The 245,041-nt window shown below is 31.5% G+C and overlaps 5 protein-coding genes across 9 annotated transcripts; 4 read left to right on the forward strand and 1 right to left on the reverse strand.

The window, feature by feature from the left end:
* Positions 1 to 14,682: 14,682 nt before the first annotated feature.
* LOC139513535 (calcitonin gene-related peptide type 1 receptor-like) lies at positions 14,683 to 107,868 on the reverse strand. Of its 5 annotated transcripts, none has more exons than XM_071302140.1 (12): positions 107,728 to 107,868; positions 67,246 to 67,943; positions 38,566 to 38,663; positions 33,844 to 33,935; positions 31,769 to 31,916; positions 30,217 to 30,367; positions 29,112 to 29,178; positions 24,577 to 24,643; positions 20,038 to 20,120; positions 19,501 to 19,624; positions 18,195 to 18,236; positions 14,683 to 16,862 (listed from the first exon to the last, which is right to left on the reverse strand). In XM_071302140.1, exons 2-12 carry the CDS (start codon positions 67,673 to 67,675, stop codon positions 16,659 to 16,661), a joined length of 1,506 nt encoding a protein of 501 aa, XP_071158241.1. In that variant the 5' UTR covers positions 67,676 to 67,943; positions 107,728 to 107,868; the 3' UTR covers positions 14,683 to 16,658. The 5 variants fall into 5 exon arrangements, with proteins under 5 accessions (XP_071158241.1, XP_071158242.1, XP_071158238.1 ...); XM_071302141.1 differs by lacking the exon at positions 107,728 to 107,868 and adding an exon at positions 74,429 to 74,531; XM_071302137.1 differs by lacking the exon at positions 107,728 to 107,868 and adding an exon at positions 74,020 to 74,281.
* Positions 107,869 to 129,066: 21,198 nt separating this feature from the next.
* Positions 129,067 to 130,534, forward strand: LOC139510721 (uncharacterized). The gene has a single exon (XM_071297249.1). The coding sequence runs from the start codon at positions 129,583 to 129,585 to the stop codon at positions 130,120 to 130,122; it is 540 nt and encodes a 179-aa protein (XP_071153350.1). The 5' UTR covers positions 129,067 to 129,582; the 3' UTR covers positions 130,123 to 130,534.
* Positions 130,535 to 130,569: 35 nt separating this feature from the next.
* LOC139511091 (uncharacterized) lies at positions 130,570 to 133,397 on the forward strand. Its single transcript, XM_071297662.1, has 2 exons — positions 130,570 to 131,491; positions 131,987 to 133,397. Exons 1-2 carry the CDS (start codon positions 130,570 to 130,572, stop codon positions 132,991 to 132,993), a joined length of 1,929 nt encoding a protein of 642 aa, XP_071153763.1. The 3' UTR covers positions 132,994 to 133,397.
* A 36,310-nt stretch (positions 133,398 to 169,707) lies between these two features.
* Positions 169,708 to 170,952, forward strand: LOC139511092 (M-phase inducer phosphatase-like). Its single transcript, XM_071297663.1, has one exon. The coding sequence runs from the start codon at positions 169,708 to 169,710 to the stop codon at positions 170,950 to 170,952; it is 1,245 nt and encodes a 414-aa protein (XP_071153764.1).
* Positions 170,953 to 186,469: 15,517 nt separating this feature from the next.
* Positions 186,470 to 208,077, forward strand: LOC139513531 (vacuolar-sorting protein SNF8-like). The gene is made up of 8 exons (XM_071302132.1): positions 186,470 to 186,654; positions 188,436 to 188,486; positions 191,700 to 191,838; positions 194,004 to 194,108; positions 194,966 to 195,038; positions 195,610 to 195,751; positions 199,717 to 199,791; positions 207,903 to 208,077. Exons 1-8 carry the CDS (start codon positions 186,601 to 186,603, stop codon positions 208,008 to 208,010), a joined length of 747 nt encoding a protein of 248 aa, XP_071158233.1. The 5' UTR covers positions 186,470 to 186,600; the 3' UTR covers positions 208,011 to 208,077.
* The last annotated feature ends 36,964 nt before the right edge of the window (positions 208,078 to 245,041 follow it).

The raw sequence follows: 245,041 nt of genomic DNA on the forward strand, positions 1-245,041 counted from the left end.
CAAATCTCAATTAAAGTCAGCATGGTAATTTGATAGCTAGCCCACATAAATGAGCAATTAAGATAAAATAACTGCTCCAAAACAAACTGCAAACAAGGCAAATATAAGGGGTTTCTGTGTGTAAACCAAAACATAGTCTCAGCAAATCATACTGGCTTAAAGCAGAAAGACAGTTAGAATAAATAATAATATTTATTAAAAAATCATTTAATTTTGGCCCTTGAGAAACACTCAGCATACAAACGGAATTTTGAGTTCCTGCCTGAGCAAGTCAGCTTGCCACCTTCAGTGTAAGGAAGAACCTGCCTGGCCGACAATGCTCCAGCCGGGGAATGGGAAGCGAGGGTTCTCCACTTAGGTGATGAGACTAGGCGTCTCATCGGCAGCCAGGTAGTGCAAGTGTCTGCCTGGGGGATAGCCCATGTACTAGTGAAGTAGCAGGGGTCTATCAAACTGGCACTGGAATAAATTTGATAAAATTTGTCCCCGAAATGCTTGGGGATGAATGGAATTTAAGAAAAAAACAGTGATAAAATTCCATTAAGGTCCAAAAACTCAGATGGAAACAGATGAGTGCCCCCAAGGATTTAGGAGTTTGGATTTATTCACCTTCAATAAAGTCATGAAAAAGAAAAAAAATAATAATGAAAATAATGTTACATACTGATTCATAATAATGTTACTAAATGTATTACTAATGATATTTAGTATTTAAAGATTAGAAGTTAATGTTAAAATTTCTTAGCAAAACTGCATACTTGTTGGGTAATCAAGCATGAGAATTTTTATAAACAATGGTATCCAGTATTCAAAACATAAAGTGATGCTATTAAAATAGAATTCAGTATCCCAATTTTGAAAATGTAATAAAAAATGATATTCAGTATTCCAATTTAAAAAAAATGCTATACAAAAATGATATCCAGTATCCAAACAAGATTAGTTCAAAATTTTACATGTTTAAAGATTCAAACATGAGAATACTATCGTTATTAAGTAAGTAATTCAATGATGAGAATGATATACAAAGGATATTCAGTATTCAATAATCAGAATTTATAAAAATGATATTCAGTATATTCAATAATAAGAATGCTATAAAAATGATATTCAGTATATTCAATGATTAGAATGCAAAAAAATGATATTCAGTATATTCAATGATGAGAATGCTATAAAAATGATATTCAGTATATCAATGATAGAGTGTTTCAGTATCAGTTTCTGAAATGCAACAGCTGCACCAGATTGGTTGGTAATAGATTTGAACATTATAAGAAATGCATTCAGTATGCAATTCAGAGTGGGGAGAAACTGCCTGTATAACAATCTGCTAGTTTAGGGAACGTGGAGCGAGGATTCTTCACGAAGAGGTGAGACTTGGCATCTCATTTGTAGATGTTTGTATGCAAGGTATGCATGGGGATATCCCATGTGCTAGTAGATTACCATACAGGCATGAGAACTATAAATTCATTATTCAAACATGATAAATTTTGCTAAACAAATTTGTAAAGAAAATGCCACTCTGTTCAGTTGAGGCAATTATAAAATAATACTTTTCAGGCTAAATAAAAAAGTTCTCATCATTGAATACGATGTTATAATATGCAGCTATATAATTAATAATTTTTTCGAGGTGTTTGTCAAATTTAACAGCTATAAAGTACTGTTAGATTCTGGGGTAGATGTAGTATTAAATGCTATGTATACTGCCATCTGCAATTTAAACATTGTGTGAGTAAAAAAAAAGTTTAAAATACATATACTCTACAGTAAACATCACTATATCCCAAAATATTAATATCTTTAACATCAATAAGAAGATATAAACAATCTCTATAATATCTAAAATTAATAAGAAAACTGTATAGATCCTTGGTTTTGACATATTTTAAATGTAAAATTGTCTATTTAAAAAGTGTATGTTGTCCAATTTTAAGGATTCAAGTTGCTGGAATTAGCTACATCCCGAGTTATGAAGTAGGTTTACAATCATGTTCACTATAACATACTTTTGGACTGCTTGGGCACTGATGAAGCTGTAGTTTGTCCTTTATGGTACATCACGATTTACGGAGTAGGTTTACAATTTTGGTTCACAATCAGTAACATACTTCTGGAATGTTTGCACGGGCACTGATGAGACTGTAATACTGCCTTGTAGTCAATAAGCTAATTGTGCTACATGATCTGATTGATAGGTTGGAGAAATAATATGTCCACATAGATAAAGGAACTGATAATGGTTTACTTTTTAAATTGTTATTTGTATGGAGAGTTGTCTCATTGGCACTCACACCACATCTTCCTATATCTATGATATATACACTTAATTATGTCCATGTTGAAATGCATTGAGTCTCATTTAAAAAAAAAAGTGAATATCTGCCATGTCTGTAATGTAATCCTGTTTGAAAACATGGGATCATTCTGAACTTGATAAATGTGAGAACCAGTTACTGAATGTGCTTTAAACCACTGAGAAGTTGGTGATACTATGACAAGAATACTGGCAATGTTCATGCTCTGTATAATATGAAGGTACGACTGGGGTACAGTTGAATAAATGTAAAGTTTAATAAACAATAGTGGAAATTATTTGTCCATGCCAAGTAACTTTAAGTCAATCTGTAATGCCACATCCAAAGTAAAGGAAGAACTTGATCATGTTGATAATGACTAATCCTTTTGTTGTAAATTTGGTGAAACCAAAGTGCATACAGGACGTGTCTATGTCTCCATTTCCTCAGTGTTAAAATATGCAATATAAGAAAAGAAGAAAGGTGTCAGTAATAATTTTTTTTGAAGGCAATATCAAAAGCTGTACTTATGTAATAATCCTATAAATTTAAACTGTATAACAAGAAAATAACTGTTTGACTTATTTAGAATAATTCAAAAACTGAATAAAATTATACTAAAAGTATCTTTATCTTATCTATCTAAGATCATGAAACTACTAAATAATTATTTGCAGAGTGCATGAAAGGCAGGGTATATATGAAAACAGCAAGTAAAAATTATTAATATAAAAAAGGAAATAAAAATAAAATAAAACATTGATCACTATATACTAATCCAATAATAAAAAGAAATAAAAATCAGGATAGGTAAAATTCCAAGTGGCTGTTTTCTAAATAATATTTAAATTAAAGAAGTGAATATTTTTTTCAATCTCGTCTCTAGTTGCCTTCAGATAATAATAATGCAAAGAAAACTCCAAGCACCATACATCTGTATATAAGAAATAAAAGTTCAAACAAATATACTTGCCCAGAACAGTTGTGTAGAATGTAAAGCCAGTTCAATATATAACACTCATGGAAATCTCTGTATGGTCACAAATTAAAGAAGGATCTGATGATATATTAGATTCTGCTCGATCACATAATACTCTCTAACACAGTAACATGGTTAAAAACTTCACATGGAAAATTACACAAGTTTGCAAACATATAAACTCCGCTATGAATAAGTTAATAAGATCCAAAGGTGAAATAAACAAGATAGTTCATGTCGCAAGAAGTAGATATCTAAAATTAGTATGGTAGCAGTTCAAAAATAATGCAGCCACATTGTGATCGTCGACATATAATGGTAAAAGTTAATGGTAAAAGTTATAAAAAAAATGAAGTCCAGTTGAATAAATTGAATATTAGCACTGTAAAACTCCATCAACTAGTCAGGCTGCTTTGAACCAAGAAACTGATTATACAAAGACCATGCAATTGGCTTTTAATACACACAGATTGGGTACATCTAACATACAGGGGGAGGAGACTGACCTACTGACCCTCAAATAATATACTTTTTATTGTGTAATCAGTATTAAAGAGATCTGGTATCATATTCTGCTTTCCTCTCCTACAGTGATTGTTTGTGACATGTATCTGATTAAGAAAATATTAGTGTGCCTCCTAGTGAGATTCCAATTGTAACTTCAAAGTGTCAAATGTTAGACTAATTAACCTCAAGATATAACAAGTGATCTGTATGTTAATTAATTGCATCCATGATGTCAGCATCTTTTATCATAAAATTAATTACTTGTAAACTGAAATGGCTTTTCTGTTTGTATAAACAATACTTATATTACATATAAGTAAATAATAGTTCATAAGATGTTTATCATTTATTTTAAAGAGCTGCGGTTGAAAAATATAACGCTGTTGTTTAAATTTAGAAAATCACCCGCAGTGTTTATTTCAAGCTCATGGAAGTGTGAAGGAATATATAGTAAAGGATGACATTAAATTCATGTTTTTGATCCATATCAGTATATTTAGTTGCAAACATTAGTTTTATTTATGTTTATCTCTAATGAAAGATTATCTCGATAAAGACTCGTCCAGTTTAAAGTCATTCAAATCAAATTTACAAAATATGAAAAAAGGAATAACAAATGGTGTTAATAAATTGTTAATAAACAATAATTTGAACTGATACATTTTGTATTTTAATATTGTATTGTGTATTTTTGTATATATGTTATGTTTGTCACAGATCATGTTTGTGGTTTATATGGTAATAAAATTATTTGATTTGATTTGATTTGAATAAATGTATATCAACAGCAATGCACCAAATGACTTTTAAATATGTAAAATGCTTATCTTTCTGTAATTTGAATATCATAAAGTCTTTAACGTTTCTTTGTTTTTTTTTTTGTAGTTGAAATTTCCAAAAATAAATAAACGCAACCGCAATTATAATTAAACATAACCATTTAAGTCTTCGTCATGTTCACATTGTTTGAGACGGTCAATGGTGAAGCATATTTTCACTCCGCCGAAATTATTTTTTTACAATTAATTATTGAACATTGTTTGTACACGATACAACAGCTAACTTAAAGAATGCTTGTTTTTAGCAGCAGTATAGGGAAATTAAAACAAAAACAAAAACATTATAAGTATCACTACAAGAGCAACTTTTAGAGTTCTCGTTTTTTTCTCAGATTCTTTTTGCCAAGTCCTATGTTTTCTTGAAATGTTTTTTTTCTTGTGGTTATAGTGTTGTCTTTCTTTTTTTCTTATTGGTTTCTGGTTTGTTTTCCCCATGGTATATTTCCTCCCATTTATATGAGTATTCATCATTTTAAATTTAAATAAAGATTGGTGGAATCCGTAAAAAATCTTTATTTTTTATAAAAATGATATGATTTACTCTGAAACAAAGACTTTTTTATTTGGTAGACGTGTTTTTTTTCAACAAAACTTTAGTATTCCTATTGGAACCGACTGCGCCCCATTTCTCAAAGATTATTGATATAAAAAGTCTGCAGTATCCTTTCACTCCACTTTGTGCTATTTAGATGTTTAAACTAGAAGTTGGAACACCAAACATAAAGTACGCGGTTTTTGATAAGATAATGCCCCTCACTGCATCGTTTTTGTTTAGTTTATAGTTATCAAAGGTTCCAGGATTAAAATTTAATACGCCAGACGCGCGTTCCGTCTTCATAAGACTCATCAGTGACGCTCAGATCAAAATAGTTATAAAGCCAAACAAGTGTAAAGTTGAAGAGCATTGATGATCCAAATAAAAAATAAAAAAACTCGACCTTGTTTTTTAATTTCGTTTGACACCTACCATCTACGATCCCAGGTGGAGAGTTGTATCTTTGTCAATTTTGCCACATCTTCTTTTTTCAGATGTCTTCCACTTCACTTACCAAAGAGGAAATCCTAAACAAGCCTAAGGGTGGTCTGTTTTTCTTAGAAAATTAAACCATTTATGAAGAACTGGACCCTCCTTCACTTTACCTAACTTAGGTGTCATAAAATACAACCTTATAATTGCACGATACCTTTTCCCAAATATTTAACAGTTTTTATCAGCAAACAAGACAAAATTGATATAAGTCATATAATTTACTCCAGGGAAGATTCGTACCGTAACTTTGTTCTATTTTGTTTCAAATACACGAATGTCCAACATGGATAAAAAAAAAATGTAGTAGGAATGGTTTCATAATACTTGTAAAAAAAAACCCAAAAAACAATCTGATTATAACAAAAATACATGCAACTGGCATCATCAAGATTCTTAATATTTTTACGTTTTGACGGCTTGTGTTTTCAAAAGATAATCACAGGGCTATTAACATTATTTTTTGGCGCAACAATAAGCCACTATGAGTAAGGAAGTCATGCTTTCATGCAATATGCTCAAACTTCTTCTAGTATCAATACTGATTATTAAGATGACAGTATTTTTTGCTTATCATAATTCAACCAAATGAGTGTTTTTCATCATTTGGTTCAAACAGTAGTGCACAGATAAAATGAACCATATTTGATGTAGGCAACAGGAAATATGTTATTTGTTAAGTGTGTTCTCAAATATCACTTTATTACTTTAAACACATGTTTTGTCATCATTTATTGGGGAGCTGTTGTTTAAGTAATCAAATTTACACACCTATAGCAATGCCAGGTGATAGGTAATAAGACACCCGTAACTCAATTTTACTGCACTTTTATATATACCTATAAAGATTATTCCTTTTCGATATAAAACAATATCTAGAAGTATAAATGTCGAAATAATTAATAGTCACACCTTTCTATATCTACAGTATGCAATATCATAATTTATAAGGACTAAACTAGAAGGTATAAGTGTTAAAAATGAATTAAACATATTAGCTTCATTCATTTTTATCAACTGAAACATGCTAAGAGATAAAAGTCTAAATAGATCTGACTTTTTATCAAGATTTTACCTCAATAAATGATAAAAACAACCATGAAATTTCATTAGTCCTGTATTTGCCAGTATTGACTACTTCAGGAGTATTGTCTGGGACGGTAAAGACAAGTAAGTCAAATACCACACGGTGGGTATGGTTGTCCTGCGAGAGAACGTACTGTGCTGGTGATTTGGTCCTGACGGGTGCTGGTGATCAATGAAAAAATGTAAACAAAGACGAAAATAATGATTTTTGACGTTTTCACTCATAAAAAATGGGAGAAAACGGTTGAGATTTTTCAATTTTGTTTCTTATGGGTTCATATGTAAACCATTAAAAAGTTGACCCTCTAAACTTTTTCAGTAAGCGTAACACAGAAATGCTCATTTTCAGAAAATCTCGAACTGAAAAAATAAAACAAAAATGCTCATAGAGTCCGCTTTCTATACCGCAATCCACGCGACAAAACTATTTTGTGAAAAAACATTGCAATTTATTAACATTTAGCATTTTCTCAATTTATTCATGTCCTGATACTGTGCTGGTGGGTCCTGTCATTGTGCTGGTGGGTCCTGATACGGTGCTGGTGATTTTGGATAAGAAGTTGGTCATATTTGAAACAAATGTTACAAAATCAATAAAATTGGGCAGATAATTGTTGTCAATAGGATCTATGACTCCTATTTTAGCTCTTGTGCATCCATTTGGCTGTTTAATATGTGTTTTGAAATGATCGTAACTTGTATTAAATAATTACATAAAAGGGCAACATCTTTCGTCCAATATCAGCTAACAATATATAGTATCTAAAATAAGAATAGTTTTATTAAGATATTTTAAATGCCCCTTACATTGATGCTTCAACAATGATCAAAGCCAATGCCGCATAGACATGTTTGTTAGCGCTCCGCATACCCCTCCCCACTTCCACCCAACCAACCCTCCTCATTTCCTCCTTCATTGTTACAGTGGTGTACCAAAACAACAATTTATTACATAAAATAATAACACAAAGACACACATTATTGAATAACGAATGCTTGCAGGTACTGAAAGCTAGTTCAAAGCCGCATTTTCAACTAATAGATAAACCATGTTCTCATATACAAAAATCCCAATCGTGTAGATTAAAAAAGTCTCAAAACTTAAGTTCACATTTTAATGTTTGATGAAGCAGAACTTTAAAAGTGTGCAGTGAATGTTATTGTCATAATTATGTTTACATAAGACTCATAAAGGAATTAGGAAGGTACCAAGCAATATTTTACAGTTCAATTTAATGATCATGAATGGAAGGAAATGGTACGTAAGTTTACATAGGACAAAAAGAAATTGATAGTATTTTTTGGCGAAAGACTTAAACGCTTCCTTGCATTATATAGTACAGCTCTTCTATAAAAGCATGCAAAAAAAAATTTGATTGACTTGCTTGCTATGTTTGCTTGGATGTTTTCAAACAATAGGTAGGCGGAGTTTCAATACATACTGGGATTTGATTGGACAAATACAAACTGACAGGAATTGAAGTTAATGTTTATTTTCCAAATAAATTGTAGTATATAGTAAACAGACTACTTACCTGTCGTTTACAAACATCCAAACAATCATAGCAAGCAATTTAATCAATGGTTTGCTTTGCATATATTTATAGAAGAGATGTAAATTCTAAAAAAAAAAAGAAATTTTGTTGTCGTAGATGGTTAAATCCTCAACAAAATCACAATATCTTTGTTGGAACGAATAAAGGTTTTAAATCATATTTTCGTGGACTTTTTAGCTTCCACCCTGACGAGACATGTTAGCTGTTCGTATGCTGTTGCACCTGACGCACGGAAACTTTCACATTTCCATCTTCTTTTCTGAAATATTTTACCCAGCTCATACTTGACAGGACTGTTATCCTAGTAAAAGGTGTAACCAATGAATTGAACACAAGTTAAAAATTCCATAATACTATATAATTCATTTTATGTGTCAATTTGTTCGAAAAAAAGTCGAAAAGAAGAGAGTTTTTTTAATGCCATGATTATCTGCCGCTTTCTAGATCTATGCTTAGCATTTATTTCAGATGACATGGACTCCTCACCCTGGTGACCCTGCTGCCTTTCATAACTTTATCCGTATACATATATTAATAGATAAACAAAAGGCTGCAACTGGTATTTGATTCGTTGTAACGAGAATATTTGTGGTGAATGGAAACTGTGAGGGTCAAAATCTTAAATTGCTTATGTTGCTGGACCCAGTTTCGTTATCTGATCTGAATTTTCTGAAATGTGCAAGGTGATAGACATTTTGATTTTTTTTACTCGGTAAGTTTTGCCCTAATTGCTTGAACATTTGCAATATTAAAGCCGATTTCAATGAGTGTGTAGACAAAGGGAATATCTTTGGTTATCTTGCTTGCTGAACAGAAAAGTCATTGTTAGGTTATGTAAACTACCCTACTTTAAGAGTAGACTAGTCCGACAAATGACACATCTTTCTGTCTGTAGGACCAGGCTAATTCGAAAGGAGGGTATAGACCTTACCTAACAATGACTTCACGGTTTAGCTAACAAGCAAGCTAACCAAAGATATAAATTTGCGTACATACTCAATGGAATCGGCTGTAACTAAAAACTCGAATACATTTTAACAGACAGTGGTCTGGTTTGTTGATGAATATTGTTTTTCCTAGATTCACTCTTGAAAAAATCATTTGGTAACATTTGGTCATTGTAATACGGACGCCAAGACAATAAATGAACCTCACACGATCCGTCGACACAGTTGAGCTTATATATGATCTTATAGCGATTCGGGTTGAAAATCAGTTGAAATTAAGCCAGTTATTTGTGTGTGTAGATTTGTATTGTTTTAAACTGTTATGACTTTTTAAAGTTAAATCTAGGTGTTTAATCTAAGAGTTTCTTTTTTAAACTTATTTACTTGTTTTATACTCAATTGGTAGTATGCAGTTACGAGATATTTTAATTTTTGAAATTGAAGGCACAATTAACAAAGCAAACGTTAGTTTCAAATACTTTTAAATAGATTTTTAAGGATAATGTACCCTTGTGTTGATCCCATGCTAAACATAACAAAAATTTCTGTACAAAGGTCTGTGAATTTTCTACAAAAATAGTGATTTTATTTTCACCAAATTCTCTTTTTCTACTAAATACAATAATGAACTATAAATAATAATGCTTTGCAAGAAGTTTCCCCTTGATACATGTATATGTACAAAATTATATCTCTATTATTCATTGTCTGTGCTGTTTTGATACTATTGCAGTTTGCACATTTTCGTAATTGACAGGCCACAGGAGGGGGTGATAAACCATACACGAAAATATAAAATATTGATCTAAGTACTTAATTTGCATCTCTGAACCCCCACCCGGCTTGTTTTTTAGGAGGGTGTCTAAAAATGGTCGATTACAGACAGCCGAGTACGCATTTTACTTTCCAGGCGTGTTTACGTTGATTGTTAAAGTCCTGAAAACGGATAGATAGAAACAAAAATGTTTGATTTATCTGGCTTTAGATTCAGTTTTTTTAAATATAAATTAAGTCTACATTTTAATATAATAATACTAAGAATTCACAATATAAAAAAATGCAGAAAAAAAAATGGAGATGTGAAATATCTTAATAAGGAGTCATTACTACAGAGATGGTGTGTTTGACACACAAAACTTAAAAGCTTAGTGATATTACCAATATTAAAATAAAAATGAATTTTAGTTTGGTAGTTTTTCCATTTACTCATTTTCAATCATAATTAAGGCACATTTGATTTTTTATTCATAAAAATATTTAAATATAGAAAAGTAGGACACATTGTTCACTTCCTCCCCTGTAATTTTTTATCAAAAATATTTATTTATTTTGGAATTTTGAAATGAAAAAGCTAAGAAATCTTAGTTTTGTTAATGTTCTCTAGGTTATCTCGTCTTTATTCTCTGACATATTCTCTGACATATTCTAGTCTGCCCTTTCATAAAATAGTGATTTTTTTTAGTGTTCTATCGAACTTTCGAAAAAAATACCTGATAACCGTTCAGACAAAAAAAATATGTTGAAAAAATCTTACAGATACAGCAAGTGATTCTTAATAGCTGTAAGATACATTTTTCTTTTAAAATACAGCTTTTAAATCTTACGGGAAACTATTCCAAGCTTAACACTTTCACTGTAACCTCGCTCTAACTTATCCCCCATTCCCCCCAAAAAAACCAAACAAACAAACCCGCAATACTATTGTCATTCTTATAGTCACCACTCAATTTTTCACAAACAAATGTGTTTTAAGCTGCTAAAGACATATGATTCAAACGCGCTCAGAAAGTCCTTTCTTCTATATTTTTGCTCTCCATTTTTATACAAAACCTTTTACATTTTTATTTTATGGGTTATTGTTGAAGGTCGTACAATGACGTATGGTTGTCAACACATACTTTCTTTGGTTTCTTATGGAAATTTGTCCATTGACAACAAACATACAACATCATCTACTTTATATAAGTATTGTATAAATTACAACGTATTTTGGCGATCTTGCAAAATGATCGTAATCCCGAAAATCGTAAACATATTTTCTTATCTTAAAAGTGGGCAAGAAGGGTTCCATTAACAGATTATAAAAAGAATAAAAAATAGTTTTTTTTTTTCTCTCATAATAACAGTAAGCAGATTCATAACAATGTCAATTTCAAGAAAGCAGACAACAGTTAATTACTAGTAGTCAATAACAGTACAGCATCAATGATCTTGACTGAATATTTGCCACTTTTAACTAAAATATAAAGGCACAGAACCAGGACATAGGAGCACAGAACCAGGACCGTTTTTCTTATCACCAGCACATCGTCAGGACAATTCCGTTTAACGAACTTGTACGACTTTTGCTGTTAAAACAACTAACCTCTCTATAGCAATACCAATAAACGGCATTCTTGGGGATCCATATGGAGTGCTAAGGAGATCAACAAAACATTAGAACTTGAAAGTCAGAAATTGACAATGTACATTTATTTTTGAAAAATGTATATAAAGTTGTTGATGATATTGACCGTATCCAAAATGTTGATAGTTTTGAACAATGTGCAATATATACTGGTATTAGATATGAATTACCACAAGGTTTCAACGTGACTTATACATTCTTAATAATTATGTATTTATGACAGATGAACATTTCTAAATGCTAGTGAGGTATTTGTTAGGAAATAATTTGAACGCACCAATTCAATTTAACATTTAAACTGTCATCTATAATTCGAAAGGGAATACTTTTTAGGTTGAACCATTTATTGTCAAACTAAAAGAATGACAGACTGAAAAGGGAATCATGTCGTCGGACTCAGGGGGAGAAATAAGGCAAATAATTGATTGATGTATACCAAGGCTTAAGAAAATATCATAAATCCAGAAAACTTGGGTTTATACAAAATATGATAGAAATTCCACAACGAAGAGAAAACAGAAATGTAATTAGTTCTTTGAGGTGAAATCCTAAAATATTTTCTACCTGTCGATACTTTTACATTTCAAGTCATGTCTTCTTTGACTGTCTATGGCATTAAAACTAAATCCCTTGGATGTGTTTTAGTTTTATTTTAGTCTCCGATGCATGATTTTTTTTTTATTATTAATTGTTTTTTGCTTTTACTAACTTTCAGTAACTGCGAGTATTCGCAAATCGTACTTTCATGTCAATTTGACCTGTTAATACAATTTATAATGCTCTTTTGTTATTCAATGTTCACTTATTTTTTGTGTATATCTCGTGACTCTATTTTAAATATAAACCAGCTTTAAAGAGTGCTTTATATGACTATAAATTTTCACTTTTGTTCTCGTACTATCAACAGCAAAATTATTCATTATGAAATAATAATTTCCGTTTTCCATTTATATTGTATACATTTCAACAAAATTAATTTCAGTTACCTGTGTACATTATACTATTTAGCAACATTTTGTACAAGGTTATGGTTAATTTTCTGAAATGGTTTAACATCTCACTCACCCCTTGTTTTATTGATTTTGTATTTACATTGTGTCATACATCAAATTTATTCGTTAAGTGTATGTTCACTTATGTTAATATGTCTTTTGATTGAGTAAAGTAATTTCAATGGATATTTTAAAGTGTGTCTTTTCGTGTTGTAATGTTACATTATTGTTTCAGGTAAGAGTGAAGGTTGGTACCTTTTAATACGTTTAAACCCGTTGTATTTGTTTGCACATGTCTTAAGTCAAGAACTTGATGTGTAGTAGTTGTCGGTTGTTGATGTGTCATAAGTGTTTTCTCGATTCTCTTTTTTTTGTATGGATTAGACCGTTGGTTTTTCCGTTTGAATGGTTTTTTTTCCTTGTCACTATTGGGGCCCTTAAAGCAAGTCTTTGTTTTGAAGACCGTACTTTGACCTATAATGGTTTTCGTTTACAAATTGTGACTTTTTTTATGGAGAGTTGTCTCATTGACACTCATATCACATCATCTTATATCTATTGGAAAAATAATCAGAGACAAAAAAGCCTTACAAGAGATAAACAGGTGAAAAAAATTGCGGAATCAAAAAAGCAAAAAAAATATAGGGGTCAATGTGCTTGTTTTCGAGATATTAGCCATTGGAATTCTGGCGGGAAAATGTTCTTTCTTGATTTTTCGTAGCTTTATCATTGGCCAGTTAAAGTTCTCAAATACTATTAAGAATAAATCAAATTTTATAAGTCTTTAACAAATTACTTATAATTATACTTGTAAAAGATTTATAAAAAGAAAAATGGGGGTTCATGGGGATTTTTTTAAAGACATTCAAATGGATAAAACCAGAGGATTCCGAAAATCTGACAAAAATTCCAAGACATGACAAGCAGACATCCTTAACCATTGTTCTTAACCCTAGGCGATAAATAGTTTGACATTTTGCAGAAACACCGGACAGTTGCTCTTTGACCGAATATTGACCTATATAAACAGGAAGATGTGGAATAAGTGCCAATAAGACAACTCTTCATCTAATTCATAATGTATAAAGAGTTAAAAATTATAGGCCGAAGTATAGACTTCTATACGGAGCCTTTGCTCACATCGAACATCAATTCATAAGTGGACCCAAAATTACTAGTGTAAACCAATTCAAACAGAATTAAGTACACAATTCTGAACTCATACGATTTTTAAGAACTTGTAGCGCTGCTATTCAAGCTTTGTAAAACTCCATCCGAGCCAAATATTAACGAGCCAGGGTTTTGTCAAATTACTTAACGTCAAGCGAAAAAATATGTTATATGAACGTTCAGGACAAGGACACATTCCTAATAAATTCAATATTAAGTGCCAGTCTGCCTAAGAATCAGGCAGTGGTGAAAACATGACCAAAAAACCCCACCCAATTTGACATTGATTTCAGTTCATAATATGTAGTTATGCAGAAAAATAACATTCACTTCTCTTTTCTGTTTTGGTAATAGAAGATACAATTTGCTTGAAATGCACTAGAAATAAACAAATAAAGGGGAGATAACTCTGTAATTTGCTATCATTCTAACCAATTTTCTAACCGAGTTATTTGTGTCACCAGACACACACAAACGAAAGACTAATAATTTTTAACTCAGGATGATGGTTAGTATTAAATAGAATGATTAGCTCGGTGGGTTTTTTCTGATCATGTTTTGATTTTTACCTAAATTGCCTGATTCTTACTGGCACTTAAGTCTTGTAATAGAGGCAGTCCGAAATGAATATCGTTGCTATTTTGACTAGCAAATAACATATATGTAACCCGTATTTGTTTTCTCTCAATCGATTTAAGACGTTTGCAGCGGATTACAGTACTTTTGCCTTTATTTATAACGTTTTCATTACCATTATCAATCAAATAAAGTGCACACCTCTGTAAATATGTTTTATTTGGTCTATGTGTTATCTCATTGACATATTCCCCGCATCTCCTTTAATTCATATCCTTTCATTCATGAACAAATTAATATTTTAAATGATTTTAATATATATGTATATAATGCATATCTTAACAAAATAAATTGAAGTCAAGTTAATGAAACAAAAGAAAGAAAGAAAAAGAGGAAAAACTTAAAATCATATTATATTAAGTATATGTATACAAAAATAGTCATGTACATGTACAAGCTTGAAGTCAAAAAACATAGCAACGTATGTGTGCTAAGGGGAACACTATGAAAATTTGATAAAAAGCAATCGCCAAGACATTGTAATGCCTCTTTGCCGTCGTCACCAAGTTGTAATGACTCTTTGACGTCATCAACAAGTCGACATTTACGTATTTGACCTAAATTAGCCATCTCATTCTAAGGTGATACGGTCAAAATTTATGAGCCACAGCTGAATTAAGCAAAGAGACATCTTTAAAAAATATTTTTAGTAAAATATCCTACTGGGTAAAGCTGATAGTGATAATAAAACTAATGGCATTATTTCAAAATACACCTACTTTAATAGTTTTATATAGATATAGAAAAGGGACAATGTCAGATTACGTCAATGACGTCTCTCTTCATATGTGAGAAAATTAATATCCATGTCAGGTGCTAAACAAATTACCATCTAAATGTATCACGATACATAACCTTATTTGTTTCAATGGACAAGTTCACAGGTATAAGAATTACCATCTAAATGTATGACTAAACTAGTGCACTGACGGAGGATATTGATATTCATTAAACGTTTTATAAGAAAAAGAGGAAGGGATGGTTTAAGTACTCACAAACACAGTTTAACCCTGCCAAATGTAAATGTTATTAGCCTTGCCAGTAATTGTTGTATAAGTATCTGAGTTTTTTTGTAAATTAATGAGTTTGCTGATGATGACATATCCTTGTGTATCAACAGATGATACTTTTATAATGCTGTTTAAAGTTTTGAATCCCCTTTTCCCTTCAATTGTACAATCATAATTTTTTTTTTATCTCACCTGTTCACATACACAAACACATGTATAAAATACGAACTGCATAATGTCACAACAGATATCCTGAATATTTGTAAAGGTCTTGTACACTACTGTTATTATTTCATCTACAGGCAATTATACAAAACTGCTTAGTACCAAAGTTCCAGTCTATCTCAAAATTATATAAGGCATTTTACGATGGATTTTTGTTAATATTTGAAGTGATACATACAAAGCACAGTCACCTACCAATGAACTGATCTACTGAACACAATTGTAACTTTCATTGTTAGTGGAAAACTACAGATATCGCTAACATTTAGATGAGTAAAAACTCACCGACACAAAAATATTAAACAAATAAGACATGCATAACGATTGAAGGGTGCTTGAATTTTTTTTTTTTTTGAGATTTTCTTTATGAAAAGTATACTCATATATTGTGGTCGAAACAAGTCTTAACTATGTCTACGGAGTTTGCGAAAGAGAAATCGCCCCATCCCCCAGTGTCCAACATATGTTCTTTCGCTTATAACTGATTTAAAAGTGGGTTTTTTTCATTTTAAATCGCAAATTTTGACTTCCTATTCTATTTTTCATTCATTACGTTTTCAATTCGTGGTAGTTTATTCATCAGAAAGGAACTGTATGTTGTTTTTATTGAGATGACTGTTCTTAAGGTAAATTTATAATAAAAGAAAATAAAGCACGAAAGATATATGAAACATAATTATTTCAAGCTAATGTCCAATTAACAGTTAGTCTGTTATTTTCTGTATAGGATTGTCATTAGTGATTCATATAACTGTCAATCGTGCATGATCTTTAAAAATGAAAGCAATGCCAATAAATCATAACAATAATTGCATACCAACAATAAAATGTGTTATAAATATAATGTTAACAGAATCAATACATAAACGGGACGGAGCTTTCTTTCATAAACGTGGTCAATTGTTTGCATTTGATTAAGCTATCCTGATGAAAAAATACTGGTAGATTTACTAAACTGGTTTCATCAAATTGCTTTATCCAACATGACCGTTTTGTTTTGATTGGTCGTCTGGTACTGTGTTGAGTGGGATATAGTGATCAGTTTGTTGAGTTCCACGGCGTCCTGACGACACATGGGAGTACTGTGTTCCTGACACCGTGCTTTGAAATCTTCCAGGGTCATCTCTGAAGGCACTCGGCCATTTCTTTCGAAGGCAACTTTTTAAATGCGAGTGTACCTGTAAGTAGAATGTTAATTTTTTGTAAAAAATGCGTTACTAGTACACATTAGTATTAATAATTATATAGTAAAAATAAACGCTATTTTCGTGTCTAATACAATAATACTATGTCATATTTCTTCAGTAAAGTTTATACTATGTATAAATATTATAGTGATGCTTTGGACCAATGAAGTGAAATGTTTAAACAACAATACTGAACTCAAAGGCAAATTCAAACAGGGCAAGTCTATTAAAAAGAACAAAATCAAACGCTATCAATCAAGTGAAATACCGCTGTAATTTTTCTGACTTGATACAGACATTTTTCGAAGATAATGGAGGGTTAAAATTTAGTGGCAAGCTTAACCTCCCACTTACATGACAGTTGTTTATAGAAAGTAACAGGTTAAGACTTGAGACTGAAGAAATCTGTTGTATTCGCCTATATACTAATATAACATTTTGGACCGCAAAAACAATCAATGCCATGCACTTAATGTAAGCAAAATAATCTAAAAGCAATATATTTTAACATTTGTATAAGGGCTTATAACTGATAGGAAGTTCTCAAAATATAGTCAATATTTTTTAAATTTTTATCATTAAAAATATCCAAGATTATAGTAGCCAAGGAGAATGGATTGAAACTAGAATATCATTGACACATTAAGTTTGAATACGATGACGCAAGATTCATAATCACTTTAAATGCATATCCTAGGGGAAGACACAAGTAAATGGCGTGTTACTGTCAAATGTTTCGTTCTTTTCCAATGAATCATGTATTGAAAAAAAGCTGATGAACTGTAAAATTAGCAAAATTATTTGTTTACAATATATATATATCATTACTTATAGTGTAACAATCAAATCTTTAAAACATTTTTCCCCAAAGAAAACCTTCAGCAGAAAAAGAAATTTTGAAATAATGGTCGTGCGTCCTGCCTTCCTTTAAAATATTAAAATTTTGGTTGATAGAACTAATTACAGGGCTAAAAAGTGTTTAACTGACATAATGATAATAATAAACTTTTAATAAATGATTAGCGATCCAAACAGGTAGCATTTCGTAATAAGATAATATTTGCTTAACTCATTTAAACAATTTTTCACAACCCTCATTAAAAGCAAATACATGTACTAGATACACTCATTTTAGAAAAAAAACTACTTGTGTAAATCATATCAAATTAAATGATCCAATCTCAAAAGATCACAATGGTTTAATTGATACACACCAAAGACAGCAAACTAATGACAACAATAGTCCAATGGTTATATATACATAAGCTATCTATTATGATTACACAGACATAAGGAAGTTTGATTTTTACCGGTCATCCTTACCTCCCCGTTGAAGATGCAAAAAACAAGAGATACAATAGCACCCTGAAAAGATAGAAAAAACAATAACAAATATTCACAATCAAGTGTAAAACATGAAAGAGAATCATTAATATTGTACATTATTTTGTGTGAAAAAATCGATCAAAAATAGTTGTTCTTCGCGGCGGCTCCTTTGTTTCACTTTTTCATGTTTACATTTTTTCTTTAAATATCTGAACATACTGCACATGCTGTATCCATCTTTAGTTGGTGGTCTCTTGTAAGGTCGCATGAATACGGATTTAGATAAGGTGAATATTTGACTTAAAGCCAATAAATATTTATAAAATAACATTTTTTAAATACTTTGATAAATATTTGAGACCAAAAACAAAAACAATATTTCCGTTTCTTGTCTTGCAGTAACGAAAATAAAAGGATGATTAATACCGTTTTCGTATGTCTATCGATCCACAGTGGCATTGACTTATAATATATCGACATTAAGTCGTTCCATAGTGTAAATAACATAACAAAGATAGCATATTAATATATAACGATTTGCTTACATAGTTTTATGATTGTTTCTTATAAATGAATGAAAATCACTTTCATAACGAATCATTTGTAAAGGTTACATGGTTAGATCTGACTTGAATAGAGATTAAAGGTTACCTACCACGTGATAAGAGGGAGATTTTTTAAAAGTAAAATGGATTAGAAACCAGACCTCAATAGACTTGAAAAGAAGTCACTTACGCTGTGACCGAAGATAAATGTGCGTTTAATGGTAGAGAAATATGACGCCATCAGTCATGTAAAGTTCATATACGATGAATACATGTATAATACCAAACTTAAGTTATGAATGAAATTGCAGCTTGCTAATTGAAGTTTTGACTTGCTGTCATACAAAATGGAACTACAGTTAAGCTTTGATTACACTACCGATGTCTTTATATTTCTAGGTTAAGCAATATGTATACGTGTATTCGTTTAAATAGAATTTCAGTGTTTGTTATGGTCTGCATAGTTAGCCCTTATCATTTTCTTCCAATGAAATTACATCCATGAGTTTTATCCAATTCCATAGAGATGGAAATGACTTATCTGAAAAGAAAGTATCTTCCATACAAAAATTGAGAGCATCACGATATAAAATTGTAAATGTAAATGGGGAATATGTCAAAGAGACAACAACACGACCAAAGAGCAGAAAACAGCCGGAGACCACCGATGGGTCTTCAGCACACCGTTTTTATGTAACGTGATGGAGGAAAGCAAGTTAGTATGAACAATATGTTGATTATAATATCAAAGTACAAACCTGTGTATACTGAACAATAATTCTTACTACCTCGTACCACAGAGTAAACCCTGGCCTGTGTATTACAAACCCCCACTGTATACCAAACAATGGGATCAAAACAAAGGTAGCTTTTAATGCTCGCCTGCAAAGAAAACATGAGTTCATATAGGAAGCACTCCAATAGAACAAAATATAGCATGGTATATATAATTATAATAAATTTCTTCATAATGTCTCTAAAAAAACGCATAGTAGATGTGATAAATAGTCATGTTTGACATATTTCTGCACAACACAGAACAGTAACAGTATGGAAAATAAGCTAAAAAGCATCAATCTCATTTTAGTGAAGATGGAAAATAGCAGATGAAGATAGCAAAAAGAACAATGTGTGGTTTGATGTCATGCAAGATAAGTAATCTGATTTGGTAAATTAATTATAAATTTAATTCAGCTTGATTATTAACCGATTTTCATTGTTATATTTATTATTTCTCACTCCCATATTTGTGAAATGAGTATCAAAAATATATGCATTATAATAATTGTAACTACCTGTAATTACTAGGTTCATTCGGATGAGATTGCAACTGCGTAAGCAGAATCCTCAATATGTTGACGAAAAATACTACATTCATCTGAAAAGAAAAGTTTGGATTGGCAATGAAAAACAAATTATCATTAATATGACAATTTCAAGGGAGTGAATAATCATAGGCTAAAGAGGAACATACAACACCATGGTGAAAGGGAAAAGACAGAGGACGGAACCAAAATACATGTGCATCTTAATATCGATTTGAACGTTGTAGAAGTTCCATTAATTTTTCGACTCAAATAGTTTTTGATGGGCTTTTATTGCTGATATTTTTTATACAGTTATTTGCAACTACACAAAATGTGACAAAGTCTTAAATGGCTGGTTTGTAATATGTGTGACTAATCAATGCAAAATGATTAAAATACAGATGCAACTACATTATTTTTCCTTTTTTTTAAGTTTTGAAAATAATTTCTAATTTCAAAAAGCTGTCAAACAATCTTCATGCAATTCCATGATAACAGGTAAACAACTTCCTCATGTATAAGTTTGTGTGAAGTATTGATTTTTTTGGGGTTGAATACTGGTATCTCTTTCGCAAAGTTTGATCAAAATGACTTAAATCCCAAGTCTAGATAGCAAAGAATAGCTTTAACAAATGTGTTATCTTTAAATCTGTAGGAGGAGTTAATTATACAAATAAGGTACCCACTTTACCCCGCTAGTGTACCCGCCCGACTGTCCTTACAGCCAAAATCGTCACACTAACAATAAACTGGTTTATTTTATACCTGATACATTATTCCGTTCATCGTTTGAATCGTTTAAAAGAGGGACATTCAAACTCATAGATCAAAAATAAAATGACAATGCCATAGTTAAAAAAGAAAAAGGCAAACAGACAATTAATAGTACACAGCATAGAAAACTGAAAACCAAGCACTAAAAACGTGGGGTTATCTCAGGTGCTCCACATGTGGCACCCGTCATCTTACTAAAAACGCGGTAAATAGAAGCTCACATTCAAATTTTTCATGTAGCCGCTAACGGCACAATAGGTTTATATTGAAACTCTGTATCATTATATACTAGTCGTATTGTTTTGTAACTGTGACGGTAAGAAAATAAACAAGACATGCATTTTACCTTGTTGTTCTATTTTACCCATGTTGACCATATTGATTACCAGAAGGCATAATCCGTCACAATTTGCATTGGCAATCATACAACATCTCCTTATTGTTATATATAAATATATACCATTAAAGATTACGTATAAGTTTGGATCCAATTGACATTTTTTTCAGAGGAGAATAATTACACAATGGTCTAGGACGACGATGACTGGGGACGCCAAGTGATTGCAATAGCTCGCACCGACTCTTTATTTCATGGGTTCGAAATCTAATGCAAGCCTGAGGAGCGTGAATCGTAACTAATATGGAGGGTAAGTTTTAAGGTGGTTCGGAAGAAAAGGCAAACTGTCTACACTTTTGATTCCACCATGTTTTGTTAAAATTCTTTGACCTATTAATGACAAGATTTTCACCCAACTTTTGTTCCAAAACTTTCAGTCTTTATTGAACCACACAATATTAAAGATAATGTACAAGAGTGTTGATTAAATAGAGATATATATGAACAAAAGATGCTGCAGGTTAGGAGATGTCAACAGAACAGCACACATACAAAGAAATGACTTCATGGCACCATACATGTATGCCACCGAATGGAGTAATAACCATTGATGTTGCGCTCTGGCATCTGATTTGGGATTTAAAATGACCTACTTCAACATATCGAACAATGAGATTGACCCTTATACAAATTTTGCGACATTCTGAACGACATCTAAACTTTGGCGATTCTTGTAAAGTATGACCTTCGAAATAACGTTTAAAGCTACTTTGTCAGCATTCGTATAAAAGTGATATTATACACGGAAGTATGTCATTTTCAGACATTCGACTGTTATATTATAACAAATATTATATATTTAGTTTATTCTATTTTTCAGGTTAAGGAAAACAATAATGTTATATAATATGGTATCTCTTTGTCGATATCATTAGTTAAATTGAAGACTCCAATATCCATATTATCTGGAACTTTAATAAAGTCTTGTTATTAAGGGTTTTTTTCAGACTATCCTTTGTTGTTATTTTAAAAGCGTTCACATTTTGATTGGATTTAATATAGATAGGTGTAATCTCTTTACACATCATGGTGCAGTATTTATCGCGCAGAAAAATAATATCTATTAAATAAAGGCAACAGTAGTATACCGATGTTCAAACTCATAAATCCATGGACAAAAAACAAAATTAAAACAGTTGTCTTAAAGGACCTACTTTGTTAAAAATAACACCCACAGAAAATGCAATTAAAAGAACTCATAACATGACATCCTGTTAACAGACATAATATAAACTTTGCGAACTGTTACATGTACTCATAGGGAATTCTCTTATAAACAGGTTATGTCGGTTGGCAGTGACTCCAGCCGATCTAAACTAACTACTTTATGGGACAATATAACTAGAGGCTCTAAAGAGCCTGTGTCGCTCACCTTGGTCTATGTGAATATTCAACAAAGGACACAGATGGATTCATGACAAAATTGTGTTTTGGTGATGGCGATGTGTTTGTACATCTTACTTTACTGAATATTCTTGCTGCTTACAATTATCTCTATCTATAATGATTGGCCCAGTAGTTTCAGTGGAAAATGTTAGTAAAATTTACAAAGTTTATGAAAATTGTTTTAAAAAAATTGACTGTAAAGGACAATAACTCCTTAGGGGGTCATTTGACCATTTCAATCATGTTGACTTATTTGTAAATCTTACTTTGCTGAACATTATTGCTGTTTACAGTTTATCTCTATTTATAATAATATTTAAGATAACCAAAAACAGCAAAATATCCTTAAAATTACCAATTCAGGGGCAGCAACCCAACAATGGGTTGTCCAATTCATCTGAAAATTTCAGGGCAGAAAGATCTTGACCTGATTTACAATTTTACCCATGTCAGATTTGCTCTAAATTCTTTGGTTTTTGAGTTATAAGCCAAAAACTGCATTTTACCCCTATGTTCTATTTTTAGCCATGGCAGCCATCTTGGTTGGATGGCCAGGTCACCGGACACATTTTTTAGACAAGATACCCCACAAATGATTGTGGTCAAGTTTGGATTAATTTGGCCCAGTAGTTTTTGAGGAGAAGATTTTTGTAAAAGATTACTAAGATTTACGAAAAATGGTTAAACATTTACTATAAAGGGAAATAACTCCTAAAGGGGTCAACTGACAATTTCGGTCATGTTGACTTATTTGTAAATCTTACTTTGCTGAACATTATTGCTGTTTACAGTTTATCTCTATCTATAATAATATTCAAGATAATAACCAAAAAACTGTAAAATTTCCTTAAAATTACCAATTCAGGGGCAGCAACCCAACAACATGTTGTCCAATTCATCTGAAAATTAAGGGCAGATAGATCTTGACCTGATAAACAATTTTACCCCCATGTTAGATTTGCTCTAAATGCTTTGGGTTTTGAGTTATAAGCCAAAAACTGCATTTTACCCCTATGTTCTATTTTTAGCCATGGTGGCCATCTTGGTTGCTTGACCGGGTCACCGGACACATTTTTCAAACAAGATACCCAAATGATAATTGTGGCCAAGTTTGGATTAATTTGGCCCAGTAGTTTCAGAGGAGAAGATTTTTGTAAAAGATTACTAAGATTTACGAAAAATGGTTAAAAATTGACTATAAAGGGCAATAACTCCTAAAGGGGTCAACTGACCATTTCAGTCATGTTGACTTATTTGTAAATCTTCCTTTGCTGAACATTATTGCTGTTTACAGTTTATCTCTATCTATAATAATATTCAAGATAATAAACAAAAACAGTAAAATTTCCATAAAAGTACCAATTCAGGGGCAGCAACCCAAGAACGGGTTGTCCGATTCATCTGAAAATTTCAGGGCAGATAGATCTTGACCTGATGAACAATTTAACTCATGTTAGATTTGCTCTAAATGCTTTGGTTTTTGAGTTATAAGCCAAAAACCACATTTTACCCCTATGTTCTATTTTTAGCCATGGCGGCCATCTTGGTTGGTTGACCGGGTCACCGGACACATATTATAAACTAGATACCCCAATGCTGATTGTGGCCAAGTTTGGTTAAATTTGGCACAGTAGTTTCAGAGAAGATTTTTGTAAAAGTTAACGCCGGACGACGGATGACGGACGACGGACGACGGACGCCAAGTGATGGGAAAAGCTCACTTGGCCCTTCGGGCCAGGTGAGCTAAAAACGCAAAGATGCCATTAGTCTACTAGAATTTATTATAGTTACTCATCGATTGTCAGTTAATTACACAGTATAGTGTCCTCAGACAATGAAATACTACCATTTGATTGTATGTTTACAAAAACTGTTTTAAATAGCATCAGAAATCTACTATATAGTTAGTATTGAATTAAAGAAAGGGGTGTATTTGTTCAAGATATTGATTCTGTTATATTGAAACTTACAAAGAGGCACAATACATTTGGTATAAATATTATCCATTCATAGTGGCCAGCATCAGTTACCCAACACCTGAAAAATAATAATAAAATGAAATATGTTATGAATATTGGAACTGAAAAAATTTACCAATTAATTGAATTTATCAGAAATATCGTATTTTTTTAAATATATATAATGACATTTCAATTCATTTTGCTTATCCCCGAAAAATACTATCATGTCAATGAAATGTATGGACACTAGATGCAAGTCAATGCTAATCACATGCAAATCAAACCATATCAAGTGTGAACCAAACCGAATCACATGGTAATCACACTACATCACAGGTTAATCAACTCAAACTCATATCACTTTAAAATCAAATCATATCAAAATATATATTAATGGAAAGATATATTAAAGACATTCAAAACTGTCAACAAAGGAACGCTGCTTTGATTGGTACTCCAGCTTCCTTTGCCAATATAAAAAAGTCAATTAATGCCAAGATGCAACTATCCACAGTTTTCTTAATTGAGTACTGAGTGAGAAGCAATTATAGGCCACCGTTTGGCCTTGATCAACAAGTAAAAACGAAATCGTGTAACATAAGAAATAAACAATAAAACTACATGTTTATGAAGTCCTAGTAACAGTGTAAACAATATTTATTTATCAACAAATCATCTAGTTTTGTATGTAACACATCTTCGAACTGGCTGAAAATGCTTTTGTCATGTCACCATGATGTCATAAAACATTTTTCTAATGGTTTATACCTTACAAACCAAAAAATAATATTGTTCATGATTTGAATTTTGTATTTTTGGTACTTTCACATATGTCATATCTGTGAGTATAGTCCAGTTAAATTAAAATTTCCACGGATAAAGTATTGTGTTAGTCCAAATAATTATGATTTCGTCACAGCATTACTTTCAAATACTCAAATATCGTCATAATCATGATAATTGTTTGGACTAATATTGTGGCATTGTTAATTTTTCGATCTAGTTCTATTTATTTGTATGAATTTCAAGATTACATATACGTCACAAAAATACGTCACTGGTTGTGGAGTCCTGTGCTGTCGTTAATGGAAGATGTTCGTTGTTATTTTTTCCGCGGTTTTCATGTTACTTATGTACTTTATATTAATCATAAATGAATTTCGCTGTGCTTTGTGTTCCTTCATTTGTTTGCACTGTATTCCTGTCAGGTATTGTTGTCATTTAAGTGATAAATTTGTTCACATTGCTATATAAGCGGGACGTCTGGCTTGCCATAAAAACTATGTTCAAAGCACCATTTTGTCTTAGAATGTTTAGTATCAAGTCAGGAATTTGGCAGTTGTTGTCAAATAGCTCGGTTTTATATATGTTGGTGTTAGCTTACAATCTGGATTTGTTTTCTCTCAATCGACTTATGGTTTTTGATCAGCGGTTTACTACTGTTGCCTTTATTTATTGTTAGCAAATCTCTTATAAATTTTCGTTTTACTCTTCCAATAATTTTATTTGAGCCCCGCACCTGTCCGTGTTATTCATTAAAAATGGTAACATAATTAATAATCTCATTTGCTTAGAATTATGTTTTCAGCTTGCAAACAGTATGACCATGTCCATAAATCAGTAATAAGACCATATCCATAAGTCAGTAATATGACTATATTAATATCAGTATAAATCCCCCCCCACCCAAAAAAAAAATCACATCCATTTATCACAACGGAAATAAGTGAAACAGTATAACATGCTAGTAAAGGCCCCGAAAAGAAAAACTTTATACAATTATCGGGTCATTCAGTGTGAACCACATTCTTTATGTTGTTTCGCCATATACAAAAAAAATCCTTAAATAAGCTTACACCATCGAACTAATTAACTAATTATCGAGCATAATTTTGAATGTTTAAAGAATTACAAATTTTCTAAACGTATGCACAGGACAGAAGAAAGAATTTGATTTCAAAATGATGGAGAAAGTGCAAAGTTTCGGCCCAATTTTTCTCACTTTTCAGTAAAAAATGTAAAAAAACCAAATACTTAATATTTTCTTTTAAAATTCGCTTGTATCAACAATTCTCTTGTATGTTTTGTTTTACTCTCTCAACAATGTTGGTATTAAGCCAAACATGTCCATGGTGTTTGTGCCATATTTCTCGACTTTTTGAATATGATTACGAAAATTCAATATATTATTTGATTACAAAGTCTTTATTTACTCTTGCAAACAGTATAACCATATCCGTAAATCAGTTATAGGACTATATCCATTAGTCAGTAAAAATTTAAAAACAATCACTCGAGAAAAAACGAAAGCATTGGTTATATATTTTGCATTAAACGTGTTATAAAGAGAAAATACGTTTTTAACACTGAATCGGAAAGCTAAAAATCAGAATATGTCAGCAGTAAATTGTAATAATTCAAGGTCATATCAGTTGCAGCAGAGCTTAGAAGTAAAGAGTGTTGTTTCCATAAATTTCTCCTTTATTTCCTCCTGTAAATGCGTTCAAGTGAAAATGTTAAATGATAATAAACAAACTTTACTAAAGTGAAAATCTAGCATTTGTTTTACACGTCAATCTACCGGAATTGGTTGCTTTTTAATGTTCAAAACGCCATATATGGATATTTGAATTACAACAAACAGATGCATCAACAAATAATGATCTTACAAAACGTGTTTGCAGCTTACGAATTGTGGTTCAATTATCAATAGAGTTATCAATAAAAGAGATTTAATTCAGCATACAATGTTTAATATGATAATTCAAATTTAGAATAACTCCGTCAACGTTGATTAAGTTTTAGCTGTAACTCCTGCTGTCTTGTTTCCATGTATTAATCAACAAGTTCTAGGTGAAAGCAAGCAGTCGTATTGTTTTCTAGATAGTTTTTTGTAATCGTTTATGGAAAATAAAACAGGATTTAATGAGGCAGAAAACATTTTAAATCCAAGCATTCAAATTTTAAAAGGTAACGCCATTTTCTCTGAGATAACAGATTATTAACTAAATCCAATTTATAGTTTTCAAAATGCTCATATGAAGAAATTGATAGTTAACTTAAAAAAGCAAATACTATATGAAAAAAAACTGAAACTTTACAGGACTCTTTTAGGGTTTTGTTAAATGAAGATATGTTTATAATTAGAACTACGATTTTAAAATATGTTGGCAAACTGTTCTACATCAACACAATGCGACTGTTATACAAGTGAGAGGTTTCGTAAGCTATAAAACCAGGTTTAGTCCACCATTTTCTACATAAGGAAATGCCTGTAGTTAGTCAGGAAAATAAAAGTTGTTTTCTATTAAGTTTGACCGTCAGTATTAGCATTTAAAACAAAAAAAAATAAAATAAAAAAAAATCATTATTGTTTTCTATCATTAGACATGTTTGAACTTTTGTTTTTGCCATTGTATAAAGGAATTTCTGTTTTGAATTTCCCTTCCAGTTCTGTATTTTAGTTATATTACTTTTTAGAGAATTTAATACTTAAAAACACAATCATTTTATAGCATAGCAAAATGCAATTACGAGATGTCATTCTTCATTTATTTCCATTGACTAAGTAATAACAGAACTTCAAATACAGTGACAGTTGAATTTAAAAAAAAAAATTAAAAAAAAAACATAATTACACAAATAACTTGTTTATTAATTCATTGTAAAAAAAATCATACAGCTGAACATAAAATCATGCTGAATAATAATAAATGGAAACAGAACTTTTCAGCTCAAGTTAATTATAATATACAAGTCGTTTTATAGTTAATGTCGCTAGGTTTCTGTCTCATTGATGTTTACATGGGTTTTTGATTATCCGATGTAAAATATAGCTTTATGTGGATGTCACCATGTACGTGACCTTTAATAATGAACAGACAAAACACGTATTTTGCAGAGAACTATCAAAAACAAGTTTTAATGTTGTTATAAAAATGTTCAGTTGCGTAGTGCATGCCAAAACATTTTGCAGGACAATGCAATTTAAATAAGATTTGCATGTAAATCTGTCAAACCGGATTATACGAATATTATGTAAGATTTGACAATAGAGCTAACTCTTAGATTAGTTTCCAGTGTATTAAAAATCATTTGACATCATATTAATGATATCGTTACAGACAAAAGACGTTGTTGAATTTTTTTTCTTGTATTGAATATCTATAATGAAAAAATACATGTAGCAATTACAAGAACTGCACACGGCGAGGGACGCGCAGTCTAAAACACAAGCAGTTTAAAAATGTTGATATTTGTTTTAAGTTACATATCTTGTCTTATGAAGTTGAGGTCTGCGATTATTGATTATTAGCTTTCAGGTAGTATTTGGATTTAAAAAAAAACTATACAGAAAGCAAATATACAACCATGACTTACTGTATAGAAAAAAGCTATACCGAAAGCAATATACAACCATGACTGACTCTATAGAAAAATGTGATAAACTATGTAGAGGACTTTAACTAACTCAATAAAAATATAATATCATATAAAACACTAGACAAATGTTTTCATACTAATTAACAGGTTGATATATATACCTTTCGTCCAAATCTTCATCTGTAGCTCTGATTATACAATAAATTACTACAGGTACCCATGCAATACCTGTACAATTAAACAAATTTGACGTTAACAATCATGTCAATGCGAAACTCACATTATAGAAAATCCAAAGTCTGTGTGATGCATATATTCTGTCCAGTTTTATACGTTTAAAATACTTTTCCAGAAAATGCTACTTATTTGGTACTGATTTATTTTTCCGATTGTAGCTTTTTTCTTAAATAGAAATAAAAAAAGAAATTGTGTATTTAGTCTCAGGTGGTTGCGACCATGATTTGAGGGTGAGCTTTTATTTCAAAAATTTTCTCTAAATTTGGTGTGGTCACAACTTCATCATAAACTGCCTGCTCAAATAACCTTTATTCTGAGAATTGACTCATTTCACACTATTACATTTATATGTTGAGTAAACAGTATATGAGCTCTTAACTATTATGTTGTAAGTGTTGTCTAGAGGAATATATACCGATGTATATAAGAGCACTGCTCTTGTTTCCTAATCCCAATTATTGAATCGTTAGTTTTTTTTCGTATTTATGTCTTTACTCTTGTAGCTTTATATATAACGATTTCATTAATAAAATATGCTTACAGTAGGAAGTGTTTTGTCTAATTGGCAATCATATCATATCTACTAAGTTTATTAAAAGTTGATCTGACAACTTGATGTAAGATTAACTGAACTAATACCTTAAACCTGATACGGGATACGCGAACGAACAGATTGGAAAATATAATGATACTTTACTTTCTGTTGCTTGTATGAAAAACAGTGAGGGGCATGGTTACGCAAGGTCAGTTTCGGAAATTATTCAGTATATTTCTGTTGTTTCGTGGTTGTCTTTTTATAGTTGATGTGTTTCCCTCGGTTTAAGTTTGTAACCCGTATTTGTTTTCTCTCTATCGATTTATGACTTTCGAACAGTGGTATACTACTGTTGCCTTTATTTAACAACTAGCTTTTGATATATGTCAAGAGAGAAATATTTAATTTCATTCAGCTTAATTTACATATTACATTAATATAACATTTGTATATTATGTTAGTAATGTACAAAAGTAAAAGGTTCCAGTGCTTACCCCAACCCATAACATAATAACCAAGGAGCCCTTTTGGTACTTTGAATGCATGAACAATCAGTCGATGAAGGTAAAATCCCTCACAAAACATCCAGAAATAATTAGATGTTTGCGTATATCGCAACAGTGCATTCAGTAACTTGCAACCACTCTGTAATGAAAAGAAGATACATTGCTTAGAACAATTAATGTTACTGAAGATTGTAAGAAAATAACTCAAGTCAATAATCAAAGTTCATTTAGTATTGACAAAATCTGAGAATTTACAATAATATGATTTTACACAAAGTAAAGTATTCGTATATTTACTAAGTAATTGTAATGACAAAACATTTAATTTGTGTTGCTATAAAAAAACGTTGACACGACAGTTTATTTTATAAAACAAAAAATGCCAAATCGCATTTTTATTAAGACACGAACTCAGTTTATATTTTACACGATATCAATGATTGTTTTAGGTCTGTTTATTTAACCAGCAATTTTTATGAAAGAAACAATTTTCTCATTTACGATATGACGTCGAAGATCATCACTCACGACCCACGACATATCGATATTTCAACATGGACTCTTTTTTTGTTGAAATATCGTATTGTGAATTGTTATGGACAATTAGATATTAATTTAAAGCCTTCATCCCTACACTTTAATCGTTTTCAAAATGTGCAAAGTTATTAAATGTTAATTTTAACTCTGTATTACATTCTTAAACACACCAGTGACGTTAGCTGGATGACAATGTCATATTTCTTAGTAATGTAATAAATTCTCATTATTCTTCAAAATATAATTTATCTAAGATTACATGGAAACAAATGTTTATTGAAAGTCTGAAAGTCCTATTTTGTTTTCTTTAAAAAGTGAACATAAAAACCTTAATGATTTAGCTCGAAATTATCGACGCCACGCTTGTTTCTAGCAATCAACAACTTATATAATGACAAAGTGTTTCTCTCAAAAAGAGAGTATTTAATTATTATCAATCTTCTATCTACCACCATGGGCATATAGGGGCACTAAGCAAGGAATAATGGTAACTGTAATATTTTGTTACTTTATTGAATTCCGCAGAATCAATACAATACTACTGATCGACTATAGCAACTAACGGGTTTTGTATTTCTATCAGAAAACCGTTTTTTTTACTTTTACTGCAGTTATATTTAATACATATGACATACAGTTGAAAATTGACAAGAGTCAAAATTTTACAAAATGGCTTGAATTATAATTCAAATTAAATGGATATATCTGAACGAACATTATAATTTCTGCTCGATACTTGCCAATATATCGTATGTCGAAGTCAACGTATATAACTAGTCATTCAATCAAAAATGAATAAGTTGGCGGATGCAACTATTCGAGTGTTTTTTTTGTTAATATTTCGGTGATAATATCTTTGTCAAGTCTATTTTCAGTCAAGATCCTCTTAAGTTTTAGTATATTTGCTTTGCTTAAAATATGGGCGCTTAAGATATTCGGCCGACAAGTTCTAAATGGTATCTACAGATATCTATACAGGACACAGATGTGTATTTCAACTAACTGTGTTTTTCTGAAGTGTGCTGTCTGCACTTGTAGTTAGTCTGTTTGAATGGACAAGGAAATCCCACATCAAGGCCACCACTGATACCAGTATAAAAGAGGTAAAGAAACATATGTGTAGTTTGATTCTGTGCTGGCTACGTAATTGTCTGAAATATAGAAAGAAAGCATTTCACTTAAACCAATCTTTTATCCGCTGACTTTTATATCAATTCTAAGATAAGTGCATTCCGAAATTAGTCATTTGAACAAATGAGATGCCAATTTTAAACAGCTTTTTAAAGATTTATTTTCGCAACGTAAGTGGATGAGGGGGATATCAAATAACATTTTTGATATATTTGATGTAGAAAACCCGGCCGATATCGTGTTGTAATGTCAATTTCTAGTTTATTGCTCTCGCAGGGGGAAATCCGAAAGTAAAAACACATCATGGCCTTCTGGTATTTATATATTGATGTTGAGGTTATCTTTATACAATACATGTTCTTTTGTAAAACGTTACATTGAAGGACATCCTCAACCAACATGAGTTTATTATTTGAAAGACAAAACATAGCTTTCTTTGTAATATATTTTTGATTTTGGATAAGAATGTCCTTTCATTGGATTTAATGATAAGTATTCAATATAAGCCAAAATGCACATATGATGCAGTAAATGAAGTACCGTTAATATTATTCATGAATTTATATAATTTAGACATGTTCAGAAATACGCTATGATGTTTGAACCTCAGACTCATACATAAAACTATCATATTGTTTATTTCAGTAAGGACTTTTGAAAGTTACCATGATGTTATGATCGACTAAATCTTTGACAGAACGTTCTCATAACTATTAAAAAGTTTCCATTGTACTGCACATTCTTCGCATATTTTATCATTCCTTTGTAATAAGCGCTTTTATAAGAATTATTTCATTTAAAATTTATATCAATTGTTTCATCATGCCATTTACATTAAAGTGGTGTTTCTTGAGGCATAATTGGGTGTTTTAACTGGGTTTTTTAATGTTGTTTTTGTAAAATAGAAAATATTTTAATGAAATCAAGGAATTTAAATTTTTTCAGCGTTTCATTATATTTTGGGTATAAATTTTTTCACAATGAATAATTGAAATGCTTCGAAAACTAAAGCAACAACTTCTTCAAAAGCTGACATTAGCTGAATTGGGCTTATCTCCATAGGTCCTTTAAATTTTGCTCCTCACAGCGGTTTGTGTTAAATTTGTATATATTTGTTTCTCTCAATTGAGTATGTGAGCATTGGAATTTATAGAATTTGATGCGACTGTCATACAAGTGAGAGGTTTAGCTAGCTATAAAACCAGGTTTAATCCACCAGTTTCTACATAAAAATTATGGAATATGATAGTTGTTATCCGCTTGTTTGATGTGTTTGAACTTTGGTGTTGCCATTTGATTAGGGACATTTGATTTTTCCTCGGAGTTCAGTACTTTTGTGATTTTACGGTTTTTTTAATACAATACTATCATATTATTTTTAAAAATTTTAAAACATCTCAATATGGAATACCGGGATATATCCTATATTTCAATTTGACCCATATCACTTCAGAATATGTTGGTACATGTGTTGTTTTAAGCAGAATAATAGTGAACATTGGTTTTAAAGGTAGTAATTGAATAGTAAGCCTATGAGAAAATAAACAGTGTACACAGCATGGTAAATCATATTAGTAGATCTGTGTTTTTAATAACACGATACACACAATCTGTTTTTCATCCCTCGTTCATGTTTTATTGTACCATTTTATAATGTATAACCGGACGGAATTAGTTTAAAGGGGTCAAAGTAGCCATCATTATAATATTGGCTTTATAAACTAATTTATGGCAATTCCTTGAAGTTAATCTGTGTCATTGGAGACGGGACTCCGTGTTTGAATGGGAATAACACATTCTGATGGATTATAGTGTATTTAGAACTTGTCATGATCTTGTCCATATTTTCTTTCTGGTTTTTATTTTTTATCTTTGCGTTTTTGACTAGTATTTAAGTCGTCGTAATCTAATATTGGTTTGTTCCAAAAAATATTACTATATACTTACTTAAAAGCCAGAAATATAGCACATGAAGGAACAAGTAGCAAAAGGCTTATTATATTACAAGCTAGACTCATGTACACTAGTATCATTGGGTGCTGAAAAGTAAAAACACATACCATGATTAAGGTTGTATAGATGTAAATAATTAGTAAACAAAATATTTTTTATATGCAGTTAGCAATCATTTCGACCAATAAATGGGGAATGTGTCCATGGGACACAGATGGTGTACCGCACACATATAATGTAAAGTTATAAAGGGACATAACTGAAGAACGGTCAAAGTGACTACCCAAATTTTATCTTAAGTCTTGTGGAAATAAATATTGTGTATAAATTTCAAAACATTTTGTTAAGGCAAATTTAAGCAAGAGAACGGAAACGAAAATTCAGCATTTTTTATGTGCAAAGGAACATTACTATAGAAACTTTAGAAACGATCCTGGTAAACTTGTCTATTCTTAAGATAAACTTAGATAATTTAGTCTTAGATGCATGATTTTTTTATTAGTTGTTAGAGGCTCTGAACTAGCTGTCGGTTAACCGCGAGTCCTCTAAGATCTGTACCTAGTGTCTGTTTGTTGTTAGAATGTACAAGTAACCGTCTACATCTACTTGTATGTTTATCCATCTGATGAATTAAGCCTGTCCAAAGTCAGGAGCCTGTAATTCAGTGGTTGTCGTCTGTTTATGATTACATATTTGTTTTTCGTTTATTTTTTGTACACAAATTAGGCCGTTAGTTTTCTCGTTTGAATTGTTTTACATTGTCATTTCGGGGCCTTTTATAGCTGACTATGTGGAATGGACTTTGCTCATTGTTGAAGACTATACGGTAACATATAGTTGATAGTATGCGTGTATTTTTGTATCTTGTGGAGAGTTGTCTCATTACCAATCATTCCACATCTTCTTTTTTTATATACTAGTAAGTGATATCGCTAAAATTCAAACTAGATCTGTAATTTTTGGTAATAAGTATTGTGTATAAGTTTCATAACATTTAATTGAGGCAAACTTAAGCATAACAAATAAAATGAGAATGAAAATATGTTTATGGGATTCTTCTATGAAACTTGCAGTATGCTAAAACTAAACAAACAATTTAGCTCCTATCATAGCATAATTATCGAAAAGGTAGCAGTCAGAAGTGCATACTTTTTTTTAGTTTTGCTCGTAAAATAAGCAGAACCATTTACAAACTTGATAATTATTAGTGAGCGAAAACAGGTTTTGATTAAAAGGATATAAATTGCAAAAAAGTTTTTAAATACTTTCATATGTTTTATATGTTGTAATTTGTGTACTGTTGTTTGTCTTTTCGTCGTTTTTGTTTTCTATGACGTTGTCAGTTTGTTTTCGACAAATGAGTTTGATTATCTCTTTTGAACGTTGCCTCTCCTTTCATTCAAACTTTCAACTATATATTTGGCCAAAAGTACAACTTGTTTTTGACATATATATGTACAAGACAAAATAAGTACATATTATTAAAGTAACATCAGATCTGTGAAGCACATTGGCACTTACGACATACACGCACGCAAATACACAAATAATAAAAACCTTTCAATTGTAGAAAATATAATAAACTGTGACACCACGGTGACCTATAGTTCTTAGCCTTCGGTGCAAATTCTCTACTAGAGAATTGTCTCATTGGCAGTCATTCCATATCATATTTTTAATAATAACATTCTAAGTTTAATGTGCTAATTGCAGTGTCACACAATGGGTGTTTTGTTCAAATAACATTGATCAAATGGTGACAATTACATTGTGTCAACTGCCAAGCTTTTAATATTTTGTTCGTAACTGTAGTAACATTGTAACTATCTATATTTATATATCCCTAAATAAATTTTTTTATATTGAGTAGTATGTGTATATTAGTATCTCGCCTTGACCGCTAAGAAATGCTCGCCCTCTTTTGCTAACCGTCAGGTAATATGAATATTTTTTTTCTCGCTGTTTATTAATGAGGGGGGACAAGGGGGGTTCCAATAACAGCAAAACAGTAAATTGATTTGGCTTAAAACAGATAACAAGGAATTGAAAAGGGACAATAACAGATAACAGTAAATAAAATCTTAAAATTAGTCCGGTCCAGAACCAATACAGTTCTGTCAGTAGATCTTATTATATAACTGCTGGTATGGATCTGGTTAGGCTTTAACAGAGACATATATTTTCACTTATTTAAAGGATATTTTATCGAGAAATTAAATTTTTGAAGCTGTTAAAGACACATCTTTAAATGTAGCAACAGTTTCTGAGCTTCACTTTTCACTAAGTGAACCAGTTAAAAAGCTTTTGAAAAATTTATAGTCAGGGTTCTCTTTCATGTTAAAGTAAAGGAGTAGAAATATAAATACTAAAAGCAAAAGATGTTGTGTAATCCCAAAGGCAATATTTCACTCATATGCTCAAACAAATGATACATATATACTATTTTTGTATTTTGTAAATAAGTATAAAAGGAGATGTATGATTGCCAATGAGACAACTCTCCAAAAGAGACAAAAAGACAAAGAAATTAACAACTATAGCTCATCATACCACCTTCGACTATGAGCAAACCAAAACTGCATAGTCAGATATAAAAGGCCTTGAAATGACAAGCGAAAAACAATTCAAACAAGAAATTTAACAGCGGCAAAATAATAAACGAAAAAAAAACCCCACTGAATTACAAGCTCCTGACTTGGAACAGGCACATACAGAATGTGGCGGGGTTAAACATGTTAGTTGGTGCCTAACTTTGAACAGTGGCGTAACAGTACAAAATAACGTTTGTTGTTTGGTCATGGAATTAAAATTATATACGGTGTAACAATGCCTTTTTTATAACAAAATCCAGATGATAAGTTATTGTAATAGTTATTAGTGAAATATAGTCAAATTTTATACAAAGTAGAACACACCCGCGAAATCGCGGGCATTCAGAGCGTAGTTTAAAGTATTAGTATGTAAAGTGTTGTTGGAAGAATTTTGTTAAATACAGAATGACTGGAGAATTTCAGCAAAAGTATCATAAGTCATAGGTTATTGGGGACAGGAAAATATTTTTTTTTTTTTTACCCTCCACCTTTATTTCCAAAGTTCACAATTTTTGGTTTTCTATCAATTTTAATATGAACATACATTTAGTATGTTATGAACATTTATTTAAGTAAGGAGCCTGTAATTCAGTGGTTGTCGTTTGTTTATGTGTTACATATTTGTTTTTCGTTCATTTTTTGAACATAAATAAGGCCGCTAGTTTTCTCGTTTGCATTGTTTTACATTGTCATTTCGGGGCCTTTTGAAGCTGAGTATGCGGTATGGGCTTTGCTCTTTGTTGAAGGCCGTACGGTAACCTATAATTGTTAATTTCTGTGTCATTTTGGTCTCTTGTGGAGAGTTGTCTCAACATGGCAATCATACCACATCTTCTTTTTTTTTTTGTAATCAATGAATTTTGTAAAAGATTTAATGACTGGAGAATTTCAGAAAAAGTATCAAAAGTTCACATGAATAATTTTAGCGCTTATCTGTATATTATGAACATTCATTACTATATAAATAAAGCGTATTTACTTTCAATTCTAAGTTTACTAATCGATCCATGGTGATCATTGATATAGTATACAGACCCTCTCTATTTAATAAACTCTGTGACTGCCGTGGATAGTAAACTTGAAAATGATAGCAGATAAAATTCTGAAAATACACTTTATTCGTAGTATATGTATGTATGTTCAAAGTATACAGAAAAACGCAAACCGGAAGTCTAATCTGACTTAAAATTTCGTCCAATGACGGGACAATATCCGGATGCCTTTTTTCTCGTTTTTCTCCTAAAATAACTCAATCTGAATAATCATATGAATGGATGACAAATGCGACTATGCACTGTACCTATAGGACACAGAGGCGTGTTGATTAATTTATTGTGGAAAGAAGAGAAGCGACACCAAAAATGAGGTCTTCTCGTTTAATAGTATAGATTGTTATTTTTGTAAATTATAATTTGTACAAAAAATGTGCACAAAGTCAAAATACAAATTATAATTTTTAAGAAAAATGTGTACAAAGTCAAAAAACAAACTATAATTTGTTCCTATTTTTTGTACAAATATATAACATTATACAGACAATGAAATTTATTACAAAGAATAATAATAATGTATACTGGAATGGTCCTGGGCCCGACTGTTTTTATGTCAAGTTGTTACTGGAATCCTTCTGCAAATACCTGACCTCTATATCACCAGTGGAAAGACCCCCATAGTGATAAAATGAAGATGTGGTATGAGTTTCATTGAGACAACTCTCCATCCAAATCACAATGTTTAGTTTTCTTCAATTTCTATTTAAGATTCAATTTGGCTGTCAAAATGCTAACATTCCAATTTTCAATAACAGTTAACAGCAAATATAATCTCACAATAACAGATAAAAATAAAAATAATAGTCCTATAACAGCTAACAAGTAATAAGACAATAACAGCTAACAGTAAAATATATTTTACAAATAACAGATAACAAAGAACTAAATAACCTCAAAACAGCACAACAGTTAAACCCCTTGTCCCCCTCATTAAAAACTAAAAGCTATCCTTTTTTATAGGCACATGATGTGTAAAAAGTTGTCTTTTAATGTTACCACCCTGTTTGTTATCTCTCAACGTTTCTAAAGTGTATTATATGACTATGTCTTTTCCTATACCACAGGACACGTACCTCAATTGGAACACATGATGTGTAGTCTGTCCATGTCTTGTTTGTTAATGGGTCAACATACCATGATCCATTTTCTGTGCAATCCTTAAATGCATTTGCTGAAATTAAAGGCAATATTTTTTCTGTCATCTCGGAAGATACCATTTAAATAATTTAGTTTAATGTAAATCTTGTTACTGTATTTTAGTTCAATCTACTAGTCTGGCAACAGTTGACATATTATTGAAAGTCTACTAACAGATAATACTTTGAATATTTTAAGAACTACAAATTATTGAATTTGTTATTGTGTTTTTTTAGATCCTGCTCATCGGATGTATGGAGTCTATAGAATACATTGCAAAACAAATAATATAAAACGATGCGAGAACAACAATTTGCGACTTTGAAAGAAAAAATGTGTATCTAGCACTTGCTGTTGTTGAAAATAACACTTATTTATTAAATACTTTCATGATTGAAATTTTTGAAACCTGTATTGCCCTAAGTATTGAGATAAACCGTTTTACGGCAAAAAATGTCTTTTTAAATATGTGGATGAAATATATAAGACATAATCGTTTGAAACAAAAGTAATGGATACATTATAAATTTGAATACATGATTTCCAGCTAACAAAAATCACGAGTGCTCTTACAGGTGAAATAGTTCATTTATCTATGTAAGAATTTCACCAGCAATTCATTGTTGAAAAAAGTGATAAATATCATTCAGTTCAAAATTGAGTGACATAGTAATTCAAATATTTACACATTCCTTGCAATTTTGCATTCATCAATCTGTTTTGATTTAAATGAAATAATTTCAATCCGATGGGATGAGCATGTATTTTGAAAAAAAATAAGTATATAAACTAAAAGAAATCTCTTTTCATTCATACTAGTAAGATTCTGGCTTGAAATGAAATTTGAATGTGCATACAGATTCCACCGTAAGGAGATCTTAATTAGTTTTGAAAGTCTTGGCCAGATGTGAATGATATGCAACAACATAAGTATTAAATTGTTGCCAATTAACAACAATTAACATAAGTTAGATATGCACACACATTACTCATAAAATTGAAAGGGAAGTTTTTTTTATATGGAATTTTAAGTTGGTCTTAAATGCAATTTTGAACACATGTCCCTGATTATAATCTGCTCAAATAGCATCATTATGTCACGTCTAATTATGTTTTTATGTTGTAAATTACAGATGATTCTTCTACAAACATGCTGAGGGGATTTAATTTAATCCTAATTTGAAATTAGTATTAATTTAATGAAAGTTTGCCAAAACCTTAAAGGGGCACTAGCTACGATATATATAAAAAAATAAAGTAAATGATTTTTTTAGATCAATCATTAATCAAATTGGAATAATGAAATAATAATTGGCTTTTAGGAATCAATTTCCTTTAATTTTGTTAAAATAAGCGATTAAACATAATTTTTGACTGATTCACTTGCAAGTGAAAACGTCATCATCATTCTAACCGGTATTCATATGAACTTCAAGTTAACCCCTAGCTAGAAATTGACAACGCATGCATTGTATGTGTACTGGTTATTTAAAGAAAAAGAATGTAAACAATGAAAGTGAAACTACGGTAAATCATTTGATTACTAATTCGATGCACATAAAATCATTCTTATATGGTTAAAAACAATGAGAAACATCTATTTTTAATCTATAAAATAAAATCAAACAGACCTATAAAAATGCAATTGCACGTGTTGGTTTAATCTATTCGTATCTTTATTTTTGTTTACATCGCTTATATGGTCATCTGAGGTCAAATCGATAGTTAATTAGATGGCGTCTGGACTAAAATACACACGAAACGAACCTATATATTATCTACCCCATGTTCTGTAAACTGTTTATTTTAGACTTTTGATAGTTTGGATAAATGTTTTACATTGTTATAAACCAAATATGAGAATTTGAGTCAAATCGGTTACAATGAATTTGACAGCTAGTGCCCCTTTAAAGTATTTCTCTTTAAAATATATATTTTCGTTAAAATGTTATGCACCATTATACGTTCTTGGTATCTTAATGATATTAACAATAATTTTTGACACTAAATTTTGAAACGCAGTTTGCAACTGTATCGCCATTTTTACAGATTTAATTTTTCTTTCAGTGCTTCGTTTTTTATGTTTATCCTAGCATTTTTTTATGTTCACTTTGCTGAAGAAGAGTTCGAATTTTGTTTAGCGAAAAGAAAGTATAATGTTTCTGCCCTTCAAATAAGAACACCTAATAGTTCATAAGAATAAAAGGTTCCTCTCTTGCGTCACATAACAGTGTCATACCACTAGAGAGAACAACTACACTATGTATGTTCCCAAAATCTCCTTCTTTAATTCATGTAAATATGATTCACAAATTGAAATGAACATACGTACTTGTTAGTCTAACTTTAAACATGTATTAGACAAAAGTTGTCAATAAAACTAAAATAAAATTTATTACGTACTCCTCAAACTTATAACTTTCGTTTAAACAACTTAAGTAGAAATATAAAAATATAATTAAAAATTGTTTGGTAAAGTTTTAAAAGCTTTTTGAGTATCCCACATAAATGGTTTATGAGCATTCGTCAATAGTAACATCTCTATTACTAAAGTTTATTTCTATTTGAGTTGCAGTATAAATTTGACACAGTTTTCTAAGCTCTAGAATAGTTGTGTTTCCTCTGAAGTAAACTAGTTTAAAAATCATATTATACCACAGTCGATTAAAGAAATTGTTAAAATTACAGAAATAGTCCAAACAGTTGTAATAGTATTTTGTTGATAGTTATACACCATGTTCATCATCAGTCGAGGAACACGTGTCGCATGCACTGTAATATGTAACATGCACGTAAATATATTTATATCTTAAAGTGAGATATAAACCTGAGCTGTTTCGGGAGGGGATAGAAGTAACTATTTTATAATATAGCATACAGAACTTATCGCTAGCTGTCATAGAAAATTCGTTCGCACTCTACATTGTCGCTAACTTCTACGTCGTTTTACTCTAATAGATAGTTGTCTATCTTATGGTCCCCTTTGGTCATATAACTCTTCGCGTGTTTAGGTCGTATACATCGTTAACTTTCAAATGTCTGGGTTCGAACGTTTTTCATAAGGGTATATGAAGAAAAGTAAGAAGCAATGCATTACTATTTGTAAGTCTCTGGAAAATGTCATGCTAAGCGAAAATAGCGCTCATTACACCACAGTAACAGTAGGCCAGAAGTGTGTGTGGAATCATACATTCCAAGCACATACACCAGTTGGGAATGGTCTAATGCAGGTATGCACGATTCATTCCGAAGTATTAAATTCGGATCAGTGCAACGCGAACAATTATATATTACTTTTTTTTATTTACATTACAGTATACACAAGAGAACCAAAGACAATTTATTTTACGCATTTTACCGCCAAAACATTTTATTAAATTTGGAAAATTAGATGACATAACAATTGTTTCTAAGCATGTCAATATGTCATTAAAATTAACATAAAAAATACAGCGTATGTTCAAGTTCTGTGGACGATCATGCGCATTGCAGAAACAAATCCATAAGTAGATTTACAATTTTATATCGACAAGTTATATTGCTATCTTCTAAAAATTTCGTGCTATGTTCTCCATTAGATTAGTATGAAATAAAGATTTTTAATGATGTTTTGTAAAAGTATCCGTCTAGTTCAGAATAAAATGATGGTTTAATTGAAATGTAAGTTCATCAAAGTCCTCATGAGCTGACTGTGTTACATGAGCCAGATGAACATAAAACATCATTACAGGAATATCAATGAAAACAAACATTAATCTAGTGCAATTACATAATCACCAATATTAGTATAATAAAATATTATACAACTGGAGTGATCTTTCCTATTAACAAGTGCAAGTAACTATTTCCCCATAAAACGTTTTTATTTTAATGACCTGAGATTTGATGAAAAATTGTTTGTAATTTCACATGAATAAATGCACCATTCAAACATGTAGTTCCCATAATTACAAGAACTACGATGTTATATTGTATAGAGACGTTTTAATAAGCCATGTACGATATTCTTCCAAACAAAACGACTGGCGTATTAAATTACAATCCTGGTACCTTTGATAACTATTTACACCACTGGGTCGATGCCACTGCTGGTGGACCTTTCGTCTCCGAGGGTATCACCAGCCCAGTAGTCAGCACTTCGGTGTTGACATGAATATCAATTATATGGTCATTTTCATAAATTTCCTGTATACAAAACTTTGACTTTTTCAAATGCTAAGGATTTTCTTATCCCAGGAATAGATTAACTTAGCCGTGATTGGCACAACGTTTTGGAATTACTCTTCAACTTTTTGCTTGTTTGGCTTTATAACTATTTTGATCTGAGCGTCACTGATGAGTCTTATGCAGATAGATTGCTCGTCTGGCATATCACAATTATAATCCTGGTACCTTTGATAACTATTTACACCACTGGGTCGTTGACATTGCTGGTGGACGTTTCGTCCCCGAGGGTATCACCAGCCCATTAGTCAGCATTTCAGTGTTGACATAAATATGGAATATATGGTCATTTTTATAATTTTCCTGCATACAAAACATTGAATTTTTCAAATACTAAGGATTTTCTTATCCCAGGAATAGATTACCTTAGCCCTAATTGGCACAACTTTTTTGGGTCCTCAATGCTCTTCAACTTTTTACTTGTTTGGCTTTATGACTATTTAGATCATAGCGTTATTGATGAGTCTTGCGTAGACGAAAAGCGCGTCTGGCGTAACAAAATTATAATCCTGGTACCTTTGTTAACTATTTGCTGGCAGAAGCATGCAGAATGAAGAACGCATAAAATAGGCATTGCAACACATCTTATCTACTGTAACTAAACTATGTAGGCTTGTATTACTGTACTGTCTGCGCAACCAATATACACTTTCAATTTGTTCAATATTTTAATAACTTCTGAAAAAGGGAAAACGGTATTTTGTGTATGTGTCTTTTTGGGATAGTGTTTCTCATAACGTTCATTCTATCATTATGTACTTTTAACTTTCAAATGGTCGTTGTTGATATCTCCATAACAGTTGAATCAGTACAGGATGTTTCTTCTACTTGAAGAATACTCAGGACAAAGCAGAAGTTTGTCATTAGAAGATTTATGATACAACATGTCTCTTGAGATTTCATAAGTTATAAATGTCTTAAATTAGTTTTATCTGTCTAACATGAATGGTATTTGATGAAGTCATTTATGTATTGAATTTCCGAAAAATTACATAACTTTGATTCAAGTGTCAATTAAATTTCAATGCAATCAATTTATCTTCTCCATAAGTCCAAGTATTAATCTTATCGTAACTTATTTAACAACTATTTAACAAGTTTATTTTATTCAACAGAATAAATAAAAACTGAAACCATAAAAATGAAAATAAAACTTAATTAACACAATATCTGTTATGGGAATGGTTCTCCTTCTTTCGCCAAAGTTTAAATAAAACGTAATGAACATGTAATCTTATTTACATGTAGTACCATGTATGTACCACACATACACATACAATGTACATAACATGAAATGCACATGTTGCAACCTCGATCTACAAGATACTACGGTTAATAATAAATGTAATTAATTTTAACATTTGAATTTGATATTTTTGTGTTCATCATTACTATAATAACGAATTTTATTTAAATATGTATACAATGAATTCACGTTACAGTGTTCTGCAATATATCTTTGAAGTAAGTAAAGTGTAGCTTTTCATTGCTCAAAATGAAATTAAAACAAACTGCAATTTTGCCATTTGATTCGGTTCTTTCCTTTTTGAATTTTCCTTGGAGTTCAGTATTTGGTTTAATCCACTATTTTCTACATTTGAAAATGCCTGTACCAGTCAGGAATATGACAGTTCTTGTCCATTCGTTTTTTATGTGTTTTGTCATTTGATTTTGCCATGTGATTATGGACTTTCCGATTAGATTTTCCTCTGAGTTCAGTATTTTTGTGATTTACTTTTTACTTTTTTTTGTATCAAGCATTAGGCAAGTAAAACGTAGAAACAGGGGAAAAGGCATACATTTAAACACGATACAATATGTACTTGATGGCCCATATTTCTTTCTTAATACATTTCTTATATTTGATGCATTTGATATATAGAAAGTATGGTTATATCAATTAAATTATATCCATGCCCCTTACAAAGCATAAATTAAATAAAGTTAAAGTAAAACATAAAAGTGATTTAATAGTAGTTATAACGTCTTTTAAATGGGTGCAACAGCCGTAAACAAAGATAAATATTTATTGTACAATTGTTTGTACAGCTGCTATACTACTTTTAATTAAAGAAGTTTTCAGAAAAAAATCGAAAGTTGTTCAAACCTAAAACAAATATTTTTCAATATTGACATACTACTATGTGAAACAATACATAGACAATTAAATTTTCCAAAAACATAATTAACGTGTAAAGACAAAACAAAAATACTTCTAACCTGAAGCCGAATGAAACTTCATTCTTTAAACTTTTGAAATCTTGCTATTTGATATTACACATTTGATTAAAGGTTATTTCGATAAGATTTTTGACTATTACTCGTTTGTTCCAACTATCCACATCGTCTAGACAAAAAACATCAATACTTTTGTTACAGTATTACAACTTGGACACACACAACCAGATTCTGATGATATCAAAGGGACAATTAAAAATCAAAATTCTATAGAAAATGGTGAAAAGAAAACGACAAAAATAGTCTTCAAAACACTGCATTGAAAAAATTTATCTGAGCAACTCTAACCCAACCATAGACCAGGGTGGTTTTATGTGTTCCGGAAGAACAAGCAGAACCTGTTCTAACAGTGGTTTTCGTCGTGTTATTGATTCGTAGATATTATCTAAGGTGCATTCGGTGATGTCACAATTTACGGCAATAAGATTTTTTATACTTTTGCAAATCAATAAAAACTGGCTGTGGATAAATTTCAATTTAAAACTCATATGTGATCCCCTCCCCTCAATAAAACCTCAAAAACTTCACGCAGTCTGCAATATCTTTAATTTATAAACTTTATTGAACAATTATACTCGACTTCGTGGATATTCTTAAACTATTAAGACGATGGAGAATCTTATATTTTTCTATATTCTTTTATTTTCCAATTTTGCTAAGTTTCATCAAGATACCGAATATTCAATTGAAGTTAACCAAATTCTTTAATATGAGATATACTCGAGCATTAATCTAATCTGAAATAAGCATACATACAACGACCGGACAGACAACAGATCTTAAGAGTACGACGTTTAAATAAAGGCAACAGTTGTATACCGCTGTTCAAAAGTCATTAATCGAGTAAGAGAAAACCAATTTGGGTTACAACTAAAATCGAGGAAAGCACATCAACTATATGAGTAAAACAACGGAACAACAGAAACACTGAACTGCAACAAGAACAAACGACAATATACATAGAAACGTGCTATTTGATTACAACTGGCATTTGCCTGACTTGGTACAGGACATTTAAAGAAAAATGGTGGGTTAAAACTGTTTTTAAGGTTAGACAAAACTTCGTGACAAGAATACAGTTCAACATGAGACGTGTAAATAAGAAAAATACATATTTCACATGAAATATTCATTTCGAACATAGTAGTTCAAATAGTTTCCGGTTTTTTTTTAAATAGACAACGTATTCAAATAAACAGGAAACCTTCACTGATGTACGCATTGACATACTCCTGCATAACTTTTTGATGTAAGACATATTCACAGATATCAAATTTAAATGGAGTAGTATACAAAAAATGCCATTCAATTATTTCCGAAAGAGATGTTGACGACAACGAGAGGAAAGCAACGTTACTATAGATGACAATTATTGCTTTGAATGTCAAATTTATCTTCCTTGTCTGTAGTAAATTACAATTAACTTTCATACTACAGAAAGTACTTTATACTTTACAATTCATATAAATATGTTAGACTTTTATTATGATTTAATTTCAAACATAGTATCATGATTTAAGGATTTCCTTTAAACATCTTCTTTGAACATTGTGGAACTTGATTCAGATCAAAACCTTCTACACTTGAAAAGATGTTTTCGTAAATTCAAACACTCGACCCGTAATCACCTTGACTTATAAATCTCTTTACTTTCGTTCAACTTCAATACCTGCGCATTTTAAATCATTCTTTGTGTTTTATTAACTACAAAAATACTGGAACAGAAACCTATTGATGATTTTAATTATTTGCAATAGGTTTATGACAATTTTATTACTGATCAGTCTCTTTTTAAGTAAGCCTTTTCTTTACTCATTGTTTAGATTCTATAGCATGTAAAGTCCATTTAACTTAAATACCGATCATATTGGTAACTTAATTACATAGCTGAAAATAATGCCTCCTCAGAAAACCTACGAAGATGCTAAAAATATTACCTTTATTGCCACTAGAAAATATGTGTCTACAAAATACTAGATTTATATATCATCTCACATAACTACATAGATATATTGAAAACGTTTTGTATGAGACCACACGGGTAGTAAAATACTCAGCAGAGCGGAGCTTGATACAACCGCAGCTGTCGAACTTTGAACCTTTTGGGGGTAAGAATGGACACAGTTCAATCTTTACAGATTTATAAATCGGATTGTAATTAAAAATTTGACACAGATCAAATGTGGTATACGAACTTAAGTTTGTAGTTGGACGTTTACCTAATATGGACCTTTATCGGAAATACATGATTAGATTCAGCATACCCAAGTACACCAATAATTTGAATTAATTATCTACCAATGGACAATATAAGCTAGTATTTATGTTTAAATTTAAAACTTTTATACATATTTATATACACAATGTAAATTTAAACGCAACATATCAAATTCAAGCCCCCCCCCCCCTTTTAGTCTCGTTTAGTCTATTTTTGAATTAAATATTCATAAATATTATTTCAATGCATTCTTGAAGCATATGGCAGATCATGTTCCGAATATGAAACCCGTCGTGTTGCTCATGTAATAACAATACCTTATCCAGTAGGTCACACTCCGGGAAAAAGATGATGGTATTGTGGCTAAAACGATTGAAACATATCCGTCGTGAAGCCAAATGAAGATGGCGTTCCAAAAAGTTTTGAAGGGATGATTTCAACTAAATATCACTTGAAACTCGTAGTTTTATAGTTTCCTTGTGAGCATAATAATATATCAACGAAATCATGCTGCTATGTGTCATAATTATTTTTTTTTATGTTTAACGTTGCAGTTCTTGATTTTCATCATATGAAGTTAAATGAATGGGTTAATAAATACAAATTATAAATGCTAGGTGGTGTTGCCGGGAAAGTAAGATGAACAAGTAAGAGTTTAAGTCGAGAAGAAAACAAAAGTCCATCTACTCCAGGCTGATTTCATAGGTTTCGTTGTCTCACTTTAATATAAAAAAAAATGTCGTTTTTGATTCGTAAAATCAGGAAATACTTTTGTATTTGATTAAAGATGTAAAATGTTCTTTCTTCATTTAGGTAAGAAATAACGATCTCTACGAGATAACGAATTACTGTAGACAATGTCATTACAATCTTTTTACAGTAAATAACAAAAGCACTTTAATAAAACGGTATTTCAAGGTTTGCATTTTCTAACAGGATGTCCTTGACAAAGGATTGATGTCAACAATAATGCAACAATTACAAGGGTTTCTAATGGTAAATTTGGAGTCATCTATTCGAAAGTTTTACGGACACCATCACTATTCTGGTTGTCATGGATTGAATAAATATGACCATGAATATTTTCTTTTAGTAGAAGTCGCAAAAATCACAAGAAACTACTAATCCAAGCGTTCCAGAAACCTGAAATATAAGGAAAAGTCTCACGGTTTTACTGGCGCCATGCATATTGACTAGGAACTACGAAAATGTTCCTAGGCTGTAGCCATACTATCATCACCTTTTATCGTTCGTGTATATCTTCAGGTTTTTATACATACCATTTGCCAGATGAAGGGATTCGTTAGTGGAGAAGGAAACTCTAGCTCAGTATTCCCGAGCACACATTTTTAGTATTACTTACATAGTGTGCTAGTGATCTTACACGAAATATGTGGGGTCAGTAAGTTCAAAAGGGGTAAGAACGAAACTCGAATCCCCGTATGGGATTTATTGACCATATATACATGTATATCGTATTAAGTCACTGTCACACTTGTTTTATGAATGAATGTCAATCGTTTATTTACATTTTTTTCGTATGTTGAAACCTTTCAGAGTTTTCCTAAACACAAAGGGGTGTAACAACACTACAGATGGTGTATTGGAATAAACCACACCTTCAAACCCCATATGCATATAAAAAAAAACTCCTCATAGATACCAGGATTGACATTTTGTATTTGAGCACGTCGCGCGTTTCGTCTACAAAAGACTCTTCAGTAACGCTCGAATCAAAAAAAGTTAAAAAAGCCAAATAAAGTACGAAATTAAAGAGTATTGAGAACCAAACATTCTTAAAAGTTTTGCCAAATACAGCTAAGGTAATCTATTCCTGTGGTAAAAAAGCCTCAGTTTTTAAAAAAACCAAAATTTGTAAACAGTTAATTTAAGATTATCACCATATGATTATCAATGATAGTTCAAGTCAACACACGAGTGCTGACTAATGGGCTGGTGATACTCTCGGGGAACAAAAACTCCACCAGCATTGGTAACGACCCCGCGATGGTTGTAAATAAATATAAACGCGTTTTCGCGCGGTTGCTTTTAACCAATCATATTCCTACAAATTTAAGATAATATTCCTGATAAAGGTACAAACTAACAGTTGGTCCTGATTTGTGTGGTGCTATAGCTTTACTTTTCTATGAAATGTTGTGATTAACTACTGTTTTTCTTTTTTGATAACAACATTGTACGTCATAAGTCTTTCAAAAATAGATCTCCCTTGGTTGATTTTTTTGCTATATATATTTCTAACTACGCCGCTACCTTCAACATATCACCTATTTTTGTATATGTTGAGCAGTACTGTGAGGGTCATCAATTGAACAGAAACTTTCATGTTAAAAGATACATTTTAAAGTAATCGGGATTAATAAAATTGTATGCCCTGAAAATTTATTTACTGATACGTAAACTAAATTTTAAGAAACGCAACCTTTTTATAAAGTTATATATATTTACATGATCTATTTTGGGTCCTATCCAAAGACAGGAATCTCCAGTCATTGTTAGACTCGTGTTTTTTATTTTTTTTTATTTTTAGTAAATCAGAAACATATACTAGTATGTTGATAGAAATACTGTTCCTAAAGTGAATTTTGTTTTGGAGTTATTTAGTGAGGTGTCCATATCGCTGAACTATCATTAGTTGTTCATTATCTCTGAACTAGTATATATATTTGTTTAGGGGCAAGCTGAAGTACGCCTCCGGGTGCGGGAATTTCTCGCTGGATTGAAGACCTGTTGATGACCTTCTGCTGTTGTCTGTTCTATTGTTGGGTTGTTGTCTCTTTGACACATTCCCCATTTCCATTCTCAATTTTAGTATACATTATTGTTTTGGACCATGTGATTAAAATCTTGCCCCCTAGGTGCGGGATTTTTTCACTGCTTTGAAGCATTTGTGGCCTTTGGTCGTGTTTTTCTTTTTGGTTTGGTAGTTGTTTCTTTGAAACAATCATCGTTTACATTCTCTATTCTATAATAACATTTCCCAAACAATTTTATTGGTTAGGTCAAACATACCATTTTATTCGTTTAAGTAATGGTACCGTAACGATTATTATCACTTATCAACAGTTAATCATTTAAATTAAACAATCATTCTTTTTAGAGAAGGAATTTAAATAACACCATGACATTTTTAGGTGGAAACATTTTCCCATGTTTTTTTTATCACCTCTAATATATATGACATATTTTCTCTCCCGAGTTCTGCTTTGATTTTGTTTCAAAGGCGTAGTGTAGCAGCTAAAATATCAATTATTGCTCTACACGAGGAATTGGAAATCATCATTTCAAATGTCATCTATTATTCTAACTTTGGTGAATGTGGAAAAACAGCATGTTATGCGATTTGATCTATACTATGGTCAGACACAAAAGGAAAGCCAGGTGTTCTGTCAATAAATGAAGCATGTAGAAACAACCAATACATTTATTGATATGAAATACAAAGAAAACGTCAAAATGATCTTAACTATCTAATCAGAAATGCATATCTAGTGTGCATTAAAACCTATACATCTAAACATCACAAGAATTTAACACTTTGTTTATATTAAATATGTAAACCTGTAGGAAGTTGAATGAATCTATCACTTAATGCATATTTAACACAAAAGTTTTAAAACCATTAAGGATTAAACATGCACTAGTCTTTAATCATTGTTACGTAAAACTGATTTAGAATAAACATGACACAGCAATGCACATAGATTAAAATGTTTGCTAAAAGGAAGTCGACTGAATGAATTACAGTGTCTGCCAGTTTCTTTTGACTTATGTTATAAATATTTAAACTAATTTAAAAGTAATCTTGAGGTAAAATTCAAATTACATAATATGATTAAAAGTGATGATAAGTCAAAAGATTACAGAAAAAGTTTGGAAGGACATTGAAAGGATGAATTGAAAGGCAAAATATAGACATTACATATAGCTATTCATATTCGAAATTCAAGTTAAAGGATACCCAAAAGTTACATGTTCTATAAACATGTGAACTGCACAGAATATTGAGAATTGTAAATGCAATATGTAGCAGAACAATCAGCAGAAATATTTTCATTTGTCCTCACCTTCTTTATAGAGACATGAAGTTTTACTCAGTTACGACCAGTGTAGATATGGAACAAAACGAACATGACAAGTAATAAGATTTTTGTCAATATTCTTAATGTCCCTGTAGATGCATTCGAAAATTTTATTAATAAAAACTGTGTAAAAATGCTTTAAAGTAACACGAAAGAAAATGAAACATAAAAAAAATGTTTTCAGAAAAAGTTTCACATGTTTCTTAGTCATAATGGAACGATTTCACGTAATTTTTAACATCTTCAATTTGAGGAATGATAAAGTTTTTAGCATAATATACCATCAAAGGAAGTCAAGTACGCTGTTTACCTGTAATTGTCAATAAACAGTAACAATCATCAAACGGAAAGGTATCGAATCAGTTGAAAAGGGCAATCGAAATGTCACACGAAATTCCATCGTCATGGATTTGTATCATATATCAGTAAATGCTACTGTAAGAATTTCAATAGAGCCATTACCGGTAAACTGTTTCACAATCCATTGTCTGGCTAATCTTAGCCCAACAAGAATGTTAACACTTTTGATATTGAAAGAATTTTCGGAATACAAACTTCTCGGACTAAACTTTCTCGTTTTTTATATAGATAAGACCGTTGGTTTTCCCGTTTGAATGGTTTTACATTAGTAATCTTGGGGCCCTTTATAGCTTGTTGTTCGGTGTGAGCCAAGGCTCCGTGTTGAAGGCCGTACATTGACCTATATACTGCTTTACTTTTATAAATTGTTATTTGGATGGAGAGTTGCCTCATTGGCACTCACACCACATTACTATATCTATTAACTCTTTTTGATTGAGACTATTTAATTTGAAAAAAAAACCCATCAAATAGTCCGATTTTCTCTTAAGTGCGGTTAACGCACCCGATGTAAAGCTGCTTTTTTTAAACGGCTGAGTTTTTCGGGTTATAGCCGTCATAAAGATGTACCTGTATGACTATAACGTTATCTGAAAAATCTATAACCGTACTACGCAAATACAACCTCCATAATACAGATAAACTATATAAATATAGACTTTTTAATCAAGCTTAATTATGTTCCTTATAACGTATTTTACTAACCATCGATACAGCTGACGTTTTATGATTATTGAATTACTTTGACTGATAATTGTGCTACTGGTTCTAGGTATACTCTAAAGAGTGTCCAATTTGTCATTACTTTCAGTTTAAAACGAATTGTGATTTCCAGGCTTGTACCACATACATTCAACAGTAAGCTGCTTTGAATTCATTGCATTTTAAAAACTTGATTAAAATGTATTTGACAATTTCTTTTGTTTTGTACCGAATTCCAGATTTTAAAGTAAAATGAAAATATAAATAGCGGAAATTCGACTAGATAGGATTGAAGTAAAGTATTTAAAAACCATGGAATATTAAAAGGTTTTCAATTTAACTTGCCAAAGCTTGATTTGTTTAAATTACGCTTAGATAACTCATTACAAAGCTAAATAAATTTTGTGAACGCAGCTTTTTATAGAAAGAAAGGTTTGTTAGGACTTACAAAGCCATAGTATACACAATTTTTTTTTATTGAAAAAGGATTGTTCGGACTGTTGTAATACAAATCATAGCTCTCATTTTGCAACATTGTCTGTTAATGGGGTATCGTTCGGTAACCGCCTTTCCTGTAACACACAAGGACCTAGTCCGTAATAATCGTTTGTGATTTGTTACGACAGATTTCATTGATTAGTAAACGATACTAGTTTGCTTTAGTCGGAGTTATGCTACCGATTCGATCTTAATTGAATAAGAAGAAAAATCATACTTACATATAAAATACGACCGAAAAGGGTCCGTTGTTTGCTATGATTACTGTACGGGTGTCATAGGGACAAAATTTATCGATGCCTTCTTTTCTAATCTTTACCTCAATATTAACAGATTGCAACCAAAAACGAAGGTGTATGTATACACAAGGAAGAACAGGCATAAAAATACCCAACAAAAACAACAGTGAAATGAAAACTTTGGCCGTATCAGATGCATTTGATTGATGGTGAGGCATACTCTACGGATAACACAATTTCATCTGCCATGAAGCTTTTAGTTAAAATATCCAAGATTAGCAAGATTATTTACAAGGAAGTTACTTGTTGGAGCAAATGGCATTTGACAAGTCAAACTGCTCAGAAGAGGGATTCTACAATTATATTACGAAGTCGAAACAAGCATATTAGGTTAGAGAAATACGAACCAAGCAACAGTCTTAATGAATTCCGGATGGTTACGCTTTACATTACTATATATGTATAGAATATCAACGTTTACCTCTATTCGTTTAATTTTTAATCGATAGAATAGAGTTCTTACATCAAGTAACCATTATCACAGACATAATATGAACATGAACAAGTTTAATATTAACCGTCTAGATTTGATTAAAAAGAAAAGCACAAATAGAAATAGTTTGAATGAAAACAATCAAAACGTGCTTTGCTCAAGATAGTCTGTTTTGCTTAAAATACAAGAAAGTGAATTATTTTGGCGAAGACTTGATTGATTGATTGTTAATTGCTTAACGCCCTGTTAATTATTTCATACAATTTCAGGACGATGGTTGTATTTGAAACCCGTTAGTATGTCAAAAAGTTAAAAATTCTTACTAAAAATAAACATCAAACTAGTTTTAAGAGTTCTTTAAACATGTCCACGACGATTTGATTGAACGCCCCAAAGCAAGTAAAAAGAAATCGAACATTAATATATTCTACAAATTATACGAACCAACTCATTTAAACAGAAACAAGTAATTTTCAGCGAATATGATAAATTATTGAGAGAAAAAATATGAAAACTACTTTGTTAACAATATTTGTGCGATAATTTTGATGAAAATACTCATTTGTACAAGTTTATATGTCCCAAGTATCAAATGATCAATAGTTTTATAATAAAAAATAAAATAAATTAAATTCCATGTGCGATTTAATGTTTTAATTGAAAAAGACATTAACACAAAAAAATGTTTCCCAGACAACGAATGTTTTATTCATTTTTATGATCTATCAAAATCCATTGAGAAGAAATTGATACAATACACAATGTAATAACAACAAACAGACAAAGGATACATGCGTTAATATTTCCATAACGTTAGCATAGTAATTGGAAACATTAATAACACATCCATTTGTTTATTGTCTGAAAGAGAATTTACAATAACAGCCACAAAGATTTGTCAACACGATGTAAAAAGCAACTATTGCGCTTACAAACATTATTTTCGTATTGTGTTGATCACTCCAAAAACAACAATGAAAAATCTATGAGGTTTAAAGGACCGTTTTCATATTGCTACATGTATAAGAAGTGAGCTTTTTTTTCCCAGGACGTGCATATATGTCGGTTCTTTCTTTCTTCTTATAATAATATTAAAATTGACTGTAATCGCAAATAAATCAGTAGAAAAAAAGAAGATAACTAACTATCAGTCGGGGAATGACGGACAAAAGACTACAAAAGCACAGACCAGACACACAAAGATTGACCAACAAAGATATCAGATCAAACTGATACACCAGTGATACTGGTCAGTGTTGCTCCTGGCGAGCAAATAATCCTGTTCTGTTGCACTGGGCTATTAGTCCTTTTCCAGATTGGGACTTCGACAATTGGACTAGTTCTAGTGAAGACCATAAATCATTTAACAATGAGAGAGATGGTCAAAGACTACTGCAAACACATTGCTACTCTTTCTAAAGAGCTCTAGTAAGTGCACCTTTTCAAACTTGACAAATGAGAACCCTTTATTAAGCAGCTGCCTTGTACGGCAGCATCTCCCCATTACGGAAATGGTAAAAAACGTATTGAATGTCACATCATCTTAGAGATATTTCCTTTGTTTGAAGGTGCTCAAATAGATGAGCTAATAACTGAGCGTTCACAATTAGAAAATTTCCAACCACATTGTTTGTCGTAAATTGTAAAGGTTTGTTCTCGATTATAAGCAACGATATAGAGCAGTAGGTTCTCAATTGGGATAAGGGCCAAAATTGTGCAAACAGACAATGCTTTAACATCCCTTTTACACTACAATAAGAATTACCAATCCTTAGAAATACAGTAGTATACCAAAACCAACAAACGAGTGAAATCAAGCGTTTACTGTGTTTTGTTTCAAGAATGCCTTCGCGTTGTTGTCATGAACAGTATGTGCAAGCATGGGTATTGCGTCACTTCTAAACACCATGTGGTTGTTGTATGTCAGTCAAAACGACGGATTGCAATTGAAACATCTATAAGCGATCTAATTATATCAGTACAAGTTCTTAGATGTAAAAACAATTCATGAAAGTTAAAAGTCCATTCTGTGTAATTAGTTTGTGACACGAAGGCACAAAAGCCTTCAGAATTGACGTAGCGTTTAGATGGATTATACATCCTAAATGATCTGAATCAATGAAATGGAGATAGACATGGATCATTTAGACAAATGATTGTATTACTCAACCAGGGAACAGGAAGTTATAGCGATACTAAATATTAACTAAGCTATTCAATATGTATATTAAGCATTAAGTTCATTAGATTTTGCTTTTATGATGTAATGTTCATTTAATTTTGTCAGGCTGAAAAGGCAAACGAAAAAAGTTACAAGTCAGTTAAGTTTTGACAGAAACATGTAAAGACGCATGCTAAATAGTTATAAATGTCCCTATTTATTTGATAACAATGATAAACAAGTAACGCAACCTAGCAAAGGATAAGTTTTTTGTTATTTGATGTATAACTTGATTAACAGTATATAAGAATACAAAGTCTCCGAAAAACCTCAGGGTTAACTGGGAAATAGGAATATGGCCATTCTTTGGTCTCCCTCTCGATCGGTTCCAGCAGTAAAACCCTTGCTATTGTCGGCGTTTATTTGTCTGTGCGGGATGTATGAATATGCAGCCACGCCCAGTCGGAATAGGGACTTTAAATCCAATGCATGAAATATTGCCATTAGACGTAGAGCAAACAGCAATTAACCAAGCATTACTTTAGTTGACATTTTTAATATTTCTTTTCTAGTCCTAGTTCGTTTCTGTTGTTTGATGGTGACGAACTAAAAAAAAAGTTATTATTTACAAATCGATTCCAATTTTTTTTTATTAGATTTCACCATTTTAAGGGATTACACATTTTTTCGGACAATTATATAAACGAAGGCCTCTTATAGCGCGCGTATGACAACAGATATGTTAGATTATTGTTTTGCCAAAATCTAAAGAGATGTTACAAAGTCGTACATTTATTTTTCAAAATTCCTTTCAAATCGTAACGGGTAATAACTGTACCTTTGTAACTATTTGAGAAGAAGATGCAGGGGAGAAGATAAAATGAAAGTTAAAGATCGAAATAATTTCAGCCGTTTTGTACCGTCAGTTAGCACTCGCCGAAGTATGTATTTTATCAATAGAAAAAAAACTATGAAATAAATAATACATAGTAAAACAACAAAAATACCAAACTCCAACAAAAATTTAAACAGAAAGTCCTTTAACAAATGGCAAAATCATAAGCTTTAACACATCAAACGGATGAATATTTGTTAACTGTCTATTCCTGGCTTATTATGTATGATGCAGAGTCACAAAGATTGAACCAATGAAAAGATTATAAACAGGAAGACTCTTGGTTTCCAAGAAAGGAATCTCTCCTAGATTGATATGTTGAAGATGCATGTATTCTAGACTCAATATATTTACGTGCGATGTTGACATATTTCTACTCGAAGTAATATTTGCAACTTTATCCTGGAAGTTAGATCTCTTATATGTTACCATTACCGTTTCTCTTTCTGTTGAAATTTTATTGATTTGTTTTGTAATCCATCCGAATTATTTGCACTTTCTATACCTTATTCTCAGTCAATTTATGTTATGTTTCATGTTTCCCATAGAGTGTAAATGTATTTATTGTTTATATGTTTCATGTTTCCCATAGAGTGTAAATGTATTTATTGTTTATATGTTTCATGTTTCCCATAGAGTGTAAATGTATTTATTTTTTATGTATATAACAATCCGATTATCTTGCAAATTAAGACAGAATTATTAGATTTCCCCGGTTTTCTATTTTATACTACTTGGATTTCAGCGCAACGACGAAAGGATTATCCACATCTCCTCAAAAAACATTTCATTTCGATCAAACCATTGCTGGTTACCGTCTTCAATTACAATGTCGTGAGATTTGTTCAGAACCGTCTTCAATTACAATGTCGTGAGATTTGTTCGGAACCGTCTTCAAGTTACAATGCCAAGAGATTTGTTCAGAACCGTCTTCAAAATACAATGTCGTGTGATTTGTTCAGAACCATCTTCAAATACAATGTCGTGAGATTTGTTCAGAGTCTTCAAATTGCAATGTCAGGAAATTTGTTCAGAACCGTCTTCAAAATACAATGTCGTGTGATTTGTTCAGAACCGTCTTCAAATTACAATGCCAGGAAATTTGTTCAGATTCTTCAAATTGCAATGTCAGGAAATTTGTTCAGAACCGTCTTCAAATTACAATGTCAGGAGATTTATTCAGAACCGTCTTCAAATTACAATGTCAGGAGATTTGTTCAGAACCGTTTTCAAATACAATGTCGTGAGATTTGTTCAGAACCGTATCCAAATTGCAATGTCCGGAAATTCATTCAAAATTGAAAGCTTTGCTGCTACTTTGAGACCAAGAACACAAATAAAACCATTCTTTTGCACTGACGTTTTGTTAAATATATGTAGCTTTTTAGTCATTAATAAATACTTCATACTTTATTTGGCATTGTTTTATATTTTTATTAGTTCGAGGGTCATTGTAGAGTCTTATATTATATATGTAGACGAAACGTACAAAGTTGTAATCCTATTATCTATGAAGAGTTTATTTCATATATTTCAATTCAAATATGTTTGAATGTTGAAAATTTCGAGTAAAACAGTTAAATGTGTTATCCTTGCATAAAACATATCGGCATTTCTACAAGTTTATTTTTGAATTACAAAATAATGTATTATTTCTTATCCATGATGCATCCGTTTAATATTTAAAGAATTTAAAGCATTCTTTATTAGATTTGGAGATGTAATCTCACATACGTTGTTAAAACTCTTGCTTTAACACAAAAGTGTAAAATTACAAATAGCTTTTGAAAAATAAATAGGGCACACATGCAGGTTTTTACAACATTACTTTTCTACATGATTTATTAATATGGACATTATAGCGTCGCATCGAGTTTTGTTAAGAGCGTTTGAAATAATAGATTTGTTTTAAATCACTAAGTATGAATGGTAATATCAAGGAAGTTGTATGAGACTCGTACAACCTCATTAGTAATAAAAAGACAACAGGCAGTCTGTCATAATCAAGACAACAGGCAGTCTGTCATAATCAAGACATCATTGTCGATTTGATGTTGTATTGTAGTTTTTAGAAATATTGAAAAAAAAAAAAAAAAAAAAAAACACAATCACAAAATTTATTCGTAAAAAGGTTAACAAATTTGTGTATCGGAAAAAGTATAGAATTTACAACAAAGAGAGAAAGCTGTACATATCAGTAACACAGGACGTAATCCGTAATTCAAAATAACTCTCATGATCGTGTTTTTACGTAGTTATTCCCAATAGAGCTATCATTCAACAGTAACATGACACAACAGGGAACCAGTGGAAATCAAGTATCCACCACATCAATGTATGCAGATCAAACAATAATATAGTCTTTTTATTGTAATTTTATTTCATCGAAAAACAATGCCCTGGGAAGCAAAATGTTATCCAAGGCACTATTACTATTGTGAGTTGTTTTTTGAAAGTTAAACTATCAAACGGAAAATATTTGATAGAGAATGTGTCACAAAGATAATCTCAACATACATTAACGTCTTACATCTCCATCTTGATTATTGCTACCGAGAAATGGAAGATGTGTTATCTTGTCATCAAAATTCTGTTAATTGATTTTTGAGTAAATGATGTTTATGTCTTTTGTTAAATGTCTCACTGCAAATCTATGGAATGTGCATGCTTACATTGGTCTATGACTGCCTGCAAAATCAATCGGACTACTTTAAAATGTATTGTAATGTCATAGAGTCGATGATCCAAGCTGATTTGCACTAAATTTCACGATAGGGCTTTATATCGGTTATAGTAACTGACTACGGTGACCAGCCGATACTATGACATTACACCAAATGATTGATTGATTGTTGGTTACTTAACGTCCAGTGGCAAATTAAACCAAATACAAATCATCAGGAACTCTGAAGAATAAATATACATGATCCAGCTAGCTATTTACATAAAAATTCCTATACTATTGTAGTTTTTTTAATATAATCACAACAAATAAAGAAAATGTTCTTTACAGTAATGTACGAATAACCTTAAACGTAATGGCTGTTCCTTTGTTACTGTTAATTTTTCTTTTTATTCGACAGTTTATATATGTTTTCAAGGAGTTTCCATTTGACAGTGTTCCAGAAGTTTACGTGAAACCTGTTTAGATTTAGATACATCGTGCATGACCTCGTCATTAGAATGACCACTGCCAATATGGACGGAAACATCATGTAAACATGGTCATTTTAGTTTTCCTACTGTCAATTTCCCCTTCCTGTTCATTAAACAGTTACCTTCACTGGCTTGTGAACTTTATGATTTTCTCTAACTTGCTTTTCAATATGGAAATCACATTATACTTTACCCAATTTGGGCAATACATGTATGTGTTGTATAACTAACCAATATGTGATTTTGAATAAACATCGATGGCATAGCTGCAAAAATCACTGACAAGATTAAACCATGCCCAAATCATTTGGCATCTTTCATCTACTATGGAAGGTATGCTAAAACGATTAGTATCCATTTTTAAATTTCCTGTGCCACGTCAATGAATTTTAACTTTATATTCACCAATTGGTCTCTTGGGAAGAGTTGTCTATTTGGCATTCATACCACCTCTTCTTGCTTACAATCATTCACCCAAACAATGAGTAATCATATGACTATCAACGGCATCTTTTTGTCAGTACAATATCACTGGTGGAAGTACTTATGTTTAAGACTATATAATAAGTTCTAGACATATATATATTAAGGTCCTGACAGAATTAAGAAATTGTCTATTATTTTACATACAATGACAACTTCTGTCAAACTTGCTATTTATAAGTCTAGACCTATACAGATAAGGAATACTTCATCCACTATATGTATGAATAGTGCAAATGGACGTTTGTTTGAAGCGTGTCAGAAAGATCATAAAAGACATATTGTATGGTCAGGTTCGAATTCTCGCTTCATTTGTACAAAAATATATTGTACCAACTTTGGTAAAATCTATTACGGAATATAACTGATCTTCTTTGAATTAGTCATCTATTTGGAGGCCAATGCATTATTATAGGTAATCTTGGATGATTTTTTTTCTGTAACAGCCACTGTTATTATTTATAATAGAAAAGAAAATACACAATTAATTCAGTTTGATTTGTATCATTTCTGAGTGTTTGTGTTATTAAGATGGATTCGATAAGAACAAAACAACATTATAGATTGATGACAGAATTAATTATTTGATATCCGTGCATAACAGAAACTATGAATAAAAGTAAGGAAACCGTATTTAAATTAATGCTAACTCAATGAAAACTATATGTTCATTGTTTTATTCATTCAAAAACATAATGCTCTCAGTTGAGAATGAAGATCAGATTTAAGTGGTGTACTTGGTGTAAATTAGATGCACCAATCTGTCTTACGCCCTATTGCTAGAATTATGTGATCAAATCACATTTACCCCCCGGTTTTTGAAGAAAAAAAACATTAATTGCAAATGTCAAAACCATTACAAATTGTGTTCAAATTGATAATATTGGCTGAGTTGTACTTTAAATTTCATCCAGAATTTTTTTTTATATATAGTCAATTGTTAACAGAGTTTTATGATCCATGCCATTGTGTTTAAATTTCGGAAGATTTGTACACGCGGTATGAAAATCGAAGAAAAGTATCAAAATAAGGAGATACGGTATGATTTGCCAATAAGACAAATACTAACCAAAATTAATCTGAAGTTGGTTTAATCAAAAATAGGCGACCGCGTACTTTTTATGTAAGTTATGGTCATATCTCTTGAACGGTACATACCAAAACATGAATATCCAATTTATCCTCTGTTTTTGGATCCACGACATCGTATTGAAATTTCAAAAGATTCAAGTGATACTAAAATTATCATCCGGAAACTAATATTGGAACGGACAAACGAACGGACATTGTTACCCCCCAGTAGCAAGTTTTCCTTATCCTTATCCAAATCTGCCATTACGATGTGGCAATTAAAATGTAAAATCTTTGGATTGTCCATATTAAGAAAGTTTCAAACTGCATTTTAATATTTAAATATATATATATATATAAATTGGGCCATAAGCCTTTATTCATAAATTCATATTAAGTTTGGAACAAGTATCAAAAAGTCCTGTTTAGTAACCCACAAAGGAGAACTATCGTTTCAGAGATGCTATTTTATTAGCTACGCCATGATCGTCTTAATTCTTTCAAAATGTGCAGTCAATCATAGTTCAATAATCCATTTATGCACATTGTATATGGGCTCATCATCAATAAGACATGATAAATAACCAATAACAGCACAGCAATTACATGTACATCTAGTCTTCAGCCATAGACAGGTGTCTGCTTTATCCATTTCATGTCATAACAAAATTATCTATTTTAAGTTTATCACAATTTATCTACGTAAATTATAGTGTTATTTTTTTGTAGATGTATTTTTTCACAATTGATCGCATCCGTATGGTTCCCGTGCAGATCCGAAAACATTAACTCTTTCTCTTCAAACTAGTAAATTTAATGATTGAAAACATCCATAAGCTGTTCAGATTATCTTTCCTAACCTAAATATAGTTTTTGTAAAACGATATATACCTCGTCTAAAAATGTTATAGATCTGCGCCATGTTTGCAATTATAGCAAATTTTGGTTCTGCATCTGCATGATTTTTCAAGAACTAATGCCTTTGTACATTTGTTTTTTCTCGGACCTGTTATAGTTTACTAGTCTAGTCAAAATAGCATTTGACCTAAAAAAAATTGCAACAGTCCTTTATTGACGATGGCTACATCTGATGAACTTTGCAGATATATTGTCGCATTCTAATCATATCACACTGTATAGTGTTATAATTTGTTTGCCCCCGAGCTGCAATTAATAAAGAGTGCATGCAGAACAAAGCATGACAAACTGTACACACAACTATTTCAGTTAAGAATATTTTGAATGTTGATGAGAATAGAATTTCATCTCGTTACATGACATGTATAATATAATTTTATCACCGGTATAAGGAAATAATTCGTAAATATAACTCAACATGCAGACATCTTATACGTTCAGGTATTTCACATCCAAAATTTTATGGAAATATTCTTTATAAAGCACAAAAATGTCAGTATTCTCCTCAGAAACTAACAAAACCTTTAAATAGACTTATTAAAAGGGGATATAGTTACGATACTGTTGTCAGGTCATTAAAGATTGCATATTTTGGCTTTAACATTGATTCACTGATAGGGTCTTTGCATCGGAACTAAACACATTTATTTCTAAAAAAACAGTTGTTGGCATGACACGGGTTATGTTCTTCTCATATATTTTATGATAGTATGATACTAAACCCCTAACGGGCGGGATTGTACCTGATATTCATATGATGAAGACATAATCTTTCAATCAGTTTAATTGAGGTCTGGAGCTGGCATGTCAGTTAACTGCTAGTAGTCTGTTGTTATTTATGTATTATTGTCATTTTATTTATTTTCTTTTGTTACATCTTTTGACATCAGACTCGGACTTCTCTTGAACTGAATTTTAATGTGCGTATTGTTATTGTTTTACTTTTCTACATTGGCTAGAGGTATAGGGGGAGGGTTGAGATCTCATAAACATGTTTAACCCCGCCGCAATTTTGCGCCTGTCCCAAGTCAGGAGCCTCTGGCCTTTGTTAGTCTTGTATGATTTTAAATTTTAGTTTCTTGTGTATAATTCGGAGTTTAGTATGACGTCCATTATCACTGTACTATTATGCATATTTTAGGGGCCAGCTGAAGGACACCTACGGGTGCGGGAATTCTCGCTACATTGAAGACCCATTGGTTGCCTTCGGCTGTTGTTTGCTCTGTGGTCGGGTGGTTGTCGCTTTGACATATTCACCATTTCTTTTCTCAATTTTATTAATATATACATATATATGTAATTTCTACCACGGCATCAAGTGTAATATGATATTTATCCACTTGAGACAGTTAAATTTTCTTTAAAAACGAGGCTCGGCGAGCGTTTTGAATATTCAAAATTTAGCTGTCGAAGGTGGATAAATATCGTAATTTTTTCTTCTTCTTCCACCTTTTACATATTCATATATTTATTAAAGAGCATGCCAGTATTTATATTTATGTATTGTTCAATAAATGTATTATTTTTGTAAAAGGAGACAGATTTGAAAAGCAAATTGCTTGTTTCTAAATCTTTGATATCATTTCATTTGTATAATATGTATCTGAATACATATTGTTTAAACTATATCTAAAATCTTGTGTAAACTTGGAGTTTTGTTGTGCCCTCATTATGGTAAAGAACACATACTGCAACCTTGAATGTATATACCTATTTGGATGGGAAATTTCGAGAAGATCAAGCATGTCCTCCTCGAGGTATCCTTTTTCTAGTGGCAGTCCCTATCTCCCGCATGTTATCCCGTGCGATTCATTTTGCAAATACTGCCTTTTTCATTGTTTTCATTTGTTTAAAATCTTTTGGTCATGGTAGATCGTTTGCAACTGGATGGTAAACAAACACAGTTGTGTTGTTCAACAACAAAACACGAAAACGGAAAAATAATAAGAGGATTGTTCAGAAACCATGATACTCTTTCATCATTTGTTTTATTTAGTTATTTTCTACTCATAAATGTGGTTTTTCAGTTTTCAAGAGGATTACAGTGCAAAAATATAGGACAAATAAGCACGATTTCAAAGTCTCCCTGTTAATACAGCTTCTATTAAATTGTAAAACAAAATTCCACTGTTCCGGGACACATGTAATTTAACGTTGATGGCGTTTAGTGACCAATAATTATCCATAACTGGTCATCGGAAAAGTATCACCTTAATAACATGTTTGTAACAGATCAAATCCATTTGTGTTTCTTGAGATATCAATTACACCTTTTAGCAATGGCACTTTATTCATTTTGATTGATCAGCGAAATCAAAATTCTATCAATTTATGATCCTTGTAAAGTGTAGCTACACACAAAAATAAATGCATCAGATAACATATGAAATTAATTAATACCTCTTCATCACGCATTCCTGTAATGATTTTCTTACTTGAGTTACTTTATAAGTTAACATATATGTTTATGGTATCACGTGTCACGACTATAAATGTTCAATGAGGGCATACTAAGAGACCGTTTTATCAAAAATCAATTTGTGATGTTCAATAAATTTTCGTAGAGTTTTTCAACGTGAATTTATGATGTTTCTAATTTGTGGGATACATGTTTTAATTTGAATAACAAACTTTGTTGCATAACTGGCCTTCACTTCAACAATTATGTAAACACGTTCAATTATGTACAAAATGAATTTTGAAGAAAAATCTTCATTTGAAAGTATAATATCATCTTCAAATTTATAAATATTTAAGCATAGATCAATATGTTTTTATTTACAACCAACAACAGGTTACTGGTAAGCCTACTTGTACGTGGTAAATTAACATGTGCGAATGCTACCGACCACTTCATTCGATTTGTTTGATTATTATTGTAAATAGTATTAATATACATATTGTTGACTTATAAATATTAAACATTTAGATACTTTTTGTCCACAATCTTTTAATATTAAGATATATTTAATTGGAACCTATAAGTGTACATTATACAAGTGGGAAAATAAGGTTATACATGTATTTAACCATATTTCATTATTAAAAAACCAAGCATTACAGTACTTGTTTATTTTTCAAATCAAGGAAAATCGCATAATGCCAAAATTTTAATATTTAATGTTTACATACTTAAAATTTAGAAACTTAATGTACCCTTAAAATTTTAACATAGTTTATACAAACACGAAAAAGATCCGAAAGTAAATAATTAATAAAAGCTTATGTCACTCATAAAACAGAGGTCGTGGTCAGGTTGATAATCTTTTGTATTGGGTATCAGCAAATCTCCATGTTTGATATTCTTAATACTACACCTCACTGTTATATTGACTAGCAAGCCAACGAAGTATTTGATGAAATATTTGAATATACAAATATATATTATAGCTATGGTTTAAATATTCACTAAGGTTCCCTTTGGGCCGAATATGGGGTTGAATTTCAACTGCATCATAAAATGTCAAAACGGCATGAATGAGGTTCTTTTATGGATCAGTATCAATTTAGAGATCATCAAACGCCTTACATCTTTGTTGAAATAAATCTCTTCTGAGAGGTCATTCTTGGCTTCAAAATCACCACAATTTTGATAACTTTGTGCATTTTTCAGACCTAAAAGCTTGAGGAAACCATTGGTCGCAATCTAGATTCAAAAATGTTTTGTAACCAAAATGTGCCACTGATGATATGAATATGTGTTGAGAATTATTGAAAATTTGAACAAATCTGTCGTTACAACAAAAACTTTATATCACTACTTCTTGCCAATTTGGTGAGTCGAGCAACCATTCCAAGATGATGTTTTACAGTGTGCTGTTACATCAGTGTCTAATGTGGCTGTATAGCGTATATATGCATGTTTAACCAAGCAAATTCTCTTTTATGTGCCTGTCCGAAGTCAGAAGCCTATAGTTCAGTGCCAGGCTGTTGTTGGTTCCTGTCTGCAGTGTTTGATTTTTGGTTTTTTTAATTTATTGTTCAATCATAAATCAGGATGTTGGTTTCTGGTTTGCCGTTTTTTGCACATCAGAGTCATTCATAGCTAAAGCTTTTCAAGTTTACATTGACCATGTACATCCACGTCACCAGAATAGATGTCTTATTTGCAATAACACCATATCCAATTATTTCTATGTAGTATATAATTTTACTTTTTGAAAATAAGATTTCTTGGTCTGTCATTCATAGCATTGTAACTGCACAATTTTGTTTTATACAGAAACAAGACATCACTCCTGACTTTTGCATGAGTTCAAAATTTTCAGACCTCACTAAGTAAATTATGCTAAAAAACGTTGCTTGTATTTGATACGATTCAATGTTCACCCTTAAGGACTGGCAATCGAGATAGAACTTGAAAACGTCAAGTATACTTGAACAGTTATGTACATTGTTTGATTGTTGGTTGCTTTACGCCGCATTAGCACACCAAGGCTATATCGAGGCGAGTTATGTACATTATTTGAGACCTAACTACAATGATATGAGGAAGTATTATACATGAGCATGAGAGTTTATTAGTTTTCCACAATGTAGTAAGCATATAGAGAACATTATAAGAAGGTTAAAAGTTCATTGCAAATGTAACTATACGCTTTTTATTTAACTTTTGAGAACGAACTCTTTTCGGCAATAGTAGTAAAATGTTTTATCGTTTAAAAACACATATTCACAATAGTATTTCTACATATTATAATTTTCATATACTCCATAAATTCTACATAATACATACTCATTCAACAACACAAGAACGGAAAATCACTTAAAAACTTTTGATTAAAAGGAATCGTTTCACGTGCCGACGGACATAATACTTTGAAAATAATTATGACAGATGTGTAAATATCTACTTACCATGTGTAACCCCATGTTCAATGTAAGAGGGGCACTGAATATATTCACGGACTCCAGGAAGGGTATCTCCGAAACAGCCATAACCATCCCAAATCCGAGGACAATGACTAGTGCCATTATAAAGAAAAGGCGCCGCAAGTTGATCCTTGCAACATTTGATTGCAGAATTACAACAATCGGTCCACCTTGCACAGTCTCCTTCTGCCTCTAATGTCTTACAAACATTTCTTACAAAAGTTGAGTTTGAGATATTTGCTAAAATTTGTGTCCCTTCTTTATACCTTGATTCACTTGTTGCCTCCAAGAATAATCCTTTCGACCTTAGTTCTTTATTCTTTGGGAATAAATACTGGTAGCACATTGAACATGTTAGCAGGTTAAACAACTTCTGATTTAAGTAATGGAACCTAGTCTGACAATAGCCCTCCATAGTTCTAAGTCAGAAAGTTGAATAACTTCTCCAAAATAAACTTTTAACAGTAACTGTGTTTACTCAGGTTTTTTTTAAATATAGTTGCCTTTATCCATTGATAAGTTGAATTGAAATAATTTATTGACTCTCAAACGTAAAAACGATCCCGATTGGTTAAAAACACCATAAATCACGTTCGCTTCTTATTGTAGTCGTCTGCCACTGATAAACATCCGAACGACCACGAGATGATGACAGTGATGACACACACGCAGGACCACAATTTCTGAAAAAAAACATAAGTCAGTATAAACAAGTGTTTTATCAATACAAAGATAATAAATCGTTTGTTAACAAAGCGAAACAAAATTTTCCAATAAATGAATTTTAAAGAGACAGTCATTGATTTCATGTACTTTCATAGCAATTTGTCAACTACAAATGTAACGGGTCAAGTTAAAATGGTTTTGGTCATAAATACATCAAAATGTTGTAAAACCATATATTTCGTCGTAATATAAAAAGGGGAAGCTTGATTAACCGAAAAGATGCATTCCGATATTTTAGTTCTTATTCCATGCATACAAAAAGCAAATGCCACTGTTATGTTTCTAATAAATATTAATTAAAAAAAACAAAAACTTTTTACTCAGATTTTATATATAAAAAAAAAATAGAGTTGAATTGAAATATCATATTGACTCTCAAACCTCTAACCGATTTCGATTGGCCAACTATGCGTTTTTTCCTCAAGGTTCACGGCCTATCGGTGACCTTTGATAATTGCTATTATTTTCGTCATTTGAACTCTTGTGGATAGTTGTCTCATTGAACTCCTTATTTTATATCTAACATATTATAATATAAAACATGTTTATTTTTTTTCTGTCTTTTCAATTAAAAATTTCATAAATAGCCTGTCTTACCTTTATTGTTTAGTTGCATCCTACTTGACATGAGAAATCAAAGATAAACAGATAAATGTTAAAATGCATCTACAAATTGCATGGAGTGAAAAGATAAAGCAGTCTCCACAGATATCATGACTGAAATATTTCTCATTAATTTTAAATCCTATAATGTAACAAATACATAAAATCGTCGATCAGAACGTCTATCGTTTAACAAATTACACTCGATGATCGTGCAACAAATCGACTGACGATATTACAATCCCCGTGGTCTGATAAAACATTAACACATATACTTATTTTTTCCTTGTTGAATCATTTGACTACTTGTTGCTAGGTTGACAAAAGAGTAATTTGATTATTTATTGTAATAAATAGATAAAGTTACATGTGTTGATAACTATACTTCAACGTGAAAGGTTTCTTTACCTTGCTGTGATACGATTAAATTAAAAGTAAAATAATGTACATATTTTACACTGGGTAAACCAAGTTATTTTATCCTGAGCTATGTACAATTGTGATTAGTAAATTGTTACTGTTATCTGATTGCAAAGCAACAAAAGTAAATTAATGACAAATGAGTAAAATATCTATAGTTTGAACAGGAAAATCTATCAGTAGTAGCTATGTTGTGCACTGATATTTCTGTTAAGATTAAAGGTTTTGAAAGCAAAACATACAAACTAAAATCAACAGACATTTTAGCTACAAATATATGTTCATGAAGAATTAATCCATAGGAATGCAAAGATTATGTCGAAGCAAGCGATTCTACAAAGATTTGCTAATCCTATCAGATGACATTTAGGAATAACTTTCCAGGACAGTTATTGTAAATCCTTAGACACGATATGCCCTAAAAAGTAAATCATTCTCATTGCGTGCATTCCGTGAGTGGAACCATAACTTATTAGGCTAACGTTTCTGTATTTACTAATATCGTTTTTCATTTTTAATTGGTGTCTGTTTTGTAATATGCTGTCAATGTTAAAAGGTTGATTGCCTACTTAGCTCCACTTCAAACATTGCTATACTTATATTTAGGTCGTACAATATTTATATTGAAACATTTTTTTTCTGCAAATATAAACGGTGTTTACATTTCACAATTTTAAACTTATGTGCGATATATCATCTGCAATCACCAAGCTCTTTTTACAACACGAAGCTTACAGTTTGCTGGAAGTAAATTAGTGGGAAAACCTTGAAAATAGATTGGATATGCATAAAACCGAAAGCCAAGAAAAAAACACTGCTTAAGGCAATTGAAAATGCTATCAGGTGTTCTTGATAAGTGTTTGATTAAATTTAAAACAATTATGAAATTGAAACGCATTTAATTATTTCTTAAGCGAAAAAAAATGTTTGACGCAAAAAAAGAAAATATCAATGATGTTTCATTTACATGGTATACAATTTTATTTTAAAGAATGGACAATGATCGGATTGTTGTACGATAATACGTGTTGATCGAATATCTAAAAAGTTGACAAAATATGTAATATTTTAAAAGTCACAATCAATTTGATGACATTTTGTAAACCCAAATAAAATACCGCCAAAAGAAAAATAATCAAATTACCACTCTCGGCCGAAATAAGCATACTTTTGTTCTAAATAAGAGACATTCTCATTAAAAAGTAAAACACCTAATTTCAAATTCAGCATCTCCGTTTAAAGCAACAGTGTGATATAGATAATCAAAAGAGGTTGATCTCACACGTTCTCAAGGACTTATTTCTAGACAAGATATAAAAATATATGATTCACTCTTTGATATTAAAATTCGAGGAGAATTTAACCACTTTTAGATTTTGACCCTATTAGTGAATAAAATACAGTGAACATATTTTCGAAGTTACTTGATATTAATCATATAGCTAGCCATTAATACATTTTACGAAGTTACTTGATATTCATCATATAGCTAGCCATTAGGAATACATTTTACGAAGTTACTTGATATTCATCATATAGCTAGCTATTAGGAATACATTTTACGAAGTTACTTGATATTCATCATATAGCTAGCCATTAGGAATACATTTTACGAAGTTACTTGATATTCATCATATAGCTAGCCATTAAAAATACATTTTACGAAATTACTTGATATTATCATATAGCTAGCCATTAGGAATACATTTTACGAAGTTACTTGATATTCATCATATAGCTACCCATTAATACATTTTACGAAATTACTTGATATTCATCATATAGCTAGCCATTAGGAATACATTTTACCAAGTTACTTGATATTAATCATATAGCTAGCCATTAGGAATACATTTTACGAAGTTACTTGATATTCATCATATAGCTAGCCATTAGGAATACATTTTACGAAGTTATTTGATATTATCATATAGCTAGCCATTAAGAATACATTTTGCGAAGTTACTTGATATTCATCATATAGCTAGCCATTAGGAATACATTTTACCAAGTTACTTATTATTCATCATATAGCTAGCCATTAGGAATATATTTTACGAAGTAACTTGATATTCATCATATAGCTAGCTATTAGGAATACATTTTACGAAGTTACTTGATATTCATCATATAGCTAGCCATTAAAAATACATTTTACGAAATTACTTGATATTATCATATAGCTAGCCATTAGGAATACATTTTACGAAGTTACTTGATATTCATCATATAGCTAGCCATTAAAAATACATTTTACGAAATTACTTGATATTATCATATAGCTAGCCATTAGGAATACATTTTACGAAGTTACTTGATATTCATCATATAGCTACCCATTAATACATTTTACGAAATTACTTGATATTCATCATATAGCTAGCCATTAGGAATACATTTTACCAAGTTACTTGATATTAATCATATAGCTAGCCATTAGGAATACATTTTACGAAGTTACTTGATATTCATCATATAGCTAGATATTAGGAATACATTTTACCAAGTTACTTGATATTCATCATATAGCTAGCCATTAGGAATACATTTTACCAAGTTACTTATTATTCATCATATAGCTAGCCATTAGGAATATATTTTACGAAGTAACTTGATATTCATCATATAGCTAGCTATTAGGAATACATTTTACGAAGTTACTTGATATTCAACATATAGCTAGCCATTAAGAATACATTTTACTAAGTTACTTGATATACATCATATAGCTAGCCATTGGGAATACATTTTACGAAGTTACTTGATATTCATCATAACGCTAGCCATTAGGAATACATTTTACGAAGTTACTTGATATTCATCATATAGCTAGCCATTAAGAATACATTTTACGAAGTTACTTGATATTCATCATATAGCTAGCCATTAATACATTTTACGAAATTACTTGATATTCATCATATAGCTAGCCATTAGGAATACATTTTACGAAGTTACTTGATATTCATCATATAGCTAGCCATTAGGAATACATTTTACCAAGTTACTTGATATTAATCATATAGCTAGCCATTAGGAATACATTTTACGAAGTTATTTGATATTATCATATAGCTAGCCATTAAGAATACATTTTACGAAGTTACTTGATGATATTATCATATAGCTAGCCATTAGGAATACATTTTACGAAGTTACTTGATATTCATCATATAGCTTGCCATTAAAAATACATTTTACGAAGTTACTTGATATTCATCATATAGCTAGCCATTAAGAATACATTTTACGAAATTACTTGATATTGATCATATAGCTAGCCATTAAGAATACATTTTACGAAGTTATTGTTAAAATTTGACATTACATAAACCCAATTCTCTTGTTCAGATTTTGTTAAAGTCTCATTTGGTGGATAACCATGGTTTTGTCTGCTACAGCATTTGGTTTTATTTATCCCTAAGTAAGAATAAAACTGAATGAGAGAAATATAAAATCTTGTGGGACTTGCTAGTATTTTATTCGATAAATTGATATTTAAGAAGCTTCAATACGTAAAAAGCGTATGCTTAATTTTTACTTTATGATTTTGTTTTGTTTGTATACATGTATATTCATCTACCATAATTTGACGACTTATGTCTACATTTTTCCCTTGTGGGTAGTTCATTACAAATGACTTGCAAGTTTTAATTCAGATTTCAAAGTAAGCTTTGTGAAAGAGTGTATTTTGTTATAAATAGCACCAAATATCTGACTGAATACGTAAACAACATAGTAAAACATGTTTATACAGTTCTTCCATTCAATTGGATTTAAGAATATGTACCAAGTTTAAATATGTGCATTGAATGTATTATGGTCATATTTCATATATGTTTGACTTTATTTTATTTCATACAATATGTTTTTTTTTAAAACTTTTGGATGACCTACTTTTAATTCACAGTCATAGAACTTGAGCCGTCCTAAGCGATTTTTATTATTAAACTGTTCAACGTGAATTACAAATATTATATGTTTTTTGTTCTCGAACAGAATTAATTTCGTTCCTATTATGGTTTAGGAATGGTATATTCCATGAAAAAAGTACAATGAATTATAATAGGTATAGAGTTGATCCACTGTAAATAAATGCAGAATGTGTGGTTTCTGATCCTTTGTATGCGTTATTACTGTTGGCCTAATTAAAAGATCATACACAAGAAGACTGCAACTGGAAAAAATATAACTTTGGCCTTAAACAGGTCACTGAAGTATCATTCAGACTTTAACGTGAAGAGAGCTTGACACTCTCTCTATCTGCAAGGTTATGAAATTATAAGTTCATTTCAAGATACTTTTCAAATAGACACATTGCGCATTTGAGAAATTGCCACAACTGCAGATATCCATTGATCAAAGGGGATGGGGTAGAAGGGTATGTGCTTAGAAATATGACAGAAACGTCTTTCAAAGCTTCAAGTGCCAGGTGTGCAGGAGAAACTCCTTTGATCTGCCAACGAATTCGGTCGAATGTACGAAGTGGATGACGCAACGGGCTTTGTCAAGAGACTGTTTTTGGGCTAAATCAAACCAAACTATGAGGTAAATGTAAGTCATGCTAGTTAAAATAATTATCCCGAGTATTTGCATTCAGCGCAGTAAGAAGCAACCGTCTAATTTTAAAGGATATCCTGGACATCGGCTAAGAACATGTGTACTTTACAGTGGCGGATAAGGGTGTGTTGATGTTATGTTTTATAAAAACCAAGGAAAAAGGAACATGCAACCTCTGTTTATAACAAAATTAAACTGGGTTTAAAACGGAACATCAACCTCTTTGACTTTCATACTCGAATTTCTTTTAAGGAAAAAATTAACAACGGCAAATATGCCGCGTATTTATATACTTCTTAGTGTGCTCTAGATTTCATTTTCATCTTAAGTACATCCTGGTTTTTGCAGTGTTTCGCATGTTTTTTTTTTTTAATATTTTAAAAGAAATTTTCAACTGCATAAAAATTTTACCAATATGAAACTGTGGTTTAAATGGTTAATATAACTTACCTTGTTTTAAGCCAGCGAAAAGCACACCATATAAAAACATAAAACAACTTTTAACCTAAGTATATACACATTTCCGAAACAGATACTTCAGATCGGAATTTAGATATATCATCATTTTCCTGTAGTAAATTATAAATAAACTGTCTGATATTTGTATTAAATGTGTGACATTATAGTAGATACAAGAACAATTACGTAAAGGTTCAACGTCCCTCATTATAGTTACAGCTACGGAAGAAAATGTTTTAAAGTGCAGACTCCTATTAATAAGTACGGAAATAAAAACAAAGTTTGAAGTGAACGTTAATTAGACAACACCTAAAACACAAACATTTCATTCAAAATTTTTTAATAATCCCTCAAATTAAGTCTTTTCTTAAATTCTTGCATATGCACGAATTATACATACCAGTGCAGTAACTCGCAAACACATGTAGTAGTTATAGCTATTCTATAAAAGCATGCAAAACAAAACTTTGATCAACTTGCTTGCTATGTTTGCTTGGATGTTTGCAAACAATAGGTTGGCGGAGTTTCAATATATACTGGGATTTGATTGGACATGAATTGCAGTTGATGTTTATTGCCCAATCAAACTCCAGTATATAGTAAACAGACTACCTACCTGTCATGCCTGTTGTTTACGATAAACACCCAAACAAACATAGCAAGCAAGTTGGTCAATGGTTTGCTTTGCAGGCTTTTATAGAAGAGCTGTGAATGTATATTCATGTGTAGATAAAGCATTTTAGACTTTGTTTTAATTGAATGAAAAAGTCAATGAATGAACTGGGGTATACTATAGATATATACAGCCTGAGAGTAAACCTATGCTTAATATGGGTGTCCCTTTGACTATGTGGGATGTTTTAACGCGCAGACACGTTCAGTCGAAATAACGATTTTAAATCCAATGGATCGTTTGCGGAGAGTGCGATGCTCTCTGTTCGCAAATCATTGCCACAACAATTTGAAGTTCCGAGTGTGACTTATTGCATTTCTTCCTAGATCCAACATACCGAGTCCATTTTAATAGCAGTCAAGAGTCTCTCCTTTTTTAACGACCGACACACGTTGCAGATATTTGCCACTTGACGTACCCCCCTTCCCCCTCCCTCAAACAGAAATCAATCAACAAATCATGAATTTTAGAACACAACAGTTTAAGATAGAAAAAGATCCATTCTGACATCTCAACACCTATAAGTGCCTTCTATCATCAGTAGTCAACTGACTACTAGTAAAACATTAAAAATATAATTAATATTTAATTATTATCCAACAGTTTTCATGTTATCATACAAAAAACGTATAACGTAATTAACATGGGTACAATATGTATTTCTGGAAAAACCAACATATATAAGGATTTCGTGTTAGAAGGTTTAGTACTTTTGAGTTTGCTTTCAGCAACTCCAAGTTTTTTTATACGATATTGTATATAATAAAGTTTGTTTTGCCTTTAACTTGTGTTTTTGTTATCTTTAATACCAGAATTATGGAGTAAAATGCCCTTTTCTAGTCTGACTTTTATGGCATGTTTTATTTTGTATCATTTGTTAATTCCCTGGTTGATATTAAAATGAAATAACTCCAGCGCATTTGAAAGCTACTGTCCAATGTCGATAGTGGGTGTCATTTTTCAATTTTAATGTTTGGACATTAAGATAACTTTGTGTTCATGCCATGGCAGATCTTTGATAGTCTCTTTTAAATTTCCAATGCATTTCAAGACTAAAAGGAGTTCTAGCTTGCTATTTTGTTAAGACGTTTGTTTATAATGAAAACCTTAGATTACCCTGTAACTGTTTTCTTTTAGTTTTGTGTTGTTGAAATATAGTCTCACTAACGTAAACATTTTACCTAGTATGATAACTATATATATTTAGATGCATCGTGGGATTGGGCGTCGCTACATACATAAACGTTTCATATATCCTTCGGTCACAGATTTTACATTCTAATTCCATATCTAGAACAGTATTTGCATGAATATTCACAAACTTGTTGAATTAAAAAGAAAACTGGCAATATCCTGATGTTTTTTGCGAAAACGGATTCTGAACTGGTCATTTATTTAGATTACAAATAAACGTAATATATTGTAATAGACATCAGATAATAAGTATTCAAATCGAAAGGTATTTTTTAAATGAAACAACATGAATGCATATATCAAAAGAGTTCGCGAAATCCTACTCGAATTATCTGTCTGCCTACTGTAAAAATTGGTGCAAACGTGAAAAATCTGATAAAAAATCTTTAGACAGTTATTGAATAAAATTATGAATACTGTTAACATTCGAATATCTCATTTAGAAAACAATTCTGCAATTAATAATAGGAACCAAGATATCCCCATTTCTAGAAAAAATAAAATAATCTCAAATCTGTAACGAAAAGGGAAAATATGCTAGATACACTTACTGGAAATGTGAGGATATGATTGAAGCTTTAAATTTTCTGCTTGATAACATTTATGTACGTTTCGGCGATAAAGTGTATCGTCAGGTAGTAGGTATTTCTATGGGCACTAACTGTGCCCCTTTAATAGCAGATTTTTTTCTATATTGCTATGAATCTAAGTTTATGACCAAACTCAATAAAGACCCATCATTGTTATATTTGGTTCATACATTCAAAAATACCTACCGTTATCTGGATCATATTTTTTCGTTGAATAATCCAGAGTTCTCTAATATACTTCCAAAATTTACCCAAGAGAACTTACTTTAAGTAAATCTAACATAAACAGCAGCAGTTGTCCATTTCTAGATTTAGACATTTCAATTTCAAACGGGAAACTACATACTAAAATTTACGACAAAAGAGACGATACTTCATTTCCTATTGTTAATTTTCCTTTTTTAGACGGCGATGTACCTTTGGCTCCATCATACGGTGTTTATATATCCGAACTCGTTTGGTATGCCCGTGTGTGTTCTGATGTCATAGATTTCAACAAACGCAATCAATGCATCACTGGGAAATTATTCTGTCAGGGATTTCGATACCATAAATTACCTAAAACTTTTACTAAGTTCTTTCATAGATACAAATATTTGATTAGTAAATTTGGCTGTACCTTAAAACTTATTAAATTTTACGGTAATATTGTACTTAAAGCGAGGAAATCACTATGTTATCCGTGTAAACCCATCGAACCTTTAAACAAGCTTATACGTAAGGGTTATCGTACCAATATTGTAATTAGATCTCTGAATATAGTTTACATTGGCACTAATATCGATTTTGTCATTAGCAAATTAAAACATAACTAAATTGTATCTTCTTTTGAGGCGGGATGTATAGAGACACACACACGTTAATCTTTATCTCTATAGGAGTCGCTCCTCACTATCATACTACCTGTCGATACATTTATTTTTTGACATTGCACAAGTCATGTCTTCTCTGACTGTTCATGACGTTAAAATACTAAATCCCTGGGATGTGTTTTAGTTGATTTTAGTCTCTGATGCATGATTTTTTATTATTAATTGTTTTTGGCTTTTAACTAGCTGTCAGTAACTGCGAGTACTCTCAAATCGTATTGTTAATTCGAACTGTTGATACTGTTTATAATGCTTTTTTGTTATTTTATATTAATATGGATCTTGTCTATATACCAGCTTTGATTATTTGGAATATCTACTAATTTTCACTTCTTCGTACTATATTTGTATCAACTTCAAGATTATTCTCCTTAAATCTATACAGGGAAGAATATTCACCCCAATTTGTATCTAGTGTTAAATTATGTATTTATATGACAGAACTTTCTTGGTATTCCTAATTATTAGTAGGTTGCCCAGTATCGAAAAGACGTCTAGTTAACGAGTTTAAGTTAACGGATAACACACGGCTATATGTATATGCAAACCATTGGAAAATCATTATATTTTCCAATCATGCATATGAATGTCGTCGTAAGCTACCGCAGTCACGTTTTTAAAAATTTTGTGGTTTCTTAGGGTAGCCAAAGATACTTCATCATACAGGCCATCTTCAACACGAAAAATAGAATTATTGCTTTCTGCGTTATTTGTTCAAATAATACTTATCATTTAGCTTAACAATTAAATTTATGATATAACTAGCTGAAAAGATTTACTTAATTAAGTATAAGTATTTCATGATTTTAGTAAGACTATTTTTTAAGCTGAAATTTACCATGACATTTTGAACGAAAGAAACTTTATTGCGTGTTATTTTCACGGGATTTTTATGTAAAAAACAAACCACCAAAAAATCCCTGCCATATTGTCACTTACCTTGACGTGGTTGGGTGGGCTTAAACTACAGGAGACCATAGAACGAAATAGATAATACTAGCTTCGATCATGATTTTCTATTTGCATTTGTTTTTTTCCGTGTTTTTTGCCATGCTGTTGTCAGCTTGTCTTCATTTTATAAGTTTTTAATGTCCCTTTGGTTTCTCACGCCTTTTTTGTTTGCAATTGTTTGTAAAATACATCTGTGCTGTACATAACCCTCTCCCTTATTATATTTTTGGAATACTTGTAAACATTATGTATTAGTATCTCTCATTTGGAAAGAATTATACCAAGCTTACTGGATTTATCGCGAGATGTATCAAGACGGACAAAAGTATACAACAGTATTAAAGAATGAAAACAACTTTATAAAGTTCATGCGTCCTAAACGTTTTTCTGGATTTACATGTATCTTTATCAGAAACGCTCAAAGCCGAATATTTGAAAGCCAAGAATTTAATTCATGCAAAGAACTTATATATCTCTGACAAAAATGACCTTTAACCGCTTGCTTCCAATGAATAATTATCATACAATGTTTTCTAAAGAGAGTTTTGACACTGTGAAACTTGTTTTTAAAACTGACCGAGTTCAAAATGAAATGACCGATCATGTCAGTAAATAAGGATATGACCGATATAGAAATTTCCGATTTTTTTTTTATGTAAGTTAAGAAATACGATGATAATGCACTTTTATATGGGTTAAAGGATATACGTATTCTTGTAAGAAGGAAATCACAAACCCTTGTATGTTAACTGTTAACTATACTTATTGGGAGTTTGTGTTATCTCCTTATAGTCCATTCCATTATTCAAAATATCCATTTCATTATTCAAAATTGGCTATTTCTCAATGTTCACGCGTATTTCGATATTTAAGTCCTTCGTTACTCCTCTAATATGCGTTGCGGAACATATTGACTCTATACCTTTTGTTCCTCTCTTGATAAGCTTTCGATTGAGGTATAATACATATCTGTAATTAGGGGCTGAAGGGTCATAGCAGTCCATTCCATTATTCACAATATCCATTTCATTATTTAAAATTAGATATTTTCACGCGTATTGTGGCATTTAGGTCCTCCGTAAACACTCTTATGGTCATTGCGAATCAGGATATAGCTATAGTGTCACAGTCAATTTTTTTTATATTTATTTCACTATTCACCGCTTCAAGTTGAATAACTCTTGAAATTATAAGTGATTTGTTATCTAAAAAAGGGAAGTCGAGTTTTCTTATCAGTATAATTTTGATAATTTTAAAAACTTCAAAATTCTGGAATGGAATTACAGTAACATACCAAGATTTTTGTTTGGAAACAAGTGTGGCATCTGAAATATGTGTCCATTAAATGCAGAACACGTCGTATAATTATCTACTTTACGAAAGAAAGCTGTTATGATGTGAAAATCCTTGGATGGTACCAGCGGGATTGGAACCCTCAATCTCGGGATCTAAAGGCAGCGCTCTAACCAATTGAGCCAAAGAAGATCTTCCCTAACTCAACTAGTTAGACTACCTTTATATCTCCAGGTCTACAACACTCTTCCCCTTTTTCTTTTTTCGGGCTGCGTACCATCCATTCGAGCAACTCACAGGTCCACCACCTGTACAACCCCGAGACATCTACTCGGAAATCCTCTGGCCAGTTCCACCTAGATATGTCATGGTCATCTTATAACCAATGGTCAACCACCATGACCCCATATCAAACTGCCAGGCACCTATATACACTTGTTTGTACTAGTAGTAATTGCTCGCAGAGCCAATGATGTGAAAATCCTTGGATGGTACCAGCGGGATTGGAACCCTCAATCTCGGGATCTAAAGGCAGCGCTCTAACCAATTGAGCCAAAGAAGATCTTCCCTAACTCAACTAGTTAGACTACCTTTATATCTCCAGGTCTACAACAGTTACATAGTACGTGCAGTGTTAACATACACCCAGTAAAAATCCGTATGATAGTTATCAAAGGTACCAGGATTATAATTTAATATACGCCAGACGCGCGTTTCGTCTACATAAGACTCATCAGTGACGCTCAGATCAAAACAGTTAAAAAGCCAAACAAATACAAAGTTGAAGAGCATAGAGGACCCAAAATTTCAAAAAGTTGTGCCAAATACGGCTAAGGTAATCTACTCCTGGGGTATGAGATATCTTTCAGTAAGTTCGCCATGGTAAAATTTATAGAGGATTATTTCAAAATTCTTCAGATGTGTTTTCTTCCTCACGTAACTATAACAGACTGTGAAATATTTCAACCATTTTAAGTGGATTTTGTTATAATTTTTAGGATTTTCTTAATTAAATTCCATTATGTCCGTATTTATGAGACAGACTCTTTAAATACCTTTTCAAATATCCAACAAAAGTAAAAAAAGAAGAACATATATATTGGCTTTTCGCCGACCATAATGTAAAACGTATCATAGTAGTTTAAACATTTATTGATCACAACATTTCCCCCGTTAAATTATGATCTTAAAATCGGGCATTATAACTATAAAATCGGACATTATAATTATAAAATCGGACATTATAGTTATAAATTCGGACATTATAATTATAAAATCGTACATTATAATTATAAAATCGTACATTATAATTATAAAAATCGGACATTATAATTATAAAATCGAGAGTGCCTGATACTTTACCAAATTTGTTTTATGAAAACAATAAATATATCAGCATAATTTTCATTTTACTAATAAGATCATAAAATATAAAAATAAGACAATACCAGGAAAGCAAACAATATCATCAGTGAGAATGGACATACAACATCATAGCAAAAAGAAAGAAGAAAAACATAACCGAAAAAACAAATTGTCCATCACATTAGCAAGACAATTTGAGCTCCATATTAAAATTTTCGCAACATTTTTAAAACAATCCACCGGTCGAGAAAATTATAAACCGGCTAAGAAATAGAAAAACAGACATCTGACAAAATGTGTTGACATCACTAACATGTACAGTACTTATCGTACGGGTTTATCAGAATAGGACAACTGTTAACATCACTTACATGTACAGTACTTATCGTACGGGTTTATCAGAATCGGACAACTGTTAACATCACTCACATGTACAATACTTATCGTACGGGTTTATCAGAATCGGACAACTGTTAACATCACTAACATGTACAATACTTATCGTACGGGTTTATCAGAATCGGACGACTGTTTTAAAAACTACACTTTTCTTGCTCTGAAATGCACGACATATTTCTCACTATTATATGTAATTATGGTCAATCCACCATAGTTATGTCACACCGTGTTAGCAGTATGTTATAATAATAAAAATGTCCAATATTGCTCATTGTTGAAGGCTGTACGGTGACCTATAGTTGTTAATTGCTGTGTCATTTGGTCTCTTGTAGAGAATTTTCTCATTGGCAATCATACCACATCTTCTTTTTTATATGTGGTCTGTTTCGAACAATAAATGCAAGCTAGGCATTTTTGGAAGTTCTCTGTCTTTCAATGCACATTTGAGAACCCGTATTTAAAAGTGAACGTGTTCAAATGCACTCTTATATTGCAGAGGCAGTCAAAATTTTAAATTAGTTGTATGCTATAATGTCACATAATTATGCAGTCGGAACATTCATCTGGTTTTGTAATATTGTCAAAGTTGATCATGTGAAATAATCTGTAAGCATCTTTCAACTCAACGAATAAAGTTGTAAACATTCTCTAGAGAGAGTTATTATCAATGCATTTAGCATTGCTTCAATATTTCCAATAAGTTTCACACTTTGTCTGTCCTTAAATACAGCTTTAACGACAGTTTAAGTGACTGCTAATCCAGTAGGAAGGATTAAACACGATTTTGTAAATACAACTTCATCGCTTCTAATTGAGAAATAAAAGCACGCAATATGATTGTTTTATTCTAATAATAATGGATATTTCACGTAATATCTCTAAAATACTAGTTTATACATTCATTTTAGCTTGCTGTTCGGTGTGAGCCAAGGCTCAGTGTTGAAGACCGTACCTTGACCTGTACTGGTTTACTTTTTAAATTGTGACTTGGATGCCGAAGAGTTGTCTCATTAGAACTCATACCACATCTTCCTATATCTATATATATGAATCCTCAGACGTTACGCGCGATGTTCGTACCTCATTGGAAATTCGGTGTAGTTGGCAAGATGCAAGTCCAAAATATATAATTTTGTGATATCATGTTCATTGCTATTGTACGTATTTTTAAAAATAATGATTTTTAAAATAAAAACGAAAAAAATAATTGTTGAAACTATGTTTTATGCCGTATGCGACAAGCTTCATTTTAAAAAAACGGCGATTTTTAGGTTTTCCCGCGTAATATATTTCATTTATTGTAACCACTAAACTATGATTTTTGTCAAAACTATTTAATATTTTGAAAAATGTTTTTTTCCATTATTAAACAGAATGGTTCATTCAGTCTTTTATGCATTTTTAATGACGTTATGATGGCGTCATAGAATAAAAAAACGCGTTCCTTACTACAAGGGCAAATCTGTCCTACGGTGAAAAAAATGGGATTCCAGATTTGAAAATCAAAAAACATTTATCTAAAATGAAAAAAAGTTTAATATTTGTAATTACTATATCACTGTTAATTTGCTTAATTTTATGAGGTGATTTGAGGGTTTTATTTGACACTTTCCGAAATCTATAAACCAAATCTGAATTGAGCAAAGGGTAGGACATTCTCTTACAAGTAACCAATATTTTTGTTTCAAAACAACTTAGAAAATATAGTGATTGACCCTATGTATTTCAGTGCTCGAAAGCCTTAGCCTTAGACATATCTTTCACAATTAAACTATGTTCAAAGAGCGATAGTAGGATATTTGATTAGTTTATATATATATATATATATATATATATATATATATATATATATATATATATATATATATATATATATATATATATATATATATATATATAGAGTCTATAAGAATCTACCAACCAGTATATATATATATATAATTATTTTCTGTGACTGTATCTTACATTAATTTGTAGGATCCTTTACTATAGATAATTTAGCTGATCTGTAACAATAACATCTTCATGCCTTATATATCATGTACTGCAGTACGCCGCTAGATTAAAACTGACGTGGAAAGGTAACACACGGCCAGCGAAAGCTCTATTTTTAAGAGCCCAGATGGTCATGTGGTCTAGCGGGACGGCTGCAGTGCAGGCGATTTGGTGTCACGATATCACAGTAGCATGGGTTCGAATCCCGGCGAGGGAAAAACCAAAATTTTGCGAAAGCAAATTTACAGATCTAACATTGTTGGGTTGATGTTTAGACGAGTTATATATATATATCAGTAATCTAATTATTGTAAAGTCTAATAGAAAATAATAAAGCTTGATTACATAATTTTGTTGTATCAGTAACGTTGCGCAAAATTTTGTACGTGTACTTTGTAGTTTTTTCCTGTTTGTGCAGTATCATTTATTCTAGACGATTCAGTACCGCATTGGATATTTCCCAGAGACTCATTTTTATGTATATATAACTATGCATATAAACATAAAAAATAAGACGAAAATAATGTCCCATGGCTATATAGTTTTGCAGTATAAACCAAATACAATAATGCCATCTGAAAATCCCACTACATGAAAAAATAGACAAATTAACTGAAAGCATGTTTCTTTTAAAAACTAAAATATCTGAGTGGCTTTCCTTTATAAAACAATTTTCGAAATGAAAAGACTAACACAAAAAAGGAATTCGACCAGATGATAAAGATATATAAATGTAGTTTGAAAAAAAATCACTTCACGCCAGACAAATTGCATTTTTAAAACTTTGACAACTTTTGTGAAATCTGCTCTGATGATTGCAATACATTGGCAGACGACTACAATACTACCAAAGATGAGCGAATTTATTATACGAGTCAAAATTGAATAAAATCGACGAAACCTAGAAAATGTGAAAATTATATGAAGTCATGTATGCAAAGTATACAAGTCTACAAATTTGACTGAAAAGACTATCAGTGGAATACACACGAATTACATTAATTTGTTTAATATAACAGATTTTCACAATTTCTTAAATTGTGAAAGTCAAAATTCAAAATTAATAATTTGTATTTAAAAGAAATAACATAACATATAACTTGGATATTTTTATTTTTATTAAGAACATCTATCTTACTCAATCTGTAGTCCAAACTACCGAGATGTTTTCAATATTGTGGTTTCGAGTTTAACGACATAATGATGTGACAGCGTTAAGAACACGCATATGAAGCTATGATACTATCAATTTACAAAACGAACAAAGATAGTCCAAAACATTTCACCTCACTTTAAATCATCGTATCGATTTACCTTCTGTAGTTAACATTTGCAATGTTTGGTTTTGCTGTTATGAACGATAAACTATTGGACAGATTACTGATAAGAAAGCTGGAAAAGTACAAAATCATTCAACGAGATTCTGTTCATGTTTTCTTAAACTTGATATCTTATTCATAAAACAACTATTTTATTGTTTGGAATCCTTGAAATATAACAAACTTGGTTAAAATTTAAAATGCTCTGAAAGTGCAAACGTTTTGAACAGTTGATAATCACTATTATAATATAGCAGAAAGCTAAATAAAGAGGTAATATTAAGCACATCTTTATACATCACTTTGACAGCACAAAAAATTCAAAAGAAGTCAATCCTCTACATTAAATATAAAACTCCCTATTGCAGAATGTCTAAACAAATAATGATATTACATGATAATTATTACGCTTGTTCTTGAAAAAATGCTAAGTTAAATGTCAAAACATTGAAATAAAATTTCAATTACTGTTGAACAAAAAGAACAAACTATTCAACAAATGATAGACATGATGTTTAGCATTAAAATCATCACAAGTATTGTACACAGACACAAAATAGGGAGTAAAGAAGTAAAAAGAGGAAAAGACCATCCGAACTAAAACAAAACTTATGTTTTGCAAGTTTTTGTGTAATCATATTAATGACAAAAAACAATATCAAGCACATCATCTCCAAAGAAGACTAAACAATATCAAGCACATCATCTCCAAAGAAGAATAAACAATATCAAGCACATCATCTCCAAAGACTAAACGATATACAAACACCAACATCTCAGGCTCTGATTGATTGAACTTCAAACAGAGATATGAATTAAAAACTTCTCATGTGTATGTTCCACAGCTGGAATGTCATATAGCATGCTTATCTACTAGGGCTTGTAAATCATATCTTTCGATCTTACTGCCCTGTGTTTGTTTTTCTTAAGACAAGTTAACATAAACTGACAAATGACTAGATTTAAGAAATACTGTCTTATTGTCGAAAATCTGCTCCATTCATCAGTACTAAACAAAACACCACTGTCTATAGATATGTCATCAATATCTAGTCGATTTGATTGATAAAATTTTCAAAAACAATCAGGAAATATACAACTTAGTCTAACTAAACACTATAATACCATAATATCTTTACCTGTTAAAGCCGTGATATAGGAATTACTTACCCACCACAAATTTAAGACAAACGGAACGACTCTTCCATTCTTACTATAAACTTTCCTTGATACTGTTACTAGTAATGAACGATATATTTTTATTGATAAAACAAATATTTTTTTCTCTGATTGAGAAAAAACTTTAATACAGAAATAAAAAATTTAACCCGATCAGATTACACCAGAATAAAGTTAGAAACCTTATCCATGATTGATGTTGCTAAAAAAATGTTTGCCATTCAGGACTTTGGTTGTGATGGCAGATATTAAGTTATCGTTTAATTCAAAACTTATTTAGACTTCTGCAATTGGGAGCTTCATATTTAATGTAGAGGCTTGTCGTTGTAATTGACAGCCGTTTGGCGAGCTATTATATTAGGTATTTCTTTTGACTTTATTGTGCTGTCAAAGTGATGTATAATTTATGGTTTCCATGCAGTTCTTTTTTAATATCTTTCATAAAACATACATATGTTACGTAGTAATTGTACAGTTACTTGGAGGTGCGACACGATGATTATGTTCTGACGTCCCAAAGGACCATAGTATTATTGAAATTTTGCCACAGATTTTAAACGTCAAATGTGTGGGTAATATATTAAATGTCAAATTGCAGTAGTCTATGGGCATGTTACATAATAATTAAAATATCAAGGTATCAAAACAAGTAAACGACATTTGTTGTTAGACTTAGCAATGCCATAGCTTCCATTGGGGGCACTGATACATTTATCATTAGTCTTAGTAAGCAATGCCATAGCTTCCATTGGGGGCACTGATACATTTATCATTAGTCTTAGTAAGCAGTGACGTAGCTTCAATTGATGAAATGCGACATTTATCATTAGTCTTAGTAAGCAGTGACGTAGCTTCAATTGAGGTAATGAGACATTTATCATTAGTCTTAGTAAGCAGTGACGTAGCTTCCATTGGGGGCACTGATACATTTATCATTAGTCTTAGTAAGCAGTGACGTAGCTTCCATTGGGGGCACTGATACATTTATCATTAGTCTTAGTAAGCAGTGACGTAGCTTCCATTGATGAAATGCGACATTTATCATTAGTCTTAGTAAGCAGTGACGTAGCTTCAATTGAGGTAATGCGACATTTATCATTAGTCTTAGTAAGCAGTGACGTAGCTTCAATTGATGAAATGCGACATTTATCATTAGTCTTAGTAAGCAGTGACGTAGCTTCAATTGAGGTAATGCGACATTTATCATTAGTCTTAATAAGCAGTGACGTAGCTTCAATTGAGGTAATGCGACATTTATCATTAGTCTTAATAAGCAGTGACGTAGCTTCAATTGAGGTAATGCGACATTTATCATTAGTCTTAGTAAGCAGTGACGTAGCTTCAATTGAGGTAATGCGACATTTATCATTAGTCTTAGTAAGCAGTGACGTAGCTTCAATTGGGGGCACTGATACATTTATCATTAGTCTTAGTAAGCAGTGACGTAGCTTCAATTGGGGGCACTGATACATTTATCATTAGTCTTAATAAGCAGTGACGTAGCTTCAATTGATGAAATGCGACATTTATCATTAGTCTTAGTAAGCAGTGACGTAGCTTCAATTGAGGTAATGCGACATTTATCATTAGTCTTAATAAGCAGTGACGTAGCTTCAATTGAGGTAATGCGACATTTATCATTAGTCTTAATAAGCAGTGACGTAGCTTCAATTGAGGTAATGCGACATTTATCATTAGTCTTAGTAAGCAGTGACGTAGCTTCAATTGAGGTAATGCGACATTTATCATTAGTCTTAGTAAGCAGTGACGTAGCTTCCATTGAGGTAATGCGACATTTATCATTAGTCTTAGTAAGCAATGCCATAGCTTCCATTGGGGGCACTGATACATTTATCATTAGTCTTAGTAAGCAGTGACGTAGCTTCCATTGGGGGCACTGATACATTTATCATTAGTCTTAGTAAGCAGTGACGTAGCTTCCATTGAGGTAATGCGACATTTATCATTAGTCTTAGTAAGCAGTGACGTAGCTTCCATTGGGGTAATAAGACATTTATCATTAGTCTTAGTAAGCAGTGACGTAGCTTCCATTGGGGGCACTGATACATTTATCATTAGTCTTAGTAAGCAGTGACGTAACTTCAATTGAGGTAATAAGACATTTATCATTAGTCTTAGTAAGCAGTGACGTAGCTTTAATTGAGGTAATGCGACATTTATCATTAGTCTTAATAAGCAGTGACGTAGCTTCAATTGAGGTAATGCGACATTTATCATTAGTCTTAGTAAGCAGTGACGTAGCTTCAATTGAGGCAATGAGACATTTATCATTAGTCTTAATAAGCAGTGACGTAGCTTTAATTGAGGTAATGCGACATTTATCATTAGTCTTAGTAAGCAGTGACGTAGCTTCAATTGAGGTAATAAGACATTTATCATTAGTCTTAGTAAGCAGTGACGTAGCTTCAATTGAGGTAATGCGACATTTATCATTAGTCTTAATAAGCAGTGACGTAGCTTCAATTGAGGTAATGCGACATTTATCATTAGTCTTAATAAGCAGTGACGTAGCTTCAATTGAGGTAATGCGACATTTATCATTAGTCTTAGTAAGCAGTGACGTAGCTTCAATTGAGGTAATGCGACATTTATCATTAGTCTTAGTAAGCAGTGACGTAGCTTCAATTGAGGTAATGCGACATTTATCATTAGTCTTAGTAAGCAGTGACGTAGCTTCCATTGAGGTAATGCGACATTTATCATTAGTCTTAGTAAGCAGTGACGTAGCTTCAATTGAGGTAATGCGACATTTATCATTAGTCTTAGTAAGCAATGCCATAGCTTCCATTGGGGGCACTGATACATTTATCATTAGTCTTAGTAAGCAGTGACGTAGCTTCCATTGGGGGCACTGATACATTTATCATTAGTCTTAGTAAGCAGTGACGTAGCTTCCATTGGGGGCACTGATACATTTATCATTAGTCTTAATAAGCAGTGACGTAGCTTCAATTGGGGGGCACTGATACATTTATCATTAGTCTTAGTAAGCAGTGACGTAACTTCAATTGGGGGCACTGATACATTTATCATTAGTCTTAGTAAGCAATGTCATAGCTTCCATTGGGGGCACTGATACATTTATCATTAGTCTTAGTAAGCAGTGACGTAGCTTCCATTGGGGGCACTGATACATTTATCATTAGTCTTAATAAGCAGTGACGTAGCTTCAATTGAGGTAATGCGACATTTATCATTAGTCTTAGTAAGCAATGCCATAGCTTCCATTGGGGCACTGATACATTTATCATTAGTCTTAATAAGCAGTGACGTAGCTTCAATTGAGGTAATAAGACATTTATCATTAGTCTTAGTAAGCAGTGACGTAGCTTCCATTGGGGGCACTGATACATTTATCATTAGTCTTAGTAAGCAATGCCATAGCTTCCATTGGGGGCACTGATACATTTATCATTAGTCTTAATAAGCAGTGACGTAGCTTCAATTGAGGTAATGCGACATTTATCATTAGTCTTAGTAAGCAGTGACGTAGCTTCCATTGAGGTAATGCGACATTTACCATTAGTCTTAGTAAGCAGTGACGTAGCTTCAATTGAGGTAATGCGACATTTATCATTAGTCTTAGTAAGCAGTGACGTAGCTTCCATTGGGGGCACTGATACATTTATCATTAGTCTTAGTAAGCAGTGACGTAGCTTCCATTGGGGGCACTGATACATTTATCATTAGTCTTAATACGCAGTGACGTAGCTTCAATTGAGGTAATGCGACATTTATCATTAGTCTTAGTAAGCAGTGACGTAGCTTCAATTGAGGTAATGCGACTTTTATCATTAGTCTAAGTAAGCAGTGACGTAGCTTCAATTGAGGCAATGCGACATTTATCATTAGTCTTAGTAAGCAGTGACGTAGCTTCAATTGAGGTAATGCGACATTTATCATTAGTCTAAGTAAGCAGTGACGTAGCTTCAATTGAGGTAATGCGACATTTATCATTAGTCTTAGTAAGCAGTGACGTAGCTTCAATTGAGGTAATGCGACATTTATCATTAGTCTTAATAAGCAGTGACGTAGCTTCAATTGAGGTAATGCGACATTTATCATTAGTCTTAATAAGCAGTGACGTAGCTTCAATTGAGGCAATGAGACATTTATCATTAGTCTTAGCAGTGATGTTACTTCAATTGAGGTAATGCGACATTTATCATTTAATTTAGTCTTCGTAAGCAGTGACGTAACTTTAATTGAGGCAATGAGACGTTTATCATTAGTCTTAGTAAGCAGTGACGTATCTTCAATAAAGGCAACAGTAGTTTACCGCTGTTCGAAATTCATAAATCGATGGAGAAAACCTAAATCCGGGTTACAAACTAAAACTGAGGGAAACGCATCAAATATAAGAGAACTACGACACAACAGAAACACAACATTAAAATGTAACACACACAAAACGAACTATAATATAACAATGGCCATTTCCCTGACTTGGTACAGGGCATTTTAAAATAAAAATGGTGGGTTGAACCTGGTCTTGTGGCATGCCAAACCTCCCGCTTTAAAGGCGATGTTAAATATAACATTAAAATGACAGTCAACATTACATGACAGGACTACAATACAAATAAATTGGAGAAAATATAGGACAGAGAAACAAATGAATAATAGCCAACAAAAGGTACCAGGTTAAGGTAGCACTACAGTCTAAGAGTGATTTTTTTAAGATATTTTTTAATGACATAATTTTGATGTATTTATTATTCTGCACAGCTTGTAAAAATCAAAAAAATCATTATCATATCACATCAGGGAGTAAATACATAATGAACTTATGTAAATAAAAGCACATGGTAATTAAACTAAATATATAGTTATTTAGGAGGGGCTAACATGTCAATCATCTGTTGATGCCAGTGTCCAGCTGTTAATCACTGACCACAAGATAAATAGTGTGGTCTTATCTCATTGTATCATGTGTATTGCAACCAAAGTAATTATCTAACTTTGAAATAAACAGAGAAATGGGAAAAGTTATCAAAAAGGAGAAAATCTAAAACAAAACTATATACATATAAGGATTGCCTCTGAATCTGTCTTCTGTTTGGAGTTTTAAGCACTTTCAATTCCATAAAACTCAAAAATTAAGTGGGACAGTCTATTTTCAGGAAGGGGATGGTCTTGATCTTTTTTTGGAACATGCCTTTTATTTCATAATTTTAATAATCTAGCTAATTACATAGTATATTTCTTTTTAAAATACAAATGAAAATCATTCTTTATAGTGATTATAGTGATGTTAAATATTGATTATATGCGCTGGTCATTCCTATTATTCTCTTATCTTGCTTAGACTGCCTGGATAGAGGCGGAGCTTTGTCTATATTTAATTACTACATCACAGATGTTGGTCAAATCTATGACGTCAAACTCCCGCCAAATGCCAAGTTAGTGTTGGTCAGTGCACAAATAATTCAAAATTCACAGTATTAGAGCATCAAAGACACGAATTGTGTGGTTATATTGATAAAATATTGGTATCAGAACACTCCTGGGGTGTTCTCAGTGGAACTTTTGTATTAATGATGCATTTATGGAGGTTCTAAGGGGAAAATTCAGTTTTCAGGTCATTTCTTAGAACAATTTTTCATGAGAATTGTTAGCAAAAAATGAAAATAGAAACTTCATGGGTACCCCTTTTGGTTTGACTTTGATATATGTGATTAAAGGGAGAATTTTCTACAATACCGTGTCTCAAATTTTGAATAATTTGTTTCTAAATGAATTTATAGGTGTCCAAAGATGAAACGTGAAATGAGGTTTGGCACTCAGCAGTTAAATCAATCTATCTTCTTACTGGAGACATATATCAAAAATCTGAGACACGGTTTTGTTTATAGTATATGGTTGATTAAAGTGCTGAATTTTTTTTTTTACTACCATTTGACCTGAATGTGCCATTTTCATTCAAATTGAAGACCACTTTTTGGGCAATTAAGTAGATATAATTTGAGATTAATCATGTCAATAATAAATTAATCTATAGATTAAAAAGAATTAATATTTCAGCTTTATAATGAGTTAAAGATTTTAAAAATCCAGTGAGTAGTTATGGAGAAATTAATCTTTAAAGACTCTTGGTTGGAGTCAGATAATTCTGACTGTAGTGCTACCGTAATTAAAATTGTAATACGCTTAACGTGCGTTACGTCCACACAAGACTAACCAGTGACGCTAAGTTTGAAAGCCAACACAAGTACAAAGTTGAAAAGCACTGCGGTCAAAAGTCTTAAAAAGTTGTAACCAATACGCCTGGGACAAGAACATCATTATTTTTTAGAATTTAGAATAATTCATACTTTTGTGAACAGTAAATTTTATAAAATGACTATATAATAGATCTACATGATTAAACTGAAGTAGTGAATAGCTATAGAATAAAAACGCGGACAAATTACAAAAATACACAGCCGTGTTAGCCAAACCCCAGTGTAACGCTCAAAATGACGTCAAATTAGAATTTGTAAAACGAGTTCCCAAGAATTTGTATGGAATTCAAGATTAGATTTGTATGGAATTCAAGATTAGATTTGTACGACTATCTAACATGTATTATTAACATTGAAAATTACAATACTAATTAATATCAAATTGAAGTAGTAATAAGATAATTAATAGTTTTATCTAGCTATGTCGGTCATTAGTCTTAGCAGTGACATAGCTGCAATTGAAGCACTAAGCAAATTTATGACCAGGAACAAAACATGGAGAAGGAAACAGACCGATGGTTAAATGTGTCATATGAATTCATCCCCATCGACACAGAGGCGGTGTGAAAGAATCAGTTCATTTTTATTTCATTAAAATAAGCTAAAAAAGCGAACGGACAATTTATACTTTGCAAGAAAAGACATTGTTTCAAACAAGAGTTTAAAATGTTCTAAAACTTATTTTGTCCATATGTATTCCCTACTTATATTGCTATTTATTGAATTATAATGATTCCTGTAGCAAGTACTCAAAGTAAATTGTATTAAAATATTTATTTTAGATGTAGAATATTTCAATGATACTTAGACATACGTCCAGGTTTTGTCTATCTGTTTGTGTTTCTAATAGAAGATAACTGAAGTAGTAGGATGATATTCTTGTAAACAAAGCAAATGGGTTAATGATGGCAGAACATTCATGTGATGTCGTATGTAAAAACCAACAATAAAATTGAAGGAGTAAAGAGAACAGTAATTAAGTCTAATTTAAGTATGTCAGGTTCCTACTGCAGTGACAGCTGTAAGCTGGAAATCCAATCACTTGCTAGTCAGGTTTAATTAAAGGTTAAATTAGTGTCAGTTTTACTGGGAGTAAAATCACTTATTCCATATTAAAACTCAAATATTTTGCTTTTGGAATCGGATTGAAGTCAGTAAAATGATACAATTCTCTCAATCATGATATCATACAAAATCTGCAATTGTGTAATCCTCAGCAATTAAATTTGGCTTTGGTAGCGATTTCATTTTTTCTTTCTATTTTTAAGACACTATTTCTAATTTGGCATCATCTTACTCTAAGATTTTAACTGCCTAAAACTTTTAAGATATTTTGGCATATTTAATTGCATTATAATTTTCACGAGTGAAGGAAGTAATAATAAAATTATCTAGACAAAAACTTACAAAATGAATGTTAAAATATTTTTAGTACTCGAGAAAACTTGGTAATTGTCCTCTGAGTAACTATAAATATAAGTACGCTTTTATTATCCACATGAAAGAACATGATTAAATATGTAAACATAATATGTTGTATAATTAACGATTACTGCTCAACTCAAGTAAATTTAAAGCAAGAAAGTATTCAAAGTAGAACATCTAATCCATCAAATTTAAAAGAATTGCCATTTCGTTTTAGCTTGCAGTTTGTATGTTTATTTTCTCCGCTATCCCGAAATTTCAAATATTTACTCCTTAGTAACTCAAAATCTCATAAAAAGATTAACTTTTTATGATTGAAGGAGGTGGATCATGATCCACATTTTGACTTAGCCCTGTATGCTCCGATCATCTAATCCATCAAATTTAAAAGAATTGCCATTTCGTTTTAGCTTGCAGTTTGTATGTTTATTTTCTCCGCTATCCCGAAATTTCAAATATTTACTCCTTAGTAACTCAAAATCTCATAAAAAGATTAACTTTTTATGATTGAAGGAGGTGGATCATGATCCACATTTTGACTTAGCCCTGTATGCTCCGATTGCAGTTAATTATGTCTTGGAAGTCTGATGAATTAAAAAGGTTTCCTTTTGTATTTGCAACTCGCTGGATCTAGACATAATTTATTATACCATGAAGCAATCCGTACCTTTTAAAAAGGTTAAACTCGTTTTCAGTAAGTCTTTGTTTGTTTGTTAAAGCCTAACTGTTATTTGTTTCTTTCTCTATTACATAAAATGATACACACTCTTTCTTACAAACGCTAACATATTGTTGTCGATATGAGGCATGTAAGTTATAAAATTGTAAAGCATACACAGGGATGCGGCAACACTAATGGAACCGGTTCAATGATTACAGAAACAACAACTGAAGTATAAGTTTTTAGAGTTTTAGGTCTAATTACCCATAACCAGACATATTTGAAATGGACGTGGCAAGAATAATACATTATAACAGCCGTAATACCTTAACTTTTTCAGTGATTGAATATTTATTAATACTTGAATTAATTTATCAGTTATACTTACTTTCTTTTGTTTAAACTTGGAAAGACAATACTGTCGAACTTTTCAGTTTCGTTTTAACCTCGTAAACACTATGTTCACTTCACTATTATATATTCATGCGCGGAACACCGAGTTGGATCCTGGCGTTCAATAAATGGTGATTTCTTTAGAATAAATAAAAAAAGACTGGGTTGAGAATGATTAGGTTTGTGAGTGGATCATCCAAATTTATACATTAATAACCTCTAAATTGTTTTTTAATCCTATAATAATTAAACCACGTTTCGGACTATTTTTGGTTTCGACACATCATTTCCAGTACAATATCGCTCATTAATTCAGGAGAAATTAATTTTAATGGATTTAATGAATAACGTGATTGTATGCTTGGTATTTATTTTACGTGCATTTCATGCAAGATCGGGTGTTAGAAAGAAAATTTATGACTATCAATATGCAGTGTTTTTTGTATGAACAGAACATGTAATACAATAGTATGTCTCTGGTATGAATTTGCATATTGCAAAATATCTTTTCTGGCGCGGATCCAGAATTGGATGTTATAGGGGACGATGGAGCGTTAGTGCGTATAAGGAAGTAGAGGACCTTATTTTTACGAAAAATTGTCTGTATATTTACCTTTTTTTTTTAATGTTATGTTTGATTTCTTTTAAATCCAAAATCCGCACGTGCTTTGAACTTCTCACAAAAGTAGTACACCCGAGCTATATTTATTACGTCACGAACTTAGTTTAAGTCTACTCCCCAAAATATCAGAATGTATCGATGACCATCTTTGCGTAGTCTTGTAAGCCATAATTTAAACACTTCACATCTTTCCAACAGACCATTAACAACTTAATATCAATATTTTATGATTGGTTGACCCAGGAAAGCTTCACATGCATCTGTTTGATTCTTAGTATTTATGAACATCTTTACGGTTGGTTACATGTAGAAAGGCAAAGAACAACAGAATACAAGGGAACACCAAGGCTAACACTATGATTTATAATTAGGTCGTAAGTGCTTTCTGTTAATTTGTATAGTAAAACAACTGGAAACTTTAGAAATAAGATTGTTTTGAAAAATCAGGATACTGGAGGTAAGCTTCTTAACTTTGAATACACATTTCTGACTCCGTCATATACACATTGATCAAGTGCAACAGTTCGAATCTTGTATATTTTGAACATTTGTGTATATGTTCCCTATTGTTTATTGTATACCTTGTCTCTACGAAAGTCTTAAGTTTATCTAAACTTTGTCCATATCACGTCTATAAATGTCTTTAAAGATGTATATTTGCGAAAAATAATACATTGAACTTCGACAGTACAAAATTATCCCAATTTTTGACTTATTCTAGATTTCCTGTTTAAATACTTTTTAAAGTATATTTCCGTCTAGTACACAATGACCACATCCTTAAACCTTTGAGGAGTGTTCGTTGAAACTATTACAGTGAAATGTTTAGGAACGCTTAAACTAATAATGACACTTTCGTGAAATTAATTCTTTCATTAATATGATGCCTATGCTTGATAAAAAATATAGTCATGACAGACATCTGTTTATAGAAATTAAAATGATTCCAAGAGTAATGTTGATTGCCAGTCGATCATCGTCATATTGGTTGTTATCAAAAGGTTTTAGATATACAACAACTGACAATCAACATGATAAGTAAGCTAACTGATTTAATACACAATATTTGATATCAGAACTTACACGAATTATGTAATCTGGAATACCAAAAAAAAGTTCTAGAAAGTGGAAACCTATTAATCAATTACATTCTATGATAATTTAAACTTTGTACAAAGGATAAACATAATTCATTAACTAATTGGCTAATTTTTAAAAGCTCATGTACGTATCCATTATTTCAACAGACAACCCTTTATTTAATTCAAATCTTGAAGAAAAGTACTGCTATTGAATTATTGTCTTTTGAACACTAACTCACTGCATAGCTTTTTCGTACGAATGACATTAACATGAAATTCCACAATATAGTACGGCGGCTTTGTGAAAAATTGTGCACATCCTGCTACAAGCATGAAATTTGGCATAGACCTTCCTCAGCTATTACTCTTTGATTTCAGATAGGGAGGCATTTGAAAAAAATGTCTCACTTCCGGTAAAATTCAAAATGGCAGACATCATACTTAAATCAGCACAATATTGAAGGCTAGTATGTGAATACGTGTTATTATCATGCTACTATCATAATATTCAGTACAAACCTTTGTGTATTACTTCTTTTGGATATATTACATAGATAATGTCTTTAAAACCCCTTCTTCTGGTAAAATCCAACTTGGCGGACGTTGTACTAAAATAAGTTTTTTTTAGGGAGTGTAATTGAAGTGTGTTTTAACGTAATGCTACTATCATTACATTATGCAGGAACCTTTCTTTATTGCTTCTCATGGACACAATGTATAAGACGTATATCTTTAAAACCCTTACTTCCGGTAATATAAAAAAATGGCGGACATAGAAATATCGATTTAATATGAGGCAGGCATAACCTGTGAATGGGGACGAAGTCTGTATGTATTATTTTTTTTTACCTCAAACATGTTAATAAAGGAAACGGAAATACCGTAACGTTCCGATTTCGGTTCTGTGGTTAGGGATTTAGCTGTGACGTTGCTTAAGTTATGACGTCATATTCAATGTAAACAAAAGAAACGCTTCCATCAGGTAACGTTTTTTTCAACTCAAACAATTATTAAAAATGAAATTGTATTGAGTTCCAATCTTATATTTTACTAGACTGATACATATAATTTTCTTTTCAAAGTCTCATGCAAACAAGACAGATTTCTGCGCAAATGCGGGGAAAACCGGAACAGGAACTAGATCTGAAAAAAAAGTTAACGATTTTGAGTTCATTAGTAGAATGAAAAATTCGGGAAATTTTCCCGATTTTTTTTTTTTTTTTTTTTATTGATTTTTCTACCGTAATTGGGGACTTCGTCCCCATATTATTTAGATATTCAACGTTTTCAGCAGGTAAAGAAAATGTTGGTTATTGTGCTGGTCATTAAACTTTTGGCTTTAAATTATCCCAAAAACCATTAATTCTATTCTGTTGTAAATGTTTAAATACAAAGTTGACACTTCCTGTAAAAAAAATGGCGTACATTTCAAAGGTACCTGTCATCAATCCATATCTTCGATGTAGTGTTTTGGATAGATTGATTCAAACAAAATAAAATCACTAAATTACTGAAACATTTTAAAATGACTACTATTTCGCCAAAAATACATGTTTATTCACTGGTACCACCACATGCACACAAGGCAGTGCACAGGGGGGGGGGGGGGGGCGATTTTCCCCATAAACAACGACCGCGGCATTCTTTCTTGCATCCACAATGTACAAACTTCTAACAAAATGATGAGGCCTTAGAAAGAGTTTTTTTAAAGGAATCTTCTTTGTCCCCTTGCCATCCATTAGCGCCTGGACTTGGTTGCATAAGAGCCAATTCATTATCATTTATTCATAATCGGAGAGCTGATTTTCCACATTTACAAAGACTGTGGTATTGTTTCTTACATCCATAATGTACAACCTCCTCATAAGATGAAGAGGCCTCACAAACAGTTGTTCAAAGGGTTCCTATGGATCAACTTTGTGCATTCGCCATTTATAAGCGTCTGGACTAGCATGACTAGTTAGCATATGAACCAATTCTAAGATTGTTACTCATTCACACCCGCTATGGTACTTTGCACGCTTTACATGCTGAAAAAGACTAGACCCAGCCGTGGGAATAGCCCCAATAAGTCTTTCCTCTTCCAAAAACACATGTTTTCTTGCTTTGTTAGCCCCATCTGATAAGTTTTTTCGATGTTACAACAAAACAACATATCGCTTTATCAATGACATTATCAAATCCATATCTGGTGATGTTGACTGGTCAATCATCATTCTATATGTTAAAGTCACATCTTCATCCATGTCACCAACACAGTTCCTTTTCCAGCAAAAGTGTAAACTCTCAATGCCTAGTGCATTTGAAAGGTCGTGGATAGATATGTATCTAAAGCTTTTCCCACTTCCAAATGCAGACTAAAGTTCGTCTGCCCCTTTGTCACGGAATAGCGAAACAACAATGACATCAGTATCGACTGTTCGAGGTATGACTCAGTTAAGTTTGTAATTCACTGCATCAGACACATCCATCTTGATTCTACTGTCATTCTCTTCATGTAAACATGGTGCTAAACTTGAAACATTAAGTGGTGGATAACACTGAACATCCTGAGCATTTGTTGTTACAACTGCCTTTTCCTCAAAATTTTATTGAGCAAGCTGCTGTGAATGAAAATTAAAAAGTTCTTTCTTTTTGTCGTCATCTCTCAGAAATCTTTGCCAATTTTGAGCTCTTCCTTCTCGTAGCAGCCTTCAAAATACCAGTATATGTACGCATCCGAGACTACATCCACTGTTGTTACAGTGTAAGGTGTTTCCTAACGAGTTTGCTGATTGAGTATTATGTCTTTACTTTAATAAAATACCTTGAAACTGTAACAAGAGTGAATGAAGTCTTGAATGAGTATGGTAGTTGTAGCAACAAATGCTCAGGATGTTCCGTGTTATCCACCACGTGATGTATTTCAAGTTTAGCACTAAGTTCACATTAAGAGGCTGACACAAGAATCATGGTGCATGTGTCTGATGCAGTGAAACGCGAACTTCAGCGAGTCATGATTCGAATGGTCGTTACTGATGATGCTGTCATTACTGTTTCGGTAATCCGTGACATAGAGGTAGACGAACTATGGATTGTCTTTGGGAAGGCAAAACATTTTGGATTAATATCTATCAATGGTCTGTCAAATGCACTAGGCGGTGCGTGATCACAAACACGTATTGTGATCTTTGCCTTTACCGGTTGTGATACGGTTTTCTGTTTGCTTGAAAAGGAAAAAAGACTGCGTGGGAGACATTGATGGCATTTGAAGATGTGACTTTAACATAAAGAATGATGATTGATCAGCCTTAATCACCGGGGTTTAACTGTAGGATCGCATAAACTAACATGGTTAACGAAGCAAGAAAATAACTATTTGCACAAAAAGGGGGTGGGGGGGGGGGGGGGCTAATTGAGGCTGTTTCCTCAACTTTGTCTAGTTTTTTTCAGCATTTAATACGTTCAATAAACTTACGCGGGTGTTTAGGGGGACGAGCTTTGAATTGGTGATTATGCTAGCCAGTCCAGGCGCTAATGGATGGCGAAGTGACAACTCTTTCTGAGGCCTCATCCTTTTGTTAGAAGTTTGTACATTGTGGATGTAAAAAAGGATGCTGCAGTCGTTGCTATGGGGGTTATCGGGTCCCCAATACACTGCCTTGTGTACATGTGGCGGTGACTGTGAATAAACATGTATTTTTGGGCCAAATAGAAGTAATTTTAAAAATGTTTTAGTAATTTAGTGATTTTAATTTGTTTTAATCAATCTATCCAAAACTCTACATCAAAGATATGGATTGAGGACTTACCTTTGAAATTTACGCCATATTTTATACCGGAAGTGTCAACTTTGTATTTAAACATTTACAACAGAATAGAATTAGTGGTTTTGGGGATAACTTAAAGCCTAAAGTTTAATGACCAGCACAAAAAACAACATTTTCTTTACATGTTAAAAAAAGTTGAATATTTAAGTAATAAATCGATATTTCTATGTCCGCCATTTTTTTATATTACCAGAAGTAAGGGTTTTAAAGATATACGTCTTATACATTGTGTCCATGAGAAGCACCAAAGAAAGGTTCCTGCATAATGTAATGATAGTAGCAATACATTAAAACACACTTCAATTACCCTCCCTAAAAAAATAAGCTTATTTTAGTACAATGTCTGTCATGTTGGATTTTACCGGAAGTAGGATTTTTAAAGACATCTTATTTATATAATAAATCCAAAAGTAGTAAAAGCCAAAGGTCTGTACTGAATATTATGATAGTAGCATGATAATAACACCTATTCACATACTAGCCTTCGATATTGGGCTGATTTAAGTATGATGTCCGCCATTTTGAATTTTACCGAAAGTGAGACATTTTTTTCAAATGCCTCCCTATCTGATATCAAAGAGTAATAGTTGAGGAAGGTCTATGCCAAATTTCATGCTTGTAGCAGGATGTGCACAATTCGTCTGATATATGCTTCTAGCCGCTGGACTAATATCACTACGCAAGAGCGAAAGAAAGTCATAAACTTCTTTTTCAACAAGTAACTCCGTTACACGTTAACATGATTAATGTTACAATCCGAAGTCACGAATCGCGATCATCAGTGGGTGGTTTTTTTTCAAATCTATTTGATTGTTGTCTTTAACAAGAGTTTGGTATAGAAGTCCTATCTTTGTTAGGTACTATTAACTTGATATACACAATGTATTAAGAATTTGTCTAGACTCGGGACGAGTTGAAGTTTGACATATTGTCTATAACAGAATATTGTCTTCTGTTGAAGACTTATGTCTCCCTTTAGATGTCTTTAATTGGTTTTATTGTGTATTAAGTTTTCTGTCTCACTGAGGTGTAACCAACATAATAGAAACGGAAGGACTGCTTATATATATTTTATTTTCAGTTACACCTTAGACTATATGTCATAAAGAAGAAACGGAGTTTCATAAACACTTCTCACAACTGGAAAAACAGGTGATGTAGATAGTTAACATCAATAACAGTATCAGAGATAAACTGCAGGATTTGAATATATTATATTTTGTCATAAAAGGACACCTTTATAAAACAGACTTTAAATCTTGCGTTTTGGAAATACTTACGTCGATCGAAATCATACAATTAATGTGTATTAACTAGTGATGAAAATGTTATATTAAAACTACGAGCTAAAACAAAAAAATATATACGATCGACGGTGATTTAATTGCACGTTATTGAGTTCTAAAGAATGTTTAAAAAACGTGCACAGAGAACTAAGTATAGAATATATGCATGCATTGGGTTATATAGTTTAATATTGTAATTTCTATAAGCTCATTTCATATGAACTTAAATCGATTGGTTAATTATGGAAGCCAACGAACGCCGCAGTCTTTTTGATACATAAGTCGGAGAACAACGATGAACTAGTTTAACTTATGTCCATATTCTTTATTTACCATCGTCTTTTCAATATCGTTTCTGTTAAATTTTTGAGGTAATCAATTCCCGCAGTTGGCTATTCAAGACTTTATTTGTAAAATCATTTGTCTGCACCGCTTTGATTATACCATATAGATATTATGTAATTTTGTAAAAATGTTGTCCAACTGTTTCATGATCATATAAACGGTTTTCACAATCGTATATAAAGAAGTAAAATTATTCCGATTATTATATCTTTATTGGCCGGATAAAGACGAAACAGTAGAACAATTATACTAAGACAGAAATTAACAGGGCATCTTTAAAAGCTTTGTTATTAACATCTGACATTGAAAATTAACTGCAGGATATACACGGTATTTTTGAGATACATGTACACTAAAATTGAGAATGGAAATGGGGAATGTGTTAAAGATACAACAACCCGACCATAGAGCAGACAACAGCAGAAGGTCACCAACAGGTCTTCAATGCAGCGAGAAATGCACGCACCTGGAGGCGTCCTTCAGCTGACTCCTAAACAAATTTATATACTAGTTCAGTGATACTGAACGCCATACTAAACTCCAAATTGTACACAAGAAACTAAAATTAAAAATAATACAAGACTAACACAGGCCAGAGGCTCCTGACTTGGGACAGGCGCAAAAATGCGGCGGGGTTAAACATGTTTATGATATCTCAATCATCCCCCTATACCTCTGGCCAATGCAGAAAAGTAAACGCATAACAATTCGCACATTAAAATTCAGTTCAAGAGAAGTCCGAGTCTGATGTTAGAAGATGTAACAAAAGAAAATAAACAAAATGACAATAATACATATATAACAACAGACTACTAGGAGTTAACTGACATGCCAGCTCCAGACTTCATCATATGAATATCAGGCACAATCCTTTCCACTAGGGGTTTAGTATCATATCATCATAACATATATGAGAAAAACATAACCCGTGTCATGCCAACAACTGGTTTTTAAATAAATGTGTTTAGTTCCGATGCAAAGACCCTATAAATGAATCAATATTAACGCCAAAATATGCAATCTTTAATGACCTGACAACAGTATCGTAACTATATCCCTTCTTAATAAGTCTTTTTAAAGGTTTTGTTAGCTTCTGAGGTGAATACTGACATTTTTGTGCTTTGTAAAGAATATTATAATAAAAGATTGGATGTGAAATACCTGAAGGTATAAGAAGTCTGCATATTGAGCTAAATTTACGAATGATGTCCTTATACCGATGATGAAATTTAGTAAATGTTTTGACTATGTGATATCGAAAACCCTGGTGTAATAACTTTTCAGTAATACATAAATTTCTCTCGTTAAAATCTAAAACATTGTTACATACTCGAGCGAATCGTACAAGTTGAGATACATAAACACCGTAAGATTGTTACAAGGGAACGTCACTATCTAAAAATGGATAATTAACGATAGGAAGTGAGAAATCATCTCTTTTATCATAAATTTTAGTATTAAGCTTTCCGTTAATGATATAGATATCAAGATCGAGGAAAGAGCAGTGGTCATTGTTAGTATTAGCTTTATTTAAAGTTAGTTCAACAGAATAAATTTCTTTAGTATACATACTGAAGTCCTCATTTTTGAGAGCCAAAATATCATCCAAATATCTAAAAGTATTATTAAATTTGTTTATTAGATGTTGTTTCGATGGATTTTAGTCATAAGTTGTAGCTCATAGCAATACAAAAACAGGTCCGCAATAAGTGGTGCACAGTTAGTCCTAAAGGAATTCCGATTTCCTGACGATATACGGAATCTCCAGAGCGAACAAAAATGTTATCTAGTAAAAAGTCAATGGCAGATATAGTATCAAAGCATGTCCAATTGACATAGTTTTTTGTTAATTGCTACTAAAAAATGACCTAAAAGAGTTTGAACATATATATTCCCATTCTGACTTTTTAAAAGCCCATTTAATTAAGTGTGTGAATTTTTTTCTTAATAGAATGTGAGGCAATGTGGTATATAGACTGTAAAATTCAAAACTTTGAACAGATTCAAAATCACCAATATAAGCATGCAATTTATCAAGTACTTCCAACTAGTTCTTGACACTCCAAAATTAATTAATTCCACTATTTTCGAAGGCCTTATCAATGGCTTGAAGACGAAATAAATCTATATTTGTAAGGTGTTTTGTGTAGCTTCGGAAGCCAATACATAGTTGGGACTTTCATTGTTTTTTAGTTCTGCTTGTAAAGCGGTAGCTAAGAGTTTATGTTTGTTACAGATGTCGTTTTCTGAAAAAGGAGTCAGTTGGAATGATGGTGAATTGGTGATTTCTTTTTGTAGAACCTCAATGTAAAATTTACGTCAAACAATAATAATATTATTAGCAGCTTTATCGGCCGGGACAAAAACAAATTCCTTGGCTAGTTCTTTTAGTTTATGTTTGATACGAGAAATAGGTTTATTGTGGTTATTGTTAAGAGTAAAACTAGTATGTATCAATAATTTGTTTAAGTACTGATATTTTGTTGTAGACTGCTATTTTCTAAACTGGTTTTCGGTATAAGTGTTTCTTTGTGTACCTTTTGTTATTTCGCTGATAGAAATTAAACTAATCTAACCACGCCAAACATTAATTTATTCGCCTACAGTAAGATAATTAACTCCGCTTCATATTAATGTATATGTTTCAAGTCAGGTTAATTCCCTCTAATCCATGTATCTGTCCAGAGTCGGGTTCAACCCCGATTCACTTTAATGTATCCGCCTTAAATCAAAAACCTCGTTGTTAACACCGCTTTACGTTGATGCCTCTGTCCCAAGTAGGAAACTCAATCATCAGTAGGTTTTTTTGTTTGTATCTCGTTGATTGATTGTCCTCTACAATAATTTCGTGTTGAAGTGGAATAACTGTTTGCTGTTGTCAACTTGATTTATTAGCAATTTGTCTAGACTCGAGACGATTTGGTGTTGGACTTTCTGTCTATTGAAAATTGTCTGCTGTTGAAGACTTATATACCCCTCTATATAACTTTAATTGGTTTTATTGGATATTATGTTTACTGTCTTACTGACGTGTAACCAACATAGAACAGACGTTAGGACTGATATTTTGATCAATTGTATAAACTATGAAATTAAGTTCCATAAACCTTTCCTTTAACTGAACAAACATAAAATATAAACAGTAAACATCAATAACATCAGCAGAGAAAAGCTTCATAATTTTTATTATAAATAAAGTATGCTTATTCGGGTTGTTTTAAGATATCCCACAATGAACCCGCATAACAAATAACCCACAGCAAAAAATAAAAATAAAAAAAACCCAACCAAACATTACTCTCTTAAAGTCAGATGAAATGAGTTATTTTTGTAGTTATAATGTTACCGAAATGATTAAACCAATGCATGCATATATACTAAACCAAGATCTATATGCACTTTTCTTTACATTTATTACGAATCTATAACCTATTTCAGAACAAAGTATTACTTATACATCCCATCGTTGTGGTTTTTTTATATGATAATTTTTGTATTCTTGTGTTTCATTTTTGCTAAAGTACTAGTCTATATGCCTTTTTGTGTTACTTTAATACATATGACGTGACTCTGTACTTATGCATCCCGTCATTGTCTTATTGTGCAATAGTAAAAAAACACTAGTATTCTTGTCTTTTCATTTTTGTTAAGTTCTTTGTCTATATGCCTTTTTGTACTTCTTTTCTACTTTTTTAAAATAGTGATTAAGATTATAACACAATGTTGACTGATGTACCCCTATTTTTGACGTTTTAACCTATTATATTTGTATGTTTTGTTCACAGATCATTGTCAATATAGTGGATATTGATGTGAATATCATAGTGAAGTCAGAGGTTTAGCTAGCTATAAAGCTATGGAACTTCCGTTTTGAATTGTCCTCGGAGTTCTGTATTTTTGAGATTTTATTCCTTTCATTTAGCGATTGGTGATTGTTGTTTGAAGTTACATGAAGTTTACTGGATCGTGAAAATTATAACCAATCAAAACTGAGCAAGTGAAAAGAGTGAATGGATAGATAAAGGAAACAGTAGTATGCCGCTGTTCAAAACTCGTAAATCGATGGAAAAAAAAACAAAATCGGGGTAACAAACTAAAACTGAGGGATACGCATTAAATATAAGAGGAGAACAACGATACAACATTAAAATATAACACACACAGAAACGGACTAAGCATTAGACAAAATCCGATGAGAATAACAAATATAACATCGAAACCAAATACATGAATTTGCAATAGAAAAGTACCGTGGCACGTCTTATAGTAATGTGAATTCACACTCAAATATAAGAGAAAACAAACGACACAACGGAAACACAACGTTAAAATGTAACACACACAGAAACGAATTATAATATAACAATGGCCATATTCCTAACTTGGTACAGGATATTTTTTGAGAAAAAAAATGGTGGGTTGAACCTGGTTTTGTGGCATGTCAAACCTCCCGCTTTAATGGCAATGTTAAATATAACATTCAAATGACAACATAACATTACAGGACTACTATACAAATAATTAGGAGAACATATTAGACAATGAAACACACGAATAATAGCTAACAAAAGGCACCAGGTTTAAAATTCAATACGCCAGAAGCGCGCCCAGATACAAGTTCGAAAGTCAAAACAAGTACAAAGTTGTAGAGCACTGAGGATCAAAGGTTGCGCCAAATACGGCTAGGGTTTTCTGCCTTGGATAAGAACATCCTCATTATTTAAAACAATTTATTCTTTTACAAACAGTAAATTTTATCAAATGAATATAAAAGCTATACGTGATGAAACTGAAGTATTAACTAATTACAGAAAACAAAACCCGGATACATTACATAAACCAACACAAATAATAGACACACCCGACATAGTCAAGGCTTCAACGCAAAAAGTGAAAAAAGTGACGTCACATTCAAAGTGGTAAAAAGGCACAAAAATGACATCAGATTTGAAATTCTAAAACATATCACACAAAAAATGACGTCACATTTGAATGAGTAAAACTATTTCTCAAAAATAAGATAGAGTTAGGATTGATTTAAGATTATATTTGAACTAAATACTGATATTACGTTTAATAACAATGAAAATTCCAATACTTATTAATAGCAAACTGAGGTAACAATTAACTATATGATATAGCTATGTCCAGTTTGATTTGAATCTAACTGCAAACGTTAAACATCGTACAAATTACGTTGAACCAAATCAAATCTAATAAATGATATAGCCATGATATTGTGTTAATATTTACAATGGGTTCCTAGTTGTTAATAAAAAAACTGTCGACCTTCCATAAACGTTGGTTTACATTCATTCCTCACGGTTTCCCCTTCTCACATGTACGGTGTGGTGCAGTATTAACGAGAGGTCTCGTATATAAGTCCACTGAATACGGTAGTATATCGGCGAAGAAGAGGACGGGAAGACAATAAGTGAATAGCAGTACATTTATGAAGATTTTGATAATATGAACGATTTTCTTTTACATGAGGCTTCACGTTCGCAAAGAGTTTTTTTTATAGTTGAAATTAGGTGGTCAAGTATATAAACATATTCAATTTTTTTTTTATTGAAGTTTCATATTATTTCAATGGTAAGTTTCTTCTCTCGGGCAATTGGCATAACATTGTATCGATCGAAATCCTGCATATAACAATTTGTAATGAAAATATTTTAAAAATTAAAATTTAAACTACTAGTTGAAAATTTCAAAACTCGTTTCATGTAAACATAAGCATTGGGTGCGAAAAATCGATGGTGATTCGTAAATAATATACGATGATGAATAATTGATATTTGTCACATGAAATATACCACAATACAATAAAATAGATAAATGAGAATTGTAAAAATATCTTTTTTAGCTTTTCTGTCGATTTAAATATTTTCAATTATAAAAATACATATGCTTGTTGCAAACATTGCATAACTCTTTACACATGACAGTCAGGACTAAATATAACGTTTAACTTCAATAAAAATTATAACATATAAATTCTTACCTTGATAGATGCGTTCATAAAATGAACGTGGCACTAAAAATCCCGTAAATCAAACTTATCAAAATCGGTTCCCATTTAAATATTCGACTATTATTTCTCTCTAATTGCTTTCCATTTTAAGTTCCATTCATCATTCGCGATAAGATATGTTTACATCTTGTGATAGACTAAAGCGTACACACTGCGACTATATTGTAGTATAAACGGTCAACACAGACGCAGCGGTATGCCTGCTTTATTATACTTTGTATATAGTTTTCGTTGAATACTGAAAGATTTATCGAATGCAAATCAAAAAGTCATTTATAACTAGCAATTAGTAGAAAATGTTTACTATTTTATTTGGCTAGTGATTATATCGTTTATTTGATATTCTAGGTAGTGTATAGAATAGGTATACATACTAAATGACTTTCTTTTAATAACTGATGCACCTGAACAATAACCTCACTGAGGTATATTTATATTGTTGATATTTGTAAATAGAAAAAGGAAAACGGTGGTTATCTGGAGGAATGATTTTCAATTACGAAAATATATATTCTTTTTAAATGTAGTAATCTGGAAGATAACATTGGACATACAATTATAGTTTATAACGTTTAAAATCTTGTGACTGTTTTACTACCGACGGAAAGTATTAATGAGACGTTGTGTTTTGTAATGTCTGTTCAAAGTTGCGCCTATTAATTTTTTATCATAAAATGGCAAATTGTGTCATAAATTATAATTCACTAAAATATAATTGCTTTGCTTGCGTATGTTTTATTTTATCTGTTATAATGAAACATACTGTTACAGAGTGCAGTGATTCTACAATACTGTATTTTATTTTTACTTTATTTATACTGGAACTTGGCTATATTCTTTGTCAAATGAATTGACCGTATTTATAATGCACTGGCGTTATACAGTCACTGACCGTGTAAATACCTGGTAATGTGCACGTTACTCTGCAGAGTTTTAACTTTAAAGTCATAAGAAACCTCAAATTAAAAAAAAATATGCATATGTTTTTTATAATTAAATGGATAGTTTTCATTATACAACTTATGTACATATACTTTTTTCTGATGAAAATTCTTTAATTTGTCCACATTTAGAAGAAGTTTACTTATTTTTAATTGCTTGCTTCCAGCAAGCAATTCGCCGACATATTTTCCGTATTCATAGTGACCCGAGCGTAACCCTCCTCGTAAAAATCCGGTGACCACAAAACGCATATGGATCTTTCATTGAAATAAACAAATATCTGATTATACATGTTAAACACGTGCTCAATACGCATGCTTTTTGTGATTTGTTTACATTAAGGTGACAATCGGTAAAACTCGGCTTCAAAACACGGCATTTAATGAGCAGCCATATTAGTTAAATCATAACAAACAGAGAGAAAAAAAATTGACGATTATATGTTATATATGCGAAAATAATGATAAAATCGTGCACAGAGGACTAAGTTCATGATGTACACATGCATTGGTTCAAGAATTGGACGGACATTATTTATCACCACGCACTCGTTTCATATGACTTTAACATCGTCGTATTTTAAAGTTAAAATTAAAAATGGTTGATATCGCTATGCTGTGCAAATAAATATAAACGGTCATTTATTATATATTCTATAGCTGATAACAAGCGATACTCACAATTCACTGGTGCCCATTTCACTACCGGTAATTATGAAACCTAAAAATTAGGTTTACCTCTCATTAGGCGTTAGTTTTATGAGTTCTAAAAAAATCCTGTTTTATTACGGTTTAACGAAAAAGAGGTTAATCCGACTTTGTTGAAGAACCTATTTATATTCTTTAATAAATGTACTTTAAACATGACGAGCTGGAATTAAATTAACCAATTTTAACTGTATCTCAATCATTGTTATATTTTTAATATGCCGCATGTGCAATCATATTTCATTTTCAAATTGATCTGACCCAGTCACTGTTAAAGAGCACATGAAGTAAAAGTCATAATCTGTGTAAAAGATTTTCATACATAAATATTGATTCAATTCATCAAATAGTTTACAAGATGTGTGTATTGACTTCGCGATAAGCCTGACTAACATAGAAACAAATTAGATGATATAACAAAAGCCATGAAGTATTACAGCTGAAAACTCTAGCAGTTTCCAGAACGAGAAATTATAATTTAATCAGTTATCTAATCAGAAACAATTTAGAAAAAATCAAATGATTCAGACAATCAAATTATTCATGGCGTAAACAGTATAAAAACATCTTGCATGGTTCTGGAAATGTTTTGCATAATCGTAAGTTTCGCTGGGCTTAACATGTAAGGAAAATTTGTATTCAGTCATTTAAGATATTGCATGATGCTATTTAAGGTTGCATTTCGGGAAATATAGGCAATGCACTTTCCTATAGAAACTCCCTTTGTGACTAAATCTGTGCCATACTTACTAAGAAGTTTTGCAAAGCAATATATCCTAGAATGGAAAGTTGATACTATTTTATATAAGGTCTAAACATAGGGCTGTGCCGCATATTTTCAACATGTATATGTCCCGAACTTGTTGGAGTTTAAACTTATATTTAAACTCTGTGCTACCAATATCTTCAATTTGTGCCTACTTCAGAATTTATTTTCACCCCAATTATGTGTTTTATTCTGGTGCCAGTCCCAAGTTATGTCTCTATGAGATGAAATATAGAGATAATACCTGGGAACGAACATGGCGTGGTTTGGGAAACAATCTATAACTCAAATGACAAAAAATGGTGATGTACCTTTATTTCTGTACACTTAACATTATTTTATTGTGGTATATCGAAAACTCTGATAATTTAATCGATAAGCAGAAATTATGAATATTCATGGTACTCAACTTGTTTTTATCAAAAGTTTGTGAACAGTTTGGATGAGACGATAGTTTTTATAATTTGAGACTCTAATCTCATACTATTCGGGAACCTTTTAATTTGACTGCTTTTAAAGTAATATGATAATTAAAAAAAATGCCACTATTTGAATGAAAAAAGGTTTATTTTGAAACTAGCAGGTGACGATTCAGATGTGTAGCAGGTTTAATGGTCAAATACTTTGATAATCCCGTTGCCATAACATATTCACGGTTGTGTGATTATACTAAGTTAACTATATTTTATTTTTCTGTGAAGAAAAGACAGTTAAAATGAGTTTTATATTGTTGTATTTTTTTAATGGTAAAGTAGTTTTCTCTGTACGTGTCAGCTTTTAGGGTTGTCTCCTTATAGTGAATTCAAACATACTTATTCATTATCAGAAATTCAGTCCTATATATAGTACCTCCTTATTATACATGGAAATAGAAGATATATAAACATCGAAGCTATTGACTGTTTTGAACATGATTTGTCGGATGAGATCACAGATAACTTAATTGTGTTGATTTCTGATTCAATTCATATTGCCTGTTTTGTTCCATCTGCTATTTCTCGTTTGTTTGTCCTTATGTGTAATATTTGCACTATTGTGCGAAAAAACAAATTTATCAAATTATTACAAAACTTGTTTATTTTACTGTTCCTTCATGGTGCATTGGATTTAATGTATTCATTCCAAATAAGCAATGCTGCGCCTCAAACATCATTCACTGTGTATAAATAGAAGCCTTTTAAGCATGGATATGAATGACCGTTGAAAGCATTTCAGGTAACTGTGTCCTAACATTAAGGGTGTATTTGTGTATGGAAACCAGAATGCGGAATCATTAGAATCAACCTTATAGTACAATTAGTATCAAATTTCTAGGACCTGTTATTGATTTTGTTTACTGACCCGCAATTGAATTACATTTTTGTTTATTAAGATTGGAGGTTTTTGTTTGAACATTTATAGAACATTGCAATGTATCTGTTAAGCTTGATGAATGAATATTCGAATAAAAGTAAAACTTTCATCTTATTAATTTGCTGAGTACGACATATGTTCTTTACAACGAGAATGGTAAAGGAGTACGTTTACGAAATTGCATTATTGGCAAGAAAATTTCATACAATTCGTTTCAATAAAATTGTAGGTTTACATTGAAATATTTACAGAATATATTTTATGAACTGACATAATGTATCTGCTTACCTGGTTGAATGAAAATTTCATCTGGTTAATTTTCTGTTTAAGATAGATATTCTTTACAACCATATTGTTAAGCGACGATTTTTTATTCATGTTATCTAGGTTTATCAGATTGGCTTTCCAGTCAAGTTACTATTTTTGACTTTGCTTTCGAGTAGGAAAATGTTACCAAAATGATTCTAATCCAACTATGTTAATACGCCTCTAAAATGTTGACTGAATGATATTTGTTTGATATTTTCAATAGACCTCATACGCACCCATTGATATGACCCAGTCACTGTTTAAATGCACCTGAAGTAAAAGTCATATATAACCTGTGTAAAAAGTAAATGACAGAAATACCGAAAAATACGGAACGCCAAGGAAAATTCAAATGTGGAAGTCCCTTATCAGATGGCCAAACTAAAATGAAAATGTTCATTCCTAAATATTGATTAAATTCAGCAAATGATTTCCAAGATGTGTGAATTGACTTCACGCGGACGCAAAGCCTCTAGAAATAGTTGTAGAAACAAATTAAAGAGTATAACAATATCCATGAAGTATTACAGTTGCACATTTAAGCAGTATTTGGATAGAGAAATTATAATTTAACCAGTTGTCTAATCAGAAGCAAATTAAAAAAATACAATAAAAAGAACAGCAGTAAACCATCTTACATGGTATTGAGAATGTTTTGTATAATTGTAAGTATTGCTGGGTTTAAAAAAGGAGACGAGTTATGATTGCCAATGAGACAACTATCCACCAAAGCTCAAATGACATGAATGGAAGTATTTATAAGCAACCGTATGGCCTTACACAAGGAGAAAAACGCATGAAGTATAGTCGCATATAAGGTATATAACATTAAGGCATGCCCAGTCGGGAAGATTATACAAGAAAGAAGTATATTGTTTTAACACAGTGGTTCCTACGTATAGCTGTATCTTTGTCAATAGATGAAATATTTGGACATTTTTTTGTATTGAAAGAAAGCTTTTGAAATTAAGATCACTGTAGAATCCTTTTTGAAAGTTTCTTTTTAGTGATAATAGTTATCAAAGGTACCAGGATTATAATTTTATACGCCAAACGCGCGTTAAGTAAATGACATTTAAATAGGAGGGCACATTTACCCTGTTGTTTAAATGCGAAGTGCATGTTTAGGTACTATTTAAATTTCAGGGACCAGTACACACAAATATGCAATTAAAGGTATGTTGAATTGTTCATTACAAGTTAGAATAAGGTATAGTTTTACATGAAAAAACGGAGACTTTATATGAACTTAAGATTAAGTTGCCATGAATGCTTGAAATTGCATTAGGTAGAAATAATTAGAAAGCATTAGTGGTTTTATACAATAAAAGGTCACGACATGAAAAATACAACAAAATCAATTAAGAAAACTATTGGTCTAATTTATAACAAACAATTAAATTAAAGAAAAACACGATATGACATAAATGAACAAATGATAACCACTGAATTACAGGCTCCTGACCTCGGACAGGCACATAAAGAATTTGGCGCTCAATCTCTACTAAACAGGGACAGTATTGTAACAAAACATAAGAACAAACTATAAAAATCAGTTGAAGAAGCCTAAACACACAAGGGAAAAACAAAAGACATAATCTTCCAATCAAAATGTCAGTAACTGCTAGTAGTGCTATGTTTATTTATGTATCATTGTCATTTTGATTGGTTTCTTCTTTAACCTATTCAGACATCGTACTCGAACTTCTATCAAACTGATTTTTATTTTGCATATTGATCTTGGTTTTTTTCGACATTGGCTAGAGGTATTATGGGATAAGGATCTTACAACAAATGTTTAATCCTGACGCATTTTGCGCCTGTCCCAATATATGAGCCCATGGCCGTTGTTAGTCTTAATTTTCGTTCATTTATATGTTTCAGAGTTTAGTATAACATCTTTTTCATTGAACGAGTATATATTATTGTTTAGGTGGCGGCCGAGCCCCGACTCCTGTGCGTAGTTTTTATGTCTCTTTGATTATATTCCATTTCTATTTTCTATTTTATTCTGACTAGAAATGTGTCATAAAATGATAAAATACCATAGTTTTATCCTGCCAACAATGACTCTAACTAACAGTAGACGGACAAAACACTTAGTGTGTCTTACTTCAATATATTGTTATATATAAAATACATTGTTGACCAAATTAGGACTTCCTGCCACAGAACGATTTTAACATATAAAATGTGAAAGATAACCCGTACAAATATAGAAACAAATTAAATGATACAACAAAAGCAATGAGGCGCATTAGCTGAAAATTCAAGCAGTTTCCCGCACTAGAAATTATTATCTAGTCAGTTATCTAATCAGAAAAGAAAAAGAAAATAAATGATTCGGGCAATGAAATTATACATGGCGCAAACAGCTTGTTGATAGGAAGATTTACCAAAAAGCTTCAGGTTATTTATAATAAAGTTATTGGATTTTTCGGTATATTCGTGAGAGGAAATGTGTAACTGTAAACATTGTAAATGAACTGAAAAATGGGATACTAAACGATTGTAACAGAATGACTTAACTGCGTATAAATCACGTGTCTATATAAGGTGTTTTACGACAAATGTTCCGAATACTGAAGATTTCAATAATAGAAATACTAGAACAACTGACTATATTTTAAATATTGTAAGTGTTAAAGGTGTGGAATCTTGTGATATCTTTTTATTGAAAACAAACAGGAATTCTATACCAGATCAAGTCAAATATATTAATGCGAGTTATAAAACTAAATTTAAGAGTGAAGTTAAAAAAAACAATATGACCAATTGCAGGGCATTTTCAGATGCAGATTAGATAGATTTTTATACGAAAGTTTTAAGCTGTGATAAACATACACTATTTATCGCTAAGGTATTCAAATGCTTAATTATCTTTTTTCATTACCAGCAATATAAAGACCCAATTGGAAATAAGGTATTTTGTTGACATAAGTCATAAATGGAATTAAGCATTACATACAATCACAATCATTATTATGCATTCATGGTCTTTAACCTGATATCTATGATGAGTTTATTATCAAGCAATGTTTCAAAATCTAATCTGCATTTGTATATGTTGCCATACCTGAGTAAAAATACAAATATCTACGATCTGCAATCCCCACCAAAATATTGCACAAATATACTTGCAGTTCTATAAATACCTGATCATGACGCTTGAAGGCTTTTTCAGATAAGAAATATGGAGGTGAATGAAGAAAATAAAATTCTTTACAAGATTCATTTTCGAGCTAACTTTGTAAGGAATTGTAATCGAATAATTCAATTTGTAGGACGTGTAAAATTGTAAACATTACTAAGAAAAGGAATTTTTATCTGACAAAAGAGATTTACTAAAATGATGCAAAATATGTCCCGTGAGAAATAAATTACAAATCCAGGAGTTTTTTTTATTATAACTAAATGAGAAGGAAATTGCATTTTCTCTTAGTTTAGCTTTTTTATTTGATTTTCGTTATTTAACCAAGAATTTAGGTTTTAAGTGATTAGAATACTTATAATTGCTTCATTTTCCCCATTTTAATGTACAAATGATTATATTTCAGATAAATAGTATATTACTTCAATTAAATTTTTTAACTTTTCCATTATTTGAAAATCCTCAAACCTCGAAAGGATTATTGGAGAGAAGAAATAATAATTAATATTTTCAATGAAAATAACGACCACATCATCAAAACACACTGTTGAACTATTATACAATTACTATCTTTTGATTGGGTAAATATGTGGCTTTATGTTCTATCTCGCTTTATTCATAAATTATATATTGTTCTAAATTTAGAAACAACAAAGACTAATATGGCAGAAGATTCACACCTAACAGTTTTAATTCAACATTGTTTTCAAAATAAACAAATTGAATATACATCTTGCCTATAGAAACCGGTAGATGGCGTAGAATTATTAGAGAGGAAAGGTACTGTGTACTTTGTAACTCTCAAGAGATAGGTGATGAATATCACTATATTTTAAACTGTACAGCTCTAACAGAAAGTAGAAGAGCTTTTCTTAAACCCTACTATGTAAGCCTAGTAAATGTTTTAAAATTCGGCGCTTTATTTATTTCAAAAAATATTCGTGTATTTAAAAATTTGTGTAAATTAATTAGAATTATCAATATAAAAGTATGTTCTCCAGGTTGATCACCAATCTCTCATTCTTGTTGCTCGTTTTGTGCAAACTTGTCATGCGCAAAATCTGTATGTAATAATATGTAAAAATATCTTTCTTTGTACCATTAACTTGGTTTTATAAGAAATAAAAAGAATGCTATTTATCATCTCAACTGTCTAACTACTCAGTAGTCAGTACTTCGGTAGTGACATGATTTAACAAACCTTTCTAAAAATTTTCGTTAAATTTTTTTAAATCATTAAGAAATTAAGGTTTCAACTCCCTCTAGCAAAGTTGTCTTTAGATGAATTTGGCTCGTCATTTTAGGTATTTTTGACATATAGCTCTTCAACGATTTCGGTATTTATACATCTTCGGATTTCAAATGATTGGCTTTGAGCGTTCCTGATGAAGGTAAATCCAGAAAAGCGCTTCGGACGCATGAAATTATTTTACGTGTTGTTTTCAATTTTCATACTAATATCTACAAAAAGAAAATACAAAGAATTATGAATTATACAAAGCATAATATAAGAATCTAAATGTAATAAAGTTGTCGAATAAGTTTGGTGTGTGAAATCTCGATGAAATGAAAAGGGCGCGTAAAACAGTATATATAGTCCGAAAACCGAATTACTCAGTATTGCGCAACTGTAATAGTAAAAAATGTAAAAAAAGAAAAGAAATTCAATATTATTTGCGTTTGTAAAACTGAAATTCACTGAGTAACATTGTAGAAGTCTATTATCTGAGAGAGAAAAAATGTATTAACTGACAAATATTTACCAAAACCATTTGTACATTAAACCTTTTACCATAATTTTACATGATAAAGCACATGACGTTTAGCGCACTAAATATCTTTTTCATCAGGTGAATATATTACTTTAGTCAAAATCAGGTTCAAATAGAAAAAGCTATTAAAATACTACCAATATGGAATACTTGTTTGTTACTTATATATTTATAAAAAAAAATATTTCAAGAAAATGATACTTCCAGTTGACTGATTTGGCCGAATGCCAGTCCGAACTAACGCTATCGCTTGGCGACCGTACTTTATATATTTCAAACATCTTGAGTTCTGATAACTAAACTGAATTTTAAGGCAGTGTTAACAAAACTTGACATGATTGATCCTTAAGATAGACTGTAGTTACCGACCACTATATAACATAATGATAAAATTGATTATAACAATAAAAGCCGAAAAAGTTACCAACAAAATGACAATATAACTGAAACCTTCGATTGATTCACTTCAAGGGTTATTGACCCAAAATGTAAAATTGTATGACCCTTTTTTTTCTAAAATTTTTGTTTTCACCTATTACCTTGAAAACAATTAATGATGATCAGAAACTTTAACATCAAAACAATTATCAGCATTACCAAATAAACAGAGAAACCACTATTGAAACCATGACTTGACTCCTTATGAAAGTAATTGCTGTAATTCAAGATTTTGACAAATTTGACTATTTTCGTCCATAAAACTGTTTATCTTAAATAAAAATCTGTTATCAGCCAAAATCAAAACCTGACAATACAAATATAACAACCAGATGTATCTGAAAACATTAATTGACTCTTAATGTATATATGACTTATTTGATATTTTTTCTTCAATCATTAATGAAAGTGAAATATTATTTTCAGTTTGGTTCAATTTTGTCAAAATAAGCTAAGAATCATGGCCGATAAATTATGAACTTGCAATTGAATAAATCGACCTTATTGAGTCTGTGAACTTCAATTTAACCCTCAGCTATAGAAGAGTGATGCTTGAATTAGGTGTGTTCGGTTATTAAAGGAAAATAATGTCAACATTGAAAGTGAAACAAGTGTAAATCATTTAATTTACTTATTTGATCGATCCGCAAAACCTCATTCCTATACACGTAAAAACGATGATTAACATATATGTTAAACTTTAATATGAACTTGAACAGACTTTAAAAAATTAATTTGCACGAATTCGCTATCTATTTGTATCTATATTTATGTTTATATCAGGTTATATGGCTATCAGCATTCTTCGGAGGTCACCTCGATTGTTAATTAGATGAAGTCTACACTAAAAAAAAATACACAAAAATGCTGATACAAATATCGAGTCAATGCGTGGTGAATTAATTATTTTATATACATTTATTTACAACTTGGATATACATTGTAGTGTGTTCTCAAACAAATATGAGAATATAAGTCAAATCGGTGAACATGAATTTGACAGTCAATGCCTCTTTAATAAACAATTGTGTTGTTGTTATTAAATGGGTAAATGTTGTTACTTCACTGGGTCGATGCCTCGGTTAAACATGTTTGCAGACACTTAACCATCCAATAATTTGGGACAGTGGTGTATCATCACATCATAAGAACAAACTATAAAAATCTTTTGAAAATTTCTCCACTCATCAGATGATACAAATCGCAAAAAAAACAAGCAACAAAAACACAAAATACATAAGGAACAGATATGGGAGTACTCACAGTAATCGAAAGTGTACAACAAGAAATAGAAAAAAAATCATGTATACATCTAAGTCTGCAATATAACGATCAGTACACATCCAATGGATTTAGTGTAAAGACGTAAGTAACAGTCATGATATAACAGGACCTTGTGCAAGCAAAACATAATGGTAGAGACAAATGGTAGGACTGTGAATGTGCATATTTGTATTACTATAATATTTAGTACATTTATTTGTGATACGTAATCTGAATTGATATGTATAAAGAAGGCATTTACAATATAATGAAAATTCTCAGAAAGTTTTATTAAGTTTTGATTAGAAGTTTAGACGACAACGCAACTATTCACTGTCTTGACAGAAAATAAAAACACGGGTATTCACACTTAAAACAACTACTCGTTTCCCAGTCAACGTAATCAATTTAATAAGAAGATCGTGTCCTGAATTTCTCGAATGGGACTTTCCTAATCAGATTTATCAATTAGTTTGTACTTAGTAATACATAAGTAACACGACGGGTGTAACAGTCGGGACGAATCTACATATCCTTTTGTGAGATTGTGGGATTCATGTTGCTAAGAGTTTAATTTTCTTTTTTGTGTTTGGTATACTATTGTTTTCTCAAATTGATCGTTTTCGCTTTTTGCAAACGAATTGTCAGTTTTTTACAAATTAGTTTGAATACCTCTGTAGTATCTAGTTTTGGAGTAAAGATTGACTTCTAAAATAAAATTGTTGATTAAAAGAAGTTGAATGTTTAGACATGGATGACAGACATCTCTTACATATTACAAGAACAGCAGTATGATAATAAAATATAATTATTACTAAGCAAAATTTTAACATAACAGATGTCAGCCAAATATGAAAGACTTAACCGAGGTCATTACATTATATGATTAAACGCGATTAAATCGATATGATAAATTTACCACTTTCTACCTAGTTTCAGCCTTTTTTTTTTTAATTTAGTACAATCTCCATTACAAGCGTGAAATCATTGACTTATCATGAGGCCTAAATATGATTGGATAACTCAATCCGACAGAAAGGTCTCATCTTTAAAAACAACGATATCTTAAAACTACATTAATTTTAGATAGCTTTACACTCATTCAAAATAACAAATGGTTGCAAAAATAATGAAATAAACCAAACATGATATAGGGCTGTGATTTTTACTATTACGAAACTGCATTTCATGAAGTATGTTTTAAACGTTGAGAGGACTTTTAGAAGCTGGGAAACATTCAAACTACTATTCAAGGGCTTCTTAATTGATAGATCGGACTTATTGTAAACAGAGATTTTTCTACAATAATTAAATCAACAAAAAGATACACATATTGACCGTTATTATATTTGTTGAGATGGATGGATAGATATTCCAACAATCAGTCGATATCAGTCAATATTTAAAAAAAAACCAATTGTGCATGCATTTTGGACGACGACTTGTTTTTGTTTTCATATGAAGCAGTAGTAAACATTTTATTTTCTTAAAGACCAAAATGATAACATGCAAAGGTATACACAACTACTTTAGTACAAATAATCTTGATATACAGTTATAAAAATGTATATCAAATGTACATCTGCAAAGCTGTATATCAAATGTATATCTGCGAAGCTGTATTTAAACTGTACAGCTACAAAGCTGTATAAACACTGTACACCTGTAAAGCTGTATATCAACTGTACACCCGTAAAGCTGTATATCAACTGTACAGCTGCAAATTAAGCTTTGTATAAACTGTGCATCTGTAAAGCAGTATGCAAACTGTACATCTCTACATCTGTAAAGCTGTATATAAACTGTGGATAAAGATCGTATCACACTTTTAAAAATGTGCAGTTAATGTTCATGTTTACAGAGCAGCTTTAAAAATGTACAGTTTATATACAGTTTTACAGATGTAAAGTTTATATAAAGCTTAACAGATGTACAGTTTATATACAGCTTTAAAGCTGTACAGTTAATAAACAGTTTTAAAGCTATACAGTCAATAAACAGCTTTAAAGCTGTGCAGTTTATATACAGTGTTAAAACTGTACAGTTATTATACAGCTTTAAAGGTGTACAGTGAATATACATCTTTAGAACTGTACATCAACTTTTTTTGTACTAAAGCAGCTGTGTATAGTCTCACGTGTTTTGTTTTATTGAGGTTGTCCTGTCACCAAATAAATTAGATGGATAATACTACTGTAAGTAGTATGTCTGTTTCAAATCTTGGTACTTACTTTGCTCCATATTTAAACAGGGGACAACATCAAACTCAAAACTATGACAAACGTGAAGATACAAATTCCAATGTTCATCTTCCCATTTCTAAAAAGCAAAACAGCTTCTGTCCGTTCGTAAGGCGTTTCAATTTACACTTTTGTATGTTAACACTTTTATGTACGGTTAATAAACGCTGTTTATTAGCTGCACAGCTTTAAAGCTGTATATAAACTGTATATCTGTTAAGCTGTTAAAATTTTGAACATGCTGCCTTTTGTTGGTTCTTGTTCGTGTGTTTCTTTGTCAATTGTGTTCTCCAATTTATTTATATCGTAGTCCTGTGGTGTTGAGTTGTCATTTTAATGTTATATTTCACATGGCTATAAAAGAGGGAGGTTTGGCATGCCACAAAACCAGATTCCACCCACCATTTTTTTCCTTTAAAAATGTCCTGTACCAAGTCAGGAATATGACAATTGTTATATTATAGTTCGTGTCTGTGTGTGTTACATTATAACGTTGCGTCGTTTGTTTTCTCTTTTTTTTAAGTGTAAATTCACATTCCGATAAGACGTGTCACGGTACTTGTCTATCCCAAATTCATGTATTTGGTTTTGATGTTATATTTGTTATTCTCGTGGGATTTTGTCTGATGCTTGGTCCGTTTCTGTGTGTGTTACATTGTAGTGTTGTGTCGTTGTTCTCCTATATTTAATGTGTTTCCCTCAGTTTTAGTTTGTTAGCCCGATTTTGTTTTTTGTCCATGGATTTATGAGTTTGAACAGCGGTATACTACTGTTGCCTTTATTTACAGACGTCTTTAACAAGGGTATAATCCTTACATTCTTAATGCATCAGCAGAGTTATGGAAAAGAACGACCGAAATAGACACTACATAAGTATATCAATTACCATCATGAATTGATTGACCGATACGATGTTGTGTGTATATATGGTTAACAAGTACAATATAGTTCATTATGTGTACTAACTTACTTGCTACATTACTGCACTTTCTTATAATTCTAGATGCCATAAATGGTCTCAGATTCAATTTTACCGATAATGCACCTGATTGTGTCATTTTCACTGAGTGTGGATTCACATATGAGTAATGCATGTATAGGATGAGATGTACTTTGTCGACACATCCGGATCACGCTGCTTTTCGAGTTCATGCGATTCATTCAGTTTTTGTTAACCTTGCTGTGTATCTTCGATTGATCAGATATTCTCATCGTTACATGCATGCTGCCTAAATTTGTAGGTGTGACGACATCTTTGGAAAAAAAACTTCTTTATATATAAGAAAAAGTTCAAATGCTATTGTTTGCCTTTATTTAGTTAGTTTCTTTATTTTCTTCTTATGAGTTTGACTGTCCTTCTGATATATCCTTCGCTTCTCTTTTATACAAGAAGGTCCATTTAAATGGTTCATAATGGTTTTCGAAAAACTAAGGATTTTCTTATCCCAGGCATAGATTACCTTAGCCGTATTTGGCACAACTTTTTGGAATTTTAGATCCTCAATGCTCTTCAACTTTATACTTGTTTGGCTTTATAAATATTTTGATATGAGCGACACTGATGAATCTTATGTAGACGAAACACGCGTCTGGTGTACCAAATTATAATCCTGGTACCTTTGATAGCAGATACAACAGATAGTATCAAGCTATCATATCTGTGAAGTGTTTTTCAAGCCAAACTACTATTTGAAAGGGAGCAAGGGGAAAGAAGTTCGACTGATGGTTTACTATAATTGACAATGAATAGTAGATACACTTGAAACTAGAGTTGGCAAAAATGGCAGATGCGAAAGTTTATTTTTTAATTTTTCAATTAGGAGTCGTTTTTGTCGTATGTTTCTAACTGCTGTATACGTAGCAATGACTAAACGAGTTTTTGTAAGTCAGTTTTTTTCCCCAAAAAAAACAGAATGTGTGAAATCCAGAAGAAAATAATCACATTTATAGTATTAATTATTATTATTATAACAATAATGACTGAGCAAATACAATAAGTCTATACACTTCGTTTTGAAGAGTTCATTAGACGGATATGGTGTTAACCGAGCATTATATGATATAGAATTATTAGTTGTAGATTTTTCTAATAAATAAAGAACATTTCATAAATATTACAAGTACATAATTATTTCAACTATTAGACAATCTCAAATTGTAATGTTACAGTAATTAGTCGTTGTCATGGGGATAACACATCATATTTGATTCCAATAAATAAAAAATCCTTTGACATGATTACTGCAGTGGATAATAATTCTAAGGTTCTATTATCTCGATTCATTTACCATTGTAAGATAGAGATAATATTTCTGTGTTAATTATATTTATATCTATTGTTATGAATCAATAACTGCTGACTAAGTATATATAAAGATATAAAGTACAACTCACCACCTCTAGCAATGGTAAATAGATAAGTAGATTATAGTTGTGGTATTGGTATATTTTTTGTTGTGCGTCGACGACCGATGAAGGGCGGGAAATAAAGAAACTGTAATTAGAAAAAAATAATAGTATAAATAACGACAGAAATGTAATATTCCACCTACGGATACAGAGTTATTGAAAGGATTCTTCGATTTGAGAGGGCTCCATCATAACGTAGGTCAATTTAAGGCCATATTCTTACAGGAAGTGACTGTTTTATTTTAAATTTATTTATCTCGCACAGCCAATAAAATATTCTTTCTCTTGAACCTGGGTTACACTGTAAAATGAGAGAAGTACAGTGGGCTTTATTTTTATACCACAGTCAATCCTTGCTTTTTTGTTTCGAATGCGATAACAAATAACCGTAAACCATAAACAGATATAACTTAATTTAAACTTTGAAAATTAGTATTCCTCTCAATTTGAAAATGTCACTACAGGAATAAAATAGGATCCACCCGGGTCTATGCCGTCAGACTGATTGGCGGGCTTTTTATATTTGAATGTCCTACATGTGTCTGCTACCCCTCCTGTTTGATCAAAATTAAAAAAAGATCAGCAGAAAGAATGGTTCAGTCGCAACAAAAAAATAAATAAAAAAAATAACTCACTAATAACCAAACAAAATATTATGATAAAGCGCAAAGTGATAACTGAATTTAAGTACATGAATTAAATTCTGTTGCAGAAAAAAATCACATTAGTGCTCAATCTGTTGTCTGAAATAGCCTTTTTGACACTCACATATCGGCAATTTATGGTCAAGTTTGGTTTGTATAGCTATGTAATAACGAATGCTCAAAAGCCTCTGGCAAGCTTAGTATACAGTAAATTGCGTAAAGAACCTTATTTATGAATAGAGTACGAGAAACAAATACTACCAGTTTTAACTATATAAATAAAACTTTGCATTATTTGATAGATTTATATAAATGTGAACTCATATTCAAGGGGCCTAAAACGTTTTTGTACATTATCCTTAGGAGTGTTGATCAATGACTCTAATATCAATGTATCATTTAAGAATTGAATGCTTCTTTTTGTAACTTCATTGGGGTGTAAAAGCGTTGACCAAAGTACATTTTCATACTAAAAATGTGCGCAATTTTATTATTGTTTTATTTAATTCACCTGTGCACTTTATTGTGAAACCACGTGTTATCATGAATGAAAAGTTTTATTGAGCAATGCAATTGCTTACGGAATACACGAGATGTGCAGTTAGCCAATCAGAATAAAGTATCATAATGAAACATACATCTAATGTAATTATTCAGCTATGTCTTTTGTAAATTATCCTTAGGAGTGCTGACCAATGACTCTAATATCATTGTATCATCCAGCTATGTATACGTAAATGGTGTCAATATGTTACTTTTAGTAGTTTATTTATGAAATATTAACTATGTATCGAAAAAAAATATATTTTGCACAATTATATAAAGGGTTCATGTCATTACCAATTTGGTTCTCCAAACATCTTTAACTTTGAAACAAATATAGAATTTAAAGTTTTCTTTAATTGCGTTTTTTATAAGTTGACTTTGTTTGTTTTTAGATAAAAATAATATCAAATCAGTCACCATTTTATGAATTGATAATATTTCTATGTTTATGCTCGTAACGAGTTAGAAATTTACAAAATTCTATTCTATTCAGTAGAAGTAAATACATTAATAGACATTTAATCTAAAATTGGATTTTAAAATTAGCCTTTATACTTTAGAATCGACTTGTAGCGTACTATTATATCATAAGCACGAATTATATGATAAGAGACGAAAAAAAATGATGGACAAGTTTGGTGTCAGTTTAATCGATATACTTGGTATGGAATTAATAGTGTCTGCAAATTACATGAAACTTTGCGGAGTATGTGTTAATTCTGACATTGATAATCGAAAATGTTTCGTTTCATTTTAAATTTGTGAAAGAACCCAGCAGGAACCAGATACACTAAAAGATAATATTGACAATGTGTCAAAACAAAATATATTGCCGCATGTTTTTTAATTATTGTAATTGTTAAGTTATTAAACTTTGATATGCCGTGTAGCAAAAGTTCGATGCAACCTTTTCATTAAACACCTTTAAAACAGCTACATACAATAACAGAGATCCTCAGACAACCACATTCAGCCAGTTACTTTTATGTTTCTTTAATTTCTTTTATAAATTGCTATTGTTAAATGTTTCTTTGTACGGAAATGAAAAAAAACCCCACTATATTAATTTTAATACAATCGATACAATAGACGCACAAACCCAAATATTTGAAGGCCGATGACTTGTAAATATTTGAATATTTGAAGAATTATATAACTAAAAACGGACATAAAAGAGTAGTCACAATCACCTAAGGTCAGCTATTATGAATAAGATTGGGTTTTTTTTTTTTTTTTTTTTTTTTTTTTTTTTTTTATAATTTATCAATTCATCGAGGATAACTTGACCGCATGAGTGAACTTTTGTGGGTGTGTAAGCGCTAGGTTGATCTATCGTATACCAAGTCGAATAACACTTATATTTTTATCATTCTCTGTACAAGTCATGGTGTTTTTACACCTCCATTTGGTTTTTTTTTCTGGCTTTTACCATAATAAAGTCAGTGAAATATTCGTATGCCCCCTCAGATTAAGGAGACTGGTGTGAATATAAAAGATGTTGGACAGCAAGTCAATCAGTAAAGACAAAAAACAAATAAGACTCCACATGTATTATCATAGTAAACATTTGTTATACCATTTTGAACAAATTACATACGTCTATAGTATAAGAATTTTTTGTCCATGAAAAACTGACGCATAAGTGAATTATTTGATATTCCAAATTGAAAGTTCCGAAATTGAAATTTCAATTTTCGACATCCTTGATGTAGTCAATTTTCAATTCTAAAATCGAAATTTTAAGTTTTGAATTCACTATTATCAAATTATAATCCAGCTTTCATGTTATGCAACTATTACAGTGGATGAAGTTCTGTTTTTATAATAACATATAAGAATGTATTGTATCATTGATGTAGAAATAAAGAATAAGTTCTTCAAACGAGAATAAGACTCAAAATAAAAATAATTTGAATGAACTTCATGATGTTTTAAGGCTTTTCTTTAAATATGTTTTCTTGATTGATGATTTTCTTATATTCTAAAACAATCTATGAGAATTTCATCAAACTTAATTTCCTTAAATTTTATTTCAGATGTTAATGTAGCACTTTATTATAGTTTCGTGCTTCCAATGTGTACTTCTAATGAAACAACAAAGTCTAGGAAGAGAATTAAAGATAATACGCATCGAAGATAACGGGATTAGTATCTGCTGTGCATATGTTTCGCCCATGATGCGGTAACAAGAAAAACAAAACCTTCCCTGTAATCAGTGGCTCAGCAGAGCAAGGAGCATAATAAATAAAGGCAACAGTAGTATACCCCTGTCATGAATCGATTGAGTGAAAACAAATCCGAGTTACAAACTAAAACTGAGGGAAACACATCAGATATAAGAGACAAAAAACGGTTTATAAAATCAAACGGACAATAAGCCTATATTAAACATTTGGAAATGCCTGGCTTATCAGATCGACAGTAAGCACACAAAAGAACATAAGAAAAATAAACGGTACCAATCACAATATACTCCCCTCTTGTGTGAATGATCATGAGTATATGTCGGATTAACAGTTTTCTGTGAATTGTTTTAAACTAATGAGAAAACCACGAATTTAAAGTTAAATCTAATTTTCTTAGCTACAGTCATGACATATACTTTGTATAGATCGGCACTGATTCATTAAAGATACACCGATTATTACATTATACAAATTAATGACGGTTTGATAGACAACACATACGAGTTGTTGCACAGATATTCGAACAGACAGTTGATATTCCAATGGGTTCTTATTGTGAATTCATATGAGGCACAATTCATTAAAACGATCATCTCAAGATAGAAAAAAAAAGATCTATCAATGCAATTTTTCAATTTTAATGAATTGATGATGCCCTGTCACTCAAATATCCACATTTTAGTGAGTAGATGTGGAACTCATGACACAAAGAGAGGTCTAACGAAGAATGACCGAAATTGAAACTACACAAAATCACGACACCACCTGTATATGTGTATAGTCACTGGCGACGTGTTTTATTAGAATTCTTGACACAAGAATAATCGTCGAATCTGTAAGTGTACCAGCTGTATCCTTTTCCTGATTTAGACATTTTTTATTGAGTGTGGATTTCTATGGTGGATGATAAAAACATATATATATTTATTAAAGTTATGTACACCGGTATGTAAACATTACCACGTGTATTTGTTTATGAAATTATACGTGTTTGAAAGTATATAATAGGTTAAATGTTTTTCATTGGTCGAGGTAGAACTGACCATAATATTTGAATAAGGTCATTTCAAATATTTCGTGCTATACTTTTGGCGGTTTTGTAAATTAAAGATATTGTCATTCGAGGTTCGCTTTTGGTGCAGTAAAGTTGTAAGCTTGTGCTTAACCTGAGTATGTCTGAGAATAGAAGCCCAGGTAACGGGTAGAATTATAAGTATGTCTCCTGTGATCGGAAATATTACTAGAATAATGACAAGATATTGCTATATGTCTATTGAAAGTAGAATGTCATGGGATAGTTATTTAGTTTTAGAAAGTAAAAGTTTTGTGATATCAGAATTAAAGTTCTGGCTTGATAACATTGCAAATGTAAATTTTAAAACATTAAATCAATATAGTCAGTCACATGTAATGGTATTATCTGATGCTAGCAGCATAGCTGCTGGAGCATGTACAGTAGAGTTGGAAAGTAAAAATTTTCACACTATGTGGAAATCAACTGAAATGTTAGAGAGTTCCACGTGGAGGGAACTAAAGGCCATAGAATTGGCGTTGATGTCTTATCAACATGCATTAGCTGGAAATTTTTTAAAATGGCTAACTGATAATCAAAATTGTGTCAGAATTATTCAAGCAGGAAGCATGAAAGAACAACTGCAAGATATAGCAATTTCCATTTTTTCTATTTGTTTACAAAAGGGAATCTCCATTAACATACAATGGATTCCGAGAGGTGAAAATTCGAAAGCTGATTATATCAGTAAAATCACTGATTATGAAGACTGGGGAGTTTCAGAATTTTTCTATACTTTTATTAACGACCTTTGGGGTCCTCACACAGTCGATCGTTTTGCTAGTTCTCGTAACACAAAATTAGAAAGATTTAACTCTTTATTCTGGAATGTAAATACAGAAGCTGTAGACTGTTCTACTCAGAATTGGTCTGGTGAAAACAATTGGATTGTACCACCTATTTACTTAGTATTGAGAGCTATAAAACATGTAATTGCTTGTAAAGCTAGAAGTACTTTAATTGTACCAAAATGGATATCTGCGACCTATTGGCCTTTCATTTTTGATGAAAATATGAATTACAGAGATTACATATCTGATGTTATTGAATTTAAAAATACAAGTGGTATTTTTGTCAGTGGTTCTAATAGAAAATCCATTTTTGGCACTGAGCCTTTTCTTGCTCCAGTATTGGCAGTGAAGTTAGATGCGACAAGGAAAACAAGGTCCTGGTGCACTAATGTGTATTGTAGCTGGCGAGGATAAAGTTCCGAGGCCCTGGTATACGAATGTGTATTGTAGCTGGCGAGGTTGAAGTGACGAGGTCCTAGTACACGAATGTGTATTGTAGCTGGCGAGGTTAAAGTAACGAGGCCATAGTACATAAATGTGTATTGTAGCAGGCACGGTTGTTGTTGATAAGGCCCTAGTGTGTATATACATTGTAGAAAGCATGGTTGTATTCAACACGGCACTAATGTATATAGCATTGTAGCTGGCATGGTCAAAATAAATATTGGACAAGGCCCTGTTATGTTTACAGTGGCATGGTTCATTTGTATATAAGTTTTTAATACCTTGACATTTTATAATGTTTGTTTCACGATTGCACATTTTTCAGATATTTTTCGAGTTGGTAGATGGAAACAGAATTCAGATATTTCGGATGAACTTTCTACATTGAAAGCTAGACTACCAGAGTACTGCTTGAGCTCACGTTCTCTGAACACTCGTAAAAAGTACCAGTATGCATTTAATGCTTTCTGTAAGTGGACTAAAATACATAATATTACTCCATTACCTTCATCTGATTATACAGTTTCTCTATATTTGATTCACATTTCACAGAATGCAAAATCGGCAAGCAAGATAAATGAAGAAATATACGCCATTAGCTGGGCACATAAACTGGCTGAATTTAATAATCCTTGTACATCTGAATTAGTAACGTTTGTAAACGAAGGAGCACAGAGAAAATTGGGACATTTTATCACTAAGAAAGATCCTATTACACCAGACATTTTGCGAAAGGTTGTTCATACTTATGGTCATCTTAATAGTAATCTTAAAGACTTAAGAACTGTTTGTATGTGTTTATTAAGCTATGCAGGTTTTTTAAGGTTTTCAGAACTAGTTAATTTGAGAGGTATCGATATAAAGATTTATTCTACACATGCAAATTTATATTTGGCGAAGAGTAAAACTGATATTTACAGAGAAGGGAGGGATGTGGTTATTTCTAGAACTAATCTTGTAACTTGTCCTGTCTGTATGCTAGAACGATATCTCAAATTAGCTAGTATTACATCAAATTCTGATGAATTTATTTTTAGATCCGTTAATTTTTGTAAGTCTGATAATTCTTATAAACTTAGAAGTACAGGTCCGTTGTCATACACGAGAGCTCGGGAAATACTACTTTCAAGTTTACAGAGTATAGGCTTATATGTAAAAAAATTTGGACTGCATAGTCTCCGATCAGGAGGGGCATCGGCTGCTGCAGCGGCTGGTGTAGAGGACAGATTGTTCAAAAAGCATGGTCGGTGGAAAAGTGACACGGCAAAAGACGGTTATGTTAAAGAGTCTTTGAAGGATAGACTGTCTGTAACAAATAATATTGGGATTTAATTATGTATTTTTTCTTTTATTTTTTCTTTACCCTTTCTTTATTTTTCGAAGCTTTGCTGCACACTGTCAGGCGAGCTGATCCCATACAAAGGTGTTGAGTTTATTTTGTAAATAATTTATGTTCGCTTGAAGTTATGAATTAGAACATAAATATATTTATTAAAGTTATGTACACCGGTATGTAAACATTACCACGTGTATTTGTTTATGAAATTACACGTGTTTGAAAGTATATAATAGGTTAAATGTTTTTCATTGGTCGAGGTAGAACTGACCATAATATTTGAATAAGGTCATTTCAAATATTTCGTGCTATACTTTTGGCGGTTTTGTAAATTAAAGATATTGTCATTCGAGGTTCGCTTTTGGTGCAGTAAAGTTGTAAGCTTGTGCTTAACCTGAGTATGTCTGAGAATAGAAGCCCAGGTAACGGGTAGAATTATAAGTATGTCTCCTGTGATCGGAAATATTACTAGAATAATGACAAGATATTGCTATATGTCTATTGAAAGTAGAATGTCATGGGATAGTTATTTAGTTTTAGAAAGTAAAAGTTTTGTGATATCAGAATTAAAGTTCTGGCTTGATAACATTGCAAATGTAAATTTTAAAACATTAAATCAATATAGTCAGTCACATGTAATGGTATTATCTGATGCTAGCAGCATAGCTGCTGGAGCATGTACAGTAGAGTTGGAAAGTAAAAATTTTCACACTATGTGGAAATCAACTGAAATGTTAGAGAGTTCCACGTGGAGGGAACTAAAGGCCATAGAATTGGCGTTGATGTCTTATCAACATGCATTAGCTGGAAATTTTTTAAAATGGCTAACTGATAATCAAAATTGTGTCAGAATTATTCAAGCAGGAAGCATGAAAGAACAACTGCAAGATATAGCAATTTCCATTTTTTCTATTTGTTTACAAAAGGGAATCTCCATTAACATACAATGGATTCCGAGAGGTGAAAATTCGAAAGCTGATTATATCAGTAAAATCACTGATTATGAAGACTGGGGAGTTTCAGAATTTTTCTATACTTTTATTAACGACCTTTGGGGTCCTCACACAGTCGATCGTTTTGCTAGTTCTCGTAACACAAAATTAGAAAGATTTAACTCTTTATTCTGGAATGTAAATACAGAAGCTGTAGACTGTTCTACTCAGAATTGGTCTGGTGAAAACAATTGGATTGTACCACCTATTTACTTAGTATTGAGAGCTATAAAACATGTAATTGCTTGTAAAGCTAGAAGTACTTTAATTGTACCAAAATGGATATCTGCGACCTATTGGCCTTTCATTTTTGATGAAAATATGAATTACAGAGATTACATATCTGATGTTATTGAATTTAAAAATACAAGTGGTATTTTTGTCAGTGGTTCTAATAGAAAATCCATTTTTGGCACTGAGCCTTTTCTTGCTCCAGTATTGGCAGTGAAGTTAGATGCGACAAGGAAAACAAGGTCCTGGTGCACTAATGTGTATTGTAGCTGGCGAGGATAAAGTTCCGAGGCCCTGGTATACGAATGTGTATTGTAGCTGGCGAGGTTGAAGTGACGAGGTCCTAGTACACGAATGTGTATTGTAGCTGGCGAGGTTAAAGTAACGAGGCCATAGTACATAAATGTGTATTGTAGCAGGCACGGTTGTTGTTGATAAGGCCCTAGTGTGTATATACATTGTAGAAAGCATGGTTGTATTCAACACGGCACTAATGTATATAGCATTGTAGCTGGCATGGTCAAAATAAATATTGGACAAGGCCCTGTTATGTTTACAGTGGCATGGTTCATTTGTATATAAGTTTTTAATACCTTGACATTTTATAATGTTTGTTTCACGATTGCACATTTTTCAGATATTTTTCGAGTTGGTAGATGGAAACAGAATTCAGATATTTCGGATGAACTTTCTACATTGAAAGCTAGACTACCAGAGTACTGCTTGAGCTCACGTTCTCTGAACACTCGTAAAAAGTACCAGTATGCATTTAATGCTTTCTGTAAGTGGACTAAAATACATAATATTACTCCATTACCTTCATCTGATTATACAGTTTCTCTATATTTGATTCACATTTCACAGAATGCAAAATCGGCAAGCAAGATAAATGAAGAAATATACGCCATTAGCTGGGCACATAAACTGGCTGAATTTAATAATCCTTGTACATCTGAATTAGTAACGTTTGTAAACGAAGGAGCACAGAGAAAATTGGGACATTTTATCACTAAGAAAGATCCTATTACACCAGACATTTTGCGAAAGGTTGTTCATACTTATGGTCATCTTAATAGTAATCTTAAAGACTTAAGAACTGTTTGTATGTGTTTATTAAGCTATGCAGGTTTTTTAAGGTTTTCAGAACTAGTTAATTTGAGAGGTATCGATATAAAGATTTATTCTACACATGCAAATTTATATTTGGCGAAGAGTAAAACTGATATTTACAGAGAAGGGAGGGATGTGGTTATTTCTAGAACTAATCTTGTAACTTGTCCTGTCTGTATGCTAGAACGATATCTCAAATTAGCTAGTATTACATCAAATTCTGATGAATTTATTTTTAGATCCGTTAATTTTTGTAAGTCTGATAATTCTTATAAACTTAGAAGTACAGGTCCGTTGTCATACACGAGAGCTCGGGAAATACTACTTTCAAGTTTACAGAGTATAGGCTTATATGTAAAAAAATTTGGACTGCATAGTCTCCGATCAGGAGGGGCATCGGCTGCTGCAGCGGCTGGTGTAGAGGACAGATTGTTCAAAAAGCATGGTCGGTGGAAAAGTGACACGGCAAAAGACGGTTATGTTAAAGAGTCTTTGAAGGATAGACTGTCTGTAACAAATAATATTGGGATTTAATTATGTATTTTTTCTTTTATTTTTTCTTTACCCTTTCTTTATTTTTCGAAGCTTTGCTGCACACTGTCAGGCGAGCTGATCCCATACAAAGGTGTTGAGTTTATTTTGTAAATAATTTATGTTCGCTTGAAGTTATGAATTAGAACATAAATATATTTATTAAAGTTATGTACACCGGTATGTAAACATTACCACGTGTATTTGTTTATGAAATTACACGTGTTTGAAAGTATATAATAGGTTAAATGTTTTTCATTGGTCGAGGTAGAACTGACCATAATATTTGAATAAGGTCATTTCAAATATTTCGTGCTATACTTTTGGCGGTTTTGTAAATTAAAGATATTGTCATTCGAGGTTCGCTTTTGGTGCAGTAAAGTTTCCCACCCTCCCACCCGACTTAATGTATTTTATTTGTGTTATTTTTCATTAATGTGAAAAATAATGTGTGTAAAAACAGAATCTTTATTTGATTCATAATATGTATTTTCGTACATAATGAAAATTGTTTTTATTTTTGTAGATTGGTTTTTGTGTTTGTTACCTGCAGCGGCCTAGGCAGACAGTTACACTGATGAACATTTTTTACGTTGCATTTGTCTTTCATAAAATGAAAGCTTTGCTGCACACTGTCAGGCGAGCTGATCCCATACAAAGGTGTTGAGTTTATTTTGTAAATAATTTATGTTCGCTTGAAGTTATGAATTAGAACATAACATGAGAGATTTACTGTGCCGACGAACCGGTTGTCACTTCCTTAGGAATTCACGATTCCCTCAGTTTTTGTTTGTGAAAGTATATTTATGAGTTTTGAACATCGGTAAACTCATATTGCCTACATTAAGTACATACCATGTGCCTTCAAATGTGTCCGAGGCATTGCTATGCAGAGAGGCACATACATCAATTACAATTATAGAATAAGAAGGATTTTGTAATTTGAATACTTTTATCAACCATCGTGTGTGTGTTTTTAAAGAAATTTCTGTATAGTCAAAGTGATCCTTTGTAATTGCTTTTGTTAGATTATATAAATTACCAAATGATTTTATCGCAACATCTGATCATTGTATATAACATTGGAAGTCGTTACACGAGACCTTGATTCGTTAATGGAATAAACTGTTTTTCATATAGAACAAATCTTATCCAAAATCCATTCATAACAGGAATTTATCAGAAATTTTAACAATATTTAGAACAATGTTACAAAAAAGGAATGTAAGCTATCAAAAGAAATTTCATTTCTAATTTCGTACAATATTCAACACGGAAAGTCCGTAATTGATTTATATTAAAAGAACAAGGCAATCGCTTTCAAAAATGCTATTATTCGCCTTTTTCATTTTTTATAGAACGTTGGCATTTTGATATAAAATAGGAAAATAGCTAACATAAGCTAGACAGATATCTTTAGTTGTATCGATATTGATGTAAAAAACATGTACATTGTAAAAGCAATATTTCTCCATAAATATCCTTGACAAATTAAATTTCACTGACTCCTCTACGTTATAGCTTTATCTAAATGAGATCAAAGGACTCAGTACTTTATAAACGGGATGATATATGTAAAATTGTTTACTTAAAAGAGGCAATAACGGCTAAAAGTTCATAGTAGTTGAGAAGTCTTTAGTGCATGTACTTATGCCATTATATGAATAGTTTTAACCATATCTTATGGTTGAATATTGAAAAAAAGGTTGACTTTTGTTTCGTTTTCAGGTTTCGGATTTAATTGGAAAGATAAACCAATCAAAGCTTTATGGTGGTTTTTTTGACATGATAAAGAAGAATGCAAAAAATTAAATTGGGATTGTTAAATAGAAAAAATGATAAAAATGTTCAAGACGTGGGGAAAAAAAAATCTTTCAATTTTAGGCAAAATACTTAAAACACTTATCTTGCCTTTATTTACATTTTTTGGGTAGATTTTGGCTAATTTTCGAAAATTATTTTAAAGAACTAGAAACACGAAGCTTTGAATATATTTGGGATGGGAAGCTTGACAAAGTAAAAAGAAATCTGATAATACGTCCATGTGAAAAGGGGGCTTACAAATGGTTTATTTTAAAAGTTTTTTGATATCGCTTAAGGCATCATGGGTATATAGACTGGTTAATGGTAAAGTTGCCTACTGGAAGCTTATACCTTTTAAATATCTAAAAGTGTCAATTAATATTTTGTTTATATTCAACATTTATTTAAATGATATAAATCATTTAGAATATTTCAAATATGTTTCAGAAATTTATAGGGAAGTAATAAAGGCTTGGATTTTGACTGGGGGTGGGCAAACAAAACAGCCAGAAACATATTTTGATATAAGAAAGCAAATAATATGGAGGAATGAATTCATTACATTTAAGGTAGATGAGGTGTCTAAATTATAATCCATATATTTTTTTTTAATAATGGCAAAATGTGGTCTTTATCATGCTTTTTTAAAAAATAATAACAAAAAGAATAGGTCATGGGGCTTATTTTCATGTTACAGGTTGTTCAAAATTGACATATTTTGTATAGATAATGCATGGAAAACCCAATTTTCTGCCATAAAACGAAAACTGCATAATAGAATTTTGAGATAAAATGTGAGAATATAGCTTTGATAGTATGCTTTCAGATAAGAAAAACAAAAAATTATGTCACTTAACCCGTTTTCCTGCTACTTAATAAAATATAGAAATTCCTAACTAAATCTTTTATAAAAGTACCTTAATCTGAATTATCTGCCCTTACATTTGAGTTGCCTCCTCTTATATGGCAAAAAGAGTAGGTCCGGTAAGGACCGATTTTGGCCTCAAATTTCAGGTTCATCTGACGAAAGATTTTGACCACTTTTTAAACACTTAAGTGTCTATTTCATTTGATTCGATTAGTTTATGTGAAAGATTTTCACTTATTTAGTCATTAAAAACGATCCGATTCAAGCCTAAATATGAAAAATCTACCAAATATGCCAAAAAATGTCACTTTTCAGATGGTTTTTGTCAAAAATGAAAGTGGCCGCATCCGTGTTCATCCTCAACCTTTATATATGTTATGTATAATCATAAAGTTCAACTTACATTTCAATATTTAGGATGAACACGAATGCGGCCACTTTCGTTTTACACGAAAACCGTCCAAAATTCAACTAAAATGCTAGAATTGTGAAGATTTCAGTAATGTAGCATGACTTAATGGTGCTAGTACCCGATATATGTGCATTGTATTATCCAAAACAGCCCATATTTATGTAGCAGAAGCATTCTACTGTCCAATAGATAAATAAAAGTTTACATTTTAACAATTTTGTAAAACTGCTATATTTTGGGGCCAAAAAGGGGTCTTACTGGACCTACTCCTTTGAAAAAATGAATAAAACAATGTTTCTGTTTTTTTGTAAAATACAACCATAAATTCGATAAAATATCTCATTTTCTATATTGAAATGAAAATTCTTACACATGTATTACCTATATATAGCTACTTCTCTCAAAATTTGCACATTCTATCAAAGATCTAAACTTATGTTTTCTGGTATTTCAAAATCCAAGATGGAGGAAGACACCCTATCTACCTTGATGAACCAATTATCTTTGAAAACTGAATAAAGAGTGGCATAATATACTTAAATGAAATTCTTGCGACACAATGTTAATATCAGAAAATAATATTAAAAAAAAAATTAAAGTGTAAGGTAAACTGGATTGCTGAATTTCATAAATTGAAACAATCTATTGTACATAAGTGGATTCATATTGTTAAACAAGAAGATTCTGTTAAAAGAACAGTAAATGTCCAGAGAAATAAGATCACATGGAAAAATCTTTATTTTGAGACTACATGTTTTTCAAACAAAATGTTATATAATTCACCAGTGTGCAATATAAACGAATCATCAATAGGGATAAACAAGTGGCTTTAAGTTTTATCAATGCAAGAAGCTCCAAATATGAGCTCATTGTATAACTTTATTTTTAAACATTTAAAAGAAAATAAATTTAAAATATTTAGATGGAAATTTCAATCCTGGTATCTATGATGAGTTTATTTATAGTACCAACAAAATAGCTTCTATCACAATGGAAAAAAGCTAACAATAATAAAAAGAGGGACGAAAGATACCAGAGTGACAGTCAAACACATAGATCGAAAATAAACTGACAACGCCTGGCTAAGAATGAAAGCAGACAAACAGACAAACAATAGAACACATGACACAACATAGAAAACTAAAGAATAAGCAACACGAACCCCACCAAAAACTAGGGTGATATCGGGTGCTCCTGAAGGGTAAACAGATCCTGCTCCACATGTGTATCCCGTCATGTTGCTTCTGTTTTAACAAATCCGGTAAATAGTCTTATTGTAACTTAGAAGAAGACCTGCTCATTAATTTTTTTATTGTTCTTATTTGACAAGATTTTGGCAACAAAAAGATGATCTCCTAAAAAGATGTAATATAGATTTTGTGATAAAACTACAACACGTAATATTTGGGTACAAAATCACAGACAACAAGTATTGCTCAATATTTTTTTTAATTAAAATACTTAGTTTTTCTATATATTAGACATACTATGTAACTGATGAGAAAACAAACTATATAGATGTCTGCAGATTTTTTGTGAATGAATATACTAAGAGAGTAGACACAAAGAGAGATAAGATAATAAGTCCAATGTTATTAAAAAGGAAAAGAAACATACTAAAACGAATAATTTGATAGTATTGTTATTCTATTGTTATTTACTAAAATGTATATCTGTCAATGAATCTAATCAGCTGATTATTCCCTGGGTAGTATGTAGAGTGTAACAGGTGACGTCAAGAGAAGCTTGGAATCTTGATATGTTTTGTAACAAGCAATATTTGATGAATAAAATTATAATGTTGTTAAAAAATGTTGGCTTTTCAAATATATAATCGACTTCAGAACAATTTAATGGATGTTAATTCACAAGTTTATATATCGCGGGTTCCCGCGCATGAATTAAAGTCATCGAATGGATTTTTAAAAAACTGGAATTATGTTGAAGAACACACAGGAATGTCGATAAAAAAAGTCCTGGATTATGACGATATAAGATAATGGTTTACTTTTACAAATTGTGACTTGGATCGAGAGGTGTTTCATTGGCACTCATTTAACATCTTCTTATATCTATATACAAAAACTATATTTGTTAATGCCGTCTGATTATTATTTAACCTTTTTTAAGAAGAATTCAGTTTACTTGCATTTCTAAATACATCAAGTCACACAGCAACAAGAAACATGTAAAAAACATAAAATGACGTTCTTTTTGATAGATATAACGGATTGACATACTATAAACAAATCAAACACAATGACATGGCATATCCTTTACTTCGTCCTTAAAATGCATAAAACAACAAGTACAAAGAGAAGCATACGCTTTATAATAGTATTGGAATAATATATGCCTCGCGTCATTTACAGAAATCTAAAGCTGGACACAATTCTCACATCGATCATCATATTGCAATGTATATCATATTATAAACATAAATTCTCTCATAACATAAAATCAAAATTTATGTATATCTATGGGATATTAACATTTCCAACGTATACATTTGATATAGGTATTTTTCATGAACATACAGATTAAGATATGTTTCCGAAGTGAGTTTATAGAATAATGTTACACCAGGTCAATACCGTAAATAGAAAATAGTTCTAAAAACTAGATCATTGAATAAATGGACCACTCAAGTCAATGTCCTCCTTGAGTCCAGGACAGGAATCTATCAGCAGTTATCTCATTGTCCTCGTAACCGTCAAAGAATAATGGCACGTTTTGCTTCTGAAGCTCTGTAATTAGAAACCCCTACGGCGGATCTGCATACGACAGAATAACGGCATAGAATACAATCAGCTGTTTGTGTTGAACACAAATAGTTATTTTATGGTGAAAACGTAAGCTGTAGTTCAGCCGCTGACAATGTTATTTAGCAATTACCTTTTAGTATTGAACAAGGAAAATATCACTGTACGACTAATAAACACAGAATGAGGGATGCGAAGATACTCTTTGTTATAGGTCATGGAAGTTCTAGCTTGATGAAGAACCACATCAATTACCACACATAATTTAAGGATGACATCATCATAATCAAGGACTTTTTGATTGACATTCCTGTTTAGATTGCAATTGGTGGATTGACATTTCAGCAAGCAGTCGGTATCCCATTTGATACTTACTGTGCACCACTACTGACCAACATGTTTTTTATACTCATATGAGTTAGATATAAAACAGAACCTTCTTAAAGAAAAGAAAAAAACGATCTTAAATAGATCGTATTTTTCTCTCATCTAATAGTATATTGACAAAATGGATGTTGTTTTGTCACTCAAGTTCCAACAAATGCTTACATCTCATGTATTCTAGTGAATTTTAGATTAAGGAGACTACCGCAGTAAACGGTCTGCTTCATTTGTTGGTCTTTTTGTTGCTTTTGACATAGATGAACGACTGCAAACTTATTTTTATGACAAACACTGCAATTGCGATCTTACAAAAGTAAACTTCAGATTTTCCTGCAATAACACACCTTTTTCTCAGGCATTAAAATTTCTCAGTGAAAACTGCATGTAAAAATTATACGGACTTGTTTTCTAACAGGGTTGAGCTCCCTACACAAAAACTGCACCAACGAATTGAATGACTGATATCGGCACCACATACATTTTACTGACAACACCACGAACTGTTTGACAGAAACGATGTGCTATTGTCTCAATTCACTTGAATATTTATATTTCATACCTGTCCAGCAAAATCGTTTGGTTTCAATTGTTTTCATTGTGTGTCCTTTTCCCCAACTAGGACCATATTCACTGAGTATATTTTCGAAAAGCTGGTGATTCAAGAAAAGCAGGAGACGCTTAGACTGTTCACCTACCAGTGCGCGCTCTATTTATGTAAATAATGATTAAAATTTCGAATACCTTCACATATATTTGAATATAAAATTCTTGTTTGCGAAGTAACTTTTTTCATAATATTCTGCGAATAATTTTGACCACGTGTTGAATAAAACTGTATTTTTTCGCTTTCTAACTTTAAATTTTCTGAAATGAGTGTTTTCCTTGAATACTTTACAATTATTTTTATCTAATGATAAATTAGATTTCAACTTGTATATTGTTACTTTTATTGATTAGTATTGGTTAGTATACACTATGATGAGGAAGTTGAGTTGTTTTGTAACGTTCCGGTAGAAACTCAACCATTATAATCATGACTTGAAGCCCTGTGGTAATGGTTGTAGAATATGCGGCACCTACATTTTTGTTTAATTAAGTTAACATAACGGTAGGTCTATTGTGAAAGTGAAAAATATAAACAAACATTTATTTTTTTTAATTTCTTTAAATTGAAGATCTAGTAAATCAACGCAAAAATGATTATATGACTGCTATCAAGTAGATTGACCGCCACGACCTAGAGATCTAGTGTTGACAGTGGCGTTAACATCAATCAATCAATTGATTAGATTTTACAAGAAACAAAACAAATAGTTTGTTTTTGTTCTCTTTTTCACAAACACCTGATATGTAAGTCGTCATCAAACACCTTCATGTACTATCAATAGATCAATTATAACATTAAACGAGTGATCAATATGAGCTAAATTAGATGTCAACGAAAAAGTATTTATAAAAATAGTAAATAAATTTTAAATGCAAATGTTTATTTGTCATTAATTAAGGTTTATATTCTGTCTAGTCTAAATATCACGTTCATTCATTTTCATGACATGTTGAGCAGTTAATTTAGTTTAAACAAACGGGTCATATTTTATAATGTTGGTCATATTTAAAAGGGGAATTTATAATAATCATTGAGACATTTTGAATTTTACTGAAGTATTTTTGTGCTATTTTCACACTTTCTGAGCCGTGCAAGAAAAAAAAATCTCATCACTAGTGAAATGTGTGTTCTTAACAAATGATTGGTCGAAAGTGAATTATGACGTTAACATGTCTTCAATTATCCTATAGTGACGCCCTGTAAAAGGGCAACTATAACTTACGACGTCACATATAATAACTTTCTGCAAATCTTTGAACAGGAAGGATAACAATCATTAGACATTCCAAGACAATAACTCGTGTATAATTCTCCACTCTCAACAGTAAAATTTTAATTATTCAAACAACTTAACAGGACTCGCGCTTCAAATACTAAAATTTAACTGTCTTCGACTGAAGAAATATCGTAATACACTTGTTGCAGTGATGGAATCTATATGTTACTTTCTTTGTAGACAAAACGTGTGTTTTGCCAACCAAACTACTAGCCTGGTGTTGTTGCTTTTTAATAACATAAACGATTTGCTTCTCATAGCCAGCATTAAATCTGACAATGAGCGGGTTGATCGCTTCAAGTTTTCTTCTAATTATCAAATGTTATCCACTAAAATAAACGTACTGATACTTTTGTGTGCATTTCATTTCTTCTTTAAAACATAAATGTAAATAAGATCAGATGGTGTGCTATATAAACATTGCTCTTTCACTGAAGGAGTTGACAAAAGTGATAAAATTGGTAATAAATGCAATATTTAAAAGAGTAAACAGGAATCGGCAAACACTCCGAACAGGAAACCAAATCACACCAACACCCAACGCATTACAAACATACAACAAAAAAAAAATACAACAAACAATAATGTATGGTTTATATAACCTGACTTTGCACTAGCTGAAACTGTAGTAATGATAAATCAGTTTAATATGTAAATACCCTTCTTTGTCTATCTAGACTATATGTGGTAAAACATTACCAAACAATAAAATACATTCACAGTGCAACTTCTATCACGGCAGCGAAAGTTTGCACATTATTTAAAAGAATGCTCTTATTTATTTATGTTTAATGTGTATCTTACATCAGCATTGAATAAACTAATACGGTAGTAAAGTGTGTGTGTATTTTTGTATTTAGAAAAAGAACTAACAAAAAGATATTAATAGCAAGAAAATTGGATAAAACATAAATTACTGTTCCAATGTTTAAATTTCATTTATTTCGTTGAAAAGAATTTTGGCCATTTCGCCGAATTTGGAGGACTTAATCACGACAGGATAAACCACGTGGGATAAATTCACAAGCTTGCACCATTCTCATGTCTAACACAGCATAAAAGACTCAGTAAGGAACTGCTTAATCAAATTATTCCCTAATTGATAAAGATACTATTATTTATTATTCAGTAGAAGAGAAGAAAAACTTTGAATAAGATGATGTAACCTCTGTTAACTTTACCGCAGTTAGACGTGAACTTTCAGTGTTATCCTGTATAATTAGAATGACAACTCCGAATAGAAAAGAAATAAACATCAGACATGACGTCTCTTGAACACATTGATTGCATTTAGTTATTTATAATAGGACAAATCTGTGTTACTGGAATTTCATTTATTCAGAATGTAACAATTAAAAGATATTATATACAAAAAATATGAATAATTTTTACTTTAATCCACTAGGAATAAAGTAAATACATATTCTTTAAACTCGCCTTAAACATCTATACCGCACCCTCAAGATCCTTTACTCAACAGTGTATCATATACATATCAAATGAAATGTTATTCCTCTAGACCAGTTTTATCTTGTTTGCTTGTAATATATGTGCAGCTTCTACTATGATAATTTTTTCAAATATATATTTTAATGATGTTTTACCAGAAATCAGCCAAATAGTCAGTGTGATGTATACCACCACACATTAGGTCTTTAATTCCAAGTATAAATTATAGTACAGACTTCTTTATTGACACAACACCCTTCTAAAATTATCATCATCGGGCATGCTGAAGGCATAAAGTTTCGAAACAAGGCGATTATACATTGAATAAAAACAAAAGCAAAAAGACCGATACAACACAAGCAAAATTGTATATGGTAATTGTGATTTATTAAAATGCAACACTTTTAATAATGTTTTACTTCAAGTTCTACATTAGAGAATGTCTGTACCAAGTTAGGAATATGACAGTTGTTATCCATTTGTTTGATGTCTTTTGTCATTTGAGTTTGCCATTTGATTAGTGACGTTCCGTTTTGAATTTTCCTCGGAGTTCAGTATTTTTGTTATTTTACATTTTAGTGCGTCCGGTTTAACACATATCTTTGAGAGTGTACCAGTACCTCAACATTAGCGAATAAACTAATCATAGATACCAGGAATAAAATTTAATATTTACGCAAGACGCGCGTTTCGTCTACAAAAGACTCATCAGTGACGCTCGAATCAAAACTGTTATAAAAGGCCAAATAAAGTACGAAGTTGAAGGGCATTGAGGACCAAAAATTCCTAAACGTTTTACCAAATACAGCTAAGGTAAACTATTCCTGAGGTAGAAAAGCCTTCGGTTTTTTCAAAAATTCAAAGTTTGGTTAACAGTTAATTTATTATTATGAACATATCAATGATAACTGAAGTCAACACAGAAGTGCTGACTACAGATAGACAGATGGCACCTATCAAGAGCAATGTTTACCCAAATCTTCTAAAGAAAATACATATTTTTATATATTAATTTTATACAATTTCAAATCAGTTATGAATGTATTAAAGTCTGGATCTGTAAGAACACATTTTTCAGGTCACTCCGATAAGCAGAGAAATTGAAAACAAGCTGTCGTCTTTAGTTGATTGATAAATAACCTATTTCTACATAAGAAATGTGCGCTATATCAATTCCACAGACAAATGAGGTTTTAACAATGTTTCAGTTAACACTTATTCAAATAGATTAATGTACATTGGCAATAAAAAATAAATAACAACAATAGTTATGTCATCATGAAATGCATTAGCTCGATTTGCATAACTGACGAAAATATTACTAGTAAATCGGATTTGAACTGAAACGGAATTTTTTTTATCTGAACAGATTTTAAAACACTGAACAATAAATCAGTAGTGAAGTCAGTGTTTGGTAGAACATTCAGTACCTGTTCTGACACTTTGTGTGTAGTCAAGTCAGTGTTTGGTAGAACATTCAGTTCCTGTTCTGACACTTTGTGTGTAGTCAAGTCAGTGTTTGGTAGAACATTCAGTACCTGTTCTGACACTTTGTGTGTAGTCAAGTCAGTGTTTGGTAGAACATTCAGTTCCTGTTCTGACACTTTGTGTGTAGTCAAGTCAGTGTTTGGTAGAACATTCAGTTCCTGTTCTGACACTTTGTGTGTAGTCAAGTCAGTGTTTGGTAGAACATTCAGTTCCTGTTCTGACACTTTGTGTGTAGTCAAGTCAGTGTTTGGTAGAACATTCAGTACCTGTTCTGACACTTTGTGTGTAGTCAAGTCAGTGTTTGGTAGAACATTCAGTACCTGTTCTGACACTTTGTGTGTAGTCAAGTCAGTGTTTGGTAGAACATTCAGTACCTGTTCTGACACTTTGTGTGTAGTCAAGTCAGTGTTTGGTAGAACATTCAGTACCTGTTCTGACACTTTGTGTGTAGTCAAGTCAGTGTTTGGTAGAACATTCAGTTCCTGTTCTGACACTTTGTGTGTAGTCAAGTCAGTGTTTGGTAGAACATTCAGTTCCTGTTCTGACACTTTGTGTGTAGTCAAGTCAGTGTTTGGTAGAACATTCAGTTCCTGTTCTGACACTTTGTGTGTAGTCAAGTCAGTGTTTGGTAGAACATTCAGTTCCTGTTCTGACACTTTGTGTGTAGTCAAGTCAGTGTTTGGTAGAACATTCAGTACCTGTTCTGACACTTTGTGTGTAGTCAATTTCAAAGATTTGTCATTTTTGTCATATTAATACCAAAGCTCAATTACCTATTTCTGGAAACCAAAGCACTTTCGTTATTGAGACAAACTCTATTAATTGGTTGCAGTGAACTTGAAATTATGATACTATTGATACTAAAAGGACTGCTTCATGCCTTGTGTGAATTCGCTTTGCTACACGATGAGTCTTGGTATTTATACATTCAACATTCATGTATTTAGTAATGATGTTTCTTTTGTAAGGATGTTTAGATATTGTATTTCATTATACTTCACGTTAAAATGCCATATTTTGATTAACTTATAGGAGGGTGTTATTTTACTCTATCACATGGCTGGGCGGGTGACATTTTTTTGAATGGCTTCGCCGCGGTTGACAATGTTTCCTAGGGGTACCAATTTCCGTTATGTGTTGTTTATATAATGTGTTATGGTTTGTGGTTTGAATTCTGTGTTTTCGGTACATTTCAAACATATTTTTTTTTATTAAAAATCGTTAACATGTAGCAATAGCTTTGATGTAATATTGAAAAAATAAGACGTCTTGGTTTTTCCTTATCTTTGTATTCATCTTGTAGATATAAGGAGTGACAATATATTATCCGGATAGTACAAGGAGTTCGGCCATTTCGTTAAAGCTGTTTAACTTCGACACAAGTCATTGTTTATTTACATAGAAAATTTTTCATTTTAAAGTCACGAGCCAACAGTTATACATACAGTATTTTTGATATGGATTAGACCATTGGTTTTCCCGTTTGAATGGTTTTACACTAGTAATTTTTGGGTCCCTTTATAGCTTGATATTCCATGTGATCCTAGGCTCCGTGTTAAAGTCCGTACCTTGACCTATAATGGTTTACTTTTATAAATTGTAATTTGGAGTGAGAGTTGTCTCATTGGCACTCATACTACATCTTCTTATATCTAGTATTTAATAAATATTTTTTTCTTTTTACTTGATAATAAATATAATGTTGTCAGTAGCCATTGTCAGTCTGGTGTAAGGACTGGACGCTTACATATATATCCTTTTACATAATGATGAATTAATGTGATGATACAGACTATTTTAAGGACTTTATTTCATAGAAAGGTTTGAAATAAATGGGATGTCATGCTTGTCTAAAGAGTTGTATTTATATTTCATTGATCTTATCATTAATTATTGTACATTGTCTTGTAATTTTGTTTAACCTAGCTTTCAAGGAAATTGTTAACGTGTAAAATATAAAATGACTTTTTTGTTCTATATCATGTATATATCTGCATTCATATGAGAAATTATTGAAAATTAAATAAGGCCAAAGAGGGCGATTCATCATAGAAATGGCAGCTCGACTGGATGTGTATTATTCCAAATCTAGACTTGTTATATTTTAAAGCGAAAAGACTAGCATAGCAAATAACGTATAGACGACTTTATGTTTACTACTGCAGCGATGTATTATACACTTGTTTGACACGAACTGCCGTTTTTGTAATTAATGTATTTCATTTACCAATGAAAGAGATAAAATAATATTTTTCTGTTCAAGATCTGATTACCACTGTGTCCAAGTAATACTCCCCATGAACATATTTATTGACTTCTTTGTCCAGATGTCGTAGAAAAAGGTCAAATTAAGTTTATATAAGAATGACACTATAATTATGACATTGGTAGTTTTGTTTGGCAAACGGTAAATTGAGATATAGAATTATCCTGTCACGTCTGGAAAACTATTTTACATAAATAAAATGATTCTGATAGTTACATGATCGTAACATAGAACCTTAACTTTTAAATTAGCAGCACGTTGTTATACATGTACGGTTTTACACAATGGAACATTATCATTTTTGTATTTTAAGCCTCTGTTAATATAAAAAGGAAGATGTGGTATGCTTGCCAATGAGACATCTCTCCACAAGAAACCAAAATTACACAGAAATTTACAACTATATATCACCGTACGGCCTTCAGCAACGAGCAAAGCCCATTCCACATAGTCAGCTATAAGAGGCCCCGAAATGACAATGTTAAACAATGCAATTTAAATGAGAAAACTAACGGCCTTATTTATGTACAAAAAAATGAACGAAAAACAAATATGTAGCACATAAACAAACGAATAATAAATAAAACCAATCATAAGGACAATCCTCTAGACCAATTTGAACCTAGTCTGTCCACACCATATTTGTTGTCAGTTCAGCACCAAATTTTACTGATGCTTATTATTACGGTAACGACAGACATGTATTGTAATAGAAAAATGCACTTTATTTTTGATTTCATAAAGTTCAATATTTAATACATATAAAATTTAATGTGAAAAATATTTTATAACAAAATATTGTTTAACTGTTATACTGTAAAGGCCAAATTTTCATGTCCAGTTTTTAGTTCAAATAAACTTCACGATGGTCAAACTAACTTTCTTTGGGTCAAATAACTTTCTGATAGAACAAATACTACTTAAATCTTTGTTTGAAAGTGAAGGATGAACAAACAAGTCATAAACTTCGGACAATGGTTCAAGTAGTGACATGGTCAACTTACGTCCATAAATTAACTTTGATAAACTATAGGGCACAAACTAGTACCTTAGTATCATCAATATCTTAATTAAAATTTATAATGTTATTTTATATTATTTTTTATATAGATTCTAAGTTGTGTATTGTTTTATATTAAGGTTAAGAAAATATTAATGAATATATTTTGAAACATATTTTGGTAATTTCAAAAGTAGAAATTACAGAAATTAAAGAAAACTCATCTTTTACATAAATGATAATTATGTCCTAGTTCTGGACCATAACTATATTTGGTCACTCTTATTTTAATTTATTGTGGACTAACAATAACAGCTTCATGGCCTCTATGACACTTAGAAATTGGTATATAAGGAAATCAAGTCGCTAAAACATTAATAGCGTATTTCTTGATTTTCTAGGTGAGTCTCTTGGTGTTCGAATTAATTTAGATTAAAAATTATTTTTATTTTATTTTACTTTAGAAAAATAAGACAAAGTTTATAAATAATTTATATTTTAATTTTAAAATAAGGTTTAATTTAATGGTAATTATTATTGTTATTATATTATATTTAATTTGAATTGTGATATTTAATTATTGTTTTCAATTTATTTTTGACTATAATATTTGTACTGTGAAATTGTATTATAATTATAATGACGTTCTCTTTATTAAATTAATAGCGTATTTCTTGATTTTCTAGTTTGGTTTTCTTTCCGTTGTTGATTCCGGCCTCCTACCGTGAGCCTCCCCCTAGATTGTACCAAAAGGTATTACAATTGTTGGGTACAACGTACATATACACCATTACCTAAAATATCAACACAATATAATGGTAGAGGACTATGTATAGCAACGGAAAAAAACCACAAAAGCCAGGAAAGACACCATCCAATTATAGCCACCATCGACAAATTCAGGAGAAACTTGACTCAGCATTTGATAATTTGGATATTTTCGATAAAACAGACAACGTTGTCACCTTCAAAACAGACAAACCATCATCTTATCCTGTTGAAGATTGTGACAACAATACAACTATTCCTTACGACGATCAACTCTTTTTGCAATCATCGCCAATTCATCAAGGCAGCAGCAACCATTTTCTCTCATCGTGGACCGGATATCCAGTAGCACCAACTCACATCACACCTTTGAGACCTTCCATTATTCGTAGACCAACGATTCCATCTTCTTTTAACACAAGACCACCACCTCCAACAACTAGTCTTCAAACGCCTCAGCACTTTTCTTTAATATATCCTTCTTTACAGACATCGACACCATCTGCAAGTTCCAGTGCCACTTCAATATCAACTGGACATACCGTAACATCTACCATATCCACAGCCGTATCAACATCAATACCAGCCTCTACAACGACTACAAGCACTGGATCAACTACAACGACTACAAGCACTGGATCAGCAATAGGAACAGTTACAGGACAAATAACAACCGCACCAACTTCATCCACCTCTACAATTTCATCAGGTAGGACAGTACAACCTCCTACAAACATTTTTAACATGTCATCTATTTTGAAAATTGAGAAATTTAAAGGTGACAATACTCAAAATCCTGAGACTTGGTTAACTAATTTTAATCAATATTGTAGTTTTTATGATTTAACAAAGAAAAAAAGTGCAGAATCATTTCCTTTCCATCTGGAAGGTCATGCCAAAATTTGGTATGACACTGTTTCTGATTCAAAGAAACACCATTTTGATTTTTTAATTGCTGCTTTTAAAGATCGTTTTAAAGATAAGCAACATCTTTTAGATATAACTATTTTACAAACGCATCAGGGAAGAAATGAGTCTGTGCTTGATTTCTTGTCAAGATTGTTGAAATTGGCTACAAACAGGAATATATCTGATGATATATTGCTGGCGGTAGCAATGAATGGTTTAAAGGCCGATTTAAAAACAATTGTGATGACAAAGGAACCTAAAAATATTGAAGAATTTAGGCATGCTGCAACTTTGGCAGAAAAAGCTATTGATTCAAATGTAAATTCTGTAAATTCCATGAATCAAACTGTTTTAAATGAAATTCATTCATTGAAGGAGCATATCCAATCTATTAATGTAAATAGTACATCTCCAGATACTACCCAACATCAATCTTACCAACCTTCTCAATCTTATCAACCGCCTCAACACTCTGTTTATGTACAACAGCCAATTTATCATACCCCAAGAACACCATATCACACTATGTATCCTTCGAATAGGTATAGGGCACCACAACCTCAACATCAACGTCAACGGTTCAATAGAATGCCTCCTCGCTATCCAGTCAATCAAAATTTCCGACAACCATTTAGATATCAAAATCAACCGCAAGCACCATCGGATAGATGTCCATACTGCAATGGGTATTTTCATAATAGATCCCACTGTCCCGCTAGCAATGTCATGTGCCATCTTTGTAACAAAATTGGACATTTTTCTCAAGCTTGTCTATCTACTAGAAGAACGCAACAACAATAGCAATCAAGGCCTGTTCGAAGAATTTTTACTTTGGACAGGCGTACAAAGTTTAACCAGGTTAAACACAATTGTTCAACTCATGAAAATTCAAAATCTCAATCAAAAGAATTTGTAACAGACATGCATCAATGTCTTATTCCAGTAAATTTTGGCGGTATTCATATTAAAGCACTTTTGGACACTGGTTCAACAATATCTGCTATCAATGAAAAAACATTCTTGAAAACCAAATTTGCAAATACTCGTTTATTACACTCAGATATTAAGCAAATAGTTGGAGCAGGTGGAGCTACTTACCCAGTTAAAGGTCAAATTAATTTAAATTTTACAATAAGCGGAGTAGTTCTTTCTCAAAAATTTTATATTATACCAGCTTTAAGACATTCTATGATCTTAGGCACAGATTTTTGCAAAGAAAAAAGTGTTTGTTTAAATTGGAACACTAATAAATTATCTTTAATTAGAGATTCAGTTACAATCAATGTTGTAAGAGTAACACCAGGTTATGCTAGAGTTTATTGGAAATCAACCATCCCTCCAAATACAATTATGAACGTTTGTGTTAGATTGTCTCAAGCTTTGCCGCAACAAAATTACTTATTAGAGCCATTCAAAAATTTAAAGTACAATTTTTTGACAGCTAGATGTTTAATTAAAAATCGTAACAACAAATGTTACCTTCAGATTTTAAATCCAACTAATGAGGTCATTACTTTAAAGTCTGGTTTAATTTTAGCTACTCTTAACGAGGTAGACCAAGGTAATATATTTACTTTAGACGAAGATAAGTCTACAAATAAATCCACAAGTACATATATGAATTCAGTACAACCTCAATCAAGCCAAGCTGATATTCAATTTGATTTATCAAAAGCTGATTTAACAGATCAACAAAAACAACAATTGAGATCATTTTTAACACAAAATAGAAATGTTTTTGCAACCAATTTACAAGAATTAGGGAAAACTGATGTTTATAAGCATAAAATTAACACCGGAAATGCTCCACCCGTAAAATCTCGTCCTTATAGGACATCGCCAGCAGCGAAACAAGAAATCCAAAGGCAAGTGGAAGAGCTTCTTAAACATGATATAATAGAACCTTCAACTAGCGAATATAGTTCACCAATTGTCCTTGTTAAGAAAAAAGATAATACCTGGCGGCTCTGTATTGATTTTCGCTCACTTAACAAACAATCAATTCTTCAACAACATCCTTTGCCTCGTTTAGACGATGTATTTGATGCTATAGGCCAATCAAATGCTAAAATTTATTCAAGACTTGATTTGACAACAGCCTATTATCAAATGCCAATGGACGAACACTCAAAACATAAAACAGCGTTTATAACTCATGATAATCTATATCAATTTAAGAGAATGCCTTATGGTTTGAACAACGCTTGTCAAAGTTTTCAATCTTTAATGACACAAGTTTTAAGAGGTTTAACATGGAAACATTGTTTAGTGTACGTTGACGATGTTATTATTTGGTCAAAAGATTTTGAATCACATTTACAACATTTAGATTTAATTTTTCAAAGGCTAAAACAAGCAAATTTAAAATTGAGACCTAACAAATGTGATTTTGCTCAATCAGAAATTCTTTATTTGGGACACATCATTTCTAAAGAAGGTATTAAAGTAGACACTTCTAAAACAAAAGCTGTTGAAACTTTTCCGATTCCAAACAATCAACATGATGTCCGCAGTTTCTTAGGTTTATGCAATTACTATAGGAAGTTTGTTAAGGGTTATGCCAAAATTGCATCACCTCTGAATAGACTTCTTACTAAAGATACTCCTTTTAAATGGACTACAGATTGTCAAAATGCTTTTGATACGTTAAAGGAATCTTTAACATCAACTCCAGTTTTAAATTTTCCAGATTTCAATAAACCGTTTATAGTATCTTGTGACGCATCTGGTTCCGCAATAGGTTATATTTTATCACAAGTAGGGGATGATGAAAAAGAACATGTCATTGGATATGGGGGTAGAGCATTGTCCCCAGCAGAAAAAAATTATACCGTTACAGAACAAGAAATGTTAGCATTAGTATCAGCAGTCGCGTATTTTCACGTGTATCTAGCTACTAATAAATTTACTATTTACACAGACCATAAAGCTTTGACTTGGTTACAAACTATTAAACACACAAATTCAAGATTGATAAGATGGGCGTTAAAACTACAGGAATACAAATTTGACGTTATACATCGTTTGGGATCACGAAATCAACATTGTGATGCCCTTTCCAGACGCGATTATGAAAAACAATCAGAATCAACCCAAGTTTTAACTGAAATTACTTTCATTTATCCAGGGGAAACTTTAGAACAAGTTACTAAATCTGAAGAAAAAGTTCCGATCTTTTCCGTACAAGATATTTCTTCTTTACAAAAACAATGCCCATATTTTGGACCAATAATCTCCTTCTTACAAGACGGTACTTTACCAAATGATAAGAAAAGAGCACAAGCTATACCGTATGAGACTAGTCAATATGAGCTTCTAAATGATACTTTGTATCATTTCTTTCAGCCCCGTACCAAAACTAGGACATCAACACATCAATTGATAAAGCAAATAGCAATTCCACAACCATTACGCAATGATATTTTATTATCATTCCATGATCAAAAAGCAGGTGGTTCACATTTAGGTGTTCAAAGAACTTATGAAGCTATTAAACAAAGATATTTTTGGCCAAAAATGTATCAAAATGTGTATGATTATGTCACTAGTTGTCAAATTTGCCAAACTGTGAAAAAAGACAGTACTGCTAAAAAAGCACCTTTAAAATCATTGCCAGTTCAAGGACCTTTTGTTCGACTTCACATGGATGTTTTAGGGGGATTACCAACTTCAAAAGATAAATACAAATATATTTTGTTAGTAACAGATTCTTTCTCACATTGGTGTGAAAGTTTTCCAATGAAAACTCAAGAAGCTGAAGAAATTGCAAACATTTTATATTCGGAAATTTTCACAAGATATGGAGCTTGTCGATATTTGGTATCTGATAGACATGCAAGTAATTTAGGCAAACTTGTCAATCTTTTATGCAAAATGTTTAATGTCACACAACACTTCACTAGTTCATATCACCCGCAAAGCAATGTAGCATGTGAAAGAACAAATTCCACATTAGCTCAATCTTTAAGAGCGTATTGCTCTGAACAACAGGCAAGTTGGCCGCAAATTTTACCTAGTATCATGATGGCTTTTAGAATGAGTCCATGTACTCAATCAACAGGATTTTCACCTTACTATATGATATTTGGAAGAGAAATGCCTTTACCAATAGATATAGCCTTAATTCCTGAAGAATTAATTACTCAATCTCCGGAGAAATATATAGATCAATTGATAAACAGAGTTAAAATTATTCATGATCTTGCTAAATCAAATTTGGAAGATGCTCAACTTAAAAGCAAAACATATTATGATAAAACTACTAAAATACCAAATTTTAAAGTAGGAGATCAAGTTTTACTTAAACAAGAAAAAGTACAAATAGGTAAGAAAAAGAAATTAGAACCTAAATGGACTGGACCATTTTCTATACTTGAAAATCGACATGATTTAATTTATAAGCTTCTTAATTTAAAAACTCTTAGGCCATTTAAGTCATTCATTCATGCAAACAGACTTAAAGCTTATAAAGATCCAAACGATTTCAGACCACCTCCTAATCTTTTAAAAAATAATGAAATTTTAAATGATGAACCTGGTAATATAAATCCTGAAAATGAAAATGAAGATAATCAAAGAGAAAATCAAGAAAACAACTCTCAAACTGATGTTAATATACCAACATCAAATCAAGGTCAAAATAAAAATGATGAATGGTATGAAGCTATTAAATTATTAAAATTAAAATGGACTTCTGGAAAGAAATATTATTTAGTCCAATGGAAAGATGATTCCAACCCAAACATGGGAACCACAAGAAAACGTTAGTGAAGCTTTAAAGATAGCATTTCATTCAGAAAAAGCGCGAAAAAAATTTAAAAGAAGACGTTAAAAAAATACTAAACTATTTTACAAAAGTGGCATGCATATGACATTCACAGGAATCCTCTTAACTGCCTATATCCAAATTGTCCCTTATTTAGAACACTGGAAAAATTTATCCCCAACCTTTCGATCACCAGAAATCAAATTAATTCTTTGTTTTTATATTGTAGGCATGTTGAGATTCGGATTAGTGATTTTGCCATTTTTGCTTTTTGCCTTACTTTTGCCAACGTCAAACGCAGATGAACAAAGAATAAATTATGGAGTTATATTCAAAAATCAGCCTAATATTGACTTTGCTACAGATTATTGGACACATATTTATGAAATCCCAATGTATTTGAACTTACAACATAAGTTGGTCACTAAATGTCCAAAGGCGGCAGGTCGTCAATGTCAATCTTATAACAAAATTGTTTCACAAGTAAATTATATGAAAGAATATATGAACGCACAGGTTCAAGGCACAAAATCATTAATAGATAAATTGGTACCAAAACTAAATATGACTTTAATTGGCAAATCAAAGAGAGCGATTCTTCCATTTGTAGGAACAATAGCCTCGGGGTTATTCGGTTTAGTTACACAATCATCCATGAGAAAAATAGTTTCCCATATAAATACCTTAACATCCGAAAACAATAAGATTTCAAATGCTTTAAAACAATATGGAGGTAGTTTAGCATCTTTTGTTTCACAAACAGAGAAAAGGCTTGATAATGCAATGCAAGGAATTGAAAGAAATTATCAAGCTTTATCCTTTCTAAATACCCTTATTCAGAGAGATTATCAAAATCTAGAAGACCATTATACGGATTATTTTCAAATACTAACGGATCAAACCCAAGATACTAATACTCTTCAAAATTATATAATGGATTTAAAAACAGCTATTGTCAATTTGGTAGAAGGAAAATTATCTCCTCTTCTATTAACACCGGAAGTAATTCAACAAACTGTATTGGATATTCAAAACATTTTAAATGCTAACTACACTGGATACAAAATTTTATCTTCAAATTCACATTATTATTATAATTATGCTAATTTTATTGTTTTACAAAACAATACAAAATTGTATTTAGCTGTTCAATTTCCTTTAACAACTCATGGCAAACTATTTGAAGTATACAAGATAAAATCTTTTCCTGTTCCAATTACTACTAATACTTCTCATGCAACTCAACTTTTTGATTTACCTAAGTATATGCTAATCACACATGATCGTAAATTTTTCACAACTCTTACCTTTGAACAAATGAGTATGTGCAAAGGTATAACTCCAAAGCATTGCAATTTTAATCCTTTATTTGAATCATCCAATACTACAGATTGTGCTTTTCATATTTTTAACAATGACAAACAGAAAATTAAACACTTTTGTGATTTTAAATTTTTGCCCAACTCTATTTTACCACATATTGAACAAATATCAGATGATTCAGTTCTAGTTTATCAATATGATAATTTATTCTTGAGGTGTAATGACAAAAACATAACGGTAACAGGTTGTTCCTTTTGTATTTTTAAAATTCCGTGTCACTGTATTTTAATTTCTAAAATATCACACTTTGCAACAAAATTATCAATTTGTGAAAATGGAACACAGGATTTTACAAAACTTCATCCAGTCAATTTAGCAATTTTACAACATTTCTTTGATGATACAAAAATTGGGAATATTCTTGCTAGCACAACTTTCACTAATCCTGTTTCTATTTCCTTACCTAATTTCACGATATACAAAAATAAAATGAATCATATTTTTGCTAAAGATGAAAAATATCACCTCAATTTAAAGAAATTGGTCAAAGAGTAAAGAAACAAAATACTATATATTCCACTTTGGCTGATTCTATGGTAGATGGACAAATTGATCTAAACTTCGACAAATGGCCTACTACAAATGATATATTGTCATTGGTTGCCATTATTATTACTTCACTAAACACACTTGTTCTTATCTGGTTATTTTATAAATTCAAAATTATTGCTGCTGCAATAGCTATATATCAACCGGTACAAACATCTGCCACAACGCTCCCAAATTTTAAATTTGAACCTGCAATAACTCAAGCACCTAATACATGGATAAATGTATTAAATTCCAATATAACCTGGGATCATGCTGTTTTCACATTAGCTTTTATTTCCTTTGTAATGACTATTATTTTGTTAATTAAATCCTTCAAAAGAACAAATATGAATACTAAATTATGCTTAGAAATAACAACTGGTTTTAATTGTGTTTGTATTCCTATTTTTTCAATGCCTTTATGCCCAACATACTGGGATGTTCAATATCCAACCATTATTGATAATTTGACAGTTGTAAATTACTTAAGGCCTAAATTACACATTTCGTATCCAAATTTTACAGTTCGAAACAAAAATACTTCTCAATCCATTCAAATACCTGAAATTATCGATCTTAATATTTTTCAAGCATGCGCACTTAGGACAATACTTAAACACCCTTTTTCTGTTTATATCCTATTACTTCATCATAATATTAAATGTCCTATTGACAATGTAAATATTCTCGCGACAAATACTGATAATCCAGATCAAGCAAACAACCGTAAAAATACTGTATACAATTCTACCTTATATTAATATTTTTTTTTTTTTCTTCTATTCCTTAGATTTACCAAACATGGACATGTTCAGTATGTCTCCAGAACAAGTCTGGTCCATGTTGTCCAATCATTCTGAAGATTTGGACTATTGTGATGCCGTAAATTATCTCCTGTCGTATAATTTCGACCCTTTTGTTTATGACACCCTTTATGTTAACTGTATTATAAATATTATTGAAAATGAGGTAGATATACCTTACAATAGTTTGCCCTCTTCTATGTCTTTACACATAGACTATTTCGAACAATTAAACAAATCTTATATTAGACAGATAAATAACTACTTGCGTTAAATTATAAAATCTGTCATTTTTAATATCATATTATGCGACTTTCATTTATTCTTTATTCATGTTTAGTTTATCATTATTACAAAGGATTAAGACTATTTCAGTAAAATCCCCATTAATTGTTAATTCCTAAATCGCCTACAATAAATTCAAGTGCGCGGATAAACGCGAAAACTTGTATAATACAAAAAAATGTATTAGCTCAATGCCATTATCAAAAATAGACATATTATAAAAGAATTCAATGTGGTATTACCCACTATATCCAAACAATGGAAAAAAATAAGTCACTTGTATTTTCATGAAAAAAAAATCGTTAACGAAAATCAAAAGTTAACTAGATCTTAATTTTATGACACTTACAATACAATAGTTATTGTATTTTGTCATTTAATTGATATCATTATGTACATCTGTAAATATTAAAGGCCTTTAAATCTTCAATGTATGTGTTATAATTATTGTATTTTTTTTTATATATTTAATAGGTATATTATGTGTGCTTTTTGTGTATTTGTGTATTTCATTGCATCATGTTTAAAAAGAAAAGAAAAAATGGAAAAAAATATTATGAAAAAAAAAAAAAAAAAAAAAAAATTATATATATCTTGTTTATTAGTGTGAGTTATTTTTTTTTTGTATATGACTTATGTTTTTAGATTGATGGAACAATCTCCTTTTCAAAGGGAGAGCGATTATTGTAATAGAAAAATGCACTTTATTTTTGATTTCATAAAGTTCAATATTTAATACATATAAAATTTAATGTGAAAAATATTTTATAACAAAATATTGTTTAACTGTTATACTGTAAAGGCCAAATTTTCATGTCCAGTTTTTAGTTCAAATAAACTTCACGATGGTCAAACTAACTTTCTTTGGGTCAAATAACTTTCTGATAGAACAAATACTACTTAAATCTTTGTTTGAAAGTGAAGGATGAACAAACAAGTCATAAACTTCGGACAATGGTTCAAGTAGTGACATGGTCAACTTACGTCCATAAATTAACTTTGATAAACTATAGGGCACAAACTAGTACCTTAGTATCATCAATATCTTAATTAAAATTTATAATGTTATTTTATATTATTTTTTATATAGATTCTAAGTTGTGTATTGTTTTATATTAAGGTTAAGAAAATATTAATGAATATATTTTGAAACATATTTTGGTAATTTCAAAAGTAGAAATTACAGAAATTAAAGAAAACTCATCTTTTACATAAATGATAATTATGTCCTAGTTCTGGACCATAACTATATTTGGTCACTCTTATTTTAATTTATTGTGGACTAACAATAACAGCTTCATGGCCTCTATGACACTTAGAAATTGGTATATAAGGAAATCAAGTCGCTAAAACATTAATAGCGTATTTCTTGATTTTCTAGGTGAGTCTCTTGGTGTTCGAATTAATTTAGATTAAAAATTATTTTTATTTTATTTTACTTTAGAAAAATAAGACAAAGTTTATAAATAATTTATATTTTAATTTTAAAATAAGGTTTAATTTAATGGTAATTATTATTGTTATTATATTATATTTAATTTGAATTGTGATATTTAATTATTGTTTTCAATTTATTTTTGACTATAATATTTGTACTGTGAAATTGTATTATAATTATAATGACGTTCTCTTTATTAAATTAATAGCGTATTTCTTGATTTTCTAGTTTGGTTTTCTTTCCGTTGTTGATTCCGGCCTCCTACCGTGAGCCTCCCCCTAGATTGTACCAAAAGGTATTACAATTGTTGGGTACAACGTACATATACACCATTACCTAAAATATCAACACAATACATGCATAACAAACATTACACTATAATTAATACTTGTCTCTATTTCAATACTTCATTTATATTAGCAAAAAGATTGCTCACAACCTTTCAATTTTATCATTACTGAATGAATTATTTGAAAAAAAGTGAATAAGTGTATAAAGGAGAATGAAATTGGCGCAAAACATTCCTTAATGTGTCTTAAAATCACCAAAATATTTGAATACCAATCAAAAGTTTTCTCAAATTATTATGTGATGTAGAAACATGAACTTCCGTTTAAATGATGGATGGTAATAAGGTCTTCGACTTCGTTTTTAGGGTATTCGTCATTAAAAGTGGTTTTCTAAATAAAATACTCTAATACAAACAAAATTTAAAATTAGCGTAACGTCTTCGCGTTGAAACCCGTTAAACATCTATATACTAGAACGAAGTCGGCGTCCTTAAATTTTTAGCATTTATTTGTTATATTTTCGTCAATGGAGAATTGATGAAGCTTAAGGTATCAATCATGTTGCTACCGGAAAACATGCCCAACATTATCGATAACTCCTCATAAAAAAACTAAATCTTATAAAAGATAAATTCAAAACTATGATTGCTAGAAAACATTCGGTTTTAATATTCACTAGTGTCCCAGATAAGCTATCCAGCTTTTTGAAGCCTCTCGTTTCTAGATGTGTGATTTGTTTTAAAGTATGAAACGATCCAACGGTCATTTAAAATCAAAATACAATTATAACGTATTCTTAAATCTATATTTCGTAAACCAACACGCTATACTAGTAATATTATTTTGATGGATGTAGAGTTCTGTCAAATAAATGAGAACTCTCAACATTAATTCTTGCATTTGCTGCCTTAAACAATAAAGTTAATGTGACTTGAGAATGGCCTCACGATCCACCTATGTAAACATTGTTGATCTCGTCATTTTGTTTTTATCTTATTATATAACTTCCATGAAATTAAGACGGACATATTTCTAAACTCTCAGGAAATGTACTTTTGTTGACACGCGTGACATATAGAGGCGAAATATTAAGTAGAAAATTCTTGAATACACAACTCCCCATTTGCAATATTGACAGTTTGGAAACAAAAATTGATCAAAATGTCATTTATATCAGAAAAATCGGATTGGAATGCATTTTATATGACAAAAAATAAAGTGTACTGTTAATTTGTACTGGTAACCCTAGCAGAAAGACAACGCAAGTCGGTCTTATTCTGAAACAGTTAGCTTGAAACACACATTAGAGTTATACTTTGAACAAACAATTGGCTAGATAAAAGTGAATTAATAATTAAGATACCATTGTTCAAGTACATGTTTGGCGCTTAATTTTTGTTATATATTTGTTTTAGTTCATGCTTTCGTAAGATTAATTCATTCTACATATCATTGTCTAAATGTCAGACGCCTGTAATTGCTCTGCTTCTCTTTAAAACTTCCTTATATTATAATTAAGCACGTTTTCGGTTTATTCTGTTTTATCTTGAAAAAAAGTTTAATGAAATGTTTAAATGTATGTTTAGTAATTAAATTCATAGAAAAAAGTAGAAGTTGAAACAGTTTTTTCTTAATTTTTTTTCAATGATTTTACATTCTGGTACTAGTATTGAGAATAACACATTATAACTAATCACTTATAAAAATTACTACCAATTACCACAGATGGGGTCCTTAAAGAACGGTTGAGAGTCGCATTTCAGTTTTGGAGTTATATATTTATTTCAAAAAGAAACACTGTTCTTCATTTTCTTCGCAACGACTAATTTACAACTATGATGGTTTCACATGATTAATCAAATGCATGAGAGTGCACTCGACTCCAATCTTAATTGACTAGGATTGTCAGTTTTCCGATTGAAGTCGGTGGATTCTCCGAGCACTCTGACGTTACGCACAGTGTTCGGTTTAGTAATGGTAACGTTACTCGACGAAGTTTTCAACTATTTTAAACCGACTTCTGTACAAAACGTCAAAGCTTTGCACCATTTTTAATACAGCTGGCATTTTCATGTTTAACTACTCATTTAAAAAAATAGACTGTTTACATGACTGATTGTATACTTTTGACAATTAAATAAACTTTATTTCCTCATAATCTTAACTTAACGAAAGTATACATTTCAAATATTTGTCACTGTCCAAGAATTTCAATTGTTACAAAATGCTTATCCTCTATGATGCTCAGGATTCCGTCATCACAAGTATTTAAGTCTGGGCATATACATGACGTTGAAACAGCCGATTTGGAAGCTGTATAGGGGTTAAAGAGTATAAATGTTATGGTCCCGCCTTCAGCTGTAGTTTTTGAACAACAGTTAGAGATTAATTTAGGGCCGGTCTTTTTATCCGTACTATCAACATCCCAAATATGTGTCTTTCAAGAAGATTATAAATAAAAAAAATAATCCTCGTTCGGGTCAATGGCAGCAACATATACTATATATCTTCTCTTTGCTTGATCTATAATTTCAATTTTATCCTCAAATTTTTGAATGAAAACGGCAATTTGGAATTTTTCATTTTATTTACAATTAAAAAGTGATCTACAGTCATTGGATTCGTATAAGTATTTTTCAAATGGGTCTACTTGTCGGATGCGTGGAAATGACTGTTAGTGTATACAACAACAAACATTCGTACTAGCAGACACATATATGTTACTAGGTTCCAAAGTCGAAAGATTCGGTTCGGTATTATAGAAAGTTTATCATTCATCAAAAGATTCGACGCTTTTAAGATCAGCTCATGGTTTACAAAATTTTGATAGAAGTCAAATTTTCTTGTTGATTTATTACCTTTTAAAATTATTAAAAATTATCTCCAAAAAATATATCCTTACACAAATGCCAGAGCTCTGGTCAAATGCTAAAACCACAACAATGCTAAACTTTCAGTCAATGGAAAACAAAACTATAATATATTACGTTACATTGACGTTAAGTGCAAAAAACGTTCAATTAGGACGTGGTAACATTTCGGGGAGACACGGACAACTTTATAGAACTTGATGAAAAATTTAGTGTTTCCTTCGCATTAAAGGCTTAAACGAATCTTTAATAAAATCACATTTCAGGAGTATCATTTGTTTCATAGTTCATTTGTCTATCACAAGTTTAAAATACTCTTTATTATCATGGTACTGAAAAAATCTTGAACAATGGATCTATGGTAACATTTAGGGGAGACACGGAAAATACTGAAAAAAAATAAAATGAGAGAAGTTATGTTAGAAATAAAAATGATTTCGTAAAATTCAATAAAATCACATTTTCATGTACAGGTGGCGAACCTTTTCTATAATTTATGTGAAAATTTTATAATATCGAAATGGTTGCTTTCATTTTTGTATACTTGAATTTTCAAATCTTACAGCTCTATGGAATTCCGAAAATGACCGCTAAATTGCGAACTGACATATCACATCATGAATATGATCATATTATATCCCACCTGTACAAATTTCATCAAATTCCATTCAGTAGTTAGTATTTTTTCTTCGTTTATATTTGGATGGTTAGTAATTGTTGTTGCGTCTTACACGACAAAAATGGCATTATGGACACGGAATGTTTGCTTAATTATGTAATAATACATAAAAAAAAAATATTTTTAAATCAGGTTTTATCAAATTTCGATTCAAATGATGAATCAAGACAAGTAATTATTTAATAAAACGTAGAATTTGTTTTTGTCCTACTTATGCATCAAGAAATGGTCAATTGAAAAATAGACCGAATACCATGCGTAACGTCATTGGCTTTCTCTACCAATAAAAACTGGCCGCCACGAAAAAGCCTAAATGCTGTGCTTAAAAGTGGCGTTAAAACACCAAAAACCAATCAAAATCAAATACATTGAGAAACAAACAAATCATGTTTTCCAATGGTTGTCTTGTGGCATGTCATATTTTATCAATGATAACAGCATGTCATGTCGTGTTTCGTCAACGGTTGTCTAGAGACTTATTTATGACTTTTGACATTTCAAATGCAAAATACAAAACTTTATTCCGAGCTTATACAAAATGATTTTCCAGCGATCATTGGACCACACATTTACGAAATGTAGCAGGTAAAATATTTGTGTTACTAACTTATGTTTGAAATGAATTAGATGTAAGGTCTAATTATATAGTGTTGAAAATTTGAAGAAAATTATTGACGCCATAATCTAACAGATCAAACCAACCTTGTCGAAAATTAAATTGTAATTTTGCCTCTTAAAATAAAAAAAAATGATTCCAGTCAGTCACCTTCTTTACAACTTGCGTTTGATTTGCTTCTATGGAAGGAAGCAGATAGTTTTACCTACTAAATTATCATGGAATAATTTACTATTCAGCTCCTTAACTAAAATGACTGACCAGGTACAGAAATGTCACATGAACTACAACGTACGTTGGCTGTTCGAGACCATGACCATCTGTACAAATATAAAACTACATCCAAACGGAATAGGGACGTTAAATGATATTCCACATAACTCAAAGAGGGATCGGATGTTACCAACTGCATGACAAAATGGCTGTCCGGTATTCAACAACCCTCTTTTTCGATGGCAGTCTAAAAGGCTACTCGTCTGGATTTTTTGAAAGAAATCACACACCAAGCTTTATTGTATATATAGATGCATATAATATCAATCCAACTCTTGCAAGGCCTACTTCGATTCGTCCAACTCGGGTTAGTAGAGTCTATCGAGTTTACTCGACTGACAACCGAACCCCCCGAGTTTGACCTTTTGAACATACCCGAGTTAACTCGACATCAACCCTGGGTCGGGGCAGGTTTAGTCGAGTTTCAAGATGGCGTCAAGTAGTTGCAACAAATAAAAGTGATACAAATAAACTGGTATTTGACAAAATACAGCCGAAGAATAAAGCTGACAAGGGGAATTTATTATTGCCCGAATTTCGAAATCAGCCAATATTGTTCATGTGTATATTTGGTCCTCAAATCTTTTCAACTTCGTAATTTATTTGACCTTTTATAACATTTTTAATTCGAGCGTCACTGATGAGTCTTTTGTAGACGATACGCGCGTCTGGTGTAAATGTTAAATTTTATTCCTGGTATCTATGATGAGTTTATTATCAGCTGTCGGTGGTGCTTGGAAACAAAATAGAAATTAATTGTTTTCTTTGAACGATTTTTCAAAGTTTCAATTTTTTTTTAACTCACTAACAAACTATTTTTCAAAAGCAAACAGGATCAAAAACTTTTCTTTGTGAAACACTATGAAATATTTTTTTTTTATTTTAATGCTCAGCAAAAAACTTTTTTTTTTCACCTCCATTATAATAGACCTTTTCAACATCTCTCGACACCTACAGTTGAGAAAGACTACGACAGGTAAAATGTGAAGGGTCGTCTCAAAAATAAAAAATAAATAAATGAGATCATTATTGATTTTATTGCTTTCAATCATTGACAATGATAAAACTTTCATACAGAGTCCAAATGTCATGTTTTTTTTAATTTGTTATAAAGAAAATGATAGACTTTAAGTCACATTTCATCTTTTAGACATTTAGCTTCTAGCTGTCCCGGTTGAATTTGAAAAACGAAAAGAACAAATCATGTTCTATTGTAGTTGATATTTAATTAAACAATGATTATGTTGGTTTACAAGGGCGGCACATGTCTGATTGTTTTGGCCTTGGATGCCTCCATAATGTACTCAATACTTTGTATCATTTCAATTCACCAATTTGGTGTTCCACTTGAATTCTATAATCACCAATCACTGCTTAAATGTTGTAGCATTGAAACGAGGGGTCAATTATATTTTTTTTTCAAAATCCATCAAGGAAAAACTTTACCTCGAACAAGATATCTTGAAGCGGAGAAGACCGTCGTTGATAATAATAATAAAAAAAACGTGATCTTTTCCTTCGACCTAAAAAATCAATATGTAATTATGTAAAAAAGGAAAATGTACATCGACTGAGGTGAAGATCGGTGGAAAAACACAAAGTTGGTTGTGTTAACAAGTGTGATACGGACGGACAAGTATTCTTTTTTCATTTTTGAAAAACTTCATAAAAGCTTTTACACCAACAAATTAAATCGTTATTGGCATGCGGCAAATATTTGGCGAAAGACTCACATCATCACAAAAGTGAAGAGAAAATGGGTTAAAATTCTGAATGATTGAAATATTTGTTTAATCAATTCAACATGAAATGTCGTGCAAATACTTACGAAATAAGAATATTATATGACAGAGACATATGTATGGTAGACGTTTCCCCTTTCGGGGAAATCCAGAAATCGAGAAAGGGAAATCAAGAAATTGAGAAATCGGGAAATCGAGAAATAGAGAAAGCAAAAACGCAAAATCGAGAATTCATTTCGCGTTTTAGCGTTTTCGTGTTTCCTCTTTCGTGTTTTGGCGTTTTTGCTTTCTTGATTTCTCGATTTTTCGATTTCCCGATTTCTGGATTTCCCTATTAATTTTCTCGATTTTCCGATTTCCCGATTTTCTCAATTTCTCGATTTCTCGAATTCCCAATTTCGCGTTTGCAAAATGAACGGAGAATTCACGAAAACGCGAAAAGGCGAAATAAATGGCCGCATCCGGCCACCATACATATATTTATTTATTTATTTGGTTGATATATATTCTTAAACTATATAGTCAAAACAGTATAAAACCGCCAATCCAATATGTTACGTGATGATAATCATGATGATTTTTGCCTTTGAGACGACCCATCCATTTTACCTGTAAACTGTAGGTGTCATTAGTCGGTGTCGAGAGATGTTGAAAACGTTTACTAGTCAACTCGATGAAAGAGTGAACGGTTGCGCACATGCGCATTAGCACTGACCTTTCAACTAGAGTTAACCCGAGTTGGACGAATCGAAGTACGGTTATAATAGTAAACGGTAAATGTTTTAAACGAGAACCTGATACTCTTGTCGATTCGTCAAATGTGTTGTGAGTGAATATTGATACATTGTCTAACTAATATAATGTTTCATATATGCACAGACTAATGATAAGGTTATGTTATTAATATGAATAAAAAAAAAAAAAACCGAGTTTTATGCCATTACAGGAAAGATTTACAGCAAACAAAATGAAAACCTTAAGAAGTTTAAAGTGCCAAAAGAACGTACTTTGCCGTATGTTAACATTGTCCGTGTCAAAAATCAAGTATTGATTGTAATGTACAAATAACATATAGAGTTCCATGGAACCATTGGCGATACTTAAACAAATATTAATTTAGCATTTCTTTTGATAAATGATCAAAGTCATAACCTGTCTTTTGTATAACCTCATAAAGTACGTTTCTTGTGTGCTGACACTCCATGAAAGACAAATGTCCCGTTGATGACGATAGTTAGAATTGCTGATAAATGTCATCAAAGTAATAAACATAGTACAACAAACTATACTAACCTTAACTTATTTGAACTACAGACATCAGACAGATATGTCTAAGCTGCCTGTTTTGTACCTCGGGAAACTATTTCTGTTTCAACAATTCAGAACAACGTCGACAATTCCTATACTGGTATTTATATTATGCCGTTGGAAGTTTATCATTTATATTTATTTAAAGTACTTGCGGTAAAACGTTTAGCAACTATGTATAAAAAAATAATCTACATTGCCATATTGTTCGAAGTGTTATCATGTGGTAAACCTTCTATTAAAACAATGGGGAAAACAGAAAACTCTTAAAAGTTAGGCGGCCAAAGGGACATTTACAGTAATTAGTTGAGATATGAAAAATGATAAAGCCAAAGTAAAATGTGCAAAATTCACAGTCCACAAAACACAACATACAAAAAAATGATTGAGCAACACGAACCCATAAAAAACTTGTAGTGACCTCAGGTGCTTTAGAAGAGAAAACCGATGCCAATCGTATTGATCTTGAGTTGCAAATACAAACCCGGTGATAAGTCTTCTTCGGTAGGCCACGTTCGGGAAAAGGGGATACGTTTAAAGACCCCTAATTCGGGACCGGTCAGAAAGAAATACATATTTAAATAAAAAAAGTTCCTACGCAAACTGTTCCTTTAAACAAGATGCAGAATATTTAAGTAATTTTGAAAGCTGAATGATTGGTTAATACATTTTAACCGATAATCATAATTAGGATAAATATGTATGAAATGGAAAAAAAGACGGTAGATTTTGCCTGTTTTTTTAGATCTGAAGTGCCTGTTTTGAAACGGTATCATCTTAATTCTGGAAACCAGTACGCTCTCAAATGAAATCAAGATAATTATGTTATTTTTTTTTCAGCAAGAGAGTCAAGTTTAAGTTTATCTTTTACATGATATCGTTCTCACTTTACTTGAACATAATACAAACTGATCGAGAGCTCTGAATTCTTGAAATTGAACCATTTAACAAAGAAAGCAAAGGGACCAATAATTCATGGTGTACATCCTTATGATCTTATCGTTAGAAAAATATATTAAATTTTCTGAATACAGCAAAAATTAGAGTTATTTCACAATATGGATAATTGTTTAAATCTGCAGAATTTTAAATATACATATCGTCATTCTATAAATCCTATAAAGCTTGTACAGTTTGCCAACATTAATATAATAATACCTCTTACTGTTACAACCCCAAAATACCGGTTCCTTTAAGATATGAGATACATGTAATTATGAAGTAAGTTTCTTCAATAATTCAAGTGGCACACCTTTTATTCAGGCGTTAACATCTAGCTAAAAATATTAAGTAAAAAATAATCTAAAACAATTTTTCTGTAACTGAGCATTTGTTTAAAAATGCAAGAAAGAACTTCTGGGATAAGACTAGTTGATAGATATGCGAAATTAAGCAATAAAGATAATTGGTCAAACTCTGTTAGGGATTGTCTAGTCCAGAAAATGATGATTATATTACTAAATAAATCTTTTATCTAGTCATAAATATGACAAATTGTGATATATTAATTCTAAAAAGACATTTGGAAAATAATTTATTCCATCGTTTTCTTTATTAATTATGATCTCAATCGAAAATATTAATAAAGAGATTGCTGTTTAAAACAATCAAATTATTTTATAAATACTCAGTTTTGTTGTTAACCTTAAAGATAATTAGTTTTGTTTTTAACCTAAAAGATAATTAGAAAAACAAGATTGCAGATTGAGCACCAGCGTGAATCATTGAACGGGAATCATAAGTTAGTGGGTGGGAGAGATTGTTTTCGCATAAAAAGGTTGTTGCTCTTAACAGAACAGAGACTGGGATAATGCTGTCGTGATATATGTGTTATATTAAAATTTTGTCTTTGGCAATTCATAATTTGACCAAAACTTAAGTGAAAATTATTCAATTTTTACAATTTGAGTTAAAGTATTTTGAAGTTTAAATTTTATTTTATTTTCTAAAATTTCTCCTTACATAAGTTACATTATTTTTGGAATGCTAATTTTTGATAAAGAAGAATGACATACAACTTTAATATTTAGATTACGTAATTAAGACGGATAACAAAGAGACATGTAAGTGCTAAATTATTTACTTTGGATTATGTACCTTACATGTAAATTAAGGCTTTTGTTAAACAACCTTTTCCTATGACTCATGTGTGAAATTGTTTATAGCACCTGTCACCCATGACTGGATTATTGACCAACCAGTGAAATTAGGTTGTGGTCAAGGGAGCTTTACAAGGTAATTTTTGATTGGTGAAAACAGGAGAAAGTTAAGAAATCAGTGATCATGTGACCACGCCCGCATGGAAACAATTTATGTTTTCAACGGTCACTTTGATTACTGATTTCAAGAAATAAACATTTATATTTACTAGAACTTTCTCTTGTTTTACACCAGGTAAGTTGAATTATATTTTTTGTATTTTTGTTTATTTAAATTAAAGAGTTTTAAATTACTTTATATTTTTGGGTAAAGCTAACTAAAGTTAAAATTCATTTTCTGATATTCACTTAAATTAATTGTATATATTTTGTATAGATTTTATTTGTTTCCATTGAGATTAATTATTTTTTGTGTTGGTTACGCTTAGGACGCGATGCTTTATTTATGTAAACAATTGAGAAACGTTTCAAGAATTTATTTAATTCAAATCTATTCTATGTTTAGAAACATTTAGTTAATTTTATAATAGTTATTTTTAAAAGTTTATTTAAAGTCCGGAAATATTTCATATTGTATCCGTATTAACTTTTAAGTATTAAAATGTCCAGGGGAGATAATTTGTAATTTTTATTTGCCGGGAGAAATGTCTTTTGTTGAAAAAGCAATGATTATTGAGTTAAATCGAAAGCTAAATAACAAAGACATGGAACCTTATTTTCTACTTTATTATTCTGTAAGTTGTGTTATTATATTTTGTATATAGATTGTATATTAAGTTCATAAAATAGGTTATAGTAAGCGACACTTGTCCGCAGGATTTCAGTTTGTTTACAAAATTGTTTTAAACATTTTGAACTGACTTTTGAACTTATATTTAAATTAAATTTAGTTAATTTGATTGTATTACACACATACACGGAACTCGTGACAGGAGTACATGTTTGTTGCTAAGCAACATGGGTATATTCTTTATTTTAATATTTTGCAAAAAGGGTAAATACTGTTTAAGAATTATGCAAAGTTATTTTACATTCCAATTTATTCAGAAATAAATTGTATTTGGTATTAGATTTTATGCGATTAAATATTAAGATAGTATGGCAATGATTTTATTAATTTTAAAAGTTTATTGTTTCCATAACAACAAATTATTATGCAAAACATTTGAAATTAAGTATTCTTTTAGTCGAAATGATTCGGTTTATTTAGCATATTGTATTATGCATTAACCCGTACCTAAAGTTTTGTAAAGCTGTTTCACTTGATAAAATATAGTTTGGGCAAGTTTTATTTAATTAGTTAAAATTTGCATAGAGTTATGTCCCTTAATTTAGTTCATTTGTGAAATTCTAAATTTATTATCAAGTGAGACTTGCTATTTTATTGTGTAAAATCTGTAGCACTTTGATTACTGATTTCAAGAAATAAACATTTATATTTACTAGAACTTTCTCTTGTTTTACACCAGGTGCTAAAAGTCATCAGACACAGCACAGAAAGTCGGTACAACATTTGGTGGAGAGACCGAAAGATCCAAAGCTAGTCCCAAAACAAGAAAGAAGATAGAATCAGCAACGTACAAATGCCAGCACCACTGAATAGCTACCTTCTCCGCAGTCAGGATACATTAAGACCAGAAGCAAGAGTGCATTTACAAGCAACAGAGACAACAGCTTCAACGTCAACAGCTTCAACTTCAACAGCTTCAACATCAACAGTACCTGTCCTATTAACAGAAAACACATCAACCGTGACCACACCTACATCAACAGAATCAACTGCATCAACATCATCAGCAACATCAACAGTATCAACTGCATCAACAGCATCAACACCTGCAGTAGTCCAAGTGATAAGAGAAGTAAGTGTGAACATGCCTTCGGGAATTAACCTCAACAATTATGATGGGAAATCATCCGCATCACAATGGTGGGGATACTTTATACGTTGGACCCTCATACAAAAAATGTGCGAACAACAACAGTGTAATTCCTTCCCATTCTTTATGGCAGACGGTATTCCAAAACAATGGTTTGCCACACTTACACAAACTGTTCAAAATTCGTTACAGCTATTAAAGGATGAATTTTTCAAACGTTTTGAAAAATCACAAGGGCTATTTGATGTTAACATTCTCCAATTAAAACAAGGCCAAAACGAAAGAGTGGATGAGTTTATGGCGCGATTACAAGAAAAAACCACAGGACAGGACATTCCTGACAACATTAAAATAGGTATAGCTATTCAAGGTTTCAGAGGGGAGATAGGTAAAACAGTTCACAACACTTTCCCAAAGCCAACTACATTGGAACAGTTACGGGCAATTGCAGAAAATGCAGAAAAATCAGAACAACTTGTACCAGCATCGTCAATAACTGCTGATACGATTGCAGCAATACTGGAGGCCAAGATGCAGGAACCATTGGAGGAAATCAGAAGACTGCATACCTCGATCAACATGGCAAAACCAAACCAGCCTCAACAACAGAACAAAACCAGGTACAACAGACCAAGACCAAACTATCGACAAGGACAGGGTTACCAACAACAAGCTTTTGTACCGCAACAACAATACGTTCAACAACAGCCAGTGTATAATGGACAACAGTACAGCCAACCAATGCCAGCAGCAGTACAGAATCCATATCACCAGCAGCAGCAACAACAACAACAAGATGATGGTTCATGTGAAAATTGTGGTATGTTTTGTGGTACTAATTGCCCAGCAAGAAATAAAGAGTGTTTTAATTGTCATAAGATAGGGCATTATGGTCGTAAATGCAAAGGTTCTCAAAAATCTGGTCAAAATCCCCCATTTCATCGCTAGGGATTCGCGCCTGTCCCTAGGCATTTGTCAAAGGATAGGCACAGAGGTAGAAATTCTTTTGCAGAGGTAAATTTGGTATTGCCTATGCAGAAAAATACTTCAATTATTGATATCAATGGCAGAAAAACACATGCATTGATTGATACTGGTGCAGAAATTACTTGCTGTAGTTTTGATTTTTATAGCAAGTTGGCCCTTTCTGATAAACTTTTGCAATCAGATATTCCATCAATTAAAGGTGTAAGTGGACATAGGTTACAAGTGCTAGGAAAAGTTAATTTACCAATTTCATTTAAAGGTGCTGTTTTTAATTATCATGTTTATGTTATAGATGGGCTACATCATTCTTTTATAGTAGGTTGGGATTTTTTACATGCAAACAAGATTAATATTGATTTTTCTAAAAGTGTATTACAGGTACCAGATAAAGAAAATGCAGATATACCTAAAGTATGTATGATACAGACGTCTAGTACTGGTCTTGCTAGAACGTATTACCCTGTCACTATTTCTCCATTTTGTGAAATGAATGTTGGTGTCAAAATTTCAAAAAGAAATTCAGGAGAAATAGTTCTTTTGGAACCAGTAAGTAATTTAGCGGATTCCAATCTTACGAGTGCTAAATGTTTGGTCAAAATTATTAAGAAAAGAGCGGTCATAAGATTGATGAATCCTACAAATCAGAAAATACACATTCCCGCAACAAAAGTGCTTGCTTCTGTATCAGACATCGATTCAAATTGTATTCATGATTTAGATAATAACATGCCATCTGTTGCTAGTTTACAGCAAACTAAGGAAGCCAAGGAACCTATTAATTTTGATTTCAGCACATCTGATTTGAATTCTGAGCAGAGACAGAAAATGCAGACATTTCTAGCTTCATATAGAGATACTTTTGCTACTAATTTGTCTGAATTAGGTTTTACTAATAGGTACAAGCACAGAATTGAAACTTTTAGGGATTCCAGGCCAGTCAAAATGGGATTCTATAACCAGTCTCCTCATATGCATAAAGAAACAGAAAAGCATTTGGTAGAAATGAAGAAAAACAACATCATCAAAGAATCAACTAGTGAGTATCATTCACCTGTTATATTAGTGAAAAAGAAAACTGCACCGGGTCAGCCTCAGCAGTACAGATTTTGTGTGGACTTTAGAAAATTGAACCTTCAAACAAAAAATTCGTCCTTTCCAATTCCACGGCTAGAAAACGTATTTGACACGATTGGTGAGGTGCAGCCTCAAATTCTGAGTTGTCTCGACCTTCACAGTGGATTTTGGCAAGTCGAGATGGACGAGGAAACCAGACATAAATCAGCTTTTATTACTCGCAATGGTGTCTATGAATTTCTCAGAATGCCTTTTGGTCTTAAAAATGCTCCTATTAGTTTTCAACAGCTCATGTCTAATGTTTTACGTGGTCTTAATTGGCAATTTGTTTTAGTTTATGTGGATGATATTTTGGTATTTAGTAGGAGTTTTGAAGAGCATCTTTCGCATCTAGAACAAGTTTTCACTCGTCTTCGTGATGCAAATCTCACATTGAAACCAAGCAAATGTGTGTTTGCAGCAAAAGAGGTGAAATACTTAGGGCACATCATTTCAAAAGAAGGTATTAAGGTGGATCCTGAAAAGACAAAAGCTATTAGTACTTTTCCTGTCCCTACAAGACAAAAACAGGTCCGCTCATTTTTGGGAATGTGCAATTATTATCGACGCTTTGTTGATTCATATTCTAAGATTGCCACTCCTTTAAATGGGTTGTTAAAGAAGGAAAGAGAAAGAAGTTTTAAATGGAATAGGGAATGTCAGGTAGCTTTTGACAATTTGAAACAGGCTTTATTAACACCTCCTGTCCTGGCTTACCCTGACATGAATAAACCCTTTATGCTGACTTGTGATGCTTCAAATTCAGCTATAGGTTTTGTTCTAGGTCAATTAGACAGTCAGAGAAAAGAGCGTGTCATTGCTTTTGGTGGTAAAAGTTTATCCAAAACTGAACAGGTTTGGAATACAACTGAAAAAGAGTGTTATGCAGTAGTTCAAGGTGTAAAAACATTTAACACTTATCTTGCTACTGGCAAATTCACTATATATACTGATCACAAAGCATTGACATATCTTATGAACCAGAAGGCAAATACAGGTAAACTTACAAGATGGGCAATGGACTTGCAGCATTACAATTTTGAGATTAAGTATAGAAAAGGTTGTAACAATCAAGTAGCTGATGCTCTCAGTAGACGCTCATATCCTGAACAGCCTGACGATGAAAATGAAGTCGCAGCTGTAAAGGTATCTGAAGTGAATACTAGAACACAAGCTAGTGGCAATGATAAGACTTTTGAGAGTATCCAAGTGGAATTCTTTTATGATGATTACACTATGGTTGCTCCATTAGATCCCGTTATTGCCAGACCAGAATTGTCAAACCTTCCTGCTATTGCAAAGTTGCAACAAAATTGTCATGATTTTGGAAATATGTACAAATTTCTTACTCAGGGTATTCTTCCTGCAGACAATGATCAGAGTTCAAAAGTTCAAAAATCTGCTCAAGATTACTCTATCTGTAATAATGTTCTGTATAAATGGTTTCAGAAGAGAGTCAGAGTTGACAATGGTGAAAAGTGGATTAAACAATTATGTCTCCCTCAAGCTCTTAGAGAGGATGCTCTTTTAAGTTATCATGATAGTTTCGTAGGTGGTGCACATCTTGGGATTGAACGTGTTTATCATGCTTTGAGTCTAAAGTACTTTTGGCCTAAAATGCACCAAAGTATTGAAAACTACATTCGATCATGTGATCGCTGTCAGAGAATTAAAAGAGATACAAAGGGTAAGAAACCACCTCTTAATCCTCTGCCAGTTGACACAACTTTTGAAAGATGGCATATGGATTTTCTGAAACTTAGTAAAACTAATGAAGGTTATTCTTATGTGTTGCTTTTAGTAGATTCTTTTTCAAAATGGAGTGAGGCCTTTCCTATGAAAACTCAAGAAGCTTCTGAGGTTGCAAAGGTTTTGTTTCGTGAGATTATTAGTCGTTATGGTGCAATGAAGTGTTTAGTCACAGATCTTGGTAGAAATTTTGTATCGAATTTGGTGAATGCTTTATGTGAAATGTTGAATATTACAAGGCATCATACAAGTTCCTACCATCCTCAGACAAATGGATTAGTGGAAAGGACCAATAGCACATTAATACAGGCAGTCAGAGCATATAGTGATAAGGACCAAAACAATTGGCCAAATAAACTCCCTGGTATTTTAATGGCTTTTAGAAATTCTCCATCTACTCAATCAACAGAGTATTCTCCCTTTTCAATGGTGTTCGGCAAGGAGATGAACTTACCTTTTGATGCATCTGTTTTGCCAAAAGACAATCTGTCAAAAGATGCAAAACACCATTTAGAAGAAATAATTTCAAACCTCAAAATTACCCAAGATTTGGCTGCTGAAAATATTAAGCTTAAACAAGCAAAAATGAAAGAACGATACGACAAAAATACCAAAATTCCAGAATTTAGGCTTAGAGATAAAGTTTTACTTAAAGAACATGTAGTCCCTGTCGGTCGTTCACCAAAATTAGTTGATAAATTTAATGGTCCTTATTACATAACTGACTGTGGGCCGAATTTCACATATAAATTAAGACGCTGCAGTGACCAGAAGGAAGTTAAAGCTATGGTCAATGCGAGCAATCTTAGACAATATGTTGATCCCACTGATTTCCGTGACCCGCCACAAGCTCCAGAACGTCCAGTTCCAGATAATCCACCCAATGCACAAAATAACCCACTTGCAGATAATGATCAAGATGATCAAATTGCAGACGATGAGAGTACAGATTCAGATACTAACAGTGATAATGGAGATGAACCAAACAATGTCATAGATGATACGTTTCATGAGGTTGAGACACTACTAAATACAAGGAAAACAAGAGGAATACAGTATTTTCTTGTGAAATGGAAAGATGGTTCCAAACCGACATGGGAACCAAAACAGAATATTGGAGAGGGATTGATACATGAATACTTTACGAGGAAAACAAAAAAAGGAAGGAGGAGAAAACAGAAAAAATATTTTACAAGGCCATAGGTGAAAACAAATTACTGTACAAAATTTCACTGGAATAACACAGATAAAGCTTTGATGGCGAATAACTCACTTACATTCAAATAATCTGGATTGAACTCCAGTTTCGAATCTGCGCAGTGGACCTTTCTTTAATTATTTGACCCTTTGATTAACATTTTTTTTCTAATTTCAGAAATTTGATAGGCAAATTATGATGTGAAGTCAAACCTAACAGAATGCATATGTGTTTTGTTGTCAGTAGTGCTAGAGTACGGCCGTGCTCATTCGACTAATCATCTTCTTTTTTTTATTTTAGCAATTTAGTGTCCTGAGAAACTAGAATCCATTCCAATATTATAGTTATGTATGATGAAGTTAAGTGTTCAGTGAAATGTTACCGAGAGCCAAAGTGGAGGAGTTTAGAGTGTATTAATGTTTAGTTTATTTCTTTTTGTAGGATTTAGAACACAGTTATATTAAACATATTTTTAGATTACATTATGTCATAGAGATTGCAGATCGTGAGATTGCAGATCATGCGCTTACAAGGAGTGAGCATATAAGAAATCATTCATTTTCATGTTTTATATTTGAATTTTATATTGTTATATTGTCTATTAATATGAAAATGTATTGGTACTTTGACTTTTCTGTTGCACTAAAGCACCTGGTTTACTTGATTTTTCATTATTGGAAAACTGCATCAGTACTATTTTTAAAACACACATATTTTAGTGTGAAGTGTTAATCTTCCTCCTCATATGCAAATTGATACCGTAATATTAATTAAATGCATATTTGCAAACAAGCAATACCTCAGTGCCTCCCCGTTACAAGTGTATTAACATACATACTTTGAAATTTTGGAAGTGTCTTATTGAATATCTGCAATTATGACCATACATATATGTATTTTTAATTTTTTAACTTAAGTATTTTATGGGCATTAGATCACAAAACTACATTCACATGATTGTGATATATAAACATTGACTCTATATGAACTTTTACATTATGTTTATCATACTTTTATTCTTTTTACATGTATATATATATAATTATTATTTTTATTTTATCAGTTCAGATGATGTTTCAAATTCAAGCTTTGGGACAAAGCTTAGTGAGGTTGAGGAAGAGTTGTTATAGAAAAATTATGAATTGCCAAAGACAAAATTTTAATATAACAGACCAAAACTTAAGTGAAAATTATTCAATTTTTACAATTTGAGTTAAAGTATTTTGAAGTTTAAATTTTATTTTATTTTCTAAAATTTCTCCTTACATAAGTTACATTATTTTTGGAATGCTAATTTTTGATAAAGAAGAATGACATACAACTTTAATATTTAGATTACGTAATTAAGACGGATAACAAAGAGACATGTAAGTGCTAAATTATTTACTTTGGATTATGTACCTTACATGTAAATTAAGGCTTTTGTTAAACAACCTTTTCCTATGACTCATGTGTGAAATTGTTTATAGCACCTGTCACCCATGACTGGATTATTGACCAACCAGTGAAATTAGGTTGTGGTCAAGGGAGCTTTACAAGGTAATTTTTGATTGGTGAAAACAGGAGAAAGTTAAGAAATCAGTGATCATGTGACCACGCCCGCATGGAAACAATTTATGTTTTCAACGGTCACTTTGATTACTGATTTCAAGAAATAAACATTTATATTTACTAGAACTTTCTCTTGTTTTACACCAGGTAAGTTGAATTATATTTTTTGTATTTTTGTTTATTTAAATTAAAGAGTTTTAAATTACTTTATATTTTTGGGTAAAGCTAACTAAAGTTAAAATTCATTTTCTGATATTCACTTAAATTAATTGTATATATTTTGTATAGATTTTATTTGTTTCCATTGAGATTAATTATTTTTTGTGTTGGTTACGCTTAGGACGCGATGCTTTATTTATGTAAACAATTGAGAAACGTTTCAAGAATTTATTTAATTCAAATCTATTCTATGTTTAGAAACATTTAGTTAATTTTATAATAGTTATTTTTAAAAGTTTATTTAAAGTCCGGAAATATTTCATATTGTATCCGTATTAACTTTTAAGTATTAAAATGTCCAGGGGAGATAATTTGTAATTTTTATTTGCCGGGAGAAATGTCTTTTGTTGAAAAAGCAATGATTATTGAGTTAAATCGAAAGCTAAATAACAAAGACATGGAACCTTATTTTCTACTTTATTATTCTGTAAGTTGTGTTATTATATTTTGTATATAGATTGTATATTAAGTTCATAAAATAGGTTATAGTAAGCGACACTTGTCCGCAGGATTTCAGTTTGTTTACAAAATTGTTTTAAACATTTTGAACTGACTTTTGAACTTATATTTAAATTAAATTTAGTTAATTTGATTGTATTACACACATACACGGAACTCGTGACAGGAGTACATGTTTGTTGCTAAGCAACATGGGTATATTCTTTATTTTAATATTTTGCAAAAAGGGTAAATACTGTTTAAGAATTATGCAAAGTTATTTTACATTCCAATTTATTCAGAAATAAATTGTATTTGGTATTAGATTTTATGCGATTAAATATTAAGATAGTATGGCAATGATTTTATTAATTTTAAAAGTTTATTGTTTCCATAACAACAAATTATTATGCAAAACATTTGAAATTAAGTATTCTTTTAGTCGAAATGATTCGGTTTATTTAGCATATTGTATTATGCATTAACCCGTACCTAAAGTTTTGTAAAGCTGTTTCACTTGATAAAATATAGTTTGGGCAAGTTTTATTTAATTAGTTAAAATTTGCATAGAGTTATGTCCCTTAATTTAGTTCATTTGTGAAATTCTAAATTTATTATCAAGTGAGACTTGCTATTTTATTGTGTAAAATCTGTAGCACTTTGATTACTGATTTCAAGAAATAAACATTTATATTTACTAGAACTTTCTCTTGTTTTACACCAGGTGCTAAAAGTCATCAGACACAGCACAGAAAGTCGGTACAACATATGTAACATGTTCAATACTTTCCAATTGTGAGGCTTAAATAGTAATCATAGTGTAAATTATTCATTTGACTTTTTATTTATTTCAGAAGCGGAAATATCATGTCAATATCATATAAAGGTTATATTGATCCAGAATGATGTGACTTGGTATGAATTTGAAAAATACTAATAATACAACTATATTATTTTTTATATAGATTAGACCGTTGGTTTTCCCGTTTGAATGGTTTTACATTAGTAATTTTAGGGCCCTTTATAGCTTGTTGTGCGGTGTGAGCCAAGGCTTCGTGTTGAAGGCCGTACATTGACCTATACTAGTTTACTGTTATAAATTATTATTTGGATGGAGAGTTGTCTCATTGGCACTCACAACACATCTTCCTATATCTATGCCATTCTTGTGTTTTAATATGCTCAGTAATATGAAAGAAAATTATCTCAACAAATTCTGCAGGCAGTGTGACAAGAATATGTGTCAAAAACAATAAAAATGTAACTCTTGTTTCGTGTATCTTTGCAGTCGATACTAATTGAACAAATCTGGAAAAAATACATTTAACACGCTTAATGATATAATGTCAATAGTTTCTGACAGCCAAAAGCGGGATTATGTATTTTCAAAAATTCTGTCAAAAATTCTGTCAAATTTTCTAAAAAAAATACAACAATTTAGGTTTTAGCAATCTCATTACTTCTTGTCACGAGAATTTCAATATTTTATAAATATGATTGTATCTTTTTAAGCATACAACCTTAAAATAACTTAATTAAAACTCTAGAACGAAAAGTTTGATTAGAAAAATAGTTTTGTTTTCCTTTCAAAACTTTAAATCTTTGATAAAGATTTTAATCTTATAAACATGTAGGTTCTCTATCTTAGTTAACTTGTTTCTATGCAAGATATATCAAGAAAATCTAATTGATACATGTATATTGTAATAGTAACATAACAATGACACTTATTTGATGCAACTCTCGTGGTAACTTATTCTTTATTAGTTTATTGTGTTTTAAAGAAAAAAAATATATATCAAGTAACTTTGTTTTTGCTCTTATCAATATAACGGTTTTCTATAGCTGTTCTTCTTATCAATCTTATTGATCCATTACATAGTAACGTACAGTAGCAAATATTTTAAATGTACGTCCAGGACAAGAAAAAACTATATAAAATACAACAGATGAAAACAAATTTTTTTTTTCAAGCGCACATGGATAAACATAATCAAAATTTTTTTTTTTTATTATTTTCAAATAAATATGCACATTCATGATGGCTCTACAATCTGCAGTTTTAAAACACCTGTATCTTGGCATTGCACAAGGTCATGTTTTTCTCTGACAGTTGGTGACGTCTTTATACTAAATCTATTGGATTTATGATGTGTACTGATTGATATTTTAGTCTGAGATTTTTTTTAGAATATATTATTTGCTTTTAACTAGCTGCCTTACAGTAACTGCGGGTACTCTCAGATCTGTACTTGGTGTGTTTGTTGTGGGATGTATTCTGCAACTTTCTGCTTTGTATCAACATAATGAGTTAATAGATATAGGAAGATGTGGTGTGAGTGCCAATGAGACAACTCTCCATCCAATAACAAATTTATGAAAGTAAACCATTATAGGTTAATGTACGGCCTTCAACACGAAGCCTTGGCTCACACCGAACAAAAAGCTTGTTGCAAAAAGACAATGCAAATTATTCATCATTTTTATTGAAATTTAAATGTTTGAATCCAACTTTGTTTCAGTAGCACAACTTATATTCAATCAATTATCTTTTTAACTAGGATATTTTGTATTGGATTCACGGTAAAGTGAATATCAGTTATTCAATCGAGTCCTTCCAAGTTTCCAACTCTCTCAGACAAATTTGCCCTTTTAAGTTTTTATGTATTCTAATGTATAGTACGAATGAGATCAAATACAAAATTGCAGCGAACTTTCGACAGTTAACATGAGTAATGCATATAACAAGATAACAGGAAACGCCAAAAATAAAGTACAACGCAAAATGAGAATAATTATTCATGAATAGCGTGCGTCCGTCGTGAATGTTTGGACTTACCTTCATCGAGAACGCTCAACCCCAAACAATAGAAAGTCAAGGATGGATGATAATAGAAAATTGCGAGGAGCTGTGTGACGAAAAGGACCTAAAAGTAAATGAACAAAAGACCAATCTAATATCATATAAACTACTTTAAACCAGATCGCCATTAGACGAACATGATTACACCAAACCTTCAAGAGAATTATTTCACGAATGTAACATTGTGCCAATCACACAAAGAATACTTTATCACAAAGCATTACTAATGTATAAGGCAAAACATGGCTTAGCTCCAGAATATATGTCCAGTCTTATTGTATCAGCTTCTGCAAACCAAAAATATAATACGAGATTTTCATCCTCAGATAATTTTATTATTCCAAAACCAAATACAGAGTTGTATAAGTCTAGTTTCTCGTACAATGGACCACAAGTGTGGAATGCTCTTCCTAATTCAATAAAAAAATCAAATACAATATCCGAATTTAAACATAAATACAAATCTATGTACTTTTAACATTACCATCATATTTTTACTGTAATGCCATATCATAAATGTTTATTGTATTTTAAATTGTACATAATCTTTATTTACCATTATTATTGATGCATTGTTTATTTGTTATGTAATTATTATTGTATTAAGAGAGCCTTATTGAAAATTGGTGTAATCCAAATGAGTTACTCTCTCTAAATAAAGATATTATTATTATTATTATTATTCACATTTTATGTACATTGTACAGTTTATTTTGGCGTGGCTCGGTTTCTTTATACCACAAGAATGTATTATTGTGCTATCATGGTCATGTTTTGTATAAATGTCTTTCATATTTGCTTATATGCTTTGTCTATAGAGTATAAAATTGAGTGTGGAAATGGGGAACATGACAAAGAGACAACAACCCCACCAAAGAGCAGACAACAATCAAAGGCCACCATGCAATGGGTCTTCAACGCAGCGAGAAAATCCCGCACCCGGAAATGGTCCTGATCAGCTTTCCCCTAAATAAAATTGTGTACAATTACAGTTCAATGAAAATTGACGTCTCACTAGACTCCAAACATGTAAATGAACTAAAATTAATAAACATACATGACTAACAAAGGCCAGAGGCTCCTGACTTCGGACAGGCACAAAAATGCGGCGGGGTTCAAAATGTTTTTTGATATCTCAACCCTCCCCCTATTACTCTAGCCAATGTAGAATAAAGAAACACATAGAAATACGTACAGTTAAACTCTGTTTAAAAGAAGTCCGAGCCTAGATTCTATTTTGTTTTCTTTGTTGACATAGTTGTTTATTTTTATATAGCGATTAAGATTATAACACAATGTTAACTGCTGTACCTCAATTTTTAACATTTGAATCTATTATTTCTGTTTGATTTGTTCACACATTGTTGTCAATATGATGGAATTTTATACGACTGTTATACAAGTGAGTGGCTAAGGTAGCTATTAAACTAGATTTAATCCAACATTCGACATTATGCAGCAACCATTTGATTTTCTGGGGGAGGGCGGGGGGCTATGTTTTTTTTTCTGGACAAACCTTTTTTTTCGCCTTCGGCGAAAGACAATCTATTTTTTTGGCGACAAAAACAAATTATTTTTTCTCTCCAAAAACTGGAAACAAACTTTTTTTCCAATGTGTGCACCAAGTCAGGAATTTGACAGTTGCATTTTCTATTTGTTTGATTTTTTAGTTCTTTTAAATATTTTTTTCGAAGAGGATCGCAAACCGCCAGAGGCTACGATATAGTCTCCTCGACATAGACATTTAACAAAGATTGCGTTTTGTTTACAAAAAATGTCAACACAAAATTAACACAAGATTTACCGGACTAGACACATTTGTTTGATGTGTCTGAGCATTGAAATTTTCCTTGGAGCCCGGTATTCTTTGCTATTTAACTTTTTGATATGAATATTCCTAAGAACATAACATTATGGTTAACGCAAAAGAATGGATTTTAATTTCTTAGAAAAATGTGTTTCTGGATAAAGCATGGTGCATTGTGTACTCGTATACATTAAAACCCATTATGATTCCAATAACTATCTCGCATGCATGCTATAGGAAATCTTCCCGTATAACGAAGGATAACCATTACATAAAAATTACATGTGCTTTGTATGACAGTCAATGTTGTATGTTGTTTATATTGTAGTGAGCATTTAAAAACGCCCTTTGAAATTATAAAAGTCGTAATTGCATCATTGTTTTCTTGAGAAAAAAAATGCCCAGCATAAACTTTGTTATTGATATAAAAGGAGACTTGTATTGTCATCAAAATTTTACAGTTCCCACATAACAATTATTAGTTCGAAATGGAAGAACTATTCGGGTATATTATTTCCACTGGAATAGATATAACAGTAGTTGTTCCTTACGGTAAAAAAGTGTTTACACACTGAACTCTCAGAGAGCCGTGGTATAGTGGTTAGTGCATCGGACTACTAACACACAGGTTCCTTGGTTCGATTCCCGTTCGGGATGAAAATTTCAGGTACTGAATTTTCGGCTCTCCCTTGACACCATTTGCGAGTATGGTCTTGAGGAAACGATGATAGTCCGTCGGAAGGGGGCGATAAATGGCTGACCCGTGTTAAGAGAGAGTCATATTTTTTGCACGTTAAAGACACCCTTGTAGATTTCGAAAAAGAGCAGGCTAATGCCGCTACAAGGCAGCACTCACACCCGCAAAGTGGAAATGGATTAATATAAGTTGCAAAACTTGTTTCCCAATCCACTATTAAACTGAACACTTTAAAATTACAGAAGAAAATTCATTGAAAAAAGGATCAAAGTAGCTAAAAATTTGTATTTTGACGTCAAAATGTTTAACTTTACCTGCCTTTGACCACCATAATATTCAGAGGAAGATCTTAAAAGAACCAATTGCATATTAAATGTTTTATCTAAGAATTGAAGGAATATGTCTAGTGGATGGAATAATTTATAAACTGAACTCCTATATATAGTGGATTGAATCATTGTACACAGCAAACTGAAACAGAAGAAAACTTAGCTTATTCTATTAAAGCAAATACCAGTATATGAACACAATACTAGGATCATTTTATTTTGCATAACTTGGTTATTTACATGACACCGTATCTTCAAGAAAGTGCGACGACGGATTTACAAATAAGTCTTTTAAAAATTAAAAATTATCCGAGTGGTAATTTATAGGATATTTTCCCAAAAGAAACAGAACTTTTGGCAAACAATTGTGTCCAGGGGAACTTCTGTTATAGAGTACAAATATGCGTTCTCACTATTCACCTCTTCTGATGTTGGTGCATTTATCATAATAGAAGGATCTATGCATGGCGATTTTGTTTGCTTTATTCAACAGTTGTGCAGCGAATATTTCTACAATATCCTAAACAAATTCTGCAAAGATATTTCTTCTGTCTTATTACTATTAGTTTATTGTGTTTTCATGGACATAATAACAAAAATGATACTTTCATGGTTGGGACATCACATTGCTTGTATTTTGGCATTCAAATCTACTGGACAGTACAACAAACCATATTAACCATCAAAAACTGGGAAAATACATATATAAAAACTGCATAAAACAGCACATGTTTCAGATAGCCTGGCTTGGTACAGGCACACAATGTTGTGTCGTTTAAACGTGCTCGCACACCATACAGCTGCCTAGATAAATAAATTAAAACTAAATCACACGACCAGCACCTTACGGCTTCCACGAGAATAACCACTATTTTAAAAAGAAATATTAAGAATAAAATCCCAGCAAATAATTTGGAAGTCAGAGTCAAAATGTGCTTGTTGCCGTGCTTCTTCGGGAAACTATCTAATGTAGCTACAGTTGGAGGTTGGATAATGGTGCGCAAGAAAAATAAATTATCAGAAAAACAATCCAAACAGGTTTCATGAAATCTGATCACTAAATTCAAATGAAATCTGCAGGGTTTTTTTTGGACGCGGCGAAGTATTTATTTTTTTAATATTCAGTTTATTGGTAGAAAGAACATTTTAACCGAGTTCATAAAATTGTTCATAATTTTATTGCTGATGAACAACACCAAAACAGATGAATCGGATTTTCATACTGATATTTGTTTTACTTTCCAAGAATGTACTAAGCTATATAAGATTTAGTACAAAGAGATATTTCTGATATTTCTGGTTTTACTCGAATGTGCTATAATGTAATTGCAAAATGATGACGAAGTCGTTTTATTATCTCTTTGAGCCCTTGCTAAGCTCATTAATAATTTGTATAAGTAATCTAAGTAATCTTTAGGTTTCCCGTAACATGTGCTATAACTATCAACTTGAAGTTATGCATTATAATAAATAATTCATACAGATGCACTTTTTTCCCTCTTAAATTTGCACATGACACCTTGTTCACTTTGCTCTGTCTAGTCGAAGTAGCAAACACAATTCGTTGACCTTCATTCCAACAAGGTACCAAAGAGTATTAAAATGCTTCAAGTTACGACTTTTTAAAAGTTTGAAAGAGATTTTCAACTTAAAAAAAAAATTGATGATACCAACAGAGACATATAATACTTATATGTCTCTGATATCAAGCAGCCAGCCGGAGACATATGTCTCTGAAGTAGCTTAGCTACATGTTTACTAAGTGCCTACTAATACGCTTCCGTAGACTAATTCCATACACAAATCTTTATTGTTTTTATGGTGTGACTGGTTAACCAAGGATTTCTATAGAAAGATAGACAAATCCTTAGGTTAACGAACATGTAATAGGAAATCTACAATTTGCAAGTCCCGTCAGGCTAGTCTTCTTCCTCTTCCGAATACGGGAGTAGACTCCTATGTAGTAGTGTAAAACTTCAAGGAACTTGTGTGCTATATGTTCATATATTAATTTAGAATTATTATGACAAGGAAAAATAGTTAACACTGTTAACATATGTATATTATGTACAGTGGTTTGGTAGTTTAATAAGTTGTTGTGGGTCCTTCAAATGTTAGAGTGGATATGCCACTTTTAAAGGATTCCAGGGTGTCAGACATTACTTTTGCTTCAGGTAGTGATTTCCAGTCATAAATAGTGCGAGGATAAAACGAAAACTTGTAGAAATCTTTATTTGTTGCTATTTGTCTGAATTTATGTTTCTCCCTAGTAGCTATATATATATATATATATAGTCTATCAGATATTTTTAAATATTGTCCTGTAAAACCTCAACTAACCCCCAATTTATTTTATATAGCATAGTTATTCTAGCTTTTCTTCTTATTTATAAACTTTCCCCTTCATTCTAAGGATTTTATTAAGTTGGAAACTGCTCCAGATGATCTGTCTTTATAATCATTAAAGACAAATATGGCTGCCTTATGCTGTACCTGCTCAACCTGAGTGATGTGTTGCTTTTTGTAATGATCCCAGACAGGGAAAGAGTATTCGACGACTGGACGGACAAGTGATGTCTTACGTGTGCAGTTTTTCAAGAGGTCTTTCAAGTTCCTACAAAGAAAACCTAAGGTTTTATTTGCCTTACAGGTAAGAGGCCCCTCATGGGGGGGGGGGGGGGGGGGGGTCCTAGTAATCACATAATCACCATTTTTTTGCCAATATAATCACATAATCATTAAATATTTGCTTATCTTTAGTAATCAAATAATCATAAACTAAAAATACAGTCCTAGGTAATCATAATCATTAAAAAAAACGGCCAAGTAATCACATAATCAAAAACCCCATGAGGGCCCTCAGGTAATATTGTTTGTGACTGTGTGTTCCCCAATCAAGATCATGGCTTATAGTTACACCTAAATATTTTACTGTCTTTTACTGCATCTAAAACATGATTGTGCAATATATAATCAAAAGCGAAGGTTTACTTTTTTTAGAAATATGTATTACACATCACTTTTCAGGATTAAAATTAATTTGCCAGTCCTCTTGCCATTGTACTATAAACTAGATAAATCTTTTTGAAATAATTGTGCATCAGAACTGTTATTTACACTTCTATACAATAAAAACAGTCATCTGCAAAAAGTTTTGCATTGCAAGTTACATTTTCTGGTAAGTCCTTAAAAAGCAAAAATAATGTTGGGCCTAATAGGCCTACTGTTCCGGCCTGAGATCACTGATTGAAACTCTTATATATCAGAAAATAAACTAAACTCCTTACATGTTGAACATAAACTACAGACTTAAAATACAACGTGTTCAAACTGTAAATAAAAATACACTGTATATAACCAGAAACATATAATCTCGGATATATAACGACTTTATTCCTTTAAAAATAAAGTATGGCCGAAATGGCATTGAACAAATTGCAAAATGAAAGTTAGGAACCGGAAATAGTTCCGTGTTCATTTTGTACTTTACCTTTCAGTAGCTGTTGTCGGCAAAACGCTTAAAATGATGATAAATTGGACTAAAGATACAAGCTACGTCAATACATCGAAGAAAAAAGAAAAATAGATATTTTTTTGCGAAAATTTTACTTATAATTAGCTTTTAGATTTCATTCTATCTCCAAGATGCATCGAAGAGGCCATGGAATAGGAGCAATTAATAAAAAGACGTTAGCACAGGTAATCGAAGTGTAGACTGTCATAATATGAGGCAGGCATTATCTGTGAAAGGGAACGAAGTCTGTATGATTTTATTTTTTTTAATTCAAACATATTTTAATTTCACAACGGAAATACCGTACAGTTACATTTCCGATTTTGGTTCTGTTGTTAGGTATTTTAGTTATGACTTTATTTATGACATCATATGCAATGTAAACAAAGAAACGCTCCTCAATCCTCAATCTTAAGGCCTGTTGGCACGAATTGTCCCAATGTACGTTTTTACTCTCTGGTGCGTTTTCCTCGATGTATTTTCTTCTCTGTGCTTTAAATTTGGTATGCGCTGGTTAAGATTGGGATTGAGGAACAGCAGTATTAAATCTGCCCGTTCTGTCAATGTAATGTGCCACTGTTTGTAATTTGGCTTTTGTTTCTTCTGTGTTTTCGCCGTCCAGTCTTGTCAGCATAGTAGCTAAATTCAAGTTTCTGACCCCGACCTCTTTGGATATTTGGTGTAGCATATCTTCTCGTTCTTTTTCATAGTAGGGACACTCCAGAAGGAAATGTTGAGGCGTTTCAGGTGCTCCACAGTTGCATGACTCTATGGCGTTGGTTTGGCCTACTCGGTTCTTGTAGTAATTCAGTTCTGTATAGCCAGTTCTTAGTTGGGCGAATATACTGAAATGTCTTTTAGTTGGGAAATCATACATAATTGAGTGTTTTGTAGTTGGTATTTTTTCATAAAGGTCCCTGCCTCTCTCAGATATTTCCCATCTTCTCTGCCATTTATTTCCTGTACTTTTGTATGCTGCTTGTGTGACGTCCTGTAGTGTTATGACGTTATTTTCCGGTGGTAATTCTTTTGCTTCCTCTGCCGCTGTTTTTGCAAGGATGTCAGCCTCATCATTACCAACTATGTTGGCATGTCCTGGTGTCCATGCTACAATTACATTGAGTCCTTTTTGCCTAAGATGTTCAATATTTTCTTTTATTTCTCTTATTACGGAGATGTAGCTGTTTGGGGCCCAGTTCAGTGTAAGTAATCCCACGGCGCTTTGACTGTCAGAGAAAATTTTGATTCTTTGTATTGCATTGTCATGATTGTAAATGTTTTCTGTAATCATCAGGTAACTTTTTTTCATATCAAGGAAATTTTTTCGAGAGAAGCTTTAATTATCAAAAATCTGAAGAATAACTGGATACCATTAGAAGAAGAACAATGAAAGAAGAGACTTGTTACATTTGAGTTTTTTTTATTTTGTGCTTATGATATGTATGAATTATTCTAGATATTGAAGCTTATTATTAATAATTTCTGTCGCTAAAATAGGCATAATTTACTAATTTCACTTTATCGCGAAAAGGGATTTTAAAATCTTGCACAAAAATGGGCATTGATCATGAACAATGACATGAATGATGAAACTTTACACTAAAACATTGTAAAATGGATTATACTTTGTCACTTAAATGTGCGATTTCTTTTGCCAAAATGTCCTCCGCCACTATTACATTTGTAGCTTGAAAATATTTTGGAGATTATTTACATATACATATTATTGTAACAATATTTTCTTTTAATAATCATAAATGGAGGGAAAATACAAATATTATAGTTGTATATACAATTTTTTTAAATGATGACAGATATATTTGTAAGTTTATGTATAGCCATTAACATGATTAATGTTTATTGTCTTGGTAACAATCGAAATCCTATAATTTTGGATTAATCCTATAATTTTGGATTTTGAACCAATAAATTATCTTATTTTTCTATTGTTGAATTTCTATTGTAGGCTAAGTATAAGGACAAAGGAACCGAAATAGCTGCAGACCAATTGAGTCAGGTAAAATAATTCTTTAAGTAAAGACATGATAGACGGTTCACAATCTAGGTGTTTGCAACATGTCCAAAGCTGTTTTACGATGATTTTCAGAGACAAAAGGCTAGTGCAAAGCATGAAATGTTGAAAGGGATATACATGTACACAAAACTGTATCAGGGTTTGAACCAATTTTAAATGAAAAATGAATATTGGTTATAAATTTAAAAAAGTTTTAGCTAATTATCAAAAGATTAAATATAATTGAAAAAACTTGAAAAACTTTTAAGTGAATAGTGAACATGGTGAAGGTAAATTAATATTGTGTACATTGTATATACATTTTTGTACATACTGTCATGACTGTAGAAACATTAATTTTTGGTGGGGTTAAAATTTCATGGTTTTGCCTCTGTATAAGATTTCATGTGGATTCAATTTCGTGGTTTCAAATACATGTAAATGGTAGTGATGTTATGTAGGTTAAATTTTCGTTGGGGTTTTAAAATTTCTGCTTTAACATTAATGTACATTACGCACAGATAGTCATGGTAACACATGTGGTAATATTGTTCTTTCTGCTAGCTCTTCATTGTCAATAAGGAAACAAATAGACTATTAACATGATTCAAGTTCAAAAAACCATCAGGAGCCTCTGGCCTTTGTTAGTCTTGTATTATTTTAATTTTAGTTTCTTGTGTACAATTTGGAAATTAGTATGGCGTTCATTATCACTGAACTAGTATATATTTGTTTAGGGGCCAGTTGAAGGACGCCTCCGGGTGCGGGAATTTCTCGCTACATTGAAGACCTGTTGGTGACCTTCTGCTGTTGTTTTTTCTATGGTCGGGTTGTTGTCTCTTTGGCACATTCCCCATTTCCATTCTCAATTTTATTGTAAACATAAACATGAATGCATGATAAAATGTAGAAAAATTTGTGAATTACAATGTTCAATTATTTCAATACATTTTGTACAATTGAAGGCAGGGTACATTGAGTTAGTCTGAAATGTCCTTACAGTACAAGCATATTACAGTTTCCACCCCACAGCCTTCCAGAAACAATTCAACAAAAAAAATACTTTTGAATCTGTAAAAGAATATCGTTGTTAATGTATTTTAAGATATATTGAAGACAATTGCAATTATGGCAATATTGATATATGTGTTTTTTCAATTTTTTGAAATGAGTAAATTTCTTTTTTCTTAAGAGTAGACGTATCTCTCTACATATAATTTCTGTGTACACTTATATTTCAATTTATAAAGTTCCAAATTTAATACAGATATCAAAAAGATTACAATTGTTTCAATGTTTTTGTATTTTTTTTAGTTTTTAAAAGGTTATCATGACTATTATACAGCTATATATATGTGTAGGACTCTAGAGTGCGATGGGGACGCTAAAGTACAATGGCCACACTAAAGTGCGATGGTCTTTGCTAAAGTGCGATGCCTCTATATGCTAAAGTCAGATGGTCCGCGAAAGTATAGATGTTAAAACGTAGTTTGATTATGACGTTAACAGTCGTTTACACACACCAAATATTTACAATATGTCACATGCTGGAAGATAAAATTGAGAATTTAGACGTTGCAGTCACCAAGTTACTTTGTGGTCGTCCCATTGAAAGTATGGTCGATTTTATTGAAAAGTATCTTCGGTTAAATAAAGTTTAAAGCGTAAATTATAAATTGTTGACTAAAACATCAATTTGTACATTGTTGGAAAATATAACGTTTTTGTACTTGCTACGAGAAAAAAAAGTAAGCACAACGAACTCCGCCTTACTCGCGCATCTTAGTTAAAGCTTTCTACAAATACATTTTACTTATTCGAACAATGACCAAATTTTGCATTTGCAGCTGACGACTGTAATGGAAGGTGTTTACATTTATATTTAAAAAAAATACTGTGGCACAGAACTAATTGATATCCAATACCTCCGAATTGTTAAAAATTAATTTACAGGAAATATATTATTTTGTGACATCTTAATTACATTTTTAGCAATTATTACGTGGTCAGTGTTCTAAATTTAGAAACAATCACATAAGCCTACCAGTAGATCATAAATATAAAAAAGAAGATGTGGTATGGTTGTCAATGAGACAACTCTCCACAAGATAAAGCCTATCACTTGCTATGGTATACCTTAACATACTAAGTTTTGCAAAAAGACTTGTTTTTTTTAATATCCATGTATTAAATTTTTCCATCCCTGGAAGCTAACCCCATTGTTTCATCGCACTTTAGCATGCTATACCATTTACTTTAGCAAACAATCACCCATTGTACTTTAGCGTGAGACACCATCACACTTTAGGGTAGACCATCGCACATTAGGGTAGACCATTGCACTTTAGCGTGACCATCGCACTTTAGAATACCATTGCACTTTATAGTCCTACATATGTATGAAGAAAATTACATTTACCATGTTTACATTGAAGTATATATTATAAATTAAAGTACATCAACACAAATTTCTTTTATAAGAATTATATATTTTGATATTGATAAATTCATCATTATTTGGTGGATACTAGTTTTCCATGGATCCTGTAGGACTACAAATTAAAGTGTTTGACAAAGTTTCCTACAGGATTGTAAACAAATATTTGTGAAAAAACAGTATACATAGAAATACTCTTTTTCTTCAATCGATGAAATGTATGCCTATTAAATAAGAATCAACAGTACAACAGCCATGACAGCTAAACCACCAGTTCAAGGGGAGATAATAATTAAAAAATACATATCACTAGCTATGTATACATGTACAAAACCTGTATATGAAATTGAAAATAAAATTATTTGATAAGACCATCATATGTACATGTATGTTTTGCAGGAAATGTAACTCATTAAATTAATATTGTGACCTCACAACAGCGTATTTTTCATTGCACTTTTCTTAATTGTTGAATTTTTATCATAGAATTATTTTGATTAAAAACTTATATTATAAAAGGAACATTAGGGTACATGTACATTGCAAGAATAGAGTAACCTAACAACTAAAATAAAAGAAGGAAAGATATAGGCGCTCAGCATACATACAGTCTTCAACCATATAACATTTCTTTACATAGAATTAGGCTCTATATTAGCCTATATAGCTAATTAGTCTTATAAAAGTTGTGAATAAATTAAACAGACACAATTAAGATTATATTTATAAGATTTAAATATGTAGGTGTGATTTTTTATGATTTTTTTTTACCATTTAAGATGGCGAAACAAATGGAGTCCTTCAAAGGGTATTTGGAAGACTTTGCTGCTAAGCACAAAGATCAGATTAAAAAAGATGCTGAATTCAGAGTAGCTTTTCAGGAGATGTGTTCCACAATAGGAGTAGATCCTTTAGCTTGTATGTATAATAGTTATACCACACATTACATTTTTCTCAGTAGCTGTAAACAATATTTTTTATAGGATATTTAAATGTAAAGCTTCATATGAATTAATGTCATACACCTACTATTTGTATGTACTGTAGGTCTGTCATACACCTACTATTTGTATGTACTGTAGGTCTGTCATACACCTACTATTTGTATGTACTGTAGGTCTGTCATACACCTACTATTTGTATGTACTGTAGGTCTGTCATACACCTACTATTTGTATATACTGTAGGTCTGTCATACACCTACTATTTGTATGTACTGTAGGTCTGTCATACACCTACTATTTGTATGTACTGTAGGTCTGTCATACACCTACTATTTGTATGTACTGTAGGTCTGTCATACACCTACTATTTGTATATACTGTAGGTCTGTCATACACCTACTATTTGTATGTACTGTAGGTCTGTCATACACCTACTATTTGTATATACTGTAGGTCTGTCATACAGGTCTGTCATACACCTACTATTTGTATGTACTGTAGGTCTGTCATACACCTACTATTTGTATGTACTGTAGGTCTGTCATACACCTACTATTTGTATGTACTGTAGGTCTGTCATACACCTACTATTTGTATATACTGTAGGTCTGTCATACACCTACTATTTGTATGTACTGTAGGTCTGTCATACACCTACTATTTGTATATACTGTAGGTCTGTCATACAGGTCTGTCATACACCTACTATTTGTATGTACTGTAGGTCTGTCATACACCTACTATTTGTATGTACTGTAGGTCTGTCATACACCTACTATTTGTATGTACTGTAGGTCTGTCATACACCTACTATTTGTATATACTGTAGGTCTGTCATACCGGTCTGTCATACACCTACTATTTGTATGTACTGTAGGTCTGTCATACACCTACTATTTGTATATACTGTAGGTCTGTCATACACCTACTATTTGTATGTACTGTAGGTCTGTCATACACCTACTATTTGTATATACTGTAGGTCTGTCATACAGGTCTGTCATACACCTACTATTTGTATGTACTGTAGGTCTGTCATACACCTACTATTTGTATATACTGTAGGTCTGTCATACAGGTCTGTCATACACCTACTATTTGTATGTACTGTAGGTCTGTCATACACCTACTATTTGTATATACTGTAGGTCTGTCATACAGGTCTGTCATACACCTACTATTTGTATGTACTGTAGGTCTGTCATACACCTACTATTTGTATGTACTGTAGGTCTGTCATACACCTACTATTTGTATGTACTGTAGGTCTGTCATACACCTACTATTTGTATGTACTGTAGGTCTGTCATACACCTACTATTTGTATGTACTGTAGGTCTGTCATACACCTACTATTTGTAATCATGTGTCCTCCTTTATCTTTGTCCATCACAGATTTTTATGTTGAATTTTTATCATTAGCCCACAAATAATATATCTTGGTATTTAGTTATGATCTTGCCACTACAACATGTATCATTTTCATATTTTTACCTGAAAATGTATGTCTCAGTTCCATGAAATTTTCTTTTCAAATCTGTTTGTATGCAAACAGATGTGCATGTTGTACTATAATTTGGTAGTATGACACCTTTCCATGAGGATTCAGCCAATAGGTCTCATACATGTACAGGTTTACATTTATGACTGGTTGCACACATTATATGCATCTGTGGTTTTACATTAGTTACCACTGTCTAGTTGACTTGGTTACAAGGAAAGAAGTTATTTTTGACAACACTCAGTCTTAATGAAATTACGGGAATCAAAATCTAATGAAATAGATACAAACTAATTCTTTCCATATATGAACAAGTTTTTCAAACACTAAATTGTTTCATTTATAATGTTATGTGATAAAATTGTATTCAGGAAAAGATCTGCCATAGTCCAATGCAACACATATGATTACGTTATTTAGATACAGATATTAATAAACAAACCGATTTGTTAACTATTGCCGGCAGACAAAAAAATAGAAAAAATTAACCAAATTTTTTTTTTTTTTTTACTTAAAACATGTAAATGTAAGACAATAGCATGACAGGTTCATTGCATTTACAGGTTTTAAGATATATTCAAATATAATGTAACATGTATATATATGTAATGTATTTTTAAATAACTAAAATATTTCAGCAAGCAAAGGTTTTTGGGCAGAAATGCTAGGTGTAGGCGACTTTTACTATGAATTGGGAGTACAAGTAATAGAAGTTTGTATAGCAACAAGTCACAGAAATGGAGGTAAGTTATTAATTCAAAGAATATTTTCTGTTCTTACAAAGAATTTTTTTCAGTGGAGATTGACAATTTGTGCACCATGTACATGTGCATTCCACCACTGCATTAATAAATGTTAAATTTTTTCAAATATTTTCAAATATTAATTATACATGAGACTTGCTGATCTTTTGAATTAGTTTTACTGTTGAGAGTGGAAAAAATAAGTAAATTTGTTGTAATACATGAGCTAAAATGGTGAGATCAAGTCTTTAATGATTTTTAACAGACATCGTAACAAAGTTTATCCTTCCTTTTAAAAGATTTGCAGAAAATTGCTGGTTGAGCACAAAAATATATGGTCTTTTCATACTCTGAGCAGTTTGTAGTGTATGTTAATGATAACCAAACAACAATCAATCCATCTTATTTTGCTTTCTTATCACAATTATATGTACTCTTCCTTTATGATATAGCCTAATACATGTTATATAGGCAAGTACATGAATTGACTTTCATTAATCCTTTGCCTTAAAATTGCATCATAATAGAAGACTTCAATTAATCATGATCATTTCTTTCTGTTGAATAAATACCCTTTTTATACAGAAGATTTTTTTTTTTCTTTCATTAACTAATTAACATGACCAATTTGGACAGTTTTGAAGGGCAAAATATTGATCTTGTTAATATATACCAGTATGTTGCAAAAAAATCATCTTTTTACATGTTTTAAGAAATTAGAAAAGTTTACAGTAGTAATATTATTTTGATATAACTTGAAATAGTGCATCATTTTAAGCTTATATGTTACATGAATAATGATGTTTCTCCAAAATAGGCTATCCCTTCCTTCACATCATTTGTCAATACTTTTGTAGGATTATTAGATATAGAAGAATTAAGGAGTAGATTGTTAGCCTCCAGAGGAAAGAAAAGTCAAGATATATCTGTGTAAGTTGAGAACAAAGCAATTGAATTATCCCTCTTTGCTTGTCATAGCAGTGCAGATGTTGAACACAAAACTTTCATACTAGTTTTCTGGATATTATTGATTAAACAAGTAATGCCATGCATACAAGATAAGTTGAATGCACTCTGGTATAGAAATACTGTAATCTATTGATAAACTGTAGACAAGACTTGCAAGACTATGTTAAAACAAACTACACTATACCAGTACCGCAAGATTGAAACCATCATTATTCCAGTTTGCGACCAAAAATTTAACAAAGTTTTCCAATCAAACTTACATGTTGAAAAATTACTAAAATGTGTCACATTAAATCAAACCAAAAAAGTATTTGCAGTAATTGTAATTTGCAACTATATGTGAAATGATGGCAATAAATTTTCAATAAGCTGGATAAGAAGTTGAAAATGATCTCCCTTCAATATTCACCAACCTCTCAGTATATAAATATTTCAGTCTTAGAAAACAGATATGTACCTTAATATGTTTCATATTATTTAAACAAAAATATGTGAGTTACCCTAGTTAATATATTTATAATGTTGATTTTAGGGATGATTTACTGAGAGCAATAAAGAAACTGAAAGTTTTAGGCAATGGATTCACTGTATTACCAATAGGTACAACCTACCTAGTACAAAGTATTCCAGGAGAACTAAGCATGGATCATACAGCAGTTTTACAACAAGCAGAGGTAAGATGTTCATGGTTCCACTGTACTACCAATAGGTACAACCTATCTAGTACAAAGTATTCCAGGAGAACTAAGCATGGATCATACAGCAGTTTTACAACAAGCAGAGGTAAGATTGAACTGGTTTCAATACCCCTGCATCATAAAAGGGGGATATACAGGGATCTCCATGGCCTGTTTAACGATGGCGGCCCGCCATCATTCAAATGTCTTGCGCCATCGTCAAATGACTCGCGCCATCGTTAAATTGTCTTGCACCATCGTTAAATTGTCTTCCGCCATCGTTCATAACTTTATCATTTTTTGTAGCCCGACGCCATTTTTTTTATCAATTATAATCAAATGCATGTAATTGCATAACCCTTAGGCTTTTTATGTTATAATCCAATACAGTTCTAACGCCTGAGGGATATCCGGATTAAGATTGCTAATCACTTGTACCTGAGCTTGTACAGGTAGATCAACAAACCAGACAGGAGAATACTATCTGAGGATAGACGATCCATTTGTCGAATTAATCAACTAGGTTTCAGCAAATGATTATGATAATTTAGATTAAATAAATAAATTAATAATCCAGTTACAAAGAAAACCGTTTAACAAGTCGAACACGTGCTTTATTTTGACTTACGCAATCAGCATCCCCCTTTTTTAAGAAGTACAAAATAAGACGCAAAACAGTAAATATTATTTCATCGCAAATAACTCGAGTACTGCTGTAACGATAATTTAGAATTACATAAAGTTTAAAAGTAAAAACTTAAATATTTCCTGTAAAGAAATATCGTATCGTAATTCCGAATTCATTTTGTATATTACAATCAAATTGATACATCCGCGTTTCTGGTTTCTATTCAGACTCGAAAGATGCATGTTGCACAGCATCAATTTGCCAGATAAACCTCTTAATTTGTCAACGTTTGCTTTACAAATCTCTTTAACCTTTTACATAACCCGTACGAATCGTTTTGTTGTTGCTGCAAATCAGCCATACCGGTAATGGGTTCTGAATTTGACAGTGTCCATGAAAAATAAGCTCCACATCATATGATTTTAACCCCCATAACAATTACCAAAAATACAAGAAATCTACATGGGGACCTTCATGACAGCTTTTGGTCATTCTCGACTAAGGGGGGACCATGAAGACTTGGCATTTGAATGGTTAAAAACGGCAATAAATGAAAATATTGATACTTCTAATTCTATAATGAAAACTCAAATAAATATAATCTAAATAAGCAATGAATAAGCATGTTCACCATTCCTTGTATGGAGGGATAAAATACTTCCGATCGCGCTACACTGTACAGCGTAGGCACGGTTTGTAATGGTGAAAGTTCCTCCATCGTTCAATTTTCATCCATGGATTTCCCTGGATATAGTGATTGTCCACTGTCCCGTGGTCTGCCTGTCTGTTTGTAATGTATGTATGTCACAATTTCCTTAGGAACTGTAATTATCATAGGTTACGAAATTTGTGACACCAAGTTTCATCCAGTTATGCAATACTTTGTAACATGTTTTCAGTTCCTTTGAATGTTTACTTTTTGTTTGCTGAGACTTTTAAATGGCTTGACATGAAAAGCATATCAGTGGTTTTTTGGTAGCATACTCAACTGGGATCCAGGGGGCCCTTAGGTCAGTCAACTTGTTTCCTTTTCTTGTCTCTTTAACCTTAAAATTCTTGTTTCAAAACTGTACTAATGCCAATTTGAAATTTGTTTTCATTCATGTATTGCTGTGTGATCAACAACTCATCCTGATAACAGCAAAACTTTTTCTGATAAACAGCTCAAAAGACTTGGGCAATTAAGTACAGGCCTGTGTATCAAAACTTAAAGGTCAAATGCCCATCTGGTTTGGAGTGCAAATGTTGTTTAGTGTTTCAGGTGAAACAAATAAATTCTTGCACCTGCACAAGAAAAATGTAGCTTGATGAAAATTTAAGGAAAAACTCATTATTCATTTTGAATTTAATCATAAAATTTTACCTCGACTGCCAGCTGGTCTAGTTATATTTAGATTCTGTCTGTCCATTTCACATTTGTCAAACAACATCCATTTTTAGAACGCTAAGTGGTGCTAGAGTACATTGTTTCTGTCGTATGTAACTCAAGATTTCAAACCTTACGCAATGGTTGTAAACAGATTAAAATGTGCTATTCCTATTTTACGGAGGTTTTATTTTTTCTCAGTTTTCCTATGTGTTGAACTAGTCATTTATGTACTTGAATGTTTAAGTTGGAACTTATATATAGCTTGTTCGTGTAATCTGCCTGAATATCCCGGTCATAACTATATTCATACATAGAAATAAACCTACCAAAAATAAAGAAGGACATAATTACAAATTTTGCCAGAAGTTAAATATGAATTCAGTCATGTCAGTGCTATAAAAATCAACCATAGTCATAACTTTTAAATGAAGGCTTTCTAATAAATAAATATTTCATCCTGAATATTAAACAAACAATAATAGATCAAGCTAATATATAATGCTCTTTTTATGTTAGACACTTACTAACAGTAGTTTGGTTGTTGTAATTCAAAAGATTCTATTAGGTGTGAAATAATGCAATGACGACAGCAAGGTCATTATTTATTTAAATTTCATGTATTTTAATTCAAAACATGGATTATATTACTTTACCAAAAGTCATCAGGGAATTTCATTGGTAAAAAAAAAATTTCATCAAAAAAGTTTTTTTTTAAACATAGTTCCATTTGGGTAACAAAGTATAACTTCATTAAAATCAATCTTCATAAATATGCAATCAATGTTCTGTAAATTTTCTTAGTTATCTGTAGAGTAAAAAAAACTGACAAAAGTTCTGAAATGTATTAATTACGAAAGGTTATATAAATTTAAAATAAGATAGGATTATTGTTTTGAATACGTGTTTGCATTTACTGATTTTTTTTTACATGTTTAAACAAACAATACATCAAATCAATTATTTATATCTTCATATTTAACTCTCTGGTTTGTTGATAATTAATTCAAGAAATTTTGTTTTTGGACTATTTGGACTATTTGGATCTTTTATATTTTCATTCAATCTTTGTATTTGTTTACTATCTGGATTGTTTATGATCATTAAACTTTTGTATTTGTCCAGCAGGTTATTTTATAATCACAACACATCTTTGCATATGATTGTATTGATCTTTTATTATCATATCATGCTTTGGTATTTGACTCTCTGTTCTTGTAAACTTAGCATGACAACCTCTATGTGATAAAAAAATGACATTAATGTTATGTTATCCTGAAGCTGTCAAAAATGTATGTTCCAGAAAGTTATTTTTTCAGTCTTGAATTTCTTTTCTGTTTGTTTAAAGACTAATCTAAATGTGAATGAAAAGTAAAAGCATTTGATGGAACAAATTAAAAAAAAATGTTGGCCCAATTACATCAAATTGATTAACTTAAATTTTATATTCAACTAGCTAATATTACTCATTCATGTTGGAAACTTGAAACACATGATTTCTTGTGTCTACTTGGTCAAATTTTCATCAATATAGAAACTTGCAAAATATGCAGACTCAGTCCCTTAGTTTTTATCACCTTTTCATGCAAATGATTCAGGGATTGAAATTAAAAAGAGTTTTAGTTTATGTATTTTAATATTTTCATCAAGCATTGATTAAAGGCAACAGTAGCTATTCAGATGTTAGATTATGCATAGCTGATCTTGTTCTCAGTTCAAACATTCAAACGGCAATTATGATAAACAGTTTTAGTATTGAGTTTACATAATTGTGTAAACTTAATCATAATTTAAAGCTCTTGTCTACAACACAATCATACTGGTATTATCTTGCTTCTTCTCTGCTTAACGCATGAGTTAATCTCTATATACTAGAGTAAGATAATACATGTTGCATGAACCTGATTAATTGTATAATCTAACTCTTTACTTTCCTGAGACTAACAGTAATTTGGTGTTTGTTTACAGTCTAATGGTTTTATTACGAAGACTGAGTTGATGTCCCAACTGAAGTGGGAGGATGAAAGAGCTAGCAGAGCTTTGGTAGGTTTTTACATACTAATGAGTCTTAAGTTGAAATATGCTATTGAGATGAAGTTCAGTTAGTGTATGAATCATTCACATCTCTAGTCAAATGTTGTAAGACAAAGTTCAATACAGAAAAAGTACTTTTGAATTTGTGATAGCAATGAATTAAACGAGTTCATGGACTGTCTACTCTTGGTCATGCACAAGTGAGTTTCATAGCATTTATCCCCTAAAATTTTCATATCTTTATAACTGTTTGCAGCAATAACATATAGCTTAGAATTAATCAGTTGATAGGTCCAAAAAATTGTGGACAGATTTTTGCTGATAGTAATTCATTGCTTTTTAAGAGTACATTTTATGCATTTATTGATATAATTCTCACATTTCTAATGGATTGTATCTTTAAAAGTATAATTACTACATATATCATTATTTGGATATTCATATGCAGTTCTAAATGCATACAAACTTTTCTGCCTATTATAAGATTACTATAATTGTAACTTAAAGAATTTGCTATCATTTATGATTTATAATCAGAAGTTGTTGCATTAAAATTGGAGATCTCATTTCAAGATGATTGTTAATCCTGTCTCTTTAAAGTACTACTATTAATCTGAATTAATATAATCCTCACTAAATTGTTACTATTTTTGGGTTAAGGTTCCATAATTTTGTATTGTATTAGAAAGGAAAATAATTGATTTTTCAAATTAAATGAATATACATCACCGCTAGTTTCTGGTGGGGTTTGTGTTGCTAAGTCTTTAGTTTTCTATGTTGTGTCGTGTGTACTATTATTTGTTTGTTTGTCGTTTTCGTTTTTAGCCTGTTTATTTTGGAACTATGAGTTTAAATACCCTGCCCCTCTTTTCTTTTGCCTCTAAAAGTATTTGTTTTACATTAGAAAAAAACTGTTACTGAGAAAGGGTGATGATGACGGTGTAGGATGTTACTATCCATAAGTTATATCATCTGAAAAATACCTGTACAAAACTTGGGGCTTTCAGATTCTATTTGATTAACATATATTATGCATCACTATTTTGAAAAGTATGATATTGAAATAAATAAATGATTGAAATAAGTTAAATGATGGTGTCATAAAACTATTTTTAAAGATTTGTTAAAGATGATCTTGAAATTTTTTGGCAAGGTAAAACCCACTCTTACAGGGATACTAATGGTTTCTGAAATAAATTGATGGTATGGAGTATTTTACTGTGATAGAATGACTCCTTTTAATTAGTTCTGAAGTTGATCAATTTCTTAGATATTTATCAAAATGTCAGAGAAAATATCAATTGACATTATTTAAACTAGAAATGGCACTATTTTATAAATCTTTGAGTTGTGATGTAATCGTTGTATTGTCATAATTGTATAATATTTATCAGTATTTATAAATTCCAATTATGATCAAATTTAACAATGTAAAATTAATAAATTTTATAATATTAAGTTATATAGTGCAAGAGATTTTGAGATTTGCCAAGTAGCAGTAATAAAAAATGTAGTACCTTCCTATTTTCTGACCATTCTTAGAATTTTTATTATCCCTTCTGAGCATAGATTTTTTTGTTTCATATTACTCAGATTCTGTAATATGGAATGAATTGCTATTTAGTCTGATATTTTGTAAGATGAGATGTGGTTATTTTCATATTTGCTGGCCATTGACTTCCTGGGTGATGATAAGTTGATACTCATTGCAATTGACTTTTAAAACCCACTTAACATGGTATTTTTGATCAGTTTTAGTCAATGTTTGATACCAAATGGGGGTATATACAGTCAAACCTGTTTTAGACACCACCTGTATTATAAGACCATCAATTTTAGATCCCTCTGTAGTACATTTCATAAAGTTTGAACCTGTATTACAAGACCACCGGTCTTAAGAGACCCCCTGTATTGTTCTCCCTTAAGTGGTCTCTCAAAAGAGATTGCACTGTATATATACTTTGCAGGACATCACTTCATACAAAATTTGTATAAAAGTTATTGTTTGTTTTGTGTTATTTGATCAACTGCTTTATATGTTAACAGTATTACGTAGTTAAAAGCTGTCAAGGATTTTATAACAATGCATGTAATACAGATCTGTGTGTTTTACATTTGAATTATTTACTATTTAGCAATAATGAATAAGCAGTATACTTACAAATGATCAATTTGAAGTATTTGATATGCTGTTGCATCTACCTCCATACTTCTTACATGAAGGCAGATTCTGCTGTTATGCACCAATGACTTTGAAATTATAACATTGATCATGTTGATATGAATGTTTATGAAATAGTAGTTTACTACATTTACTATGTATGATTTGCTGTTGAAATACCATTTCAATTTAAAACAGAATGTTCAGTCTTACTTCAGTGACCATGTGCAAATGATAAGTTTTCTATGACTAATGATTAAGATAAAGTATTTAATTTATGAGATGCTTTTATTATATCCCACATAAAATATAACAAAGTTGCGTAGAGTATGATGTTTTGACATGTCTGTCAGTCCTGTTTTTATCACAAAAACTTACTTGATACCACAAAATCTTAGTAGATAATAAGGACATACTAATGTAGATGTAAAACCATGAATCATGGTTTATTTCTAGTTTTCATTCACTTTCAATCTAGAAATTTGGACATAATATATGAATCAAGCATCACTGATTAGTCTTTTGTTGGAAGAAATGTGCGTTTGCATACAAAATGTTAATTCTGGTATCTATGATAAGTTTATATACTATGGCAACAGTTTTTCAGCACTACTCCTTTAAAACAGACTACAGCATTTCATGAAACTTATAGTTATTGAAAACCTAATGTAGATGTGCATATTCATAAGACATTTTTATCAGTTGACTTTTACAGGAAGAAACTATTCTAGAGGGATAGAAGTTGTGGAATTTACAAATGTACCAATATGACTTAAACAACAAAATGACTCTATTAAAGGTTCATTCCAATGCATTGGTTATTTTTGACCAATTCTTGCATTTTTTGAAAACTTGAAAATTATAATAGTTGGGCTGAAATTGTAAACAGCTAAAGAGATCAGCAATGAAAAAAAAATCTACAACATTGCCAAATGACTTAAACCATCAATTGTTTTTGAATAAATAATATTTGTTTTGGAGAAGCAAAAATAATGCTAAAGCAATTGCAAGATAGCATACATTTTGATGACAATTTACAATGATTAATGACAGTAAACAAAAAACAACTAAACAAAGCCATATTAAGCATATAACTACAACTGTTATGAAATGAAAATTTATAATCATATGCAATACAAATACAAAGTTTTTTATTGTCAATTATGACGCTCAATAATTTGAGCGGTACAATTAAGATCAATTTCATACAAGTGATTACATATTGATTACATTGATTATTAAATATTTAAACAAAGTCAAGTCTTTTTCAACAAAATAATTTCTGCAGAAATAATATATATAGTTTTGAAATATAATATAGATGGACAAACTATCAGTGACTAAACTGTATCTGGAATTGATTTTCTCTCTTTGAATAAAGTACACAATAATAAACTTAATTTTTTAATTATAACATTATCCTCAGATGACATTAACCATATTAATTTTGATTTATTTGGGAGGCTTTTGAAGTTTTTGTTAACCTTAACCTTATGTGCTGCATTAAGAATTTAACACAATTTGTTTTGTTACTCCATATCATAGTTTTTATCCCTTAAATGATGATTTGTGACCAATTCTTGTAGTAATTTCCTCTATTTGTTTGTTAACAATTAACCATATAGTGAGGCATACAAAAAAAGACAGCAAAAAAAATATCAGCTCCTAAAATATTTAAAAATCATAAGTCATTCTTTATGCATACTAATAAGTGACACATACTGCCTCCTTTGGGAGTCTCTACTTTTTTCAATCTTCCCACATTTCCCCTGTTGTCAAACTTTTATTTGATTTACAAAAATAACAGTATCCAAGTTACATATTGTTTTTAAGTAAAATAATAATGAAGGGAAATGAAGGACTTGCAGTCGTGTAATTTGGTAAATTAACACAACATGTTATGAATTTTATATTGATACAGTTGATTTCAGTAAAAGTTGCTTTGAATTTATTTAAGGATTTTAAATGGTTTATTTGGTAAACTTTAATTTATACAAGGCAAGGTTACTTGAGAATGTAATTGCATGTACAATATATATACCTGATGCAAATCATACTTAAGTAGTGTAGAAAAAGTAAGTATTTAGTAATGGATGATTATCAGTCTGGGATATATCCTTCCTTGTTCCCCACTGTCAGTGTTAGCACTAAATACTTATTAACAATATTGATTTATGAAGGATTTTAAAATTGAATTCTGCCTAGATAGTAAATTAAAATGCTGAAGAGTAAATTTATTCAGAGTGTTGACTTGATCATCATTTCCAAAGGGAATTATCATTGTAATTTAGAACTGTATTAGATTACTGTTTTTGTTCCTAATTAACTCTCTGTTGCTAAATCTAGTGTGTAATGGCCATGTATAATGATACAACCTTATCAGCTTATTATAGTAAACTTTTAAAAAGCATGCTATTTACATGATCAGTTGGGATTTCCTCTGTAATGAACAATAGGATTAATCTAGTCTTTTGAGTTGCCCACTACAATTTTCCTTCCTTCCTGTTTTATACAGTTTGTGATTTGAGTAGAGAAATTTGATGATATCCAACCTACAGAAACATGTAATACCCTCCTACTTTACCATTATAATTGAACACATTGTCATTCATGTGCAAGAATGAACATATAATTAATTACCAATTCATGATTATTAAAATAGTGTATGGTAATGATTGTATATTTTACTTACCAAAAATAAAACTTAACAGCGAATTAACTCCAATATCATTGTCTATCTAAATAACTTGTTTTAAAACTTATGGGGGTTAATCATGTTAATTGAATGTTCCAAAAAGCACTAGGGCGACTAGGCGTCTATCTTGCTTTTCTATCTGAATTGTTTTTAGATATTTAAGATTGTACCAATTTCAGCAGTTTTCATCTCAAATTAACTAATGACTAGCAAAATTTAAGTTGTCAGCTGCTTGTAAACATATAAAGTGTTGATTATTTTAGTAATTGCCTCAATCCAAATTAAATTCAATGTTTTTCTTCATTGTTTAGAATGCAGCAAACAAACACTCTCACACTTGAAAATGTTTTTCAATTTCAGTTAAAATAGTAATACTATTTTTCTCTTTTAAAAATTTAAATAGTAACATGCCATTTTCCAAAACTTTTTACTTTACTTTCAATATGAAATTGGTATGTCATGGTTCATTGAAAATGTTGGATGCATTTACCTCAGACATAGATTACCTTTGCTGTATTTGCAAAACTTTTCGGAATTTTGGTCCTCAATGCTCTTCAACTTTGTACTTTATTTGGTATTTTTAACTTTTTTGGATTTGAGCGTCACTGATGAGTCTTTTTTAGACGAAACACGCGTCTGGCATATTTACAAAATTTGGTCCTGGTATCTATGATGAGTTTATTAACCTAACAAGTGAATTGGAATTACTTAGATCTGTTGAATGATTGTAAAAGTGTAGTCTGCTTAACATTAACATTTGACGGCAGATTTTGATTGTTTATAGAACATTCACTCACAGCTTGACTAGACAGTTGAGATCTTGGCATGTTTTTTTGGAAACTAAGGCTACATTAGAACATGAAAATGAAACAATACTCCATTACAAAAAAACAAGATATCTAAATTAACATACTCACCATTTATTAACCTCAAAGATTAGCTCAGAGATACTCAAAGTGAACTATTTGAAATTTGAGTTTAATATTAAAGATAATAAACCAAAAATTAACATCACCAAAATGTAAAAGCCTGAGAAGTGAAATTCATGTGCATTAGGAACATAACCTTTAAGAATTGAGTAGTTTTACATCATTTTGTCAACTGAAAATTTCTCAAGTGTCAATTTCATAGCTATATCATGCCAGTACTAAAACATTAGATGCAGTGTTCTCCCCATGACCTTTTAGCATCATGTTAGTGTGATGCTATATTTCTGAATGTGATGCTATCTGAATTTATTATCTTACAGATTAGGTTATTGATGGGATGTTATAATTTTTAGAAACATGATGGTATTTCAAATTTCCTTTATACCAGGATGCTATATGAAATATCTGGGAAGAACACTGATGTTTGGTTTATTTATTGTAATATGGGGAAGCTTCTTTTCTTGCTTAAAGTTACTGGTATTAGAAATTACAAATTCCTTTCATCAAACCATTCAGAATGGTAAAATATACTCTTCATAATCCCCAGTGAAAAACATATGATTAACTGGAAATATACATGGAAAGAAAGAAATTTCAAAGGTTTAAGCTTTTAAAATTAACATGCTTGAATGTAAAATGTGTATGCTTTAGTAATCAGAGTCTGTATACAGTAAAGTTTTTAATAAAAACAAAAAATTCCTTTTCAAAGACCTCAAAGAAAAGGTGGAAACTGAAATGAATTATTTAAACTACAACTAAAAGACTCAGCAGAATACAGGAAGCTTAGTTACTGGTACATTTGTATTTGATTTTAAAACGTTTCATGTTTTAAAAGTTTGCTTAATTATGTAAATGCATATCTTGTAAATTATTCTTACATTCTTTAAAAATAGATCGCTTGAAATCATGCTGTATTCTGAATAAAGGACCTGACTTCATAGATTTGATGAGAGATGCATGTTTCCACGCCCAACATCAGTACACAATTTACTTCTATGGAAATTCACTAAATTCATTACACACTTGTTTACTATATATCATATTAATTGAAACGTAGGACATGTGTGGATGTGAAATCTAATTATCATGAAAGATGAACTTTTTTTAATGAATACTTATTGAATTCTGTAATGAGATTATGTAGAAAACTTTTATCTGTTTGGTACACTTAAATTGCTGATGCTACTGACACTTTATATTACAATCAAGTGTAGACAGTCATGTTGTAGACATGTTAAGGGTTAATAAGGGGGGGAAAATTCATTCATATATTTAAAAACATTTTTCTATGTTTACAAGAATTACTTTTAAATTTGTTTCATAACTGGAAATTTTAGAAAATCACAATTTAAGCATTTAAGGATTACCAGTCTTCCTGCTCGTAAACAGTTTGTAGGCTTTAAAAATATCTTAAATTACTGCAAAGTCAATGAGAAATATTTCTCTAATATCAGAGTTCATACAACTTATGAAAAGAAATTCTGACAATTGATAGCACAATTACATACAAATACTCCAAAAGACCAGATGACACAAAAGATTACTTTTGCTTACAGTTATAAAAGTTTCTTTCTCCGACTCAGTGATCAACCAATCTAAATACTGGACTTGTGTTTCAAACACAAATTCAGTATTAAAAAAATGTGTATGACTGCAATTCCTGGTGTCTATTTTCAGTGTTTGATCTCTTATTGACAGTTAAATGGTTTGATCCAGTTGACCTGGTTTTGACATAATAACTAAAGAACGTTCGATGGATACATATAGTTTTCTTTTCTTTTATTCAGCTTTCATAATATACATTGAGAACGTGCATGAATTTCTTGTCATTTTTTGTTACCTCAATGCAGAAATTGGGGAACTACTATCCATTTCGCCAGGGCTTTGATAATGTTATTCGGGTTTAGATAGTTCAAAAACACAGTCAGCACAGGTTATGTTCAGGAAACCTTGACAAATTTTATTTCTGCATGAAGTTATCTTACAAATCTTTACAGTATGTGGTATATAGTTTTAGTTGGTTGTATCAAGCAGATAGTATGCATTTTATGTTTACTGTTTGTTTCCAGTATTATTATTAGTCAAATATCCCTTCCACAATAAACCGATACAGAGAATCAGTCCTAACTTTTGAAATGTAGTGCTTTTTGAAAATCCACTTGGTATAGATGTCCATTGGGTTATTCAGGTTCCATCAAGACATTGAGCTATTCAGTATGAATGTAAGACCATACTGTAAGTTCATTTATTAATTAATTCACATATGTCTTTTGAGTAATTGCAAAGAATCAACATTTTTAAAGTTAATCTTTATATCAAACCATTTCTGTTTCAGAATTTCATGGTAAAAGAAGGACTTGCTTGGGTAGATGATCAAGGAAAAGAAAGGCAATTTTGGTTTCCAAGTTTTTTCCCATACTTGAAATCTGCAAACAACTCTTAGTGGAATTTGTTTTAAGTGTATAGAATTTTATGTATTATTACGTTTTAATGAAATATAAATTATAGATGAAATATTTTTTTTATTATTCACCCATTCATAAATATTTTGTGTAAATGCAAATTTGAGAAAAAATACATTGTAATGGTGAGATGCAGTAACAAAAGAGTCATAATCGTTAATGATTTAGGGTATCTAGTTTAAAAAAATGTGTCTGTTGACCCATCCAACCAACCAAGATTGCCACCATGGCTAAAAATAGAACATAGGTGTAAAATGTAGAGTTTGTATTATTTTTAATTTTAGTTTCTTGTGTTCTATTTGGAGTTTAGTATGAAGTTCATTATCACTGAACTAGTATATATGTTTGTTAAGGGGCCAGCTGAAGGACTCCTCCGGGTTCGGGAATTTCTCGCTGCATTGAAGACCTGTTAGTGACCTTCTGCTGTTGTCTGTTCTATGGTCGGGTTGTTGTTTCCTTGACACATTCCCCATTTCCATTCTCAATTTTATGTGGCTTATATCTCTGAAACCAAGGCATTTAGACCAAAAACTGACAGGGGTAAAATTGTTTATCAGGTCAAGATCTATCTGCCCTGACATTTGCAGACGAATCTGACAACCCGTTGTAAGGTTGCTGCCCCTGAATTGATGTAGTTTCATTTATCATCATTTATTTGCAACTGCTAAATATATTTTACCTTTATATAGTTCTTATTCAACAAATGTTTGTTTCTGTGTATATATCAACATATGTCTGTTGTAGAAAACTAAACTAATCAAAGATACTATGCATATATTTTAATTTGCTATATGCACATACCCTTTACAGTTTAACGAGCAGATCAAATATAATGTTGAAGAGAATTAAAGAATATTTTAAAAAAGTCCCAAATATGGCTTAGACAGTGTTTTCCCGGAGTTAAAGTAATTCAACGTTTTCTAAAAGTAAAATTTACATAATAAAATGAACTTGTAAATGATATTTTATGTCTACACACAAGTGGTGATTACTGGGTTGGTGAAAACGTAAAGGATGAAACGCCCATCAACAGTTGCATCGACCCAGGGGTTGTTAATCATCTTAGATATCTAGCTTCTAATTTGGTTCGCCAGACGTACAATTCCTATACATAAGACTCATCAGTTGCACACAAAGACAAACCCTTGTATGAAATTGAATGGCATTCAAACACTTATATTTGTACCGAAAATGAATAATGCAATATTTGATGGTAGAAACAACGTTTATGACAATACAACAGTTCTGACTACTGGGATGGTGATACCCTCGTGGTAATTATTCCAAGGGGTTTTAAAACTCGTCAAAGATATCACACTGAGTTCTCACTCGTTCAAAATGTCTTTTAGGAATAGGACACAATTAGTTGAATAATATATCGGATGAAAATACTTGTATCTAAATATAAAGACACCAAAACATGTCACCAGTAAGGTAAATAAAGGCGATAGTAGTATACTACTGTTAAAAAAAAACTAAGGTAAAAAAAATCAACTATTGGGAAGAAAAAAACCACAACAGAAACACTAAACTGCTACAAAACTGCTATATTCCTGACTTGGTACAGGGCATTTTAAGAAATAATGGTGGGTTAAAGCTGGTTTTATGGCTGGCCAAACCTCCCGCTTATAAGACAACGGTAAAAATACTGCTAGAATGACAACATTACGTGACAGGAATACAGTACAAATAGAAGCAAAAACACCCAGGACAGAGAAATACATAAATAGAGAGTGTTTAGACATCGGAAGTGACAATTGGAAATTGGAAATTATCCAATTTGTTATAGATATAGACATAGTTTGAATTCATTCATCTGTTCACCATAAAGTAAGTTACAGTTAAGCATTTAAACAAGACTATAGGTATAATCGATAACAAACATATCTTAAAACCCGACTAACAATATTTAGTATACATTAAAGAATTATTGTTGTAACTGATGAACCTCAATGTACTTGACCTATTGATATGAAATCATGCATCTACGATCTAGTATTGTAGGTTGTACTTCGTATATATTTGGATGCACTTTCACAATACTAATAAGGCTTAATGGTTTACCAATATGTAAATAAGGAGATGAAGCAAGTTTGCTTTCCTTGGAACAAATAATGAAAACAAGGTCGTTGCCATACGAAATCAACAATGAAAACACCAAACCATATAGAAAGCTATAAGTGGTCGTGGTAAGACAAAATGTGAAGCAATTCAAAACATTTGTTCTATAACAATGAACGACAATGAAATACAAACGACAATAACTGCATTGCAGGTTCCTGGTTAGGAACACTCACAAAACGAATATGTCGGGATTAACATGTTTTACTCCGTGTACCGGTTTTGTACTAACATGACTAACACGACAGGTCCACTTGTGAAGCAGGATCTGCTTACCCTTCCAGAGCATCTGAGATCACCCCTAGTTTTTTGTTGGGTTCGTATTGCTTAGTCTTTATTTTTCTATGTTGTGTGCTATTGTGTCTGTCTTGTGTTTTAGCCATGGCGTTGTCAGTTTATATTCGAATTATGAGTTTGAATGTCCCTCTGATATTTTTCGCTCCACTTTTAAAGTCTTTTCTTGTCTCTACTATGTATTTGATACCTAAAGTAGACTTAAAACCAGTTCAATATCGTTTCATCCAGGCTTGCAGTAAGTGTTCTTCAATTAATCTTTCTGTTTCCGACTACAGACCAAGAAATTATTAGTTGTATCCATTTGGGTAAAAAACTCTTTGAAAGTATTTTACAAATTACATGTTTTTGAAAGCCGTTTCATTTTGGCCGACAGTAATGACGTAGATTCTACATTAAGTTAACATATTATCGAACTTAATAAATAGTCCTGTACAAATTCTCATTGAAAATTATTTACTGCAATATTGAGCCTTTCTCTGTAATGAAGGTACATATGCTTATACATTTAATAGATTTGTGTTCAGAAAGAAGTAAAAAAAATTAAAAAAAAAAAAATTGAATGAAAATTCAAAACGGAAAGTCCCTTATCAAATGGCAAAAACCAAAAGTTTTACACATCAAACGAAATCATATTCCTGAATTTGTACAGGTATTGTCTTAAAATGTAGAATATGGTTGACTAAACTGGTGTTATAGCTAGATATAGTTCTCACTTGTATGACAGTTGCATAAACCCCTTTATATTGACAACAATGAGATGAGATGATTAAAGCTGTTTTAAATATGTGTACATGCTTTTATGATCGCTTGAATTGACTGTTATCAGCCCTACGGGCATCAATTGGGTGCATTTTATTATAGACTTGTTTGTATTGTTATGAAACAGTTTATGGCCAAATTCAATAAGGAGATGCAAAATTCCATTAAATAAATTAATTGAATATCACTTAATATGTTTGCTTTATATATTCAATAGTTGTCTAATTAGCTTAGTCAATTTACTTTAAGCAAACTTTTGCCCTGGATATGGATTTAATTAAATCTGCCTTTGAACGTAAAACAGCCTTCCATCATCATCGTCGTCACCCAAGAGAAATGCCTTCCAATAGATACAAAGTAAACAGCTATAATTGTCCTTTTTATTTGGATATATCAGTATTTCACGGAAAACTGTACAAAATGAACGAAAAAGACGTATTTTCGTTCCCTATTTTTCTTTGTTAGAAGGTGGTGTTCCCGACATATTCGTTTTGTGAGTGTTCCTAACCAGGAACTTGCAATGCAGTTGTCGTTTGATTATCTAACGGCATATATATTTCCCAAATCCTTAATTCGCTTTAAAAGTGTCTGTATTGACATATTATATTCATTGAGAATAACTCATGTATACTTATCTAGGTATTTAGTCATGGATAACGGAACCACAAATTACTTAAAACCTTTTGAAAATTATTTTTCGGGTACAAATATATTTTATGTGGCACAAAAAACTTAACAATTAAATATCCTCATTTTTCTTCTTCCTCTGTTGTTTGTTTTTGTATTGTTTTGTTTTGTTTTGATTTGTATTGTTTCGTTTGTTTCTTTTTGCCCTACCTTTTGTTGGGAAAGAGGGGGGGGGGGGTTGGTATTTATTAAGGATGTTCGCCTGTCATGTTTTGGAATTTTTGTCAGATTTTCGGAATCCTGTGGTTTTATCCATTTGAATGCCTTAAAAATTTTTGCACATTGACCCCCATATTTCTTTATATAAATCTTTTCCATGTATAATTGTAAGCCATTTGTAAAAGTTATAAATTATATTTATTTTTTATAGTTTTTGAGAACTTTAATTGTCAATGATAAAACTATGAAAATCAAGAGAGAACATTTTCCCGCCAAAATTGCAATGGCTAATATCTTGAAAACAACCACATTGACCTCTATATATTATTTGCTTTTTTATTCCTTAATTAATCCCCTATCAATATATACTAGTTTTATGAAAAGCTATATATTTTGAAACTAAGTATCGAACTAATAAGATATTCCCAAAAAAGAAAATATTAACGTTGCTGCTAAAATTTCTTGTTTCAAAATATATTCAATTTAACATATTGAGTCGTAAATATCCCTTTTGAAATATCAAAATAAATGTAAGGAAATTTTGGGATGATTGCCAATGAGGCTATTATCCACCACATTTCAAATGAAGTGGATGCAAGTAATCAAAGGCATTCGTTACTTTACATATTTTTTTCAACATTGCTATCAACTGATACCTTATTTAGTTTATTTAAGTGAAATAGCAAATTGATTAATACAATACATAACAGGAAACATATTATATATGTGTATTAAATAATACTAGGGTTACGGACATCAGATCACAATAACCATTAGACAAAACAAATAATGATATCAATTTCCAGAATACCTGTTTAAATAACTTAGATTTAGGAGATCATGACTAGGAAGTGCTATTTTAGATTTCTCAAGCCAAGTATTAAAGCAAATGCAGAGGTATAAAAATACTGTTAACTTTGCTTTGAAAAGATGCAATCAAGCGCCAAATGACATGAAGTTTGACGAAAGGCTTTATGAGAAGAATTTCATTTTATTCATAACATAAACGGCACCATTTTTTCTGATATGAGATAATCTGTCAGATATAACTTATATTTGTTTCTTTTCCTGTCCAAGTATGGGACAAATTTGGTGTATGAATGTATTATTATTTAAAAAGTGTAACAAACAAAAATCTCTGTTTATAAATGCTGTGGAATAACACTTACAGATTTCATCATTTAAAATAGAACTATCCCCGCCCACCCTCATACAGTTTCACTACCGAAGCTTTGTTTATATTACTTTTGTTAAGTATTTCAATGCATCATGCAGAGATCAAACATTTGCCCGTACTTTAGTACTACTACGTCTTCTTTAATATAGTTATCGCTTCAGCAATGCACTATTTATTGCTCCCAGACACGTTAGATTTGTAAAAGTTTTAATAGATCAATAGATATAATTCGAACCTAAACTTTATCAAATTATCGTAACTTGTACTTTTGTTTTTCTTCATACAACCAGTGGATAATTTACTTCAATGTAAAAAATTATAAACAATAAAAGGCGTATATCAGGAAAATTATTATTTGAATTGGTTCAAACGATCGTTGAACTTTTCTTTAAGTTGCAGTAAAGGTTCCATTGACTTTGACCTAATGACCTGATAATGTAAAGTCTCTTTCTTGACATCGTATACGTGAAGTGTAATTAACAGAGGGACGAAAGATACCAGAGGGACAGTCAAACTCATAGATTGAAAATAAACTAACAACGTCATGGCTAAAAATGAAAAGACAAACGGACAAATAATAGTACAGAAGACACAACATAGAAAACTAAAGGCTTAAGCAACACGAACCCCACAAAAAAACTGAGGGTGATCTCAGGTGCTCAAGAAAGGTAAGCAGATCCTGCTCCACGTGTGGCACCCGTCATGTTGTGAATGTTATTACAAATCCAGTAAATAGTCTAATTGATCTGTAGGTTAATAAAGCTCGATATCCTAGCAGAGTGGATTCGCATCATAGCAGATGAAACATGCTTAACAGGATACATGAGACGTTTACCCTGTCGATGCACCGGATCTCGATCATTTTGGAAATCAAACTACTCCTTCCCTCTTTGTTTATTTTCTTAATTTATTTTCTTATCCATTTATAGAATTTAAACATAGAAAACTACTGTTGCCTCATTTTGACATCGCTTCTGTTTGACATATTGATGGGCATCATGTATATTATATGTAGGGCAAACAGCTGAGTTAAACAAAACAGTATCTAGTCTGAAATTCAAGAATAAAATGGAAAACTTGTCAAAGGAATTTAAAACATGAATGTGTCTACGTAATATTTGAAATAAAAAGCAGACGACAAAACAGAAGTATGTAAATGACTATAATGTATTTTTCTTTAGGAAATAAGAAACTAAAATCTGCAGCATACACTAAAGACCAGGATTCGTTACTGCAGAGCCTGTATGATTTATTGGCATTTATATTAATTTCAGCTGCTCTGTATATTCTAATCGAATGAGGAAACAGCAATTAGTAAATATAAAATTTTTGAAGTTACACTTGGTGACAGGTCGAGACCTGGCAATTTCTGACACAACTAGATCTGTTATTCTAAATAGGTTTTAAGAGATTCGTTTGGCATGAGTGGATTGACATTACTTCTCTTCTCTTCATGGTTTATACAACAATAATTTAATTTTTGTTGTGACGCGTCTTCTTATTGGCTGACTTCGTTTTGTTTTTTAGCTCATAGACATAATTTAGTCATGTGACCGCGACGTCATCAACGTTTTTATCAAAAACGAAATTTTATCAAATGATACAATGGTCTTACAATAAGTCTGAAAATCTATTTTTATATCATCAAGATGATATTTCTTTTTTTAGTAGCAAACGTAAAAGTAGTATAAGTGTTCCATAACCAATACATAGTTCGTCGCATCCGGTTTGAAGTTAATGAATAGGACGGGGTAAATACATGTTCATTGAACTTGACGATTGAAGGGAATTAGGTCTGCGTTTTGTTGAGGAAAATATAAGTTTTAAGCAACTTTTTTTATTTATTTGGTTTATTATTAACGATTTTGGAAACTTTAGAAACTTAAAAGATCTTAAAAGAAGAGCCGAAGACACGAGGGACATTCAAACTCATAATATAAAAACGGACAACGACAGGGCTAAATGAGAAAAAGAAAAATAATAGTACGCACAAAACAAACATAGAAAACTAAAAACTTAGCAACATGAACCACTTAAAACCGGGGTGATCTCAGGTGCTCAGGTAGGGTATGCAGATCCTGATCCAAGTGTGAAACCCGTCATGTTGCTCATGTTGTTACAAACCCAATAAAAAGTCTTATTCGGTAGATCACATTCGTGAAATGGGGACGGGATCGTATTTCTGGTGACCTTGTTATCAAAGCTTGTGAACAGGTGGGAGGATGCTTTGTTAACTTCTAGTGTAAGTTATTTTCTTCTATTTTAATTATACATGTTGTATGCGTTAATAATGGGTGAAATTTTCACTGTAGTGCAGGACAAGATAAAACTGTATGCAAGTCAAGTATTTCTTAATTCAATACAAATAAATTTTGTCTGCACGATTTAAAACAAAAGCGCCAACCCCATAAATGTGTAATAAGGGGAAGGTAATTTATAAGTATGGTACCTTTAATAACTATTATCATGTCGTAATGTTCAGGAAAATGGCAATTGTTATTTATTCTTATAATTCGTATATGTGGTTGCTGCATTGTCGTTTTGGTTTTTGTTGCAAGCTAGTGTTTCTGCTGTTTCGTTGTTTTCCTCTTATATTTGATGTGTTTCCCTCAGTTTTAGTTTGTAACCCGGAATTGTTTTCCTCTTATATTTGATGTGTTCCCTCAGTTTTAGTTTGTAACCCGGAATTGTTTTCCTCTTATATTTGATGTGTTTCCCTCAGTTTTAGTTTGTAACCCGGAATTGTTTTCCTCTTATATTTGATGTGTTTTCCTCAGTTTTAGTTTGTAACCCGGAATTGTTTTCCTCTTATATTTGATGTGTTTCCCTCAGTTTTAGTTTGTAACCCGGAATTGTTTTCCTCTTATATTTGATGTGTTTCCCTCAGTTTTAGTTTGTAACCCGTAATTGTTTTCCTCTTATATTTGATGTGTTTCCCTCAGTTTTAGTTTGTAACCCGTAATTGTTTTCCTCTTATATTTGATGTGTTTTCCTCAGTTTTAGTTTGTTACCCGGAATTGTTTTCCTCTTATATTTGATGTGTTTCCCTAAGTTTTAGTTTATAACCCGGAATTGCTTTCCTCTTATATTTGATGTGTTTCCCTCAGTGTTAGTTTGTAACCCGGAATTGTTTTCCTCTTATATTTTGATGTGTTTCCCTCAGTTTTAGTTTGTAACCCGGAATTGTTTTCCTCTTATATTTGATGTGTTTCCCTCAGTTTTAGTTTGTAACCCCGAATTGTTTTCCTCTTATATTTAATGTGTTTCCCTCAGTTTTAGTTTGTAACCCGGAATTGTTTTCCTCTTATATTTGATGTGTTTCCCTCAGTTTTAGTTTGTAACCCGGAATTGTTTTCCTCTTATATTTGATGTGTTTCCCTCAGTTTTAGTTTGTAACCCGGAATTGTTTTCCTCTTATATTTGATGTGTTTCCCTCAGTTTTAGTTTGTAACCCGGAATTGTTTTCCTCTTATATTTGATGTGTTTCCCTCAGTTTTAGTTTGTAACCCGGAATTGTTTTCCTCTTATATTTGATGTGTTTCCCTCAGTTTTAGTTTGTAACCCGGAATTGTTTTCCTCTTGTATTTGATGTGTTTCCCTCAGTTTTAGTTTGTAACCCGGAATTGTTTTCCTCTTATATTTGATGTGTTTCCCTCAGTTTTAGTTTGTAACCCGGAATTGTTTTCCTCGATCATTTTATGACTTTTGAACACTGGTATACTACAGTCCCCTTTAGTTATATTACGTGCGCCTTTTGAGCCGTAAATCTGCACATTCACCTTTGATAATGTATGTTATCTCAATAATATCTTTATTAAATTTATTTCGAAATGGAATAATCTGAGTGGATTAAGTCTAAAAAAAAAAACACAACGGGGTTGGCGACATTTGTAATACTTTACAAAGGCTTTATCATGCTTGATCTTTCAGATTAGAAGGAAGAATATGCCACATTCAGTATTTTGGATCTTTTTCCTTGTCTCTTTTCTTGGATGAAAAATAATTTCTCCGAGAGTAAATCTGTAAATAATAAATACTCATAATAGTATAACATGATCATTATAATTGCGGTGTTTTATAAAGTTTTATATAAGGATTTATGGAAATATCTATTTATCGAATAAGTAACCTTTAATAAGTTCATTCACATTGAATAAATTAGAAAACTGTGCGTTATATTGGTTTATTGTTGGTATGTAATGCCGCTATCGGTTTATTTTGTGTAATTCCCTTTTTATAGATAGAGAATACCGGAGTACCTCGAAAAAATCAACGACCTTCAAACAGGCAAATTGACAATCCTAGTCTTCTAAAATTGGAGTGAAACACACCTGCCACTTGGGAGGTCCGAAATCACAAACTCAGTCTTGACAGGCATCTAGTGAAAATGTATTTGACCTACTTAAACCACTCTGCCACCAAAACTCACATCTGTTTGTCATCTAAGATTCTTCATTCGTATCCGTAACAATTGTTTTATGCAGTTTAGATTTTATTCCTGAAGTAGAAAAAACCTTAGTATTTCAAAACTTGACCAACTGACAATTAACAAATCACTTATTGAAATGAAATAATGTAATTTGATAAATATTGATATAACTTCTAATCACTGCAATTTTCAAAACCAGTTTCGTTCCTTTCAAATGCTTTTAATGTATGTTTGTTATGTTCTCGCATCATTGTCAATATAATGGAATTTTATGCGACTGTCATACAAGTGAGAGGTTTATCTAGCTATAAAACTAGGTTCAATCCACCATTTCAACATAAGAAAATGCCTGTACCAGTTCAGGAATATGACAGTTGTTACGGATCAGAGTGCAACCTTTGCGGATTGATATACGTCGGTGAAACGAGAGGAAGGCTAAACAAACGTATGTGCGATCATAGATCAGACATTAACCTCAATGCTAACGACATTCTATACCAGCATTTCAATCAGCCCGATCATTCCATCGTTTCTATGACAGTTCGCATTATCGAAAATATATACCATAGCTCTAACAATCCTAATCTTTCAACGACTCTCTGTAGAAAAAAAGAGGACTACTGGATTAGACAATTGGGAACTGCGACACCTTATGGTTGCAATGATAAAATTGATAGTATAGGTATTCTATCTAGTCCTTCGTGAAACTCGGTGAATGTGATTAATATTTTCAACTTGACTCCTCGACGTAGACGCAGTCATGGTCAGCGTCATTATACATTCACCTTCTCTGCATGATGTCTCTATTAATGACTTGCTGCCATTTATACAAAAGCCGTTAGGTATTCACCACATTCGCTCGAAACTTTATTCATTACCCCTTTCAAACCTTCATTCTCTGTTCAATTTATGTTTGGAATCGACTGTTACAAACCCTCATTCAAACCAATACAAACTTGAAGCTATAATTTCGGATATTGCAAGTCACAGACTTTTCAAGTCAGTCCGCATTGGAAAAGATGAAAAAGAGAAAAGATCTTTCCTTTGCCAACAAAGGTCTGGATGACGTCAACTTAAGCAATATCCTTCATCATAAATTAGTTCAATCGAAAATACCTCCTTACTTCAAAGACCAGTCTATACCAATCATTTCTTATACCTATACCAAACCTATTGCAACTTAAATTTTCAATTACAAACACGTTTTGCAGGATCTCGATATTGACGACTTCAAGTCTAAACCTCCTTATTGCACTTGTGCTAGTTCCACATATAATCCGACTGGCCACGTTATTACCGGTGACCTCAACTTTTTTTTTATAACAATTCTCTACGAAATGTGTTATCGAAAGGTCCGAAATATCGTGAGCCTAAATCCATCAATTGGAAATACAACTTTTAAATTTTGATGGATTCAGTCGAGGATTATGCCAGGCAATAGGCTAAGCGCGAGAAGGAAGACATAGACACTCTTTCCGAATGGATTAAGGCAGTGAGGTCGTCGATACAAATCAGAATTAAGAAACTGAATAGGTCTATCAATGCCCATGCTACGTCAATCTTTAAAGACCCAAATGTTGCAAAACACTTATCCTACCTCCATGACAAATATGTTGTTTTCCCCGCAGATAAAGCTTCAAACAACATCGTTTTTGTGTGTAAAACTCATTACATAAACTGCTTGATAAACGAATTAGGTATTGACAATTCACTTGGAAACTCAAAATATACCCTCATGACACTTACCAAAGAGGAAATCCTGGATAAACATAGGTCTGTTCTATGTTCGTTTGGAATTGATACCAAAGATGACGAACTGAATCCTTCCATCACTGTATTGGATACCTAAACTACATAAGTGTCCTTACAAACAACGGTATATCGCTGAGTCTTCCAAGTGCTCCACGAAACCTCTTTCTAAACAATTAACATATAATTTATCAGCAATCAAAGACGGGCTTCAAAGTTATTGTGAAACTGCCTATTCTAGAGGTGGCGTGAATTAGATGTGGATACTTAAAAATTCCAAAGATCTTTAGAGTACATACAATCTAACTCTCTTTCATCTTGTAATAGTATTAAAACATTTGACTTTTCGACTCTTTACAGAAGTATTCCACATTCCAAACTAAAAGAAAAATTGAAAGAGTTGGTATTGCTTTGCTTCACAAAAAAGAATGGCCAACGTAGATACAAGTACTTTGTCTTAGGGAAGGATAAATCCTACTTTGTAAAGGATCACTCTGATTCAAACAGAAAATTCTCTGAAACTGATATTATCAAGATGCTTGATTTCTTGGTTGACAACATATTTGTTACGTTCGGAGGACGTGTTTTTCAACAGACTGTCGGCATTCCAATGGGAACAAATTGTGCCCCTCTACTTGCCGACTTGTTTCTTTATTTTTGTGAGGCTAACTTCATACAGGAACTTCTTAGGAAGAAAAATAAGAAGTAAGCGATATCCTTTAACTCTATTTTCCGCTATATAGATGATGTTCTTTCACTAAATAATTCAAAATTTGGTGACTATGTGGAACGCATCTATCCCATCGAACTAGAGATAAAGGATACAACAGATACAGTTAAGTCGGCCTGATATCTTGACTTACATCTAGAAATTGACAATGAGGTTCGGTTGAATACAAAACTTTACGACAAAAGAGATGATTTCAGTTTTCCAATTGTGAACTTTCCATTTCTAAGTAGCAACATTCCAGCAGCACCTGCATACGGGGTATATATCTCCCAATTGATACGATATTCCCGTGCTTGCATTTCCTTTCATGATTTTCTTAATAGAGGGTTGATGCTCCCAAGGAAGCTATTAAACCAAGAGTTCCAAATGGTGAAGTTGAAATCATACATTCGTAAATTTTACGGACGCCATCACGAGTTGGTTGACCGTTGTAGAATTACTGTTTCACAAATGATATCGGATATGTTCCTTACGTCGTAACTACATTTCCCTTCCCTTTGATGAATGTGACCTACCGAATTAGACTATTTACCGGATTTGTGTTCACATAAGCAACTCAACGTGTGCCACATGTGGAGCAGGATCTACTTACCCCTCAGGAGCACCTGAGATCACCCCTAGTTTGTGGTGGGGTTCGTGTTGTTTATTCTTTAGTTTTCTTTGTTGTGCCATGTGTACTTTTGTTTGTTTGTTTGTCTTTTTAATTTTTAGCCATGGCGTTGTCGGTTTATTTTCGATTTATGAGTTTGACTGTCCCTATGGTATTTGTTCCTCTTTTGTTAATTTTTCGTTTGATGTGCTTGATCTTTTAATTACTGCAATATTCAAAACCAGGTTTGTTTCTTTCAAATTCTTTTAATGTATGTTTTGTTCACGCATCATTGTCAATATAGTGGAATTTGATGCGACTGTCATACAAGTGAGAGGTTTATCTAGCTATAAAACCAGGTTCAATCCACCTGTACCAAGTCCGGAATATGACAGTTGTTAATTATTCGTTTGATGTGCTAAAGCTTTTGATTTTGACATTTGATAATGGACTTTTTGTTTTTAATTTTCCTCGGAGTTCAGTTTTTTTGTGATTTTACTTTTTACTTCATTCTTTGCTGGTGATATTCGTTTCGATTTCCTAAGTAATGTACTTTAATGAGATGGTTTTATGTTACTGTGTCAGTAGTGAAGTCTGAGATTTATATTTGAATGATATTTTCATTAACAGAGAATCAAATTTTTAAGCGTTGACTTTCATAAATTTTATCAGAAGTATAATAAGGATTTATTATGAAGCATATTACTTTCAGGGTTATAACGAAAAATGATATGTCACATCTAGTGGTTTATGGAAATAAAATTAATACGCAATACGGAAGTGTCTTTTTTCATTATTTTATGATAAAGTAATTATGTTTGTTGCTATGTTACGAAATTGTTTTTTTTTTATCCTTCTCACTGATAGTTTGCTTTCTAAGCACAGTAGAGTGATATGATAAATTATCGCTAGAAACTAAGGGCGCACGTGGTTTTTGTCATTAAAATTTAAAACGTCGTCATAGGTTAAATAGCGCTAAACAATTGATGCTTATCAAGTTCCGATTGGCATGTAGTGACTATATCTGTGTCTTTAACCACAAAGACAGCTTCGTGCACAGTAACCACAATATATTCATGTCTTGGAATATCCATTTTAAAATCACCTTCAGTAACTCATTGCTTAAATTTTAATTTATTTGATACGAGGTTTATTTATTTTCAGGTCTATTCAAAACAAGAGGCTGTCACAACGACAGCAAACCGGATTTATTAATATTTATTTGTGTCCTGGCAATATCACAAGAACCAATACTGATGAATGGTGAAAGTGAAAATCGTCAATATCAAATTTGACCTCCATTTTGTCATCAGTATCAACATCTTAAAATTTGAAAAGCTTAGATTGAATGGTTCATGAGTAAATGCAACAACGTGAATGGAAACGCCATTTCACAATCTTTCAAGAACCATAACTTCTGAACGGTAAAAGTCAAAATCGTCATTATTGAACTTGACCTCTAATTTGCCATCAGTAACAACATATACAAATTTCAAAAGCTTTGGTTGAATGGTTCATGAGAAAATGCACGGACACGACTGGAAACACCATATTTAAATCTTCCAAGAACCATAACTCCTGAACGGTAAAGGTCAAAATCGTCATTATTGAACTTGACCTCTATTTTGTCATCAGTAACAACATATTAAAATTTGGGAAGCTTTGGTAAAACAGTTCATGCGTAAATGCACGGACACGACTGGCAACACCATTTTTCAATCTTTCAAGAACCATAACTCCTGAACGGTAAAAGTCAAAATCATCATTATTGAACTTGACCTCCATTTTGTCATCAGTAACAACATATTAAAATTTGGGAAGCTTAGGTAGAACAGTTCATGCGTAAATGCACGGACACGACTAGAAACTCCATTTTCAATCTTTCAAGAACCATAACTCCTTAACGGTAAAAGTCAAAATCGCCATTATTGAACTTGACCTCCATTTTGTCATCAGTAACAACATATTAAAATTTGGGAAGCTTAGGTAGAACAGTTCATGCGTAAATGCACGGACACGACTGGAAACTCCATTTTTCAATCTTTCAAGAACCATAACGCCTGAACGGTAAAAGTCAAAATCGCCATTATTGAACTTGACCTTCATTTAGTTGTCAGTACCAACATATTAAAATTTTAAAAGCTTTTGTTGAACGGTTCATGAGTTTATGCACGGACAACATTTGATTGCTGCCCGCCCGCCGTACATCCCCAAATCAATAACCGACATTTTTGTCACAAAAATCCGGTTAAAATGAATCGGACCTTTGCGTATTTATTTTGCATAGTTTATCTTACGGCTTATACATGTCTTTTTAAGAAATCATATCGATAAAGGTATTTCTTAGTAGTTTCTCTTTGATTTCAAGTTATTATAAAATGTCCAGACTCCGAGCGAATTGGAATTCCACACATGATAGGAAACTTATAGTGTTGAGGACTGCATCTTGAATTCTTAATGTTTTAATGTAGTATTTCTGATAGATATATCTAATACACTGCGTTTTATTCATGTTCAAGTTATTCGTGTTGCCCTTGTGTTCAGCACAATGCAATCATGTGCTCCAATATCATGAAAACAAATGTATTTCTTCAGTTGATATTTAGTAGTAAACTGATTATACGCCTAATTCACTTCGTTTTAATCTCATCTTTCAATTTATACATTTTGAGGAGAGAGAAAAACGGAATAAAACAATTTGATTACAGATCAACACTATTCTTTTAGCTTCGACGTATATAAATAAGTCTACATGTCGAGACTTTAATTACATTTGTAGATAAGCGCCTTCGTTTTATTCTAGAACATCCTATATTGCAATCCTTATATAAAACAGAGACATTTACTACACTTTCCTTTCGCTGCAGTAAGTAATCTCATTAAAATTATTCCAACAACACTGTGAAGACTGTAACATTTTATCACTGGTAAACATCAACTCTCTTTTATTTCTAAAGTCAAAGTTTATGTGTTCCTTGAATTAGTGTTTGATTCCTTATATCACGCTAAAATAAATGAATATCGTCTTGTACTCTACTTTCCTACGAATATTTAAGGTCAAAGATATTCTCAGTCTTGAGATTATTTGAATCGAAACTTTTTCAAATAATACAAGACAGGACATTGAGATGACAAAACAAAATGTTAATACATATGAATTATATAAATGTTAAACAAAGGAATAGGTCACACGAAAGAGGGTTCTGGAAATGACACCACTATACAATTTAGAGAAAAGAATATATTTGGAAATAGGTTAGAGTATCATGTTTTATCTCTCTTAGACTCGTTATTTCGTTCTTTTGTTCTGAAACCAATAAATTAGTATGTAGATACTTTAGTTTGTTATAACTGTTTTCAACTAAAATATCTTTATATTTCTAATATGCATTATGTCAATAAACATGAAAAATATTTCCATTCCTGAAATATCTTTCTTTTAATGTAAAGTAAATAAAAATGATTCAATTTTCTTAATGTCTTTAAAATTCATAATAGTTTTACCCGAAAATCTACTATTTTGTCTTATCAAAAAGTGATAAAATGTAGCAGTTTTAGCAATATAAAGAAAAAGATGTGGTATGAATGACAATGAGACAACTGTTCACAAGAGACCAAAATAACACAGAAATTAACAATTATAGGAAACCGTACGGCCTTCAACAATGACAAAGCCGATACCGCATAGTCAGCTATAATAGGCATCAAAATGACAATGTAAAACAAGTCATACAAGAAAATTAAGTTCACTAATCAATTCTAACAGTTTAAAACTAATTAAAAAACAAATATTAATTTTATATAAATATCTATAGCAATATTTGTGTTGTCGTATAAGGAATACATTGTAGGTAACATATTAAATGTTGGCATTCGTAAAGACACCTTTGAATTCACTAGATAAGTAATGCACGAGTTTAAGAATAATAGGGTTTTTTTTTTCACCTGTAAAACAACATGTACTAAGGTACCAAGAATGGTTAAGACTGGTCGAATATGGTTCAAGATTCTAAAAGTGGGACGAAAGATACCAGAGGGATAGTCAAACTCATAGATCGAAAATAAACTGACAACGCCATGGCTAAAACAAAAAGACAAACAGACAAATAATAGTATAGAGGCTACAACATATAAAACTAAAGACTAAGCAACACGAACCCCACCAAAAACTGGAGGTTATCCCATGTGCTCCGGAAGGGTAAGCAGACCCAGCTTCACATGTGGTACCGTCGTGTTGCTTATGTTATTATAAATCCGGTAAATAGTCTAATTCGGTAGATCACATTCGTGAAAAGGGAAGGGTATTGTAGTTACGACATAAGGAACATATCCGATATCATCTATGAAACGGTTATCACATTACGGTCAATAACTTGTGATGGCGTTCGTAAAATTCACGATTCAAATTTTATTTAGAGTAGATTTTTGATAAACTACATAAACACAAGCTCTAGTGAGCTTTTCAAATCGACTTAATAACAAAATATATACACACATACAAAAGTCATGAAAACAACACAATTTTTAAAACATATAGTGCATAGCAAGATACAATAGATGACATATAAAAATAAAAGCATAGTCCGCACATAGCACAATAATAAGATTGCACAAATAAAATAGTCACACAACAAAAAATAAAAAATAAAAGAAACTCAGACATAAACTATATATGCATGCACTGCACTGATATGAGCTGTTATTTGGATCCCATGTTTGTATAATTTATTTTAACTGATCAAAAAATGTTTACAGTCGACAATGGTTCAGCAGCTCATTTCAGATTTGTGCAGCATCATAGCGAAACGATCTTAAGCCATGCCTAGTAGTTCTGACTCACGGGGAGTACTGCTGTTCCCTGTGGTCTTAAATCACACTTGTTAAATTTTATATCAATCAAATCATGAAGGTAGATCGGACCCTTATTTGGGAATTATTTGAAATATTTCTATTGCAATTGTTTTTATTCTTCTTATTTTTAAAGATTTTCTAGCAGTTTTTTGTATGAAATATCATAATCTCCATAGATGAACCTACAATTTAAGAGCTCTTTCTTGATTTTTTTTCGCTACAGTAGTGCCAAATTACTGGACAATAGCTAAAATTAAAAAGTATGAATGATAAGTATGCTGTTAACCTACCTAGCCTGTTTAAATATTTACCCATACGTTTTGTAATATTTAATTGTCTTGATGCCGTTTTACATATACCAGATATATAAATTTTAAAATGTAATGTCCGAATCTATAGTTATTCCTAGAAGTTAAACATTTTCGTCACAGGAAATTAGTTATCCATTTAAATCAAATACCAAATTATGTTTGTATGGTTTTCCCCTCAATGGCTATAGCCTGGTTCAGACTCGTATACAATGTTTAAGTACTGGTCGAGTACGAGTTCAGACTGCTAAGTATGGTTCAGATTACAGTCGAGTAACATCTAGTAAATTTTAATCCAATTCAGACTGTTCGAGTAAAAATCAGTATAACGAGTACTAATATAGGCTATTTCAGACTTTTATATGTTTGTAGTGCCACCACAGTGTGTGACTGTTCTAAGTCAAGCTATGTGGGTCATGTGTTTTTCTTTGTTTTTGGTACACGTTTTTTTAACGTATCAATCCAATTTATGCATTAAAATTCAATCTACTTAATTTATCTTTAAAATTTAGCCATTTTGAACCATACTTTCGCCAGTTACTGAAATTAAACAATGTGAGCAACAAAACTTATTCGTTTAAGCTAATAAAAGTTGTATGTTTAATGTTGCTCAGTATGGGAGTTTGCATCGCAAAAGTTAACAATTGCTCGTTTTAAGCATTTTAGGCATGCAGCGCTTAGTTCGTGCATATAACAGATTAGCATGATGTAGGACTATGTAAATTTACTAGAACTTTGTATTCGATACAATTCAATGTCGCACAGTAATTACTTTTTGTATATCACATGAACTATTATGGTCATGACGAAATAATAATTCAATGTATGAACATTTCGTTTTGCATTCTCACAATCAAGATGTGTTATTAAATGACTGTCACATATCCTTAACCGTTTTTACTCCCAATCGTCATTTCGTTTCTATGTTTATCTTAATAATCTATTTAGTGATGATAAGTGGAAGAAATGCAATTACCTAATTGACACTTTAAAAATATTTTGTGTATGCTCTCTCTCACCCGAGGCAATAAGCTAATAATGGAAAATTGTTTCAGAGAAACTAAAACGTAAAATATATACACACGTAACTTGTTCTTGGGTTCAAATTTCCACTTATGAATTACTTTTGCAACATATAAGATGAGTTCGGAGTGCCATACAATTCACAGAAAATACAATTATAAATTGTATCTCATAATTTTTCTAGTTTATACACATGTTACCGAACTGGTCAATTAGTGAAAAGCAATATTGAAAGTACAAATGCAACTGATCCAAATACACTTCCAAGATCAATACGAGTTAAAATAACTGTGGCAAGTTAATCAAGATGAGGGTAACAACTGCCTATCAAAACATTCACCGAGCTTGACAATATTGCATATTCATTTGTCTATATATTTGTTATTGATGGAAACTGTACGCTGACCTTTATATACATATATATGTATAAAAAAGTTTTGTCTTTGGGTTACTGTTTCATTGACATATGAAATTGAGAATGGAAATGGGGAATGTGTTAAAAGCCAAAGGTTACAACCGAATCTTCAAAACAACTAGAAAATCCCGCACCCGGTGGCGGGCCTATCTGGCCCTTAAACAAAAAGGTTTATTAGTTCTGCGAAACATATATCCAATTCAATGTGAATAAATTGCAATGATAAATTCTGATGAATACGTGCACTATTATTGTGAGCCTAAGAAAGTATTTGCAACTTAACAATCTCACAAGTCAAAAATAAGTTGTTACGCCGAAGCTAAAAAGAAGAAAAAACAAACAAACAAACAACAGTTCACAAAACACAACATAAAAACTTCCGACTGAGCAACAAGAACCCCATCATGAATATTAAATCAAGCGAGAGATTGGCAGTTAGAAGTAGAGCTAGGAAAGAAACTGTAATTTCTTGATATCGTACTAACTAACCTTATACCAAACATGAGCAGACATAGTTCTCTGGTCTTTTGGAAGTAGAAAAGTAAGGATTATAGAGTTGACGTTTCCCTGGGAGGAGAGTTTTGGCGCAGCCAATGAAAACAAAAAGGCCAAGTATGATGAACTGTTGGAAGAGTGCAGTGATAGAGGATGACAGACATGGAACTTTCCTATTGAAGTTGGCTGCAGTGGATTCCTTGCACAGTCAGTGTAGAGGCTGTTTTCTGCAGAAGGAATTACTTGCCGGCATAGAAGAGCAGTCATTCAGAAACTACGCTAAGCAGCAGAGAAAGCGTCCTGCTGGATATAGATAAAGAGAAACAGTAGTACCTTGAAACCTATCAACAACGCGCAGTGATTGACCACCACTGTGAACCCCCATCTTGAGAGTGTACCGAGCTAGTGGCCGACACACATAATGACGGATGGCCTCGGCTGAGAATATTAACGGTGTTTGCAGTAATTCCATAAGTACTGTATGTAAGTAAATGTTTTTTTTTCATTTTTATTCCTGAATGGAACTACTATAACTTACTTATTTGTCTATTTATCTTTACGTCATCAAACTGATAACCGGCACAGGTTATCTACCATCAAGATTATCGCTAATGTGTGCTAACTTCTATAGGTAGCTAGCAAAGGTAAGCGAAAGAAAAATCAAGAGCAACACTACAAATAAGTTAAGATATCCATTACAAGTGCTAAAAATGTAACTTTTGATTTTTTTTCTAATTACATGTATTTATCTGATGGATTTAATCGAAGAAACTTCTTTTTTTTTAATATAACCCTTTATCTTACTTACTATCCACTAGGAATATCATGGACGTTGACCAAACAATGGTCAATAATTCTTTGATAAGCTGTTTGGTGGATGTGTTATTTAGTTTACTCATAAAGCATCGGTCACACCTTACCGGATAGCACGAACGGATGCCTAACGGATGAAAATAAAAGTTGTCCGTTGACAAAATTGTTATCCGTTGGGAGTCCGTTGAAGTACTGACCTTATAAAACGGACGTGTAACGGATGCATAGCGGACACACACATAACGGACACACACCGGATATGCAACGTACGAGAAACGGATACGTACCGGACATAACGGATGTCGAACGTATATCTAACGGACGAGTACCGCATAAAACGGACACCTAACGGAAGCGTACCGGATAAAACGGATGAACAAGATATACGGAAAAATCAAAGGCGACAATAATAATACATGTAAATCGCATAAATATTCAAAATGTTTCTGTGTAACTGTGTCTGGCCTGAATAAGAACTGCTTGATTGTGAAGACGTGCCTATACTCTAAGATCGATTATGAATAATAAGAATTCATGAACCTTAAGAAATCTGACATACCAATAATTGGCATTTCTGACGCGAAATTTTCAATTAGCTTTTATCCGTTTCAGATCCGTTCACCATCCGTTTTATCCGTTATACGTCCGGTAGAAGTCCGTTTCTCATCCGTTCAACATCCGTTTTATCCGTTAAACGTCCGTTGGTGAATTTATCTTCCAGACCTCCAACGGATGTATAACGGACACGTAACGGATACAAAACGGAGACGAAACGGACGAGTACAGTACAAAACGGACGCCTAACGGACATTTTATGCGTTGGACGTCCGTTCAAAGTTTTGAACATGCTCAAAATTTTCCACCGGACAGAACGAACGTTGACGGATAAAACGTACGCTTAACGGACATGCAGCGGATATGGACGGACGTCCAACGGATAAGAAAGTACGTCTAACGGACATGAACGGATTGAAAAAAATTGATCCGTTAGTCGTCCGTTCGAGCTATCCGGTAAGGTGTGACCGAGGCTTAAAGGTTAACTGATGACGTTTTCTTCCTTTTAGTTATAATCTGGAGAAAACAGTATATTTTTAGATATACCTAGAATAGCTACTAGTAATTGAAACTTTACGAAGATTATTAACAGACTATGTGCACTAGTCATCCCTTGACATCAATGGGATTGTAAAGCGAAATGAGGTGAATGATTAACTTGCAATTCGCCAGCTGATGTCCAGAACAAAATTACATTGTTACTGCTTGTCAGATGTGTCCCTAAACAATAATATACAACCCTAATCATATTTGCATCACATATAAGGTAGAACTGGATTTAAACAAAGCTCATATAGTGCGTACTGTATTCATGGTAACCTTATTATAATTAATGAATGTCCTTTTAATTGCTGAACGTCAAATCTTAACTATTCGACAGTATTACCCCTAAATACTGCTTCGTGAATATTTGTCATTCTTCCAATTTATATGATACTTTATATGATCGAAAGCAAGAATGAACATGTTGAAAAGAAAAAAAAAAACAACTACAAAAGTACACGTCTGTATGGATATAGACGTAATTAATTCGAATAATATTTTTAATATACAAGGATTATAGAATAACACTATACAAATATTCCACACAGTGCTCACGGAATCAGAACCATACATTTTGATAATTAAATCCTTGTTTTTGTTAGAGCGAGTATCACTATGAAACAAAAGTATTTCTTTCATTATTTTTCATGAACCAATGTCTCTCTAATTTGGATGTCGATAACAAATTAATCAGGAAAAGCATCATATCGACAATGGAGAAATCTCACGAGACTTAGTGGTTATGGGGGCACTGTCTACATCTACATTGATATTTTATTTGAAGGAATTCAATCAATTTACACATTTTTCTATCATTTTACTCCGTTACAGTCGCTTCGTGGCAAATGTATAGATATTCAGACTTGGTATTTTCAAGAGAATTGTTTTTTTGTGACATTCAAAGGAAAATTGTTTCCATCCCGCAAATAGCAAAGGAATATAACAGTGAGGTATAAATGTCAAAAATGCAGAACACACTCATAAATGGTGAAATAACTATTTCAAAGCATTTGTAATTTAATGTTTCAGTAAATACAATAATATTATTGATTGTGTTAACTAAGATGGTTTTTATTATTCGTTTAGCTTTAAAAAAAAGTATTTAAATGAGATGAGAATGTCATTTATTCCGATTTCTCGGGGGATTTGTTTAAAGCATCAAAATAATTATGTAGCCTTAAATAGATCTAAAGGATCAAATTTTCAAGCATGGAGGTTTACATAAGTATAAAAGGTAGTCATTTGTAAAATAATTACTAAAACACCGAGAAACAAACAGTATTTGTTGCATATAAAAGCTAAATATAACATTAACACAAGCAATTGAATAAAGTAAAGTGATCACCACATAATAAACTTGGCCCTTTGAAAGATATCCCTAATGTGTATAGGTTGTAGTCTTGTAATTGACTGCTCCATAGTCTAACATGCAAAACAGCTGCTCATTAAAAAAAAGATACATGAACAAAAAATCATGTTCATATCATAAAATTGAGAAAGGAATGTATGTATTATGTGAAATTGTGTTTTAGTGGATATCAAAATGAAGAATAAAAAGATATGTAACCCTGAAGTCAAAGCTTTTTGTTTCTACTTTCTGTTTGCTGTTTTTACTAGGGCGCACCACTTTCAGAGAATCACTCTGATTGAAACGGAACATTTTCTGAAACTGACATAAACAAGATGATTGACTACTTAATTGACAACATATTTGTTACGTTTTGATGACCTGTTTTTCAAGCAGACTGTCGGCATTCCAATGGGAACCAATTGTGCCTCTTCTTGTCGACTTGTTCCTTTATTATTATCAGGCTCAAAACAAAACTTTACGACACAAGACATGATTTTGTATTGTAAACTTTTCATTTCTATTTAACAACATTACAACAGCGCCTGCATACGGAGTATATATCTCTCAATTGATACGGAATTCCTGGGCTTATATTTCCTGATATATTATCATGATTTTCTTGGTTGCTGCTCACAATGAAGCTATGAAATAAAGAGTTCCAATTGGTGAAGTTGAAATCATGCCTTCGTCAATTTTACGGACGCCACCACGAGTTGGTTGACCATTATGGGATAACCATTTCACGGATGATATCAGATATATGTTCCTTTAGTCGTTACTACAGTCCACTTCCCTTTTCACCACGAATATGACGTACCGAAGTAGACTATTAACATGAGGAACAGGACCGGTGCCACACTTGGAGCAGGATCTGCGTACCCTTCCGAAGAACATGAGATCATAACAAGTTGATGACGGGGTTCGTGTTATTTAGTCTTTAGTTTTCTATGTTGTGTGTTTTGTACTTTTATTTGTCTGTTTGTCTTTTTCTTTTTTTAGCCATGATGTTGTCAGTTTATTTTCGATCTACGAGCTTGACTGTCCCTCTGTTATCTTTCGCCCCTCTTCCAGTAAATATGATATCCTTCTATTTTCTTGAATTGATATCCACAAAAAGATGCAAGATGTTTTAAAATCTATATGTATTATTATAATTCAGCATTTGATTCTGGACTTTCCGTTTTGAATTTTCCTCGCAGTCCAGTATTTTTGGGATTTTACTTTTTCATAGGAAGACAATATGTTGTCCCTATCTAACATTTTGGTATTCTTCCCTTCTTTCCGATCGATCAACTTTGCAGAAACTACCCATTGGATTTATTTGTTATTTATTCTTGTCCTGAATATGCATGACATATTTGCCAAATGAGGATAAAAGAAAAACAAACAATCAATCAATCACTCTTTTCAAGTAAAAAAGCAAAACGAAATTTCCAAAATTTTCTTTATTTTAATTGTTAATATCAATTTTGAAAATATATATATATAACATGGTTCATATCATTTAATGGTTGTATATTTTCCGTCTGTCATATGTACTGTTTTGATCTTAGTATTTGTCTTTATCTTCACAAAGGTCATCTTGTGGTCAACATTACAACTGACACATTTATTTGAAATGTTTATCAAATGTTTTGTCTTAACTTGTACTCACAAAACAAATAATTGAATAAGAATTGAGGCAATTATCTTAACTGTTCCAATCAACGAATGCATAACTGCCACAAGCAACACGACAGGTGTCATTATTGGATTGCATAACCACCAAGAGTCTATTTTTTGGGTGAGGTTTGTGTTGCTTAGTCCTAACGTTTCTGTGGAATGTTTGGAAACGGTTTTCTATTTGTTGTTTTTTTTAGACTAGAGTATTGTCTTGATTTCTATTGATAATATTTGGTTTGAAATTGTATTTAATGTTTCACATGTATGTCAGTAGCATATATATTGCTACATCGTGTGCAAAGACTTTTAACTCGACCATATTCTAAATATAAAGGATCACATTCAGTAAAATAATGCATAGATTTAATTGAAGTGATGTAAATTAAAAAATAAATAAATTGGGCAATATAGATATGCATTCTTAAACCAGTGCAAACAATTACAGGCAAAGACCATGCCATATCAATCTAACAAGAAAAAAGTTAAATCACAAGTATACTTTATATATCTTTATTTCTCAACAAAACAAATAACAATAGTATAGAGATACACACAATAATTACATAGTGTATATGTACAGACATACAAAAATTATACGAAAGCAAGAGGGAGGTACATATCATATATTACGGTATACATATTCAACTAAGTGATATCAAATACATGAATTACCCAGGAGAGCCTAAATGAATATTTACAAATCTTATAAATTTGCACAAGTTGTTAAGATCAGCAAGATTTTTACTATTCATCAGTTCATTAAATTTCAATGAATTTGGTTGATTTTATAGCTTTTTCTCAAAAACTGTTTACGATCATCATTGAATACAGAACACATAAAAATATAATGAAATTCATCCCCGATATCGCCAGAATTACAAAGTAAGCATTTTCTATTTTCTCTTGCAACATTTTGCCATCTACCAGTCTCAATAGGAAATCTATGATTTCCTGTTCTCAATCTACATAATTTTATAATATTTCTATCATCTAAATTTTTAAAATAATATTCAAATTCACAGTTTTATTTATACATACGGTAGTTTATATCTTTTGGCAATTCTTGCACGTTAGTGTGCCATTTCTGTTTAAATTGATCAACAAGGTTTTGTTTGACAGTAGTATATAGCCATGTATCGTTTACAAAATATTGGGTATCCCACACAAATCATAAACCAGATTCATCAAGAATGAATTTAACATGTTTCAACCAAGTAATATCATTTTTATGTTTATACAATGAGTACTTGTATAGTATTGCAGGAAGTTTTTCTTGTTTTCCAGACAATAATTTAGTCCAGTAGTTAATTATACGGAGTTTTATATCAATTTCCAAAGGATATCTGCCCGATTCTCCGTATATTATGAAATTATGTGTAGAATTTTTAACCTTAAGCAAAAGTTTGCAGAATTTCATATGAACCCTTTCTATAACCAAATTATTACCATAACCCCAGACTTCACTCCCATAAATTAAAATAGGTTTAACAATTTTATCAAATAATTCAATTTGACATTCAATAGAAAGATTGTGCAATCTTCCTTTTTTGATAACGTCGTACATAGCACACATTGCTTTATTTGCTTGTGCTTTTTTAGCCTAAAATACTTAACTTCGCGGAAAATTCAAAACGGAAAGTCTCTAATCAAATGGCAAAATCAAAAGCTCAAACACATCAAACGAATAGATAGCCACCGCAATAGTTTAATGTTTATGTTTGTATTGTTCACATGTGCTTCAACATTTAATGTAATAGTTTAAACATATATATTTTCTGTAACTATGTAATTTGTAGTTAATGAGAAATAAAATTCATTCATTCATTCAATAAGCTGTAAGTTATTTAATTATCATATCTAAACCGTATTAAGTATTGAAGGTATCAGTTTTAGTTCCCAGTACATGATTTTTATTTACTGTCAAAGATGACAGAAATATAATTTCCTTAAATAGATATAATCCGCAAATTATATATTGGGAGACCCTTTCTTAAACTTCTGCATGACATCCTGTCGAGTTGGTTAGACTTGTCATATTCTATGAAGACAGTGATTTTGATTTTTTTGTCGTTATAAGATGCTGTATCATTGACGTATACCCATATCTCACTTTATTCATATCAATATTTCTACAACCGAAATTTGATTATCATTGCTATTAAATTGTTCTTTGGCTGCATTTATGTTTTGTAATTTTGACAGATTGTAAGTATCAACATCGGCACCAAGTGCGCCTCTTAAATGACAGATAAATTGATTTATTGTTAGTGTTTTACGCAACATTCGGAACTATTTGCAATGTCGTGGTGCTCATTTGTTATTGGTGGGGGAAACCGATAATACTGTAACCTGCTTTTTAATTTTCTATTTTTTAAATTCATGTTGTATAATACATGGCAGGAACAACAAATGTCACGGATTTTGTACTTAAACAGTCTTATATACAAACGATAATAATAGAAAGAACCTTCAACTAAAAACTCAAAGTTTTAGGTAACCTATATGTTAACGTGCATTTTTTTTTAGATTGATTGGTTTGTATATGTTTAATTTGAATGGGCTTCCTATCCTCCTTTTGTATAAAAACTACAACACTAGAATGAATTCTACTGGGATTCAATAATTGAATAACAAACACGTTTTTTTATAAATACGCCTGCACTTCACACCTCCGTGATATTATTTCACACAAACTCTTCAAAAATGTTACCATACCCTATACATATAGTACGAGCATAGTACCACATACGGAGTAAAAAAGCAAATCATTTGAGCTCCATCCTTTTAAATTGCTCCCAAAGGAGGCAATAAAAAAACATATGGTTATTTCATTCAAAACAATGGTTTCATTATGACGTTATTCACACTGTAAAAAATGATCCGACTAATTATTCATAATTCAATTTCACGTAGTACATCTAATTTACCCCCAACACTCCAAAAGTATGAAATTTTAATAACTGAACGTGTTTTGTAAACAATAAATCTTAATTACCACCGTAGATAGTAGTGGAATGATCTAGTAAATCATTGAATGTTATACAGTTCAGCACTACCTTAGCGACGTTTAGATGATTTTGCATTGTTTATATGCGATTATCAGCTGTATTTCAATATTAAACGTCATGAATTACTAAATACAATTTTGAAAATGAGATAATCAGTACATTGTATATATGAAAAAAACTATAAACGTATCACTATTAATGAATCGGAAGCGCATTTTGATAATACATGTCTCTTCATTTATGGTCGAAGCCAACATATCTGATATCCCAAACCTAATACAAATTTGAAAGTATTTGATCTTTTTACAAAGAATAACAATGTTTTCTTAAATTATGATTAAATTTATTAATTCCCTGGAAACGAATTAAACATAAAGATTATATCGTTGGTTTTCCTGTTTGAATTGCATTACACTAGTCTTTGTGTGGCCCTTATATCATGCTGTCTGCTGTGTGCCAAGGCTCCGTGCTGAGGGCCTTACTTTGACGTATAATAATAAATTGTTTACCTTTTGCACAGTGTGACTTCGAAAGAGAGTTGTCTCATTCGCATTCATACCACCTTTTTTTTATTTCTAAAATCTAAAATCTCAATTGAAGAACACTTTGGAACGATGGTCTGATTTTTGACAGTTTTTGATTTAATGTGTCGTTTAGGTACTAGTAACCATAATATGAAGGACCTTCAGATATATTGATATTATTGCCTAGCTTCTGACTTCCAGAGGAAACTTTATAATGTCATTCTAAAACACAGACGTGAAGTAGTAAGATAAGACCACTTTCAAATAGCTGACTGATTTGTCTGTTAATACGATCATAAACAAATATCTAGTACTTGTAGTCAGGAATTTACCTTTTATCCAAGAACTTATTAACCTTCAAATACATTTCTCGATTATGTTCGAAATGTAACATGCAAATATATACAAAATTCATACATTTATTGAATTACGAGTAAAGTGTGGTTTTTTTTAACACATTTATTCTTTTTACAACAATTTAAAAAACGAATGAAAGAATATCTTCAATTATTTGACAAAAAAATGTAATCTATTCGATGCACATTTTGCAACATTTCCAGACTTCCTTGTCACTAGAATATTTTACCATTAAATAGTTCTTTGTACAGTTGCAATTATTATACTCCAGTCTAAGTATTGATGTTTATATTGCGTGCTACAAAAGGTAAAAATCATCGTGAGATAGACAAAATGTGATTCTAGGTAAAATCTTAAAGAAGATATTCAATTAACTTATAATCTGGAATGAGAAATTCAATGAACCTTTTCTTTGCTTTTTACATTTGTTCGATTCTTTTGTACATCTTATATTCACTATTTTGTTATTGACTGTATTTCTAATAGTATAAACGCTACATACATGATTGTTTCAATGTGTATATGCAGATTAACGCATTCTCAATGCATACAAAATGTCATTAAAGTACGAAATATCGTCCAATAATTAGAAGATTGTGCCTTTAGTCGACATGTCAGATATAATCCGCAAATTATATATTGGGAGACCCTTTCTTAAACTTCTGCATGACATCCTGTCGAGTTGGTTAGACTTGTCATATTCTATGAAGACAGTGATTTTGATTTTTTTGTCGTTATAAGATGCTGTATCATTGACGTATACCCATATCTCACTTTATTCATATCAATATTTCTACAACCGAAATTTGATTATCATTGCTATTAAATTGTTCTTTGGCTGCATTTATGTTTTGTAATTTTGACAGATTGTAAGTATCAACATCGGCACCAAGTGCGCCTCTTAAATGACAGATAAATTGATTTATTGTTAGTGTTTTACGCAACATTCGGAACTATTTGCAATGTCGTGGTGCTCATTTGTTATTGGTGGGGGAAACCGATAATACTGTAACCTGCTTTTTAATTTTCTATTTTTTAAATTCATGTTGTATAATACATGGCAGGAACAACAAATGTCACGGATTTTGTACTTAAACAGTCTTATATACAAACGATAATAATAGAAAGAACCTTCAACTAAAAACTCAAAGTTTTAGGTAACCTATATGTTAACGTGCATTTTTTTTTAGATTGATTGGTTTGTATATGTTTAATTTGAATGGGCTTCCTATCCTCCTTTTGTATAAAAACTACAACACTAGAATGAATTCTACTGGGATTCAATAATTGAATAACAAACACGTTTTTTTATAAATACGCCTGCACTTCACACCTCCGTGATATTATTTCACACAAACTCTTCAAAAATGTTACCATACCCTATACATATAGTACGAGCATAGTACCACATACGGAGTAAAAAAGCAAATCATTTGAGCTCCATCCTTTTAAATTGCTCCCAAAGGAGGCAATAAAAAAACATATGGTTATTTCATTCAAAACAATGGTTTCATTATGACGTTATTCACACTGTAAAAAATGATCCGACTAATTATTCATAATTCAATTTCACGTAGTACATCTAATTTACCCCCAACACTCCAAAAGTATGAAATTTTAATAACTGAACGTGTTTTGTAAACAATAAATCTTAATTACCACCGTAGATAGTAGTGGAATGATCTAGTAAATCATTGAATGTTATACAGTTCAGCACTACCTTAGCGACGTTTAGATGATTTTGCATTGTTTATATGCGATTATCAGCTGTATTTCAATATTAAACGTCATGAATTACTAAATACAATTTTGAAAATGAGATAATCAGTACATTGTATATATGAAAAAAACTATAAACGTATCACTATTAATGAATCGGATGCGCATTTTGATAATACATGTCTCTTCATTTATGGTCGAAGCCAACATATCTGATATCCCAAACCTAATACAAATTTGAAAGTATTTGATCTTTTTACAAAGAATAACAATGTTTTCTTAAATTATGATTAAATTTATTAATTCCCTGGAAACGAATTAAACATAAAGATTATATCGTTGGTTTTCCTGTTTGAATTGCATTACACTAGTCTTTGTGTGGCCCTTATATCATGCTGTCTGCTGTGTGCCAAGGCTCCGTGCTGAGGGCCTTACTTTGACGTATAATAATAAATTGTTTACCTTTTGCACAGTGTGACTTCGAAAGAGAGTTGTCTCATTCGCATTCATACCACCTTTTTTTTATTTCTAAAATCTAAAATCTCAATTGAAGAACACTTTGGAACGATGGTCTGATTTTTGACAGTTTTTGATTTAATGTGTCGTTTAGGTACTAGTAACCATAATATGAAGGACCTTCAGATATATTGATATTATTGCCTAGCTTCTGACTTCCAGAGGAAACTTTATAATGTCATTCTAAAACACAGACGTGAAGTAGTAAGATAAGACCACTTTCAAATAGCTGACTGATTTGTCTGTTAATACGATCATAAACAAATATCTAGTACTTGTAGTCAGGAATTTACCTTTTATCCAAGAACTTATTAACCTTCAAATACATTTCTCGATTATGTTCGAAATGTAACATGCAAATATATACAAAATTCATACATTTATTGAATTACGAGTAAAGTGTGGTTTTTTTTAACACATTTATTCTTTTTACAACAATTTAAAAAACGAATGAAAGAATATCTTCAATTATTTGACAAAAAAATGTAATCTATTCGATGCACATTTTGCAACATTTCCAGACTTCCTTGTCACTAGAATATTTTACCATTAAATAGTTCTTTGTACAGTTGCAATTATTATACTCCAGTCTAAGTATTGATGTTTATATTGCGTGCTACAAAAGGTAAAAATCATCGTGAGATAGACAAAATGTGATTCTAGGTAAAATCTTAAAGAAGATATTCAATTAACTTATAATCTGGAATGAGAAATTCAATGAACCTTTTCTTTGCTTTTTACATTTGTTCGATTCTTTTGTACATCTTATATTCACTATTTTGTTATTGACTGTATTTCTAATAGTATAAACGCTACATACATGATTGTTTCAATGTGTATATGCAGATTAACGCATTCTCAATGCATACAAAATGTCATTAAAGTACGAAATATCGTCCAATAATTAGAAGATTGTGCCTTTAGTCGACATGTCAGAATTTTAAGTTTACTTTTCAGATACTTATAAAAGTGGACACATCACGAACGATGACATGTCGCATATCTAAGACAATAATAATCATAATAAATGTTTGGTAATGCTACTACAATATTAGTAGGACAAAGAGAACCCACATATTTATAGAAACAAATTATCACATTAAGGTGTGAAAAGCAATGGATTATAAATGTAGGTGATGTGGCTAAGATTAACATAGAAAATATAATTTGTTTGTTTTTCGTGTAATTTTGATTGTGACACGGTTTATTCCTTGAATGCCAACATCCTGTGATCTACCTACAATTTACTTGTAAAATTATGTTGGCATTCGAGAAATAGGTGCAAGAAGTTATCACAACAAAAGTGCATGCTTTTCAAAACAATCATTCTAATTAAACAGAAAAGTATATTCCAGGTAGCTAAATCACATTCATGTTTGTAAAGTTGTTGAAAATTCATTTTTTTGGTGTAACTGCTTGAACCAATATGTTCTTCTCTTAAAATAAAACTTTGAAATTGTTGCATCACTAAGTCATTGGACTTTAATGATTTTTCAATATTTCTATAGTTTTATGTGCTGTAATATCCTTCTATGTTACTTGATGGAATTTCTGTCATAGCATAAAAAGAAGAAAATTTTGAATAATATATTATTTGTTTGCAGACAGAGAACACATAAAATAATACATATACCATTTAAGTCAACATATAAGCAGATTGACAAAAAGCACTATAAATCTTCATATGTCTCGAAATATTGTTGAATATTTTATACAAGCAATTTTCATTCAACAGTCTATTACAAGTGTAAAATTTAAATAATTGTTCAATTAAAAAGTTAATATAGTATATTTACTAACAAAATATTGAATATGATATGGATTTAGATAAATTTCTAATATCCTTTTTTTAGTTTGAAATAATTGTATTAAACTGGAATTTCTATAAAAAAAATTAACATATGTCTTATAAACATTTCCATTCCTAAAATATTTATTTTTAATAAAAAGTTTTCTTTATTTCTTTAGAACTCGTGATAATTTTAACCCCAAAATCTACTATAATTGATAAAATGTTAATTTTTACATTTAAATACTCATAAAATCATTTCAATAGTTATAAAAACACCTATTGTTCTTATGAACACATCTATTGAAATATTTTTGTTGGCATTCAAGGAATATGTAACATATGAAATGTTTGCATTCGAGGACAACATACTGAAGAGAAGTTAATTAAGTCAGACCAATAATACTGGTCAATATTAAAATTGACCCACTGAATGCTTTCTATTCTCCAAACATTTTATATTCTCCTCATGGTATTCCACTATAGTTTACCTGTATAATTTGGAGAAAAAACTATGTAAACATAAAGCAATATGTGTTCTCGTTTAAGGTAGCACTCCACAGTTAGGTGTGTAGTTTCGCATTTTGGCCCCTGTGGATTTTTCAAATATGAGAGCTAGTGTGCAATAAAATTCATTTTTGGATAGCTGAGTATTAAAATAGCCTTTGTATTGGGTTTATATGAACATCAAGGTAATTTAATGTATGTAATATAGGCCGTTTTCTGTATGACAGTCCGTATTTGCATGTCCAAACCATACATTGGTCCGGCAATTATTGTAATGTTTTTTTAAACTTTTTATCGCACGAACTTTGTGATTGGATTTTACGAAAAAATTAGGCGAAAGACACCCATTTTTTATTTGATCTTAGGAAGATTTATGAAAACATTTTCTAAAAAGGTATCACTCGAAGGCATTGAAATTCTAATTTGAAGCAAATTTTGGGGGATATGTGACATGTTCACCCCCCTTTTTGCAATACTTTATGGTAAATAAATGTAGAATGTTGCCATGGGTACACATAAAAGGAATTAATTTTCACCCTTTTAACTTTTGAAAATCAAATCTATGGAAGATACTGATTACATACATATGCACATGTACAACACAAACAGTTAGGTTAATGTATTAGAAATCCAGGAATAGGAGATGATAAAACATTTTGTGGCTCATTTTTAATTTTATTTTCTAACTGTGGAGTGCTACCTTATGTTTCTTCGTCTAGATGAATTTACTTTTGACAGTCACACCGCTAACGTTACATTTAAACGCGCGATTCTACGTCAGAGTTAATCTTAATCTAACCATATGTCTGTCAGAGATTCGGTCCCAATACTTAAAATCTTGCAATCCTTAATATTTTAGATTTAAGATTTTATATAGATGGATAACATCGGATAATAAAACAGCAACATGATGTTGTTTAATTCGATGTAGGCCTTGTTGTGTTTCTTTGATACATTTGTTTGTTGTTATAGTGATTAAGATGATCACATAATGTTGACTGCTGTACCTCTATTTTTGACAATTTTACCTATTGAGGGTTAATACGCCGTTTTCTATAATTTTTTTAAATAATTTTCCCCGGGGTTCTGTATTTTTGTGATTTTATATTTTAAAAGTATATTGTTTACAAAAATTTCGTTACTTCTCCAATTATGAAGTCACATTTCCCCAAATAGACTGCCTGAAGAAAGTTTGCACTGAAATATTAAATATTTATAGAGTAATGGCAACTTTTGGTCTCCCCAGAGTCCGAATAATATGTCCGGGTAAGGTGAAATGTCGTCCGAAGATCTGTCACCCTGTAAACTTTCACTATGCTTCTGTGTCTTTAACAAAGCATGGTAAACATTCATATTACATTAACATTTTCTCGTCATGAATATGCATTTAATTTGTCGTTATGTTAGAGGTTAAGCAGCCATCCATCATCATTATATCTAAATGGTGTATGTGTCGTTGAGCTAGCACTGCTGTCTCATTGACGCACATCCCCTTATATCCATGTCCTACTTAAATTGTACCGTTGAATCATACTATTACCATGCATATGTTATGATAAAGTCAAAGGCTTTTAAGATACATTATGTGAATAAGTCTACATAGGACAGCTAAATAAGAAAAATTAATCAATTTTCCTCAATATCGCAAGCATATAGTAATATTACATGAATTCAAATGAAACAACAAACACACCCGCCAGAAGGGTTTGAATGGTACAAAACGGATATACATATAATGGTATAGAAAAAAAATAATGACTACTGTGCTTGCTGCAGCAAAAAAAAAAGAAAAAAAAAACAATATGGAAAAAGATAAAGTAACACGACTCAAGTGTATCAAACTATATGCATTACTATTCAAATTTATCGTGTCCACACTTGTATATAATGAAGAAACATGTTATCTATATTACACATCTTGTTTAAGTTTGGATTATTTATTACCTCGGTATCAATTGATGAAAGTATAAAACAACAACCTGTTCAGTAGATGGATAATTGGTTTAAGGAATGTCTTAATGGACCTTTTGATTTAGTTGTCGTTTTCTATCAATCTATCAAAATACATTTTCAACTGTTAATTCAAGAATGATGTCGTGCCAAATCTTTTACTTTTTTAAGTTTTGCTCGCATAAACGTGATACTTACTATTAGTTATAGTCAATAAAAATAACGAACCTCTTTGATCTGTGGGATACTTGATTGAAATTAATGGAAACACTAATTTATGGTCATTTATCTATTCGATCTAATTGAGACAGAAGACAAGCGTGTACTAGAAACCAAAGTCAGAGGAGAAAGCCCAAAACAATAAACTTTAAATTTTGTTATTCAATGCTTTACATGTATATTGTTTTTGTACCATTTAATCTTTTTGGTGTGTGTGTTTGTTCTTTCTTTTAAATAATGTTTGTATAGCTTGTGAACGTAAGAAAATTTATCAATTTTCCTGTTTAGCTGTCATATGTAGACCCAATCAAATAACGTGTTTTAAAAGTCTTTGACTTAATCATTTTGAAAAAGAAGTCACATATATATGTGAATACATGGCTTTGATAATCTAGGAACATCTTAGTTTCTTTCGTGCAAGGATTTGTTTAAATGTTGGGAGACTGGTTTTGAGAAAAAGCTATATGTATGTATTTCTCAAAGGGTTCTATGATTAACTTTGATCCTTGGTGCCAACCTTATTTGATTTGGATGGCACAAAAACTTCAAAATCTTAATTCATAATTTTTAGCGATTTATCCGAAAATGTTAACCATATTAGGTAATCAGAACAAATGTGTTACAGTCATTTAAATTTGTCATCAACATCAAAATATAAAACAATGTAAATTATACTCAAATAGAGATTCATGGCTCCTATTGACATAATTGGTTTTACGGAAGATGATTTCACAAAAAATGTGAGAAGTTTGTGACACTTTCTCCCACTACAGCCTTGTGTCATTTCATCTCCACCTTTGAACATGTTTTCGGCTTAGATTCAAAAAGGTTAGGTTTACAATATGTTGCGAATTAAGAAAATGTTGCATACAGATAATGTAGTGTACATTTAAAAGTTCATTTTAAACACTAGTTACTTCTGTATCTTATAAACCCACTGGTGAATATTAAATCAGTTTTGTTATTGATATAGATAGTTTTAGTATTATTATCCACTGAGAAAATCCTGATGAAGCGTATAATTGAAACCCTTTTGTGTAAAACATAATGGTAATTTCTCCTTGTATTGTTACAGTGTGATTGAAATGTTCCATACCTCACTCATTGACTTTTGAAAACGATTCACGAAATACACAAACACATAACAAAACAAACACAATACATACCACTACGATACATTTATGAGTTGTGAATACTTGTTAGTATAGGCATTGGTGTTTTTTTTAATGACTGACTGAAAAAAGTATACTGCTACGTTAATTCAGTTTGATCTTCTTTTAGAGTATTTCCCTATAATGACGTTAGTTACACCTTTGAGAATAAACTAATTCATCAAAAATTCGAGTTTGTAATCAAATTCATTGACTTCATCTAAACATCTTGAATATTAATACCAAAATAAGTTCTTTCTGTTTTTATTATTGTCGCGTATATACATATTTGTTTTCCTTCTTTATTGTATGTTAGTCCAATAGGCGTACAATTTGGTATACGATGTTTTAGCGAAAAATATGGATTCTCGACAAAACCAATTTTGCATTTGCTATTCTGCACTCAAACTCTTGGGAGAGAGAAATAGTACTACATATATAACTTCAAATTTTATGACGTATGGGGAATTAGGAAATGATGTAATATATCATTAGATCAAGACTTAATAACTATTAGACAAAACGTTAATACAAACATTGTTACTTGTTGAGTTTATGC

Source organism: Mytilus edulis, chromosome 2, assembly GCF_963676685.1.
Source record: "Mytilus edulis chromosome 2, xbMytEdul2.2, whole genome shotgun sequence".
NCBI classification, from domain to species: domain Eukaryota; kingdom Metazoa; phylum Mollusca; class Bivalvia; order Mytilida; family Mytilidae; genus Mytilus; species Mytilus edulis.

What these genes read in the sequence shown, in the direction of transcription:
- LOC139513535 (XM_071302140.1), bottom strand. Translation starts at nt 67,675, where the DNA reads ATGGAGGGCTATTGTCAGACTAGGTTCCATTACTTAAATCAGAAGTTG. An exon ending in GCTATATTTCTGGCTTTTAA is followed by an intron (nt 31,917 to 33,843) that starts GTAAGTATATAG and finishes TCTATATTTCAG; the next exon opens with ACAATTACGTAGCCAGCACA. An exon ending in TTATTATGTTATGGGTTGGG is followed by an intron (nt 29,179 to 30,216) that starts GTAAGCACTGGA and finishes TTAATTGTACAG; the next exon opens with GTATTGCATGGGTACCTGTA.
- LOC139511091 (XM_071297662.1), top strand. Translation starts at nt 130,570, where the DNA reads ATGTCTCCTGTGATCGGAAATATTACTAGAATAATGACAAGATATTGC. An exon ending in TGAATTTAAAAATACAAGTG is followed by an intron (nt 131,492 to 131,986) that starts GTATTTTTGTCA and finishes CACATTTTTCAG; the next exon opens with ATATTTTTCGAGTTGGTAGA.
- LOC139513531 (XM_071302132.1), top strand. Translation starts at nt 186,601, where the DNA reads ATGCATCGAAGAGGCCATGGAATAGGAGCAATTAATAAAAAGACGTTA. An exon ending in ATAAAAAGACGTTAGCACAG is followed by an intron (nt 186,655 to 188,435) that starts GTAATCGAAGTG and finishes TTTCTATTGTAG; the next exon opens with GCTAAGTATAAGGACAAAGG. An exon ending in CTGCAGACCAATTGAGTCAG is followed by an intron (nt 188,487 to 191,699) that starts GTAAAATAATTC and finishes TTACCATTTAAG; the next exon opens with ATGGCGAAACAAATGGAGTC.
- LOC139510721 (XM_071297249.1), top strand. Translation starts at nt 129,583, where the DNA reads ATGTGTTTATTAAGCTATGCAGGTTTTTTAAGGTTTTCAGAACTAGTT.
- LOC139511092 (XM_071297663.1), top strand. Translation starts at nt 169,708, where the DNA reads ATGCCAGCACCACTGAATAGCTACCTTCTCCGCAGTCAGGATACATTA.